Source organism: Eupeodes corollae, chromosome 2 (genome assembly GCF_945859685.1).
Source record: "Eupeodes corollae chromosome 2, idEupCoro1.1, whole genome shotgun sequence".
NCBI classification, from domain to species: domain Eukaryota; kingdom Metazoa; phylum Arthropoda; class Insecta; order Diptera; family Syrphidae; genus Eupeodes; species Eupeodes corollae.
The window spans coordinates 146,801,929-147,090,286 of NC_079148.1; the positions used below are offsets into that span (position 1 = coordinate 146,801,929).

The window sequence follows — 288,358 nt, forward strand, 5'->3', positions numbered from 1 at the left end:
TTATAACGGTTTGGTGAGTTTAGACCATCAAAATCAAATGGGGTGGCGCAAAAGTCCGTTGTGAACCAGGGCCTAGTGACTTACAACTCTCAACCATTCCTGTGTGCGAGTACTGTTGTCAGGAATGGAAGGGACCTACAATTTAAGGCCGAATCCGAACGGCTAGTTTGAGAAAGCACTTTTTCATGACAAGAATTACTCTTGAAGGATTTGTCAATTCCTCGCAAGAGGCAGTACCCGCGAAAATTATTTTTTTTAAATTAAGGTGGCACAGGCAGGGATTGAACCCAAGACCCCTTGCATGACAGTCCAACGCACTAACCATCATGCTACGGGTACTACGTAGAGTTTAGACCATATGAAGGCTATATTAAGGGGAAATTTAGCTTGAAATTTAAGTTAAAACCAACATGAATGCTTTTGTTCTCAAGATACTTCTAAATATTTCTTATTTACTCGTAAAAACTATTTACTTAATCCTAATACAATAGAAATCACTTAGAAAAATAACATTTTTACATTTTATTTGAGCTCTGGAAACATGAGAGTTCTTTTTTCCAAAAAAAGCCATAGACTACTATATTTATGTAGTGTTAGACAAACAATTAGCTTCATTTAACACTCAACTTCGAAATACCTCAACAAATCAAATTTTTATAATCCCATTATCAATGCATACATATATATTCGTATGTATATATGTAGTTTGTAAATATAAATGTGAAAGGGGGCTTAAACATTTTTTGACTCCTTTTGTTAAGTGATTAGACCATCGAATGAGTGTAAACATTTGACAAACGTATTATTCTTTTTTAAATCTTGTTTTTTAAGACCAAACAAAGAAAGAAAAATAGAACTCACTGTGTTGTGTTTATAAAAGATGAACGTGTCTTTTTCGGATTGAAAACTATCGCCATCACCATCATAGCAAGCCACCTACGACAAGCAAGCAAGAATTTTACGCGTATTAAAGAAGTTATTAGATTTTTGTTAAGCCAGATATGATATCTCCGATCATAATGACCGTGAAATGAAAAAAAATACTAGAAAGGTTTAAAAGGCGATCCCAAAAACAACAACAAAGAGCTAATATTTTGTGATAGGTACAAACTACAAACAATTGTTGTATATTTGTAGTTTTGGACTCCCGATGGGTTCGATTCCATCACTTTTCAATCCTATCAGATCGATCGATGATGGTTATGATCATACAGTGCGGTGGCGGCAGCGGTGGTGGAATAGAATTAGTATTTTCATTGTGCACATTCAATGAACGAGAAAAAGGGAATAGGTTTAGGGTTAACTAATTCTCGACCATGTCGACGTGTATAGCCACATGGAATAAAAAGTAAGACATTGATACACAGTTGGTGGTCTATATCGATACCGCAGACGCTTCGCCAATGCCATTTGGAATCAACCATAGGAATCGATGACAGAAATTGATTGGTATCTCGCTCTAGGATCTTGATCGTTTCGATGAAAGAAGAAGAAAATAATATTAAGTTGTTCGAAGGGACCGCGTCTGTATTACTTTACTTTGAGTTGAATAGCTGTGCGGGTGCCAGTGCCAGTACCCGTGCCTGTGTTTCGAGTATAATAAAGTGTTAGAATTCATGGTATGCTATATCAACGTATTTTCATAAGATATGAAGGCATAGTTATAGGTCTTCGGAGGTATAATTATTAATTGAAACATTTCCATCTGATGGTTGTTCTTTTAGCTGCTTCTTTTGGCTTCCTGTTGTGTTGAGATGTTGTGAACATGGATTTTTATGGTATGCAATCAGCAGTGTATATTTTTAACATCGGATAAAGTGTTGGTTGTGGATCACCATAAACTCATCACGTTGCAAAAATTATGCCCTAAAGTAACTCAAATCAGCAGGGTATATTATTTTTCATTATTTGAATGTTATGTTTGCTCTCACAAAAAATATGTGAAATACTCGAAACCTCACCTTTTCTGCTTGATTTCTTTTTTCAAAGTCAATAGGTTTTCTTTAAGAAAAATCATAAATCGAAGTACATAACATTTCAACATTTCTAAAATATTTTTCGGGGACAACAAAATTGATTATACAGTTTTTTGATTTAATTTTTATGGAAGTCCATATTTTTTAGGAATCTGCAAAAGTTTTTAAGCTGAATTGTTATTTAAGGAACTTCAAAAACTAAAGTTTAAGCCAATTTCTGTCCAGATGCTGGAGACGTCAAATCAATTTCGTTATATTTTTGGTAGGACTTTGAATTAAGTTTCGAAAACGGCATTCATACCAGGAGAAGAAAAGACAGGTAAGCCTCATTCATAGGGAGCAGTTTTAGTCAAAGAGATGCATTGTCATAGGACTTCTTCAATATTGTTCTTTAAAGAATTAAGAAGAGATAGAAAGATATCACAGCAGGAATGAGGTTCGTAAATTTTACCAAGAGGTACAAAAAACCGACCAAGATTAAGCCATCCACAAACCAAAGTCTGTAGAACCATTCTGTACTGAAAATATAAAAAGACCACTTCTCTAAACTATATAACGGCGATGTAGAATCAAATTCCGCTGTAAGTTAGGTACCACCATTTAACCTTGTCTCCTGAACATCGTGTTTTAGATCCTTTCTGCTGTGTTATTTGAACGTCTGAAACCATTCGTCAACAATCTGACTAGGAAAGTTAACCATTGATCAAATATTCACATTTCGGCGATATTGGAAAAAACCACGAACTTGAACATCCATTCATCGATTTTAAGGAAGCCTATGACACCCTAAAGATCAAAGTCTATTTTTGGCATAGCTGTGAGACTTGTCTGTTTGTGCAGAAAGACGATGGGAATACACATAGCTCTATCAAGGTCAGATAAAACTTCACCGATAAAATTGATGTCAAAAAATGTTTTAGACAAAGTGATGCACTGTCATCATGCGACTTCTTCAACAATTTTCCTTAATAATCGACATATTTTGAAGATCTAAGCGTGAAGCCAGAAGTGTGTTTCTGAGCATTTCGATTAAAACGAAAAAGATGGGTTAAGTGGTTAGTGACGGCAAGATCAAGTTCATTGAACGACGACGTCTTGGACAAAACGTCACCATGGACAGCTATGACTTTGAGGTAGTTGTGTACTATGTAAACACCAGTGCCACCAGGATTTAGAAGTCAACTATTTAGTAAATCCTCTCTCGATCAAATAAAGTCACCTTGTATAAGACCTTCATCATCACGGTTCTTATTTATGGCGCTGAGGCTTGGAACTTGTCAATGCAAGACGTGAACGTCTTTAGATATTTCGAGAGAAACATTTTCCGGGTGATTTTTGGCCCCGTCTCAACGCTGTACCGTGACACTCTTTTTTTTTATAATGAGCGCACCCTCAAGGTTATATTACTACCCTTATTATGTAAAGACACAGTGTGAGCTATATGAAAGGGAGAGATATGTTGACGGGAGGTGTTGACTGTTGGTGCACATTGGTTTTGAATATTGCAATGATTGGGTAAGAAAAAGTGTGGTAAGGCATACCACATTCGCGTAGTACGGCTAAAGAACGAATCTTTGTACTTGACAGTACGACCGAAGTTGGGCTCGAGGGTATACTGGTGAGCATTCCTAGAAGCGCGAGTATTACGGTTGAAGGAGAGGCTGCAACTGGCTATTTCTCTAGAGCATAAACTATTAAAATAGCTGTAAAAGAGGATGAGACAAGAAACATTTCGACGATATTCAAGCGGCGTAAATGATTTTATAATGGTAATATCACCAATTAATATAAATGCTCTACGTTCAATACTGTTCAAGAGGCTTAAGTAAGTTGCATTAGAACCAGCCCAGTTATGAGAGGTATACTCAAGCTTTGGAGAAAAACTTCTTGCATCGCCTTAGAAAACCCAAACAGCTTGTGGCATTTTTGGCGATAAAAATACCGAGAATATCAAGATTCGCCATCTATGTATAATGGCAAGGGGCATATATCTCGCTTTAACGATACAAGAAAGCTTTTCAAATCATGTCGTTGCAGTTCCACACCCGAAGAAGAGAGATGTAAATCTGAAAACGAAAATGAAAAGCTATCGTCAGTGAAACAATGTATTTGATTAGAGGTTGCAGGCAGGAGATCATTAATAAAAGTGAGAAATAGTGTTGGAGATAGAACAGAGCCCTGGGGCACACCAGCATTTATTTTGTGATTTTCAGACTTGAACCTATCCAATCCTACTTGTATTACTACTCAGATGAAGCAGGGATTCATGAAAACCAAAAGCACGCATTTTCGATAAAAGGGCCTACTACCAAACCCTATCAAATGCTTTTGAAATATCAAGGCAATAATCTTACTTTCTCCAAAACGATGTAAGGATTTGCTCCACTGTTCGGTGAGATGAACCATGAGATCACTAGTGGACCTTTTGCTGCAAAAGCCATACTGCCGGTCATTAAAAAGCTTTCAATCCTTGAGATATTTCTTGAGCTGATAATTTATCAGCGTTTCCATGACCTTGGAAAGAAGGGACGTAAGTGCAATCGGTCGGTAATTAGAGGGTAAGGAAGATTCGCCTTTTTTGTAATAGGCTGGACAAATGCTGTTTTCCATCCGTTTGGAACGAGATGTGAGGAGTAGGACAGATAAAAAAGCTTACGCAGTGGTTTTGTCAGAAGAATAAAAGTCCAATAAACGCTCTAACTCGGAAGGCTCAAACTAACTAGGGCTATTTTATTGAATTCAATCAAAAGATTGCATTCTTTGAAATCAATAAGAGATTTCGAATTTTGTGATCACCAATTGTTGAACCCTCAAAAAAAAAGATTGCAATAATGGTTTGGCCCTAATCATCTAAGACTTCATGCATTATTTTGCATTAACTTGAAGTCTTTGTATTCAATTGTAGTCTTCTCATTCCTCTGCAGTTTTTGCTGTTTTTTGCATTTTGAAATGTGTTATGAAGCCTGATAAATGGCTACGTTCAGTTCGTGATATTTTGTTATTCGCAATGAAGTAAAACGTTACTCAAAATCGTTTAAAATTTTGTTCCATTAATTTTTGGTTGGAAATTTTAATCAAAATTTAATTTAAAACGTCTCATTTAAGCTCATTATTCGACATCGACGAAATCGTTTTAAAAAATGTTGTTTTCTTTATTAAGGTTTCAGTTTAGTTTTTGTTGTTTTGAATAACTTAAATTCGTTAAATGCACGAATGACGTGAATTTATTATATTGACCAATATTATATCACTTAATGTGTGTTTTTTTTGAGGGGGGTGGTGTATTTTTGAAATGAGTACCTACATACCTAGCTACACATAAATTCGAGGTATTTATCGGTGAGAAAAAAAAGATCCCCTTTTCACAAACGACGGACGAACGACATGACCTATTCGTCGTGTCCATATAGCTACTCAAAAATTCACCAGTTGTCTCGGACAATTTGATTCCAATTAGGCGAACAAAATGTTAAAAGCTATGCTCTTCCTTCTCCTGCTTCCATCATCAGCATCATCATCATCGTCATCCTCAACCTCAACCTCATCAAGGCCCGGGCACGATATGATGTCCACGCGAAATGCATACTAAGTGAACTCAAACTCAAACTCAAACTGGAGCCCATCAGAGCTCCAAGCCAGAGCTAGAGCAGAGGACTGATGCCGTATGTATGTATGTTGTTGAATGTACTATATGCAAGTGCCGTATGTTATATGTGCTGTGCATTTTGTGCAATGGTCCATATGTGATGTGGTTCCGGCGGATAATTTCTTATGTTTGCTGCTCTCTGCACAAAATATCTGTGTCACAATCATAGTCACATATCTACTGTATATATAAAGAAATGTGAATTCACTTTTTTTATCTCTGAGCTCTAGAGCTCTGTCCCTGTCTCTGTTGATGGTTAAGTTGTCCTCAACTTCACGTACCTATCTGTACCTACTTATATCCTTCCTTTGTCATCGAAAGTCCACAATTCGCAACGGGATGACATTTCAACCGAATAAATGACAGCAAATGAGTGACCGCGTATATGTTTTGCGACACACAAAAAGACGCTCAAAACGAAATTGTGTTTCTTTTTGTTTTGGCGAAAAACCATCTTGCCGTAGCTTATTAACGGTCATCGATTGTTTCACCGCAATGCCACTGGTTAAATATAGTAATTTTATTTCGGTTTGTACGAAGATACTTATAGAGGGTGTTTTTTTTTTGTTGGAAGTATAGAAGTTAAAAACCCTAATTTCAATTGAGAATGTTTTTGGAATTAATATGTAAGGGGCCTTCGTAGTAAGACTGCTGAAATTTTTTTAACTCCCAATCATTTCCACACAACGTATTCGTTTTGACACAAACTTGGCTTCATTCAAGCTTTTTCGACACTGAACTTTTCCTTCAAGAGTTCGAAGTTTACAGCAACGATCGTCATGTTGGTAATACAAAGGAAATGTGTAAGGAAAATGGTACAGACTAAGAACATCTTCAATTTAATCGTTTACATGCCTCCAAAATGTTTGGAGTCTGTTTATAGCAAACTCTCCTTGGTATTAGACTTTCTTATCAATTTGTCCTGCTTTGTCACCAATACTTTACTTTTTTGAAGAAGCTCTTTTTTTTACAATTGAAACTATCTTTTCTCGAAAAATTCATTCTTACTGATTTAAAGCAAACAAGCTGTATCAAAAACTCAAAAAATCGAATTCTCGATTAAGTATTTTCTTTTGACGCTATTAGTTTTCTTATTCTAGAATCTAATAATATTAATAAACATTAACTCCCCTTGGACATTTTTCTTGACTTAGTAGTATACACCTTACTGAACACAGTAATTCCTTTGATTGCTTATATAATTTTAATTTCAGAAGATCTAATTTCCAGGAGTTGTCTGAAGATTTAACCATTTCGGGAATTGCTGATACTCGTACTTTTGCATTTTCTAATATTGACGAAGCAGTTTCAAATTTGTTTAAGATCCTTAATTATTGTTTGGTAAAAATATACCTTTACAGAAATCAAGAAATACAAACTTTGCGTTTACTGCGTAACAAAAGAAATAAGGCATGGAAAACTTACCTCAGAACTCTGTCTCCAATCAACTTCTCTTTTTATGTTAAATTATTTAACGAATTTAAGTCTCTTACTACTACTGATATGGGCACCTCTTTGAAAGAGAATATAAAAATAATTTTAGAAACTTGTAAACTTCAAGAAAAATGGCTTTCCAGCTAACTTCACTTACTTAGAAGAACCTTTCATTAGATATTGATATCTGTAACTATTTCACAATGAATTTCCGTGAGTCATTTGTTAATAGCCCTGAAGAAGTTGATGAAGTATATTTTCATAATCATAATCCGCAAATTAGCTGTAGTCACACCTCTGTACTACAGAGTACGGTCCTTTTTCGAGTTGAATGATGATTGCTCAGCTGGTCCCGATGGTATTCCACCGATATTATTAAAAAAGCGTAGTAATACTTTAGTTGAACCGCTGACGTTACTACTAAAACTTTCTCTAAAAACAAGCAAGTTTCTGAGTATATGGAAGAAGTCATTTCTAACTCCAATTTTTAAGAAAGGTAACAAGTCGGATATAAGCAACTACAGGCCCATTGCAAAGCTTTCTTGCATTCCCAAATTGTTTAAAAAAGTTGTTTGTGAAAGTGTAGCATTTTTTTAGTAAGAATCTCATTCGCGAACAGCAACATGGTTTTGTGAAAAAAAGATAAACCGTTACAAATCTCCTCATATTCTCAAACATATCTTCAAATGCTTTTGAACAAGGTTATGAAGTTGACTGTGCATACACTGACTTTTCTAAAGCTTTTGAACAACTTAGCCACGGAATTATTTTATTTAAGCTTATAGCCCTTGGTTTTCCACCATTTTTTCTTAGCTTAGATTAAATCATACCTTGAAAAGAGATCGTATGAGGTAAAATTTAGAAATTGTAATTCTGAACCTTTTGTTGCTCAATCTGATGTTCCCCACGGAAGCCATCTTGGGCCTTTTCTTTTAATCCTGTCTATTAACGACGTATCGTCATGTCTACCTTCAAATGAAGTTCTTGTTTTTGTTGACGACATGAAGATCTTTAAAATATCAAAGTCCACGTATGATCGTATCCTTTTACAAGCCGACATTGATAGTTTCACATTTTGGTCTGGAAAAAATAGCCTTGTCCTGAACATGCCAGACGATAACTTTTTTTAAAAACCAATCGGTAGTGTATTTCATTATTGTATATCACACCAAAAACTCTGTTGCGTCTCCACATTTAAAGATTTAGGCATTCTGTAAGGTTTTAACTAAAATTCAGTGTTTTATTCAAAACTAATCCCAAACTATTTCCAGGGATCGTGTAAAAACTTAAAAATTCAACTTATCAGTATTGATTTTCAGCACCCATCTTTTACAATAGCATGGCAAAGGATTGATCATCAATTGCTTATGTTCGTGAGTTTCCAAAAGAATGACGATATCATCGGCATATAAGAATACCCTCATTGTGGTATCAGCAATTCTTAGTCCTCCTTCAAGATCTTTTACTACATCGTTTATAAATAAAGAAGACAATAATGGACTCAGTAGGTAGCCTTGTTGCACTCCTGTATCTGTTTTAAACCAATATGAAAATAATGAAACATTGTTAACTACTGAATTCATATGTATGTACATTTCTTTGATCACCTTTACGAATTTTGAAGATATTCCAAGTTGTGAAAGTTTATAGAAAAAAAGTATTTCAGTTTACAAAATCATACACTGCACCACTTTGAAATCAACAAAACAGTAATACAACTTTTTACACCGGGCTTTGGAAAGCGTTGGTAATTGATAAAAGTGTAAAGATTTGATGTAATTAAAAGATAATGTATTGACCAATGAATATATACTTATGTGTATAGGAAAAATTAGGTTTTCCTTCGGCTTTTTTGGTCATTATGATGTACGGTTCAATAATATTTTCTAAAACTAGCTCGCAAGTCGGTTTTCTGTTCAACCCATCTTTCTAATCATTTTACCAAGACTTACCACAAAACATTTTTGCAATATTATTCATAAATGATATTTCTCTGTAATTTTCTACAATTTTTAAAGGACATTTTTTATGTGTTGGAAAAATAATATTTTTTTTTAATGAGGATGGAATTCGACTTTAAAAAAAAAATTGTTGTATAGAGGAAGAAGAAGTTGTAAAGGGTCCGTCTTCAACTGGAGCATTTCCATTTTTCGTACAAACGATATAATCCTTTATTTCTTCCATTGTTACATCAACGTCCATTGACTCATGAACGGTAAGTGGTTCAGCGTGAGAAAAATTTAAAATAGAAACTCTTGTTAACAGAAGCTTAAAGTGTGTGGTGAGGTTTTCAGAAGATTAGTCTAAACCAATATTCTAAAGTTTGTTTGCATGTAATATTCTAGCCAAGGGCTAAGGTAGTGGTTATGTTAAAACATAGCGAATAAAAATATTAAAATCCACATAAGGTTAACGCCGAAATTTTTTGCAGTTTCTTTATATTCTAAATAAAATATAGGTGTTGGTTAGCACTTCAACAGTGTTTCTACAATCTTTGATTATGATGAGCTGAATACCAATTTCACATCCTTATCATCATTTGAGTTCAATGATAGCGCAGGTTGTTCTGGATTTTTAGAAACCGACAACTTTTCTACAAGGGGCCTAAGCTTCTCAGCAATTGATGATGAAGTTGTTCTAAAACCCTATTTATCTATTAAATCAAACTCAATAGCATTTGACGAAATCCATTACTTGTTTGTGAAGGCAACTCTACCGATTACATTGAGATACTTAACAAATCTTTTCAACATCTCTGGAAACGTGTTAAAATTGTTCCGTTCCAAAAACCTGAAATGAGTATCAGCAAATAGCCATATTGCCACATTTATCCAAAGTTAAGAATTTCGTGTCTTTTCTCACTCTTATGGATTTTTCCAAAGCCTTTGACGCTGTCAATGTGTGCATTAAATTAAGGGATGAGTTTCAATTGACGTCACCATTAGTGAGACTCATTTTCTCATATCTTTGTTCTAGACACCAAGCTTTGTTGCTACCAACCAAACTTCAAATTTTCTTCCGCTAACACGAGGTGTTCCCCAAGGGTCTACTTTAGGCCCATTACTTTTTGCTATGTCTCGATCAAACGGACTTTGTTTAAATCCTACTGAGTCAAAATGCTTAGTCATTTCAAAAGACCCTATACACACATCTTGCTTTTCACCAATATTTCTCAATGATAACTATTTTCAATTTGTTGACTCAGCCAAGAATCTTGGAGGAGTATTTAATAAGACACTCACTTGGACAAATCATATACAACTTATTATAGGTAGCACGGAGGCTAACGTATGTTATGGACCACCCAAAGAATCAGTCCAATAAAAACAAGAATGATACTTTCTAAGTCGTTTATTCCTCTTTTATTATTTGGGGAATTAGTAATTGTGATTCCAAGAACAAAAGGAAACTTAATGTTCATTATAATAGTGTGACAAGATATATTTTTAGACTACGGAAATGTGTTCACATTTCCTCATAAGATTAACACATGGTTTTTTCTTGATAACCTTTTCACGTTTAGGACCTTAATAATGCTCCACAATGCCATGCAAACACGACACTGAAATTTTGTCAAGGTCTTAATAGATATTAGAGGTGCCATGATCAATGAGTATAAGAGGAAAACTGTAGTAAAGTTGAAAGTCTTTGGCATACACATGACTGGAACAGTTTTTGATTAAGCTTGGAAATTCATTGAAATAGATACAAAATAGAAGAGGACCCAATATCGACCCTTGAGGAACACTGGAGAAGATAGGTGAAAAACTATACAAACATTCTCTTATTTGAACAGCTTGTTTTCAGTTAGTCAAATAAGAATGTACAAGTTTAGCGAAAGTTACAAGCAAACTAAACTGCTGCATATGTTTTTTTTTTTAAACAGAATGAATTGATTGACAGCGTCAAAAGGCTTAGAAAAATCAAGACTAAGAAAGTTACTTCGTCCTTATATCTAGCGCATATCTTATTTCTTTAGTCACGCAAAAGATTGCTGTTGTACAGGTCAGCTTTTTTTCGGAAGTCAGATTGTGTTTGTAGCGTTGACTTGTATATATCTGCAAAATTCTCTTAAAGTCTCAAGACAAATATGGTAGAATTGAGGTAGGTCTATGATTTTTGCTGCAAAAGTCATCGCAAATTGGATTTCAGAATCAGACTTTGTCTGAAATTATATTTTAGTCATAAATGTCAGAAGATTATCTTTCGAATAGAGTAAATTTTATGTCAATTGAAAAGGTTTACACCTCTGAAAAAACACCCTTTATGTATACGATAAGGAAGGCTTTTATAACACTGGGAACTATATGTGGAGATGCTTCCTAATAAATGCACCAACAACAAACAAACATATCGCCCGCCATCTCACAAATAAATATTACGGTTGCATCCAATATTGGTACACAATAAACCTACATCTTCTTTCACGGCATCGCGCGGTGGCGGTGGTAGTGACGCGGCACCGCATTGTGTATAGCCAGCCAAGTGCTACTTCACGTTTATGATTTTTTTGTGTATGTTTCGTTCCGATCGGACGACTTCGCTTCGCGTTCAAGCACAATGGCCGATTACCATTTTTAGAATGAAATATATGACAGATGGAATTGTTTTAAGTTAACCGCGCAGCGCACATCGCGCAAGCTCCTCGGTAACAGCTACAGCATCATAACAAGTGATCTTCTTCCAAGTGAGATGATGCTCCATTGCGCATCGGACTGCTTCTGGGGGAAACTTATCGTCGTCGGTCAAGTGGGGTGTCAAGGGGAGGAGGTGTTTTCACGTGTTGGAAGTCTTGTATTCTGTTTCAATTTTCGATGAAGATTTGTTGCAACATGTGTAAAAGGATTGTTGGATTCGAAGGAGGGGGTTGGGGGGTTTGAGTGTTCTTTTTTATTCTTTTAAAATAAATATCCTTCTAGCTGGAAGGGACAAAATAAATTCCAAATAATGACATGTATTATCGGAAGGATGTATCTTTCCCTGAGTGGGTACGAATTATTATTTATTAAAACGCGAAAACCACCGAACTCAAACGAGAACGTGAATGCGGCACGAGCTAGAAAGATGCTTTAATAAAGGTTCATTCTTCACGAAAAATTCTATAGGCAAGTATACCGGACTTTTTTATAGCATAAAAATAAAAAATTATTTGTGATTCTATAAAGGGTTTCATTTATATGGCTACATAAAGTAAAGGTACAATTTTAACTGCAACATTTTAGAGTATGTTTTTGTTGTGGCATGAATTACAATGTTGTATGGTGGAGTGGCGTGGCGACATTATATACCTTTAAAAACATGAAAGTTTACACTTTTATATCTTTGTTCAGCAAATGAAAAGCAATGGGAGTCTTAATGAAGGGGACTGGTTTGAAAGGATTGAAAGTTAATTGGAAATAAAAGTACCTACTCATTGTGAGTTGGGAGTTGTTGTAAATGTTTGATTTATAATTTAGTAATTTTTGAAATCATGTTTATAAGTGGTAGTTGGTGTACAGTAGTTTGATATCGTAAAAATTAATAGCGAGCGTTGAATTATGAATGAATTACAAGATGTTTGAAAAACTGGAAGAAGTCAAAAAAAAAAATGTAAGTGGACAAATTAAGAGTAAACAAAAATAAATGGTGTCGGAATTTGCCACAATCAACTACGATTTACTGTTTTTTTCTTGAATTATTGAATCTAACGATTTTCTAAATTCTTCCATAATTTTTGAAATTTCTTATAAGATTTGTAATTTTTAGGATTTGACCGTGAATTTTCTGAATTCTCTCTTGACTTGCAAAGTTTTATTCGTGATTCTCTGGATTAAGTCGATACTTCGATGTATTTTCGGAAATTCGTTCGTGCTTCGAAGAGTTTGTCCGTGATTTACCACATTTGGCTGAAACTGTGATATGACGAATTTACCCGTGATTTTCTTCATTAACTTTTGATTACAGTTTTCCTGGATTCTTCCCAGATCAGATTTATTTGTCTGTGATTTGCAGAGTTTGTCCTTAATTTTCCGGTTTATACGTTGTTAGTAAATTTGTCAGTGATTTTCAGATATTTCTTTGATTTACCATATTTATGAATAATTTGGTGAAATCGGTCGATCTTGGTCAGATAAGTTTGAGATTTGCAGTTTTGTTTGTAATATCTATGTTTTGAAAAGTTTAACTGCTGAAACTATGATTTGACGAATTCGTTTGTGATTTGCGTGGTTTGTTTCAGTTTTATACTGGTTGCTTCCAAGATTGGTCATATTTGGTTTAGCAGATTCCGACCGTGATTTTCAAAATTTGTCTGTGATTTCATAGATTTAACTAAAACTTTGATGTGACAAATTTGCCGTAACAAGATTTTGTAAGATTCTTCCGAAATTTGACAAATTTGTTTGTAGTATTGTGTAATTCACCGGTTTCTTCTGTTCTTCCCATTTTGATGTTTCATTCCTATTTTGAGATATTAATGGATTCCTTCGTGATTTTCAGGTTTCATGTGTTCGTTCCTTAATTTGTGAGTAATTTGCAGTGATTTGATGAATTTGAAAGTTGTTTGGAAGATTTGGTTATACTTTATAGAGTTTGTCCGTTTTCCTGGATTCTTCCAATATCAGATTTAATCGTCTGTGATTTGCAGAGTACGTTCGTAATTTTTTGGTTTTACGTCCTTAATAAACTTGCCATCAGTGATTTCAAGATATTTCTGTGATTTACCAGATTTACCAGATTTATGAATAATTTAGTGGATTCGGTCGATTCTGGGCAGATAAGTTGCAGTTTTTCATGTGATATTGCTTCAAGAATTGGTCATATATGGTTAAGCAGATTCTAACCGTGATTTTCAAAATTTGGCCGAAGTTTGACATATTTGTTTGTAGTTTTCTGTAATTCACCGGATTCATCTGTCCTTCACAGTTTTATGTTTCATTTCTGTTTTGAGATATTAATGGATTTTACCTAGATTGTTAAAATTCATCCGTTCGTTCCTGAATTTGTGAGTAATTTGCAATTTCGTCGTCCGTGATTTGGTGATTTGGCAGTGGTTTGAAAGATTCGGTTGTACTTTCTAGAGTTTGTCCGTGATTTTTCGGTCATCAGATTTGTCAGAATTTTGGTTGATTACGTCGGATTTTTGCATATTTGATCGTGAATTGGAGAATCCTTCCGTGATTTTCTATTTTTAACTGTGAATATGACGGTGATTGAGTGTGATTTACCAATATTTTATACCTGAGTTGTTGGCTTTTCCGTCCATTGTTAAGTTTGTCAGTGATTCGCACTTTCATCTTCCGTAATTTGGTGAATGCGGTGCCGTTTTGAACGATTTAATTGTACTTTTTTGAATTGTCCGTGATTTTCTTAGCATTCATCCGTGATTTTATAGATTTTAGTTTAGTTATTTTCTAGACTTTTTTGTGAGTTTCGAAAAATTTCACGGTTACGGTTTTGCTGTTATAAGGAATTTCTTCGTTTGACAGTTTTGTCATTTATCCAAATTTGTCAGTGATTAACAGTTTCATCCGTGATTAATTGGATCCGGTGGTATTGTTGCAGAATAGTTCCTGATTTGCAGAATGTGTCAGTGTTTTGTTTTTGGATTTAATTCAATTTTAATACCGTATTTGATGGGAAGTGTGACTTGAAGAATTCCCTTTATGAATTATTTTCATCGGTTGTGTTAAGGGATTCGGTGCAAAATTTTGTAGATGTTTCAGTTATTTTAAAGTTTTAGTATTTGTTCCAGATTCATTATTTTTCTGCGATTTTACTAGTTTCTTGTCGATGTTCCATATTTGTCTCTAATTCGCCGTTCATTCGCAATTTGCCTCTGTTCTGCAGTCTTAACTGATTTGCGATTTTCTAAAGAGATTTTTTTGAGATTTTCTAGATATCTCATAAGTTCTCCGGATACGCTAGTCATTTACTGAATTTTTAGAATTGTTTCGGATTCATTCAAGATCTGGTTGATTCCATATAAACTTGTTAAATTTTCCTCTGATTTGATAGGTCGCTTGTGATTTTTACCTGTTTTTTCTGTAATTTAACGAATTTAAGAATTCATCCATGATTTGCAGTGAATTTGAATTTGTGCGTAATTATAACGAAATTATCCATGAGAGTCTTAGGGAGAGATTTCGTTGGTTTATGTTCACAAAATTCATCTAAAATTTACCAGCCTTATTCGCTATTTACCGGGTTCCTGCAAAATTTTAAGCATTCGTTGGAATTTACGCATGCATTCAAAAATATTGTATGCGTTAATGATTTGTCGATTTTTTTAGTAATTTCCGAGATTTGTCACTAGTTTGTCTATTTCATAAGTAATAAGCAGTAATTGCAAATGTGTAAGTGGATTCAGCAGTAATTTTTAGGATTCTTCCGTAATTTTTAAAGATTTTGTCCATGATTTAAGAGATTCGTCAGTGATTTCTAAGATTTTAGTGATTTACCGGATTCTTTCGAAATTTGATGTTTTTGTGTGATTTATTGTATTTTCCGTAATTTTCTTGATTTTTGTTTTATGATTTTCTGAATCCGTCGTACATTTTGCATATTGGTTGCTTAGATAAAAAATTTAAACCAAAAGTGACACCTTGACACTTCAGAAGACTACACACTTAAGTTCCTGAGTCCGGTACTTCTTTATTTAGAATCTGGAAACATAGCTCACTCTTTGTTCAAAATTCCATATAAATCATTAACCCCAAGAAAAGGAATTCCTTTCCTAACGAATAAAATTATAATGTTTGTGTCGATTAAAAACGTTCATAGCCTAATCACTGCACTTATCGTGGGAATTTATACAAAATTAACACAACTGTTCTTATAAAAATCTAATCTTGATTCAGTTTAAAATATTTAAAAAAACATTTCAGCATAAACCTACGCTCTTTTCCAAAAACTTCAAACACTCTAATCACCCGTATTATTTATCAAGAAATTACAAAACGAAAAAAAAAAACTTCCCTGCCGACCGTCAATGGATGGGATATGCGTCACAACAACACAATGCATCCAAAGCATGCGACTTTGCGTGTCGATAATGCGAATTATTATATTTTCCAAAACCGTTTGTTCGTTTCTTTGCGTTGGCTTTGGTTTAAATCTAAATCGACTTTAATTAAATAAATTTCCGTGGATCAGCGTCGCCAATCATTTGTTTATGTTCACATATCCTAAAGAAGTGAAATCTACGAGAAGACTCGTTCAAGGATTATAATCGGTCTTTAGCATGCAGAGTGAAAAGAAAGAGAAGGAAGGATTGATGCAGTTGCATGTTTTGAAATAAAAAGAATCAACTAGTCAACAGCAAAAAGAAAAAGAGAAAAAGGACTTGATTATAAATAAACCTATGCCAAACCTATTGATTTAAACACAAACTACTGTTATACAAGACGTATAACATCGCGTGCGCCACAAGCCATTTTGCATAGGAACTAACAACTCTAACTCCTACTCCTTATAATTTTTCTTCTCTTCTTCGGATAAATATAGGAACAAAAAGAAAAGAAATTAAATGCCCTATCGTTGGCATAATTGTTGAATGCATATAATTCTTCTCTTTATACACAAAGAATTTTCAAGCTATTAGACTTGACCGCGCAACGTCGTCGTCGGTCGCGTAGTCTTCGGTTGTCGATGGCTAATTTCATATCCATAGCCCTTATACGCTTGCGGCCACAAACATAGATGATGCTAATCAGTAATCACTAACGCCGCCGCCGACGCCGGCCGCTGAAGCAGCAGCAGTCATGGTTACAGTCGGTTATAGTACATATTATACAGGATCAGAAGTGCTTAGTAGAATTTCACCAGTTGGATACTAAATTTTAACAATATCAGAATATTGTGTAAAAAAATTACATGATTAGAATGGAACTTAAGCATACTCAGTAGGAGTTATATCGTTGATATTCAAAAGACAAAAAGAAGTGGCCTTACATGACTCTCTTGAGGAACTCCTTGTTTTGTCAATTAAAGCTACAAGGAAAGGGCTTCTGAATTGTACTTATTTTGGAGTTAAGTTAAAATCCCAAACAAAAATATTGCAGGGTAGTTGTGATTATATAATTCTTGGCCATTGTTCTCGGTCAGTTAAAATGCTGTGCATAAAGCAATCTTTAAATAAAAAAGCTGATTTCGTAATATTTTTTTAAAGATAATTTCTTACAAAAAATAATCCAATCAGGTTCGTAAGCCCGTTCAACTCCAATGACATCAGGTTTTATTGAAACGGCTGAAATTGAGGCCTGGTGCATAACACTTGTCCAAACTCCAACAAGGTCTGGAAATGAAAAGAACATTTAAAAAATTGTCTACAAAATAAATAAATATAAAATGTTGACTGTAAGTTAAAAAGTTTTTCTTAAATTTATAAATTATTTATCTGCGTCCCGCGGTGTTTCTGCATGCTTTATTTTAGAACAAACTTGGTTAGCATAAAAAAGGCTATAAGCAAAATTAATGAGATAGACGTATGCTGGCCTGAACTTTTGTTTAGAACTATTAAAGGGAAACAGTTCTGTATCACAACTTAAAGTGTTACCGCAGCGCATGCAGTTGAAGTTCTCAAAAGGAGACAAATCACTCATTTTGAACATTCTCTACTAGTGCTGATCGTATATAGCCTATAGGTTAGGTTGGGTTGGAGTGGCTGTCCAGATGTTATTGACACACGTAGACCTCAAGGGTCCATTGTGATACCACCAATGAGGTTACTCATGGGAGAGTAATGAATTCAAACAATCTATTTTGTACTTTTAATAAAGTTAGAGAGAGATATAGCCTATAGCTTTCTTCAATAAATTAATTATATAATACTGAAAGTAATTTTCAAATCAGACCAGCAGTTTCTGAGATAAGCGCGTTAAAACAAACAAACAAACAAGCAAGCAAACAAACCAACAAACTCTTCTCAGCTTAATGTTATAAGTATAGATTGTGAAAGTTTTCTTAGATTCTGAAATATGTAACGGAATGGTGAAATTCACAGTGTGCAATGATCATGTTACTCGCTCAGAGCAAACATAATTTTATAATCTTTGAACAGAGTGGAACGAAATAAGCAAGCTGCAGTAATACCGGTCTTATGGCAAGAGGTGATCATCATTTATTTGCATGGTGGACTATTTTTACTAAAATTATTTTTTAGTACCTACTCTTATTCGCCTCTCCCCCTCCCCTCTGCTATGTTAAGCGTATGTAATCAGCTGATTGTATAGGTACTTCATCGTAGAACCAATTGTTACTAATTGCATCTTGAGTTTGAGTAAACTTGCTTCAGTTTCAAGAATAATTATCTTCTTCTTGATGTATTGTAAAGAAGGTTGGGGGGGGGGGGGGGTTATAAAATCCACAAAAATTAACCTTGAAGTTAGTATTTGAAAACACGTAACTCTTAGGTCTATGAAGTATAACATAAAAAGCCCCCCTCTAGACCCAGCATCATTGCTTTCGAGCAATGGCAAAAAATATATGTTCGTAATAACTATCATCAGAGAAAAGAATAAAATAAGGGTGAGGGTAAATAGCGCTATTAATGAATGTCAAATCAAAGTGAGGGTGTTTGACAATGTTATTAAGTGAGTTGAAATTTGAGAAAGTGATGAAGATCTGTTTATATTAAGAATAACTTTATTTAAAGGTTACTTGAGAATAAAGAGAAAAATGAACCCGTAGAACTGAACTAATATTTTTAAATCTAACTTATTTCTAACATGAATTTCCTTATTGCGTGACAGTTAAAGATGTCGAATTAAATTGTATGTCTCTAACAAACTGAACTTTGAATCCCTTTTAAATTACAAAAAGATGCTGATATTCGACCCACACTGATAATTTCCCATCCCGTTTGTCGATTTGTCTTGCTTAGCTTTTTTGTAGGTTTGCGTGTTTTTGCTTAAAAGTTGTCAGTTGAATTATTCTTCAAAAAATTAAAATTAACAATTACCAATTGCATATAATGAAAAAGTTTGATTTCAAAATCTATTTTTGGCAGCGAGATTTTTAGTTGTTATCTAATTTTTACCAATTTTAGTAGCATTTGCGTACTAATTTTTGTAGATTCAGAATCCACAACTTTAGGCCGTAAGAAAAGGCCCATCGCAATACCACATAAATCTAGAGAATTACTTTTACTAGTCGAACCATTTTGAGCTTTTAATAAAGCGAAGAAGGTATTTGATATCCTTTTTAGCTAGTTTACAGGGGTTATAAAAAGAGTATTCTCTCAGATGAAGTTTGCGTCTGAGTGAAAGAGCAGGGCAAGTGCAGAGGAGGATACACCAAGTTGTATTGCGTGTCTGCCTATAAGACAGCGTCCCGTAAGTACATCTGTTAGGGAGCTAATATGAAATCTGCTTTGAAATAACAAGTCTTTTAGAGCGCTTTAGTTCCATTGAAGGCCATATGAGTTTTGTGGCTGTGCATGTTGGTAAATTGTGCCACCTAGAGTTTGTTTACGCAAAAGCTGTTTATTTTAGCAGAAGTATACATGTAGCTATCGGTATACCTTTCTTCTCCCTTTCAAGTGAATACCTATTTCATTGACGGTTTCATTTTTAGCGAGTTCATCGGCTCTACAACTTTCTGTGATGTCTATATGTCTCTTAATTGCTGCGCCGTCTCCAAAAGAGACAATCGACAATCGAGGGCTGTTTGAGATTTGGTTGAGACACTGTCAACAGATTTAATAGCAGCCTGACTGTCAGAGAAGATGCGGATATTAGAAGTTGATATTACGTTTTCTCTTAGCCACGAGAGTACTTCTCTGATCGATAAAATTTCAGCTTGGAAGACGATACAATGATTAGGGAGGCGGAATAAGATGCGGAATTAAGCTTTTTGTGAGTACACACCACTACCAACTCCCTCATTTGTTTTGGATCCATCTGTACAAAAATGAATGCTTTTGTCATCCAGGAGTTTTTTTGTCTTCCCATTCATCCCTGGATGGCAGTGCAGTCCACTATACCGTACATAAGTATTGGTTGAATGACCGGTGTGTATAGCCAGTAGGTTATGCGATGAAAAGAGCTGCTGTAGCTTTTTTAACTCTTTCCTGAATATTAGATTTCCAACTACTTAATTTTTTGACCAATACCTTCATTCATTGGTAAAAATTATTGGTTCAACTTTTATTGAACAAAGTACAATTACTGGGATCTTGTATTTCCGTGTAAAAAGAACGAGGACTGTTTTTTGAGGACTAGGTCCACAGTTATCAGCCCATCTAGTGAGCATATCGAGTGCGTTTTGGAGCATTCCCTCTCAAGGGATATTAGTAGTTCGTTAACCACTATTTTATACTTGGGCGTATACGCATTGTTATCAAGTTTAGTGTATGAACTTTATTTCTATTTAAAGTCAGAACAACGTGTTGCCAGGTCACTAAGTTTATTTTGCTAGGTCACTAATTTTATTTTGCATTCTTTAGTTAAACAACTTGAAACTCTACTTCAAAACAATTAAGTTCCTAAAACTATCTCACTTGTACCATATATGAATTTTCTATTAGAAATAATTAATTTATAACACACCATGCAATTATCTAATCAAATAAGTTTATTCCATTATATTTTCATTTCAATACTCTTTGTGTTCGAATTAAATTAAAAAAACTAGTGGCCTAACTCTCTATCATCAGCTATCGTTTCAATCAATCAAACGACTTCCCCTCATATTATCCCCATTCATATTCACTCACATCTAACACTTCCAATGTAGGTACGACGACGTTGATTATAATCAAAAAGATCATCAAAAGTTCAAAATTTAAATAGACATCATCGAACCATCAGCCTCAAGTCATACAAAGAGCACAGAGCACATCACACACACAATTGATCCATCAAATCCCACAAATCCATTAGATAAAACACCTTATAATTAATCAGTGTTGCTCTTCGGTGGATGTTTCAATTATCCGGGCACGCATTCAATATTTCATATTTTGTATTGTAGTCTACCATAGTTACATTTGATAGCTCATCTTAGGTGAGAACTCAATATAATCATCACTTCTGAAAAGTGTGATGAAGTCGATAGTGGAGTCTTAAATAGTTTGGTTTATCAAGCGCAGGCTCTTTTTGAAAGATTGACGCCACAATCAACAACGGAGTCGATAACAAAGTGTATTGAATTCCAGTGAGAAATTCCCACATTAAATTGATAATTACACGAACGATGGGGTTTCTATCTTTTATATGCTCCAAAAGTGCCGTCTCTATAATTATTATCATAACTCTCTACACAAGTACTTACTTACCTTAGATTGGAAGAAATTCATTTATGTTGTTGTTGTTTTGAAGTTGATGGACTGCATGGAAGCTGAAGCCACACGTTAGCGTCGTCGTCGTTGAGTATAGTGTCGTGTCGGTAAAGTCGAATAGAGAATCGAGTGTCAGTCGGTAATTTAAGGTATGTAAGTAAGTTGGAGTATATTCTCAGATCTTGAAGCCGCAGGATAGGTAAAGGCATATGATGCGAGTGCAATTTATTACAGACTTTAGACTTGTAAGATATTGTGTACACTTATGCTATGCGCCACACTGTTTAGTTTGGTTTGGTTTGGTTAGGGCTTATAAGGGGTTAGGGTCATGTGAGTTTTCTTATAAAATAATTATGTGATGAAAAGTTTGCATGACGTTTCTGTTTCTATTGCATTTATGTCTATGGAAGAATATAAAGGGCTTGACATGAAACTGAACGGTGTGAGATCGGAATCTTGTGGTTGTCACATAAAATCGATGACAGTTTTTGTGGTTTCAGTGTCAATATGAATATTAAAATCGATCTGCTCTGTGAGACTTATAAGTTATAACAGTTACAATGATATGTCATTGCTCTGTTATTGATTAGAAGAAACTGGTGTTTCACATAGAAGTAATGATGTGATTGAAAATATGTTTTTATCATACACTTATTACTTTTTTTAAAAGTGAATCTGACAGCTTTACGAGCTCATAATATTATGACAGAGCTTCATAGTTTAGTTGAACTTTAAGTCAGAAAGATTTTTTAATATGGAAATGATGAGCATCACAGAAGAAAACTATGAACACATTTACCATTTCGGTATTTGTTGATTTTTCAAACACGAGCATTGATTTAAAGTATTTAATTAAATATATAATTTAATTAAAGTCTCTCTAAAAACCTTTTATTTAGGTTTCAAGGCCCCTTCAAATCGACCGCATAGATTTAAATGTAAAAAAGAGGCTGGGATGTGACCCACACTAATAACTTCACATCCCGTCTGTCTTGTAGATTTTATTTTTTTTTTATGAAAAAACGGATTGTTGGATTTTTATGTAAAAATTGCTGAATATCGAAAACAATATTTTCTGTGAAATAAAATAAGTTTGAAGCCAATATTTTTAATTTTTGAAAAGCTATTTGAGTCGAAAGTAAATTTTTAAAACAATATTTCTTATAAGTAATATTAATAAGAAGCTATTATCTCAATTTTTTGAAAAGATATTTGAGTTGAAAATCATTTTTTAAGCAAGTTTTGTTAATTTTTTCCAGTTTTTAATTTTTTGTAAAAAAAACTGTCAATTCAATTTTTCCCAACATTTTTCAGAATGTTAAAAACAATATTTCTTATAAGATAAAATAAGAATGAAGCCCAAATTTCAAGTATTTAAAAAGATATTTGAATCGATATTCAATTTTTACCAATTTTGAGTATTGTTTCTTTTTTGGATTTTTATTTTTTATAAAAACAAACTGTCAATTCGATTTTTCTCAAAATTTTATAAGATGTCAAAAACAATAATCTTCGTTGCACAAAATTGTTTTGGAGATGAAATCATATTTAAGTCTTAAAATTTTGGAGATGACAATTTTTTTCAGTTTTTTCGATTTATAAAAAAAACCGTTAAATGGAATTTTTCCAAAAAATATACTTGTTTAGTATCACGTTACAGTTTATTATATTAAATTTAATTAAAGTCTTTAGCGTTTTTTTTTCGTAAGATATTTAGGGTTAACCAAAGGTTTCACCTTTTTTTCAAACTGCTATGCTAAAAAAACCACCCACTCAATTGTCTTGCAAGCCCTTTCTGCATCTTTCTGCCTTATTATCTGTATAGCAAGTTTATTTGAAATCGATATCTCTTCTGGTTCTTGAGCTATGGAGGACGAAAAACACGTAGCGAACGTACGGACGTACACGTACGGACGTACGAACGTACGTACACACGCACGCACATACATCTTTCTAAAAGTCTTTTATTTCGACTCTAGGGACCTTGAAACGTCGAGAAATGTCAAAATTTTCAATTTGACAAATCGGACAAATTACAATAGCTTCCTATGGAAAGTTAACAATCTTTTTACATAATTGATAATTAAGATAAAGAGTATAGGTCCTAAATGGCAACCTTAAGGAACTCCTGGTGAATGAAAGCGTTAGAGGAAGAACTTCTGGCAATGGCCTAGTCCCATCGATCACCGAAATCAAGCATCAGTGAGCGTGGTTAGTAGACAGATGGGAGACCGTCTCGAAACTTGTTGTCGAGCTGTTGTCCTTCTGATTTACATTAATGTCTTGTGTTGTTATCACCTTACAAAGTCTAGTCGCTCAAGGTGCTGTGTTTTCTACTCTGTACATTTATGTGCTGATAAGACGCCATCATAACCAGGGCTTAAGTTTTCTTTGAGGCTTACGATTTTTGCAAGTACCATTTCTTCAGTTATTGTAACAGATGAAAGAGAGGTTTGAGGGCAACCGTTTAAATAACTAAAGTAGTGTGAAGCAGGATCATGAAGATGTTCAGTATAAGATTTGCTAAAGTACTTAGCAAATAGATTTGTTATAGTTGTTGGATCTGAGGAGATAATGTTCGAGAAAGTCAGTGAAGGTGGAAACCCATCATATGTGCGATTGAATTTATAAACTTGAAAAAAGTTTTGTATCAGAAAGAAAATTATTTTCAGCCCTACGAAAATCATAACAGTGATTCTCCATTTCAAAAAGTTGTTCTCAAAGTCAATGGGGAAGGAGATATTAAGGGGATGATAGCGATCCTAGGTAGAGAGAAGGTGAGGGCTCGCGGAGACAACAAAGTTATCGCAATCAGATGAGAAGGTGTCTCCCCATTAAGTTTGCTACTCCATTTAGTTAAAAAAGACCACAATCAGAGAGACGATCAATAAGCAGCGATTCAGATTTAGAGCAGATGTTAGTTTGAAAGAAGGATGTCATATAATATTCTTGAAGTTAAAATTTAAACTATAACTAATAAGTTATTAAAAAAACCTTTGGAATTAAGGACAGTTTAGAGATTGGTCTGTAATTAATAATGTCAGACTTGTTAACCTTTTTAAAGACGCCTTCTTCCATGTGGTTAAGAATTTATCTAAGCTTACAGAAAGTGCAAATATGCGAAGGAAGGGAAATTTTAAGAATTGTATTGACGAATTTGCTAAAGTTTTTGGGGTCAAGCTTGAGAACTTTACAAATTTAGAAGATACTCAGCATATTTGTAATTGGAGAAAAGGAGATAACAGGACATGCTTTTTATGAGATTTTTCCAAACCTTGTTTCGAATCAATTTAGGCTCTTTCGTAATACCATGGATATTGAAAGCTGGAATATTTGGATATCAAGTGAGAGGTTAGGTTTATCTATATTCATTATAAAGGTAAATTCAATTACTGCCATACTTGTAAGCGTTAGATGGACAAACAAAGACGAGTTGTCAATTTAAAGAATTTTTAATACAGCTTACTTGTTGTGAGTCTGTTGAGATAATATGGTCTAATAATAGAATCTCTTGTTGAGACGAACTCAAGACTCGTTTTTTGATGTGACCAAATTAATGTAGGTTAAAGTAACCTTAAAGTAACCTTAAAGTAACCTTAAAGTAACCTTAAAGAACCTCAAGAGCAACAGAGAGTTCAAAAAAAGTTGAAGCCGGGATTACTGCATGAATGTTTATTGAATAACGTTTAAAACAATTAATTTTTTTAATGCTAGCGATATTTTAACGGGAATAATTGCAAGATAATGCAATTGAAGTGATTCAAATGCTATTTTTTATAACTATTAAGACTTTCTCACCAGCTTAATTTGATTTATCCACGTGATGATCTTTCCGAAAAATTAAGAACACTTGATCAAAAAGTCCCATGGCTAAGATAGTGGTATCAAACTTTGTTTTAGTATAAGTCAATAAATGCTTTGGAAAAGCTTAAGAATTACTAAGACTCTTAATTGTTTTGCTGCGAAGCCTTCTTACATTTTGGTAGTAGAGGGAGAACCGACAAAGTTATTTAAGTGTATGTTCAAAACTTAATCAAAGAAAAGAATTTCTATATCTTTTAACTCTTAGGTGAGATTTTCAATCTGAATCTAAGGACTTGATTTTCGACTCGTAATAAGCTTCTAAGATTCACATTTCAATGATTTTGAAATGTTTAACTGATTTGACAAATTTAGTTAGTGAAATATTTTCTTAAGAAGCTTTTTTATTTCGAAAATATAATCTTTTGTTTCATAAAACCAACAATACATAAATCCAGATGATGATGACTCAATGCTCTCATATGTAGATATAACATCCATTGATAGAAATAAGCAAATAAAATCAAAGCCATTGGAATTTGATATCATAAATATTTATTGATTCAAATCAAATTAAAAATTTGTCAAAAATCTTGATTGATTAAAAACCAAAAATTAAAAGATATAAAAGAACAGTTAAACATAATACAGATTATTGAATCATAAGCAATAACATTGTTTGAATATTTTGTTTCATTATTGGATTAAATTCCATTTCAGATTTGTTTGTATTTTTGATCATCCATATAAGCAATAAAATTATAATGCAAACAATATTAATTGATATCCAATAAATGGTGTGTATAAATAAATATGTAATCTATAAACAAAACAATATGAATCAATAAATTGAAAAAAGACCCTTTTACTTATAACAGACAAACTATCTAAATCAATAGAAATACCAAACCCATATCTATGTGTATACATTTTTATATTATGAAATATAAAGGTTTTATGGCAGGACTGCGGGATATCATCTTAAAGGAAACGTGACTTAGTCGCAGTTATATTTAGAAAAGTTAAAAAAAGGGTGTATTTTATATTTGTTTTAAGCTCAAATACGATATAATGTAGTTAATTATATTATGGTTATAAAATTATGATTCAAAACTTAAACAAAACATAAACCATCGTAAATATATTTAAGGGGCTTTTTATGTATCGTTTTTTATTGTTTATGTCAAAATTGATTGCACTTTTTCAACATTAACAATTTAATGGTGAGTTTCGGATTCTTAAAAAAGTGGTTTTAGAGATTTTGTTGAGCTTTTAGTTTGTATTTGTTCTAAATAAAATCATAGAGCATGGTAGTGTTAAGCCAAGTTCTGGCACTACTACCAATTTACAGAACCAATCTCAGCTGGTCGTTGAACTCTCTCTAATTAAGGAACTTCAAATTTGCAACACTTACAAAAATAGTCGATGATATGCATACTAAGTTTCAGCTTCGTAGCCCAATGAGTTTCTGAGATACAGCACTTCAAAAATTGTGAAAAACCGTAAATGATGTATTAACTGACTGATGAACAAAATTATAAAGCTTTTCCCGATATTGGAGAATCTTAAAATTTCACATAAAGGTAGGTCTTGTGGTGTAAGAATAAGAAAAAATCGAAAATTGTGATTTAAAGGGCGTAGTACCCACCCACAAAAATATACAAGGCATTTGTTAAAAATATCACTTCTAAGTATTGTAGAACGATGAAATAAAGCAAAGTGAACGAAGTCGATGTTCAAATGGTAGACATGTGCATTCAAGAGAACACAAGCGTCCACAGGTTTTTCTCAAAACCCACCTCTGTCTATCAACTCCTACTCTCACCTCCCCACGGTGAACATAGGGTGCCTAGTACCTCAATTGGAGATTGGGTTCCAACCCCAGTGGAAAGTTGTTGGGGGCAGCAAACGAGAGAGGGGGAGACGTGTTTCCACTAAGGCACCTCTCCTTATCCAGGCAGCAGCGGACGAATTCTCGAGATAGAATCAACGGTGGCGTCTACAGTTCCAGTAAGGTCGAATTACTTAGTGAACACCTTATAGGGCTTCTTCGACATATTCGGAGCCCAGGCCTATAAGGAGCGGTTCATCCGGCTCCCCTTCCTTGGAGTTATACTAAGGATCTGGCCCTCCAGGTTGGGGGCTGTGCCGTCGGGGTGACTTCCTGGCCACGTAAAAACATCATAGTTTCGAAGCAACAACAAGCTTCGGATACGGACGGATTCACTGTTGACAACCCACGCAAACGAAATAAGGACAATGAACTTCGGATATGTACGTGGAATGTTAGGTCCCTTAACAGACCACGTGCAGCCGAACAATTAGCGGAAGCCCTAAACTGCTGCAAGGCAGATATTATAGCCATCCAAGAAGTGCGATGGGATGGACCGGGCAAACGCAAACTAAAAGACTGCGATATCTACTACGGCGACTGCTACCGAGAACAAAGACAGCGTCTATTTGGGTGTGGATTTGTTGTTGGAACTAGGCTCAAGCAAAAAGTCTTGAGTTTCAACATGTGAGCGAGCGCATCACGACAATCCGCATCAAGGCTAAATTCGCCAACATAAGCCTAATATGCGCGCATGCCCCAACAGAGGAGAAAGATGAAGACACCAAAGACATATTCTTCGAGCTCTTAGACAAGACATATGAGCAGTGCCCTGGCTATGACATTAAAATTGTCTTAGGAGATTTTAATGCCAAGCTAGGAAGAGAAGACATCTTTGGTGGCATAATCGGGAGATACAGCTTACACGACACCACCTCCGACAACGGATTCAGGCAGACGTTCTGGTAGCTAGTACGCAGTTCAGACATCTCAACATCCAAAAGGGGACATGGAAATCTCCTGATCAATCAACCGTCAACCAGATTGACCACATTGCGATCGACGCACGACACTTCTCCAGTATCCAGGATATCCGAACATTCCGAGAGGCCAACATTGACTCGGACCACTACCTCGTTGTAGCCAAGGTACGGCTACGGATATCCCGATCCAAGCCAAAACAAGGAAGTACTGTGAGAAGATTCGACGTTAGACGGCTACAATCGCAAGAGACTGCCATGTCCTTTTCCGATCGAGTCTCTAATAACCTCCTAAGGAGTCCTATGCTTCCTGCATTAAGCATTGAAAACCAGTGGCAACATTGCCTTGCAGCCATCAGAGATGCCGCCTCTGAAGTGCTAGGATTCACACGGCCACCACAGCGAAACTCCTGGTTTGACGACGAATGCCGGCAAGCTCACGCAGCGAAACAAGAGGCATACAAAACGGCGCTGCACAAAAGGACGAGAGCTGCTCGCGAGCTCTACGAGCAGAAGAGGAGAGAGGAACACCGGCTTCTTAGACGGAAAAAAAGAGAGCATGAGAAGCGTGCGATCGAGGAGATAGAGGGATGTCACAACAGGAATGAGGTTCGTAAATTTTACCAAAAGGTAAAAAAAACCTCCCAAGGGTACCAGCCACGAACCGAAGCCTGTAAAGACGATCAAGGGAACATCGTAGTAGAACCACAGTCGATGCTGAGAATATGGAAAGATCACTTCTCCAAATTATATAACGGCGATGACGAACCGAATTCCGCTGTAAGGGAGATAGAACCACTCAACCTCGGCGACGCAGATCAACAATTCCACCCACCCGACCTTGACGAAGTGAAGATAGCTATATCTAAACTTAAGTCAAACAAAGCTGCTGGAGCTGATGGCATCACCGCCGAACTATTCAAAGCAGCAGGCGATGACTTGGTAGGGAGCATGCACCAACTCATCTGCAAAATATGGTCGGAAGAAAGCATGCCCGATGAGTGGAATCTCAGCATAGTGTGCCCGATACATAAGAAAGGAGACCCTCTAAACTGCGCCAACTACAGAGGCATCAGTCTCCTTAACATTGCGTATAAGATCCTCTCGGCCGTATTATGTGAATGTCTGAAGCCATTCGTCAACAACCTGATTGGTCCTTATCAGTGTGGCTTCAGACCAGGAAAGTCCACTATCGACCAAATATTCACACTACGGCAGATCTTGGAAAAAACCCAGGAGCTTCAAATCGATACCTACCATCTCTTTATCGATTTTAAAGCCGCGTATGACAGCATCTATAGGGAAGAGCTCTACCGAGCAATGTCTAGTTTTGGCATCCCTGTCAAACTTATCCGTTTGTGCAGAATGACGATGGAGAATGCACGCTGCTCTATCAAGGTCGGAAAAGATCTTACCGATGCATTTGATGTCAAAAAAGGTTTTAGACAAGGCGATGCACTGTCATGCGACTTCTTCAACATCGTTCTGGAAAGAAACATCCATCCAATTACTCGGATACGCAGATGATATTGACATAATTGGAAGATCAAAGCGTGATGTCAGTGGAGCGTTTTTGAGCATTGCGACGGAAGCGAAGAAGATGGGTTTAGTGGTCAATGAGGGCAAGACCAAGTATATGCTGTCATCAAAAAAGGACACTGAACGACGACGTCTTGGACAAAACGTCACCATGGACAGCTATAACTTTCAGGTAGTTAAGGAGCGACACTGACCTAGTTAGCAGAATTAAAGTCCAACGGCTTAGATGGCTAGGTCATGTAGAGCGGATGGACATCAACGCTCCAGCCCGGAAGGTCTTCGAATCCAATCCCGAGGGACGGCGCAGTAGAGGAAGACCGCGACTCAGGTGGCGCACCCAGGTGGGAGAGGACCTCAACCAACTTTGCGTGCGAAACTGGAGACAGCTAGCTAGGGACCGAGCTGGCTGGAGACGCTTGTTGGTTGAGGCCCAGGTCCACCCCGGACTGTAGCGCCACCTTAAGTAAGTAATGTAAGTAAGAACGAAGTCGATGTGCACATAATAACAAACATCGAAAATATGAGGTTTTCCACCAAAAAGGCGTGGTATACGCCTACTTTTCTTGGATTTTATATCGTTTATATAAACTACTTCAGATTGTTGTAGAATGATTCAACTAACCAGAATGAAGTTGATCGAATGGTATTGAAAGGGGCAAATAAAACACCTGAGAATACATCCTCAGGAGGCGATTCGGTTGCCAAACTTTTCATGGAAGGATCACTTCTGGTGCTTGTATATTGATGAAATTTAAGAAAAAATTTAATTTGGAGAGTATTCATACATTCAGGGGGCGTGGTATCCTCCAACTTTCTCATATGAGATTTAAGTACGAAGAAGATTTTTCTATGAGACGGCAGGATAAGGGAAAACATTTATTGTAAAAATTGGTGTGACTGTAATGTTGCTTAGAAATATAGACAATCATATGTCTAGGTTTGGTCAATTGGTCCGTAGGAATTGTTTAAAAGGTTTTTGAAATGTAGATGGTAATAAAAGAGGTTACTATAAGATTCAGTCATGGAATAGTTTTTGAGTTAAGGCCGAGTAAAACTGAATTGGAAGTAGTTTGTAAAGCAGTTGTATGTCGAGAACAGTTTCCTATTTGGATGCCATATGCACTTACAATGCATAAAATTCAAGGCCGATTTAGCTTTGTCAAGAGGTAAAGCTCTTGATGGTGATGCATCTACTTAATTTTGATACAAGTGAAAAAAGAGGCTGGGATGCGACCCACACTGATAACGTTTGCAGGTTTTCGTGTTGGGTTAAAAAAGTTATTACTTGAATTATTCTTAAAAATTACAAAATTACCAACAATAAGTTTGAAAATCTAGTTTTGTTAAAAAGATTTTTAGTCGAAAACAAATATTTACCAATTTTAGTAGTATTTCTTAAATTATTTCAAATTTGATGAATTAAATTAATTTGAGAAATATCAAGAACCGACCATCAATTTTTACAAATTTTTTTTGTAGATTTTATTTTTTGTATGAAAAAACGGACTGTATTTTACGTGAAATAAAAAAGTTTGAAGACAATATTTTTAATTGAAAAGCTATATAAGTCGTAAGTAAATTTTTACCAAGTTTTAGTATTGTCAAAATTTTACAACTACATTTTTTAAAGCTAATGTTTCAACGTTTTGAAAAGATATTTGAGTCGAAAATCAATTTTTACTAACTTTTTTTTAAGTTTTTATTTTTTATTAAAAAAACTGTCAGTTCGATTTTTCTCAAATATTTTCCAAATGTTAAAAACAATATTTTCTATTAGTGAAAAATAGTTCGAAGCCATAATCTCATATTTTTGAAATGATATTTGAGACGAAAATCAATTTTTGCCAAATTTTGTTAAATTTTCTCTTAAATTTTTATTTTTTGGAAAAAACTGTCCTTCCGATTTTTCTCAAAATTTTACTGAATGTTGACAACAATTTTTTTTTTTAAGATAAAAGTAGTTTAAAGCCAATGTCTCAAAGTTTTGAAAAGATATTTAAGTCAAAAATCAATTTTTACGAACTTTTATTAATTTTTATTTTTTGTAAGAGAACTGTCAAATTTTTCTCAAAATTTGTCACAATGTTGAAAACAATATTTCTTATAAGTAAAAATTAGTTTAAAGCCATAATCTAAAATTTGAAAATATATTTAAGTTGAAATTCAATTTTTACCAACTTTGAGTGATGTTTTTTTTAGGTTTTTATTTTTTATAAAAAAAAAGTCACAATTTTTTTTGATTTTTGTGGCTAATGTGCAATCTACTCAGAGAGGTTAATTGTTTTAGGCGCTTGGCGTTAAGATTAGGCCAAATTAGTTAAGTCGCTAAACAGATAGTGGTGTTATTCCACCTGAAGTTTGTTTTGTCTGTGGTATCTTGCTTTAACATGAGTTTACAAGTAGCTAAGGGAATACCTATGCTAGCATTGTGAGCCAGCAGAGGTAAAGTTGTTTCGCTTTTTGCAAGTTCGTCAGCTTTGCAATTTCCTGGAATGCCTCTATGGCCCGGCACCCAAAGAAGGGCTGTTAGTGAGTTAATGGAGACAAATTCTAGGCACTTGAACGCAGCTTGGCTATCCGAGAAGATGCGTATATCATTAGTTGATATAACGTTTTCTCTAAGCCATGATAGGACTTCTTTTACATCGGGTAGACGAAAGGAGAGACTTAAATTTAGTCTATCTGAGTATACGCCTCCACCAACCCCATCCTCCGTTTTTGATCCGTCTGTATAAAATTTTATAGGACCATCGTTCAAAAATGATGTAGTCTCCCAAAAAGACCTGGGAGGTATAGTCACTTTGAAGCTATAGTTATTAAACTGAGGATGGGGTATGGTGTAGTCAATATTACTGTTAATAGTTCTAAACGAGTTCAAAATAGTGGTGTGGCCAATTCCATTATTGATCCACAGAGAGGAGGCTTGAAGCCGTATGGCTGTATTTTTAGCAGCCGTTTGCTTGCTGAAAATGTCCAGTTGTATTAGATGGAAAAGAACATCAAGCGAAGTGCTCCTCCCATACACAGGCAGGTTGTTCGTTGGACTTTGCTGAGTTTATCGCGATTTGTCGCTATATTTAGTGCCGTCCACCATACCACTACTCCATAAGTAAGGATCGGCCTTATGACCGAGATATATAGCCAGCGTGTAATGCGGGGCTGTAGGCCCCATTTATATCCAATGGCCTTTTAACAGGAGAACAGGGCTAGTGTGGCCTTGTTTATTCTCTCTTGAATATTAGGTTTCCAACTTAATTTCTTATCCAAAATGAGACCCAAGTATTTTGCTTGTTCAGAGAATTTAAGTGGTACACCGTTTATGAGCCCAAGAGTTTTGTAAGAGTTCTTTTAGTATATTGGGATGATTACCTGTTATTGCAGTAGCAACAACGTCCGCATTAGCAAACACTCTGTATCCCTCTCTTTCTAGAGTAATTAGTAATTCATTTATTACTAAGTTCCAAGGGAGAGGGGATAGGACACCACCTTGTGGCGTACCTCTACTGACACCCCTTTGTGCAGTAAAATCGCCCAGTTTAGAATTCATAATACTGCTTATCAGCATCTGATTAATCAATTCGCTGATCGACTTATCTACCTTCAGAAATGTCAATACACGTGCAATTGCAGATGTTTCGACATTGTTAAATGTTAAGGTGTACTCTTTATTATGGAGGGAATATTCGATTGTACGTACTATTCTGTGTAGAGCCGTTTCAACTGATCTCCCTTTGTTGTAGGCGTGTTGAGCCTTTGAAACGAGGGACTTATCAATACTTGCCCTTAAGTTGATATCGATGAAACGTTCAAAAGTTTTGAGAAGGAATGATGATAAGCTGATAGGTCTTAGGTCTTTAGGGTTAACGTGTATGGATTTTCCAGCTTTTGGAATGAAAACGGCTTTAACTTTTCTCCAAGACATCGGGTTGTCTAAGGCATCCCTTGAAGATGTTTTCTAGGATAGGTATTAGAAAACTTGCATTTTCTTGCTGCTCAGCTGGAATTATACCATCCGGACCTTGAGATTTATATGGCTTAAAGCTGTTAATAGCCCATTTGAGTTTTTCCCTAGTGACTAGACCTAGTGGGGGATATAATGTATTGTCACAACTATTTGGTACAATGTTATTAATAATATTAGAGCTACCAGGAAAGTAAACGTCTAGTAGCAATTTGAGAGATTCTTCGGTTGAATTGGTCCAGAGGCCAGAAGCGTTTTTCAAGCAGCTTGGCATGATTGGATTTTTGGAGAGGATTTTGCGCAACCTGGATGCTTCAGAGCAATCTTCCACGTTGCTACAGAAGTTTCTCCAGGACGATCGTTTGGTTTTCCTCAGTTCTTTTTTATATATCTTCAGTGATTCTTTACATGAATCCCAGTCAGACATGTCTCTAGAAGCTTTCGCTCTGTTAAAGAGTTTTCTTTATTCTTTTCAAAGTGGATCTAGCCCTGAGTTCCACCATAGTAGTTTCTATTTACCTCTTACTTGTATAAGAGGACATGCAGTATCTAGAGCTATATTTATGTCTAATGTTAGATTATTGACTTTGTCGTCAAGATCTTCAGTGTTGGAGGGGGTATTAAAGAGTTCAGGTTTTACTAAACTATTTAACGTTCTCTTGTATATTGGCCAATTTGTTCTTTTCAGATTTCGAAAGATCGGTTGGCAATGTGGTTCATTTATGAAGTTAAATTGGATGTATCTATTATTTACTAGAAATATTATATTATTTATCTTTTAAATAAAAACCTAAAACTTAAAAAAAATTATGTCGTTTTTAAAAAGTTTCAGTTCGAGTAAATAAACAATGCAAACAAATTACTACGGACTTATTAGTTGGGATTCCCAATTGTAGATTAGACCAATTAATTACTTTTATATAAGATTAATTGAACCCCAACCTCTTCTTCCATTAGAAAGTTTACAAGTTTACTTGCCATAATGTTTTGATACAAGAACTTGTAATTTTGGTAAAAACGAAATCAACCAACAATTAAACTTTTACCTTTTCAAACCTATACCATAGAGTAAAAATCTTCAACATCAAGTTGTTCGAAAGGATTTGGTTTGCACAAAGCCAAATCTACATACATATATTTCAAAATCTTCGTCTTGCTGCAGATATTGCCAACGAAAAAGCTATTTAGAATGTACCGACTTCAAAATATTGAGAAATGTCAATATTTTCAATTTCAATTCGACCAATCAAATCGATTACAATAACTTCATATGGGAAATTAAAAACGTGTTGTGGGTTATTTCATATTAAGAAAAGAAGCACATGTGCAAGTAATCATTTTCACAGGATGATAAATGTGCCTCTATTTTTTTTTAGTATCTGTCAAATTGTGGATATTGATATTGCTTTTAAGTTGACCATTTACATAATTTCAAAAGTGAAGCACGTTTTCTTATTCAAATGGAAGCACAAGTTGTTGGTTCTGATTTTTCAAATAAAGAAAAGAAGTTTTTGACAGGAGCATAAATGTGCTTTTTTCCCAGTACCTATCTGTCAAATTGAGGATACTTAGTTCTTTGAAGTTGACAATTTACATTATTTTTAAAGAAATACATCCTGTGGATATGTCAGATTAAAGAAAGAAGCACATGAGTAAAAAAAAAATTGACAGGAAGGAAAATATACTATTTTTTCTAAATATATGTCAAATTAAGCATAATTTTCTTTTATATTATTATTTAGAGTTCTTAAAATCTAAGAAATGTTTGTAAGAGCAAAAACATTAAACTCATTTGTACACCTTATTTGTTTGGATGCTTGACCTGTATGCCTTTTACATTGATTAGATTTTTATAACCTCCGTCCCGTAAACATAGAAACTTCAAAATTTATATCAATATTTCTAACACCCTCAGAGAGAGAGTTTCCCACAGGTCTTAAAAGACATAACCTCCACTATAATTATTATGACGATTCTGATAGGATACCTAATATTTAGATAGCGACATTTTGCTACACACATTTTTTATACAAATTTACATAATCTCGACCACATCCTCTGAAAGTTCATCTCACTATAGGCAAAAGTAAGGTAAGGTAAAGACATTCTAAATATAAACAGCCACCTCAAAACACCTGCTGCAATAAATCCCAATTAAACCTAGCCTCGAACACAAAAGTATGTTATTTGAGAGACCACTTATTTTGCCCAGATTAACCCTATCGAATCATATTTCAAAACCCAGCAACACACCAACAAAAAGGTGGTGATGTTGGCTTGGAAAGCGTGCAGTGACCGTAAAAGGATATCTTCTCTGCTCTGTACACAACATACACTGGGAGTGCATTGCAAAATCAGGAACACTCTGGAACTGACTGAACTGCATCCCATCACAATGTAAGAAAGTTGAAGTTGAAACAATAAGAAACCACACACAGCAGCCACACGCTGAGCGGATTACCACTGCCATTTGCCAGGTAAACTGTAATCCTTCTGTCACAAATATCAGCCATCAGTCGCAACCGCCAACGCCGCCGCCGCTATTCACCGCCACAGTGCAGCAAGCCGATCTGATGCATCAGAGTGCCCTGTGTTCTCCAGCTTCAACCTCAGCAACACTAGAACCAATGCCAATCACATTGCCCTAGGCCTCCTTGGGCTCTGCACCGGGATCGAGATCGGGGCTCGGGCACAATTGCATACTCGCGTATCTTGTTTTCCTTGCACTAAACACTATCACATCCTCGGCATCAACGGCATCAGTACAATTATTTATATCGCCCAAGCCTCATCATGATCCAAAAGTGCATCTCTTACGTCCGACTAAACTATACCACCAGGAACCTATCACAGTCCAGGCCTTGTCCCAATACCCTACGCCTTACCGCCTAACCGCCTACAGCATCGAAGCTTGCGATTTACAAGTATATCTTGATGATGGATCTCTAGCCCTGGCACTCGCACAGAGCAATGATGTATCTCTATATGCGGTAGTGCGGTGCTCCCATTCTAACGCTGCTGCTGCCATCTACATCTCCTTCTCCTACGTTCCATGTGGAGTCGTAGCTGTAGTCAAAGAGTTCTTGGGCAATTCGAGTCGAGCTCATGGAGCCTTTGATGGAAGTGAAAAATGATCGTGCAATCGCGCAAAAGGTATGTGTTCCTACTTCATAGATAGATACCTTCTTAAGTTCAATATAATGGTGTATAGGGACACGCCTAACCACAAGGTTTGACTATACGAGTATATGTCGTGTTTGAGAGGCTATAACTGAAATAAAGAACAGACTCACAGAAAAAGAACACCAGCAGCATAATAGAGGTACAGAGGTGCACCCAAGGAATGGAGATATGAATAACTATGGAGCGCTGCTGCCGCGCCATCGCCATCCCCATCCGGCTGACAATTTACAAGATCATGCAGTTGGCCGTGTGCCGAGTGCACGAGCCTCATATCCCCGGGCTGCTTGCATTGCGCGCGTCCTTCGTCGTCGTCCGTCGAGTCGTCGTCGCGTCAGTCAATTCCATTGCGCTGAGACAATGGAAGCAGTACAATTTCCAATTTCAGGATACCCATAGAGAAGAACGAAAACAAAGCTACACAAGAAAAAAAAACATAAAACTCAAGAACTCAAGACAAAACCATTCAAGAGGCAAACAAAAAAGAATGGGCATTGGATACTCTTTGGATGGTTTTTGCATGGCCTTTTCTTTATTGTCAGGCTATGTTTTTACCTTAACGAGATATCGCGAGCGAAAGATAACTCCAAACCCAACGACAATGGGCGTCGGCGTCCGCATAGTTGTCGGTCGGAGAAGCTGTGTTGGGCACTATACGATTGCTGATTCAATTCAAATGCCCCCAAACAGAAAGACAGAAGAATTTATATACGAGGACCTCTCTGTCTCTAGAGACAATTTGGAGCGAAGTGAAAGGATGAGAGATATGCATATATGGCAACATTTACAGAGGGCAACCAGCCAGCCCGGCAGCTTCCTTTAGCCTCATAGTCATAGTCCAGATGGAAATTGGTGCAGCTGCAGCACAATTGAAAATTATATTAAGTATACTCCGAGAGAGTGCACACGGAGCTAGGGGTTTAATGAGGTGAAGCTTTTGTTTTTAGGAAACATTTATAATTGATCTATGGATTTTCATACCCAAAGCAAAAGGGATAAGTGACGCTCTCTCCTCGTTTTGGTATCTAGAAGAACCTGAATTCGTGATATTTCAAACAAGCTAACGATATCCAAAATTTGACAGATATTTGGAAAAGAGAAGCACATTTTTCTTCCTGTCAAAAACTAATACCTATGTGCTTCTTTTCTTAATTTGATAGATTAAAACGAACAATTTATGCTTCAATTTTTTTAAGAAAACTTGCCTTACCTTTGAAGATATGTAAGTAGTCAGTTTTGAAGCACTCGACATCCACAATTTGACAGGTATTTTTTAAAGGAAAGCACATTTTTCTTTATGTCAAAAACTAATATCTATGTAATAGGCAAAACACCTTGTGCTTGCATTTTTTAGGACATCTTGCTTTACCTTTGATATCGGCTACTTAAATGGTAAGCTTTGAAGTCCCAAAATCCACAATTTGATAGATACTTGGAAAAAGAATATTTTGCTTTCTGTAAAAATGTATTACTTTTTTTCTTAATCTGTCATATCCACAACTCTTGATTGTTTTTTTTCTCGAGAACTTATTTGAAGTATGTGTGTTCTTTCTTTCAAATTAGGTAAACAGTTTATTATAACACTCAATATGCACAATAATATGCTTTTTGGCAAACAGAAACAAACTTCTGCTTCTGTCAAAATTTAATATTTATGTGTAACTTTTTAAACTTTTTTTGCTTGAACTTGGCTCTTTGCCTTTAATATTAAGCGAAATGCTATGGTGAGTAATGAGCAAAGTACTGAATTTGACAGATATTTCTAAGAGAAAAGCACATTTTTCTTTCTGTCAAAACTTCTTACTTATGTGCTTGTTTCCTTAACTTGACATATCAGAGCCAACAACTTGTGCTTCTGTTTTGTATGAGCTTTATTTGCACCATGAGCTTTACCTTTAAAATTAAGTCAATGGCTTATTCACTAAATATCAACAATTTGACAGATAGGTATTAATAACAGCACATTTTTTGCTCATGTCAGAAATGTTTACTATGTGCTTCACTCCTTAATTTTTTGATGAGAACATTTTGTTAAGATATTCTTTGCTTTCAAATGAAGAAAATAGTCACTTGACAGACAATTAGAAGTAAATAGATCATTTGTGCTCCTGTCAAAACCAATTACTCGTTTCATTCTTTTTATAATCTGACACAAGTTTTTTTTAGAAATTTTATGAGTTTTTTGGAAAATGATGTTTGTTTTAAAAACGTGATAAATATAGTCAAATTCACAGCATCAATATCAACAATTTGTAAGATTTGTTGATACCTAAGGAGTTGATTTTGACAGCTCGTGGCGGCCATATTGTTTCTTTTTACAGTCTACAGTCCGGGGCAGACCTGCGCCTCAACCAACATGCGTCTCCAGCCAGCTCGATTCCAAGCAAGCTGTGTCCAGTTTCGCACGCCAAGTTATTTGAGGTCCTCTCCCACCAGTGTACCCCACCTGAGTCGTGGTCTTCCTCTACTTCACCATCCCTCGGGATTGAATTTGAAGACCTTCCGGACTGGAGCGTTGATGTTCTACATGACCTAGCCATCTAAGCCGTTGGACTTTAATTCTGCTAACTAGGTCAGTGTCGCTGTACAGCCCGTACAGTTCGTCGTTATATCTTCTCCTCTATTCTCCAGCATAGTACGGGACCAAAAATCACCCGAAGAATTTTCCTCTCGAAGCCTCCTAAGACGCTCTCATCTTTCTTTGACAGGGTTTAGGCCTCAGAACCGGGATGATAAGTGTCTTATAAATGGTGATTTTAGATGCTCGAGGGAGGACTTTACTTCTCAATTGCCTTCTAAGTCCAAAGAAGCAGCGATTTGCAGGAGTTATTCTTCGTTTGATTTCATCGTTGGTGTCGTTGTCTGTGTTAATAGCGGTGCCATATACTTGGTCTTGCCCTCATTGACCACTTAACCCATCTTATTGGCTTCCGTCGCATTGCTCAAAAACTCTCCACTGACATCACGCTTTGATCTTCCAATTATGTCAATTTCATCTGCTTATCCAAGTAATGGGATGGACCTTTGGAAGATTGTGCGTCTAGTGTTGGCGGTTGAGTTTTACACAAATCTTTCCAGAACGATGTTGAAGAAGTCGCATGACAGTGGATCGCCTTGTCTAAAACCTTTTTGACATCAAATGCATCGGTGAGATCTTTTCCGACCTTGATAGAGCAGCGTGCATTATCCGACGTGATTTCGCACAAACAGATAAGTTTGCCAAATCTAGGCATTGCTCTGTAGAGCTTTTCCCTATAGACGCTGTCATATCCGGCTTTAAAATCAATAAAGAGATGGGTATCGATTTGAAGCTCCTGGGTTTCTTCCAAGATCTGCCGTAGTGTGAATATTTGGTCGATAGTGGACTTTTCTGGTCTGAAGCCACACTGATAAGGACCTATCAGGTTGTTGACGAACTGCTTCAGACGTTCACATAATACGGCAGAGAGGATTTTATACGCAATTTAGAGGATCTCCTTTATTCTTACAGTCACTAAGGATAAATCATCGTGTCAACTTTGAACGTCGAGCAACACGGTCAAATGATACAAATTTATTACCATCGCCGCTTTTCATGAAAGGGTGCAAAAGAATATAAGGCTAATAATTCCGCGTCGCTCACTAGAACTTGTGCTCTCGCAGACAACCATATGGTGAATTTTGCGTTATAACTTGGGCCTGAACCCATACAAAATCCAACTGACCCAGGAGCTGAAACTTAACGGCCAAACTTAAGGTCACGTGTTCTTAATATAGGATCTTAGAGCAGTAGGAAGTTAATGAGGCCCATTTTTGGATGAATGGGTACATGAATAAGCAAAATTGCCAGATTTGTAATGTCACCAATCTACCAGCGATTCACGAGGTGCTCATATGCACCAACATTAAGTTACTCTTTGGTATGGATTTTGGGCTGAAGTAGTTATCGTTCCGACCTTCTTCAAAAATGATGCTGGTTAGACCATCACCGTCAACGGTATAGTTCGGTGATAACCAACTTCTTGTGCCCTAAATTTGATGATATGGACACTGAAGGTATATGGTGGAGGGGGCCTACAGATTATATGCCGAATCCGACCGGCTAATTTCAGAAAGCACTTTTTTATGACAAGAGTTACTCTTGGAGAATTTGTCAATTCCTCGCAAGAGGCAGGCAGTACCCGTGAAAAGACTTAAGATGGCATAACAAGGATCGAACCCAAGACCTCTGGCATGACCGTCAAACGCACTAACAATCATGCCGCGGGTGCTACGTGCGTCTTTAAAATGATGTTATTTTTCACACAAAATTCCATAGGACTCTCAAATAAAGAACCTTATTGATTTGATATCTCATAAAAACTTGTTTTATTCAATTTAAAAATCGATCCGCCTTTAATGGAGAACTCTTTAAAGTATGACAGTTCATTTTTAAACTCCCTTCGAATTATACTCAAGTAGGTCCCAAGAAACGCAATTGCTTACACTCTTTTCAGTATCTACTAGTAGTAATAGAAATGGCGATCTCAAGGCAACCTGAGATCCAATTAGCGCTGTAGTGCGCCGTTTTAATACTAAAACTCGTTTGATCTGTGATAGAAAGATTTATAGAGAAGCTTCATACCGATTATGTTAGAGCCATGCTACAAGCATTGAGAAAAAAGATTAGGTCTCTAATCTTTGTCTCAGATAGCTCATCAAGTTCGTGAAAGAATGCTTTTTCAAAGTATTTCATTCTAGTGTTTGCCAAAGCATTACATTTGCAGAGGAAATGGATTATCGTTTCACTTTCTCTTTGGTAACTCAACTACGACAAAAGGTGTTGTAACTTCTCTGCATAAACTCCTATAGGCCAATTTCCGGTACAAATTGCAAAAATCCTGGATATGTCTTGCCTTGGCTTGCATAGAAGATCGTTTGTACAGGTTTTATTATAGGTGGGCGATATCTTCCTAGATATAATGCAGTTAGGTAAATTGCTCCACCTTCGGTTTGATTCAGTTTGGTAGATAGAAAAGATTTTACCCTTCATAGCAAATGAACTATGAAGGGCCGATCCTTGCCTTGCTAGCTCGTCAGCCCGTTCATTTCCCACGATACCACTATGGCCCGGAACCCAGATTAGGGTGACACCGAGGTTAATATTCAGGCTCGCAAGCTCATCGCGACATTGCTGGTACAATATAGATGAGAATGTGGCCGAGTTAATGGCTTTGACAGCTGGCTGACTGTCTGTGACGATAGCCGCATTTCAGTTTTGGTTTGGCCTTTGTTTAAGTATCTTACATTCCTCCCTTATTGCCAGCAGTTCATCCCGAAAAACACTAGCAAATTCAGGAAGCCTAAAGGATTTAGCTACATTTAGGGACTCAGAAAAGATTCCAGAACGAACTCCGCACTCCATCTTTGAGCCGTCAATAAAGATGGTTGTGTCGAAACCTATCGACACGATGTCATCCTCCCAATCTTCTCTGGATGGGAAAATTACCTTAAAACCCTTACTCGTGGCCGAGCTGCTTACTTTCTTCAAAGCTGACTCCGTGATTTCACTAATCACAGAGGTGTACTTTCCTGACATCAATAGCACCAAATCATCCGCATAGGCTACCGCCTTCACTCCACATCTTTCTAATTCAACGAGAATTGTATCCATGACCAGTAGCCATAGAAGAGGCGAAAGGACACCACCCTGGGGTGTTCCCTTACTCACGTGTTTTGTTGCGATTGTATTGCCTAGAGTGGGTCGAATCTTCCTATTTCAGTATCTAACTTAATAATATTTTAAAGAAGTTTATGAGGTTTCACAATGTTATTTTTCTTCTACTTTACAGAAAGGCAAGACACCAAAAGCGATGTTAAAACAATAAAACGAGAACCTAGCCACATTTGCATTTTGTCTAAATTCTCACGACAACGAACCCTTGCCCTTGCTTATAAACCTTCAAAGTTCATTTTCTATCAATGTCAAAAATGTCATCAAAACAAAAAAAAAAACTTCTCTATTTCTCCAACTCTCAGTCCAAGTCTTATTTTAAAACGAATTCCATTACTCACACGCTTCAACGCAATAAATCCTTCTTAAAAAATATATTCTCTTAAAAAAAGAAAACTCAAAAAATCTAAAACTAACGAGAAGTCATAATTATTAACCATAAGCCATGTTTACTCCTCCACCTGACAAGAATAATTGATTTAATCTTCTAGCAATTTTTCATTTATATTTATAAATCATACAACTTCTTGAGCTGCCTAGAAGTTCATCCAACGTCAAAAAAAAAAAAAACACAAAAACAACAGCGCACATGAACCTGATTAAAATAGTGTGCCTAAGCCATAACAAAACAAAAAGAAACAAAAAAAAAACAAAGGTGTCATCGTACCTTTATCGTTTATTGACCCTAAAATACACAATATTCACAATAGTACCTACCTAAAATAATTGCATTGCACATTTTCCCCAAGCAAGCACATTTTTTGTTTCTTATTCACCGGAAAATTGAAAACCATCCGTCGCGTCGTGTGTGTGTGTGTCCTCAACAGAAAACAGATCGAGCAAAAATAAACACAAACAAAAACCACAAAAAGAGAGAAAGCAAGCGAAAAATATGATTAAAATGAGATCTAAAAATGGAAAAACAACAATTCACAATATAACAAACGTCCAAGAGAGACAGAGATAGAGCAAACAACAAAAAAGAAGGAGAGTAAACAATGGAAATGCCGGTCAAATGACATCAAAGTAAAGCAACAACACCACACCACTCACTTGTTTCCCCATTCCCATCCCTCATATCCTTCCAAAAACAACAACAACAACAAAATCTTATTGCAAAATAGAAAACGCAAAACGCACATCCAACAACAAAAACAACAAAATGTAAACAGAAGGAAAGAGAGAAACCTGTTGAAGTGATGGTAATCTATGCAGAAAAATTCCAATAGGAACACATATAACCATCTCTTTCCCCATCACTCAACCGATTGCCGACTCTTTCTACCAACTAGATCAGTCGATCATTTGTGTTGTGAGATTTTTTCGAGGTAGCGGCGAACTAAGCGAGACTCGAGCCGATCAGTCGACTCGTATTATTTGAATGTGGCGGGAGTGTTCACGGTGAATTTTCAATTCAAATTTTTCTCCAATCGTTTTCTGTTTTACGTGATTTTTTCGATTCCCGTATTTTTCGATCGAATTAAATTTGAATAAATTATAAGATAAAAAAGTATTTTGCGCTAAACTATTAAAAAGGTTATATTTTTTGTATGAATTTATTGTTCTTGAGAAATAATTTATCAATCAAAACAATTTGATTCGGTTTAAATGAATCTTAAGTGAAAAATTGCCTTTGAGCCAGTTTCATATCAATCAATCAATTTATTGTGAATGAAACGAAACGAACCTACAATTTAACGGTGTACTATTTTTATTTTGTTTGTTATCACAGTGAATTTATTTTATTTTTGTTTGTTGAAAGTGCGAATTGAATTGAATTGAGTGGTGAAAAATAAAAGTGAATAAAAACGGGAGCATGCTTCTTCGTTCGTCGTCGTGGGGAGGCTATTGCTAAATTTTTATTAAATAATGAGCATAACGCTGTCATTGCCGCAACGATATAAGCGCATTCTTCAAGCAATGACACTCGCTGTGGTAATCGTCTATAGCACTTTGGTGCTGTATCAAACTGCCTACGGATATCCTGGTCCTGGCATTCAGGTGAGTTGTATCCCTAGCCCTAGCCTTTCCGTTTGTCATATTTTCGAGATACGTAGGTATTATCGACTTTTGTTTTCGACGGGCTTGAGACTGAATTGAAAAATGGCAAAGCAACAAAACGAACGCAAAACAATGCGAAGTTTTGAATTTATTGACATGCAAATACTTTTGGAAGTTAATGTTTTTTTTTTGTTTTTCGAATGCAGATATGAAGTCTCTTTTTTTTTGAGTTAACATATTTTTAAATTGTCTTTTTTCTGTTGTGTTTTTGCGTAAACGATGACGACGTTGCGACGATGCATGGTTGTTGGTTGGTTTGTTTTTGGGCGCTGGTTGTGCGCCATTTTTATGCCTGATGTCGGCTTTTGTCATTCCATATCCATATCCATATAAATATAAATATTCACCTCGCTTAGGCACCACCATATGTGGGTGTTGCAGAATCACGGGACATGCCACATGCATTTTATTTTTGTATATATTTTTGTTCAATGACGACGACGCAACGACGGACGACTACGATTGCTACGAAGCTCGATTGTTTTTTGAGGACTTTGTCACGGGCGGCTGTGGGCAGAATTTGTCGTTGCTCGTTGCGCTGGCTGTTAGCTGCGGGTCTCTCGTCCGTTGCCATTCGTCTGCTCCTCAAACGAACAATTCATGAGAGTTCGGTATTTTGCCTGTCGGATTTTTATGGAAGATTATACACAAAATATATTATTTTGCATTTTTTTAAACTTTTGTGTTTTGTTTTTTTTTTTTTACTGTCGTTCACTCGGTCGGTTTGCAGATTTATTGTGTGCATAACAATTTTTATTTTTACGGGATTCTAGGGATTGTTTTGTATGGGGGCGTATGATGTTCAGTTTAGTTTAGTTCAGATGTCTCTATAGGTACAAAGGTTTATATTCTAAATGAAGGTCGCGTAGTGTGGATGGGAGGGGAGGGCGTGGAGTTACTATAGTTTTTCAATTTTAGAAAAGTCAACTTTTAATTCCAAAAAAAACACTGCACTCTGACAAATGTTGTTGAAAATTCATTTGTGCATTGAAGTGTCTTTTTTCTGTTGATATGTTGACTTTGATAAATTACCAATTTCAAAGTTCAATTAATGTTAGAATTTAGATGAAACTTTGTAGGTAGATGTTCTGATCCTGGGGAGGACCGTATACGGTGTTTTTCATATTTTTAATTCAGTTTGTGTTTTAGTGTCAGTATAAGCTCTTACTTATGTTTCTACCTGGATGGATTATAGACGAGGATAGATTAGAGGGTTGAGGTTAGAAAATTAATTAATTTTAGGATTAATAGCAAATATAATCCTTTATAAGTCAACAGGATAACCGTAGTCAAATGATACTTGATATTATTTCTTTCAAATCAAAGAGGTAGAAGGGGGGGGGGGGGTTAAAGTTATATCAACTTCAACTGTCAATTTTAGAAGATGGGTGAAACCCGTTTGACTTTAAGACACGAAATACTTATTTGTTGTTAACGTCGATAGGATTGATGTCAACATCGGTAGAATTTCGGAATAATTCAAAATTGGTACAGAAATTGGCGAAAATATTATGAACAAATATCGAAAAGTAAAACAGAAAACCATTTGAGCATAAAAGTTATTTAAGGTTGTGTATCGAAAATAGGTCTGGGCAAAAGACGCAATCCGACGAAACTTTCACTAGTCTGTCTTCATTTTGCCAAAATCGAAAACGAGACTAAAATAAATACTTTTTGGGCATATTGTTGTTGAGATATTGTAAAACTATCGTAAATTATTTTTTAAAAGGTGTAAGTACATTTTGAGATGGTTAAAAATCAGCTAACGAAAAATAAACATTTTGGTGAGCGTTAAGCTTAACAAATCAAGTAGAGTATTATACTCTTTAAGCCCGATGAATTTCAAACCTGTGTCCATGTTTCCCTTGAATTAAGCCTTCCAAATTTGTATATCTTAATCATGGGCTTTTGACGCATAATTTTGATGTTATGACTGCTACGGTGGGTGAACACAAGAGACTGGGTATCCAATGGCGCCTAAAGGAAACATTAAGCCATTTGGACTATGCTGACGACATATGCTCAATGGCAAACAGAAATGGAGATCTCAGCCAAATGTGCCACTCTCTGCGACAAAATGGGGAGGTGGCTGGCTTAAGGATTAATGGCAGTAAGACTAAGTTAACGCAAACCAGCCGAAACCAACAACAACAGGTTATTGTGAGACAAGTGGCAGTAGAAGAGATCACCCAGTTCATCTTTGTGGGAAGCTATTAGGCACTCGATAGTGGAACGGACCTGGATGTCAATAATAGAATAAATAAAGCCTGTAGTTCATTTGGAATGGTTTCTAAAGTTTGGAACTCCTGGAAAATAGCGCTCCGTACCAAGTTAAAGTTGTTTGAGTCCAACGTAAAATTTGTTCTGCTATATGCCTGCGAGACGTGGATGTGCTCGAGAATTTTGCAAATTTTCGTCAACCGCTGCCTACGATACATCCTGAACATCCGGTGGCCACAAACCATATTTAACGATGAACTGTGGCTCAGGACTGGGAAAACAAATGTGGATGTTGACATCGCGCAGAGAAAGTGGTGCTGGATGGGCCATTCATTGAGGAAGAAGTTTTCAATGGAATTCTCAAGGTAGAAGGCAGCCTGGAAGACCAAGAGAATCATGGAGATCATCTGTCATGAAGGAAGCTCGGTCCCAAAACGTGGTCTTAGCTGAGGTATCGTGCTAGGAATAGAGAGAGATAGAAGGAGCTGGTTGCCTCCCTTTGCTTCAGGAGGAGTTAAAGTGCTGCTACTAGCAGCCGGAAAAGAAGAACAAGAAGACGCATAATTATTTCCCTTGTGTTAATTCATAACATTGAAAATGTTTAGCTGGGAATTTGACAGCTCTGCCACACGAAGTTACACAAATACAATGTAAAAAAAAATCAACTCCAATCGTGTTCCATGCGACACGAAAAAGAATCAGTTTTTGAAGGAAATCCAAATTTGCCCATTAGTAAAATTGTATTGTAGCACCCTGGGAATGATGGTGCGTTAAACTGTCATGGCAGAGGTCTTTTTTTCGATCCCTGCTCTTCCCATCTAATGTTTTTTTTCACGGGTGCTGCCTCTTTCAAGGAATTGACAAATTTTCCAAGAGTAATTCATGTCATGAAAAGTGCTTTCTCAAATTAGCCGTTCGTATTTGGCTTAAAACTGTAGGTCCCCTCCATCCCTGACACAGTCTCGCACACGGGTATGGTTGATAGTTGTAAGTCGCTAGGCCCTAGTTCTTAATGGGCTGTTGCAACCAATTTAATTTTGTTTTTAAAATTGTATGGATCTTTAAGTCAAGTGATTTAATTTAAGTTTGGTTTGGCATTCCAAGATTAATTGACTGAATAATGAACAATGCTTCCAAATTTTAGTTTATTCAGGAAAACATTATTCTGTTCGAGAATTAAAAAAAAAGTTCAGTTCATCGAAAGTACCCTGTACAGTGTACATTATTGAAACGTTTGCCTCCAATTGTAATCATTATTGACGAAAACCTGGCTTACAGCTTTGTGTCTATACAAAACTACATAAGCTAATTCAAAATTGTGCCGTACCTCACCATCAAAAATACGTTTAAATCTGAATTCACCAACTTCTGAACAAATATTGATTTATTATTATACTGATCCGATGTATAAGAAGGTTATTATGAAGGTTAAAAAATAAAACATAGACACTTCTTTTCCAATATGCTAATTGTAAATTTGTTTGTTGAAGTTAAGATTGTGAAAGATTGAGGTATTCAGTTTAGTTTGCACTCTAAATTAATTTCAATTAAAACAAAAATAATTTTGTTTGGTCCTTCGAGCCGGATCAGTTCACATCAGTTCGCCTATATTATGAAAAATTGCTCTATTCCAAATAAAGTTTTTTAAATTAATTTTCGCAACAACATTTTTCTATTTGTGTTTGTGCTAAGGACCTTCTTTAACAGAACCTTCACTAAGAAACGTCTGCTGGGCCAGCTAACTCCTTGAACTTTTAATTTGCTCTTGTTTCGCCAAGAGATACGAGTATAAGATGTTGATTCGAAGACGATTTTGTAGGAGTTGTAACTTTATTTAAACGCAATACTTAGACACACTTGAAAAATAACAAATGATAGTAAAAGTGCCTTCAAACCAATGACAAATTTTAGAAATGTGTCCCATATATTTTGTTGGTGAACTTTAAGAAACATTTTTTGACTGTTTCAGATTTTCCCATTTACCTTGAATCATCTCTTTTTGCAACTGTAGAAAATCCTTATGTCAATATAATATATTTTATGCGAAGAACTTTTCAGAAAATTCTACATTTTTTACTATCCCTGAACTGTCAGCTGTTAGTTTACATTCATCAGATTTTTCTTGCCCTTACAATAAAGAAGACTTCAATTTCTTAACGATAAAATAAAGTGATTTTGGAAGAGGAAGGAGCTTAGTCAAACAATTAATAAGTAATTGTTAAGAAAGCCAGAATATCTAGAGCAACAGTTGCTTTATAGTTATAGTCTAAAAGCCAGTGACAAAAAACTCAAGGCATTTGCAAAATTTTGTTAAGAGAAATAATAACCAAGTTATGTTTACCCGCATCCGTGACAAACATGGAAAAAAATCGACCTAAAGGTGTGATAAGATTAAAAAGTGTCATCAAGTTTAAACCAAAGCCCAAAAGACAGACCATTTGAAGTGTGCCAAAGTGGGGACAGCCGTGTTCAAAGATGCTGAACAAAAATAATAGGTCAAGTCATTTGCAAAAAAATGTATCCTTCGTTAATTCTCGAATGACTTCTGAATTCTGGAAAGTATTTTTAAAATGTACATTTCCTTCATTTTGTAAAATGTTTTAAGCTAATCCAAATTTTATATTTTTTAGAGTCGTTTGCTGAAATAAAACATGAGTACATGAAATACAGCATAGAACCCTATAAGTTGCTTTTTTCTTTTATGCATAAAGTCACATAAAACCTCATTAAAAAAAATTCTTTTGCAAAAGAGCTTTGATTTTTAACTGAAACGCTTGCAACTCTTGAACACCGTCACAAGGTTTCTTGTCAATTATTAGTGTAAGGCTATTTTAATTGCGAAATAGTCATTTGCATTACTCCCCTAAAAAATATTCAACTGTATTACCCGTATTCCTTAGAATTTTCATTAGTTTGCTTATGGACCCATTTTCAGATTCGCTGTTAAGTAGAGATTCTTTCTTTAGCCACACTACACGAATGTGGAATGCTTTAATACACTTTTTCTTAAATCTAAAACATATTTCCCGTACTCCTAAGAATGCTCATCAGTTTATTTATGGACCCAATTTCAGATTCACTGTTAAGTAGAGAGATTCTTACTTTAGCCACACTTCACGAATGTGCTTTAATATACTTTTTCTTAAATCTTATCTTGAAGGTAGAAAATTGATTAAGTATTCTAATTAGCTATTTAAATCGTAATCCTTTTTCCAATTCAGTTCAACAGCGATAAGTTTTCGATTTTGAAGATTAGAATATGAAGGTTCAAAACACAGACTTCTTACGATCAATAGACGAAGTAAGAGTTCTTGTGAAGTGAAACTAGTTAATTTTTAATAAAGTATGAACGTATAAAATATTTAAATATTTAAAAAAAAGATTGTACCTAATTTGAAAGTAGTTTAAGCACTTGATCACGAAAACCTTGATTTAAGTATGTAACTCTATTAAATCTTTATAACTTTTTAAATTCTAATGCTAAATGAATCATATATGAAATAGCTTATCTAAAATAAACTAGTTAACTAATTCAAAATGTTTTTAAAACAATTCCACATCCACACTGTCTAAACAAGTTGCACCCATTTTCTTGTTCTCATATCTCTCTAAGCGGACTCGCCAACTGCTTGTAAATCAAGGACGTTAAATAAAGTTTCATTTGTTTCACTTCTAGTTGTTCAATATACAACTTTTCTTTAGCTATGAACATATTTAAAAAAAATATCTAATAATATCACGATCATTATGCCACAGAACTGAGCTCAAACCAGACTTTTGTAGGTTTTTAATGATTTACATACTATAAACTAGTTCTCTGATGGCTGATCTACCTTACCTACTCCGCTCTGCACGTCGAGTGTCGGTAAGTAACATTTTCACGACCACGTTAACCAATTCACAATTCACATATGAATGCAACGCCCATCATACATATGAAACTTTTACAAAAATAATAAAACAACAAATTTGTTAACTTGAAGCAATTCGTGTTAATTCGCCATAACTCTGGCTAAAGTGGTCAAAAACTCAGACAAAGTGCCCCCAGGCTTTAAAATGTACAAATTTATCTTTCTAAAAATTGTTTTTGGTGTTATTTTGTTTTTTCTTTTGTCGAATTTATTCAACTTAATCTCAACTTGACTTGAGGTACATACTTCATACACACTGGTAAGCCACGAGTCTGTCTTGTAAACCAAAAGTGGCAAATACGACGTTATTTTTCTTTTAACGTTAAATATGGTTATCGCCTTAAGGATGAATCAATAAATCTTGATGAGATTATTAAAAGAGTCAAAATAACATTAATTTATGAATAGAAGAATTTAAAGTATCGTTTACATTTTGTAATCTTTCAAAAAAACATTAAGGTCTATTCACATTTATCACTGACGGACGCAACGGAGTAGTTTTAAAGGGGTACTCCCACACTACTCAACTTTTGCCTGCAACAAATGTGACTTATCTCAAACTAATTATCAAATCCCATTACAGTCCAAATAAACGTCAAAAGCTGTGTCGTACTCGTGCTTGTGCGTGTAAATTACAAATGTATATACGAGTACAAGCGTCAACACAAATTGAATGCCAAACCTTCCGTCTGTCAATTAGTGCGTTCGATCCCCAAATGTAAATGAATTCTGTCATTAATTTGCACAAACACACTCAGTTTCACAATCAGTGTTATATGATGCTGGTTTGGGTTGATGATGATTGTTGAGAGTACCTACGTAACATTTGCATCACAAGGATACAATATTTCAATATACTAAGAAGGAGGAGGAGGAGAAGGACGACGAAAAGGACTACAACGTAGACGTCAAGTGACGACTTCAATTTATGTGACAACAACAACAAAGTACTATACAACTCCAATACGCCTACGAAAAGTAATTAAATACAAGTCCAGGAACAGACAAGCGACGACGGACGCACGAGACGACAGAGACGAACGGAGACACAGGAGGCGGATATACATATTTACATAACGTATATACGAGCGGCCTTGTATCCGTCGCGTCCGTCGTCGTGTTTGGAAAATAAATTCCATTCGTCCATCACCAGTTAATTTATATCGCGTAGAGTCTCTGAGTCTTCCGCATGTCTGTCAACCCAAAAGTAGACCGATAATAATAAATTGACCATCACAGCTAGTCCACGAGATGTAACTTAATTACCCACTGTGCCGTTGTTACGTTTCGTTACGTCCTCTTTTTCGTCATACCACCATCCAGCACCACCCATCATATTGTCTCTCTTTTACATCCATATAGATGGATACATAATGTAATCATCACTTTCTACATCCATCAAGTGTGGCTCATTAAATAAGTTTAACAGCTGTCAAATTTGACACATGTTTTGCATATTGCCCGCCTAAGGATATATAGTATACACATGTATTGTACAGTTCATATATAGAAAAGCTTTATCATGTCAATAAATTAAAGATGGATGGTTGTTAGACACAAATGTCATATATTTTGAAGCTGTCAAATATGATTTGAAATGTCATTTAAAATGACACTTGGATGTGGAATCGTTCAAATTCCATTTAATCTAACCGAATTTTTCTATGTTAACAGGGGATTTTCGTGTTGATGTTCGTTGTGTCCATGTCCATGCTTTAAACGATGATGATTCGAAGAGTGGTAGAAAAAACATATATAATCACGATTCAAGTTAGTTGGTAATTACGTGAAGGCCACATTAAAGCTTATAGCAAAGTGGTTGTCTGATGGGGTTTATTTTGCGCCATTGGCCATCAAAATGTGGAATTAAAAAGATATTGATGTGACGACTATAAGACGACGACGGACGTCGAAGAGTCCATCGTCTTCGTTGGTCATCATGTTTGCCTTGGTGTCGTCTTCTTCTTCACTTCTTCGGTCCAATGCGCTTTTTTCTTGGATTGAAGATCAAGGCAAAAACAAGCATAGCTTCTTCTTTCTTGTGCTTCTTTTTCTTCGTCGTCGTTTGGGAGTCTCTTCTTTTTTTTTTCTTAGTCTTCCAATACCCAAGTCTTAGATGGGATGACGACGAAGAGGATGGTCTGTTATACTCTGTATGGTGTGTGGTGTTCAGCTTTGGAGTTTATAAGTTCGTTCGGATGCGGAATGCTGCCATGTTGTGATGGTGTTATTGGATGCTGTTGGACGAGCGCTAAGTAATGCGGTCTTATCGAAATTTTTCAGATAATTTTTATGTCGCTTTTGCCAATTTGCAACAAGAGGAAAAGAATATGTACGTACGAAAGAAGTGTCTTCATTTGGAGAGTGTATGTTTTGTCGGGTTTGTTGTAAGGCTTATATGCGGATGAAACGATATACATGAAGTCAGATGATAATGGCTTTAGCTTTGGTGGCAATGGCGATGGCGATGAGTTGATGGCGCTTAGTTTGTTGTTTGTGCGTTTATATACATACTTATGTAGATACTTATATTTTTGTACAAATTTTGTGGAATGTTTTCTTCATTCTTTTATACAGAGTGTTGTTAATTTTTATTAACGAAAAGATGACTAAACTGCATGGGATTATGACAGTTTATAGTTGTATTATTAATGTTATCATAGCAGGGGTCGTTAATATTGTGTTGTGGAAATCGATAGAAAGTTGGTACCTATAGATAGGTAGGAGGAGTTAGTGTATAGAAGAGTATAACAAATTAGGTGTCTCATCAATCACCTTGAAACTATTTTTCATCATTTGTCAATGGATCTGGACATTTTTGTTTGTTTTATTGATCTTTAAATTATGAAGGAAATATTAACCTTAGAAACAGTTGGTCAGTTGATATAGTCTCAATTTTAATTTTTCTTCAAAAACATTGATAAAATTATGACTATTTGTTCTTACCCTTTTTTTGTGGTTTTTCTACTAAATGGGTGTTTTCACCCGGGCGCCATTTAATGATTATTTATTAAAGTTGGAAAAATCTGCTCTTTAGTTATCTTTATTTTCTACAAAAGAGTAATCTTACTTCTCAGAACAAGTTAGATGATCACGATTACTGTGGTCCCTACCCGGGCGCCACTTGTCTATTTATTTCAAAACTATTTATTGTAACTGATTTTATATTTTTTTGTTTGCCTCTTGAAATTGAAAAGCATTCTTTCACTTCCAGGGATCAGCTTGGTTTTATTTTTTTTTAGCGTTGTTTTTGAAATTGTCAACTGTTTGATACATTTTTCTTAAGCACTCAATTTTGTTATAGCGAATTTTTAAAACTCCGGTCACGATCATGCATTTTTTCTTTTCTGCTCATGTTGTCTTTCCAGCACTATTTAAGTTTTGTTGATCTTTAAATTCTACAGATACCAAACCCAGTCCATTTTTCTTTAATATTTCATCAAAAACCTTTCAAGCGATTATTCTGTTTGCTAACTTTTTCTTGGATAGGTTCGTTTTGTTATAAAAGTTTTCACCCGGGCGCCATTTCTTGGAACTTTTTTTTCTTTGAGAAGCATTTTTTGTTGTTTTTTTTAGAAGCATTTCTTTTTTCAGTGGTATTGCTTGTTTTTTTTGTTTCAACGTGTCAAACATTTAAGGAACTCTTACATTTTTGTATGACCTATCGGGTATTAATGCAATCGCTTCATAAATGTTTTCATTTTAGTTTACCCCCACAAAGTCTTTAATGTTTATAAGGTATATAATTCTGACACTGAATTTATGACATCATGTTGAGCAACAGTTCAGCTTCAAATTCTTATATATTTCTGATATCAAGAGCAGTATTCCCAACCCGGGCGCCAGTTTCATGAAAAACCTTTCAAGCAGCTGTTACTGTTTTTTTTTTTGTAATTATTCCCTTATATAAGTGTATTTTGTTTAAAAATTTCACCCGGGAGACATTAATTGTTTCTTTTTTTGTAAGAGCGTTTGCTTGGTTTAATTTTTCCCAAACTGTTATTTTCGAGAAAATCTAAAACTGGTAACTAACTTAACGACATTTCATTATTTGCGCATAGTACGCTTTGCTTGACTTTTATAAATCCAGCTTCTATATTGGTTGATCCCTAAATTTTCAAATAGAGAAGTCTTATTTCTGAAATATGATCCTATCTCGGGCGCCATTTTATTATTTCAGTAAGTCTTTTAAGCATTTCTTAATGCATCTGTTTTGTTTTCTTTTTAATATTGGCTCAGATATTTGTTTTTTTTTATATGAAAATATTTCGTACCCGGGCGCCATTTTATAATATAAATGTATTATGCGTTAGTATTATTTCCTTGAGACCATTCATTTTATTTTAATTAATTTTGAACTAACCTAATAAATCACTCGGCGACATTTTTAGATTTTTTTAAAGACACACTTTACTCGATTTCTTAAAAATTCAGTCGCTTAAAAACTGCTTCCTTTTAATTTTTCCCTCATGTTGTCTTTCATATTTATTTATCTGATTCTGGCACCTGTTTTCGCAACTTGTATCCGAGGGACTATTTTTTATTTTATTGATCTTTAAATTCTAGAGAAAGAGATGTTTTATTTTTTCGACATTTTATTATTGTTTCTGTTATTTTCCTTTTCTGTAATTTTCTCTAAAATTGTTGTTTTTTTGTGAAAATGCTTCGTACCCGGGCGCCATTTCAGAATATATCTGCATTTTATAATTATTTTGTTTCTTTTGACAATCACCTTTTATTAGCGGCAAAGCTTGTTTTTTTTTTCTCCCAAACATTATTTTGGAATTGGTGTGTTACAGAGTCTCAATTGGGCGCCATTATTTGTGTTTTTAAGAAATCTTGTAACCACTAACTATCATGTTTTTTCTATCCCAATTCCTAATGCCATAATACAACTTTGGTCGTTGCTGTTTTTCTTACTTGTAACTCTTATCTTAGAGTTAGAAAAAATATAATTTTTTTCGAAGTATCGTTTAGATAGAAGATTCCAATTGGGCGCCACTTTTTAATTGTACGTAATTTAACCTCTTAAAGCTGTAAATCTGTAAGCTTCACTTTGTTTTCCTGAATGCATTCGTAATCAACTAAAAGATTCTTCGATGTTATTTTGATTAACCTTAATTCCTTGTAGTCGTATACATCTGATGATTTGTTGCCAATTGTTGACTGGCTTTCTAGAGAGCTCTAGATGAGTCTGATAGTAGTTTTTAGAGTTCTAAAAGTTCTCAGGCCCCACTTTCACATAATTAAAAACAAATCCCACTTCTTTGTGTCAAAGTGTTCATTAGCGTAAAAGTTTTTCAAAATTTACTAACATTGTCAATTAAAAAACAAAACTTAAAGCTCCACATAAAAATTCGGGTTTAAACTTTCCAAACAAAAAAACAAACCTCAATTAAGGCTCTATTCACATTCAACACCTCTTCTTGTATTTTTCGTTTTAAATTTATTTTATATTTTAAATGAAAACACAAAAACTCAAATCATTCAAAGCCCACGCAGAAAACAAAAGAAAAGTCACATAATCGTTTATTTATTCAATTGCAGTCAAGTCACTGACTTAATTTTATTTAATACCAAATTTAAACTTAGGCTTATGTTATTCCCCCCAACAAAAACCTAACCACAAAGCTTCCGACTACATAGCCATTTTATTATAGTTGCTGTTGCTACTGTTAGTTATCGCTCGAATAAAATAAAATAACATTTAAAAAAACAAAGCTACTGTAATTTTCACGTAGTCAAAGTCATCGAATCCCAATCAAGAGCCTGAAGCTAATGCATATAAGTCCACCACTAGCTCTATAATGGCTCTACCTCTATACCCAAATATGTTTGTAAAGATTAAAGTCCAATTGTAAAGACTACCTTTTGAATGACTCTCTAAAAACTCTATAAATAGAAAAAGAATGTAGGTTTTCTTAAATGACAACATTGCGCATACACATTTTCTCAAAAAAACACAAAAAAAGTTTGGCTCTCTAGAGGAACGGAAAATTGACAACTTATGGAATACCAATTCCAAACCTCCTAATGAGTTAACTTTGACCATTTGCATTTGATAATCATTCGATTTACATCTAAATTGTCAGTTAAAACAAATTTCCCAGCCATCATCCCGTAAGTAATCAATGAAAAGAAAAGCCTCCCGTTAATTTGGTCTTAACCTAAAATACGACTGACAAACTCTTTATACCTACAACATATTGCAACATGACTTGACTCTGACTTGAAATCCCTTTTTGTGTAAACCTTTGATTTGTACATAAAGAGGTTTTCATCTGTGCGCGCGCGGGCTGCACATTCCCGAGCCATTCTTAGGTAAATTAACCATGTCGAATGGTGTAGCATCAACATCATCAGATCATCAGATGATCATCAAGCGTCATAAAAATCGGTCAATATCTGCGCTGATACCCTTTGTTCTTGAGGAGGATATTTTTGTGTGGTGAGTTTTTTGAGGTTTTGTTGTTCCAGATGACAATGACATTATACTTCACTCCAAAGCCCACTCAATCTTGTCGTGTTGTTTAAATGCTCCTGTTCATTTATAGAAGGAACAACATCTTAAAACCGGCTTGATGAGATATCGGACGAAGACGGGCGCAGGTGACCCTTTTTTGGGAGAGAACGGGATCAGTGCTTCTGGTCGTTAGCGACATGTGATCACATCATCTCGAATCTGAATTTCCAATAAAAATTCAAATCAACTCTCCACCAAAAATATACGAGGTTATTTTTTCGTTTTGGAAATCGAATTAACGTTAATTATTCAAAATAATGCGTTCGAGTGTTGTTTTGGGCAAATTAATAGTTTTTTCCTGCTAAATTTATTGAGCAAAAAAAACACCGAACAAGACCCAACTGTCAAACTCACTGACAAATGACAGACGCTATAATTTGGCGGTTCATTCAAATGACACATTCACAAGATCCACGACGACACAACTTGATGTAGTAGCTGATGATCTTTTCAGACTATTATCGCCTCTATTAGCATATAAATCGATTAATTTGGCAAATTCAATCGACTAATCCCAATGGAAATCAATAAAATTTGCATTATTTTAACAAAATCTCAACATTTTTGTTTGTGACTTTATAAATGAACAATGGACAAAAATATAACTTAAGTTGTCATTGTGAACCATTAACAAATATTTTCGATTAGTTTTTGAGAGCTTTTTGCAATTAAATCTCCAAAAAAAAACTAGCTAAACACCTCCTTGATTTTGACGTTTCGGTTTAGGCGATTGTCAAATTATTCAAATCGATCTTAGAGTGAATTCAAAAATTTCATGTTCAATTCAAATGCGCCCACTTTAATTAATATATATTGGTATTTGATTTCGTGTCAAGTCAATTAATATGGAAATTTTTCGGAATTTTATAAACATTTATTTAATATTATTATTTGTTGTTGTTGTTGGTGGTGGTGTTGCTGTTGTTAAATAAATTGCACAACTCTAGTTTTTTGTTTTTGCTCTTTTCGAGTCGATTAGAGTCGATTTAAAACAATATTCAGCTTTAATAATTTGTGGCTTGGGATAAGAGATAGTTATTGGTTTGTTTTTTAATTGGACGTCATCAGTGGCAATTTATTTTATTTGTGATTAATATAAATTTTAAGAGTTTAAATATAATTTTGCATTGTGAACTGGAATAAGCGTCTAATTTGTCTATGCGATTGCTATCGGTGACATTTTATTTTAAAGTATTTATATTTATTTTCTTCTTTTTTTTTTTGTTGCTATTGTTGTTTGCTGTTTCCGGTGAAATATGAGCTTTTTATTATGATTTTAAATTTATTATGGTTTTATAGAGAACATGGTTTTTGAACATTTGAAGAGTGGGTTTTTTATTTTCTGTTGATTAATGAATTTGACATTTGTGTGGTAAACAAGTGGATGTTTTTTTTAACAAAGCAAATATTTAAATTGTTGTTTTTTTTTATAAAATGAAATTGCTTTAATATGTTTTTAAGCATTACAAAAGAATATTTTAGTAACGACATTTCACAATTTTGTTTGATTGTTTTTATGAGCTTTTGAAGGTTATTCTCTTCTGGGCGCCATTTTCAAAAAATCAGCCATCTTACTCTGTAAACCTTATTCAGTAATTTTATTCTTCTATTCCTGCTAGTTCTTGAAGAGTTTTGGCTCGCAACCGGGCGCCAATTTGTAAGTAGTGTTTTTGGCGAGCATGTGTTTATTTAGTTTTATTTGGGCGCCATTTTGTTAACCTTAACATTTCCTTAAAAATATTTTCTATTTCTCTAGAAGCGGTCTTTTCTTTCAAAAAACTTGCTATTAACTTGATAATAAAAAACAAATTGTTTTCTAATAGTTGGTCAAGGTGCTTGCTATCTCTAAGCAGACAGCATAAAAGCTCAAGAATAGGTGACTTAATTGAACACTGTCTAAAAGAAAAACACGCCACGTGGCTAGACGTATTCTCAAATGACTTTTGCAAAAGCTGTATGGAAGAGGAAGAGGAGGAAAAAGTTCTTAAACTTCTCTGTACAAGAATTACTTGGAAGAGTTCTTCTATAACGGTCTATATCATATTATAATTAGCCTCTAACGTTTCGTAAGGGATTCAAACTGGTTACATTGAGCTTTGGAGGAATCCTCGCGATTCATGAGGTACCACAATGGGCCATGAAACTGGCCTAAGTGTGGCCTATTCCATCATGGGCGGCCAATTTAACCTTACCTTATCTCCCTTATAGTTCACACTTGGGCGCCATTTAAGTATATTTCCTTCCAACTGTTTCTAAACTATTGTTTTCTCTAGGAGAAGTCTAATTTTACAATAATTGCTATTTACTTTATACTAGATGACGCTGACAGCCGGCATTCATTTTATGATATCTCTTATTTGTAACAGTTTTTTTTTTCTCGTAATTTCCGTTTATCAATGATTCTACCCATGAGTTCTATGATTAAATTTAAATAGTTGGGCGCCAATTATTAATTCATTAAAAGCAACTATATTGTTCTTATTTTTGTCACTGTTGTAATTTTTCTTGTAGCCTTTTTTAAAGCCATTTGAATCCTAATAGTTCTCACTCGGGCGCCATTTAAGCATATTTTGTGTAACTTATTTTTAATTACATTCTCTTTAAGAGACATTTTTTCTTTACAACACTTACGTTTCACTTGGTACAAGTTATCATTTTCTTAACAATATAGTAGACAATTGTTTTTTAATAATCCGCACTCGGGCGCCATTTAAACATATGTATATCCATCTAAGAGCTTTTTTAATTTTATTTTCTTAAGAAGAAATCTTTCCTACATTTTGCTTGATACTAGTTGACATATATTTAAACATATATAGTAGAAAACTGTTTTCTAATAATCCGCACTTGGGCGCCATTTAAGTTTATATCCTTCTAAATTCTTTGTATTAAATACTCTTTTATCTGGAAAACATTCAATGAGATATTTGTTTTCTGGTGTCTATTTCAAGCGTTGTTTTGGAATTTCTCTTTTTTTGGTCCCGCACCGGGAGCCATTTAAGCTTTTTTTTGTATTTCTAATACTGATTCCTCATTTGTCCCCATTTCGTTTTGCCTTTAATGCTTGGTTTTCCATTCTCTATTTAAATTTAACACTACACAAATTTTTCTTCGTTGTTCTCCTCATTTTTCTTTTATGTTAATCCTGGAAAAAACATCGATTAACGATAGTAAACGTCAGTTTAACATTTTACGGTCCTGTTTTTTGGTGTGTGTTTTTGCACTCAAGGTCAAATTGGAAAACAAAACCCTAAAGGAATTGCCTTGTGTTAAGATAATTTGTTACCCATACGAACCTCAAAAACATTTCGAAAAAAGGAATTGAAAAATTTAATGACTGTGATTGTTAGTCTGAGGAATTGTTATTATTAAACTGATAGTTCTGTTCGATTTTGCTTCTGACGAGAAGCGGAAGAAATCATCTCTAGCATGAAAGTCCATTGTTTGATGTAAACAAATTAAATGCCCTTTGTTTAATTTTTAAGATTGAGAAATAAATGCATATTAAGAGTTATCTCAAGTTTCCTATAACTGCCCTCAAACATAGCTTAAACGGTTGTTCTGTTTCTTTTTGGAAATTCTGTTGTTTTTTTCCAATTTCTCTTCCCGCTTGACCATCAGCAACAAAGGGTATAAAACCTCACCAATTATTTCTTTGTTAAACGTTTTTATCCCAAAACTTTATAGAAATGGAAAGAGCTATCGGCAAATGGTGCATAGTAAGAACCCCCCCCCCCCCTTTTTTCTTAAACTAAACAAAAACTTTTAACAATTATTTCTATAGTATAATTCTCATTAAAAATACAAACTTTCATTTTAAAATCTCCCCCTGCTGAGGATGCTTATCTTGCAACTTTTTTGTATTAAAGTGAAGTTAATACCCCATGTCCACATCACAGGTCTCTGTAACCGCTTACAAAATTCACCTGTTATAAAATCTCCCCTTCGCTTTTTCTAATGCCCCGACAAGACCAAATGCATCCCTTTATAGTACCTTTGTACCTTCCTACGAAGGAAAACAAACCATGAACTTGTACAACCTTTTTTGTACCTGGATGATGATAATACCTACCACAAGAGAGGATAATCTTCCATTTAGATTCACCTCTCTTTTCATAACCATTTTGCCCTTTAGGGAGATACGACCGACTACGACCTATTATTCGTGTTGCGCATCGCATTGAGAAAACCCATCCATGCGGTGTGGATGCAACATCCAGTTCTCCCCCCTTTGTGATGATTAAAAACTAAAGAGAAAGAAAAAAGTTCCCTACTTCAGTAACTGCAACAACAACAACAGCAACTAATCTAATTAATCCCACCTGGATAGAGCTATAAAAATCAATTCAAAAGCAAATCCCGCATATACTAACGTAGGTAAGGTAAAAGTTACCTTACCGACAACGCCAACGACGATGACGACGTCAAGTACGTTATGGCTCCCCCAAATGCAACAGCAGCAGTTGCACAAAAATTTCACTCCACTCTGTGTATGTATACCTTCTATGTGCACCTTAAGGCTAAAGTTGCAGCTTTTTAATGCACATTGCACACTGCTGCGTTGCAATATGGCTCAAAGCGAAGAAGGTTCCTTCTATTTTGCTGCAGTCAAATGTAACATAATGCTATTTACGGCCCAAAGGTGAGAGCACATTCGTGTGGCGATATGGGCGATGATGATGGCGAAAGGAGTTATGAATACATATATACGAGTATGTGGTGTGTTCCTGTTGGCTTTAAGTCGACGACCAAGTACCGTAGCAGGTTGAAGTTGAAACTATTCGGTATTTGCTTCCAGGTTGTGATGTTAATGGAGAACATCTCTCCTCTACTTTGGTGCTCTGTTCAATGTGTCATGGAATGATGCTGATGTTGATGATGATGGTGAACCACACCCGGGGTAAGGAAAACCTGTTGCACCAACGAAATGCACATCACGGGACTTCGATGCTTTAGTATGTTTTGAGTGCAGTGCAGTGCAGGATCCGTAAAGTAATTTGCACTCGTTTTCTGATTCTTGATGTCAGCTCAGCTGCTTCATCCTAGAGTTCTATAGCTTTACAACCTCTATGCATCGGATTGGACATGAACACCACTTGGAAATCGAATAGAGAAAGAGCCAGGCCAGGAAAATGAGTTCGCTGCCGGGTTAATTTGATCGCGCGCAACGATCGATTTGATTTGCTGCGGAGGCAACGGAGGCGAACGGGAAACGGCAGAATGCCCTCCATCGTGCCACTTATAAAGTGTGGATGGACTAAGGTTCATTATTGGATCTAGGCACTCAACATTGTCCGTGATTGCAGGTGAAATTCATATCGCGAAAGAGCTTAGAGTACTTAAATTGGATATAGTCGCGCACTTAAGCCCGCGTCTCCGCTCCATTGAATATTTCTCTTCGAGCATAGACATTATCAGATTTATGACTGTGGTTGGTAGTTACTTCATTTTTTTCGGTATGCCCCATGGAATTATTTCACTTTAGGTTGTCAGTGAAGTTATAAGAGTTGGCCGATATAGGACTTTATGCGGTTTAAAAATATATTTCCCAATTTCAAACGGTTGGTGATGTAAACAAATTATCTTAACCAAAGGCAATTCCTTTCAGGGTTTATTTTTCAATTTGACTTTGAGTGCAAGACAACACAACAAAAAAACAAAAACAGGACCGTAAAATTTTAAACTGACGTTTGCTATCTGTAATCGATGTTTTTTTCCGGGTTGAACATAAAAGAAAAACGAGAAGAACAACGAAGAAAAATTAGTGTAGTGTTAAGTTTAAATAGAGAATGGATAATCATGGATTAAAGGCAAAAAGAAATGGGGACAAATGAGTAATTAGTAGGAGAAATAAGAAAAAAGCTTAAATGGCTCCCGGTTGCGGATCTGCAAAGGAGAAATTCCAAAGTAACATTTCAGATAGATAACTACAAACAAGTATCTTACTCAGAAAGAAATGTTTCCTAGATGAAAAGCTGCTAGAAAATATCAATACAACGCAGTTAGAAGGAAATATCCTTAAATGGCGCCCGAGTGCGAACTATCAGGAATTAAATAGATGTTAAATTGATAAAAAAGGCTACGAGAAAAATGAAAACAGTGATATAAATAAAAACAATATTATTTACATAGCCACATTAATAAATGGCACCTAACCATGAAAAAATCAATCATAGAACTTTTGACTCTTAAGTGAACGGAATTTGCATTGATAAATAAAAATGCCGACAGCTAAAATTATTACAAATAAGACAATTAATAAAAAGACACCCAGTGTCAATTAGTATCAAGTAAATAATAACTATTGTGAAAAATGACTACTCCTGAAGAAAAGAAAAATACAAAAAGCAGTTAGAGGGAAATATTCTTAAATGGCGCCCTAGTGCAAACTATTAGGATTCAAATGGCTCTTTAATTGATAACAAAAGCCTACAAGAAAAATTACAACAGTAGGAAAAATAAGAACAATATAATAGCTTCTAATGATAATAAATGGCGCCCAACTTAGAAAAATTAATCATAGAAATTTTGACTCATGAGTGGAAGGGATATGCATTTATGAACAGAAATGACGAGAAAAAAAATGACACCCGGCTGTCAGAGTCATATAGTATCATTTAAATAGCAATTATTGAGGGGGGTTACGTACTATGCACCATTTGCCGATAACTGTTTTCATTAACATAGTGTTGGGATGAAAACATTGCTTGCTTAAGGTGGCACTACAGTCCCTGCGGACCTGGGCCTCAACCAACATGCGTTTCTAGCCAGCTCGGTTCCTAGCTAGCTGTCTCTAGCTTCACACGCCAAGTTGGTTGAGGTCTTCACCTACCTGGGTGCGCCACCTGAGTCGTGGTTTTCCTCTACATCGCCGTTCCACTTGATTGGAATCGAAGACCTTCCGGGCTGGAGCTTTGATGTCCATTCGCTCAACATGACCTAGCCATCTAAGCCGTTGGACTTCAATTCTGCTAACTAGGACAGTGTCGCTGTACAGCCCCTACAGTTCGTCGTTATATCTTCTCCTCCATTCTCCGTCTATGCATACGGGACCAAAAATCACCCGAAGAATTTTTGTCTCGAAGCAGTCTCATCTTTCTTTGACAGGGTCCAGGCCTCGGCGCTATAAATGAGAACCGGAATAATTTTAGATGCTCGAGAGAGGACTTTACTTCTCAATGGCCTTCTAAGTCCAAAGAAGCAGCGATTTGCAAGAGTTATTCTTCGTTTGATTTCAACGCTGGTGTCTTAACTACCTCAAAGTTATAGCTGTATATGGTGACGTTTTGTCCAAGACGTCGTTGATCAATGTCGTTTTTTGATGCCAGCATATACAGAGTCTTACCCTCATTGACCACTAAACCCATCTTCTTCTTCCTTCCGTCGCAATGCTCAAAAACGCTCCACTGACATCAAGCTTCGATCTTCCAATTATGTCAATATCAATTGCGTATCTGAGTATTTAGATGGACCTTTGGAAGATTGTTTCTCTAGTGTTGACGGTTGAGTTTTGCACAATTCTTTCAAGTACGATGTTGAAAAAGTCGCATGACAGTGCATCGCCTTGTCTAAAACCTTTTTGACATCAAATGCAGCGGTGAGATCTTTTCCAACCTTGATAGAGCAGCGTGCATTCTCCATCGGCATTTTGCACAAACGGATATGTTTGACAGTAATGTCAAAAATAGACATTGATCTGTAGAGCTCTTCCCTATAGATTCTGTCATACGTGGCTTTAAAACGATAAAGAGATGGTGGGGTATCGATTTGAAGCTCCTGGGTTTGTTCCAAGATTTGCCGTAGTGTAAAAATTTGGTCGATAGTGGACTTTCCTGTTCTGAAGCCACACTGATAAGGACCTAACAAGTTGTTGACGAATGGCTTCAGACATTCACATAATACCGCAGAGAGGATCTTATATGCAATGTTAAGGAGACTGATGCCTCTGTAGTTGGCGTAGTTTAGAGGGTCTCCTTTCTTATGTATCGGGCACACTATGCTGAGATTCCACTCATCGGGAATCTCAGCATGCTTTCTTCCGGCCATATTTTGCAGATGAATTGGTGCATGCTTCCTACCAAGTCGTCGTCTGCTACTTTAAATAGTTTGGCAGAGATGCCGTCAGCCCCAGCAGCTTTGTTTGACTTCAGTTTAGAAATAGCTATCACCACTTCGTCGAGGTCGGGTAGGCGGAATTGTTGATCTGCGTCGCCTAGGTCTCCCCTACAGCGGAATTCGGTTCGTCATCGCCGTTATATAATTTGAAGAAGTGGCCTTTCCATATTCCTCAACATCGACTGCGGTTCTACTACGATGTTCCCCTTTGGAGGTTTTTTTTACCTTTTGGTAAAATTTACGAACCTAATTCCTGTTGTGACATCCCTTTATCTCCTCGATCGCGTGCTTCTCATGCTCTCTTTTTTTCCATCTAAGAAGCCGGTGTTCCGGATGAAAACGTTTGATAAGGAAATAATTGTTTTTGAATTGGGAATTACCTCTTGATAGACCATTTCCAAGCAAATAATACAAAAATCCTGAAATAATATCCTGAATTCTACGCAACTTTGTAAGTTGACGTTATCATATATAGATTATATCGCTGAAGCTCAAAATTAAAGTAAATTTAACGAAATTATCAGTGGTCCATAAGCTTCATTTTATGTATGTTTTTTTCTGCACATGGCCCAATTCCTGTAAATGAAGTTAAAGTACTTCCTGCACTGCACATTTTCGTGGGCAGTGGAGATATTACTAGCAGATTTTCTTTTTTACTCACGTTTGGATAAGGATTGATCATTTACTGAACCATTGAGGTAAATTTACTTGCCACAACTATTACGCGAAGAATTCTATCTATGAGACGATTTCATTGAAAGTAAAGTTGCAGCCATTTTGACGGATGTAACTTCAACAACATGGCTGCTATCAAGTATCAGTATTTGAAAGTCTTTCTCGTTTTCACCTTTAGTTCCTAGCTCAAAAGGAAAATCAAACAGATCTACTATTTTGATATACCAATCCGTCAAATTGATCAAATGACATGGTTGACAACAACATGGCTGCTATATCAGCTGCCAAAATTCAAAAAAGTCGTTATGAAGCGGCTTTTCATTAAAAGATTCATCTAACCAACGCAATACCAAAATATTTTGAAAACTATGTCTTCTTTGAATGGTCTTAAGTTTCTCCCCAAGTTTAGTTATTCTAAATCAATTTCACACAAACATTTCTTCTAAACAACTAAAGAAGCTCCCATTTGAGGTATGACTTGCACTTCTTATGTAACATCTGCAAGTTACAACACTGAATTCCATCTTTATTTTAATTTTGCGAATTATCTCAACAAAAACCTCATAATCACAGGATTTAAAAATAATTTTCTCTCCAAACAGCTTTATTTGCGTATTTACGTTTCTACAACGAACGACTTCAAACTTCCGATGCTTCAGTTCGTGCTAAGAAATAATATTTTAATGTACTTAGTAAACAAAAAAAAGACTCCTTTGATAAGAAAAATTTAATAACTCTATCATTTTTAATTGCACAAGTCCATTTACGAGGAAGTATACATTTTTGCAGCTCAACCAAACGTCTTCGTTGTCGTCGGTTGTCGGAGTTGCTCCGGTGTTAATCCTCTCCTCAACCGAAGAAGAACAAAGTGGAAGAAATATGCACACTTTGTATTCCAAGTTTTCAACCAACGAAGATTAAGATAATATTTAGTGCTTCCTCATAAAACGTCATCGTAAAGCCCCCCCTCTGGGGAAGGTTAACTCAAATGTATATCTTTTTCTTGCAGTTGCAACAATGCTGTGGGACAGGAACTGGAGCTGGTTCCTTTCACCAAAAGCATCTTCGATATTCGTGACACTTTTGTCTTGTATTCGTATTTATTTCCCATTTTTTTTTATCTTTTCTTTTTGTGTTTCAATAAAATTGCACCTGCTGAGCGCCAAGCGTTATCGCATGGCCAACCAAGAAATTGCTTCTGTATATATAAAGGCTTGTATATCTTTGGACCCTAAGTCCAATACATAGGAATTAAGATCAAGGCGAACAGGAAACCTGTATTAAACATTTATGTTCCAACCATCCACGAGAGAGAGAGATTAAGGACCTTATAAAGGATGTGTTTTTTGGAGGTATAAAACTTTTAAATGGGATACAAAAGATTGAATCCAATGACCCAAAAATGATGATACGCGAGATGCGTATTTCGAACAGAATCATGAATTCGGAAGCGATCTTCAGGCGTCAGTCCATTCAAGACAAAATGTCAAACCAAACTTGACAGCTGTCAAAATGTCAGCAGTATTGTCAACTTAAAGTTTTGTATCTCTAAAAAAAGACAAAATGTCAAACCAAACTTGACAGCTGTCAAAAAGTCAACAGTGTTGTCAACTCGAAGTTCTCTATCTCTAAGAAAAAACACCTTTTTTAAAGGTACAAAATGTAGGTAGATTATATGACCATCAAATCCTTCAAATCCTCTTTCTCTCTCTCACTCTCTCCTTCGATGATTTTGATAAGGACGACGATGATGATGATGATGATGATAGTACCTTTATAAAATGGGAATTCCTCTTAATTGAGTCGAGTCCTGTGTTACAACCCAGCTTATCTAATTTCTTAATCGAATTCACTTTGAGGTTTAAATTGATTTTTTTTTGTGTTCTTCTTCGTACTGTCCCCCTTTTGGTGTCTTTCTCTTTGTTGATTACCCATGCCCAGGAGCTATATACTATAGGAGCCAGGAGTTAGGGAAGACCAATAAGGATAAGACGCTGAGTGATGTTTTTATTGATTGAGTTTGTCTCTCTAAATCTTTATGGTCAAGGCATCTGTCCAGCAAGGACATTCCTTACCAAATCGTCGTGCAAATAAATTTCCCTCTTTGCCCTTTGATAGCTATGAATATTCAATTTTCTTGTTATCTCTGTTGTTTTTGATTTCCTTATCTTTATGGACGTAGAGATATATAAATTTTCTTTTGTTTTTATGTTCCTTAAGGTTTTATATTGGATTTGGAGATCATCTATGTTACATGACATATGAATGGAAGTGGAGACTTGGTGTGTGTTCCCAATAATAACAAAGAACACAAACAAATAAAACTCAATTAATCATATAAATGAAAAGACAGAAGTCCTTAAAGTCCTTAAGCAAAAGTTCATGAATATGTAAAAGAGTATAGAAGATTGTTTAAAAGGTTTGGGTTTGGAAAGATTAAGTCTTAAGGTGGCATTGATTGGGGTTAGTTTCACATAATTTATCAGATATTGGGGATTTCAAAACACACACACACACACACACACACAGTAAAGGTCCAGTAACATAGTTAAAAAGATAAAATAGACCGATTTAATGGTGCCGAACTTTAATTTAGATTTGGGTTTCAAATAGATACATTTTGTGTAAAAAGGGTTAAAGGAAAAAAAGAGGGTTTTCTTCTTCTTTTACTTCTTCCTTTTTTCTACTATCATTTAGAATTTTAATTATTAAAAGGGATATAAACTAAGCAACAAAAGAAAATGGTATTGTGAGAGTTTAGGGTTAATTTTATGGAAGACAAGCTTTTAATTGTTGAATTTCATTAACTTTGAGTGGGTTTTTGTTTTTGTTTTAGGTAATCTTTGATTTTTATTGAACTCTTTTTGTTTTTGTCTTTTGGTAAATTAAATGGTGGTTTTAAGAGGTAGGCTGAGTTTATCGAAATGTAAATTTTAGCATTAAAGTTTTCTTAAAATGGAAGAAGTTTTGGAAGGTTGATTTCTGCTTTCTTAATTTTATCTTGAATCAGTGATTATTTTCCAAACAGGCTTTAAATGTTTTTTTTTTTCGAATGGAAGAAGTCACTTTTTAAAGATAAAATAATAATCATTTTCAAGCTTTTGAGGTGTACCTTAACTCTATTTTACTAAGCCTGGCTTAGACAAGTGTAATTTTATTTCTTTTTAGAAATTGGTCAATTAAATCACCGTTTTGGTAACAATTTCAGTTGCCTTACAATCTTGTTTTTGAAAAACGGGGTAAAATTCCAGATCTGCTTTTTTAAATTTAATATTCTCATTTGGAAGAATTTCCATTAAAAATTTCTTCCATTTTTATGATACAATTAACTTTAACAAGATGTCGTTAAATCCCAATTCATTGAAAAAAGTATCGGTGCTAAGACTGATACTTGATGTATTTCATAATTAATCGTTCTAGGGAGGAATAGTGTTGGTTTTTTTTTGGAAGGGTTGTTCTGTTTTTTTTTTAACTAAGTTTAGTTTCAAGAACTGCTCCATCCGCTCATAAAAGAAGCCTGGACAACCGAAGCTTGCCCGATGAGTCGAAGGAGGGAATTATCGTCAAGCTACCAAAAAAGCAGATCTAACAAAGTGCGAAGACTGGAGAGGAATTTGCGTTCTATCTGCCGTTGCCAAAATAGTAGCAAAAGTCATACTGGAACGTATCAGAGAACACCTTGAGGCCACACTCGATGCCTAACAAGCAGGATTCCGCGCTGGATTCTGTATTGATCATATCAACTTTCTGATGGAGATCATTATTGAACAGTGCGTTGAATATCGATCGCCACTACACCTGCTTTTCATCGACTTCGAGAAGGCTTTTGATAGCGTTAACAGGGAGTATAACTGGTAAGCTTTACGGAAGAGAGGCATCCCAGAAAAACTAATAGCTATTACTAAAACAACATGTGATGGATCCAAGTGTCATGTTCTGCACGAAGCTAGGTTATCAGATGATTTTTAAATCCATAGTGGAGTCAGACAGGGCTGTATTCTGTCGCCAATATTGTTTTTGTTAGTGATAAGCGATGTACCCCACGCAGCTATATCAGGTAGCCGAGGGATATAATGAAATTTGACATCCTTTTTAAAGCACTTGGATTACGCGGACGATGTTTGCTTAACCTCTCATAGGATGATGGATCTCCATAAAATGACAACATGTGTGGAGCGAGAAGCAGAAGTAGTGGGGCTGAAGATTAATTCCGGAAAAACAAAAATGATCAGCATCGGAACCTGACCATCTTCTCAAATAAATATTTTCTCGCAACCGGTGGAAAAAGTGGAGAGCTTTCAATACCTTGAAAGTATTGTTTCCATCGAAGGCGGAACCGAACAAGACATCATCTGATGCATTGGCAAAGCAAAAGTGGCGTTCGGTATGTTGGCGAAAATTTAGAGGAATAACTCTATCAGCTTAAGGACAAAGCTACGGCTGTTTCGCACAAATGTCTAATTTGTACTTCTTTATGGGTGCACTTGGAGGGTTACCTCAACCGTTACAAGAAAGCTGCAAACCTTCGTGAATAGATGTCTTCGTAACATCCTAAGGATTTTCTGGCCAAACCGTATATCAAATGAGGTCCTTCATAGAAGGACAAGCCAGGAACCTATAGACTCTTTAATATGAAGGGTTATGTGGCATACGCTTCGAAAAAGTAACGAATGCATTGCAGTGGAATCCGCTCACACAAGAAGGAGGAGCTGGACGACCGAGAAGCACATGGCGCAGGACAGTTGAGGCAAAATCAAAGTCACAAGGCAAGAGTTGGATGAAGCTGAAACACATCTCCGGAAACCGTACACGATGACGCTTAGGTGTCGTAAGGGCCCTATGCCCTTTAAGGGGTTCTCAACGGACTTAACAGGTCTGAGGACCTTAGTAAGTAAGTAAGATAAGTTTTTAGACTTTAGTTCTGGTTTGCATTTTAGTTGAATTGACTTAATGAAGCCTAAGAAAGAACTTAATACATTATCAGTGATCTTTTTTCGAAACTATAAAAAAGGAAACATTCTGTCATACATTATTTTAGCAAAATTTAAACCGTTGAACACGTAGTGGTAGCTCTGAAAAGGGGCAAAAATCCCCGAGTTTGGAACATTATTTATTGGTACTCCTAAAAGATTTCCTCAATTAATGGTCTATTCTTAACTGAACAAACTTTTACAATCGGACAAACAGCACCTGAGATTAGGGCGTTCAAACAAACAAGCAAACAAACAAGCAATCAAACTCTTCAGCTGTATATAATTTTTTGGTAGAAATTTGAACGGCATTTGTTTTTAACTATGATTTTTGGCATATCTCCGTATAGAGCTATCAATCAATGGCTTGAATATTTACTTCTAATGGCTTTTAACAAGATCAATTCTGAAAAAAAAGATGACACTACATTGATCTTGCAATAAAACGATGGTTTGTAAGATGTTTAGTTAATGGTTAGCTGATTCATTTTTTTGGAAAAAACGAAATGGCACTCGCCATTTCCTTCCCCATTTTCGAAATAAATAAGATCCGCTAATTCCAACGCACCAATCCGTCAATTTTAATCGATGTCTTGTTTATTTATTGGTGTTTGATTTATTGATGGCTTGAGGATCGACTGCGCCCGATGGTTATTTTGCTTATTGACGAAGCCATTTAACCCAAAATAAGCTTTTCCAAAGTTAAAACTATTGATGATGTTTTGTCAACACGGTATAACATTCTCAATTGTCAATATCAATGTTTCCATACCAATTTCGAGAAATCTACTAATTGCCAGTGAATAAGTTTTGAAAGTTCAAAAAGTTGCAAATTGTTTAGCCTTAAACGGGAAAAGCTCAGAGATAGCTTTCAAGTTCTGTTTTTTCACTCTACAATATTTGTATATTCAATTTTGGAAAAAAGCTTCAAGTTTTCAAATTGCTGCTAGAATTTCAGTATTTGTAAATTTTTAGTTGAATTTACATCAATGTTAAGATTTGTATCAGATCTTTTTAAAAAATTGATAAATTGCTTGTGTATTAGATCTTTTAAGACACAGTTTGAAATAAACTTCTTTTATCATGGAAAAATATAGTACCCCTTGAATACCCGTGGCGTGGGTGGTTAGTGTGCAGGGCTGTCACACCAGAGGTCTTGGTTTCAATCCCTGCCTTTGCCACCTGAATTAAAAAAAAAAAAAGTTTTCACTGGTACTGCCTCTTGCGAGGAATTGACCAATCCTCCAAGAGTAATTCTTGTCATTTTAAAAGGTTTCTCAAATAAGCCGGATTTGGCTAAAAATTTTAGGTCCCCCCTCCATTCCTGACTCCCACACAGGAATGGTTGAGAGTTGTGCCACAAAAAAAAAAAAAAAAAAAAAAAAAAAAATTGTACCCCTTGGAGTAATGGGCTGGGTAAAAGACTGTCATTCCAGAGCTCTAGGATTCAATCCCTGCCTTTGTGGTCTCAAAATTTATCACATGTTCTGCCTTCTGACAAATTTTTAAGAGTAGTTCTTTCCATGAAAAGTGGTCTCTCAAATTTTTTATGTTAGGTTAATAGTTCTTAAGTCAAAACATTACTTTTATGGTTTTTTATTCTAGAAGAACTTCCAAATATCGTATTAATTTAATTTTTAGCCAATACAAATGAAAAAGGTCTGAAGTTCATATAATCCATTCGGATTCGTCATATTGTAGGTCTCTCCATCCCTGGAATTACTAACACACAGGAATGGTTACGAGTTGTAGGTAACTAAAGGCCACTACGAGCTATTGCGCTTATCAATTTTTCAATTTATTTATACTGCGGAAGAAGGTATTTTCAACTTGTTAGTTAAGTTCCCAATAAGACTTTTGAACAAATTCCATAGCCCCAGCAAATCTGTCACTTCATTTAAATGATCTTCTCATTCTTTTTCCATGACTTGTGTCACTTTTAGGTACTTAGGTGCGGTCACTATATTCAGTTAAGTTTTAGTCTTTAAACATCAGATATGCCCCGAGATAAATGTAACCTTCTTATTCTGTCCATTTAATTTTATTCTTCGCCACCACGCCACACCGCATTACAGAGCAAAGCCTAAATAAACATTCCTCATTTTTTGATATACAAAACCTATAGAACTTCTGTAACCAATCAATCTTATTTCATGGCGGTTATAAACACTTTTCCGTATATGCGAAGTCGTCTCTGATGTATATTTGATGTGGTAAATCTATTTCCATCAATCAATTTAAGCCCAAACAAGGGGCACTCCCGATCCCAGTATATCAGCAATTTAACTTTTACATGTATACCCAGATAAATGGATGTCCCATGTCCAGGCCGGCAGTTCACTAAATTAACTTAAAAAAAAAGACAGACACCATCTTAGCACCCAGCTTCAGTTTAAGGCCATACACATATGTATTTGAGAAAAAGTGTCTTAAAGTATATTATTTAACTTAAACCTTATACTTTAAGAAAAAAAAAAGACTGCTCTCTAGGTAAGGTAAGCCCTTTAGACTTGTTTATCCCTAATAAATCCGCTTTTATATAGGGTTCTGTTCTTTTTTTTCTCCTGGATGAAAATAAATTATCCCGCCCAATGTGTGTCTACTGATTCGCCCACTTTCTGCGAACGAAGGCGAGGACCAAAGCGCAAAAGGAAGCATCTTACACTTTAAGGTTGATATTGTTCTTATGATATCCTGCCATCACTCTGCTGACGAGTAACGCAATCCTTCTTCGCCTACATACTTGGATTTGGTTATAATATATTTTTCGTCTCCTCCGTTACGGTTACGGCAGTTCTTATCCGCTCCAACGGATCGCAATTAATTTACCACCACACCGGGATCTACCTACACGAAGTTCTCAATATGGAACTCTTTTTTTGCACCATACGAAGCACTACGAGGATGACGTCGAACGACGCATGGACTCCTGGCATTGTTGAAGTTGGTCTTGGTCGACTGAGCTTCAATGAAAGTAAATAATTCACGCTCTTTGGAGCGTTACGATAACCCATCAAAAAATAAGTACCAACTCCGAATCCTAGGCTCAAAATAGGATCAACTAGGCAGGACTTCTCTTTCTAAGGCTGATGAGATGACACGCAAGCCGAGTCGAACATCAGCATAGGCATAGACAGACAGAGACACCTCACGGCTAGGTTTATCGCCATCAAGCTTCGAGCACCACCATTTGAAAATTTATGCATCAACGACGCGAGCGACGCCTGATTTCTATGCTGCTTAACCGCGATTCAATGACTCAGTTTGTGTTTTTTGAATAGGTTTCGAGTTGATGCAGATGAGAGAGATTGGAAGTTGTGGAGGCTGCAATTGGAGGCAACTCCAGTAGCTACTTCGATTTTGATTTTTAGAATGTGCGGTACATAATTTCCAATTCGCAGTTACACCAGCTTAATAGATACAAACACTACTAATCGAATTGAATGTCCACTCGACGACGAGATATGGTTTTGGTGCTTTAATTGTGATCGGACATGAAGCTTGTGTTCCCGGTCCCGCTTCTGGTGCCCTGCTTTATGACCATCAACGCCACAGCTCAGCTATCCATAGCAGCTATATCGAGGTTTTGTCTTTTTCTATGTGAGTATTTAGCTGGAAAATTGTATGCGGAGTAAACAAATTTATTAAAATTAATTGGGCGCCCAGAATTTGTATTTTATTTTTGTCTTCTTCTCCTCTGTACTCCGAGTATTTACACGATGCGGCGGCGGCGGTGGCAATGACGGTGGAATGGTATGGGAGGGTGTTTCATTTTAAAGTTGTATGACCTCATAATTTAAGTCACTTTAAGCGAAGTGGTTTTCCGCTTAAATTGATATTATTAAATGAAAATGAGTATGAGTATTAGGGACGCAGAAGTCGGGTGTGCAGTGTTCTGTTGTACAAAATTGCACAATCTGGACAAATGATTATTAACAAATAATTGTAGGGATATATACCTACTTACTCTCGTTAACATATCTACATTTGAGCAGCCATTTGAGTGCGGTTTATAATGGGGATTTTGTGGATTAATTTTTCGTTTGTGATGCATGGTTGCACGCTATTTAGACATTACAGTACTTTGTGCGCATCAATGATTCAGGATATTTTTGCAACAAGTTTATAGCAATAATTGGAATTTATTGCGTTGTTTTTTTTTCAAGTTACTAATTTAATAATTGATATGAGTGGCGCTATTGCGGGGAAAACAATAAGGAATTTCAAAATTTGACAGTTGATAGCAGAGCGGCCATGTTGGAAAAGTTATTTATGTCAAATTATCTGTCATTTATTTAACTTGTTTTGCAAAATCACCATCTTGGGCTGATATAGCGTTAGGATCGTTTGATTTGAACAAGTTGGACATTTTTAATGCAGGCTTTGGAGGATATTTGAATGCACAGCAAACAAATTTTTTAATGACAGGTTTAACGCATTTTACTTACTTACTTACTTACTTAAGGTGGCGCTACAGTCCGGGGCAGACGTGGGCCTCAAACAACATGCGTCTCCAGCCACCTTGGTAACTAGCTAGCTGTCTCCAGTTTCGCACCCCAAGTTGGTTGATGTCTTCATCCACCTGCGTGCACCACCTGAGTCGCGGTCTTCCTCTAATGTACCGTCCTTCGGGATTGGATTCGAAGACCTTCCGGGCTGGAGCGTTGCTGTCCATTCGCTCAACATGACTCAGCCATCTAAGCCGTTGGACTTTAATTTTGCTAACTAGGTCAGTGTCACTGTACAGTCCGTACAGTTCGCCGTTATATCTTCTCCTCCATTCTCCATCTATACATACGGGACCAAAAATCACCCGAAGTAATTTTATCTCGAAGCATCCTAAGACGCTCTCATCTTTCTTTGACAGGGTCCAGGCTTCAGCGCCAAAAATGAGAATTGGGATGATGAGTGTCTTATAGATGGTGATTTTACATGCTCGAGAGAGGACTTTACTTAATTGCCTTCTAAGTCCAAAGAAGCAGCGATTTGCAAGAGTTATTCTTCGTTTGATTTCAGCGCTGGTGTCTTTGTCTGTGTTAATAGCGGTGCCTAGGTAGACAAAGTCCTTAACTACCTCAAAGTTATAGCTGTCAATGGTGACGTTTTGTCCAAGACGTCGTTGTTCGGTAGCCTTTTTTGATGACAGCATATACTTGGTCATGCCCTCATTCACCATTAAACCCATCTTCTTCGCTTCCGTCGCAATGCTCAAAAACGCTCCACTGACATCACGCTTTGATCTTCCAATTATTTTATCTGCGTATCCGAGTAATTGGATGGACCTTTGGAAGATTGCCTCTAGTGTTGAGGGTTGAGTTTTGCACAATTCTTTCCAGAACGATGTTGAAGAAGTCGCATGACAGTGCATCGCCTTGTCTAAAACCTTTTTTGACATCAAATGCATCGGTGAGATCTTTTCCGACCTTGATAGAGCAGCGTGCATTCTCCATCGTCATGCTGCACAAACGGATAAGTTTGACAGGGATACCAAAACTAGACATTGAATTGTAGAGCTCTTCCCTATAGATGCTGTTATGCGCGGCTTTAAGATCGATAAAGAGATGATGGGTATCGATTTGAAGATCATGTGTTTTTTCCAAGATCTGCCGTAGTGTGAAAATTTGGTCGATAGTGGACTTTCCTGGTCTGAAGCCACACTGATAATGACCTAACAGGTTGCTGACGAACGGCTTCAGACGTTGACATAATATGGCAGGAAGGATCTTATATGCAATGTTAAGGAGACTGATGCCTCTGTAGTAGGCGAAATTTAGAGGGCCTCGTTTCTTATGTGCTGAGATCCCACACATGGAGCATGCTTTCTTCCGATCATATTTTGCAGATGAGTTAGTGCATACTCCCTACCAAGTCATCGCCTGCTACTTTGAATAGTTTGACAGCCGTCAGCCCCAGCTGTTTTGTTTGACTTCAGTTTAGATACAGCTATCTTCACTTCGTCAAGGTCGGGTAGGCGGAATTGTTGTTCTGCGTCGCCTAGGTCTCCTCTACAGCGGAATTCGGTTATGTAATTTTGAGAAGTGGTCTTTTCATATTCTCAACATAGACTGCGGTTCCATTACGATGTTCCCTTGATCGTCCTTACAGGCTTCGGTTCGTGGCTTGTACCCTTGGGAGGTTTTTTTTACCTTTTTGTAAAATTTACGAACCTCATTCCTGTTGTGACATCCATCTATCTCCTCGATCGCGTGCTTCTCATGCTCTCTTTTTTCCATCTAAGAAGCCGGTCGAGAATTACCGGCCGAGAACGCCTGCTGCTAAAAATCCACACAACACAGCATGATTTGCACAGCGTGAATCCCGCGAGGATTGGTATCGTTCCAAATCCGAAAAATGTTGCTTATTTACGAACTCATTCGTCGAAAAATGGGCTCCAAAATCCAATTAGCGTATGGTTATTTGTTTTCAGCTCCTGGTTCAGTTGAGTTTTGTATGGATGCAGGCCCAATCCACGACGCAAAATGCACCATTATATGTGGTCTGCGACAAACCAAGTTCTCGAACCAAGTGAGATTGACTGCCTCGGAATCTTTTGAACACTTTGACAAACAGCATCAATTTTTATTAGATCCTCCATTTCGTTGACGTACGGGTGTTGCCTAATTGTTCACTAAGCCGGTGGACTTAAATTTAGCAACCAAACCCGACTTTGAAGGAAGACCATGAACCTTATAAAAATATCCTAAGTAGCGCATGTTTGCTACTAGAGATCATACATTTTGATAATGTTAGACTGTAATTTGACATGATGATGTTTCTTTAGTGATATGTTACAAGAAAAATTTTTGACAGAAAAGAATCAATATGGCTGCTACGAGCTGTCAAAACCAACCCGCCCTTTATTTGTTTAAGATTTTCTAAATTCTTAAGATCAAATTGCAGGCATAAATGTTAGCTATTCATTAAACTGTTTCGTTTAACAGAAAGGTTAGTTTTTTTAATGTAAATTTGACGTTTCTGTTATTGTAAAGGGTGTTTATTTAAAGGTATTGCACTTTGAAATTTACATTACGGGTCTGTAAGGTCAAACTATTCATTAATCGTAAAACAATTGTGGCACGAGCTGTTTGACATGTTGCGCCGCCATCTTTCTGAAACCACAGCTCTTACTGTCCCCATCTGTTGCAACGTCTGACGTATCCATTCAACCGAAAGTGAGTTTTATAGCTAAAAATTCGCTTTCATACTTTGTATTTCGAACAGAACAGAATCATGAAGCGTCGTTCAGGTATCAATTTATTCATGTTAAAATATCGAACAGAACTAAAAATATATCACTTGACAGCTGAAAAAAATGGCCGCCCCTTAAAATAGTGCTGCCATCTGAAAATTTTACATCTCTTATAAAAATACTCTTAACATAAATGTTCACTATTTATTTATCTGTTCTATTTAATAAAAATTTGACGTTTAAACGCTACCGTACAGTGCTCCCTACTTAATAATATGTATTATATTAGTACCTTCGCAAACAATCTCTCTTAAAATGTTTGATTTACGATTTTGAAATGAAATACTTAGTACAAAGTTCTTATGTAACATACACATTTGATTACACTGTTAGAATTTTATAGTTCTACTATAAAACAAAATTAAATACGTTGGTACACCTTTTTTTAAATCAACCAATTCCTTTTGTCAAAAGCTGATTCATCAGCTTTACATTAATGAACCCAAAATAAGGAAAAAAAGCGGTACTTACATCCCTTCGTGTTGTTATCATTACGTTGATTTTTGTTCTTCTTACAAATACGAAAATAAACCTTTTTCATACGAAGTCTCATAGAGAACAGTTAAAATATTTACTACCTACTCTACATCATAAACCTTGTCCACCATCAAGCTATAAACCTTCGCTACGTTGGGTTTGGTCTTGATTTGAAAAAAAAAAATGTCTTCAAATTTTATCATCATACATTTTATCGTTCCACAAGCATTTTTATGTCACACATCATCATCAGAGTCATGGAGTATGAAAACATTAAGACATAGAAATAAGAAAGGGACTAAAATCAACATACCCTACCCTAACACCACGACCACACTTGTTTTTTTTCTTAATTTTAAAACAACAACATTTTAAAACAATACAAAACTCTGTACGAATTTTTCGTTTCGGCGTCTTCAAGTGTGTTTTTCTTGTGTGTTCTACTTCAAAAACTATAAATTTATTATTACTTTGCATTCACACGTTTCTATCAACAACAAAATGTTAAAAAAAATATAAAGATAATGATTATAATCAGAAATGTCATATTGACATTTGTTGTAGAAACGTCATCTTGCATTTCGATCGTGGATAAACATGAGTAAACACTTGAAGTGGATTTATATGTCAACATTTTTATGCTGACTCAAAGCAAAGGTATACTGATAAAATTTATAAACAAAGAATAAACAACAAAAAACAACAACAATATTTAAATTTCGAATGATGCATTGTGTGTAAGGAATAATGAGACTTCTTGAATGACTTTGTGTGGTCTGCTGTTGATGGATTGAATTTCATTTCAATGCTCCACATTAGATTTGACTTTTATTGATTCATCCTTCGCCCATCACTAGCAATTTACACAGTGCAGCAACATACGAGTGAATAGCAATAAAATTTCATATCGTTCGTAATCGTAATCGTCATAAGGTCTGGGGCTTCAAATTTTTTGCAGATCGAAGCTTTTATAAACTAAATTTTTATTTGTATTTTATTTTGATGACATTAGCTATGGCAAAATATTATTTCTGAGAATTAATTAAGTATTGAAGAGTGCAGAGCACAGCCGATCAAATGATGGAACACACACAAAGTGACAGTTGAGCTCGACCGCACAGCGGCATACACACGAGTATACATATTAGCAGTCAAACCAATTTCCAGTGAAAACTGAGCCCGCAGTTGTGCAATCAGCAACGTTTGATTTGACGTATGACTAACTTTCTGTCAAAGACCTCGCGTTACTATTTCAATGCAAAAATATATTTGACAGTATGGTGATTTTTTTTGTTTCTGTTCTTTGCGATTTTTTGTTGCTGTTTGTTTGCTTGTTTGCTTTTGTGTTTGCGCGACAACATCAAAGCTTCCGGTTTGGTCGTTAGTAGTTTTAGTTTTAGTTTTAGTTTCAGGGAATTCATTAATGTTGTTTTTTGATGACGATGATGATGATTTGAAAACGGAGTTGGAGTATAAACTGATGTACTATCAGTCTCTGTTCGGTTCATATTATTGTTTGCTTTTGGAGGTTTTGAATTAGAAAACTGTGTGGATCTATACTTCGTGTGTAGATGATAGAAATGGATTCCTCAAAAAGTAAACAAGAGCTGCTGGGCTTGATAGATTGTTTTTATTTCGATTGCGATTTGGGTGGTGACGATAGCGACTACGATGGTGTCATCCAAATCCAACCCGTGGTGTAGATTTTGTTTCACTTGCTGTCAGTTGGTATCCACTTGTGTGGATTTTTTCACCATAAATTCTTTTGCGCTGGACAACAGACAAAAAAGCCAACTCATAAACGGAAAAAGTAGCCTATACATTATTTATTGTTAAAGCGAAAAAAGTACTGATATAAGTTGGTCCGTGGGAGCTTTTGGTAGGCGGTTTTTTCCGCATGCAACTTTTAGTGGTTGGTTTTGTTTTCCACATATAGAAAAAGAAAACAAAATGGTTTTACAAGTGAAATGCAACGAAATTCGAAACGATGATGGGAGGATTTTAATCTGCATTAACACCTTCCGAATAATTTAAAAGGCTTAAAAGCGCATTAAAGGTGACTTCTGATTTTTCACGCTCAACGGAGTCCTTAAAAACATGAAATTCAATTTAATCAAAAAAAAGCTGCAACATAATGAATTTATCATTTAAATTGTTTAATTCGATTAGGACGGTTCATGTATGAGTATTTATACGAGTAATGAATTAAACAAAGATTGTCTGGTGTGGTTTTTCCAAGGGTTATTGGCTTTTTTAAAAATGTAGGTAGGTAAATTTTGCCTCTATGGAAGCTTCCACAAAATTAAACGAAAACAGTCAGCAACAAGAAAATTGAATGAATCACCATTAAATGCGTGACAAATGTTTATAAATAAATTTTTTTTAAGTTAACAAAGATAACAATCGACAATATTAACATAATGATGTCTTTTATTTTCAAAGCTTCAAGCGCAGAAAATTCTCTCACACTATACCTTTCGACTTACCTTACATTATGCCTTACCTCATGCCTTACCTTATACCTTACCTGTGCATAGATATATGAAGATAGGCGCATAAAGGTGTCAGAATCGGATCAGAGTTGAATAAATAAATGGAAATGTCTCTATCATTAAAAAAAAAGTAGTAAGTAATCGAAATCGATATTCTAGATCGAAGTGGTTTAGTCCAAAATTGGACAAGTTTTTCTTTACAACTTCTGTTCAAGTTCTGTATTTCTGAGTAGAATATTAAAGCTTTTTTTGGATATCGAATATTCATTGATTTAAAGAAGTTATTGGAAGAAAATATTGACCATTTCATTTCTTGGAAATTGTTATTGTTATTATTTTGGTTTCAAATTATGGTTCTTTTTTTTGTATTCTATTAACTTTAAGTTATGTTTTCATAAAAATGAAAATCAATTTCAATGTGGAGAAATTTTTTTCTGTGGGTTTCTATATCAGTCGCGTAATGATATCAATGAATTTTAATGGAATTTCCGTAACGATTATTGAAGAGTTCAAATTTCATTGGAAAATACTTAAAAGATTTCGATGATTTGAATTTTTTAATTTAATATAAATACTGGAGCTAGTGAAGTAATAGTGTTCTATTACATTTTAGGAAATTCTAGTATTGGAAACATGACCATAAATTTAAAAATATCAAATATTCAAATATTACTAAAATTACGATTTAGGTACATAAATATGATTGTAGAGTTCAGCTCAAAATACAATATGCTGGTCATAATATTGTATTTAAAACACTGTGTCAAAATATTGTATTAAAAGATTTTGTACAAACAAAATTTGTATGGTAAAAATTCTTCAAAATTATGACTAAAGAGTACGAAACAGAATTTTGATCATAAAGAATTGTGAAAAACAGTATTTCGACCTTCTTCTATTAATGTATTCCTAAGAGCGCTAAGAATTTGTATTTTAAACAAAACTGACAAGTTTTTCTGATAGGTTTTGATTTCATACTTACAAATCCAAGTCCGAAATTAGTCTCCGATGACGTCAAGTTTTTAAAATACTAAAAAAAATATACACTTTTTTGATGTTATTCATGAAGTTGTTTTTTTCTCATTAAAATTCGTTATGGTTTTTCAAATCAATAATACTTTTCTTCAGTATTCAGTTTTTAAAGTATTAAATGCAATTCTCGAAAAATCTTTATAAGTTGTTAGATTTTATTTGTCTTACCTCTTTTAAAAACTTACTTTACTTAAGGTGGTGCTATAGTCCTGTGTGAACTAGGGCCTCACCCAACAAACTTCTCCATCTAGCTCGGTACCTAGCTAGATGTCTCCAGTTTCGCGCTCCAAGTTGGGTGAGGTCACCTTTCACTTGTGCTGTTCACTTGTGATCCGTGGTCTTCGTTACTGTGCTGTCCTGTGGGTGTCGATTCGAAGAATTTCTGGGCCGGCGCATTGGTTTCCATTCGCTCTACGTGACCCAGCCATCTTCGTATTTGGACTTTTACCCTTCTGGCTAAGTCTACGTCGCTGTACAGCCCGTACAGCTCGTCTTTTCATCTTCTCCTCCACTCCCCTTCGATACATACGAGACCGTAGATCACACGAAGAACTTTTCTCTCGAAGCGACCCAAGGTGCTTTCAACCGCTTTTGTCATAGTCCATGCTTCTGCACCGTATAGCAGGACGGGGATAATTGGGGTCTTATATAGCAACACTTTGGTCCCTTGAGAGAGAAATTTACCACTTAATTGCTTTCTTAGTCTAAAGAAACAGCGGTTAACAAGAGTTATTCTGCGTTTGATATCAGCGCTGTTGCTGTTTTCTGCGTTTACAGCCGAGCCTAGGTAGACGAAGTCATTAACTACCTCAAAGTTACCTCTGTCGATGGTGACATTTTGACGAAGATGTTGGTGTTGTATGTTCTTTCTTGACGACAGAATGTACTTTGTTTTGCCCTCATTAACCGTTAAACCCATTTTTGCCGCCTCTGCCTCAATACTCACAAAAGCCCCATTGACATCACGCTGAGTTCTTTCGATTAGTGTTGACGTGTAGCATCACCTTGTCTAAAACCTTTTTTGACATCGAAAGGTTCTGTTATGTTGTTTCTAACCTTTATGGAGCAGCGTGAATTCTCCATGGTACAAACGGCTGAGTTTGGCAGGGATTCCAAAACTAGACATATTTCTATAAAGCTCTTCACTGTGGATGATGTCATAATATGCGGCCTTGAAATCGATGAAAAGATGGTGGGTGTCGATTTAATGTTCTTGGGTTTTTTCCAGGATCTGCCGTAATGTGAATATTTGATCAACTGTGGACTTTCCTGGTCTAAAACCACACTGATTAGGACCTATCAGGTTGTTGACGATGGGCCTTAGACGTTCACATATTACGGCAGAGAAGATTTTGTAGGCGATGTTAAGTACAGACTGATTCCTCTATAGTTGGTGCAGTTTAAAGGGTTTCCTTTTTTCAGGATCGGGCAAACAATACTGAGGTTCCATTCATCTATTAAAAACGCTGAACTATTTATTCAAAGCCTTTTTTTAGCAAAAAAGACCAAATAGGTACAATTTTTTGTGTTTGGAACGGATCGGTGAGGCGGCGCGTGCGTCGCTTACACAATTCTTTTACATCAAGTTTTTGAAATATTGACTGCAGAAAATGGTACCACTTATTTTTCAAAATGTATGTAAATGCTTAAATTAAGAAAATATCACTCCGAAACATATTTCCAAAACCATTAAAGCTAAAAGTTTCTCAAATCTTAGTAAAGTAAAATAAAGGCTCCTATCTAATGAGAATTTTCAGAAACCAATTAAGATACTAAAATGTTTGAAATTGTGTTTAGGAGACAAAAATCACACTATTCTGTGTCTTATCTTAGTCTTAAAAAAATACCATTTGTTGGTCTTTGTACATCCTTAAGCTGGTATTTTTCAGAAAGTTGATGTGTTAAAAAATGTATATGGCGATATTCTGATGGGGACAATTTTAATCCACTTAATTTTAACGACCATTAGAATTGACTATTCGTGAGTTATAAGCTGAAAATTTGCGTTTACAAAACAAAGCATTAAAAAACTTAGAGGATGTTTGATAATTGTTCGTAGTTTTCCAGAGGATATATGATAATCGTAATTTTTCCATAATTTGGTCTTTCTGTCTAAAAGTACGTAAAATGTAAATTTGTCAGAAATGTATGTCTTTAAGTTAAAAATACAGGGTTTTGCTGGAAGATGTGTTGTTCAATAGCTCACTGTTTAAATAGCTATCACTTATGAAGATGTCATCTTTTGGCATTTGAAAATTTAAAAATACGTCAATTTTCAACAACGCATTCAAATGTTTATTTTAGTTTATCCAAAAATGTTTCCTGACCATATTAATTCTCGAAGCATTGATATCACAACTGGTCACCGATATCTTTCTATTTAAGACCTTTGGTTTTTTTCTCTGAAGGCCAGGTGAAAGATTAAGACATTCCTTCACAATTCAAGGCCTTAAGGATGAAATTCGTGAAGTTATCGCGAGCATGTCATTGAAAAATGCTAATTTTTAGGACCATACCCTCAACCGCAGTCATTTGCCTGATATTTATTTCATTTTTCATTGCAAGCTTCCCCTTCACGCTGAAATAAACGTATATTGATTTTGTCACTTTAAAACTTCTTATTGGAAAATCCTTCAAAATTTCGGAAGTGGATTTGTACTAGATGACTCGTTTCTCAGAAGCTTCAATTATTTTATTTTAATATCTTCAACCAACTGTAATTTCTCCCAATTGTCCCGTGACTTTAAATAATGCTTTCAGGGCTGAAATTTTATTGAATGTTGAAATTTAAGGTTGTTCTGTCACTTGTGGAGTACTTTTATAGCCTTCCACGTGATGGAGCGTTTTGGGTGACTTCAACAACGGTGTTCCTAATAGACCCAATGGCTGCTACAGCTTTCTTCACCAAGTTGAAGTTTAATTTACCACGACAAATATTGGAATATTACTTCGAAAGGCAACTACTACAACTTCTTCAAGGGATTCAAGGGACTAAATTGACCTATTTCTCAAATCCGATCTCAAACAAAATGGCAAGTACGTTTTCTAGATGCATAGTTTTGATCTTTCTTCCTTAAAAAAAAACTACAGAACTCGATTTATTTATAATTTATTGGAAATCACATCAAATGAAACGAAATATATTAGAATAAAGTAAACTTTTAAGATCTACAATCGATACGTTCAAAACCACTAAATATTACAAAATGAAGAAATGTATGCTAAAAGATGGTAAATGACACTGTCACTAGCCTAATCCTTAAAAACCTTTGTAAGCCGGCCAAGAGCAAACACTTTAGACTACTTTAAATGACATTCTCAATTTGAAGGGACCAATACTGGTTCTCCAGTCTCCACCTATCTCTTCGGTCCCTAGCGGAAACAGTCCTACTGAACCAAAGGCGTTCGATTTCCTCCAGTGCTAGGACGTCTCGACTGTAAAGGAGTGGCCTACCTATAGTTTTAAAGCTGGCATCGTAGATAAGTTGAACCGCCTCCATATCCTATATCAGCCCTCGATTGTCTAAACAGAAGAAAGCTTTGGGCGGAATATTGCCACTTAAACTTAAACCCCAAAACTCGGAACGACGCAAGATCTGATTTTTCCTTCTGAGCCAATTTAAAGAATTTTACCTATCAGAACTTTGACGTATGGAAATTTGACTTAAAGAATTTTGACCATACAGTGTTCTAAAACATTTTTTGTGACAGACTCATGACTAAGTATTTAACTCCAAGCATTTATCTTGATTTCCACATCTAGCTGATCTCATCTAAACCTTCCAAAATCTGTCTTAATTCTGTAGTCTTGATTTGAGTGTTTACCAATGTTTCAAACCATCAATTATCGGAAACTATTGTCAATTTCAATAAAACCTCATCAGGTATTGAAATAAGAAGTTAATTTCAAATTCCTTAACCCCTAAACGCTCTGATTAGTCCTATTTCTTCACTATAATGGTACTCATATATTTTCCCCAAAATCTACACCTGTTACGTTCAAAGTCCATTACACTTTGGATTTGGATTTCGATTGACTTTAAATATCATGTAAACAAAATATACTATGTACTCCAATCAAGTCAAAGAAAACAAAAAACAAAACGAACGCATCCAGTTTTTTCTCAAGCTGAAGAAAAGAAGAAGTAAAAGAATTCTCGAACCAATCTTTTAGGGGGGCTCTACACTTCTTCAACATGCACTCTTTCAATCGACATAACCATCATCATCAACATAACATCATCCAGAAAACAACATTGCATCCATGTCTCTTCATTTCTCTTTGAAGTATGTTGTAGGAACATGCAACATCAGTGCAGCAAAAGCGGCAAAAGCAACAACCAACCAACATAACAGCAGCAGAATCATCAAAGAAGCAGCTGTTGTAAGCAGCATTTTAGTTAAACTGACAACACTACTTGCAGTGCTTGTTCCATTTCTTCTTCTTCTTAATCAAAGAGCTTGTTCAAACTTCAGACTTCAAAGTTGTTGTAGTTGTTTTTTGTTGTTGTCTTTCGGAATGAACTACCAATTCGTTGTTAATTAATGTTTATCCCGGTTGTATACACGCTTGCCAATAGGAAAAGCGAACAGAACAAACAGAAAATTAAGTGAATTCCTGCACTGGAAAATGAAAATCCATTCAATTCAACCTCAACTCTTTTCCCTATCTTCAGTCTCTTCAGTGCTTGGTGAGAAAATGAGATTTTCCTTACTTACTTTTCCATATGAAAAGTAAACATAAGGCCATAATGTTTGTTCATTTTATCGTTTGTTGACGGAGAGCACTTAAGACCCTTTTGGTGGACTCTTTCCCGATGCATGAGGCTCAAATTAAAAGCCAATTAAAGTACAGCCAAATCAACCCTGTCTTTTCTGACGTCCGTCGCTGGGTTGGATGTTATGACGGTATGACGGATGAATAATAATAAGTGTGTGTTCTTGAACCTATTTTGGCATATTAAAGAAATTTATATTGCCCCCACCTTCAACTTTGAACCTCATGCGCTAACTGCTAAGTGGCATAGGCAATTTCAAGGAAATTTTATATAAAGTAAACAGAACAGGTTCGTAGAGGCAACTCTGAGGTACACCATCCATGTGGCCTCTATTGCTTGCTGAATACTGAGCGCTGACATAAAACAGGTAATGTACCTGATAAATGTCATAAAAATGAAGAAACACACAACATGAAAAAAATGAAGAAGAAGATGAGAAACAGACAAAAGGGTAGACAGACGAAAGGAGGGTGAAAGACGACGACGACGTGGATAAAGGTACTCGGATATATTTTTAAAAAGTCGGATGAATAGATTGAAGATGGACCTCGTGGTGGTGGAGTTGAGGTATGGTCTTGCTGTCGGGTCTGCGAACGATGCGATGCGGTATGGTGTTTACAAATTCAAGCCTCGTGCGGCGTATTCCTGAAGCATGCGGCATTCTTGCGATCTTAAAGGGTCCAACAGTAACTGCATTTGATCAGTATTTTTGTTTGTTTTATTTGTTTGTCGAATTGTATCTTGTGTCTGTTTGTCTTGTGCGTTGAAAGAGCATTTATCACGAGGAATTGCGCAAGCATTAATATTTACTTTACCGACAATACCGTCGACGACGCACGATGACGACAGCAACATGACGACGACAAGAATGACGAAGACGGGTTTGAAATGATGAACGAGGAAAACTATTGCGAAGATGACGATTTTGAGGATGACGGAGACGACGGAGATGATGACTATGACATGACGGTGCGACGTTATCACCAAGCGAAACACTAAAGAGCGTCATCATCATCATCTTGATGATAATGTGTACCAAGTCGCACAGCACGATAAACCTTTTCTTTCGAAACACACAAACGGACGGCCGCGACGGACCCGACGGATGGTTAAATAGTTAGACGAACTATCCGCCCGATTAATTTCCAGTGATAATATTCATCATTGTGTTAATGCTTAGACCCGACAGAGGGAGTGCTCTAGATCGTGATGGGGTTTCTTCATTTCTTATTCTTGGTAGTATATTATTTATTTCGGGGCCAACTTATTTGATATGCAGAATCATATTATGCCAGGTTTATGGATAAATATGATCTTTTCTGTCGGTTTTTCTTTTGTTTGTTTTTGTTGTTGTTGGACATTTATAAAGAGAGTTTATGTTTATTACAAGAGAAAGATTTTTATCTCAAAAAATTGTAGCTTCATGCGGAATATGGGAAGGTTTTTGTTTGTTTAGTTTTGAGGTTTTTTTTTTGGTAGGCTATAAGGTAAGAAGACTTAAGGTGAAAACAGATTTTAAGAGTTTGATTACGATAATGTGGTTTTTGAAGTGGATTTTTGTTTTGTTTGGTTTACGTTTTGCGTGGTGAGGAGATGTTTTGAAATGCGTTTGGCATGATGATGTTATCGCAGGAGGGTTTTTTGTCTTCTTATTTTGTGTGTGGATGGTTTTTGAGATCAAATTGTGAGGGCAGAGCAAACATGATAAATCTTTTGTTAAAATTGTTTTTGGTTTTTTGTACGTGTTTTTGTTGTAAGGCAAAGTCAAAGTGACGTTTATCTTATTTTTCTCACTTTTTTTAACAACTTACAACGAAAAAATGTTCGTTTTCATCAAAATTTACTTATTTTAAAATTACGACAACGTAAATGTTATATTTTTAATGACGGAGAAATAGTGACATATTTGCGTCTGTAAAAAAGTCAAACCAAAAGTGTTATAAAGAAATGACTTCTTTTCGAAAAATTAAACGTCATTCAGTGGAGAACAAAATAATTATATTTTCAACTTGGTATCATTAAATTGGTGATCACATGACTTAAATGACATTTAACTTTATGACATAATCATTTCGATCAAAATTGATTTTGGCATGTCAAAAAAAATGGACATAAGTTTGAGTGATGTTTAATCTTATGCCATTAAACTGACGCCACTTATAAATTATTTCCAACGCTCTGTTCAAGTGACGCTTCGTGTCAATACGGTGGCTTATTGACATTGTTTTCTAAGGAATGAGACTAATAAATCAATTCAAATGTTGCTTTCATATATTTTTATTTCGTTTGTAAGCTTAAGTGACTTTTTATTTTATTATTTCAATTGCATCATACCAATTTTTCTTACGGAAACAATTTTTCAAAAAATAAAATAGTGACATAGTTTGAGTGACTTGTGATTTTATGCCATTAAAATTGCTTAATGTAAATTGTTTATTGTCACTGTTGAAAAAGTTTTATTGAAGTATAAATTAATGACACAATCGTTAAAATCGTGAAAAATTTTACGTTAATTTTCCGATGTCAATAAAATTGTGGCTAGAAATTTTCTTAAAAAGCAATAAAGTAAATTGAAAACACAATAGAAAAGTCAATTTCTTAACGTTTTGTGTTGATGCATGAGTTTATACAATTTAATGTCATTTCCAAGTTCACCATTACTGTTTTCGTGAAAACATTTTTAGTGACGCTTTTTGCAAAAAATAATAACAGCACATAATAAAATAGTGACAAAGTGCAGATGAAGGTTATTTAAATATTGTATGCAATCGTTTTAACTGCCGAAAAATGTTTGTCAACATAAAAGTAACAATAAGTTCATGTGACATGACGCCTATCGTTATAAGCCGCCATTAAACTGACACTTTTTTGACAGTAAGAAAACATAGAAGCTAAAGGCAGTTACCAAATTCAAGTCACATTTAATCTAATGGCCATCATCATCGTGTAAATATCCAAAAAAAAAAAAATAGGGAACATATGTTTTCATGTCAAGAAAATAGAGCCTTAGTTCAAGTGACGTTATATCCTTTTTCAATATACTATTGCATCGTATACTAAATACTTTTACTTATTGATATTTTTTTGCATTGTTAAGACAAGTAAGTAACTTTAAAGCTATAATTATTTTAAACTTTTGTGTTTATTACACATCGTTTAAAAAATTAATTTATTCATTATTTTATCATTTTAAATATCAAGTGGCGTCTAATCTCGCGTCATTTTAGTTTTGTCATGAACAAAATTTAATTGACACTTTTTTGGAAAAAATGTATTTAATAACTCAGGCTATTTTGAAACTCAAGTAAATTTGTTACCAAGTTAATTTATAATCATAATTATTTTGCCACCCAACTTAGTTTTTAACCTATTTTTTTTTAACCTAGGTTAATTTAAAAATTAACAGGTTTTTTTATAACCTTCGTTATTTTTTGCCACCCAAATTAGTTCTTAACGCAGTTTCTTTAAAGTTAGATTAGTACAAAATTAACAGGTTAGTTAATACCACTGGTTAAATTGATTTGTTATTCTGGGTATTTTTAGGTTTGGTTTTTTTACATCTTTTTAACCCGGGTTATCTTATGAACAAGGATATTTGTTAACACTGGTTTATTGCAAACCCAAGTTTTTTTTTTGTAACCTAGGTTATTTTTTACCCAGGCTATTGTTTAACCCGATTTTTTTTTGTTAACCAGGTTATTTTATAACTCTGGTTGTTTTTAACCCAGATTATTTTATAACTCAAGTTATTTTAAAACCGAAGTTATTTTATAACCCAAATATTCTTTTAACCCGGGTTGTTTTATAATCTATCTTATTTCGAACTTCTAGTTAACCCACGTTATTATTAATCCATGTTATTTTTTAACCCTGAATATTTTATAATCCTGCATATTTTATAACTTCGGTTATTAACTTCCCATAGGAAGTTATTGTAATGGGTCCGAATTGTCAAATTGAAAATTTTAACATTTCTCGACGTTTCAAGGTACCTAGAGTCGAACTAAAAGATTTTTAGAAAGATGTCTGTGTGTGCGTGGGAACGTACATTCGTACGTTCGTGACGTTTTTTTCGTTGTCCATTGCTCAAGAACCAGAAGAGATACCGCCTTCAAATAAATTTTGTTATACAGATAAAAAGGCAGAAAGGGCTGTTAAAAAAAAGGCATGTGTGATTTTTGTTACCATAGTAGTTTTAAAAAAAGGTGAACATTTTGGTTAACCCCTAATATCTCATAAACCAAAAAAGCTAGAGGCTTGCATACTGTAATGTGACACCAAACAAGTATATTTAAAAAAAATCCAATTACGGTTTTTGTCATAAATCAAAAAAACTGAAGAAAAAAAAAGTGTTAAATTGAAAATTTTACGAACCCAAAACGATTTTATCTCCAAAACAGTTTTGTGCAACGACAAATAATGTTTTTAACATCTGCTAAGATTTTGAGAAAAATCGAATTGACGGTTTTTTTAAGTTGGTAAAAACTGGTTTTCAACTCAAATATCTTTTAAAAACTTTGAAATATTGGTTTTAAACTACTTTGTTTTTTAAAAAATATTGTTGTCAACATTCAGTAAAATTTTGAAAAAAACAAATTGACAATTTTTTTACAAAAAATAAAAACCTAAACAAGAATTTAATAAAAGTTGGTAAAAATTGGTTTTCGACTCAAATATCTTTTCAAAAATTTAAGATTGTGGTTTCCAACTAATTTTAATTATAGTTAATATTGTTTTAAGCATTCAAAAAATTTGAACATAAACAAGAAAATTAATAAAAGTTGGGAAAATTTGGTTTTTGACTCAAATATCTTTACCAAACTTTGAGATATTTGTTTTAAACTACTTTTACCTTTTAAAAAATATTGTTGTCAACATTCAATAAAATTTTGATAAAAATCGAATTGACAGTTTTTTTGTACCAGAAATAAAAACTTAAAACAGAATTTAAAAAAAAAATTCAAAGTTGGTTTTCGACTCAAATATCTTTACAAAACTTTGAGGTTTTGGCTTCCAACTAATTTTAAATTATAACTAAAACTGTTTTGACCATTCGAAAAATTTTGAGAAAAATCGAATCGACAGTTTTCTTATAAAAAAAATAAAAACCGAAAAAAAACATTACTCAAAGTTGGTAAAAATTGATTTTCGACTCAAAAATTTGAGATTATGGCTAAAACTAATTTTGTCTTATAAAAAATATTGTTTTTAACATTCTGAAAAATTTTGAGAAAAATCGAATTGACGGTTTTCTTACAAAAAATAAAAACCTAAACAAAAAAATTAATAAAACTTGGTAAAAATTTACTTGCGACTCAAATAGCTTTTCAAGATTTAAAAATATTGTTTTCAAACTTTTTTATTTTACAGAAATTATTTTTTTAGATATTCAGCACTTTTTTTGTTTATAAAAATCCAACAGTCCGTTTTTTTATAAAAAATTAAATTTACAAGAAATTGTACGCAAATTTGGTAAACATTGATGTTCGGTTCTTGATATCTCTCAAATTAATTTCATTCAACTAATTGGTAAAAATTTAAAAAATGCTTCTAAAATTGGTAAAAATGTGTTTTAGACTAAAAATCAATTTAGCAAAACTAGATTTTCAAACTAAATTATTTCTTTATATGAAAAATATAGTTGGTAATTTTAAAATTTTTAAGAAAAAATTCAACTGACAACTTTTTTAACCCAACACGAAAACCTACAGACTTTTAAGCAAGACAAATTGACGGACGGGATGGGAAGTTATCAGTGTGTGTCGCATCCCAGCCCCTTATTTTCTACAGCCCTGGTTAGTTAATTACTTTGGTTATTTTTAACCCTGGTTATTTTTGAACCCAAGTTGTTTTAAGCCCAACTTATTTTGAAACCCAAGGTATTTTATAACCCATTGGTCAAGTTTAAGTGACTTTTAACATTATGTCATTATTTTGGCATAGTGTTCAATGTATGTAAATATTTGTTTTGGCACTGATTTTCAAGAAATGATTACATCAAGCCCCTGAAATGCCTCAAAAGTTAGCTTTTAGATACATGTATGTACTCTTTTTATGCAAACAATTGTCAAACGAGAGGCAACAATATTGACATAATGCGTAATCAAGGTCCGGTGTCAATTTTTTGACTTATCTAACAATGATGTTTCTTTTTTACGTCCATTTTTATTGTATAAGAAAACAAAAATATTTAAGTAATAAAATTGTACAAAATTGTACTGACGACTTCGAATGTGTTTGACAATGTCATCTTTTGTTAAAACCTACAAAAAGTTAAAACAAAAATCTTCATCTTCATGTTCGATGCATTTTTTTTTCAAATTTGAATATTTTAAACGTTTTATTGAGTTTGAACATTTTCAAAAGCAACCAAAATCGATTAAGTTCTGTTCCATATTTAAACAATAATGTAAACAATTTAAATTCGAATTGAACATCTTAGATAAAACACACCTTCCCAAATATAGTCAAGTTCGTTTGATTTTGACTTCTGAATATTCAACGGTCACAAATGTTTCGTTCTATCGGAAATGTTCTTTTTCTACTACAGCTTTTTTTGTTTTTTGTTCTTAAAAGAAATACACGCATTTTGGTTTTTGTTAAATTGCTTTTTTGATTTATGCAAATTCAAAACATATTTATTTATGTTAAATAGAGCAGGGAAAAATAATATTATGTATGTTCAGAGGTAGTAAAGGAAGGAAGACGACATCAGACAAAAAGTAAAAGAAGATATAACGACATTTCTTATATTTTTGTATACCAGATGTTTCATTCGTTGGATGCTGTATTTTTGTTCAAACGAAAGTCTTTCAGTCCATGAATATTCTTTGAATATAATTTGATTTTAAGTTTCGACTGGATTCTCTTGGTATTGATACAAAGAAGTATCTTTATGTAAATGTATCTGTCTTGATTGTTATGCCCTTCAAACGATGAAAAAGGGTGACATAAAAGGAAAAATCGTGGATTTTACTATTGAAGTCCAAAATTATTGAAAAATACCTTTCCCCAAAATATTGGTTAATATTTCAGTTTCTGTATCGAAAATTCTTATTGACCCAATCAACTGGAGTAAAATTTCTATCTTCAATTTGTCAATGTCTTAATTTGCGAATGAAATTCTACACTAATCTTATAAATCTGAAGAGTTTGTTTGTTTGATTGCTTGCTTGTTTGTGTGTTTGAACGCGCTTATCTCAGGAACTACTTGGCCGATTTAAAAATTCTTTCAGTTTTAGATAGTCTCTTTATTAAGGAAAGCTATAATGTACATAATATGACGCTAAAACTATTACGAGTGAAACACCAATGAAGAATGTTTCAAAATCGTGAATTTTTTCTCTTTTGATTGTTTACACTAAGTGCGCTGCAGAAACGGTTAAAGTTTGTCTTAAATAATGAGTGACAGAATTGTTCCACTTTGCTTGAAGTTTAAGAATTCAAAAGACATCAACGTTTTTATCTCTTTAAACTTAAAACAAAAATAAACACTTTAAGAATTGATTAAAATATAACAACTTTGTGTTTTTATTTCAGCTGTCATCACAAGAACTTCGATTAGAGAGTTCACACAGTCATTATGCACATGATGCACCTAGAAGCAGTGAATCTAACTCAATATCTTCATCATCAGCTGAATTAAGTAAATCATCGTTGTCGTCTTCCTTAGTTCGATCAGGCTCCGCGGCGGCCGCGGTGGCGGCACAATATGATCTTCAAACAGTTCAACCACAACAACCAGAATCCGAATCAGACCAGGACCAGGACCAAGACCAAGACCAAGAACCTCGACATAACATGCAACTAAAATTGCTCCAATTTCAACCTTCTGCATCAGCGTCATCAACATCACGACAACAAAAACAACGACAACAATCTCCACCATCAATTGCACCAGCACCAGCACCAATTCCCCCTCAACCGCCCTATAATCTAGCAAACCAACAACAAACAACTGTGATCATTCGCAAGGATATACTTAGCTTCAATTTCTCCGACATCGAAGTGTCGGAGCGTCCATCGATTTTAGATGATATTGAACGTCGAGGTCGTAACGGTGAACTGTTGCACGATTTAAGCCAACGTGCAGTTACTGCAACACCAAAACCACCGATCACCGAACTCGATGACATTTTCATTAGTGTGAAGACGACAAAAAATTATCACGACACTCGATTGGCGTTGATTATCAAAACGTGGTTTCAATTAGCACGGGATCAGGTGAGTTTTTCAATTACATATTTCCTACCACAGTAGTACATAGTTTACAGTTCAGTTTAAACAAAATGGATGATATGATTATGATCATGCCACAAAGATGATGATGATGAGGTGATTATCATAAAAGTGTGATCATCATCATAATTTGTTAATTTTATATTGTGTAACTTTTTATGGACGCGACGCCGTTAAAAATATTAAAATTGATGTTGAATGACGTACAATAGGTTTCTGTAATGCATTTAGAACAACTAACTGTCATCGTGTCGTGCGCATCTTTCTTCATTCTGACTTCTGACAGTTGTTGTTTTTGTTCGTAGGCATATTGTATTGAAAATGGACCGTGATCAATTTACTTCAATTGATCATCAGAGAGATCGTAATCGCGATCGATATGGCAATGGCAACTGATGAAAGGGACAATATGGGTATATCCAAAGACGATAGTCATCCGTTGGAATCATTTATTATAAACTCGTAGGTTTGGCGTTGCATGATGCCAAGATGCCAGACAAACTGTTGCATCTTCGCTTACTTGTTTGCTTGAGACTTGAGACGTGTCTCATTCTTTATTGTTGCATTGTACGTCGCGTCATTTTCGTTGCGTCGTCGTCGTCATCGTGCACAGATAAAATAATTGACAACTACTGCAGCAATCATGATGATCACGCAGCAAGCAAACCACTTTGACAGATGAAGATGACGATAACAAGTGTTATTGTTGTTCCACAAAATGGAAGCTGCTACCATTTGCAGTGATGATTGCCTCTCGTTACCAAAGTAGGTGATTATTTCTTTCTCTATTTCTGCCATTTTTTTCTTCTTTTTGCTTGTGTCATGTCCTAGTGGAAATCTTTTGTCCATTTGACATATAAGGATACAAAATCAAACCAGATCACGATACGCGGACATCAAGAGAGGCTAATGAACTCTTTGAAGTGACAGTTGGTTGAATGCATACCAAATCGGTATTAGAATGTCCGCCATATTGGAAGTCTATGTGTTTTTTCTCTTCAACTGTCACTGATTGATGGCTAACAAGATAGTTTGACACTTATGCGTTTACACACTGCGTGCTAGGTGTAAATTACTTTAAAAAGTTACCAATATGGCTACGAGATATTTTGTTGCTCATCTAATTCCTTTATTCGTTTTTGTAAATAAAGAAAATAATGAGGGGAATTTATTGCAACTTACAAAAATGGTTATTCACTTCGAAATGTTATTATTTTTGGACATGTTCGTTTTCCTATATTTCTTTTATTTTTATTTTTATGGGCAAAGTTATTTCTTTTGACAGGTAATCCCTTTTGTATGGCTTATACTTTCTCATTTTAAAAAACGATAATCTTCTTAAATTAATTTGACATTGTTAACAAAAAAAAAGTATATGTAGGCAAAGGTTTACAATAAAGTTGACAGATTTTATAGTTTCTATGACATTTCTTCGTTTTGTTTAGTTTCTATGGCTTTAGGCGCGTTCCAACGACGACGCACGGAGACAATCAACGGACGGAGACGTCCATCGACGTCCAATTATGATTACAAAAGAATCTTTAATTGAGCTGTTTTATTTTTGGAAGTTTCGGAAAAAAGTTTTGTGGAGTTTTCTCTAAAAATCTGAAAATTTAACCAAACAGCTAATAAAGTGAATTATGGAGATTAAAGCTACTTAGAATGTATAATGCCATTGATGACCTATTCACGATGGTTTGTATCATGTTTTTATAAATATGTGAATACAATAAATACTGTGGTTATTTTCTTGTATTTTTTTGAAGAATTTTTATAACTTTTTAAATAATAAAATTATAATTAAATGGAGGGAAATAAATCAAATAAAAAAGGTGTAAAATAATAAAGTAGGAATAGGTTATTTTTGTTTATGAATATTTGATGGAGTTTAAAATAGCTATGGTTTGTATGGAAAAGATTAAATTAATGTTCTCTTAACCTTTTTTTTCTAAACAACAGGAGGTCTTTGGTCTTTTGAGTAGGTTAGGTATGTTATTTTATAGTTTGCCTTCTTTGAAGATTAAAGATTTTGCGTGCAAAGTTGGGCGCAGCAGAAGAAGGAGAGAACAAGGAGATATTGAAAAATTAAAATTTGTTTTCTTTTGTTATGATATATTGAAGATTATTTATTATAATTTTTAGAATTAAGAAATTTTGAAACCGATATGGAAACAAAAAACAAATCATAAAAATAAAGTAAAATTTAATGAAGTCTGAAATGAAGGTTTGCTTTTTTACTTTAGTTGTTCTAGATATATGCGAAATAAACCTTGCCCAGAGAGAAACTTTCAGTACTGTTTGCTTTCGAAAAGATTCCGCAAGTTCTGATTTTTTGAAAAAAAAATTAACAATTTAGTGCTCAACAAATATGGAGACTTTCTTAAAGCTAAAAATAGTCTTTCTCAATGTCATCAAAGCAAAAAAGATTCCAAAATATGATTGAAAACATCTTCAGTGACTTAATGCGTTTCTCCTTTCAAATTAAAGTACAAAATATAAAAAGATATAAAGCTCTGAATTCCTTCGATTTTAAGCTTAAAAATAAAGTAAACTTTTCAGATTGTCAGCGCTTTTTAATAAAGAAAAACTGAAGTTTAATTCTTCTTTAACTCTTAAAGTTGTCAAAAATAGGTTTCCAGTCATAATTATCTGATTCATAAGGCAAGGCAATAAGTTTTGCTTTAGGCGATTGTCTCTAATATGACACAAACACTTTTCTTTTTAAACGTTTTTGACATGTTTTGTGTAGGACTTTTGCCTTAAGCTAAAAATACTGTTTCAGTACAAAATTATATACCTAAAGGTAAGGAAAATCAAAATATTTTAAATTTGAAGGTAAGAAAGAAACATATTGCCTAAAATAACAACAACAAGCACTCCTCTTCAGTTAAAACATTTTTGATTCATGGGGCAAAAAAACAACATTTTCTTGTAAGGATTGATAGCGTATTGTCGTAGACAGAAAAAAGTGTTTCAGTTAAACCAATTTTGATTTATGGGCAAGAAAAACTGCTTGGTTTAAAAATAATGCTCCATTTTTCAGTAAATTTGTTTTTGATTCATTAGCAACAAAAATATATTTTGTCTTAGACCGTTGCCTGAAACAAGAAATTACATTTTTGAATGCAACATTTTTGATTAAAAAGAAAAATATGTTGATTCAAAAACAAAAAAAAAACAATTTTAAACCAAAGACTTCTTCAATCAAAACATTTTTGATTCATAAGGCAAAATAACATGTTTTTTAGTTAAAATCGTTTTGTTCTAGACTTTTGCCTCAAAAAACAAAGTAAAATTTTAATTTCAGGGCAATATTGTTTTAAATATGTTGCCTAAAAGCAAAACACATTTTCAGTTAACATATTTTGGAATGCTTGAAACAAAAAATTGGTAATTGAAAAAAATTTACCTTAAGCTTAGAACATTGTTAGGTAAAGTTAACAAAATAAATACTTTTGCTTAGACTATTTTAAACATAAACATAAGAAAGAAACATATTTCTCGAAACAAAAACACAAACACAAACCTTTTCAGGTAAAACATTTTTGATTCAAAACAAAAAATAAAACATTTTTTTGTAAAAATGTTAGCGTATTGACTTAGGAAGAAAAAATTGATTTAGTTAAACCAATTTTAATGTAAGCCAAGAAAAACTGATTAGTTTAAAAATAATGGTGCATTTTTTCAGTTAATTTGTTTTTGATTCATTAGCAAAAAAAAAATATTTTGTGTTTTGACCATTTCCTAAAACAAGAACTTCCTTTTTTAAGACAACATTTTCAATTTCAAAAAACAAAACAAGACTTCTTCAGTTAAAACATTTTTGATTCGTAAGGCAAAATAACATGTTTTTTTTTTCAAAATCGTTTTGTTCTATACTGTTGCATCAAAAACAAAATACAATTTTAATTTAAGGCCATGACAAAATTGTTGTTTTAAGTATGTTGCCGAGAAGCAAAACACTTTTTTCAGTTAACATATTTCAGATTGCCTGAAACAAAAAATTAGTTTTTGAAATAACAATGTTTTTGATTGAAACAAAATTTGCCTTAAGCTAAAAAAATTGTTAGGTAAAGTTAGGAAGAAAAATGTTTTTGTTTAGACTATAAATATAAAGATAAGAAAGAAACATATTGCACGGAACAACAACACAAAAAACACTTCTTCAGTTAAAACATTTTTGATTCATAAGGCAAAATAACATGTTTTTAGTTAAGCGCGGTTTGTTCTAGACTGTTGTTTCCAACAAAAAAATTAAAAAAATACAATTATAGTATAAAGGATATACAATATTATTGTTTTATGCATGTTGGTTAAAGCAAAACACTTTTTCAGATAATACATTTCTGATTGCCTGAAAAAATGGTTTTGAAAATACAATACAAAACACACTGATTCAGTCAAAATCCTCTTGACTTTAAATAAAAACAAAAATGTTTGCCTCAAAAAAACATTAACACTTTCTGTCAAAGCGTTTGTGATTCATATAAATGAATATTTCAGACGAAACGTTTTTGATTTAATGGTAAGAAAAAAAGTACATGTCTATGATTATTGATATATTTTCGATACAAAAGATTTTTGATTCAAAACAAAGCAAAATAAAATGTTCTTGTTAAGCTGTTACCTCAATCGTTGAACACTGTTTCAATTAAAAGCCTCTTATCCTAGATTTTTTCACGAGAAAAAATGCTGTTTTGGTAGGTAGGTAGAAATGGCCATCTCAAGGCAACCTAGCCTGAGATCCAATTAGCGCTGTAGTGCGCCGTTTTGATACCAAAAACTCGTTTGACCTTTGATTGAAAGTAATAAATTGATAGAGAAGCTTCATAGCGATTATGTTAGAGCCATTTTGTCGCGTTGAGAAAAAAGATTAGGTCTCTAATCTTTGTCTCAGATAGCTTATCAAGTTCGTGAAAGAGTGCTTTACCAAAGTATTTCAGTCTAGTGTTTGCCAAAGCACGACATTTGCAGAGGAAATTGATTATCGTTTCACTTTCTCTTTGGTCACTACAACTACGGCAAAAGGTGTTGTAGGAGATACCCAACTTCTCCGCATGAACTGCTATAGGCCAATGTCCGGTACAAACCGCAACACTCCTGGCTATGTCTTGCCTTGGCCTGCATAGAAGATCGTTTGTACGGGTTTTGTTATAGGTGGGCCATATCTTCCTAGATATAATGCAGTTGGGTAAATTGCTCCATCTTCGGTTTGATTCAGTTTGTTAGATAGAAAAGATTTTACCCTTCATAGCACCAAGAGGAATGTTAACCATTTCCGCAAGTGAGCTATGAAGGGCCGATCCTTACCTTGCTAGCTCGTCAGCCCGTTCATTTCCCACGATACAACTTTGGGCCGCAACCCAGATCAGGGTGACACCGCGGTTAATATTCAGGCTTGCAAGCTCATCCACATAGGCTACCGCCTTCACTCCACATCTCTCTAATTTAACGAGAATTGTATCCATGACCAAAAGCCATAGAAGAGACGAAAGAACATCACCCTGGGGTGTTCCCCTACTCACGTGTTTTGTTGCGATTGTATTGCCTAGAGTGGCTCGAATCTTCCTACCACTGAGCATGGAAATAATCCATTCTCGAATGAAGTCTTCTACACTGAACTTAACGAGCGATTCTTCTATGGATTTGGTAAGGACGTTGTTAAAAGCACTATGTCTAGGAAGGTGGCAAAAGTAAATTCTTTATAATGGATTGTTTGTTCTACAGTACGCACTACCTCATGGAGGGCAGTCTCCATAGATTTTCCCTTAAGATATGTATGCTGAGAGCTTTCTAGAGGTCGTCCAACTAGGATTTCTCTATATGGTAATCAAGACTGCGCTCCAAGGTTTTAAGCACAAAAGATGTTAAGCTTATTGTTATGAAATCCTTCGCGGATTCGTGACTTCTCGTACCCACTTTCGGCATAAAAACTACATTGACCTGTCTCCACGACATGGGCACATGTTTGAGAAGGAGACATCCTTTGAAAATTTGTTCCAGCCATGGAGCTGCCACATCATGCAACTTTTGAAGCATAACTGGCAGTATGCCATCCATGCCTGGGGATTTATATGGAGAAAAAGTATTGATGGCCCAGAAAAATATTTTCTCTGGTTATAACGTAATTGACTTGCTCCACATGAGCTACATTTAGCTCTGTGGTTTCAAGAGATTCGGGGTTATCACTCTCGCAACCCGGAAAGTAGCTCATGAGATTCAGCTGGAGAGGCTGTCCAGGTTCCATCAGGCTTTTTTAGAAATGAAGCATTACAATGTTCCTTCGATAAAACTTCGCTGAGCTTTGCGGAGTCCTTGGGAAGATTCAATGGCAAGAAAAGACGTTCAGTTTAAGAAACTTGCACATAACATATTTTGTCTTAGACTATTCCCTGAAACAAAAATGTTAATTTTTGAAATTCAACATTTTCGATTGATAAAAAGCCATATTTCTTGAAAAACATATGAAAACAACACTATTTTAGTCAAAATCCTTTTGATTCAACGGAAAGAAAAAATGTGTTGCCTTTAATAAACATAAACACTTTTTGTCAACACATTTGTGATTCATAACGCAAACAAATTTTGTATGTGATAACCGTTCACTAAAATGATAAAATATATGTTTTTGGCCAAACGTTTTTGATTCAAATCAAGAAGTAATAAATATCTATGATTCCTACAAAACATTTTTGATTCATAAGAAAAAAAAAAAACATGTTCTTCTTCAGAATTTTTCAGTAAAAGCATTTTTAATTTATGTAAGAAAGAAAACATGTTTTCATTTTTTTCATAGTTAACAATGTTGCATATTAAATAAATGTTTGCTGTTTAAACGTGTTGGGGAGTAGAAGGAAAAAAACAAATTTGTTTTCTATAAAACAATTTTTTGAAATTTTGTATTGTTATTCGAATCTGCAAACTTGTTTCAGAAACTCAATATTGTTTAAATCTTCAGCTACAAGAATTGAAGCGTAAAATTTTGATAAATTTGGATATATCAAGAAGGAGTTAACTTATTAATTTTAAAATATTTTATTTCACTAAGAAGTTTCATAATCAAATGTTTAAATCATACCTGTTACGAAAAAGTGCGTATACGCCAAAGTGTACCATTCTTTAAAATAATTGTTTAAGAAAGAATAACACTTCCGTGTAATACATTTTTACTAGAATTGAAGAAATTGCATACATTTTCTTTTGTTTCCATTTGAAAAATGGCTTTATTTTGAAAATTGGTTGAAATGTTCAAAATATCTGGTTAAGAGAAAAAAATAATTGTTTGTCATTCTTTTTCATATTTTTTATATGGACATACCTTAGCGCCATTTGATCGGCTCAAAAACAATTCACATAAAAATAGAAATCAGGTACAAGCTTGAGTCAAATTCACAGAAATAAATCCTGTCAAATGTTTCCTTTTCTTTAGTTATTTGATATTTATTTATTTTTACTTTTTTTTTTCTTGATGTTGTGCGCAAAATGAATTAAAGAATTAATTTATTCAAAAAGAGTTTTAAGGAAATTATATTGTATAAGAAAAAAAAACAAACTTGTGTGCAGCATTTAAAGTAGGCACGTGCCAATAATGAATTTGTGTACATGCCAAACTCCTAAATGACATCATGAATTATTCAATACTGAGAAACGAAACAATCAATTGAGGTTTTTAAAGGCATGCCACAGCACAAAACAAATAAAACATATGTTTAGTTTGAGTGTGACTCTTTTGTGGCCATTTTCACAGAGCATAAACTCAGCTTAAGGGTTTGAGTTAGTGCGCCCGGAAATTGTCGCAATAAATTCCCCTGCTTAAATGCCACTTATTGTGAATATGTGAAGTTGGGTTTATTTACTATGAGAAAAGTTTCAAATAAGCTATGAAATATCTCAACCAGATCTTCATGAAAATGGTTTTTGAACTAAAAATAGAAAAACAAAATCTGAAATTCTCACATTAAATAAGAGAATCTTCCGAAACTTCTTATAGATCATTGTGACTGATTGTTCCAAACGAGTGCGTCAGTGTTATAATATTTCATGTCAGTGACCAGAACTATTTCCCACGATCTCACAGTCAAATGGTAGAATCTCTTTTCCCAAATCAAGATAAATGCAAATTAAACTACCACCACTACCTTATCGACGTCTTTGTTGAGCTCTTCTGGTGACGCATCGGTGAGTTTGACTTGTTAGATTTCTAACAGTAGAAAAGAAACAGAACGTCATGCTTTAAGTTGAGTACACATGTTCTTCTTTTATGGTCATCTGCAATTGGTTAGTTAGATTCCGCTGCAAGCTGCCGGAAGGAGTAAAATCCTGAGCAGAATGTCAGACATCAGAACCGGATTGAAACAGTGGGTGTACATTCGAACTCGACATGAACTAAAAAACTCTCAACTATCTCTAACTTCAAAAGTAGCTGCAATCCATACGCTCTCGTAATTTGTGCCTAATGTAAGCAGACCTTCATGATGACGGCTGGCAGTTAGTTAGATATTCAAGCTAAACAAAAAAATAAATATTTCATCTGTAACGAAAAACTCCCAAACCCTGAAGCCAAAAAAAAGGAGGTATGTACTCTATCCTAACTACATTTGCAATAATTAAATTTAAGTTGAATTTGGCCCCCTGCACCGCCATCTATTACCATCGTCGTTGGCGTCGCGTCTCTCGGTCGGTAAAGTAGGTGCACAGCTGCTGTTGCTGATGCAGAGATTTTCATTTTGCAGCTGCAGCATCCTAAGCTTAACAAAAGCCGCATCCAGATTGAAAAAAATGTATACACACGTATCTATCGAATGCAGCTTATAAGTCTGGCCAAGATCAACAGCCATAAATCATACCAACTGCGCTTTCCACCCGGATAGGTTTTGTCTTTAATTTTATTTTTTCTTCTTCTTCTTCTCCAATTCTTGAGATTTAGACACGCATCGACCATCGAACGTGAAAGGGGCCATTCTCTCTTCGGATCATTGCCTTTGGTTAGCTGGGGTTGGCTTGCTGGCTTGATCCAGGAAAAGACTATTTTTTTTTCTATTTCACCAAACCAAAGATCACCTAAAAGAAATAGTCAAAGCATGCAACTAGCTTTGGTACCGAGATCCATACGCTGGCGCTGTTGGTACAGCAGCAACTCCAAAAGAGAGAGAAAAAAAAAGACTCAATGGTTAACCATGCCAAATGTGCTGCTGCTCATCGAATTGGAACGAAACGATTCGTCTCGAGACGTGTTTGCCATCGATGGCTCCTCGAAACTCAAAAACTTCGACATCGACTCGGCATGTCGAAGGGTTTCCAATGATTTAGAACTCGTGCCGACCACTCCTCTAAGACATGAAAACCGATGATCGAAGAATTGTGCAGAGGAAGCATCGACGGGTTGGAGAGAGGGAGACCTCAAGAATTGCAGCTAGTGGATAGGGAGGCTAGGATAAGATACTTCCTGCCACTGTTTGTGTGTTCAGTGTTTCGGAGTTCAGAGCAAGCTGTAATAATTGCGCCAGATTACAAGGAATGCGCCTTGATTCCGGGAGTTGTTGCAGCCAGCAGCAACCAGCAACCAGCAGCAGCAGCGAAAACCACGTTTGTTGGTTAAGCAATTGAAAAAGTACCAAACATTTTTTGGTTGTTCGAGAAGTTGTACAAGAGTGGGTGCGACTGACAACAAACAACTAAAACAAAGTTAACAAAACAAAAAAAAACTGTTGACCGACCACGTGAGGGCAGAGAGATGTATCTAGCGCGGCATTAAAACCTACAACTTGAGTTGGATAGATTGCCTTTGAGTCTAGGCTTTATAGAGGTACCTTACCTACCTACCTACCTAAGCTACTGCGCCACTACCGATATTGCACTAATTTCATCAGCTTCAGTTTAGACTTGGAGTATCTTTAGGAATACGCTGGGGAAGGTGTGCAGAGAGGTCATCACCGCAGAGAGAGGGAGGAGAGTGAACAGTGTTTGATCTGTTTTTTTGAGTTTTTTTTTAATGAGTTTTTGAAAAACGTGATGTAGTTTTGTTTCTTTTTTGGGTGTTGCTTTTCTGCATGGTCTTGTGTTGGTTTTATTTTAAACTTAAATCCGCTAAAAGAGGGTTTCTTTATGGGTGGCACGAGCTGTTTTCTGGTCTTGTCCTACATTGATGGCAATTTAGTTAATGATTTAACAAATTCACTGGTAGAAGGAATTATGTTAAGCTTAGTTTTCCTGATTTGTGTGTTTTCTTATTTTTCTTTCAAAAACAAGGCTTGTGGACTTTAAGAAGTAGCAGCGATGGTGGAAGGACTATTTGTTGATTTCTTGACCATATTTGGTAGTGAGGCACACTTTGGGTTGGAGAAAGTTTACATCAGTATCATGAAGGGATTAGAGTTCAATAATTGAATTTTTGCTAATTTTTCTGGGACCCATGATTTTCAAAAATGACTAAGTCGAAGCTTTTTAAAAGATAGCCAAAACAGTGTCCATAAAACAATTTAAAATTTTTATCAAACAGTTGCTACTTTTTCGAAACGTCTGCGCAATCGTCTCCTTGCGTTTTCGTATAAAAATATCAATGGATTTCTGAACTATGTTCCTATACAGTTCTTCGTTAGAGAAACGATGAGTCGTGGGCCAAAAAAAACGTAGACATTTATTGATGAAGGTTTAGAGTATTCTATTAACTTTTGCTAAATACTGCGACCCCATAGTAACTTAGTGATTAAACTTTTCTGAAACGGAGTTATTTTCAAGCAAAGATAGCAATTCCTCCAAGTATTGGACAACTCCCCGAACGTAGATTTAGAATTAATGATACGGCTTGTGATGTGTTCTTTAGTTCTGCCCTAAATTTAGACAATACCTCCAAAATATTGAAATCTTTTTGCTAATGTTAAGTGACGTTCATCAGGAACGATGACTGAACGGCTGAACGATGGTCCGAAGCTGAGCATTAGGGTGCTAATAATTAGATAACTTTTTGTTTTGGTGGGTTTCTGCCATTACTTTAAAACTGACAGGACTGAGCGGAGGAATTTTAATGTACAGTTTATTTTCCTTTACGAAAGTCTGAAGCACCTCAACTCCAAAATTTATAGATTTCCCAATATTTGTAGTATAAATTTGAGTAGAATTGAATTCGCATACATTATTAAACCAAATTGAAAAAAATACCGTAAGCTTGAATGATTGACATATCGAAAGCTGTAAATCTTAGCCGTATTCTGCGCAAACATTTTTTGTAAGAAATTGATACTTTTTTCGTAAAGGTCCTGTCAGTTCAAGATATTGCCAGAAAAATGAGAAACTTGCGTTGTCTAGATGTTTGAGGAAAGTTGTCGAATTCCATATAATTTTTACGTTTCCTGGCAAGGCTACTAGTAGCAAATTACTATTCAATAATACAAAAAAGTATTGGTGATAGTATGCAGCCCTGCCTGGCTCCATTCAGGAACCCAGGCTGTTCTTATGAGCTGTTCAAATTGGTGCTGCTCCTAGAAACTCTGAAGGAATTCCGACAAGTCCTAAGGTTTTGTTGTTCTTATTTAAGGGTGTGGTGAGTAATCGTTATACTTTGCTGTTGTCAGTCAGTTGCACTTTGCTGTTAAATACACGGTTTAAAATCAAATCAAAATGCTACCCTAACTTTCTAAACTTGTCTTCCTTAAATGAGCACTTCAAATCTTTAGTTTCAATTATTTTCAATATCTGTTTATGCACCATTAGCTGAAGGAGCAAAATTAATTCCTTTTTAAAGTGAATCGTTCTGATTGTGTGGCCTTAAAAAAGCATCAAAGCTAAATGTTGTAAGGATTAATACAAGGTAACTCCTTTACACATGCCACAGAATGCAGCAAACTAAAAAACTAGGTGTTCTGTGTTTTTACTTTTTTATAACCAAAACCCCATGAACAGCCATATTCTGTATAGAAGAGTATCTATTAAGTATACACAAACTGGTGGCTAACTCGTTCCTTGTTCCTAAACTAGGTACTCCTTGATGTGGCTCATATGCTAAACGTGTTAAACTCGTGTTAAATTTGTGTTTGAATTACAAATTTTGCAAACCAGATGGTCCACACTTTCGAATAGCACAGCTAAGCAAAAGTAATATAAAGGACATAGTAGATGCAAACCTTCTACTTCCCACAAACAAAAAAATAGTTAAAAAGGGATCTAGCATTCTAGCTTTCCTGATGTAAAATAGATACATGGAAATCTAAAGTGTTATAGAGGGTGACGATGCATGTTGATATAGCGACGAATACGGACGACGACGACGTTGGTTGTGGCGTTGGTGGAGTCGGCGGCGACTGGTTGTCTGTTCCTTGTTAAACACAATTTCTACACAACCCTAAAGTTCCATCTAGGTGTACAAACCTATAGGACATGAGAGAAGTGAATGAGAGAATATATGTATATGGAATTGTGCCCACACCTGTGATTTAATTTGCGATTTCAAACACAACTCGATTTTATCCTGGTTTTCCTATACTCGTACATGTACTGATGAAGGTACACAATGTGTGACTAGAGACAAGCTATAGAAGTACAAAACGATCTCAAACATTTACATTTAAATGTTTATTTTTTTGGTCTATACCAGGTAGAGTTTGTATCAGTTTGTTAGTCCATTTCCAAAGGTAGATAAAATGAGGCAAAAAACAACGTTAAGAGTCTCTAAGCGAGGTGTTTTTCCGTACATAGTTTTTTAGTGATTTTTTCGTATTTTTAGAATTGTCTTACACTCACAGAAAATGAAATGATTTTTTAATCAGTTCAATTCAGAGAATGCAATCCTTTTTGAATGAAATCTTATACGACAAACGAAATCTTCTGTGAATAGAATCTTCAACGAGTACAATTGTATTTTTAAAATTATTTTACACTTACAGAAAACGAATTGAATTTTCAATCAGTTTAATTCAAAGAATGCAATCCTTTTTAAATGGAATCTTATACGACGAACGGAATCTTCTGTGAATGCAGTCTTCAACGAATACAATCCTGAATGATTGCAATTGAAGAATGTTAGTACTCTAAATATCTCAGCCGTTTTTTGAAACTGTCTCAAACTCACAGAAAACCAATTGAACTTTCAATTAGTTCAATTCAAAGAATGCAATCTTATTCGACGAAAGGAATATTTTGTGAATGCAATCTTCAACGAGTACAATTTTTTTTTTTAAATTGTCTTACACTGATAGAAAACGAATGGAACTTTCAATCAGTTCAATTCAAAGAATGCAATCCTTTTTGAATGCAATCTTATACGACGAACGGAATCTGCAACGAATACAATCGTGAATGATTGGAATTGAAGAATGTTGTGTATTCAGAATAGCTAAACCTTTATTAAGCTTGAACATTTACAAACATTTCTTTCCAAAAATTCATTTTAATTTGATCAATGGAAATCAATCTTTTTTAAGTTCATTAATTGTCTTCATGACAAACCATCGTCTATTTCAACTGTTAAAAACATATGTAAATAATTCAAGAAATGTACAAGAGATTGCATTGATTTCATTTAAGAAAAAATCTTCGTTGAATGTAGAATATAGTCTTTGAAAAAATCAGTGATTTCAATATTTTGCTTGAGTTGGAAAGAGTGATTTTCAAGGAGCGAATTTCTAGAAGATTCTATTATTTGTCATCTCTGTCGAAGCAATTACATCTGACCTGTTTTGTTTGACCAACAAAGCTTAGTTCCTTAAATTTGATTATATCACTTCAAAATACTGAGTTTTTCCATTAGTGTATTTTAACTTTTCTTCTCCACTTTAAAATGTTCTTATATTTTAAAACTTAACACGATACTTATGAACGCGTTTTGATGATAGCCATCGTCTTAGTCTTTGAAGTCTATTTTGCATTATAATAACGGTAAAAAGAGTTATTATCTGCTTAAGTTATGGTGTCAATAATAGTAACGTACTCATAACGTGGTCAAATATCGTGTACTAGAAAAATGGTATTTTTTACGAAAACATTATTATAAATCTTGCTCCCTGAAAACATAAAGAACAATTCCTTTAATTTCTGTAATTTTCAATAATTTAAAAAGGAAAATGATTGCAAATATATTTGGTCTTATAACCTTTTCAGAATTTACAATTAGAGTAAAGAAAAACAGATAAAAAACCTATTTTGCGACAGATTAGTGTCTTTGCGTTGGGCGCCATTTAAGAAAAAATCGATCATATTGAATATCTCGTTACTTATCAATTACTCTTAATGAAGAAGAGCTTCATTGGGCTAAAAATAACCATTCGGACTGTTCCCTTGAAGTGTCACACTCTTTAAATCTAATATTCACAAAACAAACGCTGGTGTGCCACAAGGCTCCGTTTTGTGTCCAACACTCTTCCTTTTGTTCATAAATTCTCATTTAGCTGATTATTTTGGCCCACATATCAGCCTGAATTTGACGGATGGCATCGATTATGTTGTTGTCTTGATGTTCACGGTTGCTTGCAGCTTATTCGCACAGAACTGCAACTTAAGGAAATTCACAAGAAAAAGTCTAAAAGGGTAAAACTACATTATCATTGTGGCCAAAATATACACCAATCAGTTAAGTTGTTTGGATCCATTGACACCTCGTAAATCTAACGTAAATTGGTGTCATCTTAAATCTGGAAACTTTGGTGAAAGAAAAGCCATATCGCTAAAGATGATTTTCGGACGAAATTGGGTGTAACTTCCAAACTGCTCCAGAATGGTGTTTCTTATCATTTTTGTGTTGCTAAACGTTTTATGATGATTTGTCTTTAGAAACTGATTAAAAGAACATATTTTGACAGAAAGTAAAAGAAACAACATGGCTGTCATTACCTGTCGAATTTAACATATTCCTATTGAAAAAAAATTCAAGAACAAGCATTTTATGAATCTTGTCTCCACTTAGTGTGTCTTACTTTTAGAACAACCAACGGTATTTGATTTTCAAATTTAGTATCTCTTAAACATGGAAACACCCTTTAGAATTGTGTCCATTTGCTCTTTTATCAAGTCTTTTGTTTGACTTTCCATCACATGAACACCAACTACACACCTTTACCCTATACCCAACCCACCCATTACTATTATTTCACATCATCAGAAACTTTAATCAATTAGTTCTGTTTGTTTAATCAATCAAGAGCACATTAGGAAACCATCAACACCATATATTGTTGACTTGACTACCGATATGACCCGGAGTCATCGCTTCCAGTTTATGATGTTCTAAAAGTTTCACACACTATCAAATTATTATCTTGCAACCCACGTTATTGATGCGGCACGATGCAATGGTGCATTCACCAAAATTTACTATTTACTCTATTGGATATTGGGTAATTTAATTAACAACATGTTGTTGTATATAATTACGCGTGTAAATTAAACTACAATTTTCTAGGGCGGCATTTTTCAAAAAATATAAAATTAAAGACACTCAATTCTAACCCATCCCCAATATCATAGTCAAACGTCGGTCGTTGGTGTGATTGAGGTCAATGAAATTTTCCTGAGAGTTTATTTGACATCTTGAAAACAAAAAATGACTAACAAAACGTCATCAATGTCATCTGTGTCTGATTATTGTGTGTTCTTGTCCCTCTCTTTCTCTCTCTTTCTGCGCTTCTTGTCAAAACTCATTCATAAAACAAGAAGATGTTCAGTTGGGTTGTAAAATATGTCACATTTCCTTTTTGAACATATTTTTCAGGGTTTCCATATCTAGATTTGGAAAATGTTTGTGTCATTAGTTTTGCACTTAACTAATGTCGTTAAGACCGCCGCATCGCTCCGCGCCTCTGGTCGCTGGCGGCAGTGACTGTGAGAATGACGACGAAATAAACGATGACGGTTTTATAGAGGAACCCCTAAACTGACTTGGGGCACACGGTTCAATTCAGTCAGACCTCGCCAATAACAAAAAAACGACACACGACGACGGACGACAGACAACGGACGATGACGCTGACGGAAAAAGAATAAAAATAAAAGATCATTTTTCTGACATAATCTTGATATGAACAGGACAACAGGTCTCAAAGTTTTTTTTTGATTAGAAGAAGAGCGCAGGGGTCTAACATAATAAAGATACATAAAAAGATATACCCACAGAAAAGAAAGATACACATGCGGCGGCATATTACTTGAGATTGAGAGTTGAGAAAAGATTGAGATAAACACCATTTGGAGCTGATGGTGGTCTTTCATTAGATACTATTCCCGATTCAGTGGAATATGTTTTTCTTTTTGAAAACCATGGTTCAGTGTCACTTTTGTTACTGTTTTAGATAATTTTTAAAAGATGCTGAGGGATGCCCTCTTCTTGAGATTGTGGAACAGGCGTCATTTTTTGAGATGTTGTTTATCATAAAAACATGAAAAAAAAAATGGGGAAACATTAAACGAAAATGTCATTTACATCCATTTATAGTGTTTCATTCTATTTCTTTCTCTCTCTTTCCCTTTTTGACTTCTTTTGGAACTCAATGATTTTTGTATCTCTTTTTGTATCTTTTTTTTTGTATCTTATTGTTGTTGTTTTTGTGTTAAATTATGGTGTGATTTTATTTTATGGATGAACTCATATTTTTGTACTTCATCGTCGTCGTCACAGATGGTGGAGGAGTATTTTTATATTTTTGTAGTTTTGTTTAAAATTTGTTGATATTTTGTAACATTCTTATAGAAGAATATGGAAACGGAAAGAAATAGTCCAGAATTCCATTTTAACGTTGTCACCAATTTTTGTTTTTTATTTTTTTTTTTTCAAAACTGTTTCATTTCAGATTGATGGAAGTCAAGTGTTTTTTAATGTTCCCATTTTAGAAGCAGACACAATTCTTGTTTTGTTGAAAGAATTTCTTTCTGTTTTTTTTGGTGTTTTATATGGTATAGTTTTTGAGGAAAGGGGTAATCAAATCCTGAAAGCAGATGTTTGTTATTTTAAGACCAAAAGCGATTGACTGGGATATTTGTGTTTATTTCTTGTTGTTAACTTTATATTTGAAGGAACCTTCTTTGAAAATTGACAAATCAACAAAATTTAATTTGATTTCTTGCAACATGGTGATTGAAGTTTGAATTTATGATTTTTTTGTTTAAAGAATTTTATGATGAAAAATATAATTTTTGAATTTAAAAAGAAAACGAAATTGACACAATTTATGAGGCTGATGTCCTGTCTAGACGAATGTTGTTTGTATGATCCTCAAATTTAAATTTGATTAATTACATAATCTCATGATTTGCCTAGACTAGAAAACTTATCCTAAAATTGTTTCGTTAAAATTATTCATATGTTTTGTCTTATAAACCAATCTGAATGTAAAATGAAAATAGAAAATTCTATTTTTTTAGTTTCAAGAGTTTTTGCGTTGGGCGCCATTTAACAAAAATTCGATTATTGTACTTGCCAAGATACAAATCTATTTTGTCTCGCAATTCAATTAGAATTCACTGTTGAAATAAAAAAAGTACTTATAGAGAATTCTAGTTTCTGACTTTCTTGAATCTTTTCGTTGGGCGCCATTTAAGAAAAATGTTTATATGTTAAATAACTCGTTTTGTTTTCAATGCGTGAACGTCCTCTTCGTTTGTGTAAGATATCCAGTCAGAATTCACAGTTAAAAAGGAAACAAAACTGATTGAGAATCCTAGTTTCCTACTAGAGTCTTTGCGTTGGGCGCCATTTAAGAAAAATTCGATTATTTTACTTGTCAAGATACTAATCTATTTTGTCTCGCAATTCAATTAGAATTCACAGTTGAAATAGAAAAAGTACTTATAGAGAATTCTAGTTTCTGACTTTCTAGAGTATTTTTGTTGGGCGCCATTCAAGAACAATTTATTTATGTTAATTAGCTCGTTGTTTTAAATGCGTAAACGTCTTCTTCGTTTATGTAAGAATTCCAGTCAGAATTGACAGTTAAAATATAAACAAAACTGATAGAGGATCCTAGATTCCGTCCTTCTAGAATTTTGGCATTGGGCGCCACTTAACAAAAATGGTTTCATGTTAAATAACTCGTTCATTTTCAATTGGAAATTTCTTCTTCAAAAATAATAAATTAAGTGGCGCAACAGTTATGAAAATTAAGGCCTAGTGACTTACAACTCCCACATGTGTGCGAGTAACGTTGTCAGGGATGGAGGGAACCTACATTTTTAGCCGAATCCGCACAACTAATTTGAGAAAGCACTTTACGTGACAAGAATTACTCTTGGAGTATTTGTTAATTCCTCGCAAAAACTCCTCCATGAAAAAACTTTAGATGGCACAGACAGGGATTGAACCCAAGACCTCTAGCATGACAGTCCAACGCACTTACCATAATGCCACTAGTATTTCTACGTTTGATAAAAAAATCCAGTCAGAATTCACAAACAGAGGCAAAAGTGATAGGAAATCTTAGTTTCCAACTTTCTTTGCGTTGGGCGCCATTTAAGAAAAATGTTTATATGTTTGTTTGTTTTCAATGGGTAAATCACTTTTTTGTTTATTAAAAATTACATTATGTAAAGTTTTCTATAAGTTCTTTATAAGCGTTCTTAGATAAAAATATGAAAATAAACGCTGGTGTGCCACAGGGCTCCGATTTATCTCTTATTCTTTCTTAAGTTCGGAAATGATCTTTAAAGTTTAAATTTATAAAAGTGACAAACGTGCTGTTTTCTATAGATTTGCATTGTTAGACTTCAGATGTGGATTCTCAAACGCAATATCTTATTAGTTCATTAAGTTCTAACTCTCAAAGCATTATTCAATGGAAACCAAAAATTAAGTAGATTTTAATGCTTCAAATGCTCAATACTGTCTATTGTCACCTAAGCGTTATTACCTTCATACAGGTAGTTGTATGTAATATTTTCATCGAAGGGACTTTAATAGCTTTCAATTTTAGACATGTGTATTTTGTGGAGTGATCACATATTTGACGTCCCTAAAAGCGATGATTAGTCCAAGTTTTTCTCCAAAGATTCAGGAAAGTTTTAGGCCCTTCTGATTTGGCTGAAATTTATAAAGACTTAGTTCTTTAAAACTTTAGGACAGTTCTCAGTTTTGGGTAGGTGTCATAATAATCCACTTAAGCATCTTAGACAGGATTTAAAAAAAAATATTGTTCAACTGAACGTTTGCATCTCTAAAACACCACCGAAATATGTTATGCCTTTCATTTTGAATAAACAATGCTTAATCAAACAGCCGGTTTTTTTACTTCCCTTAAAAAATGCACCCTTAATTCTTTAAAAACTCCCCAGTTTACGATTGAGCTCAATTTTTAACGTACTGTCAAGTACAGAGATTACTTTTTAACCGCACTCCACGAATGTGAATTTCCTTACTCAGCTTTAGCTTTAAAAATTATCGCTGATGGCAATACGCAAAAATGTAATTGTCACTATTCTTAATCAAACTTTTTTAAACTTATAGAGGGTATTTACAAACCTTTGTGTATCCGTTCAATGAAAGACAAAAAAGACACATCAAGTTCCCAAACTTCTTCAATTCAGATTCGGCATAAAATATGAACAAAGTTTTTTAGCCATGGCTTCAATTCGACAAATTTTGCTTTAGCAAGTAACAAAACAAGGACTGTCTTGAGTTTTAATGCGAAAGGTATTGAATTTGAGAATAAATCATCATGCAACAATTTGGAATGAAAAATATTAAAGATTGTTTAAAAACTCACACTTAAAGGGTTTCTTTTAAAAATTAAAATTTGATCTTTTTTCGAGAGTCCAAAATACCCAAAAAACATTTTCCTTACGATGGAACCCTTTAGATGCATTCAAATAAAATTTCACTAAACAAAAACATGGAATGTCGATGATAAAAGACCTAGAGTAACTTCTTCGCTACAAAATATCAGACCTGCCATATCCACTTATGGCATTTTTTTTAATTATAAGGAAACGAATAAGGTTACCTAAATTTTTAACCATTTCAAAATTCCATATGGACCTAAGAGTGTACAAATATTGTAGGGACTTCTTAGGTAGCTAATCTTCAAAACTTCTTGTATAATCTATAATTAATCTTCATTCTCTTTTCCCCTCCACATAAATATTTACTCAACATGAGTCTCAAATTGAAGTTTAACGAAAAAAATGGGTGTATCAAGTGGGTGAATCCTATTTGAAACCAAAAACCGCAACTTCTTCACAACCATATTCTGAGGTTTCTGCCGCCCTACCTTACCTACCAACTGCCATCATCAGGTAGCAAAACAACTCCTCACATCATTTCAGCAGCAGCAGCGCCCTTATAATTACATACTATGAATGTTTTTGTTGTATAAATGGATTCATCCTTCTGGCGCACTTAATATATCCTCGCAACAAGATTTTTAATTATATGATATTTCCACCATGAGATTGAGAGAGTTTTTGAGTTTAGGGTTCCTTGAACTTTGCGTGAAGTATAGTTTCATTCTTCGTTTCACTCTCTCCATTCCTCTCGATATTTTTTGAACAACTTTAACTCTAATTATAATGTTTTTTTTTTTGTTGATTTTGAAAATCACACATTTTGACTACTGTGTGAAATGGTGTAGCATAGGGATGGTGTGCTAAATGGTATATAATTTTGTTGTTTCATATAATAAAGCAATTAATAAGGATCATTATGTCAATGGATTGGTTGTCTGTGGCTCATATGTCAGAGCCCAGGCTGTATACACTTTTCTCTTTCTTCTATGTTTATATCTTCTTCCTTCTCACATGCAGATAGTTCTGTCATAAAAACCCAAATCGAATGAATTATGGTATATTTTCTGAATATCTGTGAAATTGTGGTTTTGTATAAAAACGCCACTCAGGAGTCAATTAATCATCCAAGATATGACGTTTTGTGTGGTGTTGTTGTTTTTTTGTATCTTTGTATTTTTGTATTTTTGTCGCTGGTTGTCTTTTGCGTTGTTTTATTTTTGTTTTTATTTTTTGAAATAGAATACCCTATGCCTTAACATTACAGGTTCCATATTATAATGCTCATTAATATTTATGAGCAAAGTTCTTGAGGTTATCTTTTTTCTGATGACAATGATGATGGTGAGGTCGAGCGGTGTGGTGTGGCAGAATATTGTAATATCTGCTGACACGACGAAATACGAACATATATTGAATTCCATTTTTTTAATTATATAGGAAAACATGAAAAACACCGCACGTTTTTTAATTTTTAATTCGATGAAATTAGGAAAAAGACGAAAGACCCATTTTAAAAAAAAAACATAAAAGTTTGGCATCAATTTCAACCATCAAACAATCTGATTAAGAGGTAAATAGAGATGATTGGTATAATTACCCTCAAGGCATTTGTAGATGGCGGTGCGGTGGAGTCATTTAGGGATTAATATGGGTGCCAGAGGGTTATACCTTACCTACAACATAAACTATTAAGTTGTTAATAGACGTGCTATTAATCAATGTTGGTTTTTTGTTTTTTTTTTTTGAAGAACTAAGATTTGTTGTTGTTGTTGACTTTATGGACATCATTTAGGTAAATTAATAGATTAAATATAGTCTTTAAATATTTAGTGTGCCTATAGGAAGTTGTTAGTAAATATGTGATCCCAATTAAAGAGAAAGACTAAATATACTTAAGTTAGTTTTATTTTTATATAGAAATATTTGAAATACCTATTCAAAGTTCTCACGAAAGAAGATTGTAGGGAATTTGAGATCATCAACATTATAAATGTATTTCAGTTTGCTATTTGTAGATTAAAATTGTTTAAAACATCTTTTTGCTTAATTAGCGTTGGGCGCCATTTAAGAAAATTTAATTTTTGTTAATTGACTTTGTTATCTTTGAATTTATACTAAAAACATCTTCACAAATTGTTAAAAATGTAATTATCTATAACTTTGATTATGAATGTTTTTTCTGTAAGTTGCGTATTTTCAATAATAACTACAGTTTTTTCGCGAAAACAACATTTTTACTGTTATTTTGTTTCCATAGCGCGTAGGCTTGGTGATTGCGTACTTTGTAGTGTACCCACACATCTTGTCTTACACCTCGTTGGAATTTTTAACTAATATAGACAAAATAAGAATTTTCAGAATTTTCACGTTGGGCGCCATTTAAGTACAATTTAATTTTTGTTAATTGACTTTGTTATCTTTAAATTTAGACTTATAAAATGTTCACAAATTGTTAAAAATCTAATTATCTATAACTTTGGTCTTAAAAGTTTTGTCTCTAAGTTGAGTATTTTTGATAATAATTTGAATTTTTCTTGGAAACAACATTTTTATTGTTATTTTTCTTCCACAGCACTTAGGCTAGGTGATTGACCACTTTTGTAGTATACACACACATCTTATCTTGTACCTCGGTGTAATTTTTAACTTAAATGGAAAAAAAAATTAAAATTTCTAGATTTTTTGCGTTGGGCGCCATTTAGAAAAATTTGTTTTCATTTAAAAATTAATTTCACTTAAATATCCGAAAATTAACTATTTCTAACTCTTGTCAAGAGATGTTTTTGCTTGTTAGTGCGAAGATGTCTTGGGTTTAATCCCCGACTACAACACCTACAGTTTTTTTTTTACACGGGTACTGCATCTTGCGAGGAATTGACTTGACCTCCAAGGGTAAACTGAAAAGTGCTGTCTCAAAGTAGCAGTTCGGATTTGCCATAGAAACCACAGGTCCCCTGTCCTAATCCTGAAGCCAATTCAGAATGGACACACAAAATGGACAAAACAAAAATAAGAAGGGAAAACCAAGTTTTCGACTTTCTTGAGTTTTAACGTTGGGAGCCATTTAAGAAAAATTCGTATTTTTAACTTCTGTCAAGTGATAGTTAGTGCGAAGTACTGTCATTGAGAGGTCTTGGGTTCAATGCCGACTACACCACCTACAGTTTTTTTTGACACGTCCTCCAAGGATAAAGTGAAAAGTGCTCTCTCAAATTATCCAATCGGATTCGGCAAAAAACACAGGTCCCCTGTCCTAGTCCCACAGCCTATTCAGAATAAACAAACAAACAAAAAAAAAAAAAAAAAAATTAGAAGGGAAAACCAAGTTTTTGACTTTCTTGAGTTTTAACGTTGGGCGCCATTTAAAAAAAATCGTATTTGTTATATGACTGAGTGAAAATGAAAAAGAAGGTCTAAGTTTTTCACTTCTTATGGTTTTTGCGTTGGGCGCCATTTAAGTAATTTTTTTTGTTGTATAAATTGTTTATTTTTAAATATTGATAAAAGTGTGTTGAACAAAAAATATATTGATCATGACAACCTTTTCTCTAACATTCGCATTTTTCAACATTGCGTTCGTTACAAAATATGTACGTTTCTTTAACAATCCATTTTGTGTTGTTGCCTATGTTTTAATAAAATGAAAACAAAATTAGACAACAGAGCAGAATCTTCGAATTTCTAGAGATTTCCGTTGGGCGCCATTTAAACAAATTTAGATTTTGTTAGATAACTCGTTCATTTTCCAATTTGGTTTAAAAACAATTATTATGACAAAAATTATTTAAAATTTAATGATCTATAATTTTACTTTTGAAATTTTTTTTCTACAACTGATTTTTTGTCTACTTTTTTTGGAAAAGAAAACTATGATCGTTTGATTTCGTTCCACAAAAGCTTGGTGCATGAGTATTTGTGAACTGTTCAAAAACATTTTGTCTCGTAGCTCATTCACACTAAACAGTTAATGGGAGAGTCTTGTTAATTCCAATTCTAGAGCTCTCACGTTGGGCGCCATTTAAGAAAAATTCTTTTTTATTAATAATAATATGTTAGTTCTGTGAATGGATATTTATGCAGTGAACTTAAACATATGACATTTTAAAACACGAAACCACATTACTATTAGGCCATTTAAGGGCTCAAATGTCCTTTCCCCTACAGCTTTTTTTTCATATTAATTCCGTCTGTACCGTTTTTGCCCTAAAAAAGAAGTAAACCAAAAGGACATTCTACATGCCACCACAAAAGTAATGTCCTTGCATAAAAAAATCGTTACCATTTATCTTGTAGCATGCAACACTGAATATAAAAACACGAAGAAATTTATCATCAACTCTCTTTCTATTTATGATGCTCTCTTTCAGTTAGGGTTTATCTACAAGGGTATTCCCCCCCTTGCTATAGGAGAGAAAAAAATGATAAACTTACTTTTATCACATATTCTTCCCGCTTTCAAGGAACAGAAACAGCTTCTCCTGTCGTCATCGCATATTCAACAAAAATAAAACAGAACCAAGGTGAACCATCAGGTAGTTCTAATGGGAATTGAATTCAAAACCACTTTCATCCAGGTTGTAATATATTTTATCTGTGAACACAAAAATATTCCCCAAGTCTCTCTCCGAAAGACCAAGAAAAAATGAAAAATGATAATAAAGCATTTTTATCTTGAAATTAAAATTTAATTATTATTTTTTAAATTTTCAGGTTTTTCTTTTATTCTTTTTTTGCTTTTTTTCCTGTGGCATTTTGTCGTCGTCGTTTTTATCCCGGCACCACTACCGTGTCGTGCATGTAAAGCAGCACAATGTAAAGTAAAGAAAAAAACACGAAGTTTTCCAGGGAAAAAGAAGGAAAAACAGAAAAAAAAGAAAAGAAAATATTGTTCCCAGTTTTTTTCCTTTTCTTCTATCCCTATATCCCCATGTGTGCATAATAATCATCATTTTTCATTCCTGAATATGTGTGCAAATATTTGGATTCCTTGTTGTTTTTGTTTTATGTTTTTTATGTTTGCTTATGTTTTTTTTCGTTCTATAATTTCTTTTTGTAGGTCGTCCTTACATCATCATCGCTTTAAAAGGATCTTATTTTATTTTTTTTATATAATTACATTTTTCTTTGGTTTATTCCTGTCATCATATTTTTTCCTTCGCTGCATTTTCATTTCGTAAAGTAAAAGTGGTGGCAAAGGAAGAGGGGACACATACGAGTATGTGGACAGATATAGATATGTTTTTGGGTGGGATAAACCATCACATATATTCAAATGAATTTTATAATTATTGTGGGAAAATAAGATTTACAATATGTGTGCGCACTCAATTTAATCTAGGGATTTTGATCCTTTCTTGGGGGTGCCGAATGTCGACTGCCGACAGCCAACTGTCTACTGCCGTATAGTCAAGTCTATTTCAATAAACACACATGTTGGTTGGTGTCATTCGTCATTTCTCATTTAAATCTCCAAATCCATATCCCAAGCCTATAAAATCCTCGAGTCGAGACTTCGAATTGATTATGTGAAATTTTATTTTCAGAAATCCCACAGATTTATAGACAAAGATCATTTGTTATGTGTATTTTTTTTCTCCATACTAGGGGGAATGTTTAAGAACTTTAAACACTCTTTTTGACATTCAATTAAAAATTACAATTACAATTTATGTGTTACACATTTTGTTTTGAGGATTAAGTTAAGTAGTAGTTGATGTGGTAAGAACTCCGTTTTTTCTGGGGGAAAATTCATTGAAGCGTTGGGCGCCATTTAAGAAAAATTCGCTTACATATGTTATATAAATTATTTTATCTAGAATTTAAACGAAAAATGTGGACAATAAAATATCTTCAAAATTGAAATTTCCTTTCCTCTAAGATTGTGATTTTTTAACTTTATGTTGAAATCACAATTAAGACACTTAATTTTTGTCTGTAAATATCGTTCGACTAAAAGCTCAGTCAGAATAAATGAAAAAGATGAGTTTTTGATTGTATAGAGTTTTGCATTGGGCGCCATTTAAGAAAAAATTATGTTTGTTGCATATTGCTTTTTTTTGTGCGAGTAATTAAGAAGGAAGGATAAGATTTAAAAGGAAAAATCGATTCACATTGGTTTTGAATGCTTGCGCATTGTAATTAGTGGGAGATATAGAGTCTCGTAAAGCATTCCTCATTCGTGTAGTGCGACTAAGAAAAGAATCTCTTTACTTTACAGCACAACCGAAATAGGGCTCAAGGGTAAACTGATTGTATTTTTAAATTGAGCCAAACGAGATATTTACAGAAATTGTTTAAAATCTCAAATTGTTTAAAACTATTTTGTTTCGTAATATTAAAGTTGTGTGTAGGGTACAAAAACATTTAGTATCAAAGCATGAACATAATCTGTGTTTAAAACGATTGATTATTAAGGAGGGCCTAATTTGAGCTCTATAGAGGTCTTGCGTTGGGCGCCATTTAAAAAAATTCTTTTTTTTTTGCTTAACTTTTTTACTTTCAAGTTCACCCAAAAACGATTAAATGTTTTAAATTTAATTTGTTTAATTTTAACCAATTTTGGACTCACGAGTTCTTTCTCTAACTTTAATATTTATATTTTCTTTAGCGGAAAATGAAATTTGTATTCGATTATTTCGTTCCAAAATAAGTAACTTTGGTGTTGATGAATAAGTATTATGTACAGAAGCATTTTTTATTGCAGTCTAGAAAATAATTAGATAGAAAATAATAGTTTTCACCTTTCTAGAGGTTTTTTCGTTGGGCGCCAATTAATGAAAATTCTTTTTGCCGCATAACTCGTTAACTTTCAAGTTATACCAAAAATATGAAAGGCTACAAATGTTCTTAATTTAATTTTCAGTATTTTTGGTCCTAATAGTATTTTCTCTAAGATTAATCATTGCCACTTTTTTGTGTAAAATCAAACCTTTATTAGTTTTACTTCGTTCCAAAATACGTTAGTTTCTTGTATTGTTGCTAATTTCGTGTGCAAAAGCATTTTGTATTATAGCCTGGTCCGGACGTGTGATAAAAATGTAAAAACTTAGATAGATGGCATGAGTTTCCAGCTTTGTAGAGGTTTTGCGTTGGGCGCCGTTTAAGAAAAAAAACATTTTTGCTTAAAAACTCTTTTTGTTTTTAAATTTGATCTAAAAATTCATATAGCAAAGTTTTTTCCCTAAGATTTAAATAGTTTTCTTTTAACTTTTCTTGAATAATACAATTTTTTTTTTAATTTTAATGAGTATTGAAAATTTCGTGGATAGTTCACGAATGGTAGAATTTTTTCAACAAAGTCTCTCTTACCATTTGATGATTTTGATGCGAGTTTTGTACCAAAATTTAATAAAACCAGAAAATAAATTTACCAAAATCAATTGATTTTACTCAAAAACTGTCCAATATTCTAAAAAAATGTGAATCCCGATAAAAAACCTATACTCTGTACTGTGCATATCGAGGGTTTGATAATCGTACTATGCCGTTGCATTTCCAGGCAAGGTGAGACTTCTGGAATGAGTTTATTCCCTGTTCCTTTTTTGCCTATTATTCACCTTTAGCCCTTGGGAGTTCCAGACGAAAGCTGTACAACTAGTTCCCATTTTAAAGAATGGAGACCTTAATCGTTTACATTTAAAAAATCAGATCAAGTCGAAGAGAAAGTCTTCTGCGTGCATGATTGAAATTTCAAGGCACCACAAATTGCACACAACTTCATAAGACCCTTCCCACTATACATTTTCACTAAATAAATAATAACAAACGATGACTTTAACCATCATTTCATTGGTGCTCTTTAAGGTACGCCATAGTTAACCAACAAATCACTTTAATGCTCATTATGTCCTCGTAAATATTCACCGTAAATGTCGCCTAATTGCCCAATTATTGTATAAACATAGCTTCTCCGGCATCATCTCAAACCAGGAGCCTTGTTGTATGCACATTCTATACCTCTAAACATCATTTATGTTTAGACATTGTTATAAAAACATATACATACCCCCATCTACTTTAAACATCACCAAACCATAAAAGGTGTGGGGTGATAAAGTCTGCTGAAGTCACCCGCACAATTCGCGTGGTAATTAGCTTCAAGAGACCTTTCTTCTTCTCTTAAAAAATAAAAAAATGAAAAAAAAGAAACTCGAACCATGACAAGGAGCACCAGCAGCTTCAGCATCATCAGCAGCAACATCGTCATTTAGCTCCTTGTTGCTAATATAAAGCAAAAGTCAAAACCAAGATGATGATGATGAATTTATTTTTACGCGCGACGTCGCGTTGTTGCTGATGTTCCAAAGTAACAATCTAATAGCGTCTTGTTCTCCTTCACTGTTGTTAACGACCCACAGAAGCCCACTCAAGCTATTAGCTGAATACTTAAAAAATATATATATATATATTCCTACCTAACCAAAGCTACAAACTAAATTCAACTTTGGAACCGGGAACTTGGAACTGGAACCTGCTGTGTGCTCCGAGATGATGATGACTTTGGCTCTACTCTTTACTCGACTTGGCAATCCCCGTAAAACCATCATCAACATGTCAGGCTAAAACCAACGAAATGTTAGTTAGTTTTGGGTTTCAGTTTCTCCAAGTCTTATAACGTATAACTTTAGCCACCAAGCTGTTGCACGTGAGATGTGCATTATGTACAGAAAAAAGTCCAACAAAAAAAAAAAAAAACGCTCCAAAATGAACGCTAAAAACGTTTGTTATGTTGTTAACATTTTACCAGACATGCAATTAGGCTCCAGAAATTGCTTTATTGTTAACGTTGTTTAAGTTGGATATACATGTTTCATTTGTAGATGGAAAACATTTCACGGGAAAATGTAGAAATGATGACGAAATAATTTCACGTCCTTATGAATTGGAAATATTCGGGGGCTTTTGATCCGATGTTTTAATTTTGTCATTTAAAGTCAAACTGAAACTTTGTAAATGGGTCTTTGATGGTCTTAATTCAAATTCTGTTCCGAAATCACTCTCATTGCGTCAGATTTCATTTTAAAAGCTTGATTTGATAGAAAAATTATAAGGCTAGAATCATATTCAGGAAAACTTAGTCCTGGTGTGTAGACATTTAGCGTAGACCGCTATCCGGATTACACTTGTAGTTCTAAACGCATTTTTCCAAAAAAAAGTCGGTTTAATTAAAAAAGTTAAAGGATATGTGAAAAGTCTTAAAATGGTCATCTCAAGAAATAGGGAGACGGAAAGCTTATGGAATCCATCATTTTCGTGTTTTTAGAATTTTTAGACATTATGCGAAAGATATGTTTACTTTTTGTTAAAAATTCCTTGTAAATGGTTTAGATTTCATTATAAGACTTATCATTCAATGTCATTGTCATCTTCATCAAAAACACACTCTTCTTTTCCTAGAAATTCATAAACCCTAAACATTTCCAATTCAAACATCAACAATAAACCATAAAGTCTAAAGTCTGGACAATACCTTTTAGGTAAATACTCGTAAGTAACCTGATCTCTTTTCAATATGCTGCTATGGTGATTCTCCAAGCTTATGATGATGATGGTCATCGAGGATATATTTTAACGTTGCGTGTCCTTTTGCATATTCCTCGTTATAACCGATATGATAAACGACCTAAACAAACAAAATTCTTGTCTGTGCAATTCCTTTGTTCCCCAAAAAACCGAACTGGTCAAAATTCACCGCAATAAACCCTTATAATTTTGGATAGCTTGATGTCCATAGAGTAGGGCACAATCAAAATTGAAAACAATGCAACAACTTTAACTGACAAAAGCTGCGTTTTTTATACCTTAAAGGATCATCTTCTCTTCTTATGTTAGGAACACACTTTAACGCGTAATAACAATCGAATTTATTTGGAATAATAAAGAACATGATGGTATTAGGAATGATGAAAAATAAGGAAATTGATATCAATTCGTGTGGAAGACCTGAGGTTAAGTTGATGCCAAAAAATACTGTCAAAGCTATCTAATAATAAAAAAAAGTTTTTTGTAAAGTATGAAGAAAAAAACGTCCTATTTGGAACTATTATAGGCTTTTAGTGAGGGCTGATTCAAATAATTAGAACAGTACTCGAAGTTGTACCTAAACTAAAGAGATCAAGTAATAAGGGTCTCTAGATTGCCTAACATTTCTTGAACAAAAAAAATCAATCTTCTCAAACTTCTTACAGTTTATTGTTTTTATAAAAGATTATCAAGATAATCAACACATTTTAACACCTTTATATACATTTTTGACACATGTTCATGGTCACTATTCCAAGTAAAAGACCTCTAAAAACCATGTATTTTTAAGGCATAACAGCATCTTGTGAAGTAAAAAATCGTTGTGCAAACATTTCATCTTTAATTTTTGGGCAGAAAAAAAAAACAAAAAAAGTACAGGACCGAAATGGCTACCTTGTGGAACTCCTGAATAATTTAAAATATTTTGATAGATGAGATTCTTGTTTATGTAACTAATAAAATAAATTAGGTGGCACAGCAGTCCGTGGAGAATCAGGGTATAGTGATTCTCAACCATTCCTGTCATTGTGGGAATGGAGGGGACCTCCAGTTTAAATGCCGAACAGCTGGTTTGAGAAAACACTTTTTCATCACAAGAATTACTCTTGGAGAAATTATCAATTCCTCGCAAGATTCAGTACCCGTGAATAAAACTTTTGGTGGAACAGGCAGGCAAATTTTTAAAACATGTCACTATTCCAAGTATGAGACCTTTAAAAACCATGCATGTTCAAGGCATAACAGCATCTTCTAAAGTAAAAAATCGTTGGCAGAAAAAAAAACAAAAAAAGTACAGGACCGAAATGGCTACCTTGTGGAACTCCTGAATAATTTAAAATAGTTTGATAGATGAGATTCTAGTTTATGTAACTAATAAAATAAATTAGGTGGCGCAGCAGTCCGCGGAGTACCAGGGCATAGTGATTCTCAAACATTCCTGTAAATTCAGGAATGGAGGGGACCTGCAGTTTATATACCGAACGGCTGGTTTGAGAAAGCACTTTTTCATCACAAGAATTACTCTTGGAGAATTTGTCAATTCCTCGCAAGAGGCAGTACCCCTGAATAAAACTTAAGGTGGCAGGGATCGAACTCAAGACCTCTCGCATGACAGTCCAACGCACTACCCATCCATTATACGGGTACTTCTTATGTGACTAATTATAGTGCTACAAATGTAATTCGAAAATTATTCAGATAACTAAGTGTTAAGGGGTCAAATCACACTCGATCTTGGTTGCCAATTTATGTCACTTCGGCGCTAGATAAGAGTGCCATGAAACCGCTCACCCAGATCATAAATTGTGTCTTGAGCTTGTTGCCACGTAGCACCAGTCTTTTAAAACCATATGTCTTCATTTCCCATATCATCCAATTCAGAATTTGGTGATCATGGACCTATGGTCATCGGATCGCAGCCGTTGACAGCCTGATCGCCTGGCTAGCGTCATTTTTAAAGAAGTACGGACCAATGATCCACACCAAGCAAAATTTTTTTTTTGACATGGATTGGGTCCTTGTGGTCCCGAATTCGACATTGCCAAAGATGATTTTTTGACAAAAATTGGAACCAATTTTGAACTGCTCCAAAACGCAAATAGCGAGCATAAAACGCTGCGAATGATCGTTGGGTTTCAGCTCCTGGGTCTGTTGCATTTTTATGGATGCAGGCTCAAGAATTACGCAAAATTTGACATGTTAGGGTCTGCGCCAGGCCAAGTTCTTGTGCGCGACGGGGAATAGATTTCCTCGGATCTTGCTTATCGTTAATGAACGGGTGTTTGCTGATTGTTTACTGAGCCAGTGTACCCGAACTCGACTTGGAAAGAGTACTAAGACCCAGTTTGTGAAAAAAGTTGTATCATTTGCAAGTGTTCCTCGACCTACCATGACAGTCTTTAATGAGTGTTGTAAGCAGATATTTTGACAGAAAGTAAAAGAGCTGTCAAAATCAAACTGTTTCTATTGTAAAACCATTGAAATCTTCTTTCTCCTAAAAATCTTACGATGTCTCCACTAGTTTTACACTGAGTTCGTACAAACCCCCCCTCCCTAAAAACCTTACGGTGATGGTAACCCTAAAATAATATAGTAGTGAAATGTCGTCTTCTTAATTATCAACTTGATTTATATTCCGACAAATATTGGTGTTTACACGATACGATTTCTCTTTGAAAAACATATAAAAAGATGTTGTTTTTTTGGAACCCATTCATTGATCAACTAATTAAAATTTTATGGGAACTTTCGACTAAAACTAATAAATTCCACCTCTAATTTACAAATCTAATAAAATGAGTGTAAAGTTGTAAATTTCAGCCTCTGTTTTCAGTTTTCTTCTGATGCTTCAATATTTATATTCTTGTTTTCTTCATCTGTCTTAAGAAGAAAGAAAATTGTGATTTAAAAACAAAGCCAAAACATTTAGTTTGACAACTTTGTCTTTTAATTTAAAATAAAGAACAAAATCGAATGTAAATCCCTTGATTGTTTATTTTCCAACTTAATTAATTCATAAACCCAATTTAAAAGAGTTTTTCTTTTTCTATTCTTTTCCTTTCTTTAAGTTTAAGAAATAGATTTATAAACCTCCCATTTATACCCACATCTCTTTCACTTAGAATGAAGTTCCGCTTTTTTTTAAATTTCTTATTAGTATTTCAACTCAATCAACAATAACGTGAATCTATAAATTGTTATTCTTTTTAATTCCTTAATGAACTATAACATCATTCAAACAAAAAGAAGAGAAGAAAAAACAAACTAGAGAACCTTTGAATATCGGAAATATTCTCCATAAATTATTTCAATTTCTTGAAGTTCAATTTCAACCTACGATGTGTAAGTCGTGTCGGTAATAACCCAAAACCTACATGACGGACATATATTGGATGACATTCAAATATCAATCAGAAACAAGAAATGCATTACAAACCTTTACTTTGTCATTAATCCGTTCCATTCCGCCCCTTTAAAATACCATTTTCGGCCTTCTCGATTCGATTTCGAGCAGAGGCAATATTTACTAGATCATTTTATCCCAAAATTAACATATGTACCTTTAACATTTACAAATACATAATGAATTTCAAATATCTGCTACAGTAACTGTATACTCTCCATAAGTTAATCCACCATTATTACGGAAGGGAATAATAAATTTCCCCATCCGGTTAATTTGTATTATGCCGGGATTTAGTAGGAGTGGTATTTTCCCATGAAAACGAGTGGTGTGGGCGCCACAAAGGGTTATGCCCATTAATTAGACAGTATCTACAAACCTGATACCGAACAACACCAGCAATTAATTGAATAAACAATATTATACTGAGTAGAGTTTAATTTTTTAACCCATAATGATGTTTCTCTAATAATTCATTCAGCATTTAAGCTGATTTTGCTAATTTTGATTTACATTCATTTTTTACCATCGTATCGCGTCCATTGGCCGTCGCCGTCCGTCGTTAATATAAAATTCATGTGAATAAATGTGTAATGTATGTTAAAGTCCGTAAAATTGTCATTTAAAATAAATTTCGTGGTTTATTTTGGCAATAAAACATGGAAATTGCATTAATTTTGTGGACTACCACAAGAGAGACTAAAGGGACCGCAGCTTTTTTATGTTTTTGTTTTTTTTACTCTTTTCTCTTTCTCTATCGTTTTTTTGAAACTTATTGCAGTGCATTTGAAATTTATTGCTTATACAACTTTATTAACATACAAATGAACCTTGCTTTTGGAGGAGGTTTGAAAAATTACATTCCAGCCGTCCGTCCATCCGGAGCCGTCGAAAAAGGAGTGTGCTTGTAGCTTGCGGTTTTCCCTAATCCTAAATCAGAGTATATGTTACACACATTCACTGCAAACTACAAGGTAATCAATTTCCGTCGTTGATTTAATGATATGCCTCAGTAAATTGAAAATGTAATTCTGTACCCGAAAACCGTCAAATCAACAAGCACAAATCGGGGCGTAGGAAAATTTATGATAGCTTCAAGTTCCAGGAGATGGGCAACAGCCAGAGTAACAGAAGAAACAGCAAGAAGCTTTATATTCAAGTTGCTGCTGTTGGTGCTGCACAATGGCCTTTGGTAGGTAATCTTTGACCAGGTCGACCGAAAAAACACAAGTACCATCATCATCGTTATTATCATAGACCAATGACGATGACGATGACGCTAACAACGGTTGGAAGGAAGAAGGTTGTTTGCGAGTTTCACAAACAGTTATTAATAGTCCGCTCAATCGCAAATCGATTTAAGTCAAAACCTGCTCTCCAAATGCTGTATCCTGAAGATACAATTTTACTCTGTGTGGCGGTGGAATCTCTTACCCATTTCCCCTCACCTCAACGCCGAACTGTTGGGGTCTGTTATGGAATGACCATCATTGCGGGAGCTACTTAAAATTCTGCTTCGCTTTTCTTATGTTGATGTGGGGCTGGCTGTGGTGAGAGTTGTTGTGAAGGAAAATGTAAATTTTAGCTTCAGAAAAGGCTGACGTAATGCATAGAAGTTGTAGCGTAGGTACAATCTATTCGAAGCTTCGGAGGGGAGAGCGAGGTATAATAACAAATCGGAAAATCGTCATGCTACAAGTGATACACTTTTTTCCAGGAACATGTCCCCGGAGTGAGACCAGATGGCTTTAGAAACAGAGACCTGAAGAAACCAAACCAAACCATCAGATGATGAAGAAGTTTTGTGCTCGTTCTGGTTTTATCCCCTTTTTTGCTTTTGTGGTTTGGGTCCGATCCGTCTCGCCTCCCCGACCGTAACTCGTGTTGGGTTATCTTTCTATCCATCTCGTTGAACATGAATTCTGGAAAATGCTTGCCATTCCGAACATGTGGGCTGGTGTATTCTTTTGATGACAATGCTTCTGCCTCTGAGTTCTTCGGTTTCTGTACGTTGCGTTGCGTTGCGTTGGTTGGGGTGAAGGTTTTTCTTTTCTGACGATGTCTATTATCGAATTGCTCCCCTTTTTTGCATAGAAAGAAGCATAGGCAGAGGCACCTTTAGGTTATGGAAGCACCTTTTATATAGGTTGGGAATCTTTTTAGCTGCGTGAGCGGAGTAATTGCAAGGGTTCTACCGCACGTCATATCGCTGGTATTCTTGCTGACGATGACGATAATGGGGTAAAATGAAATGACCATTTCTATCGTCGCGTAGCCCATAAAAGGTTATTGTTCCACGATATAATACCATAATTTTATGTGAGGTTAAAATTGTAAGCTTGAGAGTAATGTAATAATAAGTTAAGCACTCACAGTGGGTTAATTTTCATAGATACACACTCGTAACCCTATTGAAAATAAGTTTAAATAAGATAGGTCCAGGTAGATAGGTAGGTATAAGGTATTCCTGGTCTAGGTCATTGCCTTCGGAGTGAAGATATGATGAAGATGTGGGAGGTGATATAATTAAAATGGACTATGCAAGATTGCCAAAGGAATTATGTTAATTTTTTCGTTCCATTCTCGAAGTCATTAAAAAGGTTAATGGTTGCCCGATCATTAATTTTTACAAGCCAAAGGTCTAGGTAGGTTAGTTTTGTAAATTATTATTACTTGTTCACCTACAGATAGCACAAGAACATTTGGAAATCTTCTAATTTTAACCTAGAACTAGTGAAGATTGTTACAAATTATAAATTCCAAGTCGTGAAATTTGATACACTAACCCTTTTTTTGAAATATGTATCTAGAAGAAAATATCGATAACACCATGACACATTACGAGTAAAAAGAAAAATATATTATATCGAAAAGAGATCAGAGAATTGGATTCGCGTTGTTAAATGGAAATTAGCTTTTTGAAGTTTGATCTCGTTGATCTCAAATGATGACTGGTTTGGATTCGTTTCAAGTTTCTTAAACAAATTGGAATTGGTTCGAACTTAAACTAAGTGACATAGGAAAAAAAACACAGAGAAATGAAATGTAAAACACTTTTCCTTGGTAGAGGAAATAAACAGAAGCAACAAGTCTAATTTTTAAATGAATTTCCAATTTAGTGAGAAAGTATCAAATTTGAAAAGGTCTACTTGTTGATAGCCGAAAAGACTTGACCAGTCTTTGTCTTATCAAAATTTAAAAAAATCACATTCGTCTCTGTATAGTTTGTCTCGCTTTTGGGTTTTGAGGTTTTCCCCGTGAATAAGTTCTAACTTTCGTTTGGTCTTAAACGTTCTCATGCAGAATTTATGTAGCTTTTTTAGAGTGAAATTTTAAGGGATTAGACTGCCCTAGAAGCTTATAAATATTGCCTGAAATGATTTTGGCTGGTCAAAGAAATGTATAGGTTTTCAAATTTAAGCATTGAAAATTATTCATGACTTGCTACTACTCAGAACTTCTGAATAGATAATTTCCAAAACAATATTTCGTGCAACATTACCCGTGTTTTTTTCATTCTATCACAAGAATAGTAGAAAATTCCCAAGAAAACTCATCGGCAGTAGCCCGATTTTTGTATTTAAAACTTGGTACAACTGAAAGAAGACCTGTCAGAATAATGATAAAAACAACACAAAAAGAAAAGAGTTTTGTTAAAATCAAAAGTTAAAATTAACTTCAGCAAAAAAAAAAATATCTAAAACTAATAAAATGGACAATTTTCAAGAAGAAATGGTAAAAAATATATGGGAATTGAGATTTCAAAGTTGTAACCAAACAATTTCACATGAAATAAAAACTTTAAGAAGGGGGTTTGTTCGTAGACTACTGCATTAATCTCAATTATTTATATAACTGAATCGAGTTGAAATGAGCTTGATTGGACTAGATTCCAAGGGGAGACGGGTATCGGAGTCGATTCAAAATTTGTGAAGACAAACCTGTGTGTAGAAGTTGGTTTCACAGATAATGCATTATGGTCTATTTATTTGCTTGATTGTGTACAAACATTTTGTTTTTGTTTTGAGCAAATTAAACAAAAAAATTGCACATTGTAGCATATTCTTATATTATACTGAACTATTCTTGCTTGTTTAACACGAATCAAATTATCTCACTTGCACTTCATAAGAAACATCGAAACACCATTTGCATTTTAGAAAGTGCTGTCAAACTTAATAATTTTTAAATCTTCTTGTGCGGTGAAAACAATAAAAAGATTTGTTGAATCTAAACTGAGATAAACCTTTGGTGGAAACATAGCAAAACTTAATTATCTTTTCCATTGTTTTCTCTTGCAAAATAAGCCCAGTTAGGCTATTTTCATTAACAAAACTAAATAATATCAACAGTAACAGATTGATTTTTTTTTTCGCCAATGGAAAACACATGATTCCAAATGCACAACTACTCAACGAACACAGCCATCGAGATACGAATGCAATATCAATCGTACCGTTATTTTTTTTTTCCTTATTGAAATTTTAAAATAAGATGATTTTTGAAATCGAACAAATATTGTTTTAACGAAATCGCCAACGTCTGTTACTCAATCACGCCTAAACTACTGAACCAATTTGCATGAAATTTGGTATGGAGATATTTTGATACCCGAGAAAGGACATAGGCTGCTTTTAACCCCGCGACAAAGACGCATTCCCATTAGAAAATTCAGGTGGACCGATCGCTTTCACACCTAAACTCCTAAACAGATTTAAATAAAATTTAGTAAGGAGATATTTTGAGACTAAAGAAAGGACATGAGTTACGCATTCCCAAGGAAAATTACTTTCCGGGGAATCTGATCGCTTTCACTCCTAAAAAACAAAGATTTGAATAATATTTGGATAAAATTGGTATAATGGGAAAAAAATATCTCTGAGCGTGCACACGCCCATAAGTATTTTATTTGTCGTGTAAATTTAATTGTTTCTTTAATACTTAATGATTTACAACGTTATGGATACGGAGCAAGTAACATAACACCCCATAGAGTTTCTTCATTGTATGGAATTATCAGAGGTTCCTTCTCATAAGTTGAGATTGAAGGTTGCTGTTTCAGTCCTGTTAATGAGAAATCATGACACACCAAAGGTATGTAATGGTTGTAAACTGTATTTACCTAACCTGATTTATGACAATTACACTTAGTATGGCCTGATCCCATCTCGGCACAATTCAAACATATGTATTTACAAAAAAGTACAGCTTTGGTTTTTTCATACTACTATCCAAACAAAACTATCTAATGTATTTTATAAGTTTCAATATTTTTAGGGCCAGATTTTTAGAGCTTAAGAAATGGAAGTCCTCATTTTTTGGTTATGGACAAAATTTTGTATGTTTGAAAGTTTCTTATACATCAAAATATAAGATTTTGGAATATTTCACATGGAAAAACATTTTTTTTTAAATTTCAAAGCCTTATGGTTAAAACTCGAAACATAATATTTTTAAACTACTAAGTAATGTGAAGAATTTGCACCAAGAAAAATGAAGAAGTGCTAGAATTTTGTTAAAATTTTTATTAAGTTAAAATTTTGTCAACTTCATTCATGAAATTATTGTAGTTCATCTGATTTTTCGAATTCAACATTTTGAAATATCTTGACATTTCAAGGTCCATACAATCTCAATCAGTTTTTTTTAGAAAAATGTCTGCGTGAGCGTTTGGGATACCATTTACCATCGTCCAAATCTCAAGAACCAGTAGTAATATCGACTTAACATACATTTTTTTTCACGGACTTCCACATCGAAAGATTCGGAAAGGACTTTCAAAAAATTAAGTTGGTGTTTTTTTTTTTTTACTATTTTACAAAATTGAAGATACAGTCCCCAAATATCTCACGAACCAGCGACTTGAATTAAATTTTGTATCATAAAATGTTAAGTGATACCATAAGTACCTTCAAAAACTGGTGCAAAAATTTACAAAAACTGGTTTTCGACTATCAATTTCATGAACAAATACAGATATTGAAATCAAACTTAAATAATTAATTTGCTGCTACTTTTAGTACATGTTTTAGAAAAATTCAATGCAAATGACAACTTTTTGTACAAAACACAAAAACCTTATTCAAAAGACTGATAGGAAATGGTTTTTTGACTCGAGCATTATTAGAATAAAAACAAATATTTACTTGAAATCTTGTTTGGCTCACAAACATTTTGCTACTAATATTTTGTCAAAGTTTTAGAAAAATCGATAACGGGCATAAAAAGTTATCAGTGTGGGTGGCATCCCTGCCTTTTTTACAATTTTAAAACTGATCCGCCTCTTATGTTTTAAAAATCCTTGATATTAACTCCTTCAGTTTTTTGAAAAATAGGTTACGAAGTTAATTTTAAGACCTTTTTTTGGATCCGAACTTAACTTTATCTGCTCAGATTGTAAAAATACCAGTTTACAACATACTTTCATACTATTTCAATATATTTGAAAAACTTGATATCAAATCCTTGCTTAGACAAAGTATTCTTTACAAAACGTTCAAATCATTGTGTCTTTTTATGTTGAATACTGTTTTAGCATAGATGGTTTAGCGTTTCTTTAAAATTTATTTAAAACTGTTGAAAACTTACAACTTATAAAGTTTTTTTTTCAAATACTATGAATTCTTTAACTGAGTATTGAAAGTAGCGTTATTAGATTTGAAAAACCATCACGAATTTTATTGAAAAAAAAAATTACCAAAAAACCTTGTGTACGTGTTTTCTTTTGAGTCCATTGAAAACTAGGGCCTAATGACTTACAACTGTCAACCATTCCTGTATGCTAATAATGTTATGAGGGATGAAGGGGACCTATAGTTTTAAGCCGACTCCGAACAGCTGATTTGAGAAAGCACTTTTAATAACATGAATTACTCTTGGATGATTAGTCAATTTCTCGCAAGAGGCAGTACGTGTGAAAAAAAAATTTAGATGGCACAGCCAGGGTTTGAACCCAAGACCTCTCGGATGAAAGTCCAAAGCACTTTTTTTTTTAATTCATTTGTATTAGTTCATTCTTAAACCTATCTTCAAGCTAAATTCAAAATTCATAAAACTAGCCTAATTATCCATAACTTACAACTAACTTACTTGTCCCATACGGACACTCTAAGTTCAACAATAATACTGAATTCTAATGCCTTTCGGCTATAAGATAGTCAAACGTACTAACCCTCACTCCACGGGTTCCACTTCAGTATTATTTGTTTTAAAGAAATAAAAACTTTCAAAAACTGATTAATAGTTTGATAAGAATTGGTTTTTGACTAAAAATTCATGGATAAAAACAGATGTTGAAATAAACCTTATTTTATCATATGCAAAATATTGTTGCTTATCTTTTTTGAAAAAATTCTATTGACATGTTTTGTTTAATTATTAATTTCGACTTAATTATTATAAAAACAAAGAAAGATATTGATGCTGCTGACGAAGAAAAATATAGCTCTTGATATTTTCGAAAGACTTTTACATATAGTGGAAGTTATCAGTTGGCCGCATCTCAGTCCCTTTTAAGTACTAATTTCAAATCCAAACTTCGGCTCTATTTATTAAAAAAAACTGTTTTCAACATTAGTTGAATATTTTTTCAAAACTTGATACGGATTCTTAAAAAATGCAAAAATGACGTTCAAACCGTTTCTTCATTTCTGTTTAAAACTGTTTTAGTAGAAATAGTTAAGCCTTTCTTTAACATAACACAGAACCGTTGAAAACCAACAAATTAAAAGGATTTTCGAAACATTGTAAATATTTAAACTGAATTTGAAGATAAGTGTAAAAAAAGAAAAAAAAAACATACTAATTTTAAAGTCAGGTTTAAATAAAAGCCATCAAGACGAAAATTAAGCCAAAAAATGGTGTCTTCGGAAAGATTACGGAAATAATTGATATTTTTCTGTTCTATATTTAATTTGAGGTCACAATGTCTAGAGTTTCTCGTTCAGATCGACTTCCATCAATCTTTCCATAAACCACCTTTCAATAAATTAAAAAAAACACAATTCCATCCCATGAAAGGAATGACAACATTGCATTCTTTTAAAACAATATCCTTGATTATACCATTTTCACCACGTTAATGTTTCAAAAAAAGGAATTTCAATAAAAATGTAAAGCTTCACCAATTTTAAAAAAGAAAGAGAAAACCCAAAACTAAAACCTTCAATTTATTCTACATTCCTTCACAATGCAACAATTAAGTCCATAAAGTAAATGAAGTGCAATGGCAATTGTTTTGTTTTAGGAGAAGGAAGGAAAATGGTCGCGATGGTATTTTGGGAGGGGAGGGGGAAGAAGCATTTTGTGGATGGCGTCACCGACAATGGGACAGAATTAACAAAAAAGTTGGAATTAAATTACAAACCATTAATTTTTTGAAAACGTCAAAGCATGAAATTGATCTCAGGTTAAAACAAAAAAAGTTAACTATTTTCTTCAAGGTTAACGTCAAAGCGAATAATCGAAAAGTCGGGAAGAAAAAATCACAAATATTATGCAAACCAACTTTCATTTTAAAAACAAGGATGGTTTGTTGTACTTCATTCAGAAGATTAAAGGTTTTTCTCGAACTTCAGCACCTTCTTGTTCCACTGTCTGCTGCATGGCGTCAGAAGTCGCGGTGCAATACTGCTCTCTGTAGGTATGTCTGGCACTGCCTTACCTTCTGCTGAAACATTTCAATTGACGTAATCCGATACAAAGTAGCTAGTTACATTTTGTACAACCAGTCAAATGTTCAATCCTCTCTTCTACAAGCTTTACCCACAGAGCAAAAAAGTAAAATATTTTACTTTTTAAACAAAAAAAGTCGAAAGTCGTCCACAAAGAACCTCATCAACCAACCCGCCAACAAAAACAACGACAACAATGTAACGTCGCGTCGCGTAGCGTCTCGTTTCTCGATGACGCGATTCGATGCGAAATTGTTTTTGTTCGTGTGTTGCAGATGTAATTAAGGATTAAAGTGGCTGCATCAGCGTTATATAGAGAACTACTGTATCGACTCTTCTTTACTATATGTAGGTACAATAAAGCGGGCGACACAGTGGTTGCATCGTGTGGCTTGCAACAAAAAAGAAATTGGTACAACAACAAAAAAAGGAAAAAGGAAGATGGATTTTTCTTTTTCATTTTAGATTAAGTGGGTGGTGGGTGGGTTGGAATGTGGTACATTTTTGTGGGTTGCAAGGAAATTGGAAATATTTCCTTCCGGTAAACGCGATTTCAGAAGTATTTAATACCTTCCTATAGCCGCATCGCCATCGCAGCACAATCTACCGAGGGTGGAAAGGTGAGGTGGAAGACGTGATAAAGGAAGGTGCAATGCTAATTAGTTTTTTTGTAGTTGTTGTTTTTGTTCTTTATTGTTTTATCGGTGGTTTCCGATTGCAACACTATATCTAGAAATATATTGTACAGGAAACACAATGCACAATTTATCAGAGGAAAAATAAGGAAAGGTGAATGTTGAAATTACTTTCGGAATTGGTTTTTGATTTTATTTTGTTTTGGTTCTTTTAATGGCTTTTTTAAGAGAAACATTCGTCACTTAGAACAAATGTTTTTGCATAGAAAAGGTGGACATAAAAACGTAAAGGGTTTTCCAATAGGAAATTGCTCTTGACGGCCATATTGGATTTTTTCGTTTTTGTCAAAATATCTTCCTTTAGTCGGTCACTCATCACAAGTGATGGCCCAATTTAGGTCCACCGACTAAGTGAACAATCAGCCAGCATCAGTTCATCAACGTAACACAAGATCTGCCTAAAAAATTTACATCGTGCTATAAATGAATCAATAACATCACACACCCTTTAAACTAATTTCTTCAACCGAAGTTTAAACGAAGCTTTACCTTTCCTTTTTAAAAACTTTATTAAGGTATCAACTTAAGTTAGAGATATTTTCTGTACCTTCTCTTTAGCTTATTTTGAACTATTGGTGGTATGAGCTTCTTATTGCAATATACAAATCTTGATTATGACTAAGAGTTTCGGTAACTTGTTAGTGCTAACTTAACAGAGCTTTCAGTATTACTTCCTAGCTGAAGGCTCAAAGAAGGTATTATTGTACCAAGTACTCAAATAGAATAGTATCTTAAGAGTTTTGTTTCCATTAAACTTCAGTCGAATCGAAACATTTAAGACTTTGTTTGGTCAGCAGTAACAAGTTACCGAAGCTCTTAGTGATACAAAGAATATTTTCATGAAATTTCAATTGGTTATTACCGAAATTCTAGCTCATTTTTTAATTGAATCAAAGGCATTGTTTTCCTTGCCTTATTTATTTGCTGACTTATGACTCCGTTAAGTCAGTAATAAAAACTTACCGAAGCTTCTAGTGATACTTAGAATATTTTAATAAAATTTCAATTACGTTACCAAAAAATCAAAGGCGTGGTATTTGGTGCCATTTACTTAAGACTCTGTCAAGTCAGTAGAAAATAGTTACCGAAGCTCTTAGTGATACAACAAATGTTTTCATAAAATTTCAATTACATATTACCGAAAATCTAGCTCAATTTTTAATTGAATCAAAGGTTGGTATTCCTTGCCATATCTATTTGCGGACTTAAGACTCCTTTAAGTGAGTAATAACAATCTACGGAAGCTCTTAGTGACACCTATAGAATATTTGTATACAATTTCAATTACATTACCAAAAAAATCAGAGGCGTGGTATTTGATGCCATATACTGAAGACTCTGTCAAGTCAGTAGCAACAAGTTACCGAAGCTCTTAGTGACACTAAGGATATTTCCATGAAATTTCAATAACGTATGACCGAAAGTCTAGCTCAATTTTTTTAATCAAAGGCATGGTATTCCTTAAGACTCCGTTAAGTCAGTAATAACAACTTATCGAAGCTCTTAGTGACACTTGGAATATTTTTATAATATTTCAATTACGTTATCAAAAATTCAAAGGCGTGGTAGGTAAAATATACTTAAGACTCTGTCAAGTCAGTAGTAACAAGTTACAGAAGCTCTTAATGAAACTAACAGTAACGATACTTCCATGCAATTTCAATTACGTATGACCGAAATTCTAGCTCAATTTTTAATTGAATCGAAGGCATGGTATTCCTTAAGACTCCGTTTAGTCAGTTATAACAGCTTACCGAAGCTCTTAGCGACACTTAGAATACTTAGCTGAACTGCCAATTCTGTAACCGAGAATTCAGTGCAGTTTTCAGTTTTATCTTCATTTTGTATTTCTGGTTCCTTACAAAATCAGTTATAACAATGTCAATACCTCTGATTTCAAAATATAAGAATCACAATCCTTCTCCAAAGAAAAAGGAAATATAGAAATTAAGCGTAATGTTATATTCCCCTCAGCTTCTATTAGACGTATTTATAATCTTTCAACATCAAATATGTTGCATCTTTACAAACATCGCATTGCGTTATTACTTCCTATAAGGTAGACAGACCATCTCTACAAAAATCCTATCATCCGAAGCAGTCATCTTTCATCTCTCATCTCAGCTCAACTACTGTTGCGGTCACTTAACTATTCTTGGAATATATTCTTCATCTTATTGTTCTTGCTGTTGGTTTATCATCTTTTTCTTCTTATGCTGCTGCTTCATCAAATCAAATAACAACAACAATAAAAAAATAACACAAATCTAGAAAAGCCCCATTGTCACATAGTTACCTGGTTTTAATCACATTTTCATGAGGCATTCATCCATGCAACATTGATACACAACATGCACCTCATCTCGTAAAACGCATTTAGATTCATCTTTCTTCCATTCCATCATGGAAGATCTTTATCCCTCCCGAGAGTCTTCTAGAGTGTCATGAAAAGCCTCTTTCTGCCAGGGAACCAGGGCCAGGGCCAGTTCTAAGTCACAACAAACATCATACAACACAATGGCCCCTAAAATGACGAAACGAAACCAAACGAACCAAAGAGGTAAGAACGGGGGTCATGTTAATGCGGTACCTTATGTTCATTTTGAATGTGCAACAAGATTCATATCATTGCCACATACTACTGGTCCATTATGAGATATTGCTTAGATATGAGGACAAAGCGAAAAATCTCTAAACATGCTCTCCATATAAAGTACGAGTACAGTGGTCTATGGCGACCGGAGGTGGGCCAAAATGAATATTTCCGTATAGTTCTTGGTTTTTCTACTATAGGCTCTAGAAACGTTTTGACAGTTGTTGTTGTTCTTTTTATTAAATTTCGTATGTCGTAGAAACATTTCTGTATAGAAGAAAAAGAAGGATTATTTACCCTAAGTATTAAGAAATTGTCATGGGATCGTTTTTTGGGATTATGAGCTCGAGATATACAGAAACATTGGGACAAGTAACACGAGAGGAATTACAAACATGGTCTCGACTCGAGTATGTGTTATTTTACTGCTTTACCGCCTGATGGCTTATGCCATCTCTTTGCATGCAGACTTCCAGGTAGATATTAGGTCTTTTATAGATGAAAAGGAGCCTACATGATGAAGATTTCTGAGAGTGAGCATGACCATCACTTGAAATGAAGTGAAGTAAAGTGGGAGTGTTATTCATAGGCTATGAGCTAAGTGAAGATAATACCGGATAGGTAGTCGCATAGTACTCGTAGGTACAAGTAGGTGTAGATCAAGGTATGGTATTGTGATATGTCGAGGTGACCTAAAACGTGCGGGCTATTGAAACGAATCCAAAAAGGTGTTTATACTGACGAGATTTTCTCCTAGGTTTAGAAGGTATTTTATTTACAAGTTAAGATAGATACTCGTATGAAAGTTGATTCCAGTATTACTCTTTTTCATAAGGAACTTAACTGTGGAAGAAACGTGCTTTTGCATATGGAATGGTAGTTCCATACCGAATTGCTGAAAGTGCTATTTCTTCTTTTACCTTAGGTTCATTTTCACCTGAGTGCATTTAGTAGCATATTTCCAGCTTTTAGGGAATTTCGTGTCCTTTATAATAAAAGGAAATGGAAGAAAGGAAAAATATTTATGCTTGATTTATTATTGATTTAAATATCAAATTCGAAAAGAGTATCATTGAGAAAATCAGCAAAGTATTTTCAATGTGTAAATTAAGGGTAAATGGAGTTAGACTAGTGTTTTGAACTTTCAGAATTTTGCTGACAATTTGATTCATTAATTTAAACAAAATTGAGCATTTGTTTCAAAAAACTTTGTTGACATCCAAGGGGAAAGTTTCAATAAAATTTAAAGATTTCGCGTTTCTTCATTCACTTTATTATCAGCGTAATTTTATTCTGGATAGTTTTGCATGTTAAACTTTATTAATGATTCAGGTCTTCTAACACAAATCAAAATACTTCACAGGTTACATGTATTTTTCTAAACATTCTATTTCGTTGCACCAGCTTCAATAGTTTTTCAAGGATTTAAATCTTTACAGAAGCTTTTTTTAGAAGGATTAAACAGTTTCGTCAGACGATAGTTACAGCACGTTTTAGTAAAGTATTGGAGTAGTTCTTCTAAATAAATAAATAAAATAAATTGGGTGTCGCAACAGTCCGTTGAGAACTAGGGCCTAGTGACTCACAACTCTCAACCATTCCCGTGTGTAAGTACTGTTTTCAGGGATGAAGGTGACCTACAGTTTTTTTTAAGCCTAATCCGAACAGCTAATTTAAGAAAGCACTTTTTATGACAAGAATTACTTTTGGAGAACTTGTCAACTCCTCGCAAGAGGTAGTACCTGTGAAAAAAGCTTTAGATGGCATAGGCAGGGATCGAACCCAAGATCTCTGGCATGACAGTACAACGCAATAACCATCATGCCAGGAGTACTAGTAGTTCTTCTATTAATAGATCTTTCAATCATCATGTTCTAGTAAGGTCTTTGAGTATTTCTTCGATTAAAAAATTCATTGATCTTCTTCATCTATACGAGTACCTACTCTTTGAAAAAAAAGTTGAAATCAATAATCGAATTTTTAAGCATTTTTTAAAATACTGTTTCATGGTGAAAAATTATCTTATCGAAGTTAAAAAAAAAATGAAAAGAACATTCAGAGAAGATCTAAATTTTTAGTTTTGAAATGTTTAAAAAGACAAAATCTGAAAGAAGCCATGATTCGGATTGAAAAAGTTTTTCAATTTATCTTCAATCAATCAAAGTTTCGAAAAATTAAAAGATCACATTTTTTTACCTTCAGACGTTACCTGACTACATTAAAAGAAAATTTGAGGAACCGTTGTTTAAAATGCGTTTCTAAAACACTCCTGAAATATTTGATACATGTTTTTTTATGGGTGCCTTGAGAACTATTTCTGGTTTTGTTTTTTGCTACCATGTGTAATTTTTGTCTCGGATGTAGCATTCTTTAAGTTGTGTACACACTGAAGAGACATTTTTGAAACATTTCCCAAATGTATACATAAGTTAGTTTGGAAGCCATTGGAACCTTTCTGAAAGGTTTCTGGAACTGTTTCTGGATTTCCTTTCACGAATTTTGCTTTGCTACCACAATATTTTCAGAAATTTCAGAATAATCTTTCTTTGTTTCTGAAAGATTTCTTATATGTTCTTGGAATATTTCTGTAAGGTTTTTAAAAGGTTTCTCTGTTTCCCATTTATTGCACCCAGTGTGTGCACACCAAAAACAACAATTAACAAATATTTCAAAAACATTTCTGATTTTTTTTAAAATGTTTACTTTGGTTTGAACGCCAGCAAAACATTTCTGAAATATTTCTCTGTTCCATATTAAAATTTGTCTTTGCTCTTCTACCTCATCCTTTTCAAAATTTAAATTTAAGACATTTTAGACAAGGTACTGGCGAATTTTCAGAAATGTGTCTTTAATATTTCAGAAAAGTTTCAAAAATGTTTCTTGTGTGTAGAACAGCTCTGAACTTATTTGTATTTTGGAATACTTTTGAAGTATTAAAAAAGAAATCAACATGAAACTCTCACGCTTCTTTTTCTTCACAATTTAAATTTTAGACAAGGTATTGGCGAGTTTTCGGAAATGTGTGTGGAATATTTCGAAAAAGCTCCAAAAGTGTTTTTTGTGTGTGGACACATCTCTGAATTTATTTTTTACTTTGGAATACTTTTGAAGTATTGAAAAAAAAATCAAAAACAAATTGTGCAAAGCTTTTTTTCACGCTTCTTTCCAAAATTGCGTTGAGGAAATTTTTTCCAAAAGTTTTGTATCGAAACATTTCAAAACTAGACACTCAGAGACTAAAAATTACTAAAAATCCCTCCCTTAAACCATCTAATTTAATTGGACAGACTTCTAAGGGTTTTTTCCTCTAATATTGACGTTCACTATTATTTCATGGAAGATTTTAAGGAAATAACATGATACCAAACCTTTGCCATCAAAAGCTTCGGTCAAGTTATTTCCAATGTTTAGGAAACGGAGCGAATTCTCCATGGTCACCCTGCATAAGTTGACAGGGATGCCAAAACTAGACATTGCTTTATACACTCCGTCGTTGAAGATGTTGTCATATGCGGCCTTGAAATCGATAAATAGATGGTGGGTGTCGATTTGATGCTCTTGGGTTTTTTTTTGAGGATCTGTCTTAATGCGAATATTTGATCAACTGTAGACTTTTCTGGACGATGGGTTTAGAGGTTCTATGGTAGAGATGATTATAGATGCGATGTTAAAGAGGCGACTAGTTGGTACAGTTTTGAGGGTCTCGTTTATTCGGCAAACAATACTGAGGTTACATTCAATGGGCATGCTTTTTGCGACCATATATCAGACTTCCCGATTCAATTTCTTAATTAATTTAAGGCAGTAAAGTTTACCCATAAACATTTTATATAACGTCATTAAGTGGGAACACTTTAGAATTCAACAGAAAGGAGTCATGAGAAAAGCTAAATTTTCCAAATCTATAATCTAGATTCCATGGCAAGTGACCCCCTTGTCATAAAAGAAATGGCAGCTCATTCTTCTCACTCAATGTTATTTGGAGGAATGTATGTATGTCAATTTAATATGAAAACTGTCATATTTTGACATAAAATTTTACTTTGTCATCACACACAAAATTTTCGTGTTAAATGTATTCAAATTTTATTCGCCCCAAGATTGTAAAAAGAACAAAAGAAAAGAATTTGTATATAGGTAGGAAACCTATACTTGAGCTATAGAAAATAAGTCCAAATGCAAAACTATAATGTAACAAATTCAATTTGGTCTTATGTCAAAAAACAAAAACTTATGTTATAAGTCTACAAAAAGAGAAAAACTCTCATAGTATACAAACAATGCCAATCATGTGCCATAATGCCTCCTCTCTTCCACTTCCCTTCCACCCATCATTGCCAAACTCTCCACACGTATTATGACCTGACAAGCAATTTCCTTCTTTTATGTGTGACACCTTTTGACACTTTATTGCTTTACTGAGAAAAGTAAAGAAAACTGAAGAAAAATCCTCAAAGAGAAGAAAAAAACAAAAACATCGCAGCAAAGGAAGCGCAAGGAAGTAATGGTGTAGCTAGAGGATCTGGAAAAGTGTGTGTATGGAAACAGCATAAACTAATCTGGGAATTTTCTAATAGAAAAACTTTTCCACTTTCATTTTATTTTATATAGAAATAGAAATCTATCTTAACATAGTTTGAAAAACTCCATAAGTTTTCAAAATATAAACGTTCCATATAGAAACTTGTATATAAGAAAAATGTATAGAAAGTTATAAACATTATAATAATTCTGAATTTTTATCTTCAATTTCCAGACATGGTTCTTCACTGACACTGATGATGCATACTACCAGGAGAAGACAAGTAAGTAGAATCTCTACTTGTACATATGTATATGAATCTTTGAAGATTCCAATTTCCTTAGAATTCCCGCCTTTTAAGTTCTAAGTTCATTGTTCTGGTAGCAATACACCACAAGGGAAGAGAGAGTGAGTCCTTTTCCTTCTGTCCATGGTATAAAAGGATAATAATAATCGACGAAATTGGTTCTTCTTCTTTTTTTTATTGTCAGAAAAATCGCCTCATAAATCTCTAACAGAGTGAGAAAAAAGAATAAAATAATAAACTCTATAAATCCATTCTGAAAAAGACCGGATAACGAAAAAAATATTAAAATTTAAATTCTATTCCACTTCAATCAATGCAAAACGGTTCTCTGGAGTCTTCGAAGTCTTTGGCTATATACTTCGAGTTCGAGTATAGTGCCTGAGTGCGATGCATAGCCGACACATAAATCTTCGATGCTGATGCTTTTACAAATTAATGTAAATCCTTTAAGATCCTTTTTTGCATTTTCAAGAAGAAGAATAAGAAAATAAAAAGAAGAAGATTTCTTGTGCGTGTTTCCTCCCTTTTTTGAAATTGCTTTCTAAACCAAAGCAACACTCAAGACGATGGAAGACGGTTAAAGGACGACGGACGACGAGCAACGACGATGGACGCAACGGATGCGACGGATCAACTTGAACGAAACAAAAAAAAAAAAAACAAAACAATAATAAAGATTTGGATAAATTTCCAATTTAGTTCATCATCCATCAGGACCGCCTCTTTGACCGCCTTATTTTGGCCACTGTCTGTCTCTTTGTTTCTGACCTGTCTGCCAAATTCGGTAAACCAATCTTCGCCCTTTTTTTTACTGTCCATCTTTCCATCTTCACTCTTCTGCTCTTATTGTTGCTGTCGGCAGAGAATCATGGTACGTCTTCGTCGTCGTTCGGTTGGAAATTGTGATTAAAGTGCTGCTAAACCAGTTCGCGCCCGTGTAAAACTGCACATGTGCGCCCGCATTTTTAATTGAATCGCTCGATCCTTGCTGCGAATTGCAATCGATTCCAGGGGTGGATTTGACATTTTAACTCCATATAACTTGATCTATTTTATTGAAACTCTTACAATAATTTAGTGCACTTTTCTATTAAAATAAATGTTTATTGTAGAAGAAGTAACATTTAACGCACTTTAAAACTACATTACCGACAACATTTTAAAGAGAATCTATCATAACGTCCGTTGACGCATGTGTAATAATTTACTCAAGTAATTAAAAAGTTTTGCCATGGAACTGAAGAAACGAAAAAGAATCATTATGTTGATCATTCTTCTCCGTCAGATAAGTTGAAATTTGAAGTTTTGATCTACGTTTGTTTCCATCATACATATTAAATCTTTTTATTTTGTGACAAGTAATCTTTTAGGAGAATTTAACAACATTTCGTTGTACTTTGATGTTTTAAAAGCCGTTGACGCAATGGTAAAACTGGTCCGTTGAATCCTTTGAAGCATGTATGATAATTTTGTTAAGTAAAAATGAACGCAATGGTAAAACTGGTCCGTTGAATCCTTTGACGCATGTATGATAATTTTGTTAAGTAATAATGAAGGTTTGCGATAAAACTGAATAAACAAAACAGTTGCTTTATGTTCATCGTTCTTCTCCGTCAGATCCGTTGAAATTTGAAGTTTTGACTTTTTACTTCTGATTGTTTGCGTCTAGCATGTTTTTATCTTTAAGGAGAATTTTACAGAGAATTTATGGACTTCCCTGTTAAAATTTAAATAAGAACAACGTAATTTGAAGCCATAATACCATTTAAAAGCTAAAATCAGCATTTTTAACTGTTAGAATGCGTTGACGCATGTATGAAAAATCGATTAAACGTTCACGTAAACGTAAAGTTTCGCTACGGAACTATAATGAAACAGAAAAATTTGCATTACATTCAACTTTCATCTCCTTCAAATCAGTTGACATTCAACGTTTTGACGTTTATAATTCTCTATTTCAAAATCATCTTTTGATGAAAAATAATATTAAATAAAAATATACGAAATAAAAAAAAGCAATTTATCGAAACAATATGTTGTTTGACAGTAGCGTTGTTGGGGCAACGCGTTTGACGCTGTCAATGTCAATGATTTGATTAAATATCCAAGTAAAAATAAAGCTTTGCAACGGAACTTATAAAACAGAAAACCTTAAAAAAATATTCAACTTTCGTCTTCTTCAAATCCGTTGACATTTGATATTTTGACAGAAAGATTTTAAAAAAGCATAAAACACAAAAACAGGACATTTATCAAAACAACATGTTGATTTGGTCACACTAATATATCAGTGTTCTGTCAGTGTTAGCTTTGTTTTAACGCATTGGATGTTTTCAGCGTTCTTCTCCGTCAAATCCGTTGAAATTTGAAATGTTGACGTTTTATTGTCTGTCTATTTGCTTTCAAAGCATCTTTTTGTTTCACGATACAAAATTTAAAAGAAAATCTTACAAATAATAATAAAGGAAATTTAGCTTAAGTAACTTTTCTATTTTACTGTTCCGTCAATGTTAAGGAACGCATACGTTGTGGAAACACAACGCATTTGACGCTGTCAATGGTTTAAAATATTTATTTGTATTTCTTTGTTATTTTTAAATTTATTTTGTATTTATTTATAACTTTTGAAACAGAAAAAGTTACTTCTTCTTTCTCTCCGTCAGATCCGTCAAACTCCTAGTTTCGACTTTTTGACCTCTGTTTAGTTGCAAATCGTCTTTGGATTTGTTGAAAAAAAATTTAAAAGCATAAACCATAAAAAAGAACATGTCGCTTCATTCACTTCACCATATTAGTGTTCCGTCATGCTCATCGGATAAATGCGTCGAGTCAACGCATTTGATGCTTCTCAAGATTCAGAAACCTTTTCGCCCCTTAAAAGCGTCTGTCTGTTTTTCTTGGTATTGAAATCCGCTCGTCAACTTTATTTTGTCTGCCCACATACAAATTTGTCTCGTTATTATGAAAGAGTTTTTATTTATCTCCGATTTTTTAGCAGCAACTATCAATCAATTTTTTGACAGTTTGAAGTGGTTTTTGACGGACAGAGTTCTTTTCTTCACAAGCTGCGTCCTTGATCGTCAAAAAAAAAATGATTAAAGATTCTTAAATGCAGGAGCAGCAGCAGCAAAGTCATAGAGTGTAAAAATACAACGAGAATTAAAATGTGCGGCCACTTTTGATTTCACTCGAAACGAAACGAAACGCTTCTCGCGTGGATAATACTTTATCCGTACTCTCAAACATCAAAATCAAACCAAAAACCATTAAAAATATGTGTGTTCTTTTCGTTCTTTTTAGAATACGGCTCTGATGGACTTATGATGACCATCAAGGGAATTCAAAAAACAAAAGAGTTGAAATATGTAAAACGATCACGTAGGAGGCTCAAAATCGGTTTTTGGTCTTAAAAAAGAAATATATTTTTTTTGTCTCTCTACGTTGAGTTGTGTCTTTTATCTATGTTAGCTTTCATGTTCCAAAGTGGAAAATATATTGGAACATTCGTGTCTCGTATATGTCTTTCCATTTGTTTTGAAGAGCTATGTGGGCGTCACTTGATGACTCTGGAGCAGCACATCGCGAAGCATGGTAGTGGCATCGAAATGACAATTTGATAGTTTTCTGACATTTAAAATTGTTGCGTGAGTCGGTCGTCAAGTCGTTGTGGTGGTGCCGTTTTGTTGTATAAAAACCTTTAACCTAGGCCTAGAAGTGATGTCTGAACAGGCACTTAAAAGCTGCTCAGAGGCACACACCACACCACACTACACCAGACTTGATACTTATAATATTGTTTTTTGTTTGTTGTTTGTTTTTATAGTTTAGCTTCTGAAAATTTGTGTTTTTTATCTTTGTTTTTATAAACATTTTGAACATTAAGTATCATTTCCGAAAGAATTCAAGTTGAACAAAATGGAATCTATTTAATTTTATTGCTTTTTGAAGGATTTGTTCTTTTTTCGTTGTTTGTTGTTATAAATATTGATGTAACCTTAAGTGCGATGGGGTTTTGAGATAACTACGGGTATAAGATGATGGAAAACATACAACAAGAGGAGTGTTGAATGGCGGTTTTTCTTCACTTCAAAACCTGCAACGGAGCAGGAGGTGGGTTTGGTTTGGTTTTGGGTGTAATGGATTATATTTAATGTTCTAGTTTACTATTTGATATCTTCAAACGTGAGCGTGTAGTTTATGGAAGATTTAATATCAATCAATATTTTGAATACGACTTAGTTTTGCTTTTAGGGAAGCTAGATAAGGCATAATGTCTTATGTATGATGACATTAGGATATATTTTTAAATATAGGTCAGAAATGATTACATTTAATTTAAAATGTCTTTATGCTTATTTTGGAAGTTTATCAGTCTAAGGTTTGAAAGTAAGAGTTCTCTGACTCACTTTATATAGCTTCTCCGGCAAAACAGAAATACTTGTATTAATCTAATTTCCGATTATAAGTTCTGGAATTGAATAGACTTTTAATTCAAATTGCAGTTTGAAAGTGAAAAATCAAATAATTACCAATTTTTTTGAATTTAATTGATTTACCAAATCAAATAAACACAAATGGACCAAGACCTGTACCTTGTGGAACACCATCAGAATCTAGATGTTTGAAACGAAAATGGGTCTTTTGTATTAATATTTTTTTAAATTTGAGTAGGTACTGCATGAAGGTGCTCAAAAATATTGATGATAAATATTACTGCCATGTGTTGAAAAGCTTAACTACCTGATTTTTAAATGTCACTGTTGAAAGTTTATTTTTTAAAAATGTGCATGAAGTTTTTGTAATGTGTTTTCAAACTTAGGTACCTATATATATTGAAAATATCGTTTTGAAATATCAAAACGGACGTTTTTGATAATGCTTTTTGAGTTAAGTATGTTTTACTTACTTACTTTTATAAGTTCAATGCCCTAAAAATTTTAAAATAATATTTTTTTGTAAGTCAAATTTTTGGTAGAGCTTGATTTGTAAGTTTTTAAAAATTGTTTTTAGACTCAAATATTTTTTTTTAAATCTTCAACATATTGGTTTTAAACTATTTTTTTCCTTTTAAAACTATTGTTGTTAACATTTAGTAAAACTTGGAGAAAAATCAATTAGACAGTTTTCTTACAAAAAATAAAAAACTTAAAAGAAAATTTAACAAAAGTTGGAAAAAATTGATATTCGATTCAAATATCTTTTGAAAAATTTGAGGTTATGGCTTCTATTCAATTTTCCCTTATAAGAAATGTTGTTATCAACATTTAGTAAAATTTTGAGAATTTTACAACAAATAAAAACTTAAAAGAAAATTTAACAAATGTTGGCCAAAATTGATTTTCGACATAAATATCTTTCCAACAATTTGAGATAATGGCTTACTACTAATTTTAACTTATAAATAATATTGTTTTTAATATCCAATCAAATTTTGAGAAAAATCTAATTAACAGCTTTATACAAAAAATAAAAACTTAAAAAAAAAAAACAATACTAAAACTAATTAAAAATTTTCTTTCGACTCAAATATGTAGCTTTCAAAAATAAAAAAAATATCTTCAAACATTTTTTATTTCACAGAAAATATTGTTTTCGATATTCGGTCCTTTTTTTTGTAAAATCGACAAGAAAAAGTACGCAAATTTTGTAAAAATTGATGTTCGGTTCTTGATATCACTCAAATTAATTGCATTCATCCAATTTGTAAAAATTTAAGAAATGCTACTGAAATTGGTAACACTTTGTTTTTGAATAAAAATGTATTTAACAAAACCAGATTTTCAAACTAACCTTTTTCATTATATATAAAAATATTTTACTTCTTTAACCCAACACGAAAACCTTCAAACTTTTAAGCAAGACAAATCGACAGACGGATGGAGAAGTTATCAGTGTTGGTCGCATCCCAGCCTCTTTTTATTGTGATATAAAAGTTTACTGTGTTTTGAAGCACAGATTTTCAGACCTACATCAATATGACCAAGCATTTAATACAGAATTCTGATGATTGGAAGAATTCTAAAAAACAATGTTTCGAGTCACTCCATTAACTTTCATTTAAATATTTAAAATTTTTAAAAAACACAAGCTTCTACAAAATTTGACATGCGACCAATTGACATTATTTGACAAAATGTCCGTCGTATAAATAAATTAGCTTGATATCAGTTTCGCCAAAACTCCGTATGATATCTTCACCTCATGGTCACAGAAAGAAAACTCAAGTTACCCAAAATTGCAAATATCCTAAGTCTGTCGAAAAAAATTTTCAAATTTTCTATATTGCATTTAAAATTTATCTAACTCGTTCTCTTGTTAGTTCCGTTTCCGATGTGCATCAGCTGTAACACGTATAACACCCTAACAGCTTTTCCTCTGGAACATTTAATTTCATTTGTTTCATCACTGAATTATAAATGACATAAGAAAGATTGCAATAATGGAATATCGATCAATATTGTCAAGTTCTGAATGAAAAACTATTTGGTCTACAACACTAATGAAAATGGACTGAAAACCGTCGTCGTCACTCTTTCGCTCGTTCGTTTTCATCATCAACACGATGCCAAACTTTTTCCATATAGGTCTTCTATAAATCTATGCTTCTATTATTTATATCTATGAGTATGAAAAATAGTAATTGTTGGCTGCGGATCATTGTCATTCTGCATTACAGAACAGAGCTTTTTTGTATAAAGAGGTTCATCGTTAAACCTGATGGTAGTTGGAGTATTTTGTTGGCACAAGAATAGACGAATATTTTTCGTGATTAACGTAACTCAGTCGAGTCGGCCTTGTTCTCAATTTGCCACACAAAATATGGAAATATATATAAAACTGAAACCAATCTGAGCTAATCCCATTTCTACCCATCAAGCCCTACCCTACCCAACACCCATCTAGAACTCGTGTATCCCTATAGCATCAATTCAAGCCCTCCATTATGGCAGCCTTTTGCGAACGAACGAACGAACATCATCTAGCATTAGTCCAATCGAGTATAGTCATAAATTCATTAGTGATGATTAAATTTACGGATTGGATTGACTTTGTTCTTTGGTTTCGAAGAACGCCACCATCGCCACCTCACAGCCACTACCACTGCCACTGTCACTGTCACTTCCACTTCCACTTCCACTGCCGCATCGACATTCACTGATGTTTTGTTCGATTACTGCCCTAAAAAGTAGGTAAGGTAGGTTCGTATTCGTCTATATACTGAGGGTAGTCAACCATTAGAGGAAAAAGAGAGGGAGTGGAGAGTATCATTAATATTCATTGGATTACCTGTTGAAATGTTATTGATTGTATCTATCTTTTGAATATATTTATCTATACCTTTGTATCCATCTTTACATCTTTAGGTACGATAACTTTGCGTGGAGGGAGACTAGAACAAATCTTAATATTTAATGAATAAGATTTTACGCCTAATTTAGGTGCTGTTACGGATGAATCAAGTTCGTTTCGACGTTCGATATTTGGCTATTATTAGAACATTTTCAAGGAAATTTCGAAAATGGTTCAATTTAAAAAAAAGGTACCTTTGAGTCAATCCTATATTCTTGTCTCGATAGGTGGTCTGCATTCGATTTCAAATATATCTTCAAACACTCTTATTTACTTTTTAAATATTTAATTAACCCATAGAGTATGGAAAATTGAAATAATCTACGGTAGCTTTTTGGATTGGGATCTTTTTTACTGATGCAGAGAGGTTTTATAATATCATCAAGTGTGTAGAATTCAAAAGGTCATTGGGTTTTCATTGGGTTTTGTATTTTCCTTTCAATTAAGTAAAAGGTTGAAAACAAAAAATATCTAACGTAACTTGTAATCATAGAAAATTTTGAATGAGTTTTTGATATGTATTAATTTCAAGTTATGGATGTGAGATACTCCAGAGCAAATATTGGTTGATTTGTATTTGGTTTTTGTTCTTTGAGAGGTCATTAGAACAAATTGAACATAACGTCCTAAAGTTAATTGAAGTTTTCAATAGGGTGCTGAAAGGAAAGGAAAGTTCATTGATTTTAGGAGTTCAAAATATTAACTTCAGTACTCTTAGGCATCGATATGAAAATCTAGTTATATCATAGTCAATAGCTTTTTTGTTTACAACCGAAACTAACCCATTTAAACTTTTTTATCGGAAATTGGATTATTTTGTAAAACTTTACACAACAACAATATGGAATTCTGGTATTTATTTGGGTGAATTTCAAAGATGACTGTTTTGTTATTACAATTGGTAATGTAGTGTGAATTGTAGTTCAAAGAAAAGAGGCAGAAAATTTCCAATATAAGCAAAGAAAATAAGCAACTTCGATCTACATCGTTTAATTTTTGAAAAGTAACCTATATTGACCATAATAAAACAGAGGTAACTTAAATTCAAAACACATAAACTTCTATTAAAAGATCGTTAAAATTTTTTTAGAATTTTTTAAACAATCGACACAAATGTGCTTTTCGAATCAGCATTTTTTCTTTTGTGTCCAAAAAATGTAAAAGTTAAAAAAAAAGTTCAGAAATACCAAAATAATTGATTTTTAAGTTTTGATTTTCATCAATATTTCAATTCTCGCCACAAAAAATGTTGGTCAACTTTTACTAGCGCCTTGAAATTAGATTAATTTTGAAAAAAAGTAGGACAATGGATTTATGATTTTTAACTTCTATTGTTTTTGTCTTGGGGTAAAAAAGTTGTTAGTTGAATTATTCCTACAAAATTTCAAAATACCAGAAAATTTTTATATATAAAGAAATAGTTTAGTTTGAAAATCTTGTTTTGTTTAATAGAAATTAAGTCGAAAACAAATGTTTACCAATTTCAGTAGCATTTCTTAAATTTTTACAAATTGGATGAATAAAATTAATTTGGGAGATATCAAGAACTGAAAAAATTTTTAGTTCTATTTTTGTAAATTTTATTTTTTTTATAAAAAAACGGACTGTTGGATTTTTATAAAAAAATTTAACTGAAAATTGAAAACAATATTTTCTGTGATATAAAAAAAGTTTGAAGACAATATTTTAAATTTTTGAAAAGCTATTTAAAACGAAAGTAAATTTTTACCAAGTTTTAGTATTAGATTTTTATTTTTTGTAAAAAATCTGTCAATTTGATTATTCTCAAAATTTTCGGAATGTTGAAAACAATATTTTCTATAAGTTAAAATCAGTTCAAAGCCAAAATTTCAAATTTTTGAAAAGATATTTGATTCGAAATTCATTTTTTACTAACTTTGAGTAATTTTTTTGTTTAGGTTCTTATTTTTTATAAAAAAAAACTGCCAATATGATTTTCTCAATATTTAACCAGATGTTGAAAACGGTTTTTTTTGTTGCAAAAAGTTGTTTTGGGGATGAAATCATTTTTTATTCGTAAAATTTTCGAGGTGAACATTTTTTTTCAGTTTTTTGATTTATAAATAAATGGTTAATTAGATTTTTTTCTAAAAATCTGAAAAAAACTTATATGGTAAATAACCACTGACTCAATTTTCCTTAGAACCCTTTATTATCTGAAAATTTATTTGAAGCTGATATCTGTTCTGGTTCTTAAGCTATGCACGACAGAAGAAACGTGGCGAAGGTGTTCTAGGAACGTACGTTCACACGCACGCATATACATCTTTCTAAAAATCTGTTATTTCGACTCTAGGGACCTTGAAACGTCGAGAAATGTCAAAATTTTCAATTTGACAAATCGGACCCATTACAATAACTTCCTATGGGAAGTTAATAAGTCGTATGCGTGAAGAGATAAATTGAACTATTGGATCGACCTTTTATTTCAAAAAATTGTTGAAATAATCCAAGTTTAGAAAATATATCAGAATTTTTGAGAAAATTGGGACAACTGTTATTTTCGGTCTCAAAAAATAAAAAAGCTCCGAATGCGAATCGACATAAACCCTTAAATTTCTAAGTTTGAACTCAATTGACCCATGGTTATATAGAAGTGAGTCCAGCTAGACGAATGGAAGGAATTGCCACGCCTACTTCTTTCTACATCGTAAAGAAATGTTTGATTGAAATTTCGAATTTTGATATTTTTTACTAATGCAATACTCGGCATATAATTAAAATAGGTCGGAAGTAAAAACTGTAGCAATATTTTATATAAGAAAGTGTAAACATAGATATTTGGTTCTGTTTTAATAATTCGAGCATGTACTCAAAGCAAATACTTCATTTAAATAAGTGTTTCGTCTGAAAAGTACAGCCATTTAGGTATAAGAACAGGATAAAGAATCAAGGCGAGTGATAACTTATTTCAAAAAGAAGCAGAAAATTTGCTTTGAAAAATCGAGAATTTTGTCAGAGTTAGAAGTGTATGTTTTTAAAAGATTGAGAACTTTAAATTATATTCGTTAATGGGCTGAGGATTGTCTTCGCTCTATACACAAACATTTTGCTTGTTTTCGAATTAATTAAACCAGAAATTAGCGTCACTACTAAAAACAGTAAAATAGACCAAGTGTTCTATGCACTAGGCCCTATTTCACACTGGACCGTAGGGCTACCTAAAGTTAAGTTCTATGCACCTCCTAGCTAATTTACAAAATGTCCTTACTTTGCAAGCGTTTTCTGGCTTTAAACGATTCATGATGAATTACCAAACCTTACTGAACAGAAATATCATAATTAATTTCGAAATCCTCCTGGACAGAAATATCATCTCAATTTGACATTCTCAACAGTCCAACTATTAACAACAACTTTCTCATACAACTAAAGCAAAGATAGTATACAAGACAGTGTGGAAAAATTGCTCTGAAAACTGAAGCATGTGCTCAGAGAAAATACTTCATGAGGTATAAAATTTTGGGGAAAGAAGAATTCTAAGTATTCACTAAATAAATCAGAGAATCTTCTAACATTTTGAAACAGTACACCTTAAAGTATCATCTGATTTTTAGGTTTGGCTTGAAATCCTGAACCTTCCTGATTCAATAGAAAATAGACCAAACTCGATCACTTCTAAACCTTCTTTTTGAATACAGTAATGTGTATGGCTTTAAACTTTAAATCTTAGCGTTTGAAGAACAAGGTCTCCTTTATCACCTGGGGTTCTAAATCACAGTAAATTATTTCCGACAATATTGGATTTTGTTGGAAAAAGATTAACAAACGTACTTTTAAGTCATTAAAACGTTTATACGTTAAACTAAACACCCAAAAATTCTATTGAAAGGTACCCATTGTCCATTGCCCCATAATGTTTTTTAACGATTTCCGTAGAAAATCAAGAAGAAAATAGGCGCATATGCGGAGGTCTATAAATTTATCACTTATTTATTTGTAAAATTATCGAATAGGTGAAAATTTACTTCTCTTTTCTTCTATTTACTCTAACTTTTATTACTTCTTTTTCGTTGTTGATGTTTTTGCTGTTGTTGTCTATAAAATATATAAACTCCCTTTTTTCGAGGTGGATAAAAGCCCCTAATACCATCATTTAGTTGAAGAAAAAAAAAGTATAAAATTGTTACACCTTATCGTCAAGAGTCTATCAATCTTCTTCGAGGAGAAAAACCCATAAAAGGTGCGTCCGTCTTCTTCATATCAATATAATGTCTTTTGTGTGTTGTTTAAGGTGTTCCTAATGAATATTAAAGTCTTATCTTTTTCCAAGAGGTTTTTGTTGGGTCTCTTTCTTCAATAAGGTGGCAGATTCGGCGAATGACTACTGCTTTTTTTTCTTATTAGAAAATCATCAAACATGGAGTTATGGTATTTTATGTTCAAAGCTAGAGACCTAGAGAGAGAGAGACTAGGATGCGTCTTTGACGCATAGTAAAGGTTTGAGTCTATAAAGATAAAGACCTTTCTAATTGGTGATGTAGCTTTAATGAATCGCCATCGATCATTCAACAGTGGCACATCGAGGTTTCGATGCGGTGCGGTGTGGCAATGCCTCCTTTAGAGTGTCGTGGAAAGAAAAAGTCCACGGCTTACAGTCTTGGAGGTGGAGTTACATTTTTGAAATAATTTCTATTTCAAGATGCGATGATAAAATAAATAAATTGGGTGGCGCAACAGTCTGTTGAGAACTAAGGTTTAGTGACTTACGTACAACTCTCAACCATTCCTGTGTACGAGTACTGTTGTCAGGGATGGAGGGGAGGTTTTAAGCCGAATCCAAATGGCCAAAGAAAACTTTAGATGGCAAAGGCAGGGATCGAACCCAAGACCTCTGGCATGACAGTCCATCGCATGCTTCAGAAATGAAACTTCTACTAAAAAGCAGACATTTAATTTCGTTTTTGGTTGAGCAACTTAACGTCTCAAACTATGTTGAGAGTTGATAATTTGTTTGGTTATTGTATTTTGTTTTTGGAATTAATTTAAGTGAAATAAAAGGGATTTTGAAAGCTTTTTTTGGGTTGAAAGATATAAATAAAATAATTGATGAAGTTGTCTGCTGCTGCGTGGGATTGTGGAGATATCTTATGGGAAAGCAGTAGCAGCTTTAAGTATCTAAGAGTTTTCTTAACAAAAGCCTATTGGATATTGCTTTTTTTCGGTTATTGATGAATTAGTTAGATATTTTTTAAAAATTCAATTTGCATGCCGGGAAAAAGTTTTCTTCTACTATTCTTTTTGTATTTAATGTCATTCTTTAGATAACTAATTAGGCATGGATTTTGCTATAAATTTTAATGTCTTTTTATGTGATTTGATTATTCTAAAAAAGAAGTATCTTGTCTATTTGTTGTTTATATACGTATTAAAACTTTTGTGTAATGAATTGCTATGTGCGGAAGAATTTATTGCTTACAAGTGACATTAACTAGTTACGTTACTCTGAGGTATTGACAGCCAGAACAAAAGCTAAGAAATCACATTGAACAATATACAAAAATTTAAATATATTCTTTGTTTTCTTTGGAACAATGGATTAATTAAGGATTTATGTTGTTGAACTTGTTCATTTCTTTTTAAATTCTGTTTTGATGTTTTTTTTTCGGAAATAACGTAGGCCTGGGATTGTGATGAGAGCTTTTTTTCTTAATGGGAATTCGACTGAAACTCTTTAGGCTGTGAAATAAATTTGTCTAACGAATTAAAAAAAATAAAATACCAAAGAATGAGTAAAAAAGTGGTACCATATTTTTAAATTAACTAAGCATCCTAAAATTTTTGAACAATCGATGTTTCTGAACTTTTAATATTTCCATAATACTTCAAAAATGATGCTCTAAGAGATTAGTGCCGGGGAAAAAACTAAAAGTCCTCGGTGTTGGAATTTTAGTATTAAAGTTATTGTTAAGTTATTCCTGGTTTTCCCCTTCCGAAAAATTTAGAAGGGGTTTATCTCAGTACTGCATTTTATAAGTTATCTGGGTTTAAATCAGTTGATTAGCCTTAAATTTAAAATCAGTTTATTAAGTCATTATCATTTAATATAGACGTCATCGCAGAAACGCTGCAAATAAATTGCTTCTCATTAAAAAAAAATTATAAGAAGAAGACATGGTTTTTTGTTTGTGTCTAAAAAATACATATTTAAAAAAGGTTTAAAAACTGTTAGACCCTGTGATAATGCCTATTAAAGCTTTTTAAAAATAGATGTTTGATTCGTGTAGCATGCAACGTTTTCTATGTTTTTTGTATGGATCTTATGATCTCGATATCAAATTAATGCTTCTTATATTTGTAATCTCTATTTGTTTTTTAACATTTATGAAAAAAGTCAATTTAAAGCCTTAAGTGTAATGTTTTTTCTATGTTTTTATTTGTGCGCCTTAAACAATATTTTAAAAAGAATTAAGAACTGTTTCACCTTGTGATCATGTCTAATAACTTTTAGGAAACAGCTGTTTAAATCGTGTAGAATTTAACTTTTTCTATGTTTTTTCGATATATTTTATGCTTTTGATATCAAATTTAAGCGTTTGCCGTATAACCTCCTCTAAAATTGAAATGTTGAGTGCTCAAAAGTTGTTCGGTGTTAAACTAGTTATCAGTTATTTCAGCTCTACTGTTATTCTACTCTAATGCTTTCTATGGTTTTTTGTTGTCCTTAAAAACATCTTAAAAAGGGGCAGAAACTATTAAGCACACTTAGTGTTGAATGGTTTTCAAAAAGGATGTAACATTAGTCTTGTTTTCTATGTTTTTTATTTTGAAAAATTTCGATTTCCAAGTCGTTATTAAAAAGTTCAAAAAGTTTCACTATTCAGCTGATTATTTTGAGGTGTTAACACCTTCTTATTCTGTTGTGCGATGTTTTCTATGTTTTTTTATCAGAACTAAGAAACATCCTTTTAAAAGGGTAATAACTAGTTGTCATGCTAATTAATGAATACTTTTTCAATTTAGTAAAAACTGGATGTCGAACAGCAACGGAAAAATATAATTAGCTCATTAAATTCCCACCTACATACACAGCACTGTACAATGAGGAATTTAATGGTTTGAAAACCCAATGCTGTCTTGTATCCTCAAAGCAAGATGTACCTTCTTTGCTACTATCTATGAATGGCACTTGCATCAACCAAACTGAAAATCTCGCCATTCTCGGGATGTGCATCAGTAACCACCTTGATGAAGCGTTCACGCCAAAAAGCAAGATATCTGGGATTGACGAAGCAAGAGATTTTTCTCTCCGTCTGATCTGGCACAAGAATCTTGTACAGTATTCAAAGAAGAGCATATAAAATGTAAATTGGTGAAATTAACATCATCAACTCAATTACGTCACTCAAACATCGTCGTAAACTTTCTTCTTGCCATGCTCTATTTTTCGTTGTAATTGAAATGTTCAAGAATTCAAATCAATGCAGTGACGCATTACCAGGAGGTGTTAGATCTGTTGGAGAGGTCATTTAAGCCTTACTCTTCGTAGATGATATAGTCTTGCTGGCAACCTTACAGCAATCCTAACAGCTTATGATAAATCTAATATCGGAATATTGTAGACGATGGAGCTTGGTAGTGAACCTGAACAAGTCGAAAGTGATGGTTATCAGGAAAGGTGGAGGATGGTTAAGCTCAAGTGAAACAATTGTACTTCAACAATGGAAACATAGAAAGAGTGAAAGAATACAAATACTTAGGAGTATATTTCACCCAAAACATAAGTATGGAAAAACACCTCAACGAAAAAATTCTTAAGGCTCAAACCGCGATTAACATGGAAAGAATGTTTCAAAAACAAAAACATTGCGCATAGCACTAAATATAAATTTTTCGAAGCAGTATCCCAATCGACCCTGTTTTACGCAGCCCAAGTGTGGAGAGAAAAGAAATTCGAGACTGTGGAAAAACTCCTGAGAAAACTACATGATAATGTTAGAAACAGTCGAATACATTCTGAAAGTACTGAATAAGCCCAACAATCCCTTACCAAAAAAAGCAGCTTTACAAGCGATACAAAGCAAAACAGGATATGTTAAAGAGTGGATTGGGCTAGCAGAAGGTTCAGGTGTAAATTTAAATCTCAGTGAACAGAGTACATGGAAACCGTCACTGAACCAGGTAATTAGGCGTCTGGATGAAAATTTTAGAAATGTGTTCACAGAACAGGCATCCAGCTCACTTCATGAAAGAAACTACTTCGAGGACTAGGACATAAGTACTGTAGAGCAAATCTCCAACGTGTTTCGGCTAAGAGGTGAACTTAATAAATAAATTGACTGGCGCAACAGTCCGTTTGAGAACTAGGGCCTAGTGACTGACAACTCTCAACCATTCCTGTGTGCGAGTACTGTTGTCAGGGATGGAAGGGACCTACAGTTTTAGGCCGAATCTGAAAGGCAAATTTGAAAAAGCACTTTTCATGACAAGAATTACTCTTGGAGAATTTGTCAATTCCTCGCAAGAGGCAGTACCCGTGAAAAAAAACTTTAGGTGTCATAGGCAGAATCGAACTCAAGACCTCTCGCATAACAGTCCGTAGCACCTACCATCATGCCACGGGTAAGCAGAGGTGAACTGCTTAACATAAATTACGTTCCACATGCGAAGATCTTCCACTGCTATGTGATATTTGCAACATGGCTGAACGAGAGAATATTTTTCATTCTGTCGGAAGTTGTCCAGTCCTGAGAGAAACTAGAAGAAATGTACTTGGTAGAGACTTTTTATTTACCTTGTAAACCAATCTCAGGCGGTTTTACTTTCAATGGTCAACTCCAATCTCAAATTTTTAATTCCTATCAGCATTATTTTTTTCCTATGATATAAAGTTTCAATAATTGTTATAATCTACCTGTTAAAACAGCTTTTGAAATAACTTTCATTAATCTTTCATAATTAGATGTGTGTAAAAAGTAATTACGCGATGTTTTCTAGATTTAAGTTTACTTTATTTCTTTTTCGTAATTTTTATGAGTAAAAATAACTTGCAAAAGTATTAAGAAAAACATAGAATAAACATAGAAATTAGAAACTGACATCTTGCATTTTTTAAAAATCTGTCAAATTTGTTTTCAAGTTGAATTATTTCCGTGGTGTTAAGGGTAAAAATATAAATCAAAAATCGAACTGAATATCCTTAAAAAAATATTCCAAATAAATATCTTGCTTATCTAAAAATATCTTCTAATTTAAAGCATTCAACTGTTAAATGTTCTCTATAAATTCTAAACCTCCTACGATAACAAAACAACCAATAAGCTTCTATTATAGAAAATAAAACATTCACTTCATCGCGTTTTGCTCCCCTAAATTAGGTCGCAAAATTTAATTAATTAGGTACAATAATCATTTTACCTTTTAGTAGAGTAGCCCATACCCTTAAACTTACCAATTTCTCATTGACTTAACATGGTTTCGTATGTCCTTTGGAGATTTTGATCTTTTTTTCGTTTCCTTTTTCTTTTTCATTTAGATTCCCATTTACTTTTATTTCAAAGCAAAAATCAAATCAAATCAAAATCAAAATCAACGAAATCGAAACTAAATATCTTTGTAAATTTGATTCCACAAAAAGAAATAAAATTGAAAAATGGGAAAAATGGAATTTCAAAACAGAAACGTTATTCTCTAATGAGGAGAGTCACCTTTAAATCAATGTGAGAGAGGTTAGAGGTATAGGTAAGGTATTGTCACTGTTTCCGAAGAGATTAAAAAAAAAAAATCCCGCAAAAGCCTTTAGCTCCCGCTCAGCTCTGCACATACCTGACTATGGAATCATGTTAAATATGTGAGTTAATCATTCTAAAAAGTCGGCATTTTGATTAATGTCCTCCATAATTAGACAACTAATGAACCCTCGAGTTTTCAATAATTCTCTGATTTGGTCGTTAGAATACATTCAAACGGTCTTTCAAACCATTATTTCTCTTCGAGCTTGACTCGAACTCGATAGCTACTACCAACGCAACGATAAGGCAGCGTGGCGGCTCGATGTTATGTCAGAGGAGCCCTATTTATTTTAGGTAAGGTATATAAAATGTATGCATGTTTATCGGTAAGGCAGAGATACATATATCCAGGGAATGGCAATCGGAATTTTGATTAGGACACCAGAATGTCTCATGCGCTCATTGGAAGCGCGATGGCCCTGGGTGTTGCGATGCCAATATAAATGTCGACCTTTTTGAAATATTCAAGTCTTGAAAGTTGGAGAGACGTGCGGCCGGCGCGGTGCGGTGCGGCGCTGTTACCAAATTTCTTTCGGATCTGTTTGGTCGTTTTATTTCTTGTCGCTCTGATGCTCATGATGCTCGTCCGCGTATAGCGTATATCTTCCTTGGGGACTTTTTGTTGGGCAATTTGAAAAATTTTCATCCAATTAAGGCAGTGGTCTGCTCATCATCTGGAAGTGGAGACGTGTGGTATAGCGCGCGAGCCTTCGTCTTCTCCTTGAAAGTCTTTATATGGATGGTTTGGTTACTTCGTTTCGTTTCATTTCGTTTTGTCTTTCGCTTTTGATTTGTATGTTGAAGCTCCTTTAGGTTTGTAGCTTTTGGTCTTGTTGGACTTGCGTATGTTAGGAGCTCCTTAACGAGCTGCAGAATACTTCTTAGTAAACATTCCCTGATGTACACATAGTTTTATATGTGAGCCGCGAGACCTTATTTACTTATATGAAATGGATTTTTCTTCTTTCTTCATTTTTGCTTGAAAACATTATTTTTATTTTCATTTTTGTATCTTTTACAGAAGGACATCTCATCAACACAAATTGCTCGATTGGACATTTTCGTAAAGCGCTTTGCTGCAAGATGTCAGCAGAATTGGATGTGTTCCTGGAAAGTGGCAAGAAGTAAGTACACATCATCCTGATGATGATGATGAGGAAACTATACCATATATACTTACAATGTACTATCGTACTTTTGTTACATTTCGTATAAAGAAAAGTGAAACAAAAAGCAACAACAAAAATAAATTGAATTGAATTTCTTAGTGGTTTTGCCTTTTTTGGGGGGTAGCAAAAAAAAAGGAAATACTTTTCTCCCCTATATAGGGTCTTGTATAAGGTTTTAATTAAATTGAGTTTGGTTTTGGCGATGATGATGGTGGATTTTGGTCCAGTCAAGACTCAACCGAAAGGAAATTGTTTCAGTGAAATTCTTTCACTTCTTTGGACATAAGGTTTGTTCTTTATATTTTTAGGTAGATCTTCAGTTTTTTTCTTGAACTTAATTTAACCAAGAATGTTGTAGGTATTTAATTGGGTTATTGTCTTCTTGTTAAACTGATTTTATTAGATAGGATTAAATGTAACAGTAAACAGATCTATTTTATCATTATTTTTACTCTTAACAGACGATTTTGAAGGCTTTAAGAACCTTGGATGGGGGTGATTTCTCTTAAGCTGGACTTAAAATACTGTTAAACTTCCGCTTAAGTTGTAGGAAAAAGATTGTTAATTCTTCTTCAGAAAGTTAGTATTGATGAATAATTTTTCAAAGCAGTTAACTTTCAAGAAATATGACAATGATTATTTGTGGCAGGCTTAGAAGTTCAAAAATTCTATCCAATGTAAATCTTCAATCTATAAAAGATCAACAAATGATTTTTCTTTCTTAGGTTATAAATCATATTTTGAGAAATTTCAAATTATGACGTTTTCTTGTAGTTTTTAGACCATCAGCTCATGAGGCTTGGTTCTTCTTAGTTTCCGAATACTGTCGCGTTTATTTTAGACAGACTATATTTAGGAGTAAATAGGATTTCGCAGTGACTTTTTGTTTAATTGTAGACCGCTCTTTCTTATTAACCAAGAAGCATTTATTAGTCTATAAAATGTTTTGTTTCTGAGTTCTTGAATAGGTTCAGCATTTGTTTTCTTTGTAAAGCCCTATAAAAACCTACTTGCTTATATAACACTAGATTGTTGTAGATAAAATTCTTTACTGTTAACCTTTACATTTTTGTCAACTTCTCTAATGGAGATGACACAGCTGCTTAATATTCACCTTTGCTGGGTACTGGGCCAGAGAAACATTCCAGGTAACTGCAAGGTAGATGAACTCGCCAAAAACGGTATAGTGTAGCCCATCCTACCACGTTTGGCTGATACTGATATACCAATCGCTACTTATAAACTGTTGCTAATGCAAAGCGATGTGCGGAGGGCAGGCACCAGGTGGAACAACATCACCACGTGTCAGGTCACAAAAAACATCTGGCCAGCACTGGATCTAAAACGTTTAAGGTGCTTGCTATCTTTAAGCAGATCGCATATAAGCTCGATAATAGTTGTCATAACCGGGCACTGTCTGATAGGAAAGCACGCCACGCTACTAAGCGTATTTTCAAATGACTTTTGCAGAAGCTGTATGGACGTGGAAGAGGAGGAAACAGTTCTTCATCTTCTCTGCACATGCCCTGCTCTGGCTCGAAAACGCAAGAATTACCTAGGAGAATTCTTCTTTAACTATATCAGCATAATCAGCCTCTCACATTTCGTAAGGGACTCAAACTGGTTCCATTGATTGTAGGAGGAAGCCTTAAGATTCATGTGGTATCACAATGGGCCATTAAACTGGCCTTAGTGTATCCGTTTCCATCTTGGACATCTTAGACTTTAACATAACCTAACTTAACCATCACTTCACCGCCGCAATGTTTCATGCTTTTCGTTGTTCTATCGATATTTTTATAAACAGTGTTCTGTCGAATTAGCCAGTTGCATTACCCCCCCCCCCTCAAACAATTCAGCCGTAATACTCGTACTTCAAGGAATGCACATCAGTTTAACCTTGAGCTCAATTTCGGATGTACTGTCAAGTATAGAGATTCTTTTTTTAACCTTTCATCGAGAATGTGGAATGCTTTACCCAGCTCTGTTTTTCCCTATTGATATTCAAAACTTTAAGACCAATGTGCATCGGTATCTCCTCTTTAATCCTTCCTTATTTTCCTATAGTTCGCACTGTTCTTAAACTTTAAACATGTTAATGGTATTAACAGCCCCTTGAGTGCCGTTTATTATAAAAAAAAAACAATAAAGAAGTAACATCATCAAAGGCAGCTATGATAGCTTTTCATTGTATATAACACAAAAAAACATGATTGGTCCAAAGACACTTGCTTGTGGTATACCAGCTTCAATTATTTTTAGTTCCAAGCCATTTTGGTATTACCTTTCTCTAAAGGGTCGATTCGTTAAATGATTTTAATACCTGGTATTTTAACAAAAAGCACATCTCAGTGGCAATTGTATGGTGTGCATGCTCAAGTCACTGGTAGTACTATTTTGGGCTTCATAAAATTTCTCGAAATACTTGTGAACATTTCTAGGACTGAGAGCTTTTGTTTCGTCTTTCCTAGCCCTAATTTTTTGTATTACACTATTTTCCAACATAAATTCTGTTTTAAGTACTTATTTATGTTTCTTTAGCCCTTCAAATAAAAATGTCAAGAAATGCTGAAATTGGCTAAAATTGAAGTACCAGTATCTGTAATGTAATACAAAAACTAATCTTTCACCATAGTCCCTTTTATTCCTCCTTAAGCGATCCTGCTGCAATAACTTCACTTCAAGGGAAGCCAATTAGCTTACATTAAAATTTTACTGCACCGAGATTGAGTTGTCAGCGACACATCATGAATGTTGAATGCAATACTCAACCCCATTTTAAATTCATCGGTATCATTTTTTAAATCTTTCCTTCTATCCTCAAAGTGTACGCTATTTCAAGTCAACAGAAGAGAGGGAGGGGTGCTGAAGGGGATTAGTTCTTCTTGGTCTGAATAATAACAAGCTTTTCCCTGTCCCCTTCCTACTTTTGACATTGCGTACAGTTTGCAGCAACGTTATCAGGTTATGTTTGTTTTTTTCACGATAATGATCATTGTCACGTTACTGCACATGTCCAGCCTTTTTGCGCCTTGATAACCGATATTATGTTTAGCCCCAATTGGAAGATATTTACTTGGACGACACGTGATTTCAACAGGATAGTGATACAAGCCACAAATCAGACCTTACAGTCGATTTATTAAAGATTATGATTGATGATGTCTCAAAAATAAGCCAGTCAATTTGCCGCTTCGTTATTGTGCAACTTAAAGTCTCTAAGCTATTTTCTAAATGGCTACGTTATGTCATTGGCTTATGCTAAAGACGTTATAGATTAGAGCTTAAAGCTAACATTGAACAGTGAATAAGTGGCCATTTCTATTCGCCAAAAAATCAGCTAAGTATTGATCGCTATGAACGCATGTGGCCATCCCTTTTATCGAAGTTGAGTTTCATTAATAATTGTTTAGATTGTACTTCAAGCCAATAGTAACCTTTTTATAATATTTTATGACGATAAGGTCTATATTTTTTGTCAAGGATCAATGGCTTCTTTAACAGCTCTCTACTTCTATAGTAGTTATTATGAGTTACTGCTATAGAAGTACGTAGTATTTTTGAAATATATTGTTCTTGGGCCAAATGGAACTTATAAAATCTCCGAATACCTTCCAAAGCCTCATACTTAAGGTCTTAGAAATTAACATTTAATAGAGGCTGGGATGCGTCCCACACTGATAACTTCCCATCCCGACTGTCGATTTGTCTTGCTTAAAAATTTGTACATTTTCGTGTTGGTTTAAAAAAGTTGCATGTTGAATTATTCTTAAAAATTTTAAAAATAAGTTTGAAAATCTGGTTTTGTTACATATATTTTGAGTCGAAAAAAATGTTTACTAAGTCTTAGTGTTGTTTTTTAGTTAGGTTATATTTTTTGTAAGAAAAAATATCAATTCGATTTGTCTCAAAATTTGACTGAATGTTGACAACAATATTTCTAAAACGATAAAAGTAGTTGGAATCCAATATCTCAAAGTTTTGAAAAGATATTTGAGTTGAAAATCAATTTCTACCAACTTTTGTTCAATTCTGATTAGGTTCTTATTTTTTTGTAAGAAAACTGGCGATTCGATTCTTTTTAAATTTTGTTTTGAATGTTGAAAACAATATTTTTTAAAAGATTAAAGTAGATTAAAGCCAATATTGCAAAATTAAGAAAAGATATATGAGTCGAAAATCAATTTTTTGCAATTTTTTGTAAAAAACTGTCAATTCGATTTTTTTTTAAATGTTTTAGAATGTTGAAAACAATATTTCTTATTTGATTAATTAAGTTTGAAGGCATAATCGTAAGTTTTTAAAAAGATATTTGAATTGAAATTCAATTTTTACAAACTTTGAGTAATATTGTTTTAAGATTTTTATAAAAAAAGTTCTCAATTTGATTTTTCTCAAAATTTTACCAGATGTTAAAGACGTTATTTTTCGTTGTTCAAAATTGTTTTGGAGATGAAATAATTTTTATTCGTAAAATTTTCGAGGTGACACATTTTTCTTCAGTTTTTTTGATTTATAAAAAAACCGTTAATGTGATTTTTTCTAAAAAATATGTTGGTTTGGTATCAGGCTACAATATGTAATATACAATTTAATTCAAGTTTCTAGCGTCATTGGTTCGTGAGATATTGAATGTTAACCAAAATTGTCTTCTTTACTGCTGTGGTAAAAAAAACACCCACGCAATTTTCTTGAGAGTCCTTTCTGCCTCTTTGTTCCTAATTATATGTAAAACAAAATGTATTGTTATTTAAAGTCGATACGTCTTCTGGTTCTGATATGGACGACGAAAAAAACGTCGTGAACGAAATACCAAAATTTTCAATTTGACAAATCGGACCCAGTGCATTAACTTCCCATGGGAAGTTTAAAATTTCGCTTATGAAATATCTAGATACCTTCTTAAGCCTCATTTTTTAAGGTTTTATAAAACTATTCAAAACGAAACTGTTTTTTTCCGTTGGTCCAACTCCTTACACTTTAATAAAATTTTACAAACGTTTTGACCCAAAAATCTATAAGGAAGACCAATATTCCCTTTTCCGGAATTTCTCTATTTTTCATTTCAAACGATATCGATATTTACCTAATTCAGGAAGTACTTTCCTATCTGACGAAAAATCACAGTTTAATTTATGTCTCGGTGGTAATTCTATACAAATAAATATAAATCATTGAAAACATTAAATTTCTCAATTATTACTTAAATGGGTCTTTAATAAGATTCTAAAAAACTTTAATGAAACATCCCACAACCTTCCTAGAAACTGAATATTTCTTGAGTTTCCGTCATTAAAAACGAAAAGTCTTTAATTTTAAAGACTAACGCCTTCTTTTTCAATAACCCACAATTCCCAAAAAGCCTTTAATATCCATTAAAAAGTATCCCTCAAACTCAAACAAGGAAAGGAACAACATTTTTCAACAATCGATAAAATATATAACTCCCAAGGCAATGCTTATAATTCCCATCTCACCGTCACTCTCTCTTTTTTTTCAAATATCTCCAACACCAACTCCTAAAGTTTGTTGATTCAGTAAAAACCGCAAATAAATCAATTTTCTAACCAGGAGTTCAGAAAAACACAGAAGTAAAATTTAAAATATACAAAATTTCCCTCATTCAAAGTCCATACCTACCCTTATGGTGGTGAATGTTTGTTGGTTCGTTTTTGAAACACTCTTAACATAGAAAATAGTATACATTTACGATGACGAGTGACGACTACAACGAGTGACGTTGAAAAATATATAAAAGAGAGTTTCAACCCCTTTTGTGTATAACAGTAAGCAGTGAGTATATCATCACCCTTAAAATAAAATAATAATGATATGAACACGAAACATACACAAAACTCAATGAATTGCTTTTGAATTTTTTCCAACCAAGCGTTCATGATTTTTAGATGATGCCACTAGTAGCAGAATTTTGGGTGAAAACTCTACTATGCCTCATGTATAATATTATGCCCCAGCATCAGCTCAACCAAAAGACTCTTAAGTTGAGTTATTCGATGTACAAAAACTGATTACGGGGGCAATAAAATCATATCATAAAAAAGGGAATGCCTCTAAGAGCCCACCAAAAAATGAGACGGTATGTGCATTAGAAATATACGGGAACGTAGAGGTTTAGATAGGTTTACGATTGTCGCACGTTAAACCAAATAGGCCATAAAACTGTCGGACTTGATGGGCTCATAAAACCGTCACAACCGTCATTTCAACAGGATAGCAGGAAAATAAGAAAGGGCGATGGGTTTTAGCTGAAATGGGAGACAAAAATGGTATCTTTTGGTTTTTGAAATAGAATTCCCGTATAGAAAGTTAGATGGAAATGGCCAGCGTAAGAGATTCCATAGGTGAAATAGTTCTAATTCCTTTGTTGAGCTAATTGACTGACAAAACTTATAAAATTAGTCAGTCAAAGTCTAGGAATCATATGACACCATTAATATGTTACTATTTCTTGTAAAGGGTGTTCTTTTTTCAGAGGTATATAGAACTTTGAAGTGGAAAAGAACAAAGCTGGCTTTGTTTTATATATGGTTGTCTCCGACGAAGGCTAATTTGGAGGTCCAGTTTTCAAGTACTTTTTATTTTAAATTAGTGGCCGTATATTGACAGTAACGTGACGAATGTTTTCCTTCAAGTGGTTATCGTCGTCGTAGACTACCAACCTTTCATATCCCAACAGCCGAAAGTGATGTCAAGAGGCGGCGGCGTTAAATCACACGATCTAGGAGAACAATTCACGGGACCGTAGGATGAAAGTATACGGTTACTTATGGTTCGCTCAAAAAATCCATTTCGACACAAGCTGTGTAACATGTTGCTCCACACTTTGTAGTTGAAATCACAGCTTCTGTACATCATGGTTCTTCAATATTGATGAATAGAACGAAAATATCAGTAATTGTGGCTCTATAAACGGTCACCATTGACTGTAACGATAATTTAAAAAAAAAGTACGGATCAAACCATAAAGCACACCAAATATTGTGGATTGTTTTTGTGGATTTAACGGTGTCTCAACGTGAATTTGAGGATTACGATCACTCTAAATAGAGCAGTTTTATATTTTGGCCTTAAAACGTTGTCCGTAAAATGTTGACCGTAAAATTTACATAGTGTTCTATGCGTATTTCGAACAGCATCATGATTTTTCAAATAACTTTGTTAAATTTTGAAGCATTCTTCAGGCGTCATTCTATTCACGCTGAAATGTCAAACCAAAACTTAGTATAAATTAATTGACATCTGTCAAAACATTACGTTAAAGTTCTGTAGTTCTAAGAAAACATCCGTTGCTTCATTGCTTCTCCGTTTTATCGACTTCCGCATACTTTTGACTTTGAAGGAAAAAGAACTCTGTTGTTGGAAATCCATTTGCAGTTATGACAAAGTGCGGTATTTCATATTTTTCTCCATAAAGCGAAACTTCGTTGTCGTTGTCGGTGTCGTCGCCGTAGGTTGGCAATATCGCATAAAGCTGGTTACGTTCATAAAGAAACCCACGGAAATGCGTAACCGAGAATTATTATTGTTGAGCTTATCCTGTTTTCAAGCAAAATGCTGGTTTTGCTGGCTCGAAGCTATAGCAATAAAAACTAGTTTAGTTCGTCCAACCAAAGCAAAGCGTTTCAAACCAAAGCCATCAAGCAATATCCATCAAATGCCTATCAAATCGTTTTGTGCTTCCATTGCTGCTCTTCACTTCACTGCTGCAGCAGCATTCTCAAAACACACTGCATCGAGTTCCAGCATCGAATCGTTTATAGGTACAAGATGTTGAACCTTATAAATATGGAAACAGCTATACTCAGAGGAGTCAGATACAGATACAGCGTCGAGGCACATAAATAGCAAATAGTTCATAAACCGCACGTAATAATATCTTTGCGCGCTATGAAGTTGGCTATGCTCTCGTATGATGATGACGACTAAAGTCGCGCAGTCGTCACAATGCCTCAAGTATACTTTTTACCTGTCCGTCACAAGTTCCATCATCAAGAACTATAGCAACACAGTCAACTTGGAGAGTTAATTACTTTTAACTGTTCGTGCAGCTTTCTTTGGTTGAAAGTATTAAAAATGTATATCTATAAGTTCAACATACGTAATAAAGTATAACGTTGATTTCATACGTCAACGTACAACGCAAATGTATCTAGATACAATATTTTGTTTTTCTTTTCTTTTGAAGTAAAAATTAAATATCTAAAGCAAAAGCATACCTTTTATATATCTACTTTAAAAAAGCCGGGCGCTCTTAATAAAAAATAAAACCATGTTCCCACAGTCGCAATTATTCATGCTTCAAATGCAGTTACAAATTTTCTTACACACTCTGTGGTTTGTATTTTTATTTGTATCTTTTTTGTCTTTTATATTGAAATTAATGTTGTATTTGCAAGAAGATTGAGAAAAGAAAATTATGTAAACACAGAAGCAAAAATAACACAAAACAAACAGAATTTAGAACACTTAGCAAAGAGGTAAGTTTTAGAAGAATTTTACCACTTGCAAAGTTTGTCAATTTTCGGAAATAAGCTTGGTTGGGATTTTTATTCTACTTATTCAACTTTTCTAATGTTTAAGTTAAAAGTATTTGTTTTCTAATTTACAACTTTTTTTGATTGATCACTATTAAAATTGACACATACGAGTTTATAATCTATGCAGTTATTAGCAGACAAGGATTTTAACTTCTTATTAGTAGTTTTTTTGTGATCGGACCGATTTTTGTAGCTAATCTTATGTCATTAAATAAAATTTAAAAATTGTGAAACTTCGAAAGCCGAAATGTGCAGAAGTGTTTTTACTTAAATCGTTCCTGATATTGGTTGAACTTTTAGAAAAATTAGATTGACAATTTTATAACAAAACATCTACGAAAGAATTACTGCTGTCGAAATAGGTAAATGTTAATGTCAACTCCAATATTTTGGAAAACTCAATTTTTAATGATTTATTATTAATAACTAATAAAATTAAAAAAAAATCAATACTGTTCTTTTTCGAAACATAAACAAATTATTATTTTTGGGGAAAAAAGTTGAAACCTAATTGTTTTTGAAATGCGAAGTTAAAGTTTTGAAGGGTATCAATGTTAAATTCTTCCACTTATTTAGTGAACAATTAAAATAAAAAAAACATTTTTTCCCGAACTAGAGAGTGTTTTAACCCTAGAAAAGGTAGAAAGTTATGTTTCATAATGCATCTGCGAGAGAGTCCCTTCATCCCAACTTTCACAGCACTACGAAGTACAGATATTTATTCTTTAGCCGTACTGCGCGAATGTGGAATGACTTAACTAAACTCCGTCTAACTATTTCTGTCATTGCAATGCTCATTAATTCAAAACTAGTGTACGCCTACACCTTTGATTAGTCTTAAAATAAAATATTGAAAAAACAAATTATTTTTGTACTGTAATTTCTATAAAACTATAACTTAGTTTAAATACAATGCAGTTTTGATCTTTTTAAGTAACAGTAAAGAAAAAAAAAAAAGGAACCGTGGCCTTATAGACAAAAAAAAAAACAAACCGTGTAGCTTGGGCTATCAGTTTGGGTCGAATTTCTACATCATTTTGGTTTATTGTTCAATGTTATGATATTTGGGACCCGAAAGAACTAGTAAGCGAATTTTATATATGCAAACTATAAGGAGACTTAAAGCTGCTCATTAGTTGGCTTAGAACCATCTTTTTTTAAGAATTTTGAAGGACAAAATCCTCGAAAACTACGTAGAATACTATCGGCACACCTTTTTTGAATTCTTACAATATTTTCTTCGTTTTGAGTTCTAGTGTGTTTCTTTGGTTTGCATCAATTGATAAAAGTTCAGTTATAATTCTAATTTATTTTCTTAAACTAAATTTTTTTTAATTTTTAATATATTTGTTTGGTAAAGTTTACGGCAATCTTTTGTTTCTGTTTACAAATCTGAAATATCAGTGGTCGGGAAAATTAAGTCTATTTTTCTGTCCTTCAAACAAAACTATCCTTTTTTTATGGGATTAAGTTATAGTTTTTCTATCACATCAGTTTTTAAAACTATGAATGACTCAAATATAAAAGACAATCAAGTCGGTGTTTTTAAGGCTAAAATAAAAGACAATGCATGTAAAGTACAAATATTTGTCTTCTATGCTGATTTTATAAGCTTTTGGAAGTTAAGTTATAACTTACGCGTTTTAATGGTCTCCGACTCCGAATTGATTTTTTACCAATACTAAGATTCTTTCTTTAATATTCATACTTAAAAAATTGTATTATTGCGTACAATTTTCAAAAAGTGTTCTTAAGTTTTAAGATTCGTCTTAAAATAAATTACCAACATACGCTGAACCAAGTTTTTTTGTTTTTGAAACAAATTAACTGTCCAAACACGACTTTCACATAAAGTTTTTAAAATATGATGAAAAAATATTAAAATAGTATTGAAAACAGACATTTTTAAAACTTAAGCAGAACATTAAAATCAAAGTTCGGATATGAAATTAGAACTACAAATTAATTCCAAAATATGTCTTTTAAAACCAAATAATCAAATTCAAGATTCCTCAAAATATTAAATAGAATCAAATGAAGGCTCATAACTGACAGAAGACCGAAACTGAGTAAGATGCTTAAACGATTTTATTTGTGTCTAGAAAACAAAGATTTCTAAACACTTTGCAAGGTCATCAAAAAATGTATTGCTAAGAACTATATTGTGTTTTAACTTTGCTTGTGTCTATGCCTTATCTTAAAAACACCGTTTTGGATGTTTTTAACATATTTAAAGGTTCATATTTTAAAAACCTCATGTGATCGAATAAATTATAAGGGGAGAAATTCGAGTTCAGGAAAACTTAGTTCAGGTTGGAAGAAAGTGGCTGTCTATGATGGAAACGGACACACTTAGGCCGGTTTAATGGCCCATTGTGATACCACATGAATCTTGAGGCTTCCTCCTAAACTCAATGGAACCAGTTTAAGTCCCTTACGAAAGGCTTATTATATTGATATGATTAAGATCGTTAAAGAAAAATTCTCCTCAGGAAAACTTAATCCTTTAAAAAAGTGCTTGTGAAACAGAGAACTTTACTTTACGCTGGGTATACCTTCTTTCCTCTAACATATCTCAAAAAGGAATAGAGATGTCAAATTCAGAAAAATTCGATATCAGATGAAGTTTTTAAGGAACAAGTTTAGCTACATAGAATTTGTATGAATTGGAAAATGACAATTTTCTGAAAAAAATAATAATTACCAAAATTGCTACATGTTAATTTATTTAACGTCCCGAATATCTCTTCAAAATCGATTTAAGTTTTAATTGTTGAGTTTACACTTCTTGAAGTTTATATTTCAGAATTACAAATTTCTTCAAGATGTGGCTCTATTTGGGGGATTCACTTGTTTATTCCTTGATTTTTCAAAATCTCTAATATTTAAACTTTCTGAATACCTCCAATATGTTAGTAAAAATTGGAATACTTTCGAGAAGAAACGTCGACATTTTGTTGATCCTTTTTAGTTATTTTTGACCTCGAATAGTTTTTGGAAAATACGCACTTTGACCAAATTGTTTTAAAACTTCTGTACTACTCTCGGATTAGTGCTCTGTAAGCATTTCTCAATTGAACGTAATTGCCTAATTCCCAGCCTACAAAAAAATAGGCTGGGATGCGATTCACACTGATAACTTTCTATCCCGCGTCAATTTGACTTATTTAAAAGTATGTAGGGTTTTATGTTGGGTGAAGAAAGTTGTCAGTTGAATCATTCTCAAAAATTTAAAAATTACCAACTATGTTTTTCATATAAAGAAGTGGTTTACGTTTGAAGACAATTTAGTTTTTGAAAAGCTTTTTGATTCGAAAGTAAATTTTTACCAAGCTTTAGTATTGTTTTTTTTTAAGTTTTTATTTTTTGTAAAAAAATATCAAATAGATTTTTCTTAAAATTTTACTGAATGTTGACAACGAAATTTTTTAAAAGATAAAAGTAGTTTAAAGCCAATACCTCAAAGTTTTAAAAAGATATTCGAGTCCAAAATCAATTGTTACCAACTTTTTTTTATTTTTTGTTAAGTTTTTATTTTTTGTAAAAAAAACTGTCAATTCGAATTTTCTCAACATTTTTTGCAATGTTGAAAACAATATTTCTTATAAGTAAAAATTAGTTGGAAGCCATAATCTCAAATTTTTGAAAATATATTTGAGTTGAAAATCAATTTTCACCAACTTTTGTTAAATTTTGTTTAGGTTTTAGGTCAATTTTATTTTTTACTGTTTAAGTAGTTTAAGGCCAATATCTCAAAGTTTTGAAAAATATTTGAGTCCAAAATCAATTTTTACCAACTTTTTTTTAAGTTTTTTTAGGTTTTTATTAAAAAAAAAACTATCAATTCGATTTTTTTTCAAAATCTTACCAGATGTTAAAAACGTTACTTTTAGTTATACAAACCTGTTTTGTAAATGAAATCATTTTTTATTCGTAAAACTTTCGAGGTGACACATTTTTTTTGATTTATAAAAAAAACCGTTGATTGGATTTTGTTTTAAAAGTTTGTTGGTTTGGTATCACGTTACAATATATAATATAAAATTTAATTCAAGTCTCTAGCGTCATTGGTTCGTGAGATATTTAGGGTTAATCAAAATGTTCACCTTTTTTATAAACTGCTATTATAAAAAATTTTCTTGAGAGCCCTTTTTGCATCTTTCTGCATTATTTTCTGTGTAACAAAATTTATTTAAGGTCGATATCTCCTGTGGTTCTTGATCTATGGACAACGAAAAAAACGTCGTGAACGTACGTACACACATCAGACATCTTTCTAAAAATCTTTTATTTCGTTTTCGAAACGTCGAGAAATTTCAAAATTGTCAATTTGACAAATCGGACCCATTACAATAACTTTCTATGGGAAATTAATAAATTCTTAAATAATGAAGAAAAAATCGATGTCATTATTATGCTTATTTTCATTGTAAACTTTAATTTGGTCCTCTAAAATTTAGAACAATTGCCAAGGGAAATTTTTGACGTTAATTATGATCCAAATTTCGAAAAAAAAAAAAATCAAAATCATTACCGGAATTTAATGTATGATATTATTTAAAATATTCCCCCAGTATATAAGACTTTTCTTTTCCATAATCCTTTCTAATGATAAAAATACTACTTAAGTATGTTCAAACACATCAATAATAAAAATGTAAACAATTACAAATTATGTAAAGTTCTATTTTTTTAAATTTATTGCTGCTATTATATATTTTCTTACTTAAGTTTGAAAAAAATAAATTTTTCTTAGCTTCTAATATTATGTATCAAATTCATAACAGATTTTTGTAATTTTTTACCATATTACAACAAATGAATAAAGCTTGAATAGAATAATCCCCAAAACCTTAAACCACTTGCTAGGTCTTTTTTTGTCACAAAATCACTCAAAAATTTATGGAACATCTCCATTAAGATTCTTTTTTTTCAACTTGAATAAAATAAAATATTTCCAAATAAATCAAAATAGATTATTCAAATTTGAAATGATTTGTTAACCTTTAACAGGTTAAAGTCGTCCGTAGGTTTCTCCATTTTCGTTGATATTATCTCTTTTATTATCTTCAAATAAAATGACTCAGAAATCCATAATACGGGTCATATCTTTACTCCTATATTCCACAATGGAAACATAAATTAACTTTTATATTTTTGTATTCCTATAATCAAGTTTAAAAAAAAATTCTAAGCGATAAGAACTCTTAACAGGTTTAAATACTTAAACATGGTAAAAATAAAGGCTTAAAGTTGATTTACATGTTCATGACATTAATCATTGTGTTTTTTCGTTTGTGTGAGACAATCTTTATGAAACTATGAGAACACCTTTCTTCTTTTTATAGAGTTCTTTATGTCTTCCGAGCTTTAAATTATGGTTGTACTTTTGAGGTTAGGAATCAAACTAATTCAGAAACTAAACGGGACTACATTGTAGTTCATTTGTTGGGTGTAGATAAAAGAATTTAGACTGATTAATTTGAAAGACTTAAATCAGTTTTGAATCAACGAGTTGCCATTTCTTCAACTTTAAATCTTCGTTTTGAGTTTGAAAAAATTTCAAGCGCTTTTCCTTTCTTCTAATCGTATTCGTATTTTTGTTGCGTCAAAATGGGCATCACGACATTTTCATCCGTTGAACTTTTTTGTATGGACCTAAAAAATTTGCATTTATTATAATTGGATAAGAGAAGAAGACATTTTTCTGACCTTTATTGTGGTGAAATTCACAGTTTTATTTTCATCCCAAGAAAGGAGATGGAAATCTCTCATTTGAATACCAAAAGATAAACAGTAACAATAAAACGAACAACAAAAATTGAATATCTCAGCAAAAGGCGATTTACACGAGTGGATTGGAGTAAAGAAATTCATGTCATTCATCAACGTACATAATATACACCATAGGTTATGTATTTCAGTCTTTAATGCTTCCAAATCTGAAATAAAGACGGCGCAGTAAAGTGTTGTGGATTGAAATAAAGAGTTGCACCACTTTACCGACGACCGACGATAACCAAGTTGTTTGTTTTATGCTGTACAGTATTTTACAAGCCACAAAAAAGATACCAAAACTAATAAAAGTGAATTTTCTCAAAATTAGTACAAACCTCTCCTTCCTGTATCCAAAACAAGAAAAGTCGTAGAGTAGATTATGCCAAAGAGATGCCCCCAATCGTGTGAACCCTGCTGGATGCGATGAGGATCTTTTTATGAAGTTCTCTTTGATGACCTTTGGGTTGACATCGGAGCTTTTTGGATTACCCAACTTGCGTTTTGATGACCACGAACTAAACGACTACTACTGCTGCTTCTGTATTATGTGCTTCTGTCCATTTTGTAAAGTTGACGACGCGCGGTTAATCATGACATCGTCCACAGTTTGCGTCTTCGTCACGTCCGTCACCGTTTTCATCGTGGTCGACGTTGTTGTTTCGGTGGTTTTTGGTCTCATTTTTTGTTTTACGTTTGATTGTAAAACATAATGAAGCTACATTTTAGGTTTTATATATTTCTTGGAAATGGGTACAAAATTTTAGGACACAAGTCGAGAGATTCAGTGAAGTCGTGCTGTTGTACGCTTGTCCGGTTGTCAACGATATGACAAGTAGCAGTTGTTTTATGTAGGTAAAAGTATTAAGGCTGACGATGAACATTCTAGGGGGCTACTGGCTCTGTTTAAAGTTTTGTTTTTGTCTTTATTAAAACCACTGTCGCCATTTAAAGATAATTACATTCGTAATTAAAGGCATTGTTTTTTATTAGATGGTTTTTATTATTATTTTTGCAAAGAGTCACAATGGCGAATATAAAATTTTACACAACCGAACAGAGCCACTGGCAGCGAGAGCCCCAGAAGCAGATGGAACATCTTCATCAGAAGTGAGATTCGCATAGCAAACAAAAATTCTGATTAATTGGATGAGGAAGTAGAGGTTTGTGAGCAAGTTGATGGTTGTTGTTGTGTTTTTATTGGAGTCTTCTTAATTGTTGTTAATGGCCATATTGATAGGGTTTTTATCGAGACATGTGCAGTTAATGGTTGGGCTTTAGATTTGCGGGAAGGTAATGGAGTTTAGATTATCTGTTTGCATCTAAATTGGAGCTGATGCAGCTTGAGGAAGAGTGAAGATGATTATGTTTTTGAGACTCACTTTTTTATAAACATTTATAGTTTAAATGGATGAACATTAGTTTTATAGGGAAGAGCTGAGTTTGAATATGCATTCCACATTCTTGATGTACGGCTGAAAAAGGAAGAATCTTGTTCTAAAATTAAGTTCATGAGCAAACCGATGGAAATTCTTCAAAATGCGAGACAATTGCGTTAGAGAGAATATTTTGTAAGAGTATCAAGACATTTTTCATTAGAGTTGTCAAAAACTTGAGCTTGATCTTTTGGAAAAAGAAAAGTCCAACAGGTTAGAAAAAAAGTTAATAAAGAGAAACAGATGTCAAAAACACTGATAATTTGAAGAGTGTTATTATTTATCTAGAACCCTTAAGGCTTACTTCATTAATTTTGTTGGTTCAAGCTTGAAATTCCCTAAATTTTCTTTAATTCAAATTTATTAAGTGAGAAGTTATCATTGATATCATACGCTAAACAAAATGTGAACTTCTAGAGTGACTTTTCGTGACGTTGGCACGAATAAGGTTTAGAATCTTTTTTAGGTTGCTTAAAATTACTTAAAGTTTTGTCAAAAATTCAGAAGACTTTATTGCATTTCATAGAAGAATTATATTTGTTTTATTACCCTAAAACTTATTTGAAAAAAGAAATTAAAAAGCAGACGTTTTGCTCTTTCTGAGCTGAATCCTGTGTTGAAATTATGATGCAAAGTGTTCTATTTTTTTTTTAAATAGAACCGGAAAATATGACTGTTTATATTTGAGTCTATTAAATAAAGTTCGAGTGTTGATAGGATGCTACTTTCAGTGTTATACTTCTTCTTGCTAATAATTGATAACTTCTCCAAGATTTCTTCTTTTGCCAAGACAAAAATACTGCTTGAAAGATGTGTTGCATTTTTTCTGTTATTAGGGCACTAGACCCTGGTTCTTGACTAGCTGTTGCATAACTTTATTCGTTAAGTGTGGTTAAGTTTTTTACTCTAGAACATGAATTCGTACTCCAAGAATAATTTTTTTTTCATGGAAGCAGTGCTTCTCTTTAGATGAACTTTTTAGTGCCGATAGAAATTTGTATTTCTATTATTAAGTCACTAGGCACTGGTTATTTGTAAACTTTTGCGCCACTTAATTTTTGTATGATGATCATATTTTGCCTTCAAGAACATTTCTAAGCTTTGAAGTTATATCCAGAAGCATATTTTACCAGAAATATTTTTATCATAATACTTTCTGTCTCTAAAATCCTCATCAACTGAAATAGTAACACTCTTGACATAACATAAGGCAATGATTTAACATTAGGCACAGAGATTACTTTCCTAGCCGTACTGCACGAATGTGGAATCAATTTTCCATTTCTGTTATTTCAACAAAAAATTCACATGTAAGCAAAACTTCTTTTTAAACCAGCTTTTTGTGTTTTATCAACATATCCATTTACACATAAGTCTGAACAGTTGTGGGAAATAAATTTGAAACTCCAAAATCATATAAAGATGTAAATCCTCGAATACAAACTAGAATCCACTCTCTTTTTCTCCCTTTCCAATTCTACGATATGCATTCGAAAGCCTTTAATCCTTCTGCAACATATATCTGTCTTGTCCTTTCCAAATTTGGTCAAGACAACTTTGTTTCATGTTGAACTTAGAAATTCAAAAGAAACACAACAAAGAATCAAACATAACATGAAATGAACCTGCTCTGATTTACGATTTCCACAAAACCAATTCACAAATTAACAAAATCTTCCCTTTAAGGCTCATTGGTCGATATCATTGTCTACTACTCGTATGTGTACATTGTTCAACTACCTTACCTTATACTTATAGATTATATATGAAAATCTCCCAAAACAAGACTGGATCAAAACACACCACACAAGATACATGATGGCGAGTGCTGCCCTCTCGTGGAAGGTTTCTATACGTAACATTTATACATCTCTTTGGTTTCTGTTGCGTTTAGTCCAATTTAATTGCTTGCCAAATAATACTTCTTTATTGGATTAGTTAAGTCAATAATGCTATTAAGTTTATGTAATTCGACAGTTAAGCCCCGGTATAAGGATGGTTGGTGGATCTATTGGTAGTGGTGGCGGAGGTAACACCGACCACGGACCGTCCGTCGCGTCATTTGATGGTACTACTCGTATATCTTTTGAGAGCCCATTTTGTCCGATTATATTGGCTTTCGCATCGAATGGCTTGTGCAACATGTCCATTTATTAAATTGAAATGAAAGAGAGTCACTTCAATAGAGATATATATGCATGCAGCGGTACCGGGGAGAGAATACAATTCTATTTCCAAAGACCAGCGCGAGACAGCTCCAGCTTCAGCTCCACCACGAGTTGTCGTCGCAGGTAATTAAATTTAATTGAAATATTTCCCCATTCATCGGCCGTTGTCCGTTGGTCGTCGGTTGCGTCGCCTCGCGTCGCTCGCATCTCACAGTTCTCAGATATATTGAGATTGAGACAAACATCATCAGATACGGATATAAAAGATACTTTGCGGGTCTGTTGCTCGCTGTTGGGCTCGACTTGCGCTGCTATGTGTTTATAATTCATATCAATGGCCAATTGCATTCGATTGATTTATAACAACGAATTCGCTGACAAGCCGGTAAAGTAGTTATAGAATATAGGCTTAGTCCTAGGCGGCTATCATGCATCACAATGCCAGTAAAAAAAAAAGTGAGGAAAGGAGGAAAATTATTTTGTTGCCACAATTACCAGTGGCACTAAATATAATTACACCCCAATCAGTTGTTGAAACGGAACAGAACGGGACTACCACGAAACTTATACCGCTCGGCTCGCTGCTGTCTTCACATCGAATATAATGGGTGTATAATACCTTAATTGGCTGGTCATTATTCGCGACGTTTGTTGTCGGCTGCAATGATGGTAAATAAGTAATGGCGGGGGATCCGGATCAGAATCAGCATCAGTAATTCAACATCAACAGTTGGAGCCGAAGCAGCAGCATGTCTCGTGTCCAAATAATGAAAGATACTTAGATACTTCTCTTTTCTTTAATTGAATTTGTTATTCTTCGTTTTTTGTTGTTGTTGTTTTTATTGGAGCTTTGAGAATTTGAGGTTGATTTACGATGAATCAAGCGGACTTGGGTGAATTTCCATCTCAGCTCCAGCTCCAGACCGGACGGACGTCGCGTCGGTCGTGTCGTCGTCTTTGGTTTGCTTTTTCAAGCTTTTCGTAAAGAAAAGTGAAGATGATCAAGATGACATTTTTATATTCTGGTGAATTTAAAGAATCAGAAGTTGGACATAACGTCGATTTAAAAAGACAACGTCAGAAAAAAGAAAAACAGAAGTGAGAAAGGGGCATGCTTCTTCTTCTACTTCTGCTTGATAGACATAATTTTTATGATGACAATTGCATCAAGTGGAATTGGTTGTCTCTGATGCTGATCTGATGATGGGGGATTGATATATCGTGGGGTTCTTTTAAGTATTTTTGTTTTGTTTACTGTATAACGGATGTGAGGGTAATTTAATCCAAGTGTATGTTTTGGCACTTTGATTGAAGGAAGTTAATTTAGGAATGAGATTATTTCAAATTTTTATGATTGGCCACGATTTTATGTTTGGAGTAAAACGAAAATGTTTAAACAAAGAAATGAGAGTTCACTGTCAGAAAAAAGTTATAAATGAGAATTTAATTGGATGTAACAACTTGGAGACAGTTTTACAGTAAAATGGGTTACAGTAATTGATGTCACTTTGGTGCTTTCTTAATTTTTTGACGGACTTTGATTTCGTTGGCCTACATCGGCACATCTTGGAAGAAGTCAAAGAATTCGTGGTTGTTCATCCATTTTTAAATTTACTTATGCTAAGATTTCATTTTTTAGATTTGCTTTTCTATCCGATGGAAATCTTCAAAAGACACTCGTTAAAGTTTGGTAGGGTACTCTTACCGCATTAAATTCACCGCTTAGTCGGTACTAACAAAAAGTCTGTATAATTATAATATTTTCCCGTAGGGTTTAGAATTACCGAACATTGACTTCTTTATTTAATACGGTCTCTATTTCAGAATCGAAATAACTTATCTGTCACTGATTTTGTACATTTCTCGGTTTTTCGGTTCCATAGTAATTTAAAAATTTGGAAATATTGGAGTAAGATACTTCTGGACTATTTACAAAATTTGAAACGTTGGTTTGGTTTTTGATACGTGATTTTTTCTTCCAACTTCTTTCTTTCTTCTTTATCAACTGCATTTTGCAATTTTCATACCGCCTTCGTTATGGATTTACACGCAACTGAAATTGAAGTATGATCAGCAAAGGTGGCCATGATATCATTGATGTCCATTGGAATAATACTTGTTTAAGAAATAAAATAAGATTGGCCCCAGGACACTTCCTTGTGGTACTTCGACTTTAATTTTCTTTACTTCTGAGCCATTTTGAATGTTCCATACTCTAAACAGTTGGTCTGCAACATTAAGTGTCAATATTTCAAATAACTGTCAGGTAAGGTACCTAAACAGTTTTTAGTCAAACCCTAAGTTCTTAACCTTATCAAAACATTGAGCAAAATCTAAGAATCGTGGAATGTTTATTTTTAAATTCGAATTGATAATGGATCGAAATAAGTCTTCTTTTTCTTGTATTTTGCTGAGCTTTTTCAGTAGGAGTTTGTCGAAAACTTTTTCCAAGATTGGTATCAGCATTATTTGTCTAAAATCTGCTACTTTTGCTTTGTCAGAATTCTTGTCTGTTAGCTGTGTTTTGTGCTTTGACAGAATTCTTTGTTTGCACGTGTTTCATTAATTTTCAGCTTTTGAGTCAGCTAAGTTTTGTACGGGTCTCAGCCCAAGTCGCGATTGTACTAAGTTGTTGTCTTTAGGGGGGGAGGGGGTAGTAGGAGAGTTAAAAACAGTTCTAAAAAATGTCAGCTAATTGGAGAGACTCAAGCTTAACAATATGGTCCCTATATCTACTGCCAAATTTCGGAATTCTCTATTGGTAGTCCCATTAAATTTGTTCAGCTTTTATTTTACGGGTTAAAAATTCGGCTTTAAGATTTATAGCCAAACTTCCTGACTTTAACTTGACGAACGTTCATCCACATTTCATAACGACGTCAATTTGTCTTTAAACACTGCACATTTTCACCGTTCGTTGCTTTTCAAATACTCGTATAACTCTCTCATTATATCAACCATGTAATTTTCATAAAATTGATTGAACATCAAGTGATGAATAATCACGTTGTACCGTACATAGCTACATACGATTACGAGTTGCCCTTAATTGATAATTATCCAAATCACAATTTCTAAAGTCGAAACAACTATGCTATACCGCGTACTGCTATCAATCAATCAACACCTTGTTAATCCTTAATCTAACAACACACCAACAATCAATCAAAAAATACCAATATAGAGGTAACCCACTAAGTCTTAGAGTAGATATAAATTCATCATTCCACCCCCTCATACACAACACAACACATTTCAATTTCAATTGAATTGAATTGAATTGAATTCAGTTTAAATCGCACCAAAACTGCCAGTCACTTGCATAAACCTTTATTTGGACTTCTTTTGCTCAATCATCTTGCTAACCCAACGACGACGTTAACATTAACAATAACAATGGCATCAACATCGACAATGAGGACGAAGACCAAACGAGAAGACGAGATGAAGTCACGCCTCCATCAACAACAGAATTTGTGGAAAAATTGTGCAACATGCAATTTCAAAGTCATACGGAATCAATTCCAAAACAGTATCTATAGATACTCCTATTGTCTGTTGCTGCTGCTTGGGTTTGTTCTGAATGTCATTCTCAACCTCATCGTCGAAGTCAGTCATCGTCATCATCGTGGTCGTCAAAGCTGTGTTGCTTGTTCGTCAGATCCTAAGTTATAGACGAGCGACGACCAAGGAGACGACGGAAACAACAGAGACAACGTCAACGACGACGCGACAACGTCAAAGACTCTGTTGTTAGTTTCGCCCGCAATATGTCGCGAGTTCGCGTTCGCGTTCAAATTCGCAATCTCAAGACATCTCGTTGGCTTTTTTTTTGGTTGCAAATAATGCATCAAATTATGGTAATGCAACTTGACGATCTGCCTTCCTCCTCTGCCATTGAATTCGCATTAAACTGATGCAAACAGCAATTGATTACATGCAACTCTGAGCAAGTAAAATAGAAAATATCTATCTGTAATTTTATATGAATCCTAAAGATACTCCTAGAACGCGAGTGAGTATCTTTCGGGCTATGAATTTCAATTTGAGTTTTATATGTTTGCCCATTTTGTCAAATCATATACTCCTCTCGTATTTTCCAACTCTTTGCGTACCAGTTTACCAGTTTAACCTAAACTGGAAACACACTTCTTTATTTATTAATACACTTTTGTTCGTTTGTGTGTAAAATGCATTTGATCGATGTTGATGGTTTGAGGTCGAGTTCTAGAAATTGTGTTGCGCTGTGTTGGGAAATCAGCATGGCTCAAAGGGAGAGCTTATAAGTCTATAATATTTTTGCATATAGAAGCATTATATGGGTACGTTTTGAAAGCAGCAGCAGTTACACTTATATATGGAACGTATAAAGATGGGTGTAATGATGGTTTTGAGGCCATTTTAAGTTTGGGCACGTTTTGTTCTTAAAGTTGGAAAGTATCTTTCCTATTTAGTGTTTTATGGTTGTATTTGGTATTTTGTTGTATTTTATAACATCTCTAGAGAAAGAGAGATACAATAATAGATATTACACAGAAGTAGGACTTCACATCTTATAATAAACATCTCTTTTCTTTGGAACACTGAAGCAAGAATTTTAATTGGAACAAGAATCACGTGCAAATTTTACATTGAACTTGATATTTGAAAATTCCATAAAAAGATTTCATCTTCCCTTTGATTCTAGAAGTTTACCCAATAGAATTAAGTGTAATAAATTGGTTAATATGATTTATTTATAAAAATTCTCTCAAATCACAAGAGAGCCATTAAGTTGCAAACGATGTATAAATTGGATACGTTTAAAAGGTGAAAACCAAGGATAAGTCTTAAACACGTCTGAATTCTTATTAATTTTTAATATTTGGAAAAGTTTTTTTCCTAAGACTGTTTTATGTGTCAAGATTTAAAGTTTTACAAAAAAGTATACAATCAACCTCTTTTGTATTTGCCATCATCAGATTACCACATATTCTCATCGCTACAGAAACCAACTGTTTTTTAAAATGAAAAAATACTTAACTATCAGCCAACAGGAATCAATGAAATTTATTTACCAACAAAGTAAACCTTTAAAATAATCCTTAATCAACAATTCAAAGAACTTTTGATTTCATTTAAATAAAAAAAACTAAACTGGCGCCCAACATGAAGCCGTTAAAAAATGTTTTGTGAGTGTTTTTTGGATATTTAACATCACTTAGTTTTTCAAAAATCATGACTCTTAGAAAGCTAATAAAACAATCTTGCAATGAGTGGGATTTTTTTTTAGATATACAATGGCCTCCATTTATTTAAAATCCCTGTGCCTTGAGAGCTTCTTTTACAACGATTGCGTTTCCATAAAAACGACTACGTAGATCTCCATAGATTTTTCATCCTGGTACCTTTAGATGAACTTATGACTTATGAAACTTTTAATTCTTATAATCTAGATTTTCAACAAAAAAAATTAACTGGCGCCCATTACGAGTACGTACAATGCATTGTTCCTGTCCAAACCTCGGATATTGAACTCACCAACCAGCAGTTTCCCTTGAATTGAAAATTCCTCGATTGTTTGTTTAGTTAAAATAAAATAAATCAAAAATCTTAACTGGCGCCCAACATACGAAAAAAGGAATTAAAAAACAATGCACTTTCAAAAAACACGGCCGTCTATTACCTTTTATTTCTTATCAAAGCTATTTTTACGGGGATCCAACAAGAGCAAATACATGCCATGCACTGTTCTTGTGCAATTTCCGGACAGTGAATTCACAATCCAGAAATTTCCCTTCAATTGAAAATTCATTTCGTTTGGTTGAATTTATCAAAAATCCAACAACAAAACCCAACATACAAAAAAAATAATTACAATTTAAAAAAAAAAGATTATTAAAAACTCGGCCCTCTGTAACCTTTCATTTCTTCTCAAAGATTATTTATTTGATGGCAAGCTTAAATTAAAAAAAAATATTCTTAATTGGCGCCCAACATGGGAATCAAAATAAATGATAGAATTACTCCTTTTTTACACAACTTTAAAAAATTGATGCATAAACCAGCTCTTTGCTATTCTGATTAAAAGCATACGATTTCTCATTTAGTTCAAATAAAAAAAGGAAAATATAATTAACTGGCGCCCAACAGAAAAACAAAATTTTAAAGAAGAGGCTCTGTTTTAAGCAAACTTCTGACAAAATGACCCACAAACCATTATCGTATTCCTTTTCTTTTTAGAACTCTTCAGGTTCTTGTTAAGTTCAAATAAAAACAAAAATACCAAATTTTAAATGGCGCCCAAGAAAAAAATTAATTTTTCTAACACATCTTTAAGAATTTGATTCAAAAAACAATTTTTTGCTTTTCTCTGGAAAAATTTTTTAAGTTGGTATTTAGTTTAAAAAAATTGCAAATAAAATATAAACAATAGACCAACTAGGATCATTCAGCTCTTATTAAGCTTAAATTGAAACAAAAAATCTTAATTGGCGCCCAACAGCACATGAAAATCGGTAAGAGAATCATTTTTTTTAAACATCTGCGAGAAGTTGACTCATAACAAGTGCTATGCTGTCCTGCTTAAAACTTTTCGATTTCTTGCTTAGTTTAACAAAAACAAGTATTAATTGGCGCCCAACATGAATCCAAAATTAGAAAAGTGGCTCTGTTTTAAGATAACTTCAGACAAACTGTCCCAGAATCCAATATCTCTTTCATTTTCTTTTCAAAATTCTTGTTATGTTCTAATTAAAAAATAAATTAATATTTTTAATTGGCGCCCAACAGAAAAAAATAACAACCTCTCACAATTCAACCCAAATTATTTAAAACCTTACATTTTTTTGAAACAAATCTTTCAAATGCCTAGTTAATGAGATCTAAATAACAATCGATTAAATACCACATATTTATCTCTATTCGCCAACAAATTCCCATTGCTTCAATTACAACAACAAAAAAGTAACAAACAAAATCTATAAGACTTCAATGTAGCATTAAGTTCAGCAACTGCGTTCATATCTTCTAAGCACAAACAAAACTGCATACAATAATGCTCACTCAACGTCTCTATAGCTCTCTATCTCTGCTTTTTTGAATGAATACCTTTGGCAAAATATTTATGGCAAAATCAGTGGTTAAGGTTCTATGGCTGCGCCGCTAGGGGCTGCCGCAACATAAAATCCTACTTTTGTTACAATTTCATGTATGTGTGTGGTTTGCGCTTAAATAGACTTTGACATATAGAATAGGTGCATAGGTTACTTCGTTTGGTTCTATATTCGCATAGCTACAACTCAAACCGACCACGAAAACCACCATTGTTGCCCGCCATATAGAAAAACAAAGATACTTTAACTTTAATTTTGTGGGATGATGAGCTGCAGATACATAGAAGGGAAAGGGGGTTTTTGGGATATTTGTTGAAGTTGAATTTTCTGTTTTTACATTAACCGATTTCAAAAATGATAACACTCGGATTGGTATAGCCAGCCACGAGACTTGTGTGTGGTTGCCAGCTTTATGGGATTAAACTTTTTGCGGTCTCAATGGTTGGTTTTTTGGAATTGGACAACAATATAACAACAGAGGAGCATGTGGTGGTTGGTCGCATCCGCACTAAGTACCGAACGCGTTCATCCATCCATCCACTGCATACCACTCCACGCCAAACGAACGCATCCATTCATCCGTTTAAACATTGTGTACCTTGCGTTGGCTTGATAGCCCAGAATAAACTCGATTGAACTATAATGTGCGTTAGTACGCATAGAGGACAGCTCTTGCAGCAGATCCACCTACCGTGATTATTACCACACATCACACGTAGTGCGTTTTCTAGATACTTTTGTGTGGATCCTACATTGTTGTAGCTCTATGTTGTTGTGTATAGAAAGTAGTGATGGGTCATTATGCGAGTGCAACACCTGATGATGCGAGAGATTATAGTTGCACTGCTGATGCACTGATACCATGCAATGCTTTTGGCTTTGGCTTAGGCTTTGGAGAACCTGTTGTTTTTTGTAGGACGCTTTGAGAGCTAAGCTAAAGCTAATCTGGTGCAGAGCAATTATTATGAAACCCGCAGATTGTGCACTAATTTCATATATCCGCAAAAATTGCAATTAAACTTTTTGCTGATGCGATGATGAACATTTATTTATATTTTTTGTTGTATGTTGTTGTTTTTGTTTATAATCAAACACTGTAGCTACAACTTTGATGATAACTTGTCCAAATTGGAAAAAACAGAACTCTAAAGTTTCCCATATGAACATAACCACGTCTTCCGCTCTATTTTATATGATGTGTGTTTATTTTGTTTTTGTAGAGAGGAAAAGACAAATACGAGTAATAAAACTCTCAGACAATTACACCACATCCCAGACATGCTACTGGGATACTTTAATATGTGTCTCTCCCATCAGACCTGGGAGTCAGGGTAATGCACCATATATATTTCCCTTGCACCACAATGTATCAGCATCATAACATAGAAATTATTCAATTGAAAATGGTTTTCAGCGTGAAAATGAAGTGTCGCAGAGGAAATGATATGAAAACTACTACGTCCAAACTATGATACATCACTGCTGCTGTGTGTTTCTTTCTAATCATTTTTAAATCTTTCTCACGACAGTTGTTGGAAAACGAAAGTTAGATCGTTGTTTTTAGAAATTGCGTTTAAATTACAAAAATGATAAAGTTGGGCAAAGACTCTGCAAACTTTGGTCTTTGTAAATTATACCTAAAATTAACAAAATAACAACGGGCCGACTTTCTTCCTGTGCTATGGTTTCCCTCTTCAAGCAGTTTTAAGGTTTAAACCTGCTGAAAGAAGTCCCTAATTGGGCGCCATTTAAGTAAAATCTAGTCAAAAAATAAGAATCTATGTAAAAGTGTGAATTCTGATTTCCAACTCTCAACCATTCCTGTGTTTGAGTCATGTCAAGAATAGAGGGGACCTACAATTTTGTATGCCGAATCCGAATACTACTTAAACTAAATAAAACAAACAAAGAAAACAGCCCCTTCTCCCTTCGCCATCGTTTTCCTTTTCTTACAGTTTAAGATTAGAAACTGCTAAATATAGTATGAATTAAATCTCTTATTGGGAGCCATTTAAGAAGAAACTAGTCCAATCTTAAAAATTCATATTCAAGTACCTATGTATGTCTTGTGATAATATTAAAGCTTTAAGAAATTCATACACAAACCAAAATCTCCGAACACTATTTATCAACACAAAAAAAAATAAACTGGCGCCCAACTGTAGATTCAAACTATAAATTTGATTCAGTTCACTATGTTTTGGAAGCAGATCCGAATTAAAAAGTCGTTTTACTAGGAGCGTTTATGGCAAGGCACGTTATCAAATTTTAAACGTTTTGATTTTTTCTTTGGAAAAATACAGTTTTCGGAGAAATTACGTAAAAATTATTGTAAGCAACAAAAATCAAGTATAATGTGTTTGCAATAGACTTAAAATAACAAATTGTTGTGGATTTAAACTAACAAATTAGGCTCAGGCCAAAGAACATGTTCCACGTTGGGCTCCACTTTTTAAAAATGTTTACTCCGTGGTTCTAAAACAAAACAAAGTACATAATATCAATATCTTAATGCAGTTTACTTTTCATTTTTACCAGTTTTAATATTTTTAGCTTCAAGAGGAGAAGATTCATACTTTCAAATGCAAAAATTATGCATAATTCGAGTAGTCCCATATTTTTATATTATGGAACTGGTAAATTTTGAAATTAAAGTTCAATATTCGTCATAAACTATCTTCTAAAACATCATTATGTATTTTACTCCTATCGTTTTTAGTCAAGTAGAAAATTCATAATTCAAACGTTGGGCGCCATTTAATACAAAATTGTCAAAATTACTGCTTTTTAATGAATAATTGATACTTATTTTCGTCTCACAGTAGAACCAATATTTCTTAATGTATAATTTACAAAATAAATATTTTCTTTTGAATTAATTAAGACTTAATTTATGTAAAATTTAAATACAAACAACAAAAGTTAGGTAAGAGAAAATCTCCAAAAATATTTGACATTTATTTTACTATACAATATTTTTTGTTTTCAATTTGACATTAATAAGAGTCATAACTTTCTCAGAAACACAATACAAACAATAAAAACATGGATTAAAATTTAAAAATACATACACACAAATATTTCTTCTCATGCAAATAAAATATTTATAATCCTCTTTAATTCCATTGATTCTTTCAATAATATCCCATTAAAAATAAATAGCATAGTTCCCTCTTTGTCAAATAAACTTATTTGACCTAATGTCTTGTTGTTATTGTTGTTGTTGTTGTATCTAACTTCTCTGATTCTCTGATCAATATTAATTAAAGTTCCCTACCTCCTTCCCTTCATCATTATTGTGGGTCCGTCGGATTGTCTTTCTATACGCCCTGTTTCTGCTTTGAAATCAAACTTAATCCGCAGAAAACATCGTGGGCGGTCTCCAGCCAAACACACAAAAACAACTCAAAAAACCTTTGATTCAAATTTATTAAACAGACAGACATTTTCATAGATATACAAGTCGAGTTTTTTACCTAAAGGCGCAGAAAACTTACAAATCTGGTATTATCCGCAAATCCGTTGTTTCCGTTGTATACGTTTCTGCTGCTGCTGCTTCTAGCTGTTCTGTTGTGTTGCCTTGGGTGAGGGTAAATCGTAATTTATTGTTCCAAGTCGAATGACATTAATCAGTTCGTATGCCAAACTAAAAGTTCACTTCGAACTTCGGAGCAATCATCATCAGGTGTCTCACTTCACAACATAACCCTTCCTCGACTTAGGCATCAGCAACACAACACAACACTCAACGCACGCATCAAAACCTCTGAAAACTGAACACCTGAAGACTTCTAACCAAGTGCACAATAATTGCAATTTGCAATTTTCACCGTGAAATGGATATAACTACTTTCCACGGGGATCGGGATGTGAGGCACTGACTGTAATTCAATAATTTCGCGTAAAATTATTTCTCTCTATCTCACTCGAGATGTGTTGTTCCAATTATGTGTATATCCAGGAGATTTTCATCTTGTGGCATGGCAATGCCAACTGCCGCATCTACATTTGCATTTTTAGTGAGATGCAAAAGAATATTCATATTTTTGTACGATACGTTGACGGTTGACGGTGTCGTGTGATGGTGAATAGCTCTTTTTGGCGCGGAGAAGGTGCGAATATTGAGCGCGATAAATTGAACGACGTTGTAAATCCACTTCACTCCACTGCTGGCACTGTCTCTGAGTTCTGAGATGGCATCTACTCCTATAATACAACGCAAATGGAGTACGTAGATGCATCTAGAGCTATCTGTCAGTTTGTGCCAGTACAAGCGTCAGCCACAGCCCATCTAGTGCTTGGGTGTTGACGTCCGTCATGTCGCAGATGAAACTATCTTCCGTTTTTTAGTGGAAAGGAACATAAAGTTTGCACCTCTCTTCATCTTCCAAAGTCTGAACTAAACTGAACATAGAAGATGTGGTTAAAGCATACAAAATTTGTTCTGAAATTTCGACTTCGTGGGCCGTTGCGGTGGATGGCATGGCGTGGGTTCTGGCAACCTTTGTATTCATATAAGTAGTGAAGTGGCTGCTTCATCTGCAAGTTATTAGGAGAACACGATTTTCCTGTCATCAAGCTTCGCTCCGCGCGCTGTTTGTGGGAAGAAGATTGGAGTTTCTCGTTGGCGTCGTCATCGTTGCGCTGAACGAAACGGTAGAACATGGCTTGTCAGTTATTACGGGTGATGGTGACATGATACCCTTCCGATCTCGATTGTGCATCAGACCCTAGACTCTGCTTCTGCCATCAGAGAAAGGTGCTCCTTTAGGTGTGATGCACAGACAATAATTCAGCATTAACTGAATTCACGAGTTTTTATTTTTATTGAATACCTGTTTCGCTATAGAAACCAAATCGATTGGTGTTGGCAGTCTGGTTGAGGATCCAATTATTGATAAACTCACCAAATCTAATATACGGGCACCTGCGTCAGACATTAATATGATATTCTTATGGAGAATGTGCGGTACATGGCAATTGACTTTTCTGACCTGACGGACCTACTCATATCTTCTTGTATGACCTTTGAGAGAGCTGTCAAAAATTGACGATTCTCTCATGATTAGTTTTTGGGGGCTGTATCCATTTTTCTGAACCTTTAAGAAGGAATTGAAACTTGAATTGCGTGTAAAAAGATACTTTTTTCTTCTCGTATTCAATTGCTTCCCATGTTAAATGTGGATAAAGTGAGATAATTTGAAAAGAAGACGACGAAGAAGAAGAAGAAGAAGAAGAAAAGAAACAATTTTTCTTTTTTTTGATTTGGCCACTGGGGTTGAACGAAAGGCGTTAGGATAATAATATGCTTCTTTTGGTTTTTTTTTATTTTATATCTGTATCATTTTGGGAATGTAATTGAATCACGTAAAAAGAAAAGATTCTTTTTGGGTAAATTTGAAACAATTTTTCAAAGGAAATCATGTTTGTGTGTTAAATCGAATTAGATTTGTTTCTTTTTTTTTGATTTCGTACAGAAAAAAAGAGTTGAAAAAAACTGAATAAACAATCAAAGAAAGAAAAAGAAGGTAAATTGAGACATTTTTCAAATTCAATATTATCATTAGGCTTTATTTTTATAGGAATATCAGGTCTTGAATTTAAATTGACGTTGATGCATATTTTCCGTTACCCTTTAGAAGAAATTAAAGGTCTTAAAAATGATACATAGATGATTATTTGTTTTCATTCAGAAACATTTTTCATTTCTGCCAATCAGGTAGAAAAAGGTATTGGTGGCTTTGAAACCAGAAGGATGAAATTTTAATTTTCCATTGATGAGTTGAGCTTATTTTTGCCACCAATTTTGACACTTAGATTCAGTTGCACCGAAAATGTAAAGAACTGTCAAAACCTGTTTTGTTGCAGATGTTAGAGTTTCTTAAAAACTTAAAGATTCAACCAATAAAAAACTACATATTATGCCTCGTTTGATCCACCAAAAATTTAATAACTGTCAATTTTTCACCTATTCTAGGAATGATATTTGCTCAACTTTTAGATTTTGAATCACTTTCATCAAATAAACAATGAAATACTTCACTCATTTATTTTGTACCCTTTCACACAAAAAGACACTTTTCGGCAGTTTTCAAGTTCTTGGAAGAAATTGGTTGTACCTTTTTCCTACAAAAAATTAAAGTTTGAGCTTTTGTTCCGTATGTTTAACAAATATTTCTTTTTCAATTAATACTGAATCACCAATCATAGATTGGCCAATTTTTCGAAGAAATTTTCCCTCAAAACTTCTTCTTCTTCTTATGAAACGTAAAGCAGGTTGCTCGAAAGAGGCTTCTAACCACAAAGAAACAACGGTTATCAAGAGTAATCCTTTGCCTGATTTCATCGCTGGTGTTCTTTTCTGTATTTAAAGCAGAGTCCAAATAGAAAAAGTCCTGAACTAACTCAAAGTTGCGGCAGCCGATAGTAACGTTTTGACCAAAACGACGGTGTTCTAAGTCCTTCTTACTGACAGCATAAAATATCTTTTGCCCTTATTAACCACTTAGCTCATTATTGCCGTCTCTATTTCAATATTTATTTTAGACCGATAATTCATGCTTCTCAACTAGTAAATATATGTATCAGTATCAGTGAATGGAGTGTTGCGACTGATCTATTCAAATTAATTCAATTGCAACTTTTTTGATAACTTTTTAGAGGAACTCTTTGTTATCTTAAGTTCTGGTAGTTTCCTATCATTTACAACGTTATCAAGATTGTCATTTCTTTCTATTCTTCAATGAGAGTTTTTTATGATGAGGCAAAAGAAGATGTCATCTCCATAATGAGATGTATTGAGTTGATAGCTCGTTTATATCTTCTTTTAGGTCTTCTAAAATTGTGTAACAAATTCATAAAACTGGTTTGCTTTTTAAGCCTGAAAAGATCACAAATGTGCGATCAATAATTCTAGTAACGTTCTTATAAATCAATGTAGAGTGTTGGGAGAACCTTCTTTGTCCGATCACTAAATGTAATTCTTACACGCTAGCCCAAGTTCAATAGTGAAATTGTGAGGAACCATGAAAGACCAAATAGACTCGAAGTGCCTGAATGTATAGACAAAATCACCACAGAACTTTCAAATACTGTACGTAAGGCTTTTGAGGACAGTTGCTCCCTAAAAACTCCCTCAAAAACAAGCAATAATCCACCTTGGTGCACCAACGAACTAGGTAAGGTTCGGTTAGGTTAAAGTGGCTGTCCAAGATGGAAACGGACACACTTAGGCCAGTTTAATGGCCCATTGTGATACCACATGAATCTTGAGAATACATCCTAAGCTCAATGGAACCAGTTTGAGTCCCTTACGAAACGTGAGAGGCTGACTTTGCTGATATGATTTAGATCGTTAAAGAAAAATTCTTGCGTTTTCAAGCCAGGGCCGAGCATGTACAGAGAAGATGAAAAACTGTTTCCTCCTCTTCCTCGTCCAAACAGCTTCTGCAAAAGTCATTTGAGAATACGCCTAGTCACGTGGCGTGCTTTCCTATTAGACAGTGTCCGGTTATGACAGCTTTATCGAGCTTATATGCGATCTGCTTTAAGATAGCAAGCACCTTGAACGTTTTAAATCCAGTGATGACCTGATGTTTTTTGTGACCTGACATGTGGTGATGTTGTTCCACCTGGTGCATACCCTCCTCACGGCGTTTTGCATTTACAAGTAGGCCAAAGAGCTAAGTATAAGAAAAGAAACAAGAAGATTTTTCAATATTGCCATGTGTACTACTATTTCAGTAGTCTTGAAGAACTCGAAGACTTTGCAGTAAACAGTCTTTTAGGTTTTTTAAAATCTCAAGTTGCTGGAAAATGATAATAGCTAGAATCAAAGGTTATAAACCCACTTTGTAGGAAAGTTTTAGTGAATCACAATAAATCTACATTGATCTAAGTGCGGTTATAACTAAGTCAATCGCCAGTCCAACTGTCTAAAGTCATAGATAAATGAAATCTGTTTTCCAATAGTTCAATGATATCAGCAACTGTTATTAATTTTTGTCTTAAATATTGTTTAACAGTCAAGTCATCCGTTTGCAAGATATTGAATTTTGAATCCAAATTTAATATTTTTTAAAAACCCGACAAATAATAGGCATAGGACGTTTTAGCTTAAAGTAGGCACACACCTACTATTGGCACCTTTTAGAAAGTATTGTAGTTTAAAACATTTGCCAATAATAATAAGTATGGAGCCTGCATATCAACCTTGAGGTACCCCTAATGGACAGGTAAAGTGGTTCCATTTAAATGACCTAAAATCAACTGTGGCTATAATCTAAAGGTTTTATATATCTAGTTTATGTAAAATCGAATCAATTGTTTATTTTCTATTTCTATCAGTTAAAGGTGTTTAAACCACGTCAATTCTTTGTATCTAATCTTATACCCATCTACAAGGCCCTGCAACATTTGTTAATAGAGTACCTCAATTAAGCTTCTTATATAATTCTAAACCTAAATCACTCAAGAACTGACACAAAACAGACAATGTAGACTCTTCTGAACGAAATTTTGGTGCCCACATAATATGTCGAATCATCTCCTTGACTTACCAAGATTTTCATTCAAAACAAATGAAAGCATACATGAAAAAGCCAGAGGGCATTGATTGTCTTCATCAATTCCAATATCGCTTTTCAACTAATTTATATGCTTCCCAGTCCAGTTCGCTTATAGCGCCTGGTCTGGTCTGGTCGGACAATCATCAGCATCACACTTCCTTCTTCAAATTCCCCTTCATCTCTTCACCGCTCTCTTCTTCCTATACTCAGTCTATTAGCATCGAAATAATAATATATTTATCATGACTTGTGTTAACTGACTTTACAAACCATAGGCAATATATCTTATGAAAAGCCTTAAATGTTTTGTTCCAGCTTCGAGTGTAGACTATGTGATGTCTGCTCCAAATCTTTGAAAACACTTCTTCGAAACATATGTAATTTGTAAATGATGGGGACACGAAGTACAATTCAATTGAAGTGCCACTACAGATAATGATCGTTTAACTACCGAAATACAAAACGACATCTTAAACTTGAACATACAGTTTATAATACGAGTGCAGTAACATGTAACACCAAGAGGCACGACGAAAACGCGCGCCAGCCGCCGCCACCGAGATGGAGACAGAGGTAGAGACAAAGCCAATGTAAGCGACGACGACGGACGAGCGTCGCAGTCGACCACAAGATAAACAGCTTTAAGGTTCCTACGAGCATCCACTCCATACAGAATAAGCAGCAACGACGACGACAGCGACACATCGTCGTCGTGGGGAGGGAGCGAACTAGTTTTTGGTGAGCCCGAATGCACACACACTATTTCCAATTCGAAGATAATTGAGATACACTACACGGTCTTCACCTAAATCGTCCTCAGGAAACCATGGCCAAACATAGATTCACTTTGACAAGTGACAATGCAAGCAAACATACATTTGCTGAGACTCTACATAAAGATCCCCACAGCACAGCGACTACTGGGGGGCTTGAGTTGGACATTTTGAGTTATTAGAGCCTTCGAGTAAATCAACGTGAATAGGTGATGGCAATGGTGATGGGGCATTGGAAGAGCCGCACATGTTAATTAAGTGCATCATTTTTAGAGATTCAGTGGAAATATCGTTTGGAAGTTCAAAACTTGTTGATGTGGTGTAAGAGGTCGAAAAAACTTCAACTGATACTTATTTCCTCCATTTTTCTGCTATGGCGAAGAATAGTGGTGTAGAAACTGCTGTCACCCTTCACAATCAGAATAAATTACTCCGACAACAGTTGGTTTGGTATATTGAAGAATAAAAGAAGAAAAAAAACAACAGTGGCACACTTAGTCCAGAGTCCAGAGTTAACCCTAGGGGGCTAAAATTTTTACAGGAAGTTCTCTAGCGAGCACGGGAAATGGAGGAGTTTCCTTCTGCTAGCTTTTGGTTTGATTTTTCTTCTTTTGCAATATCTCCATCTCTCTCTCTCGCTTTCACTATTTCACTTTGTGCACATTGTTTTCGCAATGCAAATGCAAATAATTGGAGCATCCGGTGGTTGTGATTAGAAGGAAGTGAGCGGTATTCGGTGTGCTTGGTGCTTGGTGCCCGATGGACGTCGTCGTCGTTCCTCGTATAGAGTGAGGGGCTCTTTATAGAACATTGCTTCATTTTCTTCTTCTTTTGGTTCTTTTTTTTAGTACCTATGTAGGTCTTCTAGAATAATACTTGTTGCAGCAAGGGATTGGCAAGGCTTTATGCTGATGAGAGTGAGGGCTTCACTTCACTTTACTGTTGTTAGTAGTATATTCATGATCATAACCATTATTATCATCATCATCATTATTTTGTATGGTGAGTGAATTCTGGATTAAATAAATCACAAATTACTCCTTGATTATGAATTTCTTCCGGTTTTAATTTATTTGTATAATTGCGTCGAGCTTGAAGTATGGTTAGGTCTATAGTCTTTGATTGTTATGGACTTTGATGGGAATTTTAAAAGCGTGCCACAAGCCACAATGAATGAAAAAAAAGAATAAAAATGGAAGGATTTTAATGTTTTAAACAGGCGATGAAGAGTCGATAATTGAACTGTTGTTTGAGTTTTGATTAAAAAGCTATCGAAAGGGGGAATAAAGTAGGTCTGGAAATATCAACATTAACACGGTTTGAATGGCCCCATTAAAAGAAATAAGAGCAACAATGATTACAGAAGTTGAGTTAATAAGAAATAAGAACTATTTTATGTCAAATAAGAGTTCCAAGTTTGATATTTAATAGTGAAAGTATATTTTGAATTGAGGAAGGTCTGTGTCAGTGAAGCCTTGAGTGTGGATTTTGTGATAAAAAAAGCCTTCTGCTATTATTAAGGATCTCATTTTGGAGCTCCCACCCTAAGTCCTGGTATTCTAAATTATGTCCAAACAATTTTTACTCGTGACAAATAAGAACTTTAGGTCAAGTATTGCATCCGTAAAAAACTTCAGACTTCAGATTTTTTGAGAAGTTTTCACATTCAAGCCAAAGTTTCCCAGAAGTTCTATCTTTGAAATTTCAGTCTGTGTCACTTATTTACCAAATTTGAACAACCAATTTGCATATTGTGTCAATAATTTAGCGAAAAAGTTTTTACCAAAGTGCCTGGAAAAAAATTGTTGCCTTGGCTAAACTCCTTTATGGCTTTAGAATTAGTTTTAATAATATCCACACTTTGAGAAGTATTTACATTCAAGCCACAGCTTCCCAAAAGTTCCATCTTAGAAATTTCACCTAATATAACGTGTTACTAATTTAGCGAAAACTTTTTTACCAAGTGGACTGGAAGAAGAATCTTACGTCGGCAATTTCACTTACTAGATTTTTAACTAGTTTTAATAACATCCGAAATTTGAGTAGTTTTGACTTTTAAGCCACAATTTCCCAGAAGTTTTTCCTTTAAACAATAAATTTGAATAGCGTGTCACTAATTTAATTAAGAGATTTGTACCAAGGTGCCTGGAAATAGAATGTTGTGTTGGGTACTTTCCCTTTTGGTTTTGAAAGTAGTTTTAATAACATCTGTACTTTGAGAAGTTTTCACTTTCAAGCCACAGTTCCCCAGAAGTTTCATATTTAAACAATCAATTTGTATAGCGTGTCACTAATTTAGTGAAAAAGTTTTTACCAAGTGGACTGGAAAAAGATTCTTACGTCGGCTTTATTCCTTATTGGATTTGAAAGTAGTTTTAACAACATCCGAATTTTGAGAAGTTCTCACTTTAAAGCAACAGTTCCCCAGAAGTTTTACCTTTAAACAATCAATTTGTTTATCGTGTCACTAATATAGCGAAAAAGTTTTTACTAAGGTACCTGGAAAAAGATTATTGCTTTTGTTACATTCCTTTATGACTTTGGAACAAGTTTTAATAACATCCGCAGTTTGAGAAGTTTTCACTTTCAAGCCACAGTTTACAGAAGTTCCATTTCTGAAATTTCGCTTTGCTTAGTGTGTCACTAACTTATCGACAAAATTTGCTGGAAAAAGATTGTATGAATTATATCTCTTGAAAAATTGCAAGAGATGTATAACTTTTTACGTTTTACTTTTCATTTGTCTATTTTCATTTTCTTTTTCTTGTTTCAATCCAAAAATTGCTGAATGTAAAACTTCTCAAAATTACCACAAAATCATTGGTCATTAAGTGTAATGAAAAGTCACATCCATCTTCTCCTTGTCTCTTACCCTCATCATGTTCACTCTAAAAACAAAATATAAACCCAGTAGCTAATTCACTGACCATATATAATGACATTTCAACTTTCTGTTAACACACCAAAACCTTAATGAAACTCACGTTTGAACGTTTTTGCATCATCACAAAACCAAACGAGCTTAATAACGTAAAATTGCTACCTACTGACCTTTTTCTTAAACATACACACAAAAAATTAACATGTCCTTTATGTTGTATTTTTTGTTCAGTGAAATCAACCAACTGACAGTATGACATGCACTCGGAGACAACAAGACCAAGAAGAGCCCCTTTGACTCTCGACCAACAAAAAAAGAAGATATATAACCCTGGTTTCTGTAACTGACAGTTTGATTCCGTGTAAATTCATCCAGTTTTTTTCTTATTCTTTTTGATCTTCAACTCGTCGATGTTGAGAGTCGCAGTCAAGGCAACCAACCGAAATGAAATTGACACACAGTCGCGAATAATGTAACGGTGCGAATATACAAAAAACGTCAATCAGTCAGTACTCTACACCACCACCGAAACGACCGATAGAAGTTGTATTATAGTCGTGACAAACTTGGAAAATATTTCGAATGAAAATCTAAAGCAGAAAATCTCCTTCATACAAAATGAAAAGAAAATTTCAATTAAAATTTCCCTAATTACTTACTCACGAAAAGCTTTCAGTGAGTTGCTACATTTTAAGTTGATATCCCCACACAAAAGTGTGGAAATGGTGCATCGATTGAGAGGTGGTGAACTGGCGAAGGATTGAAAACGAGACATCCATCGTTGCATGGAGTGAAAAGAAAAGAAACACAAAAAAAAACTGACGACAAGGAAATGCCGATGGCCAAGAAGATTGATGGCTTTTGATAAGGACTCTTCTTTCGAGGTATATAGAGAAGAAAAACGGATGCATAATCTCCTCACTCTATTCATCATGAAAAGATAGGAACTATTCTATAGGTATAGGTACTTATATAGACAGGCAAGAGGATAACTATGATGGTTTGCCTAGCAGCAGTGTTTATTGATTACAAAAATGAAATTCAATACCAAAATTTTTGAATTTTTAAAGAATCTCTTTTCTTCTTTCGTCGTTCGTCGTTCGTCCTCCTCCTCTTCTCCAATTTTTAGTGCAGCACAGGACAACGGTGTCGGCCTGCATCATTTTCACGAACAAAAAGTATCAATACACCCGCACTCTATTATAAATCCGCAAAGCCCATCCATTGTTTGGAGAACTATAACGACGACGATAGACAGTGGGGCAGTTATTCATAAAATATGCATATAAATCGTGTTATTTTTGTTAACATATGTATTTTAAATGGGATGAAAATTTAAAGATTTTAAAAATAATCATCAAAAACAATTTAATAAAATAATTTAAATGGCGCTCAACGTGAGGGTTTAGGTGATCGGGAGCTTTAGGAGAGGATCATAAATTCTATATAAACAAAAAGACCAAAACTATAGTGAATACATGTGTAGATCAATTTAAAGAAAATATATAAAATCATTTGTGTGGTTCTATTGAAGTTGAAAAATGTCGCCCAACGCAAAGATCTAAGTGATTGATAACTTAATCAGAGGATCATAAATTTGCTTTTTTAATATCTAGTTTAGTTTGGTGTGAAAACTTGACAACTACCAAAATATTCATCAAAACCAATTCCAAAAAAAAAGTAAAATAGCGCCCAACGTTAGGGTTTAGAAGATCGATAGCCTTAGGAGAGGATCAAAATCTGTGCAATTTAAATGTCTAGAACGTATGTATAGATCAATTTGAAACAAAATTAGTTTAAACAATTTTGAAGTATTTGTGTGTTTTTATTAAATATGAAAAATGGCGCCCAACGCAAAGATCTAGGTGGTTGATAACTTGATCAGAAGATCATAAATTCGCTTTTTTAAATATCTAGTTTTATTTGTAGTGAAAACTTGACAACCACCATAATATTTATGGAACCCAACTGCAAACAAAACCAAAATGGCGCCCAACGTGCGGGTTTAAACGATCAATAGATTTAGCAGAGGGTCAAAAGCTATGCAATTAAAAGAACTTATGTCTGAATCAATTTTAAACAAAATGGTTTAAGCAATTTTGAATTATTTTTGTGTTTTTATTAAACATGAAAAATGGCGCCCAACGTGAGAATTGTAAATTTGTTGTTTTTCTTAAAATGATAGTTCCATTTAATTGAAGGACTAAAATTAATTAAAAATATGACTAATTTCGTGACATTTATCAACTTAAATTGGCAGATAAAAGAATTTTAAGAGGATGTTTACACTAAGCACTTTTGAGGCAAATCACTTTGACGTTTTATTATTGTTGAGAAGAGTGAGGAGAATGAAAGAGTAGTTTAAACATAAGAGTTAGGAGAGTGAGAATGTTTTGACATTTTTGAGAACGAGAGAAATATGAACGTGGTCTATAAATCATTTATCCTTGATTAAAGGCGATATTAAATGAACCACTTTTGATTTGTTTGTTAAATACCCCACTGTCGACCGCTATTGGCCACTTCGACATCGTCGTCGTCGTTGTTTTTGGAACGAAAAGAAGTGTGCACGCAAAAACGAGTGACATCGCTGGTATTCGATTACAAAATTTCGAGCCAGGGATGCTGTAGGTTCTTCTTTTTAGTTTTTGTTGCCCTCATTATTTGCATTGAATTAAGACAACTAAGGACGATGAAGAAAAACGGGTGAATATGTTGGTAGGTTGCAGAGCCAGGGCGCTCCACAAGTTGTGTGTTTTTCAAGGAACAAACAAAGAAAAGAAAAAAGATGTCCCTCTTCTTCTTATTCTTCTCTCTTAAAATACTCAGAATCATATTTATCTTAAAAATTTTTCTTGTGTACACATTTGACAAGTGATGCGTCTAAATGGTTTTTAGTTGTCACTTTCATATCTTTTCTCTCTTTCACTCCCACATACTGTCATTAAGTATGGAACAGAATATATCAGATACCAGATCAAATAACACTCATGTGGATTTATGAAAACCTTAGGCTGTGACCATATGTTCCATTGTTATGTTCTTAAAAAATTTTGCGTTTCTAGAGAGAGAGAGAGAGAAGTGATGCGGTACTGGATTTAATCAGATGCAAGTAAAATTCAAAGTAATTAAATGCTGTGTTGATGATGGTAATGATGTCATTGTTGATGGTGTTTGATTGCGGATTATTATTTTTCTGCTAAATGCGTTTTTCTGATGAAGATGGTTCTATCTTTTCTCTTGTGTATTTTGAATACTTTTCAATTGAAAAGAAGAATTATTTTCACCACATAAATTGGGGTTAAGTTTCTTTGTCCCTATTTAATTGATGGTAATTTTTATGGAATTTTATTATAATTTAAAATACAAAAACAACAAACAACTCACAACAGACGAAGATATGTATATATTCAATTTTGTATATTATAAGAAGATTGATGAGTGATGAGGAAAGTAATTTCAATTTTTGCGCTCAGCCCAACAACGACAGCGGTAATAAATCTCTATTTAGATTCTCAATTTGATGATTAAAAAGTTGATGAAAAGGGCGTTTTCGCATTTTAAAATTTATGCGCGCTGTTTGTCAAAATCATGAATCATAAGAAGTTGAATCATTTTTTTTGTATGCTTTCAGAACAGAGAGGGAGTAACTTTTAATATTCAAGAAGCTTACTTAGATATAAATTAATATAGAGGATGATGAATCAGATTCAAGTAATGTGTACTTAGGTATTAGTGAGAGTTAATTTAATTTCCGGGATTTTGATTTTGCTAAAATACTTGCCTTTTTTTATACATACTGCTGGTTTGAAATTTCCCAACTACACACTCAAAATTGATTTTTTGATTGCTTTAAATTGTCAATTGAAAATTTGAACATGTGTGGACATCGCAATTCAAATCGGAGTGAAAAACATGCACGCCACCTCCCAAGAACTGCCGGGACAATTTTAGTTCCGTCATTGGTACCACACAAATTGTTTACCTTTAATACTGCAGGCTTTTCTGTAGTACTATTTTTTTGTGTGTTAAGCTTGCGCCACACGGAACCAAAAGTGCTGCAAAACCTAAAGAGACCACCAACTTGCGATTGTCTGTTTGTAGACCATCTGTGGTCATCATCTTGTCTTGTTGCCGCCACTGGCAACGCCGAACTCCGGCAGTTAACGATGCTTCTGGCTTGGGAGGTTTTGTTTGGCCTGATTAGGACGGTTTATACAACAGCCGCCGTCGTTATGGTGTCGCCGTCGTCGCCAAGTTTGAAAGGAATTGTTCCAACACGGGCTGTGCCTTGACTTCGACTCTATATATAAATGCACTGCCCACAAATGGAACTTAATTAATGGTGGGTGTGAATGTTCGATTCTGCCCTAATATTGGTACTGCTGCTGCTGCTCTATTTGGTTTCAGGAATTGACTGTTTTTTGTGAAGTTAAAATACCAAAAAACTGCAAATGGTGCAAAAGTTGTAAGCTGTCATTCGATTGTTGGAGATTGCATATCGGTTTTTCCAGAAACAGACATCGAGAGAGCTGAAAGTACCTACCACTAGACCCACCAGTTTTTTTCCTAAGACGCAAAATGGAATTTTAATGATGGATGGTTTTAGTGTAGGTATATACGTCCTAAGCAAGCTGCAAAACGTAACAAACTTTCATAATGACACACAACATCTGAACTCAAGCCATTAGCCTTTCGGACCATATACGAGTATATGCATGCAGAAATACATTGATTGGGTTAGGTTTTAAAGGCACCATAAGATCCAGAATGCATTAAATTTTACAGCCACAAGTTTCAGGATAAGATACCTATTCATGCATAAATTATATTTTTACGATGACGCATTTAGGAGAGATAAATAGAGTGCTTGGGCTCTTTCAGCTGGGGATGTTCTTTAGGTATATTAAAAACATTTTCTGGAATGGACAATACCTATAACTTTTAAACATATATTCAAGTTAAGTTAATAAATTTACATTTGTTTCAAGACAAGAGTGAACGCAATAATTCAAAAAATCAAATCATTTCGAACGATCGTTAAAAAATAAAAACATTGGGCTTGGTCAGAGTCAGAAAAGATACAAGATAAATAACGACTGTATACCTTTTAGCTTCATTTAAAATGGAGCTCTAATTTTTGTTTAACGATTATGCTCTGACCGTACTTTAGAGATTTAAGTTAAGCGATTGCAGAATTTATTATTTTTGATGGATGTTTATTTATGTATTTATGTGGAATGGATGATGGAGGTTAATGGAAATTATTTTATACGGAATTCGAACAGAGAAGATATGTTCAACGATATCTATCAATTTTATTATGAGTTTCTTTTTTTGAAACTCGATATCAAAGGTTTGTGGATTAAAAATGAAAAAAAAGATAAGATTTGAGGAACACCTGGGAAATTAAGAAATATTTATAAGTTAACGATTATGTTAATTTTAGTAACGGAGTGTCAATAAATATGAGTCTTGGAATTTAGAACGTTTTTTAATTAGAAGTTGGAAGATTGTTAAAGTTTTCGGAATAAATATATTTTCTGTTTTTATTTGGCCCCGGAAATGTGGAATATTTATGCATAATGTAAAAGAAAACTATTTGTTGTTCATTTCAATAAAAAAAACTATCTGACCTATTCCTGTTTTGCTTTTAAGATAATTTTGTCAATTTTCCTGAAGTCCATTCTTTTGAAGTTTATTCCATTCCCACCATATCCTCGCCATCTACATTAGGAGTGATGTTGCTTAGCAGCTCTTACCACAATATGGTCTTTGCATCAATTCTTTTTTAATGAGCAAATCACTGACTATTGTTTCCTTTATCGAAGCCCTAATCTAGACAGAGTATAAACTTCTCGTGAATTTGATGCTTTGTCTGATTCCATCCAAAGTATTGTTTCGTCCATTCCTCGCACTGAAATCGTTGTTACGGGCGATTTCAATGCACACAATTCTTCATGTCTCAACATTCGGGCCAGACAATATCCGAAGGAGTGTGTGCTGAGATCTTTGCTGAGTTGAATAACCTAAATCAGCTGATCAAGGAGCCCACTCAAATACCGGACAAGGTAATTCAAGCAGAAAACACTCTTGGCTTGTTTCTTACCTCTGCTCCTGATATGTATACTATTAGTGTTCTATCTCCTCTAGCCACATCTGACCATCGTGTTATATCGCAAATTTCTCGTGTCAAAACTTCTCAGTTAAAGAAAGAGCTCCTAGGGGAATCGTTTGGCAATACGAGAAAGCCAACTCGTACGGTCTTAATAACTATTTTAAGATCTTTAACTGGTCACTATGCTTCCTCGATAGTGACGTTGACGCCAGCGCAGATATTATCACAAGTTTGATTCTCCTGGGAATGAGAACTTTTATCCCGAATACGGTTAAAAGCATCAGGCCTTAGGAAAACGCATGGTTCGATGCGAGCTGTAAAGAGGTTGTTAGGGTCAAAAACGTAAGTTTTCGTTGTTAAGTTAAGTTAAGCCAATCCAACTGAGGAAAACAGGAATAAGATCAGGCAAGCCGGGAAGGCCTGCAACGTCCATGTCATCGTAATGTGGCGAGAGTCCTAAAAGATCTTAATACACATATGTTTATCCGCTTGTTCGGATGGTATCCCCACAAGAAGAGGTGTTCGTCAACGCTGGAAAAACCACTGCGTAAGCTTTTTCATCTGTCCTACTCCTCAGTTTTGTTCCGAGCTGATGGCGTCGTCCCAAAAAAGTCGAATCTTCCTCACCCTCTAATTATCGACCGATTGCACTTACGTCCCTTCTTTGCATGGAAACGCTGATAAATTGTCAGCTTAAGAAATATCTCGAAGATTGGAACCTTCTTAATGACCGACAGTACGGCTTTCGCAGCAATAGGTCCACATATTGATCTCATGGTTCATCTCACCGAACAGTGGAACAAATCTTTACATCGTTTTGGAGAAAGTAAGATTATTGCACTTGATATTTCAAAAGCATTTGATAGAGTTTGGCATCAGGCTCTCTTATCGAAAATGCGTGCTTTCGGCTTTCACGAATCCCTGCTTCATTGGATTAATAATTACCTTTGGGATCGTTCAATACAAGTAGTATTGGATGGGTCCAAGTCTGCAAACCACACAATAAACGCTGGAGTACCCCACGGCTCCGTTCTATCTCCAACACTCTTTCTCATTTTTATAATTGATCTCCTGTCTGCAACTTCTAATCCAATACATTGTTTCGCTGACGATAGTACTCTTACATCCCTCTTCTACGGATGTGGAACTGGAACAACAAAATATGACAAGCTCATTAAATTCCGACCTAAACAGCATTTTTGATAATGCTTCGAAAACGTAATGCTGCCCTGTATCGTTAAAGCGAAATATACCTCCCTGCCATTAACCATAAATGGCAATTGTTTCGAGGAAACTGAACATCTCGATATTCTCGGTATGTGTATCACCAACCACCTTTTGAGGAATGATCACATCCACGATATCGCCAAAAATGCCGCAAGATGTTTGGGTTTTCTAAGGCGATGCAAAAAGTTTTTCTCCCCCTCTGATCTAGCTGTTAGATACAAAACTTATATACGTCAAAAGCTTGAGTGTAACTCCCATATCTGGGCTGGTGCATCTGCAACCGACTTAAGTCTCTTGGACAGCATTGAACATAGAGCATTTAAATTAATCATTCATAAAACAATCATAGGATCATTTAAGTCTCTTGAACATAGTCCTAAAGTTTCTTGTCTCACGCTTTTTTATCGTTTTTTAACGACTTATGCTCAAGACAGTTGCATTCCTCCCCTTTAACAATTCAACCGTAATACTCGCACTTCTAGGAATGCTCATCAGTACACCCTCGAGCCCAACTTTGGTCGTTCTGTCAAGTATAGAGATTAGTTCTTTAGCCGTACTACGTGAATGTCGAATGCCTTACCACACTCTGTTTTTGCCAGCTATTACAATATTCAGGAATTCAAAACCAATGTGCACCAACAACTCCTTTCAACCTCTATCTCTTTCCTAGAGCTCCCACTGTATCTTTACATAATAAGGGTATATATATCCCCCTTAGTGTGCGCTTATTATAATAAAAAAGTTAATTTTTATTCAGATTTCAGAATTTTATCTTCTCTATATCCTGCAAAATTTGAACAAGCCGAAAATTTTTATTTTCTCAAGAACCTTATAGATTTTTATGAATTTTTTTCTAGGATTTGAATTCTTTTAAAAACATAGAAAAATTATTTTGTTTTCTATTTTAAAAAAATGGAAATTTCTTTTGTTCTTAATTCGATATCTCGTTAAAAAAGTTCAAAATAAGAGGGTATGGAATTAATTTTCGTCCAACTATCCAGTCCTTTCCTTCTGAAACTTTTCAGCCGTAATACTCGAACTTTCAGAAATGCTCATCAGTTTAATATTGAGCTCAATTTTTGGTGTAAACTATAGAGTATAGAAAATCTTTTTTAACCGTACATCAAGAATGTTGAATGCTTTCTCCAACTCTGTTTTTCTTCCCTTTTTCATATTCAAAACTTTAAGACGATTCTTTTGTAACTTAAAATATCTTTCTATTCGCTTTCAGCACTAAATTTGTCATATCAGAGTAATATTCAAACTGTCTGTCGGTTTCTTGCAAATTTTTAGCACAGTGTGACCGGGATATCGCCAAAAGTCTTAATCTAGGCTAAGACATCAAACTTGTATGAAATAAGTTCCATTTGAATTTTTTTTCTTAAAGTAAATTTTTGTCGATTAACAAAACATCTAAATTTGATATTTTTATGTGAATTCTTTGAAATATTTTATAAACAAGGGCTTACTTTCAAACTTGTCTCTTTTTGAAGCCAGATTCCAATCAAGTTACTCCACTTTAATGAGCTTCCAATAAATTCTCTAAATATTCGATTAGATTTTGTAAACTCTTTTACCGTTAATGGCAAACATGTTTCTTCTCAAATATGCGCTGTCAATAGGTCCATAATATACTCAAAGTACTCTATAACTAATCAGATTTGGCAAAAGACTTAATTAGCTCTCCTTTCAAGTCATACAAATCGAATCATTAAACTATTGGTAATCTTAAGAAATCTATAGTAAGTTGTTACTTATTTTTTTCTTCTTCTGTTACCCACTGCTTTATGTAAGTCGAATACCGTCATCTCGGCCATCAGCAAGATCATTCAAATGCCAATAATAAAATACCAAACATGTTCGAAGTTTCAATTTTAATGGGGTTTCATTAAGGCCCCCTTTCGAACGTCTAGGAGTTTCTTCATATCGGCTTTGAGTTTTTTTTGTTGCTGGTCTGCTTTTATTTGATTGTTCAGTATCAAGAGTGTTACAAAATAAATCCACAAAATTACGGCCATCAGTTGCATTTATATATCTTAATTGCCGTGCAGATCAGCTAGCGAGAGGAGGGCCTCAGGCATATAATAAAAATAACCTGGACTCTCTAGGAATCTCTCTAGGAAAGACATAAGACTCCTTAAATCCTTTCCTTTTGCTAACATCCCACGATAGCCATCACAATCACCGCCATCACCATCATCATCATTATTACCGTCATCCTCAGCTGCATATAAGTGGTTGTAGCTCGGCGCGTCGGACGGCTGGCGGACTCAGGGCCGATAGAAATCCTACACACTCAGTTTGTTTCGCTGCATGCATATTAATCTGGAAGTTTATTGCTACCATTGCGCGCTGCAGAGAGTAATTATTTTCTCCCCAGAAGATCCGTCGAACTATTTGCAATCAATTTAGTTGCACAGTTGTCCGTCGCATCCGTCGTCGTCGTCGACGTTGATGGTGGCGGCGCGCAGCGGCAGAGTTAGTAATTATTTTGTGGAATTTATTACCCGTCGAGCAATAATTAAAACATTTCACTCTGGATTTGAATCAGCAGCAGCGCAGCGTCCAGCGCAGAGCAGCAAGCATCGAAAGAGCAGCAGTCATCAAATGCCGGACTCGAAAGATCGCCATCATTAAGTACCGGAGAAATGACTTTGGCGGAGTTGAAAACTTGTACACGGAATCCTTAAATTTATTCATATTAATTATTTTATGAGAAAATGTTTCTGTTTTTTTTTGTCGTTGTTGTTGTTGAGTTGGTGCTCAAAAATTATGACAAAGTGGAAAAAATATCCAACGCAACAGGTTGCCTGATGATGTCGTGGATAAATTAACGTAAGGAACGCAACATACAAATTTGCATGATCACTTTAAGGCAGAGCGTGTTTCATTTTTAGTTCGTTACATTAACTAAACCTCCCTTACCACCGCCGCCGCACCTCTTAAAAATTCTGACATTCCATTATACACATTAATACTTAATTGAGTAGTTCCATTTACTGATTGACAGTTTATTCAACAGATAAGTTAATGGACTGTGGGACGTAGTATGAACGCGCGAATCATGTTTGTCCGCCTTTTTATATATACATACGTATGTAACGAAGCCTAATGGCGGATTGACATAACCAATGATGGACGCAAAAAAAAATAACCAAGCAAAGTTTAAAGCCAAACATCACTTTAAGGTATGATTTCAATCGCAAAAATCTGACAAGTGGATTTTGGACTGATGGAATTCTGACACATTTCGTTGGAAGGGATTTATCATAATGTTGGATCAACAACCGCGGCGGTTGGATGACGACGTAATGGCAACGGCAAGAGATATCGTGATGAGGTCGATCTTTGCAGATGAACAACTTACTGTCTGTCTGGTCTGGAAAGGTTGATTTTCTTTTTATGATCGTGATCAAATTTTGTGATACGATACGAAAAACTTTAAGTGCACAGGTGAATGAGCTTCACATTGAGAAGTTCTTACTTTTAATTGTTCGATTAAGAGAAGGTTAAATTCGTAAACACAAATTTTAAAGGAAAATCAGTTTTTTTTTTGTCAAATATCGATCAAGAGGTGTTTGATGAATTTGGATCTCCAAATTTTTTGTACTTCCTTATTCGAAATGTTTTACGAATACAATACTTTCCATAGATACATTCCAAGTAAAAATACATTCATCCTTACGTATTGTAACGATTACGATAGATGTTACAAGCTGGCATAAAATTGTAGGTCCACTAGAGTCATATATGTCGAAATGCGATATATGAAGCAACGTATCCTGCTTTTGGGAGATTTCATCAAGAAAGACTGAAGAAAGAAACGTCACCGCCGTAAAAACGACCTTATGTTACGCAAAGATCCGCGGCCTTCCTCTACTGCGCTGTCCTGTGGGTGTGAATTCGAAGACTTTCCCGGCCGGAGCATTGGTTTCCATGCGCTCTACATGACCCAGCCATCTTATTCGTTGGACTTTTACCCTTCTGGCTAAGTCCACGTCGCTGTACAGCCCGAACAGCTCGTCGTTTCATCTTCTCCTCTACTACCCTTCGATGCATACGGGACCGTAGATCACACGATGAACTTTTCTCTCGAACCGATCCAAGGTGATTTGCTCCGCTTTTGTCATAGTCCATGCTTCTGCACCGTACAGCAGGACGGGGATGATAAGGGTCTTCCACTCAATTGCTTTCTTAGTCCAAAGCAACAGCGGTTAGCAAGAGTTATTCTGCATTTGATCTCAGCGATGGTGTTGTTTTCTGAGTTTACAGCGGAGCCTAGGTAGACGAAGTCCTTGACTACCTCAAAGGTACGTCTGTCGATTGTGACGTTTTGACCAAAACGTCGGTGTTGTATGTCCTTTCTAGACGACAGCATGTACTTTGTTTTGCCCTCATTAACCGCTAAACCCATTTTTGCCGCCTCTGCCTCAATACTCACAAAAGCCCCATTGACATCACGCTGAGTTCTTCCGATTATGTCAATGTCATCAGCATATGCCAGTAATTGGACAGACTTTTGAAAGATAGTGCCTCTAGTGTTGACTAAACCTTTTTTGACATCAAAATGTTCTGTTAAGTTGTTTCCAACCTTTATGGAGCAGCGTGAATTCTCCATGGTCATCCTGCACAAACGGACGAGTTTGGCAGGGATGCCAAAACTAGACATGGCTCTATACAGCTCGTCCCTGTAGATGCTGTTATATGCGGTCTTGAAATCGATGAAAAGATGGTGGGTGTCGATTTGGTGCTCTTGAGTTTTTTCCAGGATCTGCCGTAATGTAAATATTTGATCAACTGTGGACTTTCCTGGTCTAAAACCACACTGATAAGGACCTATCAGGTTGTTGACGATGGGCTTTAGACGTTCACATATTATGGCAAAGAAGATTTTATAGGCGATGTTAAGTAGACTTATTCCTCTATAGTTGGTGCAGTTTAGAGGGTCTCCTTTTTTCAGGATCGGGCAAACAATACTGAGGTTCCATTTATCAGGCATGTTTTCTTCCGACCATATCTTACAGATAAGTTGGTGCATGCTCCTAACCAACTTATCTCCAGCTGCTTTAAAGAGCTCGGCATTCAAGCCATCTGCTCCAGCGGCTTTATTAGACTTCAGCTAAGATATGGCAATCTTTACTTCGTCTAAGTAGGGAGGACTGGATTTTTGGCTTTTGTCGTATATGTTGAATGTATCATCATTCTGTCTGACAGTGGAATTCAGTTCGTCGTCGCCGTTATACAGTCTGTAGGAATGGTACTTCCAAATCCTCAGCATTGACTGCGGTTCCCCTATGATGTTTCCACTTTCGTCTTTGCAGCCTTCAATTCAAAGTTTATGTACCTGTGAATTTTGTTTCACCAGTTCATAAAACTTTCGAACTTCATTCCTGTTTTTAAACCTCTCAACATCTTCGACCGCAAGCTTTTCATGCCCTTTCTTTTTCTTTCTGAGAAGTCGGTGTTTTTCTCTACTCTTCGGTTCATAGAGCTTATGAGCAGCTCTCGTCCTTTTATGCAGCGCCGCTTTGCGTGCCTGTTGTTTGGCTGAATTTGCCTGTAGACATTCCTCATCAAACCAGGGGTTTCTTGTTGGTGGCTGCTTGAAACCCAGCACATCACAGGCGGCTTCTCTGATTGCATCTTGGTAATGTTGCCAGTGGTTTTCGATACATTCTGTTGACGGCAGAGAATTTCGAGAGAGGTTACTTGTTACTCGGTGAAAAGCATTTGGCGATTTCTGGTGATTGTACCCGTTCGACGTTGTACCTTCTCCTAGCACCTCCCTGTTTTGCCTTGGGTCTGGAAACCCGAAGTGCTGCCGTCTACCATTTGAACATCAAGCTGAGATCATATGAAAAAAAACTCTCATCAAAACTTAGCAGCGAAAAAAAACACATCGGACACATTCCGTTCTGCCATTTTTTAAACTTCGTTAAGTTTAAGACTTAATTAGTTTAAAGTTAAAAAACTTTGCAAGTAGAAAGACCCTAAAAATGTAGAAAAAAAATATTAAAATTTCCTCGTGTAAACTTAGGTTAAGCTTAGCTCAACTCATTGAGAACTGGCACTGAGTCTTTTTGGATTTTGGGGGTTTCAAATGAGGTTCGCAAATGCATTCTTCCCTTTAAATTTCAGTCTCAAAAACTTGCTTCTACTAAGTCAAAACAAACTGATAAATAATTACATGTTGGAATCATTTTGAACAGTATTTGACAACTATTAAACGAACCCAACTTATCTCTAGATCTTGTAAGCTCTCATACCTTTCTAAACGTTTTTCTTTTTTATTTTTAAACCTAAGTAAAAACAGCTATCACCTCTTGCAAGTGTAGGCTTCGAATATAGAAAGACTAATTTCACAATTCTACCGCCTTTGATCTGTCATCATAAATCTGACAGCCAGAGTAAAAAATCGAGTTATGTTGCAAGTAGTGCGCATTTAATTTTTTCTTTCAAACGCCTTTATTTTAAAAAAACGATTTGTGGCAGCAAAGCCAACTTGTTGGCAGTTTATAAACTCTAGTACCCGAACCTATACTGCTGGTGATCTAAATTCAAAGCTCTGCACTGCACACTCTCGGACTCTAATATTATTCCAATTATCCCCCAGGTAAGGTAAAAACATGAAATATATGACACTCAAGCGGTAATCATCTCGGACATCAATTAAAAACATAAATAATTTCAAAGCAATTTTGTTTTTATTATTTGTACGCTGCTCTGAGGTTTTGATGAAGGAAGTGGACTGCAACTGTTGCAGCAGCAGCAGCAGTAAAAAACACTAAAACAGTGGCTCAAGCAACGCGTATTGAAGAAATTGAGTGTAAAACAAGCGCACTTCCACTGCACATGCGCAGCGCACAGCTCACCATCCCTTTTCCATCATTCCAAGCCATCGCCATCGCCATCTATTTGCCACTACCAAGAGTCCAGTACAGGTTCAGTCTGCAATTCAGTTCAGTGGCCATTTGTGCGAAGCCTGCAACAGCAGCAGCAGCAACACCACTTGTATAATTATTAGTTCCATGACAGATAATGACCCCTCGGTGCACCACCACCGTGCAACACACCTGATTTTATTTTACTTGTTTTATTTATAAATTTTCACTGACTTAGCGATTTGGTTTTTATGATTGGAGTTCTGGTTTTAAGACCACAAAACTGTCAGTGAGCGTTGTTGTTGCCTGCCGCTGCCAGAGTCAGAGGTTTGGTTTGGCATCTTTCTGTAATAATATTATGTTGCGCACTTATAAAAAAGTTGCAAGCAGCCATATACATTAAGGCAGAGAGCACTTTTCCGTGATATGTAAGCGGTAGCGGTAGGTAGAAGAAGTACACACTACCGACCGGTGTGTGTCGTAAATTCGCAACTGCAAGCAGTGTAATTACAATTTTTATGCGTTTCGCTTTACAAGAGCAGAAAACTGCAAATTCCAGAACCGTAGTCCGTTCGTTCCGTAGTCGTTTGTCTTATATAGCTTTTTGTCCCGTCGTCGTCGGTTGCGTCTTCTAGATGAACATAGATACAAATAAATGTAATGTGTGGTAGCCTCCCTATCTTCTACGAACTACTCCGACAACGGATATCAGAGCAGGCTTGATGGAAATTGAAATGGAGATGGAACTGGACCTGGAGACGAGACGCTATATAATAGACCGCAGGATGGCATTGGACTAATTGGAAATTACGAGTTGAACTATCATCATCTTGGAACTTGGAGACGCGACGACGCATTTGTGTCGACAACGATGATTGTACTGTATATAACTTTTGCAATGAAGTCTTGATGACTTTAGGCCTCCCCTTAGGGTGCCAAGATAGAATGCAACGATTTGCTTCGGCAGCGGTCGTTGGCGGCGGTGTCTCTCTATGTGATTAATCTCCAGCTCGCTCTAGCTCTGGAACAAGTTGAAGAATTCAAATGACTTTGCTAGTTCTATAAATCTAGAGCAAAGAACAGAGATATATTATTTTGTTTGATGAAAGATTGAGGGCTTCAAGTCGAGAACAGATGGTTGTATAGTATTTTTTTTTTTTCTTTTTTGAGGTTAATGAATCTTTAAGAACAATTTAAATCTTTTAGCCTGGAAGATTGTCGGTTCAGTCTTCGTCGCAGCTGGATATCAATATAGAATTTTGGAATTTTCTTTTGTAGTACGAGTATCATTATATTTTTTAAATGATGAAGATTTGTTATGAGTTGATTATGATTAATCATTTCAGGTGCGATGTGGGTGTCTTGACTTTTTTGTGTTGTTTATAGCTTGGACCTAAAATTTGATTGTGTTTCGTATGGAGGCGCACCTTTCTCGTTTAACAGACAAATAAAGCTGGAAACAAATTGGTTGTGAGTTATTTGTTAAAAAATAATACAATTTTATTTAAACGGAATGGAGGTCTTTGTCTGCTTCGTATGCCTTTTCTTCTTTTTTGTTAAATGAAGTTCTCATGCGATTTATTGTATATTTTATGTGGATTGTCAAACTAATCCACTCATGTACAAATTACAAATGAAATTTAACGTCATTTATCTTCTTTTTAATGAACTTAAAAATAAGACACATTTTGATATATTATAAGTAATGTTATACATATGTGGACCCGTAATAAAGGTTTTCAAGGTATGTTCAAGGCTCACCCAGAGCATCGCTTTCTCCGCATTTGTTTCAATAATAATTTGTTTTTAAAGCGATTTGTTCATTTTCTTGTTTAAAAAGAAAGAACAAATTTATGGAGTGAAAAATTTGTAGCTCGAAATTTAACAATTTTAATAACGGAAAGTCTCGTAAAGAACCAAACGTCCAAGTTTAGAAGTCATTTTTTATGATGATAGTTACTTTGGAGGATTTTCAATTTCTCGCAAGGGAAAGTCCTCGTGAAAGTTAGTTTGAAGTGAAATAGGCAGGTGTTGACCCATGTTTCGCACCAGTTCAAGAAAAGTTCAAACTTCAACCTTTTCAACGCTTTGAGTCCATATAATAGTATGTAGTGAGCCTTTTCCAATTGATGTGAACTTTCCATAGACTATAAATTAAAAATGTGGTAACTTTGCAACATACTCCTATAAAAAGATTACAAAATTGTAATAATAAACGGTCTCGAGCCCAACTTCGGTCGTATTGTCAAGTACAGAGATTCGGTCTTGAGCCGTACTATGCGAATGTGGAATGCCTTACCACACTCTGTTTTTCACAGTCATTGCAATATTAATGAATTCCAATGTGTCCTTTAAACATCTTTCTCCTCACACTGTGTCTTTACAATGTAAAGGTAGTAATATCCCCTTCAGTGTGCGCTTATTATAAAAAAATCTGACAGCTGAGAGTCTAGGTTTAAACTGTCAGCTGTCAGATTATTTAATCGATGATTCCAAGAACGAAAATAACGATATACTCGAACAATTAGATCAATAAAGATCTCTTGTGAAGTATTGAACTTCCATAAAAGAAAAAGAAATAACTTCAACCTATGACGCCTTTGAATCGTCTTGTTTAAGTCTTTTGAAGCTTTGATTAAACATAATAGGCTGTTTAATTCAATGTTTTCAAGTTTTTCAAGACTGATTAAGAGTTTGTTTCTATTGTGACAAAGTGCTGGACAATGTCCTCTTGCTCTTCCTCATTTCTGCAGTTCTTGCACTTACCATCGATAGTAAGCTGCATTCTCTTTATATGGTAAGGTTGTCTACTGTTATTGCAGACAAAACATTGGCTTGAAAGATACTGCTTTGATCGGGAATTCTGAAGGATTTGGCAAGATTGAGTGTTTCAGAAAAAATGTTACCTACTCCAGCATCCATTTTGATCCCATCAGGATATTGTTGAGTTAATAATGTGTGGAATATTGTTTACTCATTTGTTCCTATCAGTGAAAATAGTGCTAAGGGGTTTATTGAAGTTCAGGCAGGGTGTCATGAAGTCTGTAATTACATTGTTCCCTATGTAAAAAAATCTTAAGCCCTTTTCCTGATGGCGTTCAATCAGTTGTTCTGAAAAAATGTATGCATTCTCTGTCAAAGTCTCTTACTGCACTCTTTGAACTCTCTCTTTCCCAAAGTATGTTTCTTCATAATCGAAAGATTCATTATTATTTCCCATTCATAAACAAGGCAATAAAACTGAAAATAATATTTATAGACCTATTGTTAAACTTTCATGCATCCCAAAACTTTTTGAAAGCTAAGTTTATAATTCCGTTTATTTCCATTGCAAGGCCTAATTCTCCCCGGCTCAACGAGGTTTTCTTAAAGGTGGATCCACTAACTAACTTAAATGAATTTATATCCAAAGTTTTGTCAGCCCTTGAGAATGGGAACAAAGTTGATGTTGTATACACTGATTACAGCAAAGCCTTTGATAAAATATCCCACAAGATAATTTATCTCAAACTTAAAGCCCTAGGCTTTCCATCTATCTTCATAAACTGGATAAGCTCTTTCTTTGCGAATAGAAAATATAGAGTCCTCTTCCGTAACTCAGTCTCCAGTACCATACATGTAACTTCTGGAGTCCCACAAGGTAGTCACCTTGGCCCCATTCTCTTCGTCTTATCTGTTAACTAAGTCTGTCTTAAATTAAAAAAATTCACATGTCCAAATGTTTGCTGATGATAAGAAATTTTTTAAGATATATTCAACTCCATTTGATTCCTTACTTTTTCAAAATGATCTTAATACCTTTTTTGTTTGGTGCTTATATAATTTCCTAGAGTATTGGTAAATGTAAACAAATGACTTTGTCTTCAATAAGCATGCCAAGTATGGTCTCCCTTTTAAACCATTCACTCAGAATTGAAAATGTTCAAAGACGTTTCGTTCGATTTGCCTTACGTGACCTTCCCTGGGATGATACATCCAACTTGTCTCCATATATTTAGACACAAAATCGCTGGTATATTATTTGCTCACAAATAGTTCCCCGGCACTCCTGAGTGATATTCATCTTAACAGCAACCTTCGAAAGCTACGATCTGTCTCCCTTTTCTATATCCCTCATCCCCGGACTAATTACGGGCACTTTGAACCAATGTCTAGGATTCTTCGTCACTGCAACGCTGCTATACCAGTCTTCGACTTAAACACTTCCAAATCCCATCTGAAAGATACCCTTTACTTTTTCCAGTTTTGAGTGCTCATTTTTCGTCCCTTTTAGTTTAAAGTCTAATACAATTAAAATTGTTAGTTCTTGTACATTAAAGGCCACAAGACCGTAAAGCACTGCTTGCAGCAGTTTCTTGTACATATTGGTAAAAGATTGAGTATTGCTTCTATTTCCATAGTGCGAGTGGTTCTCATCGCCGCTGTTATGACAATATATGCTATTTTTTGTACACTTGTGACGGTTTTTCGAACCTCTAATTAAACAGTTTATATTTTAGAATCTAAGTAATCTTAGAAATACATATAAACCCGATAATTATTTCACGTATTAATATCAATGAGCCTAAAACTCTTGTTTTAAAAATTCAATTTTTGTTTTTGAATATTTTAATGTCAGTTTCAAGTCCATTTCTCTAATCTCCCTTAAAACGGGAGCCTTCTAAAAATCAACCGCTCACACGTATAAAATACCCCATCTACCCGATTCAAATCTTTAAACACGTTTTTCTCGAAGTGTGATTTCTCAATGTTTGCTTTCTAACTCACTTAAAAGGAAATGATTTTAATGTCTTGAAATTTTAAATGAGTAGGTACTTTTCAATACACTGACATTTTAAATTGGATGAAAATTGAAGACTTGACATAAAACAAAAACAATTTTTAAGGCAACAAAGTGTAGTTTTAGTTTCCTAAAAAAAAATCACTAACCACTTTTACCCCAAAAAATGTTCAAAAATTATCGAAATTTGTGGCAACTTAATTGGTAACGGGAATATAAGAAAAAAGGATTAAACATTTTTATAATAACTTATAATTTCCCGTTATTTAAGTATTCAAAAGCATCTCTTTTAAATTCAACAACTTTTCTCTAAAAGAATGGTCACCGTAATTGCTCGTCAATATTTTTGCTATCTGTCGTAACTTTAAAACTATGCTGAATTTGAGAACTTAACTTAAGAGTCTTTTTGTGTAAAATTGAATGTACTTATTGATAAAGTTGTAAATAATAAAAATTCGACTCTAAATTGAAAATAGAAGCCAAAACAACAACAAATCAAACAAGAAGGCTAAAATAAACGTATTTTAAGCTTTCCTATAGACTTAATGAGAGATAAATATTATTTCATTATAAAAATCAAAGGTCAACTCATGCAGGGACATAACTTAAGTATTGACCAGCACCATATAATTCCAGGTTAACATTTTTTCAAATTCCTTCAAAATGTTTTCGGAATTCAAAAATTAAAAAAAAATATTTTTCATTTCAATCCCTTGACGAAAAAATATGAAAATAAAAACAAAAATTCCTTCCAACAAATATTAAATATTGTAATTATAATATGATGTCGTCATTTATATTTTTCATTTGTATACAAAGCGAATTCATCACTCAAACTGAAATATATCCTTTTTTGAAATAACATAAATGTACACCTGATGGCATTGCATACCTTTGTGCGTAAATATGTTTGCTTTTGTTGTTGTTTTTTGTCTGTGTAAATAATAAATTTCAATTAAAACTGTCAAAATACAATCGAAAGAATGTCAAAAGGACTTTTGATTGAAATATTTTTGTCATTTCGTTAAGCCTCTGATGATATCGAACCTATGATACGAAGGCGAAAGAGAACGAGTTGACAACAATCCAATTTTGTGTTCATCAAAAAATACGTACGTTGGAAAAATAAGTGAAAACCCTGCATAACACCGTATCAAAGTTCCATCAGAGGTTATGACAGTAAAAGAATATAAAAACAACAACAACAACAAAAATAACTTCAGGCTTCATATCGCATGCTTTTCCCTTCTCTTAATTTAATCCCAAGCCAAGAATTGAAATTGACACAAAATGGTTGGGCTTTTTTGTAATTTCAGTTCGTTTGTTGTTGAAGAAGAAAAAGAAGATGCAGGTTGCGTGTGTTTCAAAACCAAACAGAAAAAGAAGAATGTTAATCGGATTTGTCGCTCAAATGAGGCATATTCAATGACCTCATGAGGGAGAAGTCTAAAGCGGATGACATTCTTCTTTTCGAGTCTCAATCCCCACGGTTTGGAATATGAGCTTAATGAAGAGATTACGAAAATAGATCAACATTTTTTTTTTGTATTTATTAATTTGAAACATCAAACAAAACATCAACCTTCACGATACATTTTACCATGAAATCCCTTGAAGAGTTTCAATTTCTTGTTTGAATAATAAGGCAAGTTTAGTTGATCGCCGAAATCATCCAAGAGATTTGATTTATGTAGAGTTTTCTCTTCAGGGCGTATGACAGTGTGCTCCCCACCACAAGCCCTAGGTCTGTCTTCAGGTATACAAAAATGGGGATGTTCTAGATCATTGGTTGGCGCTGGCCTTGCCTTGGAACCTTTAAAACCAGCCAAAAGGGGAACTGTAAAATCTTTGTCCTTTTGACAAACTTGAGTGGTACAGCAGAGGCATTGCAAGTGAGTCAGAATAACTCCCGCAGCTTTGGGACATTGTTCGTTTTTAATTACTGTTTCGAGTTTCTTATTAATCTCCGACATTCGATCGATTATGTACTTTTTCAGAGCGGGCATATGAAGTTTGTCCAATTTAGCATCCATCATTTCCTGAATTTCTTCCATTGTCTCAATGAATTCATTTTGATGTTTGTCCAGCTGATTTTTGACAGCCCTGATTTCGGAAAAGCAGTTTTCTATTAGAGGAATCTTTTGATACTCATCTTGGGCTGTGTTCAGGAAGTTCTGAAACTTCTCGTTAAGAATAGAGATCATTTTCTCGAATTCAAAAATTCGGTCTATAACTGGAGAAGTGACACGACGCATGAGTTTTTTGAGGAAAGCCTGATTTTGAAGAAGATTACAGGCAATGAGATTGTTCTCATCACACGGCACACAAAGATCTTCACAATCTGAACTGAATGATGAGTCCTCATCCCCAAAAGGTCTGCCTTGTGACCTTCTGAAATGCAGAGGTTTGGCAACTGGAGGCTTCTTACACTGTTCCATAGCTTCTAAATGTTGATTCAAATCAGATTCTGTTTTATTGATCCGTTCTGATAATTTGTTGATTTCTTCTTCCATTTTCAAAATATTCAAATCACTCTCGGTCTTTTCATCTGCACAGGCTTCAAAATTAATTTGAGGATCTTCAGCTCGACATAACATATCTCGTATAATTTTGATTTCAGGTCCTGAAATTTCAACAAATTCTGTTCCGATTTTCAATTTTTCTATGATTATCTTTAAAAAACTATGAAGAACTGCAAGTTGAATGTGACCATAAGGAGTTGAGCCTAAAGCTATTTTAAGCATTTCCTCAAGGGTCAATATTAGACAGGATGACATTTTAGATAAAAATTTTAATGATCTTCAATTCAATTAATAAGGAAAATAAATGTTTACTTTTGAAATATTTTGTTTTGATTGAAGAGAATTTCTGAAGAATTGAGTTAATTTTGAATTGTGTTTCTTTTTTTTCAGATGGTTTTGTCATTTCGACGATGATAACTACGTTAATGTTCCTCGACTCGTTCGACTTTTGGATGAATATAGCCCATCAGTGGATTGGTATTTGGGTAAACCGAGTATTTCGTCACCATTGGAAATTCATTTGGATAATGTAAGTATCAAAAATCTATGCAATTAAATAAACTTCTTCCAGGCCTTCATTAAGTCTTCATTTACTCTTCGAATATTGCTGCTTTACTTTTCGGCCTAAATTTTACTTTCGAACTCTAAGTGTGAATCGGTGCTGTGATAGTTTAAGGGTTTTGTGTATAGTTCATCAGGTCTTAACAATATTTTAATGCTTCTGAACCGATATTTGACTGGTGTATGCCTTGGAAGTTGCAACAAAATCCATTTTGATAAGATTTATTTTTATCAACAAATGTGTGGCTTATCGGTTTTTTTCCTCTTTTTCTTAAATAGATCAGTCAACATTCTCAAATAAGCTATTCATTGACTTTCTTTGGCGATCAGAAGATTGTTTATCTACTCTTCTTCTATTACAACTTCTACTTCTTCTAATTTGTCAGCTTCTTGTTCTTCTGCTTCTGCTTCTACTTCTTTTACTTGTTCTACGAATTCTATTTTTTCTACTTCTTCTACTTTTTCTACTTCTTCTACTCCTGCTACTTCTTCTCCTTTTTTCTAAATAGATCAGGGAAGATTCTCAAATAAGGTCTTAATTGACTTTCGTTGGCGATCTGAAGATTTTTTATCTATTCTTCTTCTATTACAACTTCTACTTCTTCTGATTTGTCAGCTTCTTGTTCTTCTGCTTCTGCTCCTGCTTTTACTTCTTTTACTTGTTCTACTTGTTCTACGAATTCTATTTTTTCTACTTCTTCTACTTTTTCTATTTTTTCTACTTCTTCTACTCCTTCTACTTCTTCTACTTTTTTCTAAATAGATCAGTGAACATTCTCAAATAGGGTATTCATTGACTTTCCTTAGCGATCTGAAGATTTTTTATCTATTCTTCTTCTATTACAACTTCTACTTCTTCTAATTTGTCCGCTTCTTGTTCTTGGTCTTCTGCTTCTACTTCTTCTACTTTTTCTACTTCTTCTCCTGCTACTTCTTCTACTTTTTTCTAAAAAGATCAGGGAAGATTCTGAAATAAGGTCTTCATTCACTTTTCTTGGGTATCTGAAGATTGTTAATCTATACTTCTTCTATTACAACTTCTACTTCTTCTGATTTGTCTGCTTCATGTTCTTGGTCTTCTGCTTCTACTTCTTCTACTTTTTCTACTTCTTCTCCTGCTACTTCTTCTACTTTTTTCTAAAAAGATCAGGGAAGATTCTGAAATAAGGTCTTCATTCACTTTTCTTGGCGATCTGAAGATTGTTAATCTATACTTCTTCTATTACAACTTCTACTTCTTCTGATTTGTCTGCTTCTTGTTCTTGTTCTTCTGCTTCTACTCTTCTTCTTTTACTTGTTCTACTTTTCTACTTCTTCTAAGTATTCTACTTCTTCTACTTGATCTACTTCTTCTACTCCTTCTACTTCTTCTACTTCTTTTACTTCTTCTACTTCTTCTACTTCTTTACTTCTTCTACTTCTTTTACTTCTTCTACTTCTTCTACTTCTTCTACTTCTTCTACTTCTTCTACTTCTTCTACTTCTTCTACTTCTTCTACTTCTTCTACTTCTTCTACGTATTCTATTTCTGCTACTTCTTCTGCATCTTCTACTTCTTCTTTTTTTTCCACTTCTTCTACTCCTTCTTCTTCTACTTCTTCTACTTTTTCCACTTCTTCTACTTCTTCTTCTTCAGTTTTTCTTTAGCCTTTTCTTCTTTTAAGTATCGAACATTTGTTTGCGTTGCTTCTTCTTTAAATCATTAATAGCTGAGAAAATGTTTTACTTGCTCTGTTTCAGGACTTCTTGAGTTTCGTAAAAATCGCAGCTAGATGACTACCCTTTTTTTGTATCAATAAGTTCTTTAAAAGTCTTGTTATCTGATTGTCTAGACGCACTGAAAATTTTGAAAAAAAATTTGAATTTTGTTGCTAAATATGAGTTGTTTTACTTCTGAATTATACGTTAAGCCTGAACCAATTTCTTTTGAAGTCGGTACAGTTTCGAAAAAGTGGTCTTCAATCATTAAACTCTAAATCCCAAAAAGCTGTACGCATTCATTATAAGTAAATATTATTATTTACTACCTCTTTCAAATAGCTCCTCTAGTTCCAGCTGCAGTCTTTTAACTCTTCACTCTGTTGTAGACTTTTCTGACTTCCGAAACGCTTAAAAAAGATTTATGTATATTTTCTATAACCTCTTGAAAATTGCTCTGCATTTGCGAAAATGTTAAAAATCGACAGCTGCAAAATTGTTAATATAGTGCTTAATCTCTTTAACTCCATTAAACCCGTCCAATTTAATATTTATAGCTACTTATCTACATAGTGCTTCAATATTTTATTTATTTGGACTTCTGAAATTGATCGTTTTTTTTGTTTGCTTGTGTTGGTTAATAATTCAAATCAAAACTTATATAGCTTCTCGTTTTTCAACAATTCCATATGTGCACACTTAATACATTTTTATCTTTCTAACTCAATCGAAAAGGTTTTAGTTTTTGTTGTTGCTTTGTTTCTTAAATAAAACTAATGGGTTTTCTAGAGAAGTGATCTTGCTCATATAGCATCTCATAGAGTCATGGTTTTTATAACCTAACCTTACCTACAGAAAAGTTCGTTCGATACCATCTTAAATTCGGAACCATTAGTTTCGGATTACTTTGATTTTTCTCTTGTAAAAATGAAGCGGCGGTAGTATACTCGATGGTGATGGTTGTGGTGCTGTTTGAATGGTCTGGAGTGGCTCTGACTGCCTCTTCTCTATGAAAATGAACGCAGCTTACCATAATAATTTAAGTCATCTTAGACCACTGACTTCAGAGCCACTGGAACGTTACTTATGGTCGAATCAATATATTTCCCCTTTATCCGTTGCTGAAACATGCAATCACTTATAAATAATATTCCTTTGGCTACCGAGAGACCGACAGACCGACCAAACCGATCAACCGACCATACCGACCGACCGTATACCGACCAAACCGATCGACCGTAAACCGCTTACCGGTTATTATCCTCTTCTCTTTGATTTTTCACTTTGGTTGCTTTATAGTCTACCATCCAGGATCACCGTGGGTATAGTTTATTAAATTGGGAAGAGATCTCCTTAAATTGCACATTTTCCATGACATGCTATTAATCTCCGTATAACCAAACCGAACCGGTGATAATCCAAATCGAGTCATTAATAATTGATATGATCGTTGCTCATGCGCACTGCGCAGCGCATTCGTATAATCATGATCGGTGCGGTCTCATTGACTATGTAAAGAAAACCCTCCTCTAGCCTTGTTTTCTACCCATGATGGTTTGAGAGTTTCATTTTTCATTGCTCATTATCGACGACTCGAAGCGACTTCGACTGACAGAGAAAAGAGGAAAAACATTTCCAATTCCACCTCCACCTTCACCATGTGGTGATGACAAATGACAGTTCATACGTCAACTGTCATTTTATTTGATCTTTTCAATTAGTATAACGGCGCGATGCCAGCTGAAGTTGATGTCATGTTGGATGCGCATTGTATGTGCATCAGCAGCAGGTAGAGTATAGACCTATATGACCGACACGGAACTCACCTTCGTTACCACCGCCCGTCTTTGACGGACAGCCATAAGTGCGTTAATCAAACAATAACCGTGTTTTGGAAACAAAGTGTCAGGTTGTGGTTTTTATTCTTTTCCCTCTTCTCGTTCTCTTCGATTGGAAAATTCCTCCCTCCATTTTTGTTTGTTCTTTTTTGTAAATTGAAAAAGATTCATGTGTGCGGCAAGCAACGACTATTCATTGTTTGTGATATATCGACGCATGCCACGGGACTTTACCGACTTCACGGGTATACTCGTATATGGCTTGTGGTTTTAGTGGATGGGCTGGTGCTGTCCTGTGGTCTTCTTCAACTGAAGGCTAGAGATGAAAAATTGTTCGTATTGTCTGTTTGGTCTCGGCAATATAATGTCGGTAATACAATTTGACGGTTTGTTTTTCGCTTCGCTTCAATTAATATAAATGTACCACCAACATGCCGACCGCAACCATTGAGCCGCAAAAAAGAGCCGCCGAATTCTGTTTCTTTTTGTTGTTGCGAGGTGAGTTGAAAGTGAGTGATTGTTTTCGGCTGCAAGTTGTCTAGTATTTTTTTTGTATGAATAAATAAAGAAATTTAATTACATCGCCAAGTAATGAAATAATTAATCAATTTTTGGAAATTCCATCGACTTCGGATGATTTTCGTACATGTGGGGAAGTGCGTTACAAAACCACTTTTCTGCAGTCGGTGCGGAAGAATTTTTCGAAAGTTTCGTGTGGGAATAATTTTGCAGTCTTAAAGTGCCACAGCTTCATTAATCACAATCAACTGATTGCACTTGTTGCGGTGCCAACACAAATTTTTGTAATCCACGCATAATCTTCTGCACAATTAATCCTTCAGGCCGCCTACATTTCGAAAACTGGGTCTCTCTTCTTTTCGTTGTATTTTCGTACCTTGCACCAAAAGAAACAGAAACAACATTTTTGTAATCAAAAAACTAATTTCGAGCCTTAACACCCTTTTTTTCACTGATCCTTTTTTTTTAATTTAATTTTGCGTTGTTTTTTTTCGTTTTGACAGAAAAACTCCTCCTTACCGACGAACAAGAAGATCACATTTTGGTTTGCAACTGGCGGAGCTGGCTTCTGTCTGAGCAGAGCGCTCACATTAAAAATGCTACCGATCGCCGGTGGCGGGAAGTTCATTAGCATTGGGGATAAGATACGATTCCCCGACGACGTTACAATGGGATTTATTATCGGTGAGTTGTTTGTCAAGTTTCTTCGATCTTGTCTTCATTTATTTCTGTAGATCGATGGTTTTTATTAATTTTTTTTATTTTATTTTTTTTTTCTTCTGCACAGAACACCTGCTTAAAGTCCCCCTCACAGTTGTGGACAATTTCCATTCGCATTTGGAACCAATGGAGTTTATCAGACAAGATACTTTTCATGATCAGGTGTCGTTTAGTTATGCCCGGATGAAGAACGAGTGGAATGTTGTCAAGGTCGACGGGTTCGATCTGAAAACCGATCCAAAACGATTTTACTCGTTGCATTGTAATTTGTTTCCATATTTTAGTTTCTGTCGTCCAAGGTGATTAAGTTTTGAATTAAAGTAGATTTTATTTTTGGGATTCAAAATTTTGTGGGTTGAACATTGTATTTTTTTAAGGATGATCTTTAAAAAATCAAAACATACACAATTTATTCTTTTTTTTTGATAAACTTATTTTCTTTTGGTGCAGAATTCTTTTTATTTTTTAAAAAATTCAACCCACATTGTTTCTAATTTTTGTTTTGTTTAATTTCTGGGTGCAACTTTATTTATTTCCTAATTTCTTATTGTATTTGAAAATGTATTATAAAATGTCACATTAGTTTAAAACAAAAAAAACTTCAGTTTGAAGTTTATACCTAAAAAATATATAAACAAATTCTGTTAAGATAAAAGTTAGTTTAAAACTAACAATAAAAAAATATTTATCTGTGATTTAAAAATTTAAGATTTTGTTAAATTGAATTAAAAAAAATTAAATCAAATGTAAATAAATAATTTATAAAAATTCCATAATTATTTTCTCAATTTTATTGTTATTTATGAGAAAAATTAAATAATAAAAAATACTAAAAAATAACAACAACAAAATCTTGCCTTCCAATAAAATAAATTACAATAAAAATATGTAAATTCTATAGAAAATCAATATTGCAATAAATAAATTGCAATAATTTTTACGAATATAAACTAAATAAATACATACCTATACATAAATAGTAACGATCTTCCACAAAACTATTAAATATTTTATTATATCAAAATAAGATATTTTTTTTTTAATTGTGCTTCCTTTTATTTATAATGTTAAAAATAAAATAAATATTATTATGTGTTTTTTTGCTTTGTAAATTTTATGTTAATCTAGTCTCTTTAAGAGAAGAATTAAAAAATAAAATAAATATAAAAACAATTAAAAATTTGTGTATAAAAATATAAAATGTTTTTTTTTATTATTATTATTTAAATAAAAAATCCTTGTAAATAAAATATTATATATGAGTTTATGTAAGAAAAAGTGATGGAAATATATTATTGTTATACATATTATGCATTAGTAAAAAACCCTTATGAGAAAATAAAAGTTATAAAATAATAAAAATACGTGTATTTTTTATTTTTAAAGAATGTTAAGAACTGTTATGGTTCCAAACAAAGGTTAAAAAAGGTTAGTATTTGAAAAAAGAATTGACCAAAAATGGAAGTTCTCAGGTATACTACATTTTCTCAGACTTTTTATAGAGTTTTCACTGCGCAATTTTTTAAAATTGTGACAGGAATTTTCAGGTAAAATAGTTTAAACAATTTTAGTGTTTTTCGGAAATTTTTTTTAGCAAAAGTACTCAACGAAATTTTTTGGAAAATTGAGAATTTGTTTGGCTATAGGAAACGTGTTTTCCATAATTTTTCCACGTCAAAATAATGAAATTTTCGTGTCGTCAGAGGCGCCATAGAATATACTATCTCTATTGTGACCATAATTCTGTGACGTCAGACTTTCGAAATATTTCAATTCCTGATAAAATGGCGTCGTTGTAAGAAAGTCAGTTCTTATGCTAATAAAATGGTTGAGTTTTAAATTACCAATTGTCAATTATGTCATTATATCAACACTACGCATACCGGATAACAAACCTTTAAGTTCCAATTACAGCAAATTTGAAAAATCCTATTTCGAGAAAATTGCGTTTAAAAATGTTAATTAGCAAATGGTGTTTTTCTTGCGCAGATGGTTAGGTCTTTAGAATGCTGCCATTCGTGGGGAAGGAATAAGGTGTTGAAAATTGTACAGAACATTTTTTCAAAACAAATATATTGTTTTCTGGCAAAAATAAAGCCAAAGTATTTTCGAAAAATCGTTTTTACTAGCGATACATAGGATATTTATGGCAAGTATTGCATTGGTACAGAAAATGTAATTCAAGATTTGTATCAAACAAGTAGTAGGAATAAAAGGTTCCGAATCGACGGACCGTGTCTGTGGTCAAAGCCTAAACTACTGGACCAATTTTCTATTGAGAACTAGTCCCTAGTGACTTAGAACTCTCAAGTATTCTTATGTGCAAGTCATGTCGTTGATTAATGTTGGCCTACAGTTTTATGCCGAATCCGATAATTTGAGAAAGCACTTTTCATGACAAAAATAGAGGTAGTACCCAGGAAAATACTTGATTAGACACAGGAAAGGATTGAACCCAAGATCTCTAGCATGACAGTCTTACCGACTAACCATAACGCCACGGGTACTACAAAATACCGATATGAAGGCGAATTATGTACTATCCAGGATTCCGGAAGTTGGAGAAATTGAAAGATTTTATTTTCCGAAAAATCAATCAGGCAGATGGGAAGATGGTTTCTTCAAACAGAAGGTCTGTAGACAGCCTTCCACAGAGTTAAAGTTTGAAGAAAATTAGCGTTGCCACCTTTGAATTTTTTACAGAATGTTTTTAAAAAAGAAATAAATTAAAACTTGGTAGTCCAAAACAGATTTTTTGTGTAGGATGTTTTCGAAAACAAAATAAAGCTAAACAAAAATTTGTAATCTCTTTAATTGAAAGACTAAGCTAGATTAGGAAGGAAGGAATCAGTCTACTAAACATCGCTTTTTAAATCTTCTGTGCCGCAATGGGTGAACGTCTTAAGCCCATCGTCAACAACCTGATAGATCCTTATCAGTGTGCTTTTAGACCAGGAAAGTCCACAGTTGATCAAGTATTCAAATTACGGCAGATTCTGGAAAAACCCAAGAACACCAAATCGACACCCACCAGCTTTTCATCGATTTCAAGGCCGCATATGACAGCATCTACAGGGACGAGCTGTATAGAGTCATGTCTAGTTTTGGCATCCCTGCCAAACTTGGCCGTTTGTGCAGGATGACCATGGAGAATTCAAGCTGCTCCATAAAGGTTGGAAACAACTTAACAGAACCTTTCGATGTCAAAAAAGGTAATGCGCTGTCATTTTTTACATCGTACTTGAAGGAATAGTGCAGAGCTCACACGTCAACACAAGAAGCACTATCTTTCAAAAGTCTGTCCAATTATTAGCATATGCTGATGACATTGACATAATCGGAAGAACACAGCGTGATGTCAATGGGACTTTTGTGAATATTGAGGCAGAGGCGGCAAAAATGGGTTTAACAGTTAATAAGGGCAAAACATAGTACATGCGACAGACGTTACTTTGAGGTAGTCAAGGACTTCCTCTACTTAGGCTCCGCTCTAAACGCAGAAAACAATACCAGCGCTGAGATCAAACGCTCAATAACTCTTGCTAATCGTTGTTGCTTTGGGCTAAGAAAACAATTGTGTGGTAAAATTCTCTCTCGAGGAACCAAAGTGTTTCTATATTAGACCCTCATCATCCCCGTCCTGCTATACGGTGCAGAAGCATGGATTATGACAATACGGATGAAAGCACCTTGGGTCGCTTCGAGAGAAAAGTTCGTCGTGTGATCTACGGTCCCGTATGCATCGAAGGGGAGTGGAGGAAAAGATGGAACGACGAGATGTACGGGCTGTACAGCGACGTAGATTTAGCCAGAAGAGTAAAAGTCTAACGACTAAGATGGCTGGTTCACGTAGAGCGCATGGAAACCAATTCTCCGGCCCGGAAAGTCTTCAAATCCATACCCACAGGACAGCGCAGTAGAGGAAGACCTCGGATCAGGTGGCGCACACAAGTAGAAAGTGACCTCACCCAACTTGGAGCGCGAAACTGGAGACATCTAGCTAGGGATAGAGCTAGATGGAGAAGTTTGCTGAGTGAGGCCCTAGTTCACACATTACTGTAGAGCCACCTTAAGTAAGTAAGCTAGATTAGAGTTTTATTATTATTATAAATGGAAAAAACCTTAAAGTATTGTGTTTTTGGGCACGAGTACGATAACTTTGGCGCCGAGATATAATAACGGTTTTTGGTAGAGGGGCTTAATACAAGCATTTTTTACTACGGGAGGGGGGGGTCTATCTCCCCCCGTTTAGGCGGTAGGGGCAATTTAAAAAAACATGTACTTTAAATGGAAAAAAAATAATTAAAAAATAACGGTAATACTTACAATTAAGTATTATACCTTTTTTTAAAGCCAACACTTGTGTCTAGTAGCTTGTTTTTAAATCAAGTCAAAACTATGCATAGTTTGCGAAAAACACTGTTTTAAACTCAAAATTTGGTAAAAAAAAGTTAAAAATATGGTTTAGAGTGTAATATTTCAAAACTTTTAGATTATCTACAATTTTTTTTTTAGAATACATTGCCCTTATTTATTTTTGATCGAAAACTGAAAACTAGATGATTTTATGTCTTTTAGTTTTTGAGAAAATTGAAAATAACCACAACTACTATTTTAATTTAATTCTTTTTTTTTGCTTCAAAAATCTTATTTTGATAGTAACAATGGTAGGTGCAAGTTTGGTTGTATGCAACAGTGGGATCCGTAAGGGTCCTGCAACCCCCCTGCTTGGGCTCACTATAGGATTTGGGGTGGGTGCAAGTTGGAGTGCGTGCAAAGTGAGGAGGGAGCAAGGTTCGGTGAGTGCAAGATGAGGTGCATTCAAAGTTTTTTTTGCATTTAAATAAGCTGAATTAAAAAATAATTGATATTATATACATAAACATATGTACATATATGTCATGTCCATTTCAATCTCTTTTTTTCTAAATATACCGTTAGGTACTTGACAAAAACTTTAACATTTAATATATTTGAGCATAAAAAAATCGTGGTGCATTCTGGGTTATGCTAAATGAATTGCTTTACTTGACTCACAAAATGACCTAATCTTTAACAATTATCCTGAAAGTAAATACCAAAAAAACTCTTTAAAAAGTAGTTTTAAAAACCCCAAAACCAAAATAAAACAACAATCACATATGTAGGTATATACGAAATTTCTAATGCAAACAGTAAGATGCCTAACCCTGCAACCCCCCTGCTTGGGCTCACTATAGGATTTGGGGTGGGTGCGAGTTAGGGTGGGTGCAAGGTGGAGAGGGTGAAAGGTTCGGTGAGTGCATGCAAAATTTCATATGCATCTAAAGAAACTGGATATAAAAAAAGTAATTTAATTGAAATATTTTGTTTTGGTAATTTTCAATTTTCTCAAAAACTAGAAGACATAGAAACATCTAGTTTTCAGTTTTCGTTAAAAAATAAATAAGGGCAATGTATTCTAAAAAAAAAAATTGTAGATAATCTAAAAGTTTCGAAATATTACACTCTAAACCATATTTTTAACTTTTTTTTTGACCAAATTTTGAGTTTAAAACAGTGTTTTTCGCAAACTATGCATAGTTTTGACTTGATTTAAAAACAAGCTACTGGACACAAGTGTTGGCTTTAAAAAAAGGTATAATACTTAATTGTAAGTATTACCGTTATTTTTTAATTATTTTTTTTCCATTTAAAGTACATGTTTTTTTAAATTGCCCCTACCGCCTAAACGGGGGGAGATAGACCCCCCCCCTCCCATAGTAAAAAATGCTTGTATTAAGCCCCTCTACCAAAAACCGTTATTATATCTCGGCGCCAAAGTTATCGTACTCTCCCCTGTTTTTGAATCAAAGTATGAAAGGTATTGTTTATTTATTAATACTGATTTACATCTACACAAAATTTCAAACCCATTTTTTTAATTGGCCGGACTTATAATTCAAATTTTAAACCGATTAACTTAAAATGTTAAGAATATTTTGGAAATGCATTTTCTTTGGAGGTACGTATTCTCTTAATAACAGTTATCTGTCGATTTTGTAGAACAAATTTGGTAAAAATTAAAATATCGGAAAAATAAAAAATCGCGAACGTTATCACTCAAACATTACAGAAGCTGCTAGGCCAGCAGTGAACTTTTCAAAAATAGAATACGTAAGTCGTTGAAAGAAAATTTGATGTATATTTAAATCCCATTTCTGTGATCTTTATTTTTGTAAAATATTTCTTCAAAAAATCCATTAAAAGGCTTTTTTCGGATGTTTTTTTTTAATGTTTTATACTCGTTTAAAAGCCTTGAGAATCTAAATAAAAAAATAAGGTGGCGCAACAGTCCGTAGAGAACCAGAGCCAAGTGAATTACAACTATCAACCATTCCTGTGTGCGAGTACTGTTGTCAGGGATGGAGGGGACCTACAGTTTATATGCAGAATCTGAACAGCTAATTTGACAAAATACTTTTTGAAGACAAGAATTACTCTTGGAGAATTTGACAATTCCTCGCAAGAGGCAGTACCCGTAAATAAAACTTAAGGTGGCACAGTCAGGGATCGAACAAAAGATTTCTCGCATTCATGAAAACTCTTTCTCAAAAGACCGTAAAACTAGTCATTCCGCAACTCTGTCTGTTCCAATTTGGTCAAGACTCTTGATGTTTTCAGGGTAGGACCCAGATTCCATGACTTGAAGAATAGGTTAATTCAAAAATGGGAAATTGGGAATGCACAAGGGCTACCTAACAAGGAATATTAAAGTTTGAAAGGTAGGCACGCAACACTAAAGCTGTAGTTAAATTGAAAAATTGACATGCTTAAAAAATGTTTGCATTAACATCATTCCACCTTTAATGTGACTTTCATTTAACAATAAAAATGCTGAAAACATCCAAAAACGGATTTTTAAGGCTTATCAAACTCAATATATTTCCTAACAATAAATTGTATGATAATTATGCAAGATTAAAATCTTTGTCTTCTTTCTAGATAGTTTCTGAAATACTCATTAGTTAGTTAGTTATTTGACTGTATATGAATTCTTGCAAAAACCTTGATTTTGAGGCTTTCGTACTTTTTAAAAATACGTGTTGTACTTAATTCTTAGTGCTGCCATTGAATCTAAACTTTATTTTTAACTATTTACTCAACTTTTGAAAATACCAGTTTCCAACATAGTTCTTATATTTTTTTTTAAATATATTTCAAAACCTTGATTTAATAGAATAAATGCTAAAAGAAAAGGTTTATTTCAAGAACAAAACTTGCTTTCTTACCTTTTTCTATTCAAAATCGTTTTAACCTAAATAGTTAAGCGTTTCTTTCAGATTTGTTTAAGGCAGAAGAAATCTAACAGCTTATCAATATTTTTCGAAAACCATATGAAAAAAGAGTCTGGGATGCGACCCACTTACTAGCTCCCATCCCGTCTGTTGATTTGTCTTGTTTAAAAGTTTGTCTATATGTACTCGTATCAATTTTTACCAAATTTGCGTACTATTTTTTATAGATTTTAATTTTTATGAAAAAACGGACTGTTGGATTTTTATATAAAAATTACTGAATATCGAAAACAATATTTTCTGTGAAATAAAATAAGTAAGAAAGTAAATTATTACCAAGTCTTAGCATTGTTTTTTTTTAGAGTTTTATTTTTTGTAAAAAAAACTTTAAATTCGATTTGTTTCAAAATTTTACCGAATGTTGAAAACAATATTTCTTATAAGTAAAAATTAGTTAAAAGCTATTATCTCAAATTTTTGAAAAGATATTTGAGTTGAAAATCAATTTTTACCAACTTTTGTCAATTTTTTTTTTGGTTTTTAATTTTTAGTAAAAAAAACTGTCAATTCGATTTTTCTCAACATTTTTCAAAAAGTTTAAACAATATTTCTTATAAGATAAAATAAGTTTGAAGCCTAAATTTCAAGTTTTTGTAAAGACATTTGAATCTATATTCAATTTTTACCAACTTTGAGTAATGTTTTTTTAAGATTTTTATTTTTTATAAAAAAAACTGTAAATTTGATTTTTCTCAAAATTTAATCAGATGTCGAAAACATTATTCTTCGTTGCACAAAATTGTTTTGGAGATGAAATCATATTTAGTCGTAAAATTTTTGAGGTGACACCATTTTTTTCACTTTTTTTATTTATAAAAACAACCGAAAAATGGATTTTTTCAAAAAATATACTTCTTTGATCTCTGGCGTTTTTGGTTCGTAGGATACTTAAGGTTAACCAAAATGTTCACCTTTTTTTCAAACTGTTATGGTAAAACAAACCACCCACGCAATTTTCTTGAGAGCCCTTTCTGCATCTTTCTGCTTATTATCTGTATAACAAGATTTTTTTAAAATCGATCTCTTCTGGTTCTTGAGCTATGGACGACGAAAAAAACTTCGCGAACGTACGTACACACGCACGCACAGACATCTTTCTAAAAATCTTTTATTTCGACTCTAGGGACCTTGAAACGTCAAAATTTTCAATTTGACAAATCTGACCCATTGCAATAACTTCCTATGGAAAGTTAAAGAGCTAAATTCTTGGCCATAATATTTAACTATATGCGTTTTATTTCTTCCTTAAAACTACAAGACTAAACAAATATTCTTTTATGGGGAACATGGTTGATAGTCGTTATTTTAAGTCGAATATTCATTTTTGTGGCTAAATACGTGTTCAACGGCCCAGTGAACAATCAGCCAGCACCCGTACACGTTTACGAAACTCTAGATCTGCCGAAAATCGCCAATTCAGCTTCGCTTATAAGAACTTTACCCGTGACAGACCACAAAATGGCGAATTTGGGCAGACACTCAACACAAAATTAAACTGTCCGCAGAGTTTAAACCAAATGCGGGTTTTCGCTGATTTCACTTTGGAACAGTTCGAAGTTGATCCCCACTTTAGTTGAAAAATCATCTTTAGCGATGAGGCCATTTGTGGATGAATAATCAAAATAAGTACCAACTTTGGCGTGCAGGAGTAGTGGAAGCTAGACTTGTCCTTAAGGGAACTCCTATGTACTTTCTAGCCCTAACACCTGAGTTAATATCAATTTTTCCTCTCTTATTTTGTATAATTTTAAACACTTGTGTTCAGTAAACGTTCAAATGGCATCATTTGAAGTACTTCATTCAAGGTTTTCAAGCGATATCCGTAATTTGAAAAAAGCAAGCTCTACCGGAAACATTTGTGTGCCTCTAAAAAGTGTGCTGGAGAATATGAAGCAATCGATTTTCCGTTACTTGCTTTCATACGAAGAACTTAATACTAAAAGTTTCTTATTATCAAAGATAATTAACAACTTGTGCTTTGATAAGATTTTCGATAAGGGTTTTGCCTTTTTCAACCGCAAACATATTTTTGAACTTTTGATCCCTTCGTCTTCCCTCATTTAATTGGTAAATGTTGGATTCTAATCCCATAGACATCCCATAGACAGACGATGTCGATTTGGATGTGGTCAACCATTTTCAAGTCGAATTTTACAAACTTTTGCTTCCGCAATAATATTTGTCATCAAATTGAGTTTTAAACTTTCCAATCATTCTCAAACAAACTCAAACCCTTGTTTCAATCATAAAAAAAACATAACCATTATACAGCGGAGCTGTGCCGCGGCTTTCGATGCAGGAGGCAGATACATTTTGTTTTCATTCTGCCACCATGATGTTTTTATGGACCAAAACACCAACTTCCTGGCACAAATATGCCTTCCAACCTACACTCTAGACAACCGGTGGAGACGAAGTCACAAAACATATCCTACCTATAATAAAACCTAAACGATTTGAATATGCAAATTAAATCCAGTAGAAGCTGGTCTGCTCTGCGCTGAGCTGTGCGCCTTCCCGATAGCCGATAGCATATATAGTCAAGTCATAGGTATATAAACTAAAGACCGAAGGTACTCTCTCATTCAAATTGGCGTGTGTCTTGCGGCTTGGATTGGACTTAGTTGTTTCAATTTTATTGGTCCACTCCAACTATAATCACCCGAAGCCAATGAGCTCATTTAATTTTCATTCTCTCTCTCGAGGATACCATCAATCTCGTGTGGACCTATGTTAGTTTCAACTTCCAAAGGAGTAGGAGTAGGAGGATTGTGAAGGCGCACAACCATGAGGAAAACTTATTTCTATCTATACAACAAACCTTAGATAAATCCTGCATGATGCAGTCAAGAGCAGAGAACCAGATATACTCGTAGAAGGGTCTTCTATAACTAGAATGCTCCAAATAAGGTTGATCTCCGGTTGATTTCTATTGCATCGTCACGTCATCGTCATCTGCATCCCCATCCTCATCCTCATCAGAAGCCGCAAGCGCATCCATTTTTAGATCTCGTAAACCAAAAATCTAGAAGCAGGTTCTGGACATCAATACACCTACCATCCTACCTCCCCTCTATCATAGATACACAGCTTCTCATCCGTCCGCGTCGCGGAGTAGATACTGTTCTTCGGCAAAAATTGCAATTTCCAGCAGATTGGAAGAATTTGGGATTTATCTACGTGCTGGGCTTGCACTTCTGGACGAGTGAATTATCTCCAAAGTTGGTGCATGTGGAACAAAGGCTGCGAGTAAAGCAAAAACAAACAATCTCGCATCCGTGGATACATTGGATTTATTCGGAGGGCCGTAGAAACGTGAAAACGTAGGCGAGAGAGTTCCTCACGGAACTGATGAAGTTTTGTTTTTGGTCGAACGCCTAACGCCTAACATCTAACGTCTAACGCTTTGACGGAGTTGAAGTTGGAGTTATGTTTTGTTTTCCTTTCGAATTATTTTATGCCTTTTGGGCAAGGGGATTAGTTTAGATAAGGACTTGTTGTTGTGGTGGGTTAGTTTGGTTTTCAATTTTGCTCCTCTTTGATATCTCAAGCTCAACTCACTCAATCTGTCTGTCGAAAGAGTGGAGTTTGGAGAGCGTGTGGCAACAACATACTAGCTTCGCATTGTTTGCGAACGTGGACAACGCGAACCACGCCAACGACGTTATGCAAATTATTTTTAAAGTGCGAAGACTGTGCATACATTGTGGGCGGATATGATGTTTTTTTTTTTTGAGTTGTTGTAGGTATTTTGGCCTTTTTTTCAGGTGGGAAGGTAAAAGTAGGAATTTGAATATACCCTTTTATCGGGAAAAACTCAACTCGCCAAGATTAAAATTCAAATTTAAATCTGATATTTTTCTGTTGTGTGGTTTGTTTAGTTTATGGTGACTTTTGGCGCCATGTAAATTTAACTTTCCTCTGACATGGTTTTGAATTTTATGTTACAGAAGAATTTGCTTCGAAAAGTTTTTAAGATTTATAGGGTTTTTTCTTGTTGTTGTTGTTGTCCTTTGGGATTATTCAAACACACCCAGCTCAGTCTTTCTTTTGCAAATAATTGTTGGTTGCTAAATTTGAAGTCAAAATCTTTAGGTGAAATCAATGAATGCAATCTTTAAGTTCAATTCAATAAATGATTTCAAATGATTGCATTCTAAAAAGATTGCATTCTTTTACAAGTCTGCAGAGTATATAATTTTAAATACTGCTTTTATCTAAGCTTTGGGTCTTTTTTAAAGGAATTCTTTAAGAAGAACCTATTTCAAATATTAAAAACCACTTTAAAAAATGTCCTAACCTACCTATGTTCTTCCTTCTAAGACCTAAGACCTCATGCAAAAAACAACAACGGCCGAAGAACTAAAAAAGAACCAAAAGCAAAGACTCTTTATTGTGTCACTCAAATCGCTTGGAATTAATTCCATAAGCTGATTCAAATTAACTACATTTTAGCTGCGACACAAAACATGATTCGCTCGCTTGCTCACTAACCGGAACCACTTTCGAACCACATAATGGTACCAATTTTAAATATGCTATCAAGTTTCTACCACCATATCGACCATTCCGTCGGTGTCGGTCGTTTGGTCGATGGTCGGTGAAGTGTTGTGGCGTGGCTTGGCGATGGCGGTTCTTCGGGTAGAGTATAGATCCCCCGTTTCCATTGTGCTTCAAACCCTCCCTCGTCAACATAGGATGATAAGAGTGGAGTAAGATACATTTTCAGGCAAAACCGTCAAGATTATTATGTCATTCAATCTTTTTTTCGTTTTTTTTTTGTTTTGTTAGGTCTCCTCCAACGCGTCGTCGTTCACTCACTCGCATCAGCCATCTTCATCTTCTAGAGTGCCTTAAAAACTGTTGGTTACATATTTTCTGTTTCTGGGCTTAGAGTTTTGAAAGTTCTGTGCGGTCTGGTGGAGATTTCTTTCCCTAAAATCCCTACAATTTGTTTTGGTCCATCTTTAAGTTCTTTTTTTTAAATTTTATTGTCCCCGATTTTTTAGCTAAAAGTTGAGCCAACCCAAGGGTATAAAAGAGATATCGAAGACGAACAGCAAACTCAAAGAAAAATAACCAAGAATAAAACTTTGAGGAATACAAAAGCCTGTGCCTGTGTCCTTGATTGGAAATTAAATTGCTGTTCGATGAACGAGAAAAGTGATAGTTTGGTTTATGAAATTTGAAACTATTTTCGTTCTTCTTCTTTCGTTTTCATTCTTATTACGAAAACGGTCACTATTCCTATACAGATATTCGTTCTTGTTATAAACTTGAGGAAGTGGTGAGGACTGTGAATAAGGAAATGAAGTCAATTTAGTGAATTCGATCGAATTTAAATTATTATTATTGAAAAGATAGATAGTTTTTTGTAAGTTAGATACACTTCTATCGTAGGAAGCAACAGATTTTTGAGATATCATAAAACTTTTAACTGATTGCTTCTGATGGACTTTTTTATGAATCGAAAAGGGTTAAGTTTATACGAAGTGAAGACTGATGATGGTGGACGTGATGGAAGTTCAAGTGAATATTTTAACTATTAGGTTATGATTGATACACAATTTTTGTTCAATTTAAATGAAGGTTTTTGAAGTGTTCTTGAAGTAAAGCTTTAAAAAAATGTTGTTTAATGTTTCGAGGAATAACTCTCTTTACTTAAACAAAAAAACTTAGAGGTTAAGTTTCCATAAAATCATTGAAAGAATAATGAATTAATAAATATATGAACAAATAAAGGTCCAAGGACGGAACCTTGGGGAACACGTTTATAAATAGATAACATTCTTTAACTATGTTTTATAGGTCAGAAGCAATATAAGCAATGAGGATGTCAAAAGAGAGTACGGGCTTTTCGTCATCTATATCTTTGTAAATATTGGAAGTCAGAACTGGAAGAGAATTTTTAGTATAAATGCCCTAATTAAGATCAAGCTGAGAACAACGTTGAGAAATTTATATTTTTGAGATAGTTCAAAATTCTTGCCTTTATAACTTATTGAATTATTATTAACTTTCTATAAAAATTCATGTTCTCTAGTAAGATTTTTGCGTGAACAATAAGTCCTTCCAAGTCGACTTTTCATAGATTGGTGGTCTGTACGTCATTGAAACGGAAAATCTGTCAAAAACAAAGCCGTTGTTCGTAAAAGTGTGAAGTGGAATTCAAGAGTGTCAATTCCTCACAGCTTACAAGAACTTGGACAACAACATGTCCATCAATGAGGCCCATTTTTGGATAAATGGGTAATGTACATGCATAAGCAAAATTGGCGGATTTCGGAGGACACCAAACTTTGTGAGGTTCACCAGGTGCCAATAAATCTAAAAAATTTTACTGTTGGGTGTGGATTTTGGGCTGGACGCATTATCGGTCCGTTCTTTAAAAATGATGCTGGCCGTTAAAGCCGGTTGATGAAAGTCGATGACGACCAACTTCTCGTGCCCTTAATTGTGTGGTATGGACACCAAAAGTATATGATTTTAACAAGATGGTGCTACGCCCACACAGCTCAAGTCAAACATAGCCTGATTTATGCGCTTTATGATTTCGGTTTATGCGGCTAGGGCTCCACATTTATTACCCGTGGCATGATCGTTAGTGCGTTGGACTGTCATGCAAGGGGTCTCGGGTTCAATTACTGCCTGTGCCATCTTAATTTAAAAAATTAATTTTCGCGGGTACTGCCTCTTGTGAGGAATTGACAATTCCTTCAAGAGTAATTCTTGTCGTAAAAAAGTGCTTTCTCAAATTAGCCGTTCGGATCCGGCCTAAAATTGTAGGTCCCTTCCATTTCTGACAACATTACTCGCACACAGGAATGGTTGCGAATTGTAAGGCACTAGGCCCTGGTTCACAACGGACTGTTGCGCCACCCAATTTATTTATTTTATTTTAGGTCCGCAGGTTACTTACTTTGCTTCAGAACTCGAGATTATTTTTAGGGTACTTAAACTAAGCTTGGAAGACAACTATTTCATCGTGGCCGGTGCTTTGAACGCAAACATGAAAATTTGGGAAATCAACATATTAATCACAGAGGTAACCATCTTTTTAATTTGATGAATCTTTACAGCTTTGAGTGTGGTGTCGAACTGCTGGCTACTAAGAAGCCATCGTATCCTTCCTGGATTTTTTGCTGTAGGACACCAGACTGACAGTTATAGACAAAGTAGGTAACCAACCTCAAAACTGCTTACAGACAGCCGAGTCCGACAGTGATCACTGCGGACTGGATGCCTTAATGCAGATTCCGAATGAACGCTTGGAGTTGGAAGAATACGTTTCAACGCACTCTTACAATTACAGTAAAATGAGCTTGAATCGTTTCACCAACGCCTTAGGGAAGAACTTCGTTTGAACCAGGAACCTGATAAATACAGAAATTGGACAACATTTACAACAGATGGACGAAACAATAAACGAACGATAGAACGGACAATATCAAGGTACAAAGAACGGGACCAAATGGACGCTTACAGAAACGCGACTATTGACGCACTGCGAAGGCACAAGAGCGGCTTACTGACAAGACTCAAAAACTTGTACAGACCCACACGAAATGTCAATCTATTGACTACAGGTTATCAATTCACAAGAACTGGGTCCACAAGATCCGGACAATCATTTCCAGTGACCCTTGTATGTACCTTGAAATCAACAAGATATTCAGGAAAAAGAACGATAGTAACCTTCCGTGTCTGGAACTGCAAATAGATCCAGAAGAAGCCATCTTTGACGATCACTTTTATATAATTGAAGATCCGAAGGAAAAAGTGGAGGCAGTGGGAGCTGCCTTCCAGCAAGTGAACAAGGTGAGTGTTAGTATTCGCCCAAACCATAACCTGGAAAACAGAGCCCTACTTAATCACTTTTACCTTCTAAATGATATGACACAATGGCGATCTGAGTACCGCGGTTTTAATCGCCGAGCAAACGGGACCAAGTGCCTTGGTCATCTTCAACTCAATAAAAAGTAAAAAGTCAGCAGGTAACGATGGTAAAGGGTGATTTTTTAGAGGTTAGGATTTTCATGCATTAGTATTTGACAGATCACGCGGGATTTCAGACATGGTGTCAAAGAGAAAGATGCTCAGTATGCTTTGACATTTCATCATGAATAGACTTACTAACGAGCAACGCTTGCAAATCATTGAATTTTATTACCAAAATCAGTGTTCGGTTCGAAATGTGTTTCGCGCTTTACGTCCGATTTATGGTCTACATAATCGACCAAGTGAGCAAACAAATTGTGACCAAGTTTCGCAGTCAGTTTACTTTATTGGACATTTAACCAACCACACGAATGCGTACAGTGCGTACAGAAGAGAAAATTGCGTCTGTTTCTGAGAGTGTTGCTGAAGACCGTGAAATGTCGATTCGTCGCCGTTCGCAGCAATTGGGTTTGTGTTATTCGACCACATGGAAGATTTTACGCAAAGATCTTGGTATAAAACCGTATAAAAACCGTACAGCTCGTGCAAGAACTGAAGCCGAACGATCTGCCACAACGTCGAATTTTCAGTGAATGGGCCCTAGAAAAGTTGGCAGAAAATCCGCTTTTTTATCGACAAATTTTGTTCAGCGATGAGGCTCATTTCTGGTTGAATGGCTACGTAAATAAGCAAAATTGCCGAATTTGGAGTGAAGAGCAACCAGAAGCCGTTTAAGAACTGCCCATGCAACATTTCCCAAGAAATTCGGGCTATTCCGGCCGAAATGCTCGAAAAAGTTACCCAAAATTGGATTTTCCGAATGGACCACTTAAGACGCAGCCGCGGTCAACATTTAAATAAAATTATCTTCAAAAAGTAAATGTCATGGACCAATCTAACGTTTCAAATAAAGAATCGATGAGATTTTGCAAATTATATGCGTTTTTTTTTTTTTAAAGTTCTCAAGCTCTTAAAAAATCACCGTTTATATCCAACGTTGTACTTAAGCATTTACCGATGGAGGCAATTGACATTTACACCACACTCTTCAATAAAGCACATTATCCAGTGCATTGGAAAACCGATGTGGTGCATCTTCTTCCGAAAAAAGGAAAGGACAACTCCAACCCGTCAAATCTTCGGTCGATAAATCTTCTTTCGAGCACCAGCAAAGTTTTCGAAAAGGTCATCAATAGGTATCTGAGTAAGTGGGCTGAGGACAACAAAATAATTCCGGATAAACAGTTCGGGTTCAAGGCGGGTCGTGACACAATTCAAGCTGCGTCTAAACTCGTTTCTGATAGCCAATGGAAAAAATTAAAACAACAATGCACAGGTGCTATTCTGGTTGATATGGAAAAGGCCTTTGACACCGTTTGGTTAGAGGGTCTTTTCCTAAAACTGAGCAGGCTTGGCATAAGCAAACCATTGTTGTATATACTTTATGATATGCTTAACGGTAGAAAGTTTGTTGTCAAAAATGGCAATGTTACTTCTACCACTATATTCTTAATTAAAAATGGTCTTCAACAGGGAGCGGTGAATTCGCCAATTCTTTTCAGCATTTACACCAGCGATCTGATGGGTAGTCTAACAAAGGCAATTGCGTACGCCGACGATCTAATGCGTACAGAACTGCCCGAAAGGTTGAGGTTATTAGAATTCTTTTGCATTGTGATTTCGACAAGATTCAGCGATTTTTTTTTGCTCTGACGAAACGGCTATTTTATAGCAGAAGGCTTGACCAGAGATTGAAGGCCTTTGATCGTTTATGAATGTCCTGTGTGGTTCAACGTTGACCCTTTTGACAATTTTGTGATAAAACTCGTTCGAGGTCACATTGCAAGAGCTATGTTTTCGACCAACAATTTAATTTTCGGGTCGTTCTATCCGAACGACGAGTATCTTGAAAGTGCATGCTTGAGCGGCTTTATTCCACCAGAGGCATTCCTCTTTTTAGACAGATACTGTCTGATACAGGATAGATTGGCAGTTCCGCTAATCAATTACGTCAGACGACGAACCGTGGATAGGCGACTTCTGTACAATCGCGACGTCATGGCACAAGACGGAGCAGAGCTCCTTCAGTTCAGTAGGGTTGTGTCCGAATTGGACCGAACTGAAAGGATTAAGCAGGAGAACCAGTTTTGGTGGCTTCAACCGGCACTTGATAGTGGGAAGTCGGGATAGGGTTTTAAGCTTTGGCCGGCTTTCATACTTGGTTTATAGTTTTAGGGTTTAGTTTAAAGTAGAATAGGCATGGTGGCACAAACAAAAATAATTAAAAAAAAATGCGTTGGAGTACCATGCCAGGGGTCTTAGGTTCAAACCCTGCCTGGTCATCTTAAGTTTTTTTTCCAAGGGTACCGCCACTTTCAAGGAATTGACAAATTCTTCAAATTAGCCATTCAGATTCGTCTTAAAATTGTAGGTCCCCTCCATTCATGGCACCATTACTAGCACACAGGAATGGTTGAGAGTTGTAATGCACAAGGCTCAAGTTCTCAACGGACTGTTGAGCTACATAATTTATTTTATGCGCCAAGTTGTCGAAAATTGGATCGGCGTTATTTTTAAATTAAGAAACACACGCACTTATTTTAATTGAGAAAAAAACTCAACTCTTGAACTGAGCACTTATTAAAATATTTAAAAAAATGTGTCTACCTTTTTGGCTAAACCCTTTTTTTCCATCTTTAACATCTGGTGATACTGCAGACTACAGTCACCACTAATCTCTGTGGTGCTCTTTGGAATATACCTAACTTTTAAATTTTAATTACATTTTCCAAAAATATCCTTGAATCATGCGGGTCACTCAGAAAAGTTGACATAGTCACTTTAACTGAAAGTATTATGAATTTTTAAGGCCCTTTGAGCTTAAGAAACAAAATTGAAAGGCTCAAATTTTTGATTACTTTTTAAACCACATTCAAACAATCCAACTCTTGATCTATGTCCAAGTGTTTGAATATTTAAATCCCTAAACCAATTAAATGTCCACCCAAACACGAAATCAAATTTTAAATTCAAATTCCGAAAAAATAAAAGCTGACATTTTGATGGAAATCTTACAGAAAAATGACATCGGTCAAAGACCAAAGAATTTTATCATCCCACTCCCATTCAAATCCAGGGTTTTGGGGAAAGTGTGAAGAGAGTGAGAGAGCAACAAGTTGCAAAGCACATTAAATGTTGACACTTTCAATTAGAATTCAACAAGTATATTCCTCCTTGGGCTTCGTCTTCGGCGGCGCGGTGTTACGTTTCTTAGTCGTCTTTGATCGACCTCCCCTGAAAAAGCTGTTGCGTGCAAACAACGACGATGATGGTGACGATGATGTTAATGATGATGATGACGAAAATCCCTGAATCGAATTTCCACAGCACGTTATTCACATCACCTTATCAAGTGTCAAATGATGTTTTCGTTTTTTTTTGTTTGTGTCTCGAATCACGCTGCTGGGCTGGTGCAAGAGACAAGAGTACAGCAGGCTGGAGTTTGAGTTGGAGTCAAGGGTACTGATGATGATGGGGAGCCATGGTCGTGTCCTTAATCCTAACACATTAAACTAACCGCGGATGAAATGTGTCGTGTTCTTATTAAGACCAAAAGCCAACATCCAAACCAAACCATACCATCATATACATTCACTTGTGGTATTCCGGGTGACAAGAAGGATTAACGAATAAAGTATCTCTACATAGATATATACTGTATACAAAAGACTGTTACGCGGAGACATCAATCAAAACTGTTGCTAACTTTTAAACCGAGCGAGCGAAGGGATTTGGAAGTGTTGTGCGATGTAAACCGTAAAGGTATCTATAGAAAGGTAAAATTGAATTGTGGCCTGGCCATGAATCGCGAAACGAAATAATTCAAGAAGGTTTACCATTCAGATATTAAACGTGGTCGGATACCTTTATATAGAGACATACAGATAGCAAACCATTTAGAATGAAGGATTGACAGCGGAACTGAGTGCTAATACCGCTGCCGCTGCCTCTGCCGACACGTCAGATTTACAAAGCAACGTTTGAATTTGAATCCTTTTTGATGCAACATTTGACGGCAATGCATGTCGGCACGATATAAGCTTCCGACACGAGCTGCCACTATTTCATGAGAGAATTTCCATCATAATTAAGCGGAATTTATAATTAGTTGGATTTGCAGAGTGACGGACGCGTCATTCCATCAGTCGTGTCGTCGCGTCACTAAAATGAATTACAAAATATACTTTAGCAAAACATTTCAAATGTTTTTTGGTTGTTTCCGTTTTTTTTCTGTTTTTTGATAGTTTGTCAGTTAGGTTAACATTTTGAAGAACTTAATTAGGAAATGAAACACAATTTTAATGAGGAAGATAATTTTTGACTGGGAAATAAGAGTTTTAAACACATTTTTAAGTATCTTCCACGAATCCAGTAGAAATCACTTTAATTAAAAAGAAAAAACTAGTTTACATCAAAGTTAACTAAAAAATGTGACAATTTTCGAATTAGCAATATTTCGTTACGGATCGCTGAGAAGAAAAAAGTCTAGAGGTACGTTTTCGTCAATTAAAAAGTATGTAACTTTTGATAAGAGTCTCAAAATTCAAAGTTCTTAGATCAACCATACATAAGAACACTTTAGAACTTGATGAAGAAATAAGTTAAAACTCAATCGAGTTCTAATTTTTCGAAAAATTGAGTTTTTGGAGATTAGAAAATATGGGAAAAGTTACTCGTAGCAGTGACTGTTTTTTCAATTACATTTTTCGTTTTGAATTTATACCAAAGAGAAAAAACAAGATTTCCATTATTGTTGGGTTTTTGAAATGATAATATCTTGCATCAACAAGACTTAAAAAGAGAAGTTTTGGTTTTTATTAAAATGTTTTACAATTTCATTTATATTATAATATTTTTTCCATTTAATACTGAAATATTCATAACGAACAAATCGACTGCTAGTGCAATTTTTGGGGTTCATTTATTGCGTAAGAATATGAAGATTGAAAACTCAATTTCAAAACTTACATTTTTAATTTTGTTAAATTAAATTTTAAATTTTACAAATAAGAGTGCAACTGTTTTGTATGTTTAGTTAATTGTTTTAACTATTTTCTGAAACTCAAAAACCGTTTTGGAACTTGTGATAGAATTATGGAAAAACTTTTTTCACCATAAAATTTTAGATATTTCTCATTTAAATAATATTGTATATTTATAACACTATCCAGAAACTTACCAATACATTTTTTGACGAGTTAATTCACCAAATTTTATAGGAATTATTTTTAAGTTTGTAATTTAATTTATTTAAAGCCATTTCTTTCTCTGAAAGTAAATTTCAGCAGAGAAGCCCAGTTTTCGAACAAATTTTTGAGAAACTAAGGCCCCAATTTTATGTTAGCATCCAAGCATCCAAGCATCCAAGCTTCCAAGGCGTTAATCGTTTCGGGAAACTTCATATAACCCTACAAAAAATAGTCCAGCGAAGGTAAACCACATGATCTTGGGCCTCAACTCAAAATGATGCGCTAATCAAAAATACTCGCTAGCCGCTTATTTCGACCAAATTATATGTACACCCAGTTTTTTGAAAAAAATCCAATAAACGGTTTTTTATAAATAAAAAAAACTGAAAAAAGTACAAAATAATTTTATCTCCAAAACAATTTTTCGCAACGAAAAATAAAGTTTTTAACATCTGGCAAGATTTTAAGAAAAAACGAATTCGACAGTTATTTTATAATAAATAAAAACCTATACAAAAAAAAAAACATTACTCAAAGTTAGTAAAATTTGAATTTCGACTCAAATATCTCTTAAAAATTTGATATCATGGCTTCAAACAAATTTTATCTTATAAGAAAGATTGTTTTCAACATTTGGAAAAATTTTGGTAAAAATCGAATTAACAGTTTTTTTTTACAAAAAAATAAAAACCTAAACAAAAAAATTTGCCCGATCCTGAAAAAAGGAGACCCTCTAAACTGTACCAACTAAAGAGGAATCAGTCTACTTAACATTGCCTATAAAATCTTCTCTGCCGTAACATGTGAACGTCTAAAGTCCATCGTCAACTACCTGATAGATCCTTTTGCATTTAGACCAGGACAATCCACGGCTGATCAAATATTCACATTACGGCAGATCATCGATATCAAGGCCGCATATGACAGCATCTACAGGGACGGGCTGTGTAGAGCCATGTCTAATTTTGGCATCCCTTCCAAACTCGTCCGTTTGTGCAGGATGACCATGGAGAATTCACGCTGCTCCATAAAGGTTGGAAACAACTTAACATAACCTTTCGATGTCAAAAAAGGTTTTAGACAAGGTCATGTGATTGTTTTAACATCGTGCTTGAAAGAATAGTGCAGAGCTCAAACGTCAACACTAGAGGCACTATCTTTCAAAATTCTGTCCAATTACTGGCATATGCTGATGACATTGACATAATCGGATAAACTCAGCGTGATGTCAATGGGGCTTTTTTTTTGCTAATTGATTTTTCTTCGGGCTAAGAAAGCAATTGAGTGGTAAAGTTCTCTCTCGAGGGACCAATGTGTCGCTATATAAGACCCTTATCTTCCCTGTCCTGCTATACGGTGCAGAAGCATGGACTATGACAACACGGATGAAAGCACCTTGGGTGTCGGCTCGAGAGAAAAGTTCGTCGTGTGATCTACGGTCCCGTATGCATCGAACGGGAGTGTAGGAGAAGATGGAATGACGAGATGTACGGGCTGTACAGCGACGTAGAGTTATCCTGAAGGGTAAAAGTTAAACGACTAAAATGGCTGGGTCACGTAGAATGCATGGAAACCAGTGCTCCAGCCCGGAAAGTCTTCGAATCCACGCTCACAGGACATCGTAGTAGAGGAAGGCTGCGGTTTGTTGGGTGAGGCCCTAATTAACACAGGACTGTAGCGCCACCTTAAGTAAGTACGTAAGTAAATTTGAATATACAAGTAGAAATGAAACTATTTTTTGACTAAAGTTAAAACCAACTTTGTAATTTTTTTTTTAACTTTCGATATTATTATTTTCACTAGAAGTCATTCTAAACTCGAAATTTTGAAAGTTATAAAGGATATTTTTAGAGGTTTTCAAGAAAAAGAAAAACGCATTAGCCCTTGCAATGCATGTTATGACCAAAAAATTAATTTTACTTTACAGATAGGGCTTATTATGTTTCATAAATGATTTCCAACGCTTCATGTGGTGTGAGAAAATTGTAGGCCCAATTTTTGAATAATTTTTGCATTGTTAGCATCCTAGCTTCCAAGGCGTTAATAGTTTCTTATACGCGTAAACGAGCAACTTCCAGATCCTCCCAAAAAAAGTCAGACGGAATTAAGTTGCACAAGCCCACGGCGCGAGATTATGGGCTAACCAAAAAGACTCTGCTAGCCCATTTTGTCGTCCAAATTTTGGACCCAGCGTATGAAGCTATTATTTTGGTATTAAATTTACACGATTTGCAATTATTGTTCAGAAATTATTATTAAATCGCAAACTGACCTGAGAATAAATCAAGTGACACCTGTCGAAAAGACAGACTCCGAAGGAATTATCATCAGATTCGAAACCCTCGTTAGTTTAATAGATTAATGATTAATTTGAAAGTCAACTAGTTAACTTTAGATTTTCAATCAGATCTTGAATTTTTCCATTTAGTAAAATACTAATGTCCCAACAAAAAAAAACTATTCGAAAAAACTATTTTTGGAAACATTTCTCATTATGATTACATTAGTGTTGAAAGTAGCCATCAACAGTAAACGACAACAACATTAAATATAACACCAAATTCCCACGTCAGAAACAGCAGTCGCAGTATGCTTTCTCACAATAATATACCTTAACTGTAAAACCAAAAGGCGTGTTCTCAATCTTTGCTTCGATCCCCCATCCGCGGTAAGATCGATTCAAAGTTAGCATTTTTGGGGGCTCAACCGGGACGTCATTAGAATCAATTACCACATTGTGCGTAATGTGGTTAAAGATCCAAATATTGAAATATACTACATCATGAGGCATGTTATTGTCAACAAGCCGATACATCTAAGAGTAACAGTTGGTGCGGATCAAAGCTGGGAAAGCTAGATCAAAGCTATTTATTTTCTTTACAACAACAAATTAAATTTCTGCTAAATGTTTGCCTCCATTATTGTGATCCAAAAATTCGAAGGGCAACTCTGCTCTAAACGTCAAATAATATAATTTAAATATCATGATCCAAGCTGTATTATTTTCTTTATTTGGTCTGGACTGGATCATTATGAAAATATAACGCCGCTTTTATTTGACCTCGGAGATGGAATTTGCCCCCTTGTATGGGAATTAAAGAAATCCATAAATTACGGTTCGAAACCATCAACAAAGTAATGTAAAAGTTTAGCGACAAGAAAACTACCTCGAAGCCTTTTCAATAAAATCATTATGAATAATCAAATTTAATTTTTTTCATTTTATTTTATTTTTTTAAAAAGAAGCTTGTGTTTCGCAAATCTTCATTTTTCATATTTTTTTCTTATTTAACAAAAAAAAAAAAAAAACAATTAGAAAATGTTTGCATTTTTAAATATAATAATTCCGAAGTTATAACAAAATCATTTGTATGGGTCAAATATCCCAGAGAATATTTTGAAAATTTCCAGCAATTTTTAAATTCTAACTCCTGAGTTAAAAGCCCCACAAGTAAAGAAAAACAAACCTTAATGTGAATTTCAACTTTAAGTTCGATGCCAACTTTAGAGTTGATCAAATTCAGTTGAGTTGGAATCAAGTTGACAAAAAGTGAAAAAGATGAAAAGCCTTTAATTTGAATTAACCCCTGAAATATCAAGTCAACTTGTAGAACTTCTTTATTATTAAAAACTTTTTTACCGAGCGAAAAAAGAGTTTTCACGTCAAAAATCTTGGGTTGTAACCGAATTCAAAAATTTTATGTGGATTTTAAAAATGGATTCCGTCACTTTCTATGCACATAAATATCCCCCTATTATTCGAAGAAGGAGATATATAGAATCAGGTGAATTCATTTCCTTAAAATTTCTTGCACAGTTTACATTTTATTAAATTGACTGCCTTTTTTTTAGGTTTTTGAAAAATCAATTTGTTTGAAGATTACAAAATACAAAAACCTTCCATTATGCAAATTTTACAAATCATTAGAAATATAATGAACTTGACTCTTAAATCTTATCGTAAACTATATCTCTTCTATCTAAACTTCCTCTTAAACAATACAATATTAAAGTAACCACAACCCTGTAATTAACAGCAAATTATTTAAAATTCTGTATTTTTAACCTTTTAAAGCCCATTTAAAAATTTCATACAATAAATTCAAATTAGTCCACTCCTAGTTTTCAAAACCATTTTTAAGTTTTGTTCAATTTAAGATTAATCAGAAAGAACCCAACATCAAAGTTAAATAATATCAGGTAGGTGTTTCCAACCGTCAATCATAATTTTTGTTCTTTAAAAATATTGATTCCAATGCAGACAACACCCATAGCAAGAGCAACTCTCACTATATGTATATCAGCTTAAAGGCTTATAAAAGGTTTACATGAGGTACATGATGAAAAGACTTCCATTCAATCCAAGTTAAGTTCATTCACCATCATCATCACTCTATACACCAAAAACGAAAAAAGGAAAAAGAATTATTTCGACAATCGATTAAAGATCAAATATTTTCAATTCAATTTTCAATCAAATAATAAACATAATTTTTTTGTGTGTGTGTTGTTATTGTAACAATATTAAACATAAAAGCAATTAAAATAGAAGAAAAGATCATAAATTAGTATTTGAGGGGGCGATAACAGTATGTAATGTTAATTACTTTCAACAAGCCTTTATCCTGCTCCCAAATATAAGAAAGATATTGATTGAAAAAAAATCTCCGAAAAATAATAAATGTATCTATCTTAAAGAACAAAATAACAACAACAACAACTCCAACAAAACCATTAGATATCGTTACGAAGCAATATTTGAACAGAGTTCGGTAAAGAACAGTGGGCTTAAAAGTAGAATAAAATTAAACAAAAACATTATTAAAAAAATATTAAAAATTATCTTGTCACTGTTAATTTTTTAAAAAAACGAATTCCCGAAACATGGAAAAGTCATTTCTTACGCAAATATTAAAAATTTACAAAGGTTAAAGGAAGCCATGAAGGCCTGCAACGCCTATATTCTTAGGACCAAATTTTAACATGACCAAAGATTCCAGCGAAAAATACTGCAATGTCCCAAAGGCAGTAAGAATTTTTGGTCATTCGTGAAAAACATGAGTAATTCTTCCTGTTCCTCGGTTCCTACGGTTGTTGTCAATGACACTCCTTTAGTTAGCTCTGTTGATAAAGCCAACTTATTTGCAAGGCAGTTCGCCGAAAATTCCACCTTACCAGATAGTGTCATGACTCAACCAGTTCTTGAACGTGTAAATGATTTTATGGGGCCAATCTTTTTTCGTGCTCGAACTGTGGCGAGAATCCTTAAGATCTCAACATTCATAAATCCGCTGGCCATGATGGTATCCTCACTATTATTCTGAAGAGTTGTTATTTCACGCTAGCAAAACCACTGCGTAAGCTTTTCTATCTATCCTATTCTTCAGGGCTCGTTCCTAGTAGTTGGAAAACTGTATTTGTTCAGCCAATCCAAAAAAAAGGCGAATCTTCTTCTACCACAAATTATCGACCAATAGAGCAAACGTCCCGATGTTCAAATGGTAGACATGTGCATTCAAGAGGACAAAAGCGTCCACAGGTTTTTCTCAAAACCCACCTCTGTCTATCAACTCCTACTATCACCCCCCCGCGGTGAACATCGGGTGCCTAGTACCTCAACTGGAGATGGGGTTCCAAACTCCAGTGGAAAGTTGTTGGGGGCAGCAAACGAGAGAGGGGGGGGCAGGTGTTTCCACTAAGGCACCTCTCCTTATCCAGGCCGCAGGCGGCAGCGGACGAATTCTCGAGATGGAATCAACGGGTGGAGTCTACAGTTCCAGTAAGGTTGAACTACTTAGTAAACACCTTATAGGGCTTCTTCGACATATTCGGAGCCCAGGCCTGTAAGGAGCGCTTTATCCGGCTCCCCTTATTTGGAGTTATACTTAGGATCTGGCCCTCCAGGTTGGGGGGTTGTGCCAAGCCTCGGATATGGACGGACTCAATGTTGACAACCGACGCAAACGAAATAAGGACAACGAACTTCGGATAAGTGTGTGGAATGTTAGGTCCCTTAACAGTAGCTGAACAATTAGCGGAAGCCCTAAACTGCTGCAAGGCAGATATAACCGCCATTCATGAAGTGCGATGGGATGGACCGGGCAAACGCAAACTAAAATACTGCGATGTATACTACGGCGACTGCTACCGAGAACAAAGACAGCGTCTATTTGGGTGTGGATTTGTTGTTGGAACTAGACTCAGGCAAAAAGTCTTGAGTTTCAACAGTGCGAGCATCACGACAATCCGCATCAAGGCTAAATTCGCCAACATAAGCCTAATATGCGGGCATGCCCCAACAGAGGAGAAAGATGAAGACACCAAAGACATATTCTTCGAGCTCTTGGACAAGTCATATGAGCAGTGCCCTGGCTATGACATTAAAATTGTCTTAGGAGATTTTAATGCCAAGCTAGGAAGACAAGAAATCTTTGGTGGCATAATCAGGAGATACAGCCTGCACGACACCACTTCCGGTAACGGATCAGAAAGACGTTCTGGTAGCTAGTACGCAATTCAGACATCTCAATATCCAAAAGGGGACATGGAAATCTCCTGATCAATCAACCGTCAACCAGATTGACCACATTGCGATCGACGCACGACACTTCTCCAGTATACAGGATATCCGAACATTCCGAGAGGCCAACATTGACTCGGACCGCTACCTCGTTGTAGCGACCCAAGCCAAAACAAGGAAGTACTGTGAGAAGATTCGACGTTAGACGGCTACAATCGCAAGAGACTTCCAGTCCTTTTCCGATCGAGTCTCTAATAACCTCTTAAGAAGTCCTATGCTTCCTGCATTAAGCATTGAAAACCAGTGGCAACATTGCCTTGCAGCCATCAGAGTGGCCACCTCTGAAGTGTTAGGTTTCACGCGGCCACCACAGAGAAACCCCTGGTTTGACGACGAATGCTGGCAAGCACACGCAGCGAAACAAGAGGCATACAAAACGGCGCTGCACAAAAGGACTAGAGCTGCTCGCGAGCTCTATGAGCAGAAGAGGAGAGAGGAACACCGGCTTCTTAGGTGGAAAAAAAGAGGGCATGAGAAGCGCGCGATCGAGGAGATAGAGGGATGTCACAAGAGGAATGAGGTTCGTAAATTTTACCAAAAGGTAAAAAAAACCTCCCAAGGGTACCAGCCACGAACCGATGCCTGTAAAGACGATCAGGGGAACATCGTAGTAGAACCGCAGTCGATGCTGAGAATATGGAAAGATCACTTCTCCAAATTATATAACGGCGATGACGAACCGAATTCTGCTGCAAGGGAGATAGAACCACTCAACATCGGCGACGCAGATCAACAATTCCGCCTACCCGACCTTGACAAAGTGAAGATAGCTATATCTAAACTTAAATCAAACAAAGCTGCTGGATTTGACGGCATCGCTGCCGAACTATTCAAAGCAGCAGGCGATGACTTGGTAGGGAGCATGCACCAACTCATCTGCAAAATTTGGTCGGAAGAAAGCATGCCCGATGAGTGGAATCTAAGCATAGTGTGCCCGATACATTAAAAAGGAGACCTTCTGAATTGCGCGAACTAAAAAGGCAACAGTCTCCTTAACGTTGCGTATAAAACCCTCTCTGCCGTATTATGTGAAAGTCTGAAGCCGTTCGTCAACAACCTGATTGGTCCTTATCAGTGTGGCTTCAGACCAGGAAAGTCCACTATCGGCCAAATATTCACACTACGGCAGATCTTGGAAAAAACCCAGGAGCTTCAAATCGATACCCACCATCTCTTTATTGATTTTAAAGCCGCGTATGACAGCATCTATAGGGGAGAGCTCTACCGAGCAATGTCTTGTTTTGGCATCCCTGTCAAACTTATCCTTTTGTGCAGAATGACGATGGAGAATGCACGCTGCTTTATCAAGGTCGGAAAAGATCTTACCGACTCCTTCAACATCGTTCTGGAAAGAATTGTGCAAAACTCAACCGTCAACACTAGAGGCACAATCTTCCAAAGGTCCATCCAATTACTCGGATACGCAGATGATATTGACATAATTGGTAGATCAAAGCGTGATGTCAGTGGAGCGTTTTTGAGCATTGCGACGAAAGCGAATAAGATGGGTTTAGTGGTCAATGAGGGCAAGACCAAGTATATGCTGTCATCAAAAAAGGACACTGAACAACGACGTCTTGGACAAAACGTCACCATGGACAGCTATAACTTTGAGGTCGTTGAGGACTTTGTCTACCTAGGCAATACTATAACCACAGGACAATGGCACCAGAGCTGAAATCAAACGAAGAAGAACTCTTAAAAATCGCTGCTTCTTTAAACTTAGAAGGCAATTGAGAAGTAAAGTCTTCTCTCGAGCATCTAAAATCACCATCTATAAGACACTCATCATCCTGGTTCTCATTGATAGCGCTGAGGCCTGGACCCTGTCAAAGAAAGATGAGTGGGTCTTAGGATGCTTCGAGAGAAAAAATTCTTCAGGTGATTTTTGGTCCCGTATCGTAGATGGAGAATGGAGGAGAAGAAAAACCGATGAACGACACTGACCTAGTTAACAGAATTAAAGTCCAACGGCTTAGATGGCTAGGTTATGTAGAACGAATGGACATCAATGCTCCAGTCCGGAAGGTCTTCGCATCCAATCCCGAGGGACGATGCGGTAGAGGAAGACCGCGACTCAGCTGGCACACGCAGGTGGGTGAAGACCTCAACCAACGTGCGACACTGGAGATAGCTAGCTAGGGATCGATCTAGCTGTAGATGCATGTTGGTTGAGGCCCATGTCCACCCCGGACTGTAGCGCCACCTTAAGTAAGTGAGTATGAGATCTTTATTATATACGTCTGCTTTGTAACGAAGATCTTGTTTCGCTGTTTGTTACTTTGTTTGTTTGTTTGAACGCTCTAATCTCAAGAACTACTGATTCGATTTGAAAAAATCTTTAAGTCATAGATGGCCCATTTATTGAATAAGATTAAAGGCTTTATAAAATCACGCTAGGAGCAATAAGAAAGGCGTACCAATAAGGTATGTCAAAATCAGGGATTTTTTACCTTTTTGAGAGATTCCTTTGCATAGGCTGCGGAAATTGTTAAAGTTTTGCTATAATAATCCTTTTTTCTCTGTTTTAAATTTGGCTAACTATACCTTTTTTCATGCTAATCAAATTTGTTCTAAAATAAAGCATTATTTGTGAAGGTTTCATTGAAGAATGCGTTCACATGATTATGGTTAAGTATTACAAATTCAATATTTTTCCAATTTCCCAGATATTTTGTTCCACTATTCGATGTTGACGGTACATAGAAACACGCACCACGAAGAAGCTCCGCCATCATCAAGAGTATTTAATGGATACTTTTTATTCTTTCTTCTTATTTTTTTTTCATTTTCGTAGGCTTAATGAATCACAGCAGTTAGATATATTGAGATGAATGAGAACACAAAGATTGTAATCGCACAATTGGTTTTCACTTTGTGTTCTTGCATAATACAAATTTCATTTCTAATTGTTACAAATGTTATAATAGAACCTTCATCGTTCGTTACTCGTTTCGTTTGCTTAGTGTGGTACTTTAAGCTGCTGACGAAAGATGTCATGATATATGGAGGACCGAAGATGGAGAATAGAATATTTGGTTATGTTATTCACGCAAATTTACTTAAAAAACACACGCATCTACAATTCTACACAAACACAGAGAAAAAGATTCATTCACTGAAAGGAATATAAAATTTGATAGAACGAAGCGTTAAATGTGATGCCATTGTATGCAGGAATATAGAAAACGGAAACGGATATAAGGATATACGACGACGACGTATTTAAATTCATGAAACGTGACAAGAATGAAAAAATGACACATAGAAGAAGACAGAGTACTTTGAATACGTCAATTTCAGACGTCACGTGGTTAGAGATAAAATGAAAGGATTAGCTATCCCAGAATCTAACTAAATCATTTTATCAAACAAATGTTTTGGGAGAGGATGTGTTTAAAGATGTGTTTGTAGTACGACGAGGGATAGTTTTATTTTTTTGAAAAAAGAATTGGTTTTAAAATAAATTGAGATTGAACATTTTGTTTTTCCGTTTTGTTGCAATTTTCAAATTAAAATAATTCACTTCACGTGTCATTGGAAAAAGCAATATACTGGACGAACTACTGAGAAGATATTGAAACAATTTTCAAAAAATGTATGTACTCACGTTTTAGAATTTTCACTGGTCAGCAAAATAAAGGATCAACTTGTCCTGAATGCGAATCTCGCCTTATAAATTTTCTATCACATCAGGTTTTCAAAATATGACACTACACAAATGTAAAAGACAATCAAATATAGTGTTTTTAAGGCTACGGGTTATGATGATTCTGAAAAGTACAAATCTTTTGTCTTTTAAAGGGTTTTTCAAGGTTTCATCTTTATTTGAGAGCAAAATTGATGACAACCATCATACCACGGGTACTACACCGCGGTATAATGGTTAGTGCGTTGGACTGTACAAACTTGTACAGATGGCTTACAGACCCACACGACTTTAAAATTAGGACACTGAAGTCGTCAATTAAAAATGTCAATCTGTTGATTAAGGAGAACTACAGGTTATCAATTAACAAGTACTGGGACCACCAGATCCGGTCAGTTAATTCCAGTGACCCTAGTATGTTCCCTGAAATCAACAAGATATTCAGGAAAAAGAACGATAATGACCTTCCTTGTCGAGAACTCCAATGAACTGAAGAGAACAGAGAAGTACTCAAGACAGGTCAAATATATCTAGAAGAAGCCATCTTTGACGATCACTTTTACATAATGAAGATCCGAAGGAAAAAGTGGAGGCGGTGGGAGCTGCCTTCCAGCAAGTGTACAAGGTGAATGTTAGAATTCGCCCCAACCACGACCTGACGACCTGAAAAACAGAGACCTACTTAATCACTTTTTCAATTCGAAATGATGGCAATCTGAGAACCGCGGTTTCATACAGTTCAATGACGATTCCTGGCAAATGCCATAATCGCTGAGCAAGGTTGAGCTTCAGCTCATCTTGAATTTAATAAAAACAAAAAGTCAGCAGGTGTCGATGGTATATCCAACGTTGTACTAAGACATTTACCGATGGAGGCAATTGACATTTACACCACACGACATTGGAAGGCCGCTGTGGGTTATCCTCTCCCGACTAAGGGAGAGCACAACTCCAACTAGTCAAATCTTCGGTCGATAAGTCTTCTAGGAAACATCAGCAAAGTTTTCGAAAAGATCATCCATAGGGCTCTGACTAAGTGGGCTGCGGACAACAAGATAATTCCGAATAAACAGTTCGGGTTCAAGGCGGGTCATGGCACAATTCATGACCGCCTCTAAACTCGTTTCTAATATCCAATAGAATAAATGAAATCAACAATGCACTGGTGCTATTCTGGTTGATTTGGAAAAGGCCTTTGACACCGTATGGTTTGAGAGTCCTAACCTATAACTGAGCAGACGTGGCATACGCAAACCATTGTTGTATATACTTTATGATATGCTTAACGGTAGAAAGTTAGTTGTCAAAAGTGGCAATGTAACTTCTAACACAACATTCTTAATTATAAATGGTCTTCAGCAGGGAACGGTGCATTCGCCGATTCTCTTCAGTATTTTCACCAGCGATCTGATAGGTAGTCTTACGAAGGCAATTACGTACGCCGACGATCTAATTGCGTACAGAATTCCCCGAAAGGTTGAGATTATTAGTATTCTTTTGCAGCTTGATTTCGACAAGGTTCAGCGATATTGCGACAACTGGAAACTGAAAATAAATGTCCAAAAGTCGGAGACAATTCTCTCTCGGACTCCGTTGGCTAGGGTCACGAGGGATACGTGCATGAATTGGCGCAAGATGATCATCGGTGATCTTCACGGGCAGCGATTTTCGAGCAAAAGTTTTGTGAATTACCTCGGTACCTGGTAAGATCAGTATTTATATTTCGACAGACATATAAATGTTGCTCTGACCAGGCCCAGAAGAGTCTTCGCTCTGGAGAAACGGCTGTTCTGGAGCACTCGGTTTGAACAGAGAGTGAAGGTAATTTGCTACATGGCCCTCATACTGCCGATGATCGTTTATGGTTGTCCTGTGTGGTTCAACGTTGCCCCTTTCCAGATGTAGAAGTTTCGAGTGTTCGAGTGGCAGTGTTTACGACGCTGTACCGGCTTATATCCAACAGCCGAATCTTCTTATGTGCATTTCTATTCCAACGAGGTCCTATGCAATAGAATTGACAATTTCGTGATAAAACTCGTTCGAGGTCACATTGCAAGAGCTATGTCTTCGACCAACAATTTAATTTTCGGGGCGGTCTATCCGAACGACGAGTATTTTAAAGTACACGCTTGAGCGGCTTCATTCCAACAGAAACATTCCTCTTTTTAGGCAGGTGCGGTCTGATACAGGATAGATTGGCAGTTTCGCTAATCTACCACGTCAGACGACAAACCGTGGATAGGCGACTCCTGTTTAATCAGGACGTCCATGGCACAAGACGGAGCAGAGCTCCTTTGGTTCAGTAGGGTTGTGTCCGAATTGGACTGAACTGATAGGGTTAAGCAGGAGAACCAGTTTTGGTGGCTTCAACCGGCACTTGATAGTGGGAAGTCGGGATGGGGTTTTAAGCTTTGGCCGGCTTACATACTTGTTTTTTAGTTTTAGGGTTTAGTTTAAAGTAGAATAGGCATGGTGGCACAAAAAAAAATAACAAAAAAAGTGCGTTGACACGCCCGGGGTCTTGGTTTCAGACCCTGCCTGGCCATCTAAAGTTCTTTTTCACGGATACCTCCTCTTACGAGGAATTGACAAATTCTCTAAGAGTAATTCTTGGCATGAAGAGTGCATTTTTAAATAAGCCATTTGGATTCGGCTAAAACTGTATGTCTCTTCCATCCCTGACTCACACACAGGAATGGATGGGAGTTGTAATGCACAAGGCCCAATTCATTTATTTATAATATCGATGACATTATGTGTGGAAAATAGTATCGTTTAAATGGATAACGCAGCTTCGTTCGAAAGATCCAGTCTTTAATGATTTTGGAGAACAAATTAATTTGACTGATGGCATCGATTAAGTTGTCTTTGAGGTTCGCTGTGCTTTGGGGCTTATTCCCATAGATCTTCTTATTAAAAAAGTCAAATCACGATTGTGTCTTGAGCTGTGTGACAAAAAGCACCATCGTATTGAAAACATATGTTTAAGGTGTCCACATCATCACATGGCTCTACCAGTATCATTTTCGAAGAACTACGAAACGATTACGTTTTCACTCCAAAATCCTCACCAAAGTTCTTGTGAGCGACACTGATTTGAACTTTCACGAACAGTCACGATGTTTTCGGCAGATCTGCGTTTCGTTGACCTACGACAAGTATTGTTCGACACTATAACTTGTCATGATGATTTGTGTTTAGTGACTGATTTAAAGAAGATATTTTGACAAAAAGTAAAAGAAACAAGATGGCCACAACGAGCTGTCAAAATTAACCAGTCTCTTTTTCAAAGGGGTTTTAATTTTAAGTTGTTAACTTTTACACTAAAAACTGATTAAAAGAAGATATTTTGACAGAAAGTAAAAGAAACAAAATGGCCACCACGAGCTGTCAAAATTCACCAGCCTCTTTTTCTATATGGTTTTATTTTTAAGTTGTTAAATTTTAGATTAAAACTCTTCTTATTTTAAAAGCTTTTAAGCTGTTTTTTTTTAGTGACTGATTTAAAGAAGATATTTTGACAGAAAGTAAAAGATACAAAATGGCCACCATGAGCTGTCAAAATTCACCAGTCTCTCTTTTTTAATAGTGTTTGAATTTGAAGTTTATAACTTTTACATTAAAACTCTCCTTATTTTTAAAGCTTATATGTCTTTTTTTAATTGGTGCAACAATATTTCCTTGAAAGTTAAAGAACTGGAAAATTTACAATACAAAAAGAAGAGACTTGAGACTGCACATTCATCCTTTAGCATTTAAATCATATTTTCTTCCAACATCAAGTCAAGAAAATCCCACTAAACAGACAATCGTTGGCGTCAACTCAAATCACTTCCAATTCATTTGGTTGCCATCTCAATAAATTGTTCGTTGCAACAATGAACAGCAACAAACGCGGCCGCAAGTCTTGAAGTGGAATATGTACAATACATAACATATGATTGTCCAATGTCCAGAACGGTGACCTGATGCGATGGTAACATCTAAGGCAACGCATATTGGATTCTATTTCAACTTTTTTTTTAACAATATTGAAGGCTTCAACGGATATGACCGTGTTTCACAGTTCAATAGAACTCACTTCAGTCGTGTTGTGGATGTCCCTTTTCATTTGACGCTTCAACGAATCTTGGCGGATCGTTGGAATAATCAAATTTTGGTTGCGGGTTAGTTATGGATTTGCTTCGATGGATGGATGGAATCAGGGATAGGAGCAGGACCAGACAACATCTCGCCTAAGGGTTTTTCCGCGATTTAAGATTTTAGGTGACGTGGATTTATTTTTTGTTCTCAAACAAAATATTAATTCATTTCAATGAATATAAGAGTATATTTCCATTTTCAGGACACATAACATAGAGATGTATTTTTGGTCCTTAAACTCGTAAAGTCGGTGCAATGTACTTTTAAGTTAAACCATTTCTACCATCGTATCATCATCACTTGGGGACATATTTTGGTCTCAAATAAGAAGAACAAAACCAACGCCTTGTCTGGTCTTTGTACGAATATGTCGTGTCTTGGTGGTTCCTCGTTATATGTCACTTTTTATGGTTGACAATGATGGATGAAGATTTTTGGTGCATTCCTCTGGTGGTGGTGTGTCTTGACTTGTGTATATTATGGAAAGTCCTGTCTTTGAAAAGATATACTCTTCTCCTTTTCAAAAAGTTACAAAAGTTGAATGGGAGAAGACGTCATATAAGTATAGACTCGTACATTCCAACAAACCTATAGTCTAAAAGGAAGTACCTAAGAGAAATGGAACAAATTTGGAAAGGAATCTCTCCCGTTCCCAAAATGGCAGTGACAAAATGCAGGAATTCATTTTTGGTGGTCGTGCCTTGGTGGCAGGGTGCATAGAGTTGGTCTTTGTGTTGACGAAAATGAATTTATAAATTTAATTATGTCACTATGGTAAAGAGGATGTTGAAGATGGTGTGCGGTGAAGGCAACAATTCAAAAGACAAAAAACTTGAGATTTGATCTGCAGGGATTTTTCGGGAAGCAAAGTTTGAATTTTAAAATTTTAAGAAAGAGAATTTTCATACGTAAACTTTTAAGGATTTGAATATCTCTGTAAGACATGTTCTTTGCTTTGTTTTTTATTCATGTCGTACAGATACGGTGCACACAATTTTGATGTAAAATTAAGTCTTTTTATTTGTCTATTTAAAACTATGAATTTTAAAATATTTAAAAACTGATTAAAAATGCATATTTACATTAATTGCTTTTGGTTCTATGTTTTCGATGTTTTATGCAATGTTAACTTTACCAAGGAAAACAAAAATAGTGAGCGAATTTAAAGGTCTTTTTTATACACTTTACTAACTCATAATTTTTCATAGTTATTTAATTTTTGTGAATTTCAAGTTGATCGTGCAATGTTTTCTATGTTTATTTGTCAATTTAAAAGTATACTATTCAAAATATTTAAAAGGTGTTTTTAATTTGTATTCTGTTCAAGATAAAATAAATGTAGGATCAGAGCCCAAAAATTCCAAATCAGCTTGTACTTAAAGATGCGTTCTATGTTTTCTATGTTTTTTCCTATATTATATCTTATCTAAGCAAAGCACCATTACTGGCCAGCGGGTTTAAAGGTCTTACGCCAACAATTTGATGTGACGTAATTGTTAATTATTTGTGTCAATTTCGAATTAATTGTGCAATGTTTTCTATGTTTTTGTCAATTTGCATCTTGATTTTATGTAAAACAAAAAAGAACCCAGCAAATTTATATCGGGGACATTCTCGAAAACTTAACTTTTTAGTTATTCGCAGTTAATTAGTCGTAAATTTATTTGCCATATTTTAATTTTCCGTTTTCTATGTTTCTTTTTAGTATTTTTACTACGTTTATTTCAACGTAACCCTATTAGTATTTATTTAAGTTCTTATATTAAATTATTTTTTGATTAACAATTATCCGTTAATTAATATTTAATAACTTGAAACACTTTTTAAATATGTCATGCGATGTTTTCTATGTTCTGTAAGTCTATATGTAAAATTGACATATAAACATAGCAAAGTACCTCCTAGAGAGCAGGTTAAAATATCTTATATTGAACTATGTATTAGCCGTGGTTAGTGGTGGTAAGTGCGTTGGACTGTCATGCCAGAGGTCTTAGGTTCGATCCCAGCCTATGCCATCTAGAGATTTTTTAACGGGTACTGCCTCTTGCGAGAAATTGACAAATCTTTCAAGAGTAATTCTTGTTATGAAAAGTGCTTTCTTAAGATTTCCATTGAAATTCGACTTAAAACTGTAGGTGCCTTCCATTCCTGACAACAGTACTCGCACACAGGAATGGTTGAGAGTTGTAGGTCACGAGGCCTTAGTTCTCAACGGACTGTTGCGCAACACAATTTTTTAATTTTTATTAGCTTTTACCACACTGTTTTAAGTTGTGAATTAATTGTGAAAATTGGGAATTTGGTATGCAATGTTTTCTATGTCTTTCTGACGTTTTCCTATACCAATGTCAAAACTCCGGCTTGGCTTTTAGCTAACTTACATTAAGTTGTAAATTAATTGAGAAAATTTTGAATTCTATGTTTTCTTGCCACTATTTTATGTAAATGTCAAAATGGTATTTACTTATCTGATTTTTAATTTGACGTAAATGAGTCATACATTTTGCAATGTTTTCTATGTTTTCCCGTGTTTTCTATATTAATGCTAAGTTAGACAAATCCTTGAAAAAAACTATAAATTGTTACCAAGAATACATTAATGGCTTATAACCTGGCTTCGTAAATTAGTTTGACAGTTTAAAATTGTTGGTGCTATATTTTCTATGTTTCCTAAGTCTTTTTGTTGCGTTAATGTGAACACAACAGAAAACCTGCTGAGCTTTTTTATGTTTAATAATTTAACTTCCATTAATATTTTACTGTTAATTAATCGTTGATATTTTAAAATCTAAAAAAAAGGAAGTTTTTACCTGGCTGTGATAGTGCGATCGCAAAAACATAGAATAACTACAAGACAAAGTTTAGTTTTCAGCAAATGATCAAGGGCTTATTAACTTTACATTAATAATAACTTGATTTGAAAGAGGCTTTATACTATGGATGAAATTAAGCAATGTTTCAAAAAAAAACATAGAAATCATAGAACTGCAATTAACAACAAATTAGTAACCAACAAATAATTCAAAAGGTATGAATAGTTCTTACCTTGACTTTAAGCTTTTGCTTCGAAAACTAATTTCAAAAAATTTAGTAACTGAAAAAATAGACATAGAAAACATCGCATAACAAAATTATTCAAGAACTAACTTTTCTTTGGGTGAATTTTCTATTGCTTTGTTGACAATCAATGTTCGTGTAATCCGTATTTAAAAAACCAACATAAACATCCGGACTTCATAAATAAATCTAAAAGAAAAATATCTTCCCAAGGCTGGGTTCCGCTCTACATTTTTCATTTAATGCAAAACTCACTCTCTTAAAATGAATGCTTGCTTCTTTAAATTAAATCCGTTAGACTGTGTCTTTTAATTAGACAATTATTCAAAACCACTTAACCTGTTGATTGCGATTAAATTAACCATCATCCATTGGACATGGAGGACAAGAAATCGCTGGAGGGACGGGAATGTATAGGACCAGTTTGTAAGCATTAATTGGCAAATTCTGGCTTCCTGCAAGGTGTGAAAACTAGATCTGTGTCTTCGTCGTCGTCCACATTCATTGGCAAAGTATTCACGCAGCAGCATCACATCGAAGCAGTAATTTGCTCTTCCGCTGCAACTGATGCATGCACGCGCGTTTATTAGGACTGGTTTAAAGCCTCCTCTTAAAAAATAGTTGCTCCTCTTTAAACCCATTCCATATATATGTATTATTAAAACAGCAACAAGCAAAAGTTCTGATTTAAAGATTCAGATCCTGAGTTGTGGTGACTTTTTTTCAAGCTTCTTTAAGGTGCCAAAATGAAATCATGATCATGAATCTGTGGCAGTTTTGTTCAATATAAGTTTTCCAAGAGCATCCAAGTGCTGTAATGTTCTGTCCTCTCTGCACTGAGCTGTTCGAATCGAATGCTGAAGCTGATTGCCCATTCTAGGACAACCTCAGGCTGTCTCCTGTCCTGCGCTATATCAATTAAAACTGATCTAATGAATGTGCCCAGCAAACATGGATTTCATCGCGCCAGCAAGAGCCGGTCATAGCTTTGGCTGCACAGCACAGCGGAGACACACTGCATAAACATCTCATTTGGGAGCTGATGATGACGATGAGGGTCCGCTCCCGACCAACCGACCGACAGACCGGACCATGGGCATTGGGCATGGGTTGCGAATATTCGTTATTGCAGAAAGGACAGAGGACACATCAGGGACATGGACATTTTATCTTTAGGGCTGATACCACTCATCGTATGGCCGTCGTTGTCGTTTGTTGTCGCTCGCGCTCAGTTACATCAGCCCAACATGACACAATGTTGATCATGGCTACCCATACCCATTCCGTTGAGCTGATGGCCAAAGGCTTAATTTATGATAATTAATTCGCCTAAAGAGATGCGCTCAAGCAAATTCTTGACGTTCGTCGTCTGTGTCTGCGTCTGCGCCGTCGTCGTCCTCGTCGTGGTCTTTGTCTGTCGAATCTCATGAGGATGGTGATCGGTTTTACTGCTGCTGCTGATGATGCGATCCTCGGGTAGTTCGTTATTCCAATGATCGCGTCTTTTTGTCGATTTTTGTGATGTTCATCAATTAAAATTAACAAGAAGGAGGAGGAAGGGGAGGGCACTAAAACGAGTGCCAAAGGCACATCTCTCCTAGTGGTCAGTTGACTCCAGCTCAGCTCAGTTCAGCTCACTGATGACTGTGATTGCGGTGCGATGGTTTCGTCCTTATCGATGATGAGTAGCGTTCGTTCGTTTCAGGCTTGGTTTTTGGGTAAGCTTTCAATTTTGCATCAGACCAGAGCCCATAGCCAAGCAGTAGCAATCCTGACAATCAGATAATAATGAATATGGTGGCAGTATAAAGTTGGTTCCTCAATGGCTAAAGGGCAACACCATATGTGCAAGCAGACATGTCATTCAACATGATGGCTTATCTTAATCTTCATGGCGGTTTTTTTTGGTTTAAAAAACTGTTAATGAGGGTATTTTAAAAAACAAACGATTATTATCACAGTTTAGGCACATTTTTGCATTTTTAATAATGAGATAGGACATGCAAAGTATATATTAAGAGGTCCCAAGACACGAAGTTTTTGTTGTTTTTTTAACTTTAGTCAGAAAGGAAGGTGAAATGCAAAACTGTGGTATGATATCTTGACCAAAATTAAATGTTTATAAATTCTGTTAAATTTCAAAACAATGACTTTCAAATTGATGTTGAATAAATTTCAAAATAATGAAAAGGTTAATAGCTCCATCTATAGTAGAATAGCAATCGGTATGTAGAAGGTTGTTGTATAAGCTGATCGTGCAAACAAAATATAGTTCAAAGTTATTGCATATATTTGGGAGGTATCGAATTGAAATGAGGGCATAACTGACATGCTTTACATTTTGAATTTTTGGGCTAACATTTTTAGTGTTAAAAATCTTTTTCAGGATTTTTCCAATAGAGATAGTTGCAGATGTATTTTTGTTGAAGACTTACTTATGATACAAATTTCACTCTATAACACAAATTTTCACATAAAAGTTTTTATTTTCAATAATCTACTTAATTTAGTGTTTTGCATGTTGGATATTTCTAGAACTATTTTATAGAAAATTTAAATTCCTACAGAAAAGGTCATGAGTATAAAAATACAAGTTTTAATATTTTTTGAGATATTGATTCTTGAAGTGTACATAGCATTTGTTGCGGTACATTTTATCACAACAAGCTTCACCTTCCTTCGACCGTTAGCTGGGCTATCGACTTTCTTCAACACGACAGAAAGTTGTTTTTCCTCAACCATATTCGGGCGCGTGAAGGAATGGGTAATGCGAGGAACCTCACATGATTTTCAAAAGAGTCTTGGCTGGAAAGTGTTCGTTGGAGAAGAGCTGAACTCATTCACTGAGCTAGTGTTTGAGAGCATCACCTCGTTAACGAAATCGCGTGCGATGAACGATACCTGGCTTTTCGGTCGCACACCCCAGCCTTATGGACGGAGGAAGTTGCAGGATCGAGACAGATCGTTCACTACGCATAAGTTTAAGAGAGGATTGCCTGAGGGCAAGTATCCGAAAGGGTCAAACTCGCCATGATAGAGGCACTTTTTGGATTCCGTCGAAACCGAAAAGACAATTGGAAAATTGTATGGAGATAAAATTGTTTGTTTAAAATAATTTGACAACATTTTATTTTCGATAGTTTTTTTAACTTCCCATTGGAAGTTATAATATGTCCGATTTGTCAAATTAAAAATTTTGACATTTCTCGACGTTTCAAAGTCCCTAGAGTCGAAATAAAAGAACTTTAGAAAAATGTCTGTGCGTGCGTGTGTACGTACGTTCGTACGTCCGTACGTTCGCGACGTTTTTTTCGTCGTCCATAGTTCAAGAACCAGAAGAGATATCGATTTCAAATAAATTTTGTTATAGAGATAATAAGGCAGAAAGATGCAGAAAGGGCTCTCAAGAAAATTGTGTGGGTGGTTTTTTTACCATAACATTTTGGCTAACCCTAAATATCTTACGAACCAAAAACGCTAGAGACTTGAATTAAATTTTATATAATATATTGTAACGTAATATCAAAGAAGTATTTTTTTCGAAAAAATACATTTAACGGTTTTTTTATAAATCAAAACAAACTGAAAATAAAATTTGTCACCTCCAAAATTTTACGACTAAAATATTATTTCATCTCCAAAACAAATTTATGCAATGAAAAATAATGTTTTTGTCATCTGATAAAATTTTGAGAAAAATCGAATTGACAGTTTTTTTATAGAAAATATAAATCTAAAAAAAACATTGCTCAAAGTTGGTAAAAATTGAAAATAGACTCAAATATCTTTTCAAAAATTTGAGATAATAGCTTAAAACTAATTTTTACTTATAAGAAATATTATTTTCGACATTAAGACAAATTTTGAGAAAAATCGAATTGACAGTTTTTTTTCAAAAAATTAAAAACCTAAACAAAAATTAATAAAAGTTGGTAAAAATTGATTTTCGACTCAAATAGCTTTTCAAAAATTTGAAATATTGGCTTCAAACTTATTTTATTTCACAGAAAATATTGTTTTCGATATTCAGTAATTTTTATATAAATATCCAATAGTCCGTTTTTTCATAAAAAATAAAATCTACAAAAAATAGTACGCAGATTTGGTAAAAATTGATACCGAGTTCATATAGACAAACTTTCAAGCAAGACAAATCAACAGACGGGATGGGAAGTTATCAGTGTGGGTCGCATCCTAGTCTCTTTTTTAAGTTTTTTTTTGTGTTGAAGATTTTGCTGTGAAGCAAAAATTGAGGAAGAAATGCAATAGCTGTTGTGGGAATTTCAAGTTATAAAGCTAAGTATAGTTATTTTTTTCCTCCTTTTCTTTGTCTGTTAATAATTGATCTTTTGACTTTAAAGTCAAAATTCTGTTTCCCCGAAACTACGAAATGTGTTTAGATTTTTTATAAATTTTTACATCGAAAAAAATTTCTTTGAGTGATTTTTATCGGCTGTGTTTTTCAAAATATTGTTAATCTTATATACATTTTTTTACCATACATTTTTTTTCGAGAACTGACCTTCTGTCAATATCATAAAATATCCTGGATTTTAATCCCGGCTTCGGCCAAGGGTTTCCGGGCAATAAAATATATTCTTAATTGTTCATCTGGAAAACAAAACCATGGTTTTATTTCTTTATTTTTCTTGAAGACTAATTTTCAGCTTTTGGTTTTGGTAAGCATCCATTAAAAAATTTCAAGGTGCCCGCAAACTATAATCAATACGACTGAGTGAAATTCACTTCTTCCTATTTCTCTATCATTTTGAGATCTATCTTATTTAAGTTTATTGATCACTTTGACCAATAAAATAATTACCTAATTAAATCTCCCCCTTGGGATGAGCTACCGTGCTTCCAATACCTCCATTGCTACCGGTCTTCGACAATATCCAATATCCAAAATCCAATATTTTCTTGTATATTTACTCCGTCGGGTCGGTCGAGCGGTGAAAAAATTTGCAACACATTGAATTTCCTTAAATTGTCAAATCAAAATTTTGAAAATATCGTAAGGTTCAACGACTTATGTTCCGAAAAATATTACCCTCATAGCTTCATGCTAAGGAAAATTTAAATCAACTTTGAAATTGTCACTGCGCTTTATTTTCTTAGGTGTTACCATTCACGAGATATAAGCGAAAACGCAAAAATTAAAAATTTAAGTTAAGTTGCCCGTATAATAAGATTAGATGTAAGAATGAACCACAATATTGACACCATTGACTTTTGTAGAGAATTCTTAGAAAACCCATTCACTGGGCGAGCTGAAGTGTGTTCCAATATGGACGGGTTGATTTTGATAGATCAAGGCACTCATATTATTTCTTTTACTTCCTTTATTGCCGCTGAAAGCGAAAGTGTGTTCCCCGTCGCGGTCGGTCGCGAGAATTTCAATTGACCTACCACATCGCGAGTTTGGCGTAGTGATTAGGCTCTGCACCCATACAAAATCCAAATGATCCATGAGCTCAACCTACTGCAACGTCGTGTGTTCACTAATTTTATTTTGGAGCAGTTGGAAGTTGATCATAATTTTCGTTGAAAATTATCTTTAGTGATGAGACACATTGTTGAGTGATTTGGGAAGACAAAAATCCACGCGAGATTCACAAGGTGCTAATGCAACCAAATAAAGTTAAGTAACTATTTGGTTAGGATTTTGGGCTGGAGGTGTCATCGGTTCGTATACTTCTTCGATAGCTATAGGTCAGCAACTTCTTGGGGCCTGCACTGGATAATAATTGGACACTGAATATGGTTGAAATAGGATGGTGGTACGTGAAACACAGTTCAAAACACAGCCAATTTTCTGTTCGAGTGGTTTCATGGCATGGTTATCTCCTGACGAGCCGAATTTGCTACCAAGATTGTGTGATTTGACCTCTTTAGACTCTGTCTTTTAGGGCTTTTTTAATTGCAGGTATATGAGAATAAGCCAGAAAACATTGGTCAAATTTAACCTCATTTATGCGCAAAGGTTATCAAAACCAGAGCTTTTCGAATCAAGATTTGTTGGTTTGTCGGCATAAGCCAATAACTTAATACAGTCCCATAAAAAGTATATTCAAAGCAGCCAGAATTACAGGGTGACAAAAAACGATATTCCAATAAATTGAAGATTAAGCACGCTGTCCTATAAATTCTTCCACGTTCTTTAGAGCCGAATATCGTCGATGCTTAGCTGATCACTTATGACTTGGTAATTCTACAATTCGGAAGAAATAAGAACCTATGACACCGTCAACTTGTAAGCCGCACCAAACAGTTTCTTTTTGTGGGTTTAATATTGTGATTCTTGAGAATTGCCTTCGCTGCATATGAGGCAATTTTGCTTATTGACAAAGCGATTTTACTAGAAATGATCTTCTTCACAAAACACAATTCTTTAGTAAAAACTTTAATGAATTTTGGAAACACGTTTATTTTTCAAAGTTAATTTCGAGGCATCTTTTTTGACGGCCAATAGAAATGTCAACACTGTTTGAAGTTTATATACTTGTCTAACCTTAGACAACAACCATCAAAGCATATTTCATGCAGTTAGGAAAAACCTCCTATACCCACAAAAACCCGTAAGTTTGGGACTTAAACTAGGGATTTTTCAATAAAGGCGTGTAGATGATAAAATGGAATGGAATGGCGTTTGCTGTTTGGCACATAACGCCGCGCTGTCCTGCTAGAACCACATGTCGTCTAGGTCCATGTAGGTTGAATTTGGGCCATACGAAATTAGTTATCATCATTATTTAGTACTCCCTGTTGACGGTGACTGTCTCGCTAACGTCGTTTTCAAAAAAGTATGGACCAATTACACCGCCTACCGAAATCCACACCAAACGGTAAATTTTTGAGGATACATAATCAAATGTTGGTGTTGTCCCATATACGGCAATTTTGCTTATTAACACAGCCATTCATCCAAAAATGCGCCTCGTCACTAAAGATGATATTTCGGCCAATTGGGGTTTTCTTCCAAACGATTCGAAACTGGTCATGAACTTTGAGCCCCTGATTCAGTTAGAGTTTATACGGATGAAGGCCCAAGTCCCGACGCAATATTCGCCAAGTTAAAGTCTGCGAAAGACCGAGTTCTTGTGCACGGCGATCAATAGACGCCTAGATTTCTCGGCTGATCTTGCGTTCCTTGAAGAGTCGCCTGTGAAGGGCCACCACGTCTACCGAAAAATGGGCAAAATGCGCGCATCTTTTGCGTTAACGCAATCGTGTAGCTTGCTATGATGATTTGACATAATCAACTGAATATTAACTGAATATTAGTGACAGATGTCACTACGGCTGCTACGGGCCACCAAAATCTACCCGCTCCAATTTTAAAAGCCTTTACTATAGTCTAAACTAATATTATAACGAGGAACGATTTGTTTTTTTGTATGTAACGAATCTTTTTTCATTAGAAAGAGGATATTAGAGTTTGCTATACATGACAGACACTTTACGTAGTACACCTAGAAGTACACCTAGAGAAAAACATCTGACAAACACTGGATTTAAAACGTTCAAGGTGCTTGCTCTCTCTAAGCAGATCGCATATAAGCTCGATAATAGGTGTCATAACCGGACACTGTCTAATAGGAAAGCAAGCCACGAGACTAGGCGTATTCTCAAATGACTTTTGCAGAAGCTGTATGGACGAGGAAGAGGAAGAAACGGTTCTTTATCTTCTCTGCACATGAACTGCTCTAGCTCGAAAACGCAAGAAAAACGATCTAAATCATATCAGTATAATCAGCCTCTCACGTTTCGTAAGGGACTTAAGCTGGTTCCATTAAGCTTATAGGAGGAAGCCTCAAGATTCATGTGGTATCACAATGTGCCATTAAACTGGCCTAATTGTGTCCGTTTCCATCTTGGACAGCCAATATAACCTAACCTAACCTAACACCTAGAGAAAGGACAACAAGTGTACGTCCTAGCGGAAAATATGCAAAATATAGCGCAAAATCCACCAAAAACGACACTTACGGCTTTTTTGACCTTTGATTTTGTTAAAGCCCTACTCTATTACGAAGTTTCTCATTGTTATACATGGGCTATACATACAATACATTTTCTAGAAGGAAAAGTGACCAAGAATTAGTTGGACATCCCGGTATAAAAAAAAGGTGCGGCACCGGGAAGAGTATACAGCTTTCATTCTTCCAAGTCAGAGTGTTTTTATCTCAGAATACTGCTTCATCATGTACGTGGCCCAACATCGTTCCAAAGTTTAAAAACCCTTGACAGAGTTGTTAGAGAAATTTACCAAGCCAATTGCCGAGATAAGGATTTGCTAGAAAATGATAAATAATGGAAAACCACTTTGAGAGAAGCTTCAATTTCTCAATTTACGTTAGGGCTGAGAGAGTTGTTTGTGGTAATATTATTATTTAGGACGCGTTTAAAGATGATTTGCGTGAAGACATCAGACATATAGCCCAAGAAAGAGGTTCCGATTTTGATGTATATAACGAAGGTTTGATACAAATCGAAAACAAACTTTTAGAATTAAATGACAAAAGCTTAAGAGACTTTGGATTACCTGCTCCAAATCGCTCACAAAATGTAGTTGATGCCATACCGTGCCGTACATATGATATTAACGAGTTGTCAGAAATTTGTCCATTGAAATGTACCCAAGTTATGGGCAGATCAAAAATAGCGTTCGATGCTATAATTGATGGTGTGGAAAATAACAGTGGTCAACTATTTTTTTTGGACACGCCCGGTGGCACGGCTAAAACCTTTCTTGCTAATTTAGTACCTACTGTCAAAAGTACGATTGTCCGGAAAAAAAGCACTGGCAGTGGCAGCATCAAGAATTTCTGCAACCCTATTAAATGATGGGTAAAACGGCGTACTTTAGTACCCGTAGCATGATGGTTAGTGCGTTGGACTGTCATGCAAGGGGTTTGGGTTCAATCCCTGCCTGTGCCACTTTAATTTAAAAAAAATAATTTTCGCGGGTACTGCCTCTTGCGAGGAATTGACAAATCCTTCAAGAGTAATTCTTGTCATGAAGAAGTGCTTTCTCAAAACTAGCCGTTCGGATTCGGCCCAAAATTGTAGGTCCCTTCCATTCCTGACAACAGTACTCGCACACAGGAATGGTTGAGAGTTGTAAGTCACTAGGTCCTGGTTCACAACGGACTGTTGCGCCACCCCATTTGATTTGATTTGAAAACGGCGTACTCTACGTTTAAATTACTGTTGGCTGTTTCTTTAGATCAACAGTCTGTATGTTAAATCCGTAAAAATGGTCCACTGGGAAAGCGCTTACAGAAAAAATCGCTGATTATTTAGGATGAGGGCACCATGAGCCATAGAGCTCATGTAGAAGCAGTGGACCGCACATTAAAAAATATAAGAAACTCATGTAATATGATGGGTGGCGTAACATTTGTTTTCACTGGAGATTTTCAGAAAACTCTACCAATTGTTACAAAAGATACACATGCCGACGTTATAAAAGCGTGCCTCAAATTATCACTATTAATTAAAACTCTCAATTTACACACGACTTCTCAGAAAATATACTTAAATCAGGAGACGGAAAATTTACTAATCCAATTGCAAACAGCTCCCAAGTACTGCTGGATATTGAATTGGCTAAAATTGTTTACAGTCTAAACATTTTTATAGACACAATCTATCTCGACATCACAAATTTTACAGTAAGAAATTTCCATTGCCTCTGTTCGAGAGCGATATTGTCACCTTAAAGTGGCTCGGACATGTTCCGCGGATGTCGATGGTACCAACTGATTTTCCCATATCTTTTAAAAAATTTAAGTTCCCTTTAAAAATATCCTTTGCCCTAAAAATAAATAAATCCCAGGGACAAACTTTTTCCCTAGTTGGTATCGATTTAAGGAAAGAGTGCTTTTCCCACGGGCAAGCACTTTTTCGAGTAGGACCTCCTGAAAACCAATACGTTTTGTTGCCACCTACAAATACCACAGCCAACGTAGTGTAAATGGAGGCTTTGAAATAAACATACAATTTGTTTTCTAATTTAGTGATTCATGGTCATTCATGATTAGCATGCTTATAACTTTAATATCTGTACCTATTTACGGGCAGCTAGTATTTAATAAAAGTGTAGTTTATTAAATTGTATTGGACTTAAATTTAATTCTTGGTCATTTAATCATTTAAAGTAAGCGTATTTTTAAAACGTTTCCCTCTGTTTATGAAAGGTTTAGTATATATTCAAATTTCCAAGTTCGTTTATTCCACCATCTTTCATCTCTCCCAAAGTTTGTTCCAGCTCTGATGGTATAAATGTTAACTATGTATTTTAATGATTTGTTAGTTCATATAGTTTCTCCGCACTTTCTAACAAGTTCACTAAAAACAATCTTTCACCTCTCAAGCTATTTTATTTTATTATTGTTTTTTTTTTTGTAAAATAAAGCAAAAGATTTCTGCTGCTACTTTCAGAATATCCTTTTTATATTATGTTCGTTCTCAACTCTATTTGGAAAATATTCACTTGGAAAATTATACCCAAGCGAAATCCTTTCCACTTGCTCGCATTTGCACCTTTGGTTTTCTTTGGAACTTTGGAGGAAAAAGAAAACGAATACAAAAAGAAAGAAATTAATTAACCAAACCAAAAACCTGGCTGAACACAGAGTATCCGTTAACCCCTTTTTTCTATGTCCTGGATATATCTACCATCGCATCAGGCATAAAAAGTTTTTCCATAAATTTAATTATGAAAACTTTGTCCACGAATTCAAATGAAAAATCATGCTACGCTCTATGGAGTCACAGAGTATTCCTGATGAGCAGAGCAGAGCCAGAGGTGTACCATAGGTATAGGAATGAGTGGAAGGCTCTAGAAACACAACGAGATTAACACAAGAAACCGGTATGTACCCTGGAGGTCCTTCAGTGAGAGAGATTATATTCATCATCCCAGCACCTACTTCGTGATTATGATGATGATGCTGACCATAGTAATGCAAACTTTGTATACCTTCTCCACCTCCCCTATATAAGATAATGTGTAGCCTGATTCTACATGAAACTCGCCTCGGAATATTAAAACCCAGATTCTTTGACCCACATCTCTATTGGGTTGAAAAAAAAGAAGATGGTGGAGCATTGGGCTGGACATAAAACACATGGAGCAAGAACCAGAGAGCTAAGGCTCAGGAGACATTCAAAAGAGCAAAAACGTCAGCCAAACTATCCCGCAGGCTCAAAGCTTTGTCATGGATGGATCCTTTATTTATCTATATTTTTTCTTCTTTTTTTTGTATTATTATTTTGCAAGTTAACCCTTTTCTTTTTGTTATTCGTCCTTTTTCTCATCCTTTAAGCAGCGCCATAACCTCCACTATATGATATTTGCTTAACGCATTCTCGCTCGCATCTTTTTTAGGTATATTCATAAACTTTTAATCTATCCCTATGCTCGGCTCGTGTATTGGGTGTGAGGACGAAGAGAATAGAGTGACGAAGAACGATGTCCTTTTGTCAGTCATTTTATTTGTTTAACAATATAAATCCCATTTGGCGGATAGCGGAAAACTGTTGCTAGTTTTTTTTTCTAGTATCTTTTCTTTTCGTTTTTTCTCAAATCCTGGTCACAGTCCTGGGGTTGAATAAATTTTCCGCCTTCTTTGTCATTGTCCTTTCGAAAATGGCAAATGCGAGGCGAGTATAGGCTATAGGGAACCCAGGTTGCGCTTGGTCTATTATGGACAGAGACAGGGGTATTTTTATTCCGGCTCCATAGCCTTAGTCATCATTATTTTATGATTATTATGATAGGGATGGTTGTTGGTACGGTGATGGTGCTAAGGAGAGTCGAGGTTTAAAGCTGCATCAGGAAGGTATGTAGCAGCCTTGGTGTTGTTTTGTGCTTGACGTTGGGTTTTATATTTGCAAAGTTGCATTCTCATTATTTGCTTTTTTTATACGCGATGAACCCTGAAGCTGAATTCAATAAAATTGGAATTCATATCAGTTTGGTGCGGTGGAAGAACTTAAAGGATCACTGGAACACACCCACATGTTTGCAGATATTGGCAAGGCTAAGTTTACAAGGATAACAGTTATTAAGCATGTACAACAAATATTTTATGTTAACCTTTAAACTGAGTGAAGCATTGGAGAATGAAAATTATAAGTTTATTAAAGTGTTTCTATAAGGCTTCTTTAATCAGCAAATAATAATTTGTACAACAGAGAGAATGCATTTCAAGGAAAGAGAAGAAGAGTTGTCCTATATAAATTTATTGGTATTATAAAGGCGAGTTACGTCTTACCCGGGTCAGGAGAGTTTGATATCCAGGGCTGCATACTGAAGCCAATTTTTTTTCTTTTTCACTCACAAAAGTTTCCTAGTAGGCAAAATCTGGTAGAAAATACCAGTGAAACAACTGATACAATAGTCCAGATTTCGTGGTAAAAACAAGACTGGTAGAATCTAACAAAAAACAGGAAAATATGTGGTAAAATACTCCAGATATCGTAGTAAATAACAACAGATTTCCTGGTAAAAAAAAAACTGGTTTTATTTACCAGAAATCTGGTTTCCTGGTAAATTTTTTGACAGAAAATATTCTGGTAAACGTTTGTAGCGACTTTTTTGCCTGGTAAAATGAAGTCTATCTGAAATCTGCTAAATAGAACCGGGAAATTTATTTTCTGGCATATTTTATTCCTGTTGGTTAAAACCAGTCTTCTGGTAATTAATACTAGAAATTCTGGGAGTTTAAGAATTATCTTTTGTCTGGTAAATAAAACCAGGAATTGTACTGTCTAGTATATATTTTCCTTGTAGATAAAAACCAGTCTTCAGCACATTTCACCATCTAATTTAACTACAGTATACCTATCAAGCCCTTCCCGCCAAATAATCGTAAACTACATGGCGCTTCCGATAATTTAGCTTAGAGAAAACCAAAACCAGAATTCAGCTACATTTTGAGTTAAAAAAAAATCTTGGTATATTCTTCCAGAATTCTGGTACATTTTTACCGAAAAAAAAAAAAAATATTCCTAGTATGTTTTACAAGAATTGTGGTACATTTGTACCAAAAAATATATTCCTGGTATATTCCACCAGAATTCTGGTAAATTTTGTATAGGAAAAAAGAATTCCTGGTAGATTCTACTAGAATTCTAGTACATTTTTATCAGTAGAAAAAAATATTCCTGGTATATTCTACCAGAATTCTGGTACATTTCTACCAGTAGAAAAAATATTCCTGCTATATTGTTATAGAATTCTGGTACATTTTTACCAGGAAAAAACAGAAATCTGGTGTATTTATTGTATAAAAATTCTTCAAAAAATCTCCTGGTAAATTTTACTAAAATTTTCTGGAAAATTTTACCAAGACGCCTGGTATTAATCTAAAAACCACTTTTTCTGGATAAAAAAGCGGGAAATCTGGTCACCGGAAACAGTTTTTTTTTTTGAGTGATGTTGATTAATTATGTGCCTTGATAAGAAAAGGAGGAATAAGATAGATTCTGAATCTGACAACATACCTCAAATATCAAGGCTAAGCGAGTTATGAATACTTACTCTTTTACAGAATTAAAGATATCCATTAACTAATATCAAGGCGGTGGAGTGAAAACCAGCAATCATGGAGCTAAAAACTGATGCGGACAGTATTAAGGTGTTCAGTTTTGGTACCTTCCAGTCAACCTCTTTTGATAAATACTGCTTAGCAACCGGTAGAAAAAGAAGCGAGTTTCCAGTGTTTGGCAATTTAATTGTATCCACTTAAGGTGAAACTGAAAAAGATATCGCCAGTGCTATCGAGAAACCAAAGGCTGCTTTTGGGGCATTGTCTAATGTTTTTTATATTGAAGACAAGGCTATGAGGCTGCACTTGGAAAATGCAGCGATTACTAGAAACCTTTAAGAAGAACGGAACCGGAACCAATTGACACTACCATTTGAAAGCGCAAATAGCAAAGGATTGACCAAACGCTACAAAAAAAGAATGATTTCATTGCCAATGCAGAAGAGTTGAAAGACCATTAAGCACATGGAGTCAGTACAGTCGGGGGAAAATCGCTGATACTAAAAGATATCACGGGAAAACGCACATGATGGTGCGTAGAAGTATTTGAGGCTTAACTTCTAACAAATAATAGCTGTAAAAAATCTATTCACGAATTAAAAGATCCAGATTTTTCTCAAGCCCCTGCCTTGCAAAACATCCTTTTTTAATGTAACTCCTAGAAAAACAGGTTTAAAATAATTTTTTTCTTTGAGAAATAGTTTCTAGATTCGGAATTTTTAACAGTTTCAAGATGGGAAAAGTCTATTTGTTTTTTGTAAGACCTTAAGTTTCACAAATTTTGTTAATTAAAAACAAAAAATTAAGTGGTGCAACAGTCCTTAGAAAACCAGGTCCTATTGATTTACAACTCTCAACCATTCCTGTGTGAAAGTACTGTCGTCAGGTATGGAAGGGACCTACAATTGTAAGCCGAATCCGAACGGCTTATTTAAGAAAGCACTCTAAATGACAAGAATTACTCGCAAGAGGCAGCACCCGCGAAAAATTTTATATGGCATAGGCAGGGATGGAACATAAGACCTCTGGCATGAGAGTCCAACACACTTTTTTTAAGTTAAACTATAAACCTTAATACTAATGCCTTTCGGACCTAAGATCTATTTTACTTCAATTTAAATTTTATTTATTATTGTATTTATTAGAAAAAAAAATTTTTAAAAAAAGTAATATCAAGATCCTATTTTATTTTTACTTAAAAATTACTTAAAATTAGGTCTTTAAATGCACCTTAAAATTTGCTTAAACTACCTATTCTAACTATAAAGTACCTAAAACTAGGACAACCACAGCATCACATTTAACTTTCTAACATTTTTTGTTTCTCATATTTTTTTTTTTTTTCTTATTGCATGTTTTTTTTATTTGGTTGGTACCACTTTAAACTTAACCCTAAAACTATAAAACTTGTATGTAAGCCGACCAAAGCTTAAAACATCCACACTACCCACTATCAAGTGCCGATTGAAGCCACCAAAACTGGTTCTCCTGCTTCACCCTATCAGTTCGGTCCCGTTCGGACACAGCCCTACTGAACCGAAGGAGCTCTGCTCCGTCTTGTGCCATGTCGTCCCGATTGTACAGGAGTCGCCTATCCAAGGTTCGTCGTCTGACGTGGTTGATTAGTGGAAATGCCAATCTATCCTGTTTCAGACCGCATCTATCTAAATAGAGGAATGCCTCTGGTGGAATGAAGCCGCTCAAGCGTGCACTCTCAAAATACTCGTCGTTCGGATAGAACGCCCCGAAAATTTAATTGTTGGTCGAAGACATAGCTCTTGCAATGTGACCTCGAACGAGTTTTATCACGAAATTGTCAATTATGTTGATTTGGAAGGGGCAACTTTGAGCCACACAGAACAATCATAAACGCTCATTGGCCGTATGAGGGCCATGTAGCAAATTACCTTCACTTGAGTTCAAGCCGACTGCTGCAAAACAGAGAAAAGGCTCCTCTGGCCCTGGTCAGAGCAGCATTTATATGTCTGTCAAAATATAAATACTGATCTAACCACATACCGAAGTACTTCACTACACTTGTGCTTGCTAATCGCTGCCCTTGAAAATCAACTATGACCATCTTGCGCCAATTCTTGTCCGGAACAAAATTGTCTCCGACTTCTGAACATACATTTTAAGTTTCCAGTCGTCGCAATATCGCTGAATCTCTTCGAAATCACTCTGCAAGAGAATTCTAATAACCTCAACCCTTGGGGCAATTCTGTACGCAATTATATCGTCAGCTTTCTCAATTGCCTTTATAAGATTACCTATCAGAGTGCTCTGGTGTAAATGCTGGAGAGAATCGGCGAATTCACTGCTCCCTGTTGAAGACCATTTCTTATTGAGAATACTGTGGTACAAGCCTCGTTGATACTTTTGACAACAAACTTTCTACTGTTAAGCATATCATAAAGAATATACAACAATGGCTTGCTTATGCCAAGTCTGCTCAGCTTTAGATAACCTAACCAAACGGTGTCAAAGGCTTTTTCCAAATCAACCAGAATAACACATGTGCATTGTTGTTTTGATTTATTCCATTGGATATCAGAAACGAGTTTAGACACAGCATGAATTGTGTCATGACCCGCCTTGAACCCGAACTGTTTATCCGGAATTATTTTGTTGTCCGCAGTCCTCTTAGTCAGAGCAATCTGACTCTGCTGATTCTCGGAAGAAAACTTATCGATCGAAGATTTGACGGGTTGGAGTTCTTCTTTCCCTTTTTCGGGAGAGGATGAACCATTATTTAAGAGCGTGGTATAAATGTCAATTACCTCCATCGGTAAATGTCTTAGTACAACGTCGGATATACCATCGACACCTGATGACTTTTTATTTTTTATTGATTTGAAGATGAGCTGAAGCTCAACCTTCGTCACTAACAAGGGACTTGGTCTTGTTTGCTCGGCGATTATGGCATTTGCCAAGGAATCGTCATTGAACCTCATGAAACCGCGGTTCTCACATCGCCAATGTGTGATATCATTTCGGAGGTAATAGTGATTAAGTAGGGGTCTGTTTTCCAGGTCGTGGTTGGGGCCAATGCTAACATTCACCTTGTACACTTGCTGGAAGGCAGCTCCCACCGCCTCCACTTTTTCCTTCGGAGTTTCATTATGTAAAGTGATCGTCAAAGATGGCTTCTTCTGGATATATTTGACCTGTCTTGAGCACTTCTCTGTTCTCTTCAGTTCGTTGGAGTTTCAGACACGGAAGGTCATTATTGTTTTTTTTTCTGAATATATTGTTGATTTTAGGGAACATACTAGGGTCACTAGAATTAACTGACCGATCTGATCGTGTGGTCCCAGTAATTCTTTGTACTTTGGTATTGTCCTTTCCATCTCAGTATAATGTACTAATTACCATGCCACGGGTACTACTAAGCAAGAAACCACACTCAAGTTTTTATTTCTTTAACTTCAAGAAATGATAGGCATTTGCTGATGAAAATCAAATCTCATTGATATTAGTGAACATGACACTTCGTTAAAGTTACCATAAATTGGAAATTGTAGCAAACAAAAATTGCTTGGACCAGACAACTTTATAAGATTAGATTTTGTTAAATACTAGAACTCTCTGGTTCTTTAAAACCACATTAAGAGAACCGTTAGGAAGGATACTGAAAAGCTCAAACAATTATTTCGTTAACCTTTATACTGATTGGTGTAATTGATGATGTATCTTTAAAGTTTATTGATAGTATAGGATAAAGACAAATGTATAGTCTAAATGTTGTGATAACTCACAGAAGAAGTCGAGACCTGTCAACTTTTAGCAGTAATGCCAATATGCCCATAATACTATGTATATTGCTGACAGTCCTGAGATGTGGTTTCAGGAGGTTGGCAAAATTTCGGCTACCGAAAAAGTTTACCTCCACGTTTTTCGTATTTAAGAGAGTGAAACTTTTAACTGTTGAATTATTTTACGGGTAAAGCAATCTCATAAATATCCTTCAGACGCTTTTAACTTATCCTGTTATTTGAAACTCTTATTAGACTTTTAAAAGAAATAATGAAATTGTTATCAAAAGTAAAACTGCATTTAGAGAGGGTAATACTCTTAAAAAACTTGAGCTACGATAATTTTTCTTAATTCAGCCTCATATACCCTGAGAAATATATGACAGTATTGGTGATGGTTGCTCATACAAAAACTCTGCGATATGAATCTATTTATATCATCGCTCTTAGCCTTAGCCAAAATTAACCCTTAGTTTATATTTAAACTTTTTAACTTTTCCATCCTTAACAAACATCCAAAAATAATTTTGCTGAATTGTAATGTTTACAAAATTCTGCTTTCGGGCAACTGGCGTCTAAACGATATGATGAAGACGAAGTGAAGATCTTATAAACCTGCCTACCTACACACGCATTCTGTATGCCTTAAAACCCTCAAAATATTTTTGTTTTTGTTTTTGACATCCTTTTTGCCTAAGCTAACAATGTTCATACAAAACCGTTTTCGTAACACAATATTTCATTAAAATCACGTTAAACATGACCTTTATTCTAATAAACATTCCAAGCAGAGTTTTGCAGCCTTATGAGTCCAAAAAAAAAAAAAACTGTGCGTCTCGTTACGTAAACACAAAGGAATTCCAAGTGGAGTTCTTTAGTGTGTAGGTGAAGGCATCAGAGCTCTACCGCTATCAAAAGTCACTGAAACGTACATATTTTGGTGAAGGTCCTTTGCAAGCCAAAAATATATAAAACCAACAAAAAGAAAACAACCTTTACCCATCAGGCACATTAATTAAGGCGAAAACTCAAGCACGCAGCAATTTTGAGAAGCTCAAATAAGCATCATTTTGTATAAGAGCATAATAAGGATGGGAGCAAGTATTTTTATATCAGACATCAGAGAGGATGGTTGGGTTTGTGTCCTGTGACCTACCATTAACTCCATTCCCCCATCCTCAACACCATTGCACCCCTCTTATACAAACTACAAATAGCTTCTATAAGCATATATAGGAGTAGTTGTAGTGTGAGAAGGATGATTCGGAGGAGGAGGAAAAAAGGACATATTTATTTCGTCCTGAATAGTTGAACGCACTTTCACTTAATTACCCCAAGGCAATTGACGTTGACTTCTTCCCAAGTCAACCGAGAGTTGATTTCTTTCTTGGTTTAAGAGCCTCCCACGGAAACAAGGGACCGGGACAACTCTCTGAAGCATCAGAGGCAAGTTTAGAATTCTTCAACCTTCGCCGACGAGCTCCAACCTACAATGAGCTACGAAGACGGTCCCTACGGATGGGTGACTCGCCATGCCTGATGCGTATTCTTCTCTTGGGTTTGATTGTCATCCTCCTTAACTTGCTCGTCTTGATTATGAATTAATTTTTTTAAAACACGTATTTTTTGTTTTATTCCTGTCAAGTGTCTATCCTTGCTTTGTACAGTTTGACAATAGAATTAGGTACAGCTGAGCTGATAGTAAGCTTGCGTTCCTATTACCACACCGTCCGACATCGCCATCACCACCAACTCTGAGGTGTATTATATAAAAGCGACTTTGAAGTAGAAAACTTGGTCCTTTCATTTGACCTAATCTTGATGTCTTTTGTTTATTTATTTAAGATTCTTAAGTTTATTTGGAAACTTATAGCGTCGTCGTCGTTGGCGGCATCGTTGAAGGCGGCGCGGCGGAGGATTTCGACGAGACGGTCGGGAAAAATTCAAAATGAAGGATAATATTGTTCATGATGGAGTGAGCTGCGAGCGAGTGTCCTGCGAAAAACAATGATGCTAGATGAAGGTAGGTATTACAATTTTATTTAAAAAAGAACGAGCAAGTGGAATAAAAAGTATTGTTTATAGGACTTCATGAGTTTTGATGTGGTTTTCATGAGAATAAAAAAAGAATAATTTAACGAAATAAATCTAATTCCCTGAAGATAGTAAAATGAGTGGGATTAAGTGTTTTTTTTGTCTTTTTTATTCGTTATAAGTTCCTTGATGAGTTTAAGGACATTAATAAAGAATAAATTCTGATGGTTATAGAAGTAAATAAAGACAGACAAATCTCTTTGAAGAAATGAGTCTTTTGAATTAAGGTAAAGCTTTTAGACATTTTATAAAGTTATCTTTAGAAATGGTCGGTATGAGTTTGTAAAAATGTACAGGGTTATCCATTTTGCGATTTCAAAAGTAAAAGTAAATAAAATAACATAAAATGTTTTTGTTTTGAATCTCTATACTGGACAGGATATATTGGTGATCATTCATAGAAGCGCGAGTATTGCGGTTGAATTGTTTAAGGAGAGAAATGCAGTTGGCTATTTCACTAGAACATAAATCGTTAAAATAACGGTAAAAGAGGTTGAGACAAGAAAACTTTCGACAATGTTAAAGCGATCAATCTGAACGCTCTACGTTCAATACTGTTCAAGAGGCTTAAGATAGTTGCAGAAGCACCAGCCCAGATATGGGAGTTATACTCAAGCTTTGGACGTATATAAGTCTTCTAGATAACAGCCAGATCAAAAAGGAAGAAAAACTTCTTGCATCGTCTTGCGGCGTTTTTGGTGAAACCCCGTATGTGATCGTTCCACAAAAGCTGGTTGGTGATACAAATAGTGAGAATTTCGAGATGTTCAGTCTCCTCGATGAAAGTGGCAATTATGGATAATGGCAATTGGGGTATATCTTGCTTTATAAGACAACATTGGGTTTTTAAAGCATTAAATTCCAAGAGATTTTGCTTCCCCATTGTACATGTACAATGCGGTTTAGGTTGGAATTTAATAAGCTTATCATATTTTTTAGTTGCAGTTCTTCATCCGAAGATGAAGGATGTGAATCTGAAAACAAATACGAAAATCTAAGAGTACTATCCTCAGCGACACATTGTATTGAATTTATAGAAGTTGCAGACAGGAGATCATTAATAAAAATGAAAAGTAGTGTTGGAGATAGAACAGAGCCCTGGGGGACACCAGCTTTTATTTTGTGGTTTTCAGACTTGAATCCATCCAATACAACTTGTATTGAACGATTCAAAAAGTAATTACTAATCCAATGAAGGAGGGTTCATGACTAACCGAAATCACGCATTTTCGATAAAAGAGCCTGATGCCAAACCCTATCAAATGCTTTGAAATATCAAGTTCAATAATCTTACGTTCTCCAAAGCGATGTAAAGATTTGCTCCACTATTTTGTGAGATGAATCATGAGATTACAGTTGACTTCTTGCTACGAAAGTCGTATTGACGGTCAGTAAGAGGATTTCGATCTTCGAGATATTTCAGCGTTTCCATGACCTTGGAAAGAAGGGACGTAAATGCAAACTGTGGGTAATTAGAAAGTGAGCTAGATTCACCTTTTTTGGAAATATAAACTTTTAACTTTAAAATTATGTCTGAACCACTACATCATTTAAACAAATACCACTGGAATTGTAGCAAGTATCGATTCTTTTGATATAATTTTCGACCACTTTTTGACACATATTGTGCGGTATCTCAGCCATAACCTGACAAATGTTGGTTTTTAAGTGCTTAAGAGTTAAAGGTTTAAGGTCCAGTGGTGACAAATCGATATATCGGATATTAAGCCCTGTTCCAAGACCGCAGTATAAATTCATCAACTATTGACCAATCAACGATCTAGGGGGGGTTATATGAGCCATAAAGCTAATACAGTTAAGTTGTTTACGTAAAGATTTCATCTAAAGATTTGTTAGCAATTTAACGACATTCACAAAAAAGTGATTTGCTGTCAAAAACAACTACATTTAGAACCCGGAAAAACTTAAAATTTAATGCTTTCAATTATTTTAATAAAATGTATTTCTAAGAAATATTGCAAATATTAAGGTTCTTAAGAAGAAACCTTGAATAAGAGATCATCAAGTTTATATTAGAGGGTGATATTTTAGCTATTATCTTTTTGCAACACTGGTTTAAACAGTTGACGCACGTTTCGTGTTTTGTTTCACTGTCAAACATTATCAGTTTGGTCTATATTTTGTAATAAAAAAAAAAGATTCTTCAATTTTATGGTCAGTTAAATCGACCCACTGAAGCGGCTATTCGGGCTATTGTGACTAAATTTCGCACCAAATTTATATTTTGGACATTAAACCACCAACACGCTTACGCAGAGTGCGAACTGAAAAAAATATCGGCCAGTGTTAATGATGATAATCAATAATCGATTCGTAGCCGTTCGCATGGTGGAAATTTTGCTGAAGGATTTAGGTGTGATGCCTTTCAAAATACAGCTGGTTGAATCCTAACGATAAACTGAAATATAAAATTTTTGGTGAATATTTTTTGGAAAGTTGTTAAAGATCCACTTTTTTACCGACAAATTGTGTTCAGCAACGAAATTCATTTTTGGCTCAATTTGTACGTAAATAAAAAAAATTATTGATTTTGGAGGGAATATCAGCAAGAAGCATTGGAAAAGCTACATTTTTTTTATTTTTGACGCACATAGATAGTGAACATTGAATAAGGTTTTTAGCCGACTAGCGTAAGGTTTATTTTTTAATTTTGTTCATACAAAAAATAACAGCAGTCCTCATACACATTTCTTGGTTTAAAATCAAAATCTTCTAACTTTTTTAAAAATAATTCAAAGTTTTAAAAACTCCTTTAAACTTGTTGTTCTTAACATGGCTTCTTTCTTAAAGAAAAAGGTGTTTTAGTTCCAGAAGGGTGTTAGTTATCCTTATAAAACCGTAATTTTGTTTTTAAGTTTTCTCAAGAAATATTAGACAGATTTCAATCATTTTCTCTGCAGGCTCTTGTCGATGATCAAATTGTTCAAACCAAATTAAGTTAATCTTGGTTTTTGAGAAATAAAATATGATTTAAATTTTTGAGAAAAACTTATTTTGCATATGTGTACATACAAATTCTAAAATATATTTAATATTTTAAAACAGACTCTTTGGAATAAATTGGCAAATTCTTTCAAAATTGATTTTCTGTTGAATAGAAAAACTTTTAAGATCTTAAAAAATTAAAGAAATCTACTTTTAAAAGTGAATTTGCTTAAGATGCTCCAGAACTGGGATTTAAACACGAATTTCAAGAATATAAATGCCCCAAAAATAGTAAAAGTGACACTTTAGTTTTACTAATGACTAATTGAAAAACACTTTGAACATTTCATATCTATGGATACAAACAACTCCGTTGAGGTAACCCCTCGGACCCGGGATTTTCTAGGGGCCCCGTAAAATTGAAATAAAATGCACGACTGGGTCGCTTTCTCCTGCATACAAAAAGTCTTTTTAGAAAAGTACTAATATAAGATTTTAAAATATACCTGTAACATAAGTTTGTCATGCCATTTCATTTGTCAAAAAAACGCGCAATTCATCCCAAGACACAACTCATCTCAGGACATTTCATCCGGCAAGTGAAATATACTTGTAAGCGTACTTAACGAAAACAATTGTTAATGTATTCAACTATTTCGTTCAAAGCTTTTTCCTTTGGATAGCCTTATTAACTTCCCATAGGAAGTTATTGTAATGGGTCCGATTTGTCAAATTGAAAATTTTGACATTTCTCGACGTTTCAAGGTCCCTAGAGTCGAAATAAAAGATTTTTAGAAAGATGTCTGTGCGTGCGTGTGTACGTACGTTTGTACGTCCATACGTCCGTACGTCCGTACGTTCGCGACGTTTTTTTCGTCGTCCATAGCTCAAGAACCAGAAGAGACATCGGTTTCAAATAAATTTTGTTATACAGATAAAATTGCAGAAATATGCAGAAAGGGCTCTCAAGAAAATTGCGTGGGTAGTTTTTTTACCATAGCAGTTTGAAAAAAAGGTGAAAATTTTGGTTAACCCTAAATATCTTACGAAGCAAAAACGCTAGAGACTTGAATTAAATTTTATATAATAGATTGTAACGTGATACCAAACAGGTACATTTTTTGAAAAAAAATCAATATAACGATTTTTTTTTAAATCAATAAAACTGAAAAAAAAAATTTGTCACCTCCAAAATTTTACGACTGAAATATGATTTTATCTCTAAAACAATTTTGTTC

At 34.6% G+C, this 288,358-nt stretch overlaps 2 protein-coding genes across 2 annotated transcripts; one reads left to right on the top strand and one right to left on the bottom strand.

Annotated features, from left to right (window-relative positions):
- Positions 1 to 43,656: 43,656 nt before the first annotated feature.
- LOC129944346 (fringe glycosyltransferase) lies at positions 43,657 to 227,434 on the top strand. The gene is made up of 7 exons (XM_056053709.1): positions 43,657 to 44,298; positions 94,340 to 95,023; positions 144,375 to 144,423; positions 162,571 to 162,673; positions 221,889 to 222,027; positions 226,618 to 226,798; positions 226,902 to 227,434. Exons 1-7 carry the CDS (start codon positions 44,167 to 44,169, stop codon positions 227,135 to 227,137), a joined length of 1,524 nt encoding a protein of 507 aa, XP_055909684.1. The 5' UTR covers positions 43,657 to 44,166; the 3' UTR covers positions 227,138 to 227,434.
- Positions 220,513 to 221,831, bottom strand: LOC129944347 (uncharacterized). The gene has a single exon (XM_056053710.1). The coding sequence runs from the start codon at positions 221,751 to 221,753 to the stop codon at positions 220,554 to 220,556; it is 1,200 nt and encodes a 399-aa protein (XP_055909685.1). The 5' UTR covers positions 221,754 to 221,831; the 3' UTR covers positions 220,513 to 220,553.
- Positions 227,435 to 288,358: the final 60,924 nt, after the last annotated feature.

What these genes read in the sequence shown, in the direction of transcription:
- LOC129944346 (XM_056053709.1), top strand. Translation starts at nt 44,167, where the DNA reads ATGAGCATAACGCTGTCATTGCCGCAACGATATAAGCGCATTCTTCAA. An exon ending in ATCCTGGTCCTGGCATTCAG is followed by an intron (nt 44,299 to 94,339) that starts GTGAGTTGTATC and finishes TTTTTATTTCAG; the next exon opens with CTGTCATCACAAGAACTTCG. An exon ending in TTCCTGGAAAGTGGCAAGAA is followed by an intron (nt 162,674 to 221,888) that starts GTAAGTACACAT and finishes CTTTTTTTTCAG; the next exon opens with ATGGTTTTGTCATTTCGACG.
- LOC129944347 (XM_056053710.1), bottom strand. Translation starts at nt 221,753, where the DNA reads ATGTCATCCTGTCTAATATTGACCCTTGAGGAAATGCTTAAAATAGCT.